A 225,338-nucleotide genomic window follows, 5' to 3' on the forward strand; every position below is an offset into this window, starting at 1 on the left:
CTTCCCCTGTAATTTGTGATCCTGTAATGGTTGTCTCTGGGTCTTTTTTTTCCTTGTACTTTTTTATTTTTTGTGAACTTTGGAATTTACAGACAGCTCCACAAAAAGTAGTCATTGCCCCTCTGACCTGCTGTGTAACAGTCCTCAAAGGAGGCGTAGAGATTGTACTGGCTGTAGTGACGGCAGAGATGATATGAGCACCTCCAGCTCAACACTTTTACAACTCGTACCTCTGAGGTAAGGGGAATTAGTGTGCAGCACCTTTAGAAATAGTCATTTACAATTAAGAGATCATCACAGTCTAAATAGCTAGTCTACTGCTTTTCCTTGGAGGATCTTAACCAGTGCTCTTTCAATGTTGGGATGGGGCTTGGCGTAGACTTTCTTCTCAGCTTGCTGTGAGGTGTGAGTTTTAGAGAGGAGAAGAGGGCAGAGGCAGTAAATTTGGCCACTCTGTCCTATACAGCTAATGAAGAACTGCAGTTCAGTTTTCGGTCACGTCCAGGCTATACCTTCTTAGTCGAGCGTCCAAAGGATATAGTTTAAGTTGGTGAGGAGGTAGGAGAGGGGAGGTGTGACTACTGTTATCGTACTTGTTCCTCGGATCCTTCAAAGTTGCTTACAAAATAACTTTTTTGATGAAGAAAGCAAAAAGGGGTATGATTACAACAAGGGGCAGAGCATGTTTCATCTATTCTTCCTAAGGCCCCTTAGATTTGAGAACAGGTCTGGGCAAATGCTGGCACAGTGTGAGGCTTAGGTTCTAGTCGTCTTTTCTCGCCAGCCAGCTGATCTGGCTGGCCATGGGGTGCAGAGCCACACCATCCTCTCTGGGATGGTGGGAGATGGCCCAGGGGTTCCTGCTCTGTGTGCGCCAGGAGCTGCTGCATTTCTTAGGCGTGTTTGTCAGATCACGCTGGAGTTACGGTTCTCGAGCACAGGCATAGCTTGGATGATGACAAGCTGTGTGCGTGGGGGCAAAGGAAAACAACAAGGATGGCTGCAGGAGGAGAAAGCAAGCTCCGTTTTCTCATATCACTTACAAAATAATTGCCTGCATCTGAACATGACTTGCTTTCAAATCCAAACTTAAAATAAAACCTGGGTTTGTCTTTTTCTATTGCTATTTCTGCCACCTCCATGATTTGTAGGAGGCACATAAAAAAGGCTCATGTTAGTGTTCTTGTATTACTTTTTTGCCCCCCCTGTTGTGACAATTCCTCAAAATAATGATTTGTCTGTGATGTTCAGAGTGACTTCTTTGGTAAGGTTTGCACAAAAATGCTTTATTGTTGTGGAAGGCGAGTACAGTGTCTGGAGTAATATCATCAGGGATGTTTTCTCTAGTTCAGAGACTGAATTAAATTTTACCTAGCCTTAGGCTTTCTTCTTTTAGATGTGTCCTTTAGGGCTCAATACCAATTAAATAATTCCCTTACTCCCACTATCTGAACCAGAAGAGCAATCTGCACCAGGTATCGCTATTTCTTCAGTGCAAAAAAAAAATAGTGTGGGCAAAATCATCGGTCAGGTTGACAGGTGCTGTGGAGGAGAAAAGGAAAAAAGCTGAACCCAAGCTTCTGTGCTGCCTTTTAACACGAAGAACAATAGAAATTGGGCAGTCTTATAAGGCATGCAATGTTTTGCTAGGCCCTAACTTGTTGGTTTGCTTGTTTTATTTTTGAGACCTTTCAATCAACACTGAAGAAATGTAGCCCCTTGCCTTTGGATGACCTGTAAAGTTGAATTTGGGCTGCGTTTCTGGGGCTGGAGCAAAACTAAGAAGTGCTTGATGCTCAAAGCACTGCAACTCCAGGCTTTGGTGATTCTGTAAGGATGCCAGATTGATAACTTTACCAGGTATGGTTTCTTAATCAGCACTTACTGATTTACTGTGAGATACTGAGGGCTGTTTCTTGGGTGGTTTACTGGGGCGGCTTTTCAATCCAACCTGCGTGGTTGGGTTATGGTCAGCTTGCCAAGTGTCCGATTTCTGTCTACCTTCAATGCCATTGTGGTAACAACAAAGATGAGGGTGTAACAAAAGCAAGTCAGAAAGTTTGATCACTTCTGGTTATTTGTATCTTTCTAACTTGGGGGTCCTGTTGCTTTGGAGTTGCTTGGCAAAACTTTGAATCTGAGGAATTTGTACAACCACTAGCTTGTATTTTTACTTCTGGGCTACTGCTCCTTTCCATGGAGACAGGCAAATTGCTGCCTTATGTTTTAAAGAAAAAAGGGTAGTAATAAAGCCAATCTAAGTGTTTTATGTATGTGAGAGAGTAATTTTGTGGTGTCTGCAAGTTGTAATTTTAAGAAAAAAGAAAGCTCATTATTTTTAACCAGTGACATTTAAATTGGTGGTAGCCTAATTTTTGTAATCGGCTGTAAATATGTGGTAAACTTGCCAAATTCATTTCTACAACTTTATTAACCTCAGAGTAGTTACCAGGAGACACCCTGACCTACTTTTTTTCTTTTTGATGATCATATCTTTATTTTTAACTTGCCTGTGGTGGTGTTTGTAAAGGAGAAATATATTCAGTTTGTGTTATTCTGTGGAAAAAGGAAGTTTTCAGGAATTCTGTAGCCTCTATCTCAGGAAACAGATACGTGGAAATCCTGGTCCCATTTTACATGGGACAATGGGTTTCTTTCCCTTCGCAAACAGTGACCCTTAGGCCACTGTAGGCAGAGACTAGTTTAGTCAAAGGCAATTGAAGAGATGAGCATTTGAGCCAGGCACTTTGACAAGGAGCTGCGAACCCTAAGTGTATTCTCCAGATCTGCTCAAGAAGCAAAACAGATCTGGTACCCAGAAGATAGGAACAAAAACCCTAGTGAGAATTCAGCATGAAATTAAATAAAACCTAGCCCAGATCAATACTGTATACAAAGAGGGAAGGCTTTATGCAAAAGTCAAGTGGTTGGTGCACAACAGGAGAGATGTTGGCCTGCCAGCTGCTGCTGATCGGAAGGCTGCCTTCAGTCCTGAAGAGTCCCTATGAAAGCTGGTAGATGGGCTACATTATTTAGACGGCTTCTCTGTATGCCTGTGACTTCATAAGTAGACAGAATGAAGATGGTTCATTGCAGGGCATGTTTGCTCTGGCTCAGTGTATGGTGTTAACCATTGCTACTTGAACTGTAGTAACTTGGAGGGTAGACCAAGAGCTGTGACATGTAATGGATCTTACAAGACACATTTAACCTCAAGAAGAAGCAACTGTTAAGATATTATCAAAAAAACCCAAGAAGCTATTTCCCCAATCCCAAGTAAACAATTGGTAGCTGTCAAAGAACTCATAGGTGACTTTCCAAGGAGAGTCTGACTTACAGGATTTCACCAAGGCAAAATTAGGAGATCTCCATATCTGAACTGGAGTCTCTACCAGTAGTAAGTCATATTTCAGAGTATCTTAATTAGCTGTAATTCATAATAGCTTGTAACATATAAGGATCTGTCATGGCTTCAGTTAGCCAGTTGTGAAATAGAGTTGATTCTCACAGGGAATACTGGGAGGTAGAATCCACTCTGTTTATTGGCACAGCAAGGGCAAGCGGGGGTGAGATGTGAGGTGATAACTCTGTGATGGCATAATTAAAGCTATACATCAGTGGTGGTTGACTACTAAGTGATCAGAAGAGATTTTGGAGTAAGCATGAGAAAACAAAACCATTTTTCATCATTATTGGCTTATAGCACTTATGAGTAAATGACCTTTTCAAAAGAAGATGAGTAAATATCTTGAAAACACTTTGTGGTTTCTTTATTCCAAATATAAAAATACTTAGACGATAATAAGAATTTCCATGAGTTGCATCACCAGATGATTTTTTTCAAGGAGAATTGGTTTTTTATCATACTTTATCACATTATCTTTTGAATATGTGTTGGGTTTTGACAGGCTTTCTGTTATTACCTTCAGAGGTCAGAGCTCTCATAATTCGGAAGGTAGAAATTTTTCAAAAGTTAAAAAAATGGCCTTAAAGCAAAGGCAGTGGATCGATGCTGAAGTGATGAGGGATCTATTTCCAAGTGCTGCAGAACGTCATAGTAACATAGTGTGCAAAGGGACCCTGTACTTCACCATTTATAAAGTAAGGATAATTCATATTTACATTTTCTGTCTTTTTTAATTAAGAATTTTTGAGCAGTTATTTTCTCTTTATCTGTGTTTTTATAACTGCTGCTACAGTGGGGTCCCGATCCTATCCATTGCTTCTGGTACTGCTGCAGTATTCTGCTTTTGAATTAAGGAGCCCAAGATTTTCAGTCTGATTAAATCTGATGGGAAGCTTCTGCAGTTTTCTCCAGACACTTTTCATTTTTAAGCCTGGTTCATATATGGACACATCTTTCTTAAAATACAACTACTGGTGGGGAAAAGGCAAAAGCTGCATAATGAGGGAGTTTGGATACTTTTTGCCAAAAGGACTGTTTTTGATCTCTGTATGCCAAATGAGTATCTTAAAGTTTCACTGCTTATAGCTATTAATAATAAATTAATGAGTAATTAAAACTGTTACTAGGAAAAAACCCATGGAGTTTTAGCCTTTGGAAAACACAGTGCTCATCTTGTTTTCTGCCAGAGTGGAACGTGTGTAAATGTGAAGGGTCTGATTCCCTACTTCATTGCATCACTGCTAACCCAGTCTAATTGCTTTGATTGCAAATCTACAGGGAGATGTAAAATTGGTGTGAGAAAGTAGATAAAATGGCCAGTGAATTTCAATGTATTTACGTTGCTTTTGTAGTGTGTTCCCTGCAGAAGAAAGAATCGTAGGAACTGGCTGTGTGATCTCTGTAATTATTTTCTTAAAATTTTCTGTTGTAAGAATGTTTTGGAAACCTTTTCTGAGGCAGTGAAAACATGTCTCTTTTTTTTTTCTTAAGGAGCTTTTTTTTTAGTTTGGAAAGGAGAAGGCACTTGAGGTAATAAAGTGTCTTTACTTTGCTATACATGAAATTCCACTAAGGTTTGCTTCAGTGATAAACTGTTGAAATTGTTTCTTCACGTATTTTTTTCATACCCATTGCCCATTCCTACAAACATTTTTGCAAGTAAATGGCTTTGCACTCAGGTATGCTCTGTACAGATGTTTGCAGGACCCAGACTAATATTTATTCCCAGGCTGAGTGCATTTGACAAGTCTCAGTGGGATGCAATCTTCTGCAACAGAGTTGTCAAGCTCTGAGAATCCAAAAAACTCCAGGAGCGCAAGGGAGGAGAATTGCCTTAGGCCTAAGTATATTCAAAATAACCATCACCTAAATCTGTATCCCTCAAGAACATCATCTTGGCTGTGTGTTCTTCCAATGTGGGTGTTAGCCTGTCTCTCCTGAAGAAAAAGTTCTCAGCTGGGCTTCTCATGGGTTTTGTTAATCTTGTACAGTGTGGTTTTAGTTGAAGTGATGGTTGATGGGGAGATGAGAAATGCTATGCTGTCCTTTCTGCTGTTTGCAAGGCAGGAACTGGTTAGGGAAAGGGCGTTTTTATGAATGGCAAAGGTTGTAAGGCTTCCTGCCTGCCCTGTTCAGCCTCTTCTGCATGTGCTCACGTTCTTTATCTGCCTGGTTTTTGGGTGCATCTATGCTGTGAGCTGGAAGGGGTGCAGCCAAGGCAGTTCCACATGAGCCGCGGGTGGTTCTGCACCCCGCCATGCAGCGCGCGTGTCAACGCACAAATCTCTTCCTCTGCAAGCTCCCCGCTTATGTCTTGGTCTCTTTTCTCTCCAAACCTTTATTGCCCATCCCAAGTGCTTAAAAACTTGAGTCAAGGACCAGAAGTCAAGAAATTGTCTTAGGAGAAAATGAGGTTGGTGGGAAGGAAAACCACTTAAATTTGTCTTGTGACTTTTAGGCCTCTAGGGTTGACCGTTTCCAGATTCTCTGAAAAGCTAGAAACTCACAATATAGAAAGGAAAGATTTTTACTTGTTCATACAGCTCCAGGGTTGGGTTTTGAAGAATAACAAATATTGTAAAAGCTGCAATTAAATCTTAGTAACTAAGTCTGCTGTTCATCTCCTCACCCCAAAACCCCCTGAACACTCTGAAAGAGATAACAGCGGTTTTTTGCCAAATACGTTGAATACTCTTGCTCACAACTCAGCTCTTTCCTTTGTTGCCTCTGAATAAGACCTAAAGAGCGTATTTCCACTAGACTGAACCCCACCATGTTGGCTGGGGAAACTGCCAGATGTAATGTATCAGTCAAGGCAAGGTGAAGTGCTCAGACGTGTTCTGTGATGGAAAAATGTATCCTTTCATTCAATGAATAGTGCCTTATCTTTTAAGTTACCATAAATACAATCTTGCTTTAATAAGCTATTCTCATGATATGCAGTGCTTCTTAAAAAAAAAAAATCTGTAGAGAGACATTGTGTGTAAGTTACGCTGACAAATAAGGATACGTATATACATGCATATGTGTGTGTACACACATTATATATTAAAAAATAAATCGAGGGTCATGCAACATGGTAATATAAATATTTGTTCCAATTGCAAAATGAATTACTGCTGCATTCTGTTTCCTTAAAAAGGCTGAAATGCAGAATGAATCTTCCAGCACAGATTTCCCCAAATCCCACAAGTAACAGACTCTAGCAGGTGATATTGATTCTATTCTTAAATGCCAGCTTGATTACAAACAAGTATAATTGCTTTGATAGTTTTAGTTATATTGTTAAGAATATGCTGTAATTTGCTGAATTGAAATCACTACACCTTTGGGTTTGGTTAAGGTAATTTCTCCCTCTAACTGACTATAAAGGGTGTCAGCACATTTGTAAGTGTCTTCTGATCACAGTGAATAGTAATGAAGGACAGTGAAAGAGGCAGGGGAAATTCCAGATACTATTTTGCTGCTTGTACGCAGAATCGGTAGCTCTGGGAAGCCTATTTCATGAGAGGTTATTTTCGAAAACATTTCCCATACATGTTTATTGTCACGTACAAGGCCTGTTTCTACCCGAGTTGCAGTCAAGAACAAGTTTACTTGACTTGAATTAACACCAGTCTTTGGATTCTAGTTTACAAATTAACATCTTGAGTATGTGACTTAAAAAATGAACTTTCCAAGCACCTTTTAGGGAAGCAAATGCTCAGACTGGTAGAATTGAGTTGTTAAAAAAACAAGCCTCAGACCTTCCAAAATAAAGAATTCTCTTAAAAATCTCTTGTAACTTAAAAACTACCTTTTCCCTTTTAAATAAAGGTGATAAAAAGGGAAAAAATCAGTGTGGCAACAGTGTACAGAAAAATCAGTCTATTTTTGTTTGTATAGGTCCTCTTTCCAGGGTACTCCTCTGCTAATTGTGTGCTTGATGATGATTTTGTATGATTTCTATATGATGATGTTCCAAAATGCAATATTCCAGGCAGCTGATCTATGTTTAATCAATGTTTATTAGTTTATTTTGGAAAGGACACAAAAAACTTTATCATGGGAATTACCTGGAGAGAAATAATTCCGCTTTGCTTGTTCATCAGCACCATTTGCCAAACCTCCTTTTCTTGATTTCCTTAATACAAGTTAGGTCTGTCTTAGATTATGATTCATAGATCACTTGTGGTTCACTGGCTTTACTTGTTTGGTATTTCACTTCAACACTGAGAAGCCAAGTATTGGTTCCTGAGAGGAGTTTTGGTTTTTGTGCGTGTAAGCATGAAACTCAAATACACCTGATAGAAAACATGCTACTTAACAGTATTCACATCCTGCTGAGTATTTTTAATGGGTGACTGCGCTTATATGCCACAATCTAGAATACATATTAGTAGAAATTAAATTGTATGGGGGGAAATTAGCTGGGGGATTTGGGGGAGGAAAAAACCCCATCAGTCAGCTGAAAAATAATAGGTTTATACTGACAGGTTTTCTTAGTTATAGAAACAGCAATGAATTTCTCAGTTACTTCCTTTTTATGTGGCTAAAGAATATACTACTGCTATTTATTTATTTATTGAACAGCAGTCTTCAAGTTAAATCTGATCACTGGAATTCTGCTGGGGAATTACTTTGGTATCTAAATTAGTGCATGTAAATTATGCATGCATGAGCACAAGAAATAATTTTGTGTTCATAACAGCCAATTGTACACTCAGATGAATGTTTGCATGCATAGTCACCCATTTGGAATCGGGCCCAAACTAAATTAGAATTAATACCATGGGCTAGTTCCAGGATTTAGCTCTCGAGTCTATTTATAATGATGTAATATACATTAAAAATATCCACCTCTGCAGACTGCATTCTGCAGAGGCTGTTCTAGTTGCAAACCTGTTGTAGCTGTAACAATCGCGTGCTGTCAGGTAAACACGCCCATTGGGGATAAAAGGGGCTGGTACATCAGGTAGAACTGTCATCGACAGAAATTTGATGCATGTGTAATGTGAAGAAACAGGCTAGGCTCTGTAAGTGGCAATAGATAGGACTGCCCCGAGCACCTCTTCTTTTTCAAGCTCCTCTACTCCATGCTGCTTGAGCAATGGCTGTGCAAATGAGGAGATGGACTATTTCCAGGAGACAGCCACTTCAGTTCAACCCCCTGAGATGATAGCATGCACTTTAAGAGTAATAATAGCTGCCAGCCATCGCGGGCCCCAGGGGATGGGATCTTGACGTGCTGCATGACATTCAACAAGCGTGCCTGATGTCTTGTGTCAAGTCGATGGCCAGGCTTAAAGTGCAGTGCTGCAGGGAGAGGGAGCAAAAAAACCTGTCTCCTGATTTAAAATGGATATTGCATCGCTTTCATACTTAGCATCTTCTGCAGCTTGGCACCCCAGACTGCCTGGTGGACAAGGATTTGGAGGGAGTTTTTCCTCTCCTGCCCCATCCCTCCATGCTGCTTCTCTGTACAGTGACAGCTACAGGAGCTAGGCTCGTAAGAGAGCCCAGCGTAGTGCTGTCTGCCATCCTCTATTCCCACTAATGTTATCCATCCCTTAGCAGATCCACATCGATTGGCTCTTAGAGGATTATGTACCGTGTCCTCATTAGTGGTGAGGCCAGGCTGAGACTCATACAGCACCCAATGTGGTCTCCTGTCACAGGAACAATCTGCAGAATCCTCTCTCCAGCCCCACTGTTTGTGGTCAGACAATGGTGTGTGGTCTCTAGAGATGGAGCTAGTCTTAGTTTTAACAAATCTGGTGATTAGACTCAACTAGCCTACACAAAACAGTGATGTAATTTCATTTTCTGTTACTGGAAGACAGTTCCAACCCTGCCTTCGGATCCAACCGTGTGTAATTTCAGGGTTTTTTAATGTCAGAAGAGGAAAGAGCACTCCTACTGTACCAAATCATCTTTTTAGGACAGCTAAGGAGTACCGAAAAAATAGAAGAATACACCAAAACAAGGAAATGATCATGTGTAATGAGTTGTATTAAGAAAGAAGGGATTAACTCCTTGTTTTGAATCAAAGGAATGAGAATTGTGAATCTGATTTTTTAACGTGCACTAATTCATGTTCTTTACAGTCAGATGACTGTGGTGTGAAATCTTGGCATCAGATGGAATACTGATCATTTTATCTTAGCCACTAGTTAACTCAAATGAGTATACTGGAGGGTTTTTTAAATCGGATTGTTTAAATAAGATGGTTGTTCATATATTGTCTTCAATTATGAATAAGCCAAATATAAAATATTGTATGCCTATGGTATCCAGTAAAAATACTGCAGTAGTAGTATGTTGTTTAAACTATAGACATAGTCAAATCTGGCGATGAGACAAATATCAGATGATGGCTTGTTTGTTGCCCAGCATTGATTATTTTTTTGTGGGTAGTGGAGGAATCTCATTTTCAAGGTAATAGAATAATACTATAAACGAGTAGGATGTTTAAAAGGGCTTTTGAACTTGTTTTTTTTTTTAAATCATGTCCATGCAATTGAGGTGGAATGATTAGGGGCATAGGCTGAAGCAAGCAGAGAGAGAAGGTACTGCACCAGCAAAACGAGTCTTTGTAAGCACTAGGTATAGAGAACAGGGGTATCAGCAGGGAGATGTTGTACATGCAAGTGCACGTGCCTTTTAGGATCAAAAAAATACCAGTGATCTTAAGCGGGTCCAGGGAGAGCAGAAGAGGAAATCAATCAGTTCCTTTGCAAAAAAACCTAATTTCATTACGTATTTGCTTATCTTCTTGTGTAAGACTGTCCTTTAAATTATCAGGGTTACAGAAATGATGAAATGTAGTCAAGTAAATAACTGTTGTTTTGGAAAAGATTATACTTGGAAGTTATTTTGACTTAGCCCCTTGTTCTTAGTCCAGTATGGGAAATAACAGTATGGAAGGCAGAGACAGAAATATTCTTACTCATATCTTTATCTGTTTTTCTGAGAGAGTTTTAGTCACTTAATTTCAATTCTTAAAAGAAAAAAAAAATCAACTACTGTCACATTTATGGAAGTAAGACATTGCTTTGATTCTCTTTTTAAATTAGTTTAATCTACTGCCCCTTTTTATAGGGTAAAATTAATGGGGAAGCAAGGTGTAATTAATGGGGCCAATGTTTCACCCTAGAAGTCAATAGCAAATTATAATTACCTTCAGCAGTACAGGAATTTCACCCTATTATTTCCTAGGCCTTATTAAAAATGAAAGGACATAATCAATTGCAAGTAACTGTTTTTTTCATCCAGGTCATGTATTGAAGACTGTCTGAGATACTTCAAGAGAAGATGGAACATTGCTGGTCTGACCCTGTTTGGATGGGAATTAAGTGGCCCATTTTTAAAAACGAGTTTCGTCTTGCTCTTTCCATTTAGAAGATGGTCATGGCAAGTAGTGGGAAGTTAGCAGTCTAGGTAGGGCATACTGGGCTCTTGTCCTTGTGGGCAGGTTTCTAAGAAGATAAGCTGTTTTTTCTTCAGAATGTGTTCTGCTCTTCTCAAGTCTGTCTACTTGAGAAATAGCACTTGGCTTCTTCAGTGGCCTTTTATAAAACCTAGTGTCGTCTTTTATTTGCCCGATTGGTTATCTTACCACTTCTACTGAGTATAAAAATCTCTTTTCCTTATATCCAGCTTGAAATGCTGTGAAAGTGGACTGCTGGATAAATAATTAATGATTATTAGTATCCAGTAATCATTGTGGCTTTAAGTTTTATCTGTGTAGAAAATTTCAGCTTATCTAGACACGTAGCTTGCTTGTAACTTCGACATGGCACTGCTTATCTACCTCTTGGGTTCCCAAGAAAACTTGCCTGTTGAGACTTGGTGTGGGTGCTCCCTGTGGGGTTTTACACAGAGCGAGCTGGAGCCAACCAGTCAGCAGAAAAAATGCTTCTGGTTTGGGAATTTTTTTTTCAAGGAGGAAAACAAGATTTTTAACCTTTTTTCTTTTTTATACCTTCTGTTAACAACTTGGTTCGTGAATATTGCTTTGAAGTGAATGGTGCAATTCTAAGTATGACTCACTGAGATGCTGTTGTGTTAACCTTTGCCTGCGTGTTTATGGGGAGGCAAATAAAAGTCTAGTGTATCGCAGCCTGGCCCAGAGCTTGCAAAATCCTCTTATGTAGTGGATCCATCTCTCAAGCATCTCTTTACCATAACTTCCATGTTTAGTAAACTGTCCAAACCCAGCATTTAATGTGGTAATAAATTCATGACTTTGGCATAGATAGTACCAGTTTGTTGTTTTATAGCCTGTGGTTATACCTGTCGTGAAAAGAGGATGAGAGTGGGGCTCAGGGTAATTCCATTGAAATAAGGATGCTGAGCCTGGTCTGCTGCCTGCGTGGCAGTTGGGAGGGTTAGTGTTGTGGCAGTGTGGCTTTAAAATTTCCAGTGGTGGTTTAGAAACAGGAGTAAAAGGGTCTAGTATTTATCACTTACAGTAGAAGCTTGTTATTGCTGGGCTTGTTGCTTGCCTTTTTTTTTCCCCCCTCTTTTTTTGCCAATTAAATGTAAGCTGTAGTTCGCAGACACTGATCATTGCACTGAGCAATTGGGGGAAGATGCTGCTGGTGCTGCTAATAGATAGTTGGATGTTTGTGTCACAATTTATCAGATAAGTTGAGGAGATTGCCAGCTCCAGAGAGGTCCAGCAGCAATTTGTTATACTTGAAGCATGCTGCTTTGCCAACACAGGCTTTAGTGGTTTGTTGCAGTCAGAGGGAAGTAATGGCATTTAGGCAGCGCTAAATAAAGTTTTCTGTTTTATACATTTTCTCACTGTAGGTCTAACAGCTTTAACATCTTGCTTGAATACAAAATACCGTAATAGTTTACTGCGTGACTGTCACATGTGCTGTTTGTTTCTTTCTGCTCTAGCAAAAGGATGCTTCTGGGTAGACCCTGAAGTTGCATTTGCTTGAGTACAGGGTTATAAAGACAGGATAAGGGGTAAAAACGCTGACTCTTCGCTTGTGCCTGTTTCTTTAGGAGAGGCGTTTGGTTTCCTTGTGCTTGACATTTGCAGCTTGTTCAGTGGTAAACTTCATTTGGTAAGCATTAACTCATCTGCAGATGTTAGTATTCCACTGATCCATTAGGACAGCAGTTCAGATCCAAGTTGATTTCACAAGTGGCTGATGGACTGCGTTAAACTATTTCTGTACTTAAGTCAGTGTTCTGCCAAGTATCCACATCACTAGGAAAATCATGATTGTCGGGGGGAGACAGAAGACTTGAAGCCAGTCCCTTCAACCAGTTGTTAATTATAGTATATTGGAGCCAGTGGAGTGATGAGAAATTACTCCATCTGAAGATGTGGTGGTGTACGCAGTTCCACCTTGTCAAGCAGAATGTTTACGACTCCGGCTGGTGCTGAGTCCCAGTGGCAGAGCTCTAGCAGGAGTTCGGCAGCTGCAGCACGCAGGACCTAACTGTCCCAAAACTTGCACGAGTCTTTTATGTCCAGTCGTTGAACTGCTGATGCCTGTCAATAGCATGAAATTTTCTTCGTAAGAAAAAAGTGGAACAAGTAATCAAAAATATCTATGGACCGCTTCTCATGGAAAACATTATTGCTAACCAAAATATTAGGTAGAAACAGACATATGCATCATTTTACCATGTGTGAGAAGGGGGTAACTAATGTTGATGGTGCAGAAACATCAACCCTAACCGAGACCTTTCCTACTGGTGCGATAATACCAACTTGCTTTAGTTTTCATTACATTTTGACAGTAGCTGTAGTGTGAAATATACAGCCAAGGAGTTTGGTGACCAGCCTGCTGAAATCCAGAGGAAGAAGTTCCTAAGAAGCCTGGTTTCCCAGAGGCTTGTCGAAGCAAGAAGAATCTCATGCTCTTTCATAACTTGATCCCTCCATTGAGGATAAGAAATGATGCTGAAAATAAATTGATTGGTTGAGATGGGCTCTGCAGGAGAAGAGGCTTTCTGGTGCTCTCCAGCTCTTTGTCCAGTGTTTCATTCCCCGGGGCCTCAGTTATTGCAATATCCTTTATAGGAATGGACGTGCCTCACTTTGTGTCTACCCACAGTACTGCTGGAAGCATCCTCTACCTACAGAGCCTGTTCCTCTGACTGTATTTTCTTTCTCTCCTCCCCACCCCCCTCTGTGCTTTGTTGGCTCCTGTTTCTGCAGAATATATCAGACATCAGCTGTTCACCTTCAGAGGAATGAATGACCTGTGGACGCCCTTCCTACCACCTTTCCTTCCACACCAAGAGTTCAGCACCGCTGTTGGTCAGTCTTGTTGCCAACATCCCTGGATGGTTGTTCCTCCTTTTTGGTTAATCTTCAAAGGCTCTTCCTTGCCCTCCCTCCTGCTTGTCAGGCAAAGGAAATACTATATCATCTTGATTCCATTCCCCCTTTTTAGAACTTCTCCTTTCGACAGTGCCTATAAAAACTTTGTTGAACAGTTCAGGTCTGTTTGTCCCGTGACCACAGCTTACTACGGTAATGAATACTGTCTAATTTTCTCTTCATCTCAAGGTCTCAGTGTTTGAGATGTCACCTTCTTGGTGGCAGACATCATGGGGTTTGTTATATGCTCATATGTCTCCTTGCTTCATAGAGGGTCTTGGTTCAGAACCCCGGTTCTGAACTTCATCTTAATGTATCAGGATTTAATCACGGAGGGGTTTGGATTGGCAGGGGCCTTTAAAGATCATCTAGTCTAACCCCCAGGTAATATAGTTTATAATACAATAGCATGTTAGAGTAATGTTAGCCATTTGTTGTTAATATTACTACCTTATACCTTCCAAGACTGGGCTGCAAATTGAGAACAATTGGGGTAGATTTGCAGAGTTAGCAAATGAAGAGCTCCCTGAAAATCGCATGAAGATGTTGCTATCTTTTTAATTTGCCTTGGCTGTAAAACAATCAGAGGTTTCATTTTACATTAATATGTACAGATTTTGTGCCTTTACTTGGAAAATCTTGAGTGCTTTCCACAGCAGATGTAACTCTCATCTTGAGCCAGATTTCAAGGCAGCTGAGGTTTGTCTCTGTGCAACTAAATCCTCAATTAACATATTTATTCTTTTTCCTAATGACATTACATTCTTTTTCTTTTTGTCTACTGAAGGGAAAAGAAAATGTCTAATTTGTATACCGGATTGTGAGATATTTAGCTAATTCACACATAAGAATTTGATAAGGTCTTGCAGTCACAAAACTGAGCATTTTTTCTAAGCTATTTTATATATTTCCTGCTGTAGCTAGGTATGTTAAAATAGTGGCTTTAGCTAGCAGGTATAACTAGTGAAACTGAAAAATACAAGTTTCTTTTACATGTTTTCATTTGTTGAGGTAGAAGGAACAAACATTTCTAGCATAAATAACCAGTGCTACTTTTCTTTCTCTGATCTTTAAAAACTGAAAAACCTCTCAAATATCAATTTGCAGAGGTTTAAAAAAAAGTCATTCTGATCTCTTCAATGTTGTTCTGATCCCCTCAGTGTGAAGGCAATGTTGTTCAAGCCATGCGGCAGACAGCTGTTAATTAACAGCATATTGGGGCTGTTGCTTGCAGGGAAGAAGGGAGGGATGGAGAAACAGAAAAGCGTATCTGCAGGAAAAAAAGCATGTCTGCTTTTCTGTTCTTGTTAATAAATTGTTTACTGTTGACAGAAAAAGCGTATCTTCACCGTTAGCATGGCTGGGTGCAGTACTCTGTCTTAGTCTGAAGTGGTGGGTCAATATTTGGGCAGTTGTCCATTCCCTGTGCTACAAGATCAGCCCCTGTGCAAGTGGCATCAAGCCTTCGGGGAGCTGAGCAAAAGTATTGGTTGGTGGCTCCAGAAACAAACTGTTGACCACTGAGTGAAATAATTTTTCAGCCTTGGGTGGGTTTTCTTGTAAGAGTTGTTACTAACCAGTACCACACATCATGACTGGAGATCTGTTGGGCTAATTACTGTAGAAACTACCCAAGGCATGGAACAGTTCATGGGCTAAGAGCAAGCAATATGGAAAGCGTAGGCAGCAGCAGGAGGCAAGGATACCGTAGAAATGTAATTGTGTGCAGCTAGGTGTGTGCACATGTATGTAGACATGTGAAACAGGTAGTGATTTAAGCTGTTTGCATGCCAGCTTTACCATGATCGGGGTTTATTTTTATCACCTAAACACTGCAAAAAGTGCTTTTGAGTAGGGTTTTGAAGCAAGATGGCAGGTACCAGCAGGATATGAGTCTTAGGATTGCTTCAGGCGGGACATGGCATGCATAAAGATGATGTTAACATACTTGTATGATAAGCAGAAAAATCCAGAAGGTACTCAGACACTACTTAAGAGGCAGGAGGGGGGGGGGGGGGGTGTCAAGCATCAGCTGCAGAGACTAGCAATGGCTCTGTATGGAGAGGAGCAAACCAGAAGGAAATAAGAAGTGGAGGAGCAGAAAGGGAGAGGGAATAAGAGCAGAAATGAATGAGATAAGAAACCTGAAGGGAGAGGTGTTGAGGCACAGCTGGGCTTGTCAGAGCTGGAGAGCAAACAAGAAATCTTAATGTTAAATGATGGGTGATGAAAGAGAAGGTGTTAGAAGAGGTGAGAGAGATAAAAACAGAAATCAGGAGAGAGAGAAAACATCAATTGAATCAACTTGAATCCCCCTGTGTTTTCAGAAGGAGAAATAGGTTAGGAGAACTTCACTGCTGAGGGGACTCTCCTCCCTACTTTTCACTTTTCTCCTGAATCATGCTAATCTTGTACAGAGAGTTCAGAAGAAACTACTCCTTTTCTGTGGATGCAGGGCTAATTTTGTTGAAAACCTCTGTTGTTCTCAGCCAGAAAATGAATGGGTACTTGGGCTGTGAGTAGTCTTGACAGAAGCAGCACAGGTCCTGTATCCTTTAGGCTCTTCCTCTCACTTCTTTAATCATACAGGCTCAAAACACGATACAACTGATTTTCCTGGCCCTTGAGATGATGTGTTTGTATATGCACTTACTGAGAATAAGTGCTTTTTGGACTTTTATTGCACTAGGAAATGGCAGACCCAGTCATGCACTGAGAAGGGGAGGGCAAATGCTGTACAAGTGCCATATGAAAACCCAATGAAAGTGCCAGAAAATGCGCAATCTAAATGTAAAGACAAGGAGCTCATAAGTGAGCAGAGACAGACAACAAAGAAATCCAGAAAACAATGTTCATCAGAGCGATGATAGTCTCTCTGATCCCAGGCTCTCCAATTTACCTGAAGTGCACTTCAACCGTAATTATGTTTCTGAGGCACTTCATTTAACATAAATGTACCCCTGAGTAAATCTATTCATATGTAAGATAGTGCATTTCCTATCTATTGCTATTAAAGTTTGAACACATGCAGGCGCATGTGCCACTTGTCCTGGAGCAGGGCTGTAAATACACCGCAGGTGCCCAGAGCCCGCGGCACTGGAACTCCCCTGCCCCATGGGGCATCCGTGGCCAGGCGGGGTGACGGCGGCTGTGGCTTCTGTCAGGCTTGCTATAAGCTCTGAGCGACGTTCTTTCTGGATTAAATGCGCGAAGGCATTGCAATGCATCCTATCTCCATGCAAAAAACCTCTTTCTGTGACTTGGCTTAGATTTTGTGGGATGTGTGAGCCAGGCAGTTGATGTATGTCAATTTACTCCTGCTTCCCATTCACAAAGTGACTTGAGGTCTGTAATGCTGAGATGCTTGGGGGGGGGGAGTGAATTTATTGCAACACCTCAGGGTTGTGTTGTCTGCTGCAGCCAAGCTCAGCGCAGCAGAAGGCAGTGGGGTTGCATGTCCAGGAGCTCTTCCTTGCTGCAGAGCTTTGCTTTGGTCATGCAGGATCCCTAGTCTGCCTAACCTGGAGGTATGGTCTTGGGAGGCTTTGACAGCAGGACTTGGGGCTGTGGGTTTTTCACATTGCTTATGGAGAATGAAACTTTCTTGTTATTGAAAAGTGTCATCATGGGTGGGGTTGTGAACGTCCTGGCAGAGATCAGAAAGTGCAGTATGTACCTTGCACTAGGTTGCCATACTGCTGCTTTGGGTACTGAAGCATGAGCAGCCTCTGTGTGTTTGTCTCCTCTTGTCAGGAAAACAAAACTCCTGGACTACGTCAAGGAAAATGCTACCATATATTAATTCTTGCTGTGGGTGAAGCTATTAGGTCTAAAACCAGCTTCTGCGTGGCTGAAGAAAATTCACGGTGACTGTGGTTGTGAGAAGTGGGTTTTACAGTCCTGGTTGTTTGGAAGCCTTTTTGTTGTGTGTGCTCCTAATGGACAGCTGGAGAAAGTGTGTGTGGATTAACTTCTGAGATTTGTCTCCAAAGATTATGTGGCTCTTTGCCCAACCTTGGGATTACCCTGCTTTACTTCCAATGTAAATACACTCTTTAAATAAAAGCAAAGGGTCACCAGACTGTAGAGAGTTGGTAGGTTTGGAACTAAAATGGATTGTGTCCTTGAGATTTTAGTGCCTTTCGAACAGTAGAGGAAGATGACAAAGCAGTGTGTGCTTTTATTTGTTTAATTTCATGGCTCTTAGGTGTTTTGAAACTCTTAATCTCAGGGGAGTCTGATCAAATGGCATGTTTTGTTTTGTAGATCTTTTTAGCTGAACATTTCCAAACAATAGAACTTTTTCCTAAATCCGCTGCCTTGCCCTTCACTTTTAGTTCTTTTATCATTTTTGTGCTCTCGTTGAACTGACAATTTTAGTAGTGGTTTCTATCATGTTGTTATAAGACTTTTCTGCCTTCTCAGCTGTTGCTGAGCACACAGCAGAAACCGATGATGGGGAAGAGGAATGTTCAGGTGGGACGGCAGTCTCCAGAGGTGTGTGATGTGAGGAGATGGGGGTATCGGACTGTCCTGTTGCTGAAGTGCTTTCCCTGCTAGTGCTGTGGAGAAGCTGTAAAGTCTTGGCGTGTCCCGGTCCCAAAAGAGGGAGAATGAGCTGAAATGTAGATGTAAGTGTTGCTGTTGTGGCTGAATTGTGGATGTAAACTTTTTTAATTAAAAGTTCTATTATTGCATGTTTGGAGAGCCTTCTGTCCTTGCTCATTAGTTCTTCCAGATTCAGACTGAAGTTTGTTGCTTTGTTGCTTTTGTTGCTTCTCTCTGTGTAGTTTTTATGTGTGGGTTTTTAACATACTGGTTGAGGTCAATTAGGTTCATTCACTGTATTTTGTGGTCTGATGTTGGTCTGCTAGAATTATGTTGGATACCTGGTCAGCTCAAGTATGGTATATTGAAATTAACTTCCTTTGCTTCTGGTCCCCACGGGTATCCAAGGGTATTAATAAATTGATGGGACGCAGAAATGCTGATTGGTTGCTACCCATCTAAGCTCACTCAATGTGAGGCTTTTACGATGCAGCTGAAGATCCAATGATGGTGTCTCTTGTTATACCCTGGCCTCTTGTTTTCTTTCCATTTCTAACTTAAATTAATATAATGCTTAATCTTATACAGTCTGAAAAGCTTATTGTAGTTAACGCTGTTCTTATTTTCTTTAAACACATGTATTTCAGCATTGAAGTATATGACAACGTTCAGGTCTACTGGAGCAAAATGTAGTACACTGTTAACATCGGTAAGATATATATTCAGTGCTGAACAGTGAAGCAACTCAATTAAATGTTGGCAAAGACAAACAGGTTTTTGTGGAGAAAAAAAAAGCAATGTTTGAAAATGTCGCTTGTGTTTGGTTATGGGATACATGCTGAGTTAACCTCATTGAACTTTTCCCCAGGAATTGATGCGCTTACAATTGGCGGGTCATTATGCTGCTCCACCTGTGTAGTGTTAAGGTCAGTGTGTTTTTCTGATTATAAAAACCATCCATACCATTCCATTATAAATTCACTACCATTCATATAATGGAATGTGCCAAAGCTTGGAGCTCGTTGCAGCTGCCCCCGGTCCATGTTTAAGATCAAAGAAAGTGGTTCAGGTAATGAGAGCACCTTTTCAACATCAAATCCAATCAAGCTTCATTTGAAGTGATCTTTTGTTGTTTCTGTTTTGTTTTATTTTTGTAACCTGCTAAGCATCCATCTGATGTCAGTGTTGGTTTTGTTTTGTGTGCCCTGCCTGAGAATTCTTATTGAATCAAGACATGGTAATTATAAGATCATAGCAAGGAGGTCCTGGGAGCAGCAGGCAACTGTAACCTGGCAGTTGCACGCATCCATGCGTAGGCAAAGCACAGAACGCATCAACCACTCACCTTCACAAGGAATTTTCTGAAACCTGCAGCTTCTAACTGTGAATTAATTCTGAGTCATCACGACACACAAATCAGCCATCACGGTAAACACTAATGTGTGAGATGCAGGAACATATGACTGGCACTAACCACTTACAAGGGGGAGCCTGTGAGATGATGTGCATGCGTAACACGCTGCTGCTGTATGCATCTTCCTGCACAGCTTAGTCTTCTGAATTGTCATGCGTTATCAAAGAAAGCCAGAATGTGCATTAAAGCTTATCTAGTGTTATTTCTGTCACTGAAATGTTATGGTTGGGCTGTTGTTTGTGTGTTTGCTTCTACATTTTTCTTTGTTACTAATCATCGAAATAATTTAATTCTGTGAAGAGTAAGAATTCAGTGAACAGCTGTGTGTGTAATAGGTCATTATGTTCTTCCAGTTCCATGAGGACATATCCTTTCTGTGTTAAGTTTTGCACTTTGTAGTAGCCAGTGAGAGCCTCAGGCGCTGGCAGTTTTGCTGGGGGGGGGGGGGGGGGGTTGTTTTGAGCCTCTGTGCAAATTAAGCAGTGCTGTAATTGCTGAGGAAATACTTGCAGCCTCCTGATGATGACAACTGAGAATTCGTGTGACTGTGTCCAACAGCACTCCTCCTTTCCACCTCTCCATAGCTGCAACCTTAGTGGTGGTCTACACTAAATGCGGTGTGAAGTTTTCCCAGATGTATGTGCTATATACAGTGCATACGGTCTCACAAAATGTGGTGAAGAGTCATGGGAAGATTCTTTGAAAAGTGATCCTTGGATGTTCTAACTTATGGAAACTGTTTACCACCTGACCTTTCACATGACAATAACTTGAATTTTGCAGCTATTGCATCAGGTAAGTACATCTTCAGAGGTATTTGGCAGTTTCTTCTATTACTCTGGAAAAAAATGTATTTCAATTAGGCCACAGTCCAAAAACTAAATCAAATATCCCCCCAAAAGATGATGCAGGTCATTGTAGGATTGCATGTTTTCTCTCAAGTGGAGAGTCTCAAAAGGAAGGGCATGTTTAATAGCAAAAGGGATATCAAAACGATTGAGAAGAGGGTTTTTTTAGTAAAGCAGAGTGCATACTATGTTTTGCAGCATTTTCTAGTTCATTTGTGGTGATGAATCTTCCCAAGTTTTAAACAAGTGCATCATCTCCCGCTGCAGCCTAAGTGCCTTAATGAAAATGGGCCCTTACATACAACATGCAGGAGATCCTGGAGGTTGTACTAAATACCTCCCACCAAGAATCCTGCCAGAAATAGGTAGCTGACATGACAGCAGGAAGAAACTAAATTAACTACCTGCCGCAGCATATTCAACTGGCTGTGGTGCTTTGTCTCCTCAGGGGAGTCTTCTGTTTAAGATAAGTTGGGTCCTCACTCTATGTGGACAGCTGTACTCAGATGTACTCGAGTAATGTAAGTCATAAGTACTTGTCGCAAAGTGCTGTCTATTAGATATATCACCTACGTTTTAATTGACAAAATTCATTAACTGTGAAAATGCAGCTTTGGCTCTGTTTCTACCACTCTCATCTATGTATGGAGGAAAAAAACCAAAACACTTCTTAAATTGAAGAAAGTAATTCCGCAGTCCCCTTCCCCACCCTTCCTCATCCCCTATGGAAAACATGTTGAACCAAGTTTGTAACAACATTTCCAGCTGTTACTGGATGCTTTTTTCTCCTTTATTGTCATTATTAGGGAAAAAAAAATTGTTTCTCTCTCAGTCTCAGCATGGGCTACTTCAGGAAAAGCAAACCAGGTGCACGATTTAGTCTATGGCAATGAACGGTACGTACCTACAAGGACATTTATTTGACCTTGCAGATAAGCCTTTTGAGTTGCCACGTAGGCATTTCAGCTAGGTGCCAGTATTTATTAGCAGTATGAAAACTAGCTGGATGCAGGGAGTGCATATCCTTTCCATATCCTTGGGTAGGCCTGAGCACTATTCGCAGCCCTGTTTTTAAGTACCTAATTTAATTTCTTAAATTAGTTTCCCCTCTATATATCTTGTATAGTCAACAGAGTGAAGTCATGCTTCTGGTGGTATTTCAGAGCACCCTTTTCTCTCCCATAACTGTATAACCAATATAGAGAGTTAGCCTCGTGCAAGTGCCCACATCTCAATGCAGGCTATGCAAGGCTGGAATGAAAAGGTAGAAATACAACCAAAAAAAACCCCAAAATCTTCTGGCACAATTGAAATAAGGTCTCAGTTAGAAAGGAGTTAGTGCTCTACTATGTGGTAGCTCCTGCAAGTAACTTCTGGCTTTTAAGAGGTCTTCTCTAGGTGAGATAAAGAACAGGGTGTTAGCCTTTAGCTTTGGATTTAGTTCTGCGTTAGGGAAGAGGGACTTACTTACTTTGATCCGTTGCTTATGAAAATCAGCTTCTGTGTGAGCTTTTATGTTATATTTGGTCTATCTGTGGCCACTATAGCACATGTGCTTTTTGTAGTATGCTGTGTGTTTACGTTAAGACACACAGCAATGTTTTACTAAAAAACCCCCTTTGATTAGAGTTTAGCACATGTGGAGTTCATAGTTTTAATCACACAAGTTAGTTGCGGGAGAAAGATTTACTGGTGTTCCTATGCTAACCATTGGTAGTGTAGAGTTGTTACCTGTGGTTTATTTAGGACTCAGCATGCAGAAACCTTTCAAACATTCTTTTTCAGTGTAGTTCTTGAGCAAAAATACACAAGAAAAAATCAGTTACAGGAATTATTTTTTGTAAAGCAGCACACATAGCTTTCAGTACAGGTTCTACCTATTTCCCAGCTAAAAGCCTTCTCACATATCCAAAATAAAGCATTTTGTAACCCCCTTTTTTTATACTGTACCTTATGATAACCAAAAAGATGTAAAGAGTGTGTTTTGAACTTTACAACTCCTCTCATACGTTTGTCTGCTAAGCAGAAGAGCCATCAGATCCACCAAAATCTATTTGGGTGCAAAAGGGATGGTAGCGAGCCAGCATGCAAGCATGAAGGAACCCCTCCCCATTTGTCCTGTAGACCCTCAGCTTAGGTGCTGGTGGTCCTGGCAAAGGTGGCAGGAGGAGCGGTGGAGCTGCGAACCGGAGCCCTTGCTCTCCTAATGTCTTTTTAATTAGAGTAATATAAATATTGGCTGGGATAATAGTTGTATCTTAATAGAGAAATTAAGAAATAGATTAATTTCTGGCACGGTTCCCTCTTCCTGTTTACGTCAGTCCCTATTTCCAGTGCCAGTTTAATTGAAGGAACAATTCTCTGGATTTGCTTATTATCTGCCAGCCTTGTAAGGGAATAACTATACATTTGGGAAAGCACGAGGGGGTTTAAGGGCACCAGCAGAAACAAAGACATGCATTAAAAACCAGCACAACCGAATAACGCTGTCATTCAAGTTATTAAGAAAAGAGCACTTGTAAGGAAATTTGATAAGTTAGCGATTCTTACCATTATATCATGGAAGGGGAAGGCTGTGGAGATGGTGCTTTCTATCTAACCTTGAGTATTTAGGAATTTAAAAGACCCCCAAATGACCCAATAGGACAGGATTTGCTTCAAAGCCTGTTGAAGTCAACAGGAGCCTTTCCATTGCATCCAAGATGTGCGGGATCAGGCCTAGGCTGAATTCACATCAGAGGAACTGAAAAGTTTTATGCGGATCCATATCCACGTGCACAAGCCGTTGTCTGTACTGGAGAATGGTACATTGATGACATCGGAAATGATGCCTGCACTATGTGCCTTTAGAGTTTTGATGCCGCTTTAACATCTCTTGTTGCTGTACTGGCTTTTGTCAGCTAGAAACTCATGGGCCTTCCAAAATTCTGAGATAAAAGGCTTTATAATTTTTTTCAGTAAAATACAAATATGCTTTTAACTTTCAGGATGTTTGTACTGGGCACCTACTTGACTTCTGTAGTATTTTGAAGCTTTGCCCTTGCATGACATGCAGAAATACTTTGGTTTTGACATGCACAAATATTTTGATTTTACTGGGAAATTTAAGTCTGTTCTCAAAATGTGGCCCATCTCTTCAAAGCCAACAGAGAAACTGGCTGAAAATAATCCATTATTTTGTGAAATTCTATATGATAAAAGACTAATTAAAATCAATGAATGTTTAATTTTATTAATAGTAAACCATTTACAGCTCTAGTTGGATAATGAAAACATTATTCTACAATACACGGGGAAAGCTCTGTCAAATATGTTATCTCTGACTTACGTGAATATGTACTTTAATTGCATTGGGAACTTAAAAAATGAAAAATATAAATGAGAGGTTTTGTACTTTGCAATTTAAATTAGCCTATTCTTCATGACACTATGTTTTCACCTCTACAAATTTGCTTCTTGAAGAAAAATTACACACTTGATGCCCCCTTTAACATGGGAGAAAAGTCACACTAGATTTAGTATTAAGCTGGAAATCTGTCACAAAATCCATACAGAAAATATAAATATTTTGTTTCATTTGTAATTAAAATTTTCCACCAGGATGACAACACATGGGACTCTGTATGACAAAATACTAATTAGGAAGGATGGAGCTGAAAAGGGGATAGCGTTGTGTTATATATTAGATCAGGTCCTGTTCCCACTGAAGTCACTTTGATTAGATTTCTGTTACGTTTTTGTAACGGCTTTTGAAATACCGTAGCATCTATTCTTGCAGACCTGTATGCATGAGGAAATTCCCTTGTGTGAATAATCGATTAAATCGGTGAGGCTGTGTATAATTTTTTTTATAGCCTATCTTCCTGGGCTGATCAGACTTCTCTGATTGCGCTTTCTGTCTATCTGTCACTCCCTTACCTAATTACTTTTGAAGCCATTGGCTAATTTCAAGTGAAACAGAGAGGAGTCGTTGTCTTTCAGATAATTAAGTTTCTATAGGTCTCGGGGGCTGGGGAGAGGAGGCAAACCCAATTTGGGCTGGGGGAAAGACAGGTAGAGCCTGTCTGTCACCCGCTCCAGCAGCCGGGACAGTCGCTGGGAGGGGCTGTACCTTTGAGTGTTTTTTTGCAAAGGAAGGGCCAGGAAAATGCTGGGACTTCAGCAGAGGTTTGGTGATGATGAAGGATAGAGCTCTGCAGAAAACCAGCTTCATTAATTCCACTGCTAACAGGGCTGTTTGTTTTTGTTTCCCGGAATGCTTTCTGAATCAGACCTGAATGTCTTTAATACAAAGATTTGGCTTCTAGTTAAAGGTTAGAAAAATACAGCAATCAAGTGAGTTTATCACTAATATTGAGAGAAAAAGTACCAGAAACATTAGTATGTGGCCATTAAGCTAATGTGTTACAAGTGATAAATTTGTGAAATTAGCTTCTTTTCTGTTTGCAGGTCTTGCACACAAATTAATTCTTGCGGTGCTTGAGAACCCCTAATGGAAATACCTGTTCAAAAGTCAAGTTTTAACCTCATTGACATGCCAGTCTTACTGCCGAAGCTTAAGTTGAATAGCATTTTATCCAGCAGTACCGTCAATTTAAAAGTAGCATCTGTGGACCAAACCGTGCTTTGCTGATTTGTGGATGGGGTTGGACAGTAGGTAGTCCTCATTGTCCTTAGGAGAACAGAACCGAGTGCCATGCCAAGACATCTGAGCAGGGTACAGCCGCTCACGTGGCTGCAGCCTTGCTGCCCGACGATGTGCCTGTCTCCGTCTTTCTTCCAGAACTCAGGCTTAATGCCTGCAGAACCGAATAGTTTTCCAACTTGCTTGGGCAGGCTTCTATAAATACTAATTAATTAAACTGTAGACTTTCATTGCATTGCCCTGGAACCTAATCCTTGATGGATTTAGGACACTTATTGACAGGGGGGTTGTTACCAGAAAAATAGGTTAAAAAAAATTCTCCTTTGGGTCTTTAAGTGCAGTGTTAAAAACTGTAATTACCTTTCTTCTGTGAGGATTCAATGGCAGCAAAAAAGCATTGCATTAAGTCTAATGGTCCACATGAAAATTAAATTAAACTATGGCTTGAACCTTCATTTGGAACCGTTCTTGTGCTTTTCTCAGTGGGTGAGTGAAATATAACTTTTCCGGTCGCCTTTGCAGATGTTCTTCCTCTTTGAAAACTCTCATGAGGCCTTTTGAACACAGGACCACAAACCCTTTTGAACTGGAGTGAAAAAAAAAGTAAATTAGAACCTCATGCAGCAATGTGAGCAGATGTACATGCCTGTACTTATGATCGTGTGATACAACATAGTAATATCTAATTGTTGTATTAGATGTGTACTAGCAGCAAAGTAAGTAGGAGTTAAATTCAGAAATCGTACTGTCACAATGGGACTTGCCTGTCTCTATGTGCAGGTCCAGTTTTTCTTGGTGACAGTAGTCAGCAGGGCTTGTCTCTCTTCTACATTTACATTTGGTTGGAGGAGCCTGCACTGGTTTTTTGCTCTTCATCTACTCGATCTAGTTCTCTTCCAGTAGTTCTGGACAGCTTCTGCTTTGAAAATCTGCTTTATGCCCATACTTTTCTTCCGGTGGGAACTACTGGTCTACCTTTCATCTAACCTTGGCTAGCAGTTCCCCAGAAAACCTTCAACACGTAGTTCAGAATTGTCTTACAGTGATCGAGAGGAAAACAGAGTCCCCGAACGCAGCTTCTGTTCTCTCATGTAGGATTATTTTTGTGCCCTAGATAAATCCACCACGTGTTCTTTTGGTAAAATCTGAATCTTGTTCCTCAGCTAGAGACTGTAATACCAGAATTACTCATTTCCTCTTGGGATAGCTTGCCCAGTTTCTTTGCTTTCTCATGAATACAATTATAGTAGCAATTTATTATGATTTATACAATCAAAACAAAAACAACTCTTAATAAAGATGAAACAGTAAGTAGCAGTCTGGTTTGGAGATATGTATCTCAGGCTAGTTTTACCTGCCCAGGAACAGAGAGGAGTCTCACCCTTTAAACTATGCCTTGTGGGTTCTATTAGTAGTATTAAGTTTTTAATAGTGTCAGGATTATTTTCAAGAATAAAATATTGGATCTGAGGCATTACTAAGCATAAATCAGTTTTCCTTTACTTGTTTCCGAGTGCAAAGTAAGAACTCTTGATCCTCAAAACCTTTGTTAGGATAGATTTTTCTTCAAAAAAACCCCACACATAATGAACTTTAGATACTTATATTTAAAAAAATTCAGTTACAAAACATATGGGGATGTTGTCATAATCTTCCCAAGAGCATACAGACATAACAAGTCAGTCTGAGAACAAGCATGCTTCAATGTGGCAGGCGAACTCTTAAAGCTTGCAAGCAGTTTTCATTCTGCCCTCCAGTGATGTCAGACAAAAACCATGCAGTAGTGACAAATATGTTTCAGTGTCTGATGTTCCACTTCAAATCCATGAGGGGTTTTGTTTCTTTTGAAAAAAAAGAAAAATGTGTGGGTTCTGTTATTGTAATTGCATAGGAAAAAACATTCGGATATCATGGTCTAAAAATAAGGTTGTATTTAAATTAATCCTAACCCATCAAATGACAGATTTGTTTCTAGGTTTGGAGTTCTCATTGTAAGAGTAGTTGCTGCGATCTGTGTCCTAAAATGCAACTTGCTGCTCTACATGTTTGTCTCATGTGTTTTCAACAGAATAGGTTGTAGCTTGGATGAAAACTTTTGAAGTGTTTTAGTTAAAATATGAACTCTTGATTTTTCCGGGTCTGGATTAGCCCTTGTTAACTGCATGTTGACATCTACATGGGTTTTCCTTTGCTTTACAAGGTCGCTTTGTTCCACATTGAAGTCAGGGGGAATTTTACCTTCCATTTTATTGGCAGCAGGATCAAGCATGCTCAACTGGATGGCATTTCTGTATTTGTCTGGAGGTAATATGATAATAACAGGAGCTCTGTAGCCAATTAATTTTGAAATGTCAGGGAATATTCTAGGCCGTGCTGAAAGGTAGAAGACGGAGCTGAGGGCATGCTCTAAAGCTGGTGTCTGGTTGAGAGACTGGTTTATTGCAATGGTTTGTTGTTGTTTGTAGATCAAAGGAGTGGTTGATGTAGGTATTCTACTCGGCAGCCTACTAATAATATCTACCTGCTTCGCTGCCTGAAGGAGGTTAAGATACTGGTACTTCAAATCACTTTTCTCTTAAAGAAATAGAGAGGAGTAAGAAGCAGGACAGAGAGAGTGTAGGGGCGATGAATGAAATCTATTTAAAATGTTCTCTTTGCTGTGGAGTGGGGGTCAGCCACCATGGGCAGCTGGAAGGAACCGTGAGTGAGAAGAGCCTCCTTCCATCCCTCCTGGGTTTTATGTGTTTATTGTCCCCACGTGTTAATCCAGTGCCTGTCCTATGGCAGGTGCAGTGAGTGATGCTTTCTGCCTTATCCCTTCCTATGAGTGAGGGGAGGGTGGCAATATTGATAAGTGAGGAAGAGGAGATATGCCCTGAGAATAAAAAGGAATGGGGAGGAGAGGAAGATGCATGGTCACCTGGGAATATGGCATAGGCTGTGATGCGAGGCATGTGGCACAGAGGAACGGGGACCTTGCTGACAGCCTGGCGTAGGGGGAGGCAGGAGGGAAGCCGTATGCAGCTCTTGCAGGGAATGGCACTCGTGGTGTCGATAGGAAATTTTACAGTTCATAGCAATGATGAACATCTTGCGGGGGGGTGTGTGTATGGATCCATTTGTGCTGCATACAGGAGTGTCCGGACACAGAGGGAAGTGTGGGTGGTGGGAATACCACATAGGCAATCTGAGCTCTGTGGGATAAATCCTTTGATACATATGCACATGAGCCTTTTGTTTGCAAAGATTTGTACCTGTGTCTGAAGGGAGGTTAATATTAAAAACTTCACTTTTGATATCTGTGCTTGGTTGCTTTCTGTTGCCTTTTCTGTGCATGTGTGTTTTATACATAATAAGCTATGCCTCATACCTTTTTAATACATTAGATAACTCTCTTCTATCTGGTAGCAATATATACTACAGACATTACACAAGCTTTGTTTTTTAGCAAAACGGTTGTCATGGTGAAAGGTATAATACATTCTTAATGGTAGAGAATGGTGGGATTTTTATAACTCTCGCATATCGTAAGAAATTAAGAGTTTTTTCTGCAAGAAGTTTTCAGAGGAGTCTTTGGACTCTGCGGAAGAGATACGGGAAATGTGGGACTGCTTCTGAGCAGAGAAATGACTGTACCTGACAGTTCTGGGAAACGTTGTACATTACTGGATATCTTTCTGCAACTCATATTTACTCTACATCCCTTTGTTAGTAGTCTCTTAAATTTTGCAAGATGTCTTCACAGCTTTTCCTGTAAACCTCGGCTATCTTTACTGGTATTGCGCTTTTGAAAAGATCTGTACGTTAAGCGTATACAGTGTACTGAGTATTTATTTTTTCTGCTTTGACTCTCTCTGGATCTAACATCTAGTTTGCAATTTTATAGCTGCCTAGAAAATCAGACTATTCTTAAATAATCAGGTAGTAGTTTAGTATGGTTTTTTAATATGCCTTATGTTTCTATGTAATATGCCTGAATGTACTTATAATACACATTTGCTGCCACACTCAGGAATGCTTTGCCCACTTACCTTTATGTAATATAAAATCTTGCAGCTTGAGAGGTTCATACACAGGTCTACCTCCTTCCTATCTAAACTGACATGCCTAACCTAGGATCCCAACAGTCAACGACTCCTTAAAAAGGTGATGAAGAGAGGTAGAGCTGAATCCTGTCTGGGAAAGCCTTACCTGGGTCTCAGTCTTTTACAGGAGGAGCCTGTCTCTTTTCTCTGAGTACACAGGGAGTCTTGGGAACCTGCATTCTTAAATTAGGTGACTCAAGTACTCAAAGCTTGACTTGGATGAATCTGGGCCCCTGTTAGTGCTGTTAAAGACATTGATCTTTTGCATGGACGAAGTACTTGAAGAACTGAAGCTGCTGGTTATAAAAATCTGTCAGGTAAGAGATGTCTATTATTATGTGCTGTGCAGAACCTGAAACAGGGCATCCAATGTGCTCAGGGCGCTTCTCGTAAGAGTATCAGTTGATCACTTCATGGAAGACCAGCAATGTTTGTAGCCTGTAGAGGAGAAGAGCGTTCTTACCTCCTCCCTGCTAAAACCCCTTCGGAGTAAGTAGCGTTCCTGGGAGACCAGCAGAGTCCAGCTGTGCAGTGGACTTGATGAATGCAGTGATGATTCTTAAATAGACTGGTGTGGAGCACACAGGCTTTTTGGGACAACTTGCTGCTGAGAGTAATGCTTCTCTACTTTAAATAGCAGACTAAACCAGTACCAGTGCCTGGTGCAGAATGATTGCTGTTCTTCTTGCAATGACGGTTGTTCATAAACATTGTCCTTGACTTTGAAAAGATGAGTCACGGAGTTTTTTAGTCTTTGGTACTGCAGTCACTAGGACTGCGTATCTGTGAAGCTGGTCTGGTCCATGCTGGCCTTTATGGACATGAGGATACTTGTTCAGAGAGGATGCATTGTCTTACCAACGAATGCTTCATCTTGTACCTGTTGAGAGGTAGTCACTGTCCTGCCTCTTGTCTGGTCCTGCAGCAGCACTTCTCAGCTTGCTTCTGATGTTTAAAACCAACCATGTAATAAATATAATTTTCCTGTTACGTGCATCGTAAAGCACCAGCAAAGGTGAGTATTGTGGACTTCAGAGTATTTGATAGTAGTATATGACAAGATCTTAAGGTTATTTCTTTAACCTTGTAGTGTGGAAAGAACAGAGCAAAGCTGTGCAGTGTTATCTTGGTTTAAGATGTTGCTGTGTTGACCCTTTTATTTCCTTAAAGTTATCTTTTTGAGATTTTATGTTCAGGCTGTACTGCATGCTTACCTGTTCTTGTGTACCTATGTCCTTTAAAAATATTGGCAATATTTTCAGGTCTTTTTTCTGTAACGGGTGAGTCTGATGGCTGTTTCTCATCCCTTGCTGTGCCAAACTGCTGAGCAAGACTGTGTTTCTACTACTGATTTAAGAGAAATCAAGAAATTTAATTTTGTCCGTAGCTGCATTCTGTTGCAGAAACTTCCCAGTGCTTTATGCAGTGAACTGTAGTGGTTATTACTGTGTTGATATGAATGTGTTGAACGTAAGATTAATTGCTCTTGGTTAGACATAAGTAGTCTACAGTGTAGAAGCTTGGAGTGATCTCATCTAAAATTAGTGAAATGTCATTTTTTTCAGAAACTTGTTTGGTGTTTATACTTACAGGAGTACAAATCTTAATTCTTAGAATCATTTAATTGGAAATGTGATGTGTGTATCTTTCAGCATGGTCTCTTGGGTTCATTAGACAGCACTCTTTTCTCCTACTTCTAGAAAGAGAAGGAAAAAAAACCATTGTTAATTTTTTTCCTTTTCCTGAACTCCAAGAATTTCCCTCCAATCATTGCCCTGTATTTCAGCTTCCATCTTCTTGTGCCCAGGAGATTGTTAAAGTGCTCTCAGAAAATGTGGATTGCTCTTAATCGTACTTTTTCTTCGTAGATGCTGAGAGTACCCCGGTTGCTGTGCTGCCAGCTTTTGCTGCCTTATGACTAATAGGCCTGCATCAGATGATCAATCCCACCCACCAGCACCAAACCTTGCCCGGTTGACCTTGAGGCCAACTCTTTCATTTTGATTCTAATTTGTGCAATGGTTTGCACATTGCTGAAGCAAAGTTAAATGTAAGAGGATACATTAACATAGCAGTACTGCTAGACTGGAAATGCTCAAAGGTCAGGACATGGAAAAATGAACTACCTAATAACATCCATTTGCCCTTTTGATGTATAATGGCTCTGATTTCCAATTAGTGTTTATTAGAGGCATAAATACGTATATATAGTGCCATAGATGTGCAATATTGCAACAAATGCACTTAAAGTTCTGTAGTGTTATTATGGCATACATCCCTCTGAAACATTTGTGGCCCTCATCTCAGTCTTCCCAAGAGCAGCAGCTTCATCTCTATGCTCTATAATATCTATAATATTTTGCAGGGAAAAAGGTGTCAGTAGACCATGGAAACCTGCAACTCCCTAGTGCTATTAAATGATTCCTTCGGAGCTCTGAGAAACCATTCCTGTGTCTCTGAAATAAATGGCCCGATCCTACAAAGTTCTCCATGCTCTCTAAATCCTTTGGCTTCATGGCATTCTCCAATCCCAAGCTTGATGAGTTTCCTCTTGGGTTTTATGTTTTCAGTGAGTGAGATGCTGAACCATTTGGAGGAGATTTTGTATAGCTCCTTGCACTATAAGGCCTTGTTTACTGGATTTGGGTGTATTATAAGCTATGCTTTAAAAAATCCTTTTTGTGCTAAAAGTTTTACTAACCATTCTTCCAAAATTCAAATGTCCAAAGAGATTTTTCTCACATGATGATAAATAGTTGTGATAGGTGGGAGTAGGTTGATGGGGGGCAGTTATGGTAGCTGAAACCGTAACCTTGACTATAGCTTGCTTTTGAACTGTATTTCTTCTTATCTCTGCGTTGCCTTTCATTTTGTATAGTCAATCGTACTGTGCCTGCAGTGATGGAAAATGCAAATTTTCTCTTGGTTGACAATTTGCTGCACAGGTACAATGTGCTAAGAGGACTGTCCCTAGGCAAGGAGGGGGAAATCTCTGTGCTTCATTTACCTTTTCCTGGCTCAGAGTTTGACAGAGGGAGAGTGTACCTTCCCTGAAAGCTGCTGAGTGGTGGCAGCTAAGGGGCCCCTCTGGGCTATGGGTGGGGGGAGCAGGTGGGGAAGAGATGTAGAGCCAGCAGCCCTGCGGTGGGAGTGGAGATGAGAAGGTTGCTGGGAAGAACAGGGAGCAGATCCTGCAACAAATCTTTAGGGCTATGAAAAGCAGGAGGGTTTGCTCTGAGGAAGGACTTCACGTTGCTGGGTTGGCAATAAGGCTGGAGGGGAAAGTCCTGCTCTGTAAGGAGTAGCAGTGAGATACATTTGCCTATCTTTTTGCTTTCACTCAGCTTTTTTTACTCTTCCACCCAACAGAGCTGAGTTTCCTGTCTTTCAGAACTTATCGGGTTCTAATATATGCTCTAATAAAAGTTTTGCATACTGAAAGCCCTTTTGGTAGGCTCACCTTCAAGTTAAAGGTCTGCCTCAAAGCTCTGGCTTGCAGAGTCCCATCATACCACCTTCCGATGACTGTAGGCGCTGTTGCTTTCCTGCTTATCTTTCTGGCTCAGCCTCAGGATTTTGCTCTTGGGTGTTCACACCTGGGCTGTGACTAAGTTTGTAAAATCTTTTTGTGTTGTCTCTTATCCAGCCAATGAAACAGTTCATACAGGCTGTTACTACCTTCTATTTCTGTTAGTACAATATTCTAGCTGATACACATGATCTTACTTTCCTGAAATCTGGTCAGAAGGCTTTTGCTGTCATAACTTATTACTTTCACCAGGCTACCCTAATTTTTTTAATCGGTCTTGGCTCCTTTTTGTCTTTTACAAAACACATAAGCCTTGCAAATGAAGGCTAAAAGCTTATCAGGAGAACCTTCATCTCTGGAGGAGCAACCACAAGACTGACTCCGTATCTGACTTGCCTATGATATCAGGCTTGACTACTGGCTTATTAAATTTTTAGATGGATAAATGTGCTGAGTGCCAAGCTTCCCATCATACAAAGCTATCTCACTGTCTTTCTCACTACTTGCCCTTGAAGTTCAGGTTGCGATGATGCTTGGAGACATCTGAATGACTACTTATGTCTGTCTTTGAGCCTGCTGTCATGCTGGCTAATACTGTCACCTTGTTCCCTTTAGTTTCTTCATCTGCCAACACTCCAGTGATGGGTTGTCCAGTATCTTTGGACAGTAAAAGTCCATCGTACCACCATCCTAACCTGCACAAATACATCTCTGACAAAGCGGCAACAGGAGGTAACCAGTGTCATTCCAAGTATCTAAAAGATGGCTCTTAATTGTCTGAACAGAGAATTGAGCTGGATCCTTGCAGATGCTTAGCTGAGATCTATCCCTGTATTGCTTAAAGTGTCATGTGCCTTTCTGGCATGATTTAAAATAATCCCAAATAAAAAAATTTAAAAATTCCCTAACTTGAAGCCCTGTAGCTCTCCAGGGGAAGTTGCTGCATGACAGCTCTTGAATCCTTTGGTGAAATTCAGTGAGCAATAATGGTGTGAAGCCTTCTAGCTAGAGGATTCTTGTCTTAGAGAGGGAGGTGGTACAGTTTCCTTGGGTGGTGAAGGAAAAGGCAGTGGTGACAACAGCTGCCTGTTGTCCTGGTCCCAAACAGCAACTGGGCAAGGAGAGAGGTGCGAGTGTGAAAGGGAGAGAATGTGGGAAGAAAATCTGTGAAATAATTTTATTGGTGTTTACTGATTACAGGTTTTCTATGTGTATGGTTTTTGAGATCGGCTTGCTTTACGATTGGATCTCATCTGTCATTTCCTTTTGGCTGCTCCTTCCTACTTTCCCTTGTTTAGGGATTGCAGTTGCATTTATGTGGGGCGGGGGGAAGAATCCAATTTTTCTGACATAGGTTTTCATTAGATGGACTAAGTGATGTAAATAAGAGGAAAGTTCTGCCCGCAGATAATTCTCTGAAACTCTAATTTTGAGTAGGACTTGTATGTGGCTGGTAGATCTTTAGAGTCAAAGCTTTCCAGAACTTTGTGAAAATCAGAGGGAGTGCCAGTGAGAGGAGGAAAAAAGACCCTTTAGCTAGTTTTGCTCAGCACGCTAATATTTTATAGCTAAATACCTGTTTGTATATCAGAAACAGCTCTCTTGTATTAAAAAAAAATTACTAAATTTATTGGAGTAAGTGCTTATTTAACTGATAGCAGTAGAAAAACTTATGTGTTTTCTACCAGTAGTGATATTTGCATTTCTTGACAAGATGTCAGTTTAAAAATTGTCTATTATACAGTAAACTAAAAATTATGTATGTTGTATTACATATTATGTGTGTCCAAATGAGGAATGTAAAGGGAAAGACTTTTACATCTGCTACTTCAGGTGTCAAAAACTAAAGTAACTGGACATTGCCGATATAACTGAAATACTGTACGTCCTTGTTGCCTCATTCCTCCTGTCCTAGAGAAGTTCAGATGTAGGAAACAGCTGAACAGCCCATCAGTCACCAATGCAGTATTTGCACCCTCAACATAGGACAAGCTTGAGCTCAGGTGCTGAACATATCATATGCATTATGTACTTGGGTATGACAAGACGGGCCCTTTTAGGACAAAATCTGATAATCTGAGACAAAAATGTTAAAAGGTGTGAAGAGAAAACCACCTTGCCTCTTACGTGTGTAGATGCCCTGATCAGCAAGGGCTCTCCTCCCTGCCAACCATCATACGAGTGGTGAGGGGAGCGAGTGGGGAAGGTGAAGCCTGGGGGGGTCACTTGGTACAGAGAGTCCATGGGTGGAAACACCGCTGGAAGGACAGACTGTAGAAGCAGCTATGGAATGGCTGTTCTGAGCCACGAACGAAGAGAGATTTGTTTCTGTTGAAAAACCAAACTTGATCTGTTGGGTTGTTGGGTCAACGTTTAGCTGTTCATTGTTCTTGCTTTATAATTTACACTGTGTATTAGAAATGAGAGTATAGCTTAGTGTGTATAGTGTACACACCTCTGAGAAGGGATAGAGAGAATAAATGTGAATCTCAAGCCTCTAGAAAAGTTTTTTTTATATACTACGTATCTATGATGGATCAGATTGCTTCCACAAGACAATGAGAGGATGTCTTTGCAATTTTTTTTAAGCTGTCTCATTATGGCCGGCACTCTTTCACTAGGGCTTGGGGGCTGTGTGTATGCTTGGAGTGGAAAAGTTGTATGGAAAACATGCAAAGCTGGTAACAAAATGAGGAGTAACTATTTTTCTTAACCTCGTTTCTACTTATTCAGGCAGCTGTGCTTGTATTTTGATGCTATTACTTAATCCAGGTCATTATGTGTGACTGTTGTCCCATTTGTTGGGGATTTTTTCAGTTTGGTGATTTTTCTTTTTTGCAGATTAATGTATTTGTCTAGAATTTATGCTGGAAATACGAGACATGCAGATTTCTGGAGAACGTGTCCCCTTCTGGGTTGCTTTTTGATTATGCCATTTGTTCCACTGCCATCACCGTACAGGAAAATGGGAACTTACAGAATTAGAACATAGTGATGAATTTACTGTTTTCATTAAAACTGCTTAAAGTCTTGCTAAAGCTCAAAAAAATCATATGTTTAAGTCTAATTTAATTTGAGAGTATGCAGTTAATTAATACTCTACATCCATTAACATTCAAAAATTAAAGTATCTGCAGAACCACTACTCCCTGGAGTAATTGGTCACCAGAAATAAAATGTCTGACTTGGAACTGAAGTAGCTTTTGGGTAGTGCGCTATGAGTGAAGGAATCCATGTTAATGATGCAGACTAATCCAGAAGAGTAGTCTTGAAGTTCTTCCCGTTGCTATCTCACCGTTATAAAACCAATAGCAGTTGTTTCTAGTATGGTTGTGATGGCTGATGCCTTCTTTGCTAAATGACAGAAACTCCCATCGTTTCTAAATTACTGACTAAATCATGGTAGTTGTGCATGTCCACAAGTGCTTCCCAGCTTAGAAAACGTTCAGAGCATGTGAGACCCAGTTTTTTTGATTAAAAAAAGATGCATTTTCTATTTACAGGGAATATCAGTCTTCATACTACGAAGTGAACTCTTTTTTCAAACAAAGAATAAATGTAATTGTTAGAAATGACGCAGCAAAGACATGATTAGATACATAGCAAATGCAACACCACGTACTTCATTCCCCCACATGCTTCCTTCCTCCTTTTATTTCTGTGTATGTAGTGTAGCCTTTTGCATGATCTTACAGGTCTTTTCCAACCGTAGCGATTCTGCGATTATTAGCTTCAATCTTGCCAGCATTTACTATAAGGTGTGGCATTCCCACTGGAGCTATTTTTGCTTATAAACTCTGTTTAATGCAGTAAGTGAGGATTTGGGTCAACAGATTGTAAGCGTTGTAGGGCAGCGTCTGCAAAGTGACAGCATATTCTAGGGGTACAAACATGCCAGTTGAATTTTTTGTTCTCTATACGGTTTTTGTGCAACAGAATCCTAAGACACAATAATGGGTCTCTTAATACCAATTTTTGTGGAATAATTAATAAACAATATTTTTTTCAGGACTTAGTGTTCTTCTGTGCTACCATAGCCTTAATAAAGCCAGGGTTAAATAACTGCTTGGCTGGACAAAGGAGCTATGATTTTTCTTCTGCTTAATTTGTTTGAGTTCAAAAGGATGATTTGACTTCTGATCATGTGAAAAGCATTTCATAGCACACTGGAAAGCTGTGTCTGGTTTTGTATCTAACGGACTTGACAGCATGGTTGGCAACAGGCGGATAATGGAAGGCTAATGAATAATGAAAAGCTGAGTGATTGAAATAGCAGAGCTGCAGGGAGAGAAGAGGGAAAGCTGGGAAGGAAAATGGAAAAAACAAACAAGACCAGAAGTAAGGAATAACCAGTATTTTGATTGGTATCAGAGCATGTCTTCACATCAAAATTTAACCTAGTCATAATTTAAGCATTCTCCATCTGCCAACTCACAAGAGCTCTTAACTCATGCACTGTGACGCATTTTGTACAAGTGACTCAGCTTGCCTTGAGGAAGGAGGGTAGGTTGGAATTATATTTTTTCAACTGCTAGGACGATGACTACTCTGCAGTAACCTTCTCGATTCCCATTAATTGTCCGGTGCATTCCTAAATTCCTACCAGAATTCCTCTGCATAGTATCTCAGTCTACTGCAAAAACCTGGAGCAAAGTAATAGCATCAGGAGCTATTGGCTGTACTGAGCGACACAGCAACACTTAGTTTGTATTTACACTTCAGTGAAGACATCTCTATTTCAGTAACAGGGATAATGCCATTTTCATGGCTCTTGCTCTTCAGATCTCCAGCAGGGAGGAAGAACTCTCACTCATTGCTAACCAGTCTCTCCAGATGGGATACGGTCTCTGGGGTGACTGCGCTTTAAGAAAAGATTCTTCTGCAAATGTAACAAGAATTACTGGGGAGAAGACTTAACTCTAGGTGTCAAAAGTGAGAAGACTGTCTTCTGATGTTAAAAGAGAATGGCGCTCTAGCTGTTTGATAGTTGGGATGTTTGTGCCTGGATGCATGCATTAATGTGGAGGACGCCAGCTACTATTAATTTCCTTGCGTGCTGCTAGTTGTGGCTGAGCTTGGTGGTGCAAGGCTTGCTCTTACACTTGTTTTCATAGTAAGAATTACGGAGTTGGAGTTGAGTTGGCACTATGTTTCCTGCTACACCTTTTCATGCCTCTTTTGTGCAATGCCGAATGGAAAAAGATCTGCTACTTTCTCATTCTGATCTACTACTTTTCCTGAACTTTGACATTGCTGAAAAATGAATAATACTGTAAATACTATCCTTTCTTTTTTCTTCACAGAATCTGTACCAAAACAGGTTCCTGGGCCTGGCAGCCATGGCGTCTCCATCTAGGAACTCTCAAAATCGGCGCCGGTGCAAAGAGCCTCTCAGATACAGCTATAACCCTGACCAGTTCCATAACATGGACATCAGGAACAATTCCCATGAGACGGTCACCATTCCTAGGTCTACCAGTGACACGGACCTTGTCACTTCAGACAGCCGGTCTACCCTGATGGTCAGCAGCTCCTACTACTCCATCGGGCATTCACAGGACCTAGTGATATACTGGGATATAAAGGAGGAAGTGGATGCAGGGGACTGGATCGGCATGTATCTCATAGGTAAGTCCTTCTTACCCCTTCCCCTTTGGGTTTCTTGCTGCCTTTTTTAGCTGTAAGTATTAGGGTAATATGGGCTAATGGTAATAAAGGGCTGATAGAGCTCCATGGAGTATAGTCTTTAAGTGGGTTTATATATTACGAGATCTTTTTCTGCTTCTGAATTGCTGGTTGCAGTCCTGGTGCTCACTTTTCCTTCAGCAGAGATATGAGAAGGCTTTCTCTTGATGGTTTCTTGAAATGTCAAGATATTTTCTTTTTAAAGCCATTTGGATTTTGGGAAAATACCTCCTCTATAAAGACAGCATAATATTTTCAGGGTTTCCTCTTGTAAGTCCTTGAGTAATCTGTGACAGATGAGAGGTTTTACAAGTCAAGAAGATGAATCATTTAAAAACCTCGTGAAACAGAATGTCTTTTTCTGTATAGCCAAAGGATATTTTGATTCGAACAATAATTATAGACTGAGGCAGTCTGGAGTTGTCCCAGAAAGTTCTTCCTTTTTTTGGTGTATTGGAAGCTGGATTCGGCAATGTACATTAGCATATTTTTGGCATTTCTGTCTAGTAAATCCAGCCCCACATAGGAGTAACAAGAAATGGTTTCAATCCACTTTTACCTGATTGTTTCACTGCAGTATAAAATTAGCTTTTTTTTATCCTGGTTTGGTTCCTATGGAAATAGTCCTACTGCCTAGACTGAAGTCTGTGTTAACTCTTTGCCCTCTGGTAAGTTTTGAACATGGTGGATCAGTTTCAGACATGTTCCTCTATGGATTAGAGGTCTTAAATGTGAAGTTCTTAAATGTTTCCTGAAAACCAGGACTTGGTAAAGAAGACCAGACTCAAATTGGTGCCCCCATAAAGGGAAATGTTGGTAAAACATGGCCCTTATCTGTTTGGGTAAGTGTGCCTAGCACTAAGCAGGTATTTGAGTTCCAATAGCACTGTTTCATCTTGCCCAGATAGCAGACCAAAACCAGGTAAAGCATACGGTGTTGTGAGTTGAGCTTTTGGAGCAATCCTAGGCGACATCGTAGGGAGCAACGGTTGTTACTTGAGTGCTTTGGTGGATAAAACCAGAAGGCTTGGCATCACGTGCTGAGGATGTTGGGAACCCAGATGTTGGCGACATAGGGGACGTGAGAAGGTACTGGATGGGAGTTCTGAGCATATAGAGGAACCCTGGTGGCACAGTGTTAGGCACGAGTTCAGGGTATTGGGGAGATTGGGAGAAGGGGAACATGAGGGTGGCAATTTAGGACATAGAGGGAAGGAGTTGGGGGTTAGTGAGCCACGCTGCAGTACTTGTTCCCATGAGTGACATAAAATACCCTGCTTTGAAAATAAAAGTAGGCTTCTGAAATTTAAAGTCTTTTAGGGAAAAAAAATAGACTGGATTTAAAACAGAAGCTCTGAAAGCAATCTGGTTTGTTGGCCTTGACAGATTTACTTATGTTTACAGTTAAGCTTGCAGTTGAGTGTTTTACTGGAACAGATGAGAAGATACAGCAGCCCCCAGTACTAGGTACTAAGAAATACTCTAAGCCTGTTCTGCAGTAGCACAGGCAGCTCACGAAGGACTGTGGTGCTTTGATAAAGAGAGGCAAATCGTACCTTCTGGTGGTCTGGGGTCAACAGAAAGTGCATAGAGCTGTTTCATGTTGCATGAACTTGTTCACCCAGGCTTCATAGCTCAGACATGGTATCGAGGGCTGTGAAGACACATTCTAAGTTTTTTTGATAGGTAACCTGAATACACAGAGGTTTAACTGGGCAAAGGAAAAATCCATCCTGCTATTCCTGTTTAATTTACTGTATCAAACAGGATGGTGCTCCAGACACCCCAGTAAATTAGAAGTGCAAATTGTGAAGTGTACCTTTGTTCCTGCTGGCTGAATGCCCGGTGTTAATGGTAATAGTCTATGGCTTGTTCCAAGGAACACTGCTGCCAAATTAAAAATGAATGGTGTGTCCAGTCCCCAAGAAGCCAACAGTTGACCCTTGGTGTCTTTTGAAGGTGTTTTGTCTCCAGCCTTTCAGGTTCCCAATGTAAATAACTGAGGAAATAGCAGGCACCAGCACCCCTCATTCCCTTTTTCTCTTCCCTTCCCCTCTTCCCACCCCTCCCCTCTCAAAACCTAATGTAAGGTGAGCTTTGGTGTTTTCGTTCCCTTAAAGAAAGAACATGGGAGACTGTGAAGATCACTTGGTTTTTGGTGTTCGTTTGACATGGAAAACACTCGGAATCTAGGAAGGTATCTGGCACTGTGGCTATATCCCCATTAACAAAGTAAGGGGAACCAGTAGGAATGGGTCCATGGAAGCAAACATCTGCTGAATGCATTTTGGGGGCTTGGCTTTAGAACAGCCTCAGATGGAATGCCCTTGAGTCGCTGTAGTGCATATTTCAGTTCAGCTTCATCGGGACAGAATTGAGTTTGTGTACCTGAAGATCACCACACAGTCTGGTGGTGACAAAGTGGGGACAGTTGGAAAGGTCATTACAAAAGCATGCTTCTGACCTGAAATAAAATGCTGGTGCATCCTGTATTCAATTTTTGTGACCAATCCATGGGGATGGGAGTTCTAGACATCCTTAATGGCTTAGACTTGTGTGTGCGTTTGCACAGATTTTATGAGCCTGCACTCCTGTTTAAAGAGGGAATGTTCCTGGCCTTGGGGGTATGACCTTCACAATGTAAACTGATACACGACTGTGTTGTGAATTAGCAGCCAGACTGAACAAGAGTACCAAAGAAACTATGAGCTTTTCCCAGTCTGCTCAATAGAGGATTAGTGTTGAAGCCTATTATTACCACTTGCATGGCAACACTGTTAACTATTGCATTGCTGCTGGTCACTCTAGTGTTTGTCTCAAAGCCAGCTTGTGGATACAGCCCAATCCTTTTTGTGATTGTTTGGGTTGGTGAAATTTGAGTTAAAAAGTTTGAATGTAGCAATATTTAATATTGTGGTGAGCCATGATAATGAGAAATTATTTGCATCCTTGGGGTATCAGGCAGTATGGTGTGGGTTTTCTTTAAAACTCTGTGTGGGAGCATTAGTGTTGGTGTTTGTCTTGTGGGAGCTCTTGGGTATCCCAGGAAGGGACTATACAAAAGCAGAATAGAAGGCAGTTTTCACCTTGGAGAAGTTTAAGCATTGCCATTGTAGTATTCTGGGAAATATCTCCAAAAAATTTTATACGAGTGTTGGGTTTGAAATGCATAAAACTTCGTCTGTTCTTACTGCCACTACCATCCCTAAAATATTGATGATCCCCAATAAACTGCAGGCTTCAGAACAAAGATGTTCCAAGCCTGAGGAAATATAGATGATATAAAAGGCTTCCAAAAGAAAAGAAGCAAAAATCATGTAGCTCGTATGTTTTGATACCATAGGACATTTTGGGATGCTGTTCAAAGGTTGAAGTAGCCTGAAAGAAGAGTTAAGGGAGTCCTCCCTGTACAGAAATTGTGGCTGCTTGCTCTTCATGTGAAGGAGCCACAGCTCCTTTTATCACAAGGTATTTGTTTTTCTCCTCTTCAATCCATGTGCACATTCCTAAGGGTGGCCAGCTGGGAAGTGGTCTTTGCAGAAGCAGGTAAAAGCTGGATTTAGAATTGGTTATTAGAGTTAACTTTTGCTCATGGTCTCAGGCAATGGACTAGGCAGGCAGCCAGCCAGTCTCTTGATAAACATGGTAAGAAATGGTGGTCACGTGTCTCATGGCGAAAAATAGTATCGAGTATATCCACCCTTTAGCTGTATGAAAACATCCATACACGCCTATGTGATTTTGATGAAGTGCCATAGAAAAACTCCTTAGTTGAAGGGAGAATGGTAAATGTTGACTCTGTTAAAATATAGATGTTATTACTTCAGTGCATTTTAAGATTAGCCGTGGTAAGATGACAAAAAATATGGGAATTGGAAGAACAAGATTTTCTGGGTGTTTAAGACATATTGTGCCTTCAGGAGCAGAATTACATTTCATTCCTGCTAAGCTTGAATTCTAGATATGTTCAAACTTCCCCTTGTATATACTATATATCAGCTCTGAGCTATGCAGAGGAACCTCTAAATTCTGTAACACCTCACCTGAGATGTGCATTTGCCTTCCCTCAAGAGAACTTTAGTATTGCGAACATCAGTCTTTCAGAAACACATCTGCAATCAAAAATACATGTACACGCTCAAAAAGCATTCTCTAAGAAATTCAAACATAACACAGCTCTGTTGCTATTTAAGAATCTCTGGAATTTGAGTTTTCTTTGCAGAAAAGCTGCATGTAAAGAAAATGTATGTTGGAAAAAAAAGTGAAACCAAAACAAAGTTATGAATAATGAAGGTAGTGTGTTTTGTCTATTTCTTAAAATGAACTCTTTCTTAGCGGCTACTGAGAGACAGATGGAATATTTGCAGGTATTTATCTCGAAGTTTTCTCGTTCTCTGTTATCTCATTTACTATTACTATTTGCTACAGTATGAAGCCTCTTATCTAAGTTAATATGGACTGCTGGCAGCTGCCTGTAGATAAAGAGCTATCCTATAATTACTGCAGCAGTATTTTAGCTGCTAGTAGACTTCAATTCTGTCATCTCCATATCTGATACAGAGTAGCTAATGAGAAATGTTTAAACCAGACTTCTGAAAGAATCATTTGCTCCAGTGTCTGTGCATGCTGATGTTGGGAATTTGTCAGGACTAACATTATACTCTTCTTACCCATATGTAGTAGTCTTTTTTTCTTTCAACATTTCCTTATGGGAAAGCAAAATGTTATTAAAGGCTATTTATTAAAAGTTTCTTCATATACGAATCTTGTAGGGTCCAATTTCCTGTCCATATTTGGCTTTTGATAGAGTAGTTCCTCTCAAGTTTATATAAGTAGGAATGTCTTGACCTAATTAGTGACTGAAGTTTGGCTTTAAAACAGCCTGTTTTCCAACTCTGTTTCAGCCTTTGATGTTTCTTCTCTCCCAAAAAGGGAATTCACTATAATCTGACAAATCTAATTTTTAAAGCTGTTGGTTAATAGATGTGTAAACATTTGTTTAAACACTTTCCAGGTTGATTTTGGGCTTAGAGGGCCTTGCGTTGCTGAATTGTCCACTGAGGCAAGTGAAAAGAGCTGCTTTCTTCCTGCCATCAGACTTGGATCGGAACTTGTTTGTACAGCTATTTTACCAAGCATCCAATGCATACAAGCAGAAAGCGTCACACGTTGCCAGCAGAGGTGGAAAATGTTAGAAACAGTAATGTGCATATAAGGCTAAGAGTTGCGGGTCCCTGTGTTATGGCTCTAATCCCCGATTCAGGCTCTCTCTCTGCGTTTGGATGGTTGCTCCACCTCTCTGCTTCAGATTTAGCCATCTGTAAAACAAAGCTCTTCCCAATGTGCCTGCTTAGAGTGAATTTTGTTGATGTTTGGCTACGTTGTGTCCTGAGGTTACCCACCTTCCCAGGCCTTCTATGGCCTTTGGAAGAGAAGCTCGCTCTGGTCTTAGGGCTTCTCCTCCGTAGGTCATCTTGTAGTTGGGTCTTTCGCCAGACTGGGGACGGCGGCCGTGACTGGCTGTGAACACCTCAGCAAATTAAGTTTTGTTTGACACCTGCAATTCTGCTCTTTCTGTAAAACATCAACAGAGGTGCCCAGACAGCTTTCACTAGGCACAGCACTATTTATTTCAGGAACAAAAAGTGTCAGAGAAGCAAACCTGTCATGAAAAAAAACCCCACAACAGAAAGCCTGCACAAATGCTGAACAGAGAGGATATTGGGTACCATAGACCTTGGCAGGTATATTAGTGCAGCAATATTGGTTCTGTGTTCCAACCTGGCTTGCCTTCATCTGGCTGCTCTTGGATCCTGAGAGTGACTTCTCTTTATCAGGCTCTGTCACATTTTGCCTTTCCCAGTCCTGTATCTGGTGGACCACTTCAGCCAGACAAAACCAGGATATGCCATTTCCAGACCCACCAAGTGCGACACGAATGCAGTTAGCTTTTGATTCTGTTTCACCCCTTGACAAGTAGATGCGGTCAACACTTGAATACAAGGGTCTTTGAAAATTCCCAATGCGTATGGCTTTCATACCCCCTTTCAGTGCTTCCAAGGTTCACCTCTGTCATTTGTGTGGTGGTGTTAGTAGCAATGCACAAAAAAGCTTCTGTAGAGGGGTTAGTGCAGTGGTGGTGTGCTTTATGGTCTTCTAGGGAAGTCATGGTAAAGAAAGCCGGTAGGTTGCCAGTTCTTCTCCTTAAATATCTTTAATATGTGGTAGACGTGTTGACTGTGTGCCAAAGATTCCCATTTTCATTTAGTATATCTCCATAAAATAACAGCTACAGTATTATGAAGCTCTTTCTAGGTGAACAGGTAGAAAAGAGTTTTCCACTTCAACTGTCATCCCAAATATCAGAAGAGGGAAATAAGGCAGAAAGGGAGTACAGCAGCTTCATGTCTTAGTGATTTCCAGGGTCCTTATGCCCATGGATCAAACTGCCTCTGTGCTGTGCAAGGAGGGCCCATATCGCTATGTAGCCCAGACTGATAATGAAGCCAGTAATGATCACCCACTAAAGCATTTCTGAAAAAATCAGTCAGCGGGGGATATTGGTGCACCAAAAGCTGGGTTTTGGCCTGAATCTTGCAAAAGAAGCATAATCCATGCAGCATGTTCAGACCATTGACTGGGTAGAATTAGTCACAGCACAAACGTAAAATTCGTGGTAGGTTAAGGCTTAAAGCAGAAAGATTTGTTCTGTAGAGGTTGTCAAGCTAGCCATGTGGCTTTTTAGAGGTTCAGCGTATGTTTTTCTTCTCTTAGTTTTCTAAACTAAACTAAATCATTACCACTCCTTAGTGTTTATAACACTTAAACATGCTGTTCATAACACTTGAATATTCCCACGCTGCCCTTCACAACTAGGGTAATGACGGTGTATGCATTTAGCTTTTGTACTCTTTCTCATCCATTGATCTCTCCAGCCCTAAAGACATTTTTTTCTTCACTGAAGATCTTCCACTTTGTAATAAGCTTATAATTGAATACCATTTTTCAGATAAAATCACTCCAGATTCTCAAGAGATTCTTTGCACTGTGGTGCTTCGGTGCACACAAGTTGTGTTTGGGGTTTTTTTTGCTGTTGTATCAGATCACAAATGCCTGTCTAATTGCTGTTGTGTCTTTCAATATTGCTGTAAGCCCATTTTTCAAATACTGCAAATTATTCCCCCCCCATTTAATGAACATTGTTAACCTGGAGAAGTGTCATCCTTGTTCACGTTTCAGATGTTATGTCCCTTACATCATGTCTTTGTATTGCCTTGGGCCTGCAGCATGTCTTATTTTAGTATCTTCCAGCAAATTTCATAGGTGCACTGTTTTCTCCTAATCCTCATTTTCCAAACTGTGCTGTAATCAATGGGGAGGCTTCCACTGACTATGAGAACTTTGGAACTGTTGTTATATTAAAAACAAGCAGACAAAACCCTCCCATGTTGTACCTTACCACATGTTGCATGTCTTTGGTTTTTCAATACGCACTGAAGCAGTCATGATCATCTTTGGATTCCTTCCTCCCATCTTCAGTTCTGTGTGCAAGTTGGATGTCATTAATTGTGGAGAAGCTTGTGTGATGCATAGCTGAAGTATAGCTGTTGCTGTACTAAAACCCAGATGCGGTCCCTCTGCTGCAGGGCTGAGAATAAATCTGGAAGTGTGGGAGCTTTAAAGCAGAAGTCTGTAGCTGGGAGAGGAGAGCTATGTGGGTACTGTTACGCTTCTAGGTGTGTGCAGAACCAAAAGATACCAGTATTACCAGATAGATGCCCATCCCACTGCAACCTAACATCTGCTGTGGGTTTTTTAGCCCCCACAAGCTGTTATTGCTGAGCCCCAGCTCAGCTCTTCACTTTCTTCATTCTGTCTACCTTTTCAGCAGAAGACTTCTGGTTACTGGAGAGAAATAGATGAGTGATGGGTTGTGCTGGAGCACAGATCCCAAACACCTCAAGGATACCATAGAAGAATAGGGCCCATTGCCATCAGCTTCACTGATTCAGGGAAGGAGAAGGAAGTCCCTCAAGTGACAGAGCTCAGGCTCTCAGTGTCATTAGCTCAAATTGTAAGGAGGGCAGGACAGTGAGGAAAGACTGGATCCACGGTTCATCCAGAGCCTTCTGAAAACCCATAGGCATATCGGTCCCAAGGTTTAATGGGGTCTCCGTAATTGGCAGTCTTGTTTGCTTTTTTATTGCTAACGGTGTCATGAAAGAGCAGAATAGTATCTCCCAGCAGTAATTTGGAGGCTGCTGAAATGGTAAAGGATAATGTCATATATGGCTCTGGAAGTAAGCTAGATGTTCAAAGGGAAGTGTTTTGCTGAAAGTTGTAACTTCCTGATTTTTGGGAGCGGACGACAGGTATCCTTTGGGTTTTATGTGTAATTATTTCTGCCTCAGATTAGGTGGTTCAGGTTTTAAACCTACCATGCCTGCCTTTCCGTGTGCCTGGAGCAGTTTTACTTAGGACAGCGTCTTCTGCCCTCAGTGACCAAGAATTGTTGCAACTTTGCCAACTCTATCCCTGTTTTATTACAGTTGATGCTCTTTTATCTCCCTACTTTCCTTTGGTCTTTCTCTTGCCATGTCTTCCTCTCACTGCTATTCCTTACTCATTGTTCACACTTTCTCCCTCCCAATTTACTTCTAATGGGTAGGACGTTGATTTTTGTGGGATTAAAATGGAACCATTCACATACTTTAAACAACGCACATGCCATAGCTCTTGGATCAAGGACTGAGCTTTCAGCACCAATGAAGGATTAGGCCCTTGTTTTCCAGAACTCTTCTCTCTAAGAAGCTATAGAAGGAGGGTTGCTAACTGTAAATTGCAGTATATTCATTGTCTGCAGCAGAAATTGGCAAATGAATTAACAGGGAAGCTTCGATCCATGTTAGAGCTGGATCTTAGCTGCTGAAGTCATTTGAAATGTTCCTATCGACTCCTATAATGATAGCCATCATTTGTGATTTTTTTTTTTTTACTGTGGTATCTTTGCAAATAAGAAACTGGTATCTGCCTCTTCTGCATACGTTTCTCATTAATAGCTCCTCTCCTGCAGAATGATGACCACTTGTATCGTACAACTCTTTGGAAGCACTGTTTCCAAGGGCTAGGTTTTGCAATGCTAAAGGGTTGTGAAAGGAAACACTGGTGTGGCCTGTTACACCTCATTACGAGCTGCACTTGTGAATTGTGGAGGCTGTTGTCATCATTTTGTGGTGTTCTTCAAGTGATAAATTGGGTGGTAAGAGAAGAAACATCAGAAATAGGAGGCTTATCCATGGCTTGTTGCTTGTATTATCTTGCAAAATAATTTTATTGATATTTTGTGCTTTACAATGTCCCTTTCCTGCAGCTTTCCATGCAAATTGCAAAACAGATCAACCAGAGTTTAGCCTCTTTGTACAGAAAATGATTTTTAAAAGCATTTTGCTAACTATCTTCATATGTCATTATAGTATAGACATACATATTAGCCAAAAGCACTTTTAAATTTCAAGCTAAAGCAAATTTCTTCAGCTAAAGACTATAAGTCCTTCTGTAATTTTAGAAGTACGCTATTTCTTATTCATAAGGGATCAAGACATGAAGTGTAGCTTCTATTTTTACGCCATGATTGCATTAAGTTTATAGAAAGCAAGTGTTGTAATATGTAGTGCTAAATCAAATTAGTGATGGATAAGAGACTGGAATAGTGTACTGAGTCCAGGCACCTGTCTGACATTGTGTTCCTGTCTCATGTTAATTATTTACTTCTTTGAAGGTAGCCCCAGTTATTTTAAATTTTTTAGTTGTTGTTATGAGAGAATGAGGAAAGATAGGCTGATCACATGTATCAGCAAAATGTTGTTTGAGAAGGGGGAGTGGGTTTTTCATTTCTGCCTCTTAGTAAAACCAAACCGACTAAAAGGATCACTCGGCTATTGGTGGTTTGAATTCCATCGGTCCTTCTGAGGAAGGTGTATTGACTATCTGTTTGCTTCTCTGTGGGAATTTCAGGCAAGCTTTCAAATACCTGTCTGTTTAGTGTAGGCTGCTGACAGCACTTGAAGTCCTCACCATGTTTTTTACAGATCTCTTTGAGGGGTGGCCTTTATCAACATTTCCCCTAATTCCTCTGAAGAACAGTGTGCTTTTTATCGATTGGTTACTGTCTTTCACCAAAGATAGCTTTCTTTGGTGGCTGTGGTTCTTTATCTCTCTCTATATATAGCGCTTGTGAAGTATATTGGGATCGCTCAGCATAGAAGTGGCAGCGCAGAATATTTTTAGCAGTAAAAGGCTGTGCTTGGAGGTATCTGGTTTGGTGAGGACAAGCAGTCCATCAGAATTGCTGCTGGTTCCTGAAGCACTTGCTAATGTTTGCCGCTGGTGTGCCTTGGTCCCTCCGGCTGCTGCTTGAGCCCCGGCTGCCTGGCGCCTGGTTGTGCATCACCTTCTCCGTTTCCTCTAAGGACCACGCGAGATGCGGGAGGTCTGACTGCCGCCGCTCCTGTCCCAGCGCGGCTTCGCAGGTCTGCAGCCGCCTTCCCTCTCACCAGCAAGAGGCAGCCGGCACTTCTGTGCGCCCCAGCGCAGGGGAGGCAGGGAGCCTTGTCTGCTGGCTCCCCGTCTTAGATGCTCTTACTATCCCCATCCCTAGGACCAGCTGATGATGTTCAAAGGGCAGCACATCCTGAATGTTCCCTCACTTGACACTGTCCTTCAGTTAGCTGTTTACCATCCAGGGAAATGAAGCCCCAGATCTGAGAGCAATTGCAAAGTGTTCGCTTTTTGGCCAAGCGGGGCCAAACCCAGGCTATGCAGTGGGTTGCCAGCTAAGCAGAGAGCTAGTTTAAAGGTTAATCTCATTTCAAAAATAGAGGGAGGGAGATGCATTACAATGCTTCATTGGAAAAATGTCAAAAGCCATTAGCTGCTGGCTGAAATAGATGAAAGGGAGCAGCATTAACGCTGCTCTTCGTTTTGTGTGGAGGTGAAACGAAGCATTTCACCATTTACCTTCGGGAATTAAGATGCAACATGTTTTTAAGGTCAGTTCCTTTGTTATAGGGATTCTTGGTAGAAATATGAAATAAAATTTGGTTTTTTTGCAGATACTCTTTCTCTTTAGCATACCATATTGTCTATTCACTTATGGCATAAATGTTGATAAATATATGCACACAATATGCACATATATTTAGTGCTCTAAACAGCTGTGTATTTCACATGCACAATTTTCTTTGTCAATGTGCTATGTACGTAATGTCTATGTTCAAGGAATATCATGCCTGGAATAGTATCACCTGCCAACTAAAACAGGTCAATCGGGCGTATTCATACATTCCAAGCCTCCTGACCAGTTTCAACTACTGCTATTTTTAACTTGCCAGGGGATATTTCTTATCTTTCACTTTCTAAAAATACATACCTTCAAAAACTGAAATAGAAAGATTTCCCTTTTGGACCTGCATGTATTTTTCTAGAGCTAAAATTTGTCTGGCTTAAAAATCCCAACTAATGTACATTTTTACTGGACTAAAAATGTTTTATTTCTTTGGAAAGAGGGAAGTACCTAAGGTTTCAAAAGAGACAGGCAGGGCTTGCATCTGGCTGTGAGAAGGTTCTACGTACTGGATTTCTAAATCATGATGTTTGTAAATATGTTTTATTTACAAAAACGTTATACTTCAAGGCTTCAGTGCTCCTACTCGGGGTGACCTGCATATTGCAGAGCTCCATAAACTCATATTAAAATATCCTTTCTATTGCCTGAGCCTGTATTTCTTCAGTGGCTGTCCACAGACCCTGTGCGCACAACTAGCTCTGCGTGTGTGTCCCTTCCCTGATGCGCTTTGCGACCCGACCTTTTGCTCTGGACGCTGTCCTTCCGGCACGCCCCTGTCTCTCGCCTCCGCAAGCAGGGTGCAGATGCTACTCGGTGGGAGAAGCTTGTTCCAGCTTTCCCCTGGTCTCACCTGTCAGCTGTAACCACAGACCGACTTGCTTATCCTTGCCCTTCAGCGGGGGGGATCTCCCTCGGACGTGCAGATGGAGAGCGGTCCTTTTTCTCAGCCTGGTTTTCCAGGCTTCCTGCATGTTTCCAACAAAAAGGAGGAAAGGGCTTTCTGCAGTCATCCGTGCTGGCTTAGCTCGCAATAGGGATGTGATTTGGTTTGGGTATGGGCATATGTTGACAGCTCTGTCAATTCAGAGAGGTTGTGTGACACAGAGTTTGTGACCAGCTGCGGGAAGCAGACAACAGCCGAGGCGGTGGAAGTGCCAGCTGGCCCCCCCAGATACTACGTATGAACACAGCACTTTCAATCTGGTTCTGTGATTGTGATTCACTAAACTCTGGCCTAAAATGTCTGTGATTTCGTAAGCAAGGCCATCCAGTCTAGCTCAGCTAAGCCTCCTTAAGCAAGCATGGTATTTTATAAACATGTACCTTGAGGAACAGTAATTACCCATACATCTTAATAACATAGCAGGTGTGGAGCATCTCCAGCAGCTTACAGAGACTAAACATGACAAATAAACATCGCGAGTGATGAAGCCATAGAGCGGCATGCCTGAGCTGAGGGATGCTCTCTGTGCCCCACCAGGATGAGGGGCTGGTCAGGTTTCCCAGGCAATGTTCTCAGTGCAATGTTTCGGTATATGCTCACCTTTAAGTATATAAAGTGTTTTCCCTGCCAAAGCAAAAGGGACCGTTCATAAGTTTAAATCTCCTTGTGTGTGTATATGAGTGTTCCTACTCCCACAGAACAACGTGGGTAATTCTGGATAATGTGTATCCAGGAAGGTCCTTTACTGGAGGTAGTCATTAATAAGCCAAAGCTGGGAGCGCAATAGTGTATACTTATCTGCCCTTTTTTATGTTTAATTTGACGTTTAAAATGAGACATAACCAGCTATAAAGTACTGAGGAAGAACAGAAATCATACCAGAGGGTTTTACCGTTGAAGGGTTACTGCAGAGATGTACTATGTGAATGTGCTGAAAGATTTCCACATCAATACAGAGCATGAAACGCAGCTAGTGAAATAATTACTGACAATTAGCAAGTCAGGAAAGGGAAAATGTATTGTAGATAGCATTGCCATTTATAATTATCCATTGCAATCATTAATAACCTCTTTAAAATGATTTCTGTAGTAAATCTCTCAGGAGAGTGGCACCGAAGAGTTTGGTGTTGGTAGCCCACTTGCCTTCCTCCTTTGAGAGCACAACTACTTAAAACCAACAGGACAACATTGGTATCTGCTGGCTGCTTTATTCTTTCAGTGAAAGCGTAGTTTCCTTCAATTTAGAAGCCTACTTTGTTTGACATTTGTATATATATATTTTATGTATTAGTCTTTGAGTTTCTTGGCTTTGTCTGTTGGGCTGCCTCTTTTGCTCTGCAGTTGGTCGCACCACCAATCTGTTCTGTGGCACGGTGTCCCTTGTTGCATGGTGTCATCTTCGTTTTCTTGTTAACCTATGTGTTAATGAAGCGAGTACTTCACAGTGTTTACAGTTGATGTGTTTTAATCTTGGATTGAGTGGTTCATGTTTTTCCTCAGCTTTTAGTGTGATTAGTAATTAATGTAATTGTCTTCAGAACCAAGTCTCAGCACCCACCCAGGATTGTTTCCGTAGCAGGGTTGAGTTGGTTAAAGTGCATTTGTACAAATCTTTGTTGAAATTAAAACTGTCCTGACAGAATCATGAAAGTTGGAAAAGACCTGTAAGATCATCAAGTCCAACCATCACCCCAACCCCACCATGCCCACTAAACCATGTCCCGCAGTGCCACGTCCACACGTTCCTTGAACACCTCCAGGGATGGGGACTCCACCACCTCCCTGGGCAGCCTCTTCCAGTGCTTCACCACTCTCTCAGGAAAGACATTTTTCCTAATATCCAGCCTGAACCTGCCCTGGTGCAACTTGAGACCATTTCCTCTTGTCCTGTCGCTTGTCACTTGGGAGAAGAGACCAACACCCACCTCCCCACAACCCCCTTTCAGGCAGTTGTAGAGAGCGATGAGGTCTCCCCTCAGCCTCCTCTTCTCCAGACTGAACAACCCCAGCTCCCTCAGCTGCTCCTCATCAGACTTGTGCTCCAGACCCCTCACCAGCTCTGTCGCCCTTCTCTGGACACGCTCCAGCACCTCAATGTCCTTCTTGGAGTGAGGGACCCAAAACCAAACACAGGATTCGAGGTGCGGCAGTATTCTTCGTTGCTGAGAGGAAAAATCCAGGAGGTTGCTGCCTGGTCTCCACAGGGTAGAGATCGTGGCCTTTTGCTTTGGCAGGGCACAGATGCAAAATCCATTTCATCCCCCTGAAGCTGGAGGAATGAGGCCATGGCCAGGCCCATCCTGGGTCACTGCTTCAGCCCCTTGAGTTCGTGGCCATTTTGGGCTCCCATAGGCCACTGCCCGTGAGCCCCGCTCCCCTCTGATGGCTGTAAACGTCTCCATATGTCTATTTTATTTTTGCTGCACTGTTTGCATTCAGCGATGATCAAAACCATAAGCGCTGGCCTGGTATGGTGGCAATATGTGCTTTTTTGTTTGCTTGAAAGCCCGGCATAAGCTAGTAAGTGGGTGAGCGTGGCCCTGAGGCTGCAGCACCGTCTCACTGGCCGGTTTTTAAGCTTTTGGATAAAAGATGGTCAAGATCCAGGCCCTTGCCCGGAGGCCAGGATGTTTGCTCACATCTACACCACGTAAAGCTTGCAGATTAGTCTGGAAAAGAGCTTGTTGAAGCAGCCTAAAATGAAACTTGGAAGCAGACTAAAAACATATTCGTGCAGAGAAGCATGAAGGCCGCTCTTTAGGCTCACCACCCGTCTGCCTTGTGTTTACACGCAGCCCTGTGGGTGTAAGCCGGTTGCTTCCTCAGCCTTGGTTTTCAGCAACTTTTTAGAGGTCGTTCATTTTTATAGATTACTCTTTGACTTCTCTGAAGATGGGCTTGGCAGTCTGACAGCTGCCAGGTGCCTTGAAACACTGCGAGGGGACAGCGTTCTGTTGTCAGTCATTTGGGTTTGGGGGCCGAGAGCTGTGAAGGTACCCAGTGAGTGGGATTCTTCAAAAAATAAATATTCTTTGCTGTATGCTGCAAGAAGTAACTACATCTGTTGTGATACAAGTGAGCGTAGTATGGATGCCTACACGTATCTATTTTCTGTGGGCGTTTTTTTAAGGGAATGGTTGGTGTAAAGGGGGGATTACTTTTTGTTACTGTTCTCTCTTACAGCTGCATAATTATGTTTAATTAGGTAGGGGCTCATCCATGCTAAGCTAGATGTTTTCGTTTTTGAGTATTTTGTAGGGATGTATTTTTTAAAAGTACATTTTGGGAAAAGCTGTGATTTTTTAACAGCAGCAGCACTTCTTAAAAATATAAATGAGTGAAAAAGCTAGTTTCTCAACATGTGGTGCCAAGCTGTCTAGCAGCTCTAGTATGTTCTGTCAAGCCAAAGGTGTATTTTTAGCCTGACTCTCTGCTACGCGTGTTGTCGTAACAGGCTCTTGATGAGACTGATTTCTTTGTTTATAGATGAGGTCTTATCCGAAAACTTTTTGGACTACAAGAACCGTGGCGTCAATGGCTCTCACCGTGGTCAGATTATCTGGAAGATTGATGCCAGCTCTTACTTTGTGGAGCGTAAGTATTTTTCCAATCCTGCTATGGTATAAGTCAGTCACTGCAGAAAGAGAATGAACTGCTTAAGTTGTTCTTATGATGTTTTTAAGCCCTGCATGTCCTTTAGGAAAGGCCAAAAATATTACCAAAATCTTTGAATGTATTGGCAGGAACGGAAACATTTTATGGAGCTGACAACTACAGTTTCTGCAAGCAAATAGATTTTGTGGCCATTGACTTATTTACATATTATTTTTAATATGGTTATGAATAAGTGTGTTAATCTATTTGCTGTTGTTTGGACTGTATCATTAGTAATGATGAGCTGCATTAACTTTACTACGGTATTAAGGAGAAGAGGAACTCAGAGGCATAATCTCACTCTGGGAAGATTCATGCTGACTTTTAATTGGAAAACTTCATGGTGTATCTGGCTTCCACCAGATTCAGGTGGATTCAGGGGTAAAAAGGGTCAAGTTCTGATCATCATCTAGACTGATAAAACAGTCTATGTAGTTGCAGCAAGGTACGCTGATTTCAAATTAATTGTTCCTCATTATATTCATGTATTACCTAGGGCATCTGATGCAATGCAGTGTAACTCTTTTCCACCCCCTTAGCAATCAAAATACAGAAACACTGAATTGGTTTCTGCGAAGTACTCCGTATCTTGTACAGCAAGTTAATGTTTCTAGGCTAGGCTGTCCCACATCCCTGACCAAAGTGAACCTGACCATTCGAGTCCTTCCTCTTTTCGAAGAGTTACCATGCGCCTAGTGTGAATGGACTTTCGCGGTCATCGTTGGAGAACAGAAATGGGATACTTGAAAGACTGGACTGTGAGATCTATAGCAAAACATCTGTGGTGAAAGAGCTACATGTGTCCTTAAGGAGGAGTTAAGCATGAAGAAGCCTAGCATGCAACAATTTCAGTTTTTCAGCTGTATTGAATGTTTCCAGTGATCTACCTTAGCCTGCTGGGCAAAACACAGAAGCTTTGTAAAAGTGTACATAAATTGCACGATAGTCAGGTATATCTGTTTAAGACTATCTGAATTTGAGAGCAATCAAGGGAATCTTTGATATAGCCTAAATTCTAAAGGACTTGGAAAGGATATGAGTTATACTTAATTAGATTAATCTATGACTTTGACTTTAAGTATCTGGTATCAGCAAGGATGCTACATGCACGCATTTTACAGGTACTTAGTCCTAGAAACAGGTTATTTCTCTGCAGCGTAAAGCATTGCTGATGGTCTGTAATTCCTAGCGTTAAGTTAAATTGAGAATGTTGTTCTAAAGAATTAAGGGAGCTGCTGAAATGTCTACAGGACATACAGGATGCTTATAGCCTGTGTTTTGAAACATACGTATATGGGAAATTGTTCAATATATAAAAACAGGGGGTTTAGTTATCCTGGTTTTGGGGCAGAAATACATTACAGGATCTAACCTTTAAAGCAGACTCTAATTTGTAGCTGCTTCTTTGAGCTGTGGTTACTAATCTGTGAGACTGATCGTGCTTTCCCTTAGCTGTTAAAGAAACACAGGGAGGAGATATAAAATCCCAGAACTGGCTTTTGAAGAGGCCTTAGTACCTTGGTTTACTGAGAAAGGGTGGAAGTGGGACTGGGCTGCTGGTAGCTTTCCTGCCTAATCCACAGTGGAAAAGAAGGAGGCAATGTGAGAAATGCTTAGGAGAAAGCCTCTTCAGGTGGGCCACATTTCATTAAGGGCTCAACTGCACAATGAATTATGTCTGCTTAATAAGTTGCCCCCATTAACTAAGACATAGTAGCTGTTGTTAATTGATTGCATGTACATTCTTCACTTGCCCTACTGTAAGAAAATGCAACTTAGCATAACCATCCTTCACGGATGCTTAAAACTAAGTCGTACTACACTGTAGTTGGGCAGCCCACGCTTGATGAGTTGCTGCCTCTTGGTAATTTGTTATGCTGCCATCATTAGGTTGTGAATCTCAGCCCTGAGATTATGTACCAGTGCCCTCATCAAGGACAAATCATTGCCCTGTCCAGAATTAAAATAGGAGAAAATGAAATAGGCAGTAGTAAATAACAGTACATGCAGATACTCTTAGAGCCACTTGACTATTGAAGTGGGAAGTTAAAGCAGTGGAAAATGTTGGTGTATGTGAATGTTGTACATCTAAAGGCATATTTGAGGGTTCCTGCTCATTGTTGAGACTTACATATGAAAGTATGCAGCTTTGCAGTTGATCAAGTGTAATGTTAAAAGCTGCAATGTCTGAAAACCTCATGTATTTTCTATCCAAAGAGGACGGTGTAAATCACCTTCCTTCAGACTTTTATTTTTTGAACAGAGATTGTATCTTCCTTTTATGTTCCATAGCACGCAATATAGTGATATTTGCAGGAGTCGGAAAGATACTGGTCATCAAAATCAAACTCTAAGAAGTCTATTTTCTTTTTCTTGCCATTTACTACAGAACTGAGAGAACCTGGAGGACAGGGTAAGGGTGTGTGTTCAGTGGTAATGTGGTATAAGAATTGCCATGTGGGTTCAAAGTTAACCTGACCCAGTGTCCTGTCTCCCAAAAACGGCCGATAGCGTAGACTTGAGGAGGGTGTAAAGGTAAGCAAGTGTTAGTGAGTCTTCTAGCTGCAGTATTCTTAGCTTCTGTTAATCTGTAGCTCAGGCACTTCCTGAGATAGGTAGTCTTTTTATTTAGTGGTTAGCTAACCTACTATACGCCTTGACAAGAGATAGTAATTAATTTTCAAGGTGTCCGTATTGGGGTTTTATGCATTATGTTATACTTCCCTTAACTTGCTATTGATTGGAGTCTTGCTGATTATAGCATTAATTCTCTATAAAACGGAGTAGTTCACTTTCAAAGGCAGCCCTTAATTTCTGCTTTTGCTTTTCTGTAACTATCTGTACCTTGGTATCTGTTCAACCCATGAGTTAATATTGGCAATTTACCAACCACACAGTGCTTCAGAAAACATTGTGGTATACACTGCAGCGTTTGGCCCACCATAGCTGGCAGAAGCCGCGATAAAGGGGAAATCATAGTATGGCCAAATAAAGAATCAGCCTTACACAGAGAATTTAAAGTTCCCAAGAACTTAAGGCACCCCACACAGACTGGTTTGGTTCCTGCTCATGAAACTTATAAAGGTTTAGCGTTTTTGGTGGTGCTATTATGTGAGGTAAAATAGGCTTATTATCGGGGCACCGTGGGGATCATCCTGTCCAACCTCAGAAGTCAAAATTTTTCTTTTGCCAATAGTTAGACTTTAGGAGTCCCCATGGGGTGTTTTTGTACCACATGTAAAGAAATTACCTTTATGCTGTGACTAGCCAGCCACTTGACATAGAGCTTAAGACGACGTTTTTAGACTTGTTTTTTATTAAAGGGCTATTTGAGGGAACTTGAAAAATCAAAGGTATTAAAGATTGGCTGATTTGCAACAGTGGAATTCCCATTAATATGAGGAACGAAATGTTAGGAATTGAGGTCAAGTAAATAGAACACTATTACTCATTTTCTATATTTTGAATCTGGAGGCATATGTAATGTGCTTGGGAGTATTTTGTTCAAAAGCCTTAATGTTCCCCAATTAGTTATCTTTTCTTTCCTGCATTTTTGAAAATCAACAAGCAAATGAAATATGATACTCTATGTAACCTGTAGTCATTGTACATAAAACCACTATTTAGGTACCTAATGGATTACTGATATCTAATCACTGTAGATAGTAACTTGCATGCAATGGTCTGGGGTCTGGAATAGGAGTGACCAAATGCAAAAGTGACTGGAAGTTTATTTTCTTTGAGGTGGCAGATTATCACAACAGAAATCTTCTATCGGATGCAGTTGTAATAATAATAACTAGCAAAAACCATCAACCTGGAGGACCACACTAGACAGAAATTATGCATGTGCTGCTGCTACGGGCAGAAGAAACTACTGATATTGCGAGAGATTTGTAGAAGTGTATCAGGAGCGGAGAACACAAAGGAAAGCATGGCAAGAAATTGAAACTGGTTTTTTGTGTGAACTGCACTTCTTGTACTTTCATAAAACTGAAATTCTGCCATTTCAGATGCTTCTCTGTTGTTTAAGCTATACTTTCCTAGTGTTCTCAGTGGATTGCCTGGTCTGAGTCATTAAGGGTTACTTCTTCAGGTATACTTAAAATCTCACTAGGGTAGGAAAATGCTTTGTGTGTGGTAGGTCAATGACAATGCAAAATAGTTTTCTCTTTTTGGAACATGCTTCTATGCTTTGGGGGTATTTGGGCAAAATATATGTTGCTTTTGAATTTGCTGATAGCCTGGTTTAAGACCATCTAGAGAGCCCTATCACTTTTCAAAACAAAGGTGATTTCTTAACATGTACCCATACAGCATTTTCAGATGCTATAGCTGTTTAAAGTTTGTGTTTGTTTTAGCGATCTACTTTTTCACCTTGAAGGGCACCAATAGGTTTCCCAGAGAAGCACGTGCCTTTCCACTTTGCATATCACAAACTTGCAACATAATGTTGCCAGACAGATAGGTAATTGGTGTGAGCTGGGGGGGAATCGCTTCCAAATTACAGCATGAATGCCAGCAGAATGGAACCCATCTCCTGTTTAATACTCAGCAAACAAAAAGCCCTAACAGCTGCAGAGGCAATGTTGCACTACGGCCAGTTTTGTATTTCTGTAGAAGTCTAGCAATTTGGGTTTCTATGACAGCTAGTGATAAACAGTAACCATCCCCTCTAACCATGAAACGGCTGGGGTTTGGGGAGAGGAAGGGAGGAGGGAAGAGAGGCTACATGCTACTGGGGATGTATGCTTTGTGTTAAGGCTTGGAGGGCGCTGCAGTGAAAGAACCAGCCTATAATGGGTTTTCCAGGAAAATAAACATGCTCTGCTTCCCTGCAGTTTCTGACATGCTTTTTTGGCTTATACAGCCCATTTCGCTGAGGTGCGATGCAGCACTGTCTTGTAAGCACAGTATCAAACCAGCATATCCTTAAAACGATGAGAAAAGTTTTGATGCCGTTCAGAATGGCACTGAAGATAGCTGAATACCTGGGACGCCTGTTAATCTACTGGTCTTTCCATAGATTTTTTTTTTATTACCTGGTAACTAAGAAAACCATTTCCAAGTGGAACCAGTCATCTGTGTGGCACTTTTATGTAGAAGCTTATGCAGCAGTTGTTTAAATTTGTTGCTGTTGTGCTTGCTGCATTTTTATTAATAGCAAACATGGATGATAGGCCTTGTAGAGAGCAGAAATTATAGTTATTTATTTCTATTGACTGGTAGGGGAATAATGGTAAAAAAGCATACAACTGAAGTCAGAGATCTGAGAGATCCTGGTACATCTGCAGGTAGAGGGCATATGTTCTAGGTCATGGTCAATACATGCCATATATGTGTGTGTTTATGGAATGTGTACAGAAATGTCCCCAAAACTGACCATTGATCAGCCCTTTCATCTGGGGCACTCTGTAGAAAATATATCTTTTGCATTGCTTTAGGAAGCCGATATAAAGGTCACTTTCAAAATATGAATAATTGAAGGATGTTGTAGCTTCAAATGTTTCCAAATAAATGAGGCACAGTCATATCAACAAAAGCTTTAATGAAGCTGGAGTATTTGCAAAGCTTTCCTTTTTGTGGACAGGCTGTTGACAAGTCCAAGCCACTAAAATAATTTCCTGTCTCCGTTTTCATTACCCCAATGTCTCAAATCATGTGCGTGTCACTTTATGAAAGAGTGCGTGAGGGGAGAAAATGGAGATAAGGCTGTCGAAGTCCATCCTGCTATGCCTTTGAGCAAATTAGAATATACTGCATAACTTTAACCTTCAGGAGTCCACAGATGGTAAAAACTGAAGCAATACAGAGGCATCTCACCAGTTTGAAGGCTATTTAGCAGAATGGTTAAAGGTGTCAGAGGAAAAACATATATAAAGCAATGAGAGACTTGTGCCCCAAAAGGTGCATCTACTGCTTGTCTCTCTCCCGGGGAAGACATACCATAGTTTTGAGGTTCTTTCTCTTCATCTCCTTGCATATGTAGTAGTCTTACTGATGCTTTTTGGTTATCTTCCACCCTACACACAATTTTTAAATTCCTCCTTCTTGTCTTCAGCCTGGTACCTTTATAGTAGTTTAATATTCATATTTGAGCCAGGCTTAGCTTTGGGAAGAGGAGCACAGTCTGAGCCTGGATGAAGGCATTTCCTATTTAGGGCTGTTCAGGTTCCTCAAGAACCCTTTGGTCTGGATCCTTTGATCAGCCCTTTAATCTTTGCTGCTGTTGCATTTTCTGTTAGTTTTTCCTCTTACAAAGTCTTTCTGTGCCAGCATTGCAGGCAGCAACCTATCATAAATGGAAACTTAGGCCAATCCACACGACATTAGACAGCTATTTCTCAGCGTACTGCATGGTTGCGCTGTGGTAGCTTAACTGAGAGGCTTGTCTGCGAATCGGATTTTTCTCCATCTTTCTCTCCCTTTGTTTTGACACTTGGACATATTTTGTTTGTACTGTAGAGATTAGGGCTGTTTGTTTATTCATTCCCACCCAGTGAGGAAGGTGCTTGTGTTGCAGCATGCATGCTTGGTGACACCATGCCTGAAGAAAGAGTGCCTGATCTTAGGCGTGCTGAAGTCGGAGCAAGTCTTTTTTCACTAAGCTGTAGTTCCCAGTCACAGAGACCACAGCTTACATGGTGTCTTGTCTCAGCTACTTAACCCTAAGCAAGCACATTCATTGTGTCAATGCATCAGAAACGGGACATCATCTAATTCCCAAGGCAATGGTCAAGAAGTTGTGGTAACATTTAACTGAAGCTTTAGTGTTAATTACACTGAGCCTTGGGGCATCTGGGACTTGGTTTGGACGCACAGGTCTACTCTTGTTTGTTAACATTAATTTTTATTAGTTGCTTTTTTTATTACAGTAGCGTCTAGTGTATCCTGTGAAGAGTAGATCTTCTTTCCTGTGTACTAAGATAGTTTCTGTCCTAAAGAGCTAAGGCCAGATTTTTGAAGGTATAAGTTCAATGCAAATGTTTGAGAGCTAGGCTTCACAGCTGAGATAGGGAAGATAGATTAAAAGGTGAGCGGTAGAAACAGAGGGAAGAAGCGACTTGCCAATGCATGGGTGCAACTGCAGATAAGACTTCAGTTTCCATACTCCCTGCTTAGTGTCTCATCAGGTAATTTTAGGCCATCTCTACTCTGTTTGCAGTCTGAACTATTGGGAATTACTTAAAAGTTGTGCCCTGAAAATAAATGTGCCCTGCTGCATGGTACATTCCTCTTCCTTGTGGTCTGTAAGGAACAGAGTTTCTGAAAGCTCTCCTGCTGGAAAGAGGGGAGAGGTTTGTGTAGGGCTGTTAGGGCTTTATTGAAGTTGGAATGAGCCTCAGAAAAGGTGGTAATGAAGAAACCAGGACTTCTCTTTTCTGTTCTGCTTTTTGTTTTTAAGCTAGCTGTGGGCATGCTGGATCTGCTTTTTGTTTTCTTTCCCAGATATTGTCAGGTCAAGGGACAGCAGTTAACTTCCCTTGCAGTCCACCAGCCTGACTCTTGCCTGGCTGATCCTCTACCTAGGAAAGACAAAGATTTGTGGAGTCATCTCACCGGCTGAACCAAAGACTGACGCAACTGGTTCCAGCTTTGTTATTCCCCTGCAGCCAGGCTTGTCTCGCACACGGAGGCAGATGGGCACTGTTGTGCCAGTGCTGCTGCATGACCCTGTGTTCTGGACACACAGATGCGCTTCCGGTTGCGAGATGTGAATCACCATGTGATTTTGTATCTTGGGAAGAAGATGCTTGACAGCAAGGGGAAAAAAAGTCACAGCCCTTTCCTGTTCTCTTCTCCTTCATTTACCACGTAGTTTTCTTCATCCCCATTATTGTTTTTTTCTTGCACACATCTGCTCAGTCCCTAATTTGACTATCCTAACTTGAGACATCTGGGAAGACACAGAAAATTGTAACTGTTCTTTGGGGGACACTGGCCTTCTTTTGAGCTTGTTTGATCCTAAGGGGAAAGTTGACAAAGAGTTCACTCTTTCTAAGCAGGAGCTCATTGCTTAACACCCTTTACAAGAAACAGGTGAAGACTGGGGAGCAGCCAGTAGTGCTGCCACTGCCAGGAGATTGAAAAGAGGCTATGTGGTCCTTACAGCAGTTCTTGCTTGAATCTGTCAGGAGCTGGGAATGCGTGGCTTTCCATGCTCCAGCATTAAAATTTCTGGGCAGCTATAATTTCTGATCTGGTCTCCACCACTCTCTCTTTTCCAGATGCCACTGAAGATATCAGGTAGGGCCTGCATCCTTCAGCACTTGGGGAGCCACTTGATGATCATGCATTTGTTCCCTGGGATAGAATAATTTAAGTAGAAACTATCAAACCACTCTGTACCTGGCAGCGTGCCATGGGGAATGGTACATCCTCACTTTGGGTCAGGGAGGAGTCTAACCGTAGGTGCCAAAGTTTGAAAATACGGGTTCACATGCTTGTTCATTTTGCTCTTCTAGTCATGTCAGCAATATCCTTGGACACATTGTACTTGCTTTAGATTAGAACTCCTGTGCACCTAATGTGTTTTCTGCTTCAGCTTTGGTATCGCTCAGGATACCATAGCGAATATTGTGCACTTGAGGAAATGGAGAGGTCCCTGAAATCCAGTAGTGTGGCTAGTAGCTGTATTTTTCTCATCTAACCTAGCATTTGATAAATGCCTGAACAGCAGGTACCTATTGTTTTGCTGCTTTGAGTTTTGGATGTTAGTATTCTGCACAACGGGAGCTGAAGTCACATAATTCATTTTAATGGATCGATATAACTTAGATAATGTTGTTTTGTGATTGATAATCTTTCTATTATTGACAGTAAGAGATTACAATGTCATCTTTGACTCACAAATCAGTTTGTCTTTGCTACTGTTAAATGCTTCTGGAAAGTTTGTTTTGGATGATGCTGCCTAGGGATTTGGTGGAATTGCCCTGAAAGATAGATACTCTCTCGATTGCAAGGGGGACCCTATGCTCTCCCTTGGATACTTCTATTGGGTGTGTTTCTGAAGCTGCTGCAAGCCAGGTTAGTCCCCACTGAAGCCCCTGCATGCCATCAGGCCCAGCACCTTTTGTGTATAACCATGTACAGAGAGCCTGGGTGCAGACTTGGGCCCAAGTGGTTTTATCTTTGTAGAAAAGCAGAAGACAAGTGCAGTGGAAAAGGGAAGCAGCTGTGACTGGATGGGTATCAGCATGTGCATCAACAGGTCATATTTACTCCAAGAGAGTGGTAAGCTACTGAGCCTTGTGTTGGTTATTTTCTTATTAAATACAAAAAAGTACTGTATTCAGGTTTTTATAATTAAGGACACAAGTTCAATTCATGGGTACAAAATTATTCGGGAGACAAGGAGGCTGCCTTGTTGGGGTCAGATCGCAGCACCACTGAACTTGAACGTTTCTGATGATGGAGGGGATAAGGTCCACAAAGACATGGTCCTGTGAGCAAAGGCTAAGTTGCATCAAGGGCTTGCCTGAGAGAGCTAATTCAGCAGGTGGTTTATTGACCAAGCCCATCGCTAGTTTAAAGGTCCTAAAGAACAGATCAGTGTCAATAACATACCATTTCTAATTTGGGAAAATGTTATGGTTTTTTTCTGTAATCATCTTAAAGCATACTATGAAAGTAATCAATCAAAACAGAACTCGGAGCGTATGTATTAAAGATAACATTGTTCTTCATTTACGGAGGCAGTGAGTTTGCTTCACATCTAAAAGGCTCTTTTTATACCTCTCTGCAGTAGTGAAGCATCTGAAGGGCTCTTCTTAGATGTCCAACGTGGCACAGGAAAATCTCAGTATAAAGGGGGATAAATCCCTTCACATAATACAGAAATTTGGTTGTAACCCTGCTATGTCGTTGTCCGGTTTCAGCCAGCCCCTCCATCTCTCATGCCTTGTAGTGGTTATGGCAACGTTTATCCAACTCATACAATGGTGTTTGGACAATTTTATTAGACAGAAAAACTTACTTGACCTTCCATGAGGAAGGTAGAGTTGTATCTGTGATATATATGATTATATCTGTGCTGTAGTAACTCATCACGCTTCTGAAAAAGCGCACATATGATGCGGGAAGCCTTTTGATAGTTGGCTTTCCTTGCTAACTAGCTAGTAAATCTAGCTCTGTTGTCATCTTACTCCTGGTCCAGGGTTGCCTGCCACAGGACTTCCAAATGTCAAGAACACCATTTATATTCAGAGTAGACTTACTCAGAGAGCGGGAGGTCAGCAGGGATGAAATACTGTCTCCCTGCAGGGTTCAAACACTTTTGCCCAGCAGAACCATCTTTCTGCAAGGTCTTTGATATTGGTAGTAGGATCTTGAGAGTGACTCAGACGGGATGGTGTTTTTATTACTTCCAAGCTATTCTCCAACCCTTTCAATACTTTAGATGTTCACTTTACCCCATTAGTAGCAGGTATAATTTCCTCCCATATCTCAGTGCTAATAGCTTTTTATAAATAAAAAAAACCCACAAACCTTGAAATAGATACTTTCGCTGTAATTGTTTATTAATTAAATTTCCATAATGATGCTTCTTTCTGTTCTTCCCCTTTCATTAAATTACCTATGCTAATGTCATTATGTGTTCTTTCTTTAAAAGTTGTCTTACCTGTGGATTTTTTCCAAGTCTCCTTTACCAAAAGCAGCTGCTACAGTGAGACCTCTAAGAGTAGACAGCAGCATTTATTCCAGACCCTTCCTTTTCCTTGGCAGCAGAGCCTGTGTGCCTGGCAGGTACTTGTTGGCTTCTGAAGCGGTAGGAAGCAGAGGTGTGGGGAGGTGATGTGTTTACTTACCTGGGGTGAGCTGTCACAGCTGACTTGTAGCTCTAGACTCATTCCTGAGAGTAAGGGCTACAGGTCTGATTGCGTCTCACTCTGTTGCTGTTTTAAGGCAGCTTTCCATGATTAGACTGCGTATACTGATAATCTTGCTTCCCCTTAGGAGCCCCTTCACACTATAAGAAAGGTATGAATATGATTGTTCAATAATCTTGGGTTGTCTGGTCCAACTGCCGGCTCAAGGCAGGGCCGGTTAGAGCAGGTTGCTCTAGACCCTTTCTAGTCAAGTTTTGACTGCCTTCAAGCATGGAGTTTCCTTCTGGGCAACCTGTTCCACTGTTTGACTACCCTCATTGTGATTTTCGTTTTATCACACCTAATCAGAAAATAAGGATGTAACTTACATTTAAGTGCATCTAAAGCCTCAAATACAAAAGTGGAACAAGTCTTATTTCATTTTCAAAGACGATCTTTCTCTATGCCTCTTGGTTCTATATTTTTCTTGCCCCATTTCTTTTGCATGGCTGGGATACCATACAAGTTCAATAATGATTTCCATTCATTGGAAGATCCAAAAAGGAAATGTTAAAAATAATTTTTTAAAGAAGTTATCGGGGTGGGGGGAAATAAGTGTCTTACAAATAAAACACACAAAGACATCAGGAATAGATTATTTTTTAAAGAAAATCATTTACACTCTAATAAACAAAATTGATTTTGATTATGAAGTCCTGCAAGTATGAGGTATAGCGGGGGTTAGAAATAAGATGGGCAATGCACATGTATCAGAATTTAAGCTGTGGTGGTTGTAACTTGCCAGCAGTGTTCCCCAGACAGAGACTTCTGAGTGGCAGAAGTACAAAACCAGCAAAGTAGAGTGTAAACACAAGGGGAGAAAAGCACTCAGAAAAAACGTGTAATCTTTTTGCAGCAGAGGAGCACCAGGGAGCTTTCCCAGGCAGCTCGCGGGTAAGGGCTCTTGGCTTCTGCGGGTCCCTCTGAGCTCAGCAGAGGCGGATCCTGGGAAGGAAAGCAGCTTTTGGTGCAGCCCACATTTCATGGACATCCCTCTCTCCTGCCTCTGGTTTCAAAAATCAATCTACACACAGAAAAGTTTAACTCTACCGTTGTCTAGCACAGGTGTTACAGGTATGTGACTGCAGTTCTGCTTCTCCCTTTTCTGCTCTGTTAAAATAAGCCTACAGTTGGAACACATCAGGGTCTATCAGGGGCCTGTAGAGATTTCAGAGTCTTGGTTTGTCTTCCTACTAGCTTGCTGTTTATCCAAGCTGCTGAGCAGCACTTCCTGAGGGTGAAATAGCTTTATAACCTGGCAGCTCGGGGTCACTCCAGAGATTCCTGGGAACCCACACAAACTGACGTGTGATTAACCTCCCCGGATTGTCAGGCAACACTTGAACAGCAGATTTACCACACCAAAACACGATATGCCTACAGAGTATTAGATTGCTCTGTCTGCTTAATTGCTAGACAAGATTTAAGGATGAAAGAATGTATTTCTTTAAAACAGAATACAGGTGCATTATTATGATTTTGCTTTACGACAAGGAATTCTCCTTAGCTTCTCGGGGATAGTAGCTAACGTTAATTTCTGACTTCTGAACCTCTACAGTCTATGTTAGCCTAGAGACCTCCAAGAGGTGCATTTTTCCTCTTCCTATTGATAAAGATGTCTGTCTGAGGTGGAGTGAGCCAACCCTGCTCACTTACAAAACACTAATTACTTTTTTTTGTTTGTCACTGTGGCATCTAATGGTCGTGGGGAGAGACAGAACTATTTCCTTCCCTCCACTTGCTTAGGATTTCTTGATTTACGTATAAGTGGTGTTCTGTAATTAGCAGGCTTCTGGATTCAGGCTTTCAAATGTTTTCCTGTTTACAGGATATTATGGTAAGCTTCATGAGCTGCCTGTGAGGAATATTAAATCTACGTAGCCAATAGATTTGCCGTTTTCCTTTCCCTTTGTGAGATACATGAAGTCTATGCATGGCATGTCACAAAAATGAGACATTTCAGTACCAGTATACCTTGGCTTTTTCTTTTCTTCGTTTCCCTTATTCCTCCTTAGATTTCAGAGAACCCATCGTGTACATTTTTGTATTAAGGTGAACACATAAAAGAAAAGGCATATAGTGATGTTTTGGATTGCAGGGGCTCAGTTCAGAGACAGCCACGGCAGAATCATCTGTGGTGTTTAAGACGATGGTACCTCAGTTAGTTGTTTGTGTCGGCTCTCTACCAGAAGTCATCTCTCACCACCACGCTATTTTTGGAGCAACTGTTTGATTACTGGCCTTGTAATCAATTGTAATTACTGGACTGCTTGCTCTAATCCTGGTAGTTTAGATCATCTCCAGGTGTTATTCCTAAAGGTCTCAGGTAAGGTTAAGCAAGCATTTGGGGCTGAATCAGCTCATGTTATATAGAGTCTTCAGATGCGTGGGGCTGGGTTGGGGGACCTTAACAGAAAGCCTCTGAATTGTCTATTTTGTTTATCACGTTCTGGTGCAGAGGGAGTTTTTCATGTGGGTTTGTGCTGCTTTTTCATTGGAATTTCTTTCTGACTTTTGAGGGGAAGAAAATAAAACTTAGCCAAGAGAAATCTCAGCTGCAGCTATGTTGATTTCCCTGACCAAAGAGTAAGTGGCAATTGAGCAGATCAACCAAGCTTCCCGTGATTTCTGCCATACAAAGGCAGAGACTTCATAGGCAAAATCAATTCAAACTAAAAGCAAAAGCTTAGTTCAAAGCCTTATCCTGGAAACTCATGCCAGCTTTCAACCTTGTTGCGAAAAATGGTCCTTTTTCAAAAAGATTGACAAAAGTCTCAGTACCGTTTGTAAAGTCCCCCTTGTACTCAGTCAGTAGTAGAGCAGAGCTCTTACAACTCTTGTGGCCTGCGCTGTGCACGTTGTACTACGCTGTCGGTGGTGGCTGTGCGTGGGGAAGGCGTGGAGATTAAGTCAGGCTTGATTCGTGTGAGGTGTGTCTTTCGAGAGCTGTGAGCAGCCATCCGGAGGGGGCTTCCAGTTGTAGAACATCGCTTTCAAAAGAATCCCATCTCTGGTTGTATCAGAAACACTTGGCAATGCTTGAAACAGGAGATGCGTGACAGTGCACAGGTGTAATAATCTATGCTGATGTCTTTCAGTGGAGTTGGAGCTAATTTGTGTTATGTTGCAACTGGAGCAGGCTTAAGAAGGCCATAAATTAAATGGCAGAAGGCACTTGCTCTTGTAGAGCAGCTCTGTGGACAGCAGGATCTGAACTCCTCCAGAACTCAGAGATTGAAATCCTGTCCCTGCTGCAGTCAAGAGAACTAGCTATTAATTTAAACAGGATAAGGATTTCACCCGAGGGTGTTGGAATTTGCTGTTTTAAAATTAAGTCTCTCCCTGGTATATTTTCATAGAAAAGCATGAAATTTTTTTTATAATTCCCTTTTTCTCTTTGCACTTTTACAAGAAAAAAAAGTGACTAAATAAATTGTTTCTGGGATGAAATTTTCAATGGTGGTTTAAGGCCAGTACGTGGGTGTTTTGTGACTGAGCTGTGAAACCATGAAAACTGGGTTAATAATGAACCCCCTGACACAGCCTTAACAGTAGCACTGCTAGCAGGCACCTCTGTAATTACTGCTTCTCTGTGAAGTATGCTGAGCTTCTACGATGGATTAAAAATCTCATATTGTGCTTTCTTCTGTTAGAAAATGACTCACTGGAAACCTTTTAAATATATAATATGTGCAAAGATAAAGTTTCTGCCTCTGAACTAGCCCATTTAGGTTTTGTGCAGTTTGGAAAATAGAATCTGGCTTTGCTTTAGCAGATCTATTTATTTTTCTAAACTTCATAAATTTATTGCATTTGAGATGTAGTGAAAGGCTAAGTAATACTTCTGTGACGTGCATAAATGATTTAGCTGACTTATGCATATAATATGCTGTGGAATATAAATCCAGTTGTTAGTGCATTTAGCAGATTTTTTTCTTCACCTGGCTATTTTCAAAGAGAAAGATTGCAGGAGCTTTAGAAACACTTTGGAGAAGGGCAGCAGGACTGAGTGACATATGGATGTGAAAGGAACAGAGTACAGCTGAGGAGACTTCCTTTGGGAAGGAAAATGAGAAGAGGTAGGTGTGGTCTCTGTCCACTGAAATCAGTGGGAGATTTTCTGGCAGCTTTAATGAGATGAATCAGTCTTTTGACAGCTAGTGTGGAAGAGGCATATAGTCTAGATGTTGGAAAATATTTAAAAGGATAAATTAAACACAAAATTTGTGAGCAGTTTTTGTTGTGCCGTGGACTAAAAGTTACTTAGTCCTTCAAAACACTTTCATTTTAGAAGCCACAGCTTGTCAAGGCTGCCATAAAGATTCCTGCATGCTGGCAGCTGACTCAGGGTAGTACCTGCCAGCCCTCTCTGAGGTCGTGACGGTCACTTTATAGTGGGTATATTGTCCAAGCCAGCAAGGAGGTGGAAAAATGAACCCTCAAAACTATAAAACAACAATAGTAGAAATACATGTACCTCTTTCGGAGTCTTAGTATGGCACTCAGCAGTTGGATGTGCATGACAGCATTATACAGGTGGACAATGTACACGCACGTATGCTTTCTTTGACAGACCAAATTGACATGATAAAAATACACATTTTATGCTGGCCTTTTGCTAGGAGGTAAATTTGTGTGTCCTCAGAGCCTATATGAGACTTCAGATCTGGAATACTACATGTGCTAGTAAAGGATCTCTATTTGAAAAATGAGGCATGGGTATTTTGTGTGTACGAGCTAAGATGGATCCTCTAGTTTATGTGAGGTGATGTCAGTTCACAGCAGGTGAGAGTTCAAGTATTTGGTTTTCAGACTAAAAATCCCCAGAGGGTAGCAGGGGAAAAAAGAATAAAAACAAAAACACCTACAAACCAATCTACTGCAAACCCATCCTGGAATCATTATCCTCTCCTCTTAGAATTGAAAAACTCAGTCCAGTAGGACAGCTTGTTCCTCTCCTGTGGTCTCAAAACTTCATTCTTGGCTCTGTTCAGTGCTCTTTCTTTTTCAGCTCTCAATGCTGCTGAAAAAGACATGTTTACTGGTGATAGTTAATAAGAAGGATACTTGCAAAAAAACCTCCCACATTTACAGTATTTTTTTATAGATTTTTTTTTTGACCTGGTGAGTGAACTAAAACACGTTACCTGCAAATATTTTTGGAGGACCTTCTTGGCATTGCAAGTTGGGCTTTAAAACCTACAAGCTACAGAGTTGTGAAGATTGGATGGGGGGTGGTGGCCTGGATGTGTTTTTGAGCATCTCAACAAATGAGATTGGTTTCAGGAGGCTATTACAGCTTCTGTAAGAAGGGGACAATTCCCCTGATGTTGGTGAGATCCACCAGAAGATGTAAAGGAACTGTTTGGTTAACGTATTTGCAGTGCGTTATGTAGAAAGGGCAGACAGAGCTTGGGTGGCAGTGTGCCTGTTGTTGTTACTCTCGCATTAGTTGTGTATGTCCGTTTGCATCCCAAAAGAGCTCTCCTTCCATAGAAGACTGTCCTTTCCCTCTGTGCATTGGCTATAGGCACCTACAGCCAGCCAGTTGGACCAGTAACTTTCAGTCTCGCTTTCCATTCTTTCTTTCTTCCTTTGTGATTGCTGGGCAAGGTGCCAAACACAGTGCTTGTCTGAATGCTGTGCTCTCTTGGTGGGTTTTATAATACCAGGAGTGACAGGGTTACAGCCCAGGAGGTTTTTTTTAAAGTACAAACCTGTCCATGATTTAAGGGAAAATATGTGTAGGGTAGATCTGAACAAACAAATACTTTAAAAGACATTTTCAATTTTAGTGTGACCTGACTGATTGTAGCTTAAGTAATAAGCAGAGCTAAATCCTGTGATGACCTGCTCAATCCAATCCCTTCAGGTCAGTAGAGAAGCGTGCATGTAGTGCCTTACCTCTACAGAGGCAGATTGACCAGCTGCACCATATACCTGCTGGGAATTTAACTGTTACAGAGCCGCTGTGCTCCCAGATGCTAATAATACACTTTGTTAGGGCCCCTACGGAATGTCGTTGTGAGCATCGCTTTGCGGAGGAGAATACTTCTGTGACTGAAGAACAGCCCTGTTATTATGAAAACCGGCTTATGGAAGGACTAGCAAACATGCGTATTCCTCTCTCCTTTGGGTTGGGCTGCCAGAAGTATCATTTTCTTCATCTTACAAAGGAGGAAATTAAGGCAGGAAAGAGCGAAACTACTACAGTAAGTCAGTGGCAGAGGTTCAAACAGAACCCAGGTTTCCTGACGTCAAAGCACTGCATCTGGATGCTCAGTGTGTTTCTGCCAGAGATGGCAAAGCGGTGGCCCGGGTTCAGCAGGACGCTTGAAGTCTTCAGCCTTACCCCAGGCGCAGGAAGCTGACATCTGTCTTCCAGACTATGAGGAAGAGACACAGCGTTTTCCTTTTTCGATGTTGCCGCGTATAGGGTAGTCACTAAAAGGTTGAGAAGCTCTTGCTTGGGGCTATAGGAGGCATGAATGTGAGTGCCAAATTAGGATTAAGTGTCATATTTTTATGCATATAACTGGCAAATTAGGGGGAAAAAACATATATAATATACACTTAAATATAAATTAGCTATAGTACATGTTACAAATGTGCAGGTGACTTAAAGGGAATTAACTCCAGAATCATCATCTTTCCCCTACTGCTTCCTTTTTTCAGATGCCCTTTGCCTCTGCTTTTGATTTTGTCTAGGTTCTCTGCAAGCTTATTTCTGAACAACAGTGTTTTAAAACTAGTCTAGGTTATCTGCAGTCTGGACTGCATAGTCATCCCACTGTGTGTTGCCACCTAACAGCTGTTAGATCTTGCTCAGGCTATTGATGATTTGTATTAGGGTTTCCTTTTCACAGTGCAGCGGATCCCATGGGAGTTAAGTGTGCTGTGGTTGGAGACCTTAGCCTTTGCTATAAAAAATGTTTCCTGTCTATCACCTGTGCGTGTGACTGCAGCAGTTTCAGCTTGGATGGGCTTGAGCAAGCTGGGAGTGACTGCTGTCGGGACGGCGGCTCTGAAGGCTTGCAAATGTCAGCCCCAGCCAACGAAGCGAACATCTGCAGCCTGCACCATGGGTCCCAGCAGCGAAGCGCAAAGCCAGAGAAAATGCACCTGGCAAACACCTTCGGGTGACAGACAAACTGGCATCTGTATATGGTTTTACAATCAATAGGAACAATGATTCGAAGACCATTTTTTACAATCTCCTAATACACATCTTGATATATTTTGCTGGAGAATAAATCTTCCTCGCTTTGCAGTATCTTGTCTAGGCGACTTACGATTCTTTGTCTCCTTGCTTGTTTAAATGTGGTATTTCCGTTCCTTGTTATTCCAGTATATGTTACAAGTTAATCATTTTTTAACCTCCACAAATACAGCATCTGTTTTATAGTAATTTTTTCCCCGCAGTTCCATATTTCTATTGCACTTGAAAGTAAATACACTCATCCAATGCTCTCAGCATTAGATTCACTGGTCTTTTTACAGTCAGGATATTTTATCTTGCCTTTCAACTTGATGTAACCCATTTGTAGCCCCTTCTTTTTACTGGTATTGAGTAAGATACTTTTGGAATTGCTGGGTTTTAAAAAGTCATGTTTCATTTTGTGATTACAGCAATTTTCTTCCCTAATTATTAGATTGCAAATAAATGGTGAACAGAAGTTGGTATTTTAGAAAAAAAAAGTCGAAATAGGAGATTGCAGAGCGAGCTCTAAGGTGAGGAGTAATAACAGGTATAATACCTTTTTCTTAGCAGCCTTTTGATCTTTTCCTTCTTGATACCTTGTGCTTTGTCTTATAAATTCCCAGGGAAATTAACAATAGGCACCATTGTAGTGGCACCTAATCAAAATGCCCTTGTGAATAAGAGTTTTCTGAGTAGGTGAGCAGCCACATACGGGCCATCTCAAGCCAAAATGTAAGCAGTCCTTCACTGTAGAGTGGCTCAACCAAATGCTGCAAAATTACCTGCTTTCTTCTTCTACAGTCGAAATTGTGAAGTGAATCACAGAAGTCTCATAGCGTGCTTCCTGTAGAAGATGACTTTGTGGGCAAGCTTCAGAAGAGCAGCAGCGTTTGGGTCTGTCCTCGTCTTTGTACAAGAGAGCAGAGAGGCTCGGTGCTGTGTTTCAACATCCTATATGCTTGTGAATCCAACTACAGTCAAAAGCAGAAGTCCCGTTCATGGTTCCTGCTAAAAATGGGATTTTTCTAATGAGTAGGTTTACTTCTTAATGATCTTTAGAAAGTATTGTACGGAGTTGTAGATCTAAAGCTGATGAACTCCAGCTTTAATTCTTATTTGATGTAAATCTTTCTCAGTTGATTCAGACCTTGAGCCCTCCAGAGCCTCCCTCACGAGACCTGGGCACCTTCTTTCTGTCTCTTTGAGATCTTGGACACAACTTGACATCATCTCTGTAGGCAGAACTGCCTGTGAATTGCTTTCCTGAAAAGGAATTCCACATGCTGAGTGTTGCAGGACCAAGCTTTATGGCTTATACGTAGCTTGCTTCTGGGCACAGTCCATGTACTATTGGCAGCAACAGACAGGTATTGGTGGTGTTGATAGCATGCAAAGATACGAAAACATACCTAGAGCACAATCCCAGTTCCTAGAAAAGGAGTTGGTTGTGCTGCCTTCCCTTTACTGCCAAATAGAGACCTGAGCAGCTCTGAGGAGGGAACGGTCCATGCCATGTGAGAAAGTTGGTGCAGAGGCACTGACGTGCGAGTCTGTCTCCCTGGAGCCAGCCGTGGTTCCTCCTCCCGTTTTTGTTGAGGAGGTGGTGGCAAATATGTGCAGCATCACATAAAGCAGTAGTGATTTTGAAACTTGTAGCGTGGGCTGCAGACAGATAGTACGTGAGCTGGTGTTGGAATAGAAGCCATGTTAATGAGGCTGATCAGGGTGTGTGAAGCTGGAACGCCAAGGGCTTTTCTCTTCCATGCATCTTATGATGGCTGTCAGCATCCGAGATCCTCTGATCTGCAGAGATTGCATTGTTGCAGAGAAAGAAGAGACCTACAAGAGGGGCTGTATGTCAAGCAGACAACTCTGGGATATCCTTGTGTCCCTGGGTAACCTGAGCTTTCAGTTTATCTTTTACAAGTCCTCACTGGGAAAAGGAAATCCAGCTAAACCCGTATATGACTCACTCCCATCCCTGTTGAGCTTAGCAGTGGTACATGGGAGAGGAATTCCAGTGACACTGTTTTAAAAGAATAAGGCCAAGTTTTTATCCATTATACCTAGATGCAGCACTGTGTTTGCAGAGGCGTCGCACTGAACGGGGTTTCCCCAACCAGCGGCATGGCTCACGAGTCTCTGCGAGAACCAGAGGACATGAGGAGTGTGCTTTCTTTGTGGTTTCTCAGCAAACGGAAGGAAGACAGGCCCTGCTGTTGTCAAGCAAAGCATTTGTAAGACTAAAAGGAGAGGAAAAAACCTGTACCTCGGCAGCATAGCTGTCATGCAGCTTTTATTCAAGGCTCATGGTTCTGAGTGGGTGAACCCAATTAATTATAAATGCTTTAGATGTGTAAACAAGAGAACGGCTCCATGTTGTAAAGACACAGAAGTCTCTCTTCCTCTATTACAAGATCTACCCAGATAAGTCTTTGGTGTACTAAGACAAGATCTCAAAGAACACTGTTTTTCAGAACAACTGAACTATGGGGAATTTTGGTCATTGGGTAATTACAGTGTAAGGTTGTTCATCTCACACTTGTATTTAATAATGAAACAAGTATTTAGTGAGAGAATTACATATTGTTCACCGCTACTCATTTCCTTCCGTAAAGAAGGAGAAAAGTAATGTGGAAAGGAATAAAATGTTTGCAAGGTGGTAATGGGAATCTAGGAACCAGTATGCCAGAGACCTCAATCTCTGCTGCACTCTTAATCATGCTGTGACTGTCTTTTGCCTGCAGTAGAGTTGCAATGCCAAAACACAGCTGCAGCTGTCCTCATTTTCTTCTCATGCTGCCTAGACCAGTTAGGGGCCTTGCAAATACAACCAAATAATCCTGAGGTGTGAAGGGAGAGGTGCATGCCTTTCTTTGGGTTGCTCCCTTGTAAGGTTTTCTTGCCTTTAATGCCACTGCCTGGAATACTGGCCTTTATTTTGGTCTTCCTGATTTTGCAAATGATTCTCTTCCAGAATTGTTTGTGAATAGTTCTGCTCTATGGTAGAGTCAGGAAAGCCAAGAGTTGGAATTGTCATAATTGCCATCGCGTTCTTGGTACATGTAACCTATTGCCAGTTGCCTAAGAGTACCACAACATCTCTTCTCACTCTTCTCCGTGAGCTCTTACTTCAATCTAAAGTAGCGTTTTGCCATCGTCTTTTACTTGTATTAGAGTGTTTGTACTATGACAGTAATAAACAGCCTTTGTTGTATGATAACGTGATGCGTAATTCTCTTAATCTCTCAAAATTAGTTTTTTAATTTGATGCTTAGAAATAGCAGCAACAAACAGTAGTGTGCTTAGTGTAGAGGGTAACTGAAACAATTTGAGCACTAGGAAGCTGCTTCTACAAGAATGTCGAGTTTTCGTTCAGCTGTCTTCTCAAATTGACCATTTCTTGCTTCGTTGTCATAGAAATATTAGGCTGAAAATATTTTCAGATATGCAGTAGAGACAAGGAGTGTGTGCATACTGATTTTGAAGTGCGATAAACATATTAATAAAGAAAAGCCGCCCTTATTATGGTATTGTGAGTAACAGTGCTGAGTTCTTGGCTTCTCTTTTATATTCAAGTGCAAAGGACTTTTTTCTTGATAATATTCACACCTTGTTGCCCAAGGACTTAATTGCAAGACTCTCTTTGTATACTGTGTGGCACATGCTTGACTGACTGTAATAGCTCCCAATCAGAGTGAACGCTGCAAGTTTTAATATTGCACGGTCTGGCTGCTAAACACAAAGAAACTGTTGTTGTAAAGCGTTCTTACAGTGACCAAAGATAGCTTAGCACTTGGAAGTGTGAATAGATAGGGCTTCTGACTGGGAGAGTTTGCGGAGTAACAATAGAAATGATGTATCATGTAAGAGGAACTGGGGGAATGGTGAGGGCAGTGGTGGCTGGTTTTGGCATTAATGTCTTCACAGGTAACTTAGGGGAAAAAAAGGAAAGACTGACTCAAGGGAATGTTGTGTTTCTAATGTGAAATTCAGTTATGCTTGTCAGATGTGTGATTAAAGATTGACCTAAGAAGTGCTGTAGCTGAATTAAACTGCTGCTAATGTAAATGAAAACACGAATCCTCCCTAATTTCAGTACTTGGCTGGGTTTAGAGTTGCAAGGTGTCCCTTTTCATGCTGTCCTTTCCCTTCACAAAGCAGGCACCAGTTAAAGTTATGGCTTGCACCTTCCTAAATACTGATCCTTGGTCATGAGTCTGATGCCACTTACTGCTTCTATAAAGCCAAAGCAGTGCCTGGTCCACCCATGTTTTGAGATCAAAGGGAATAAAAACATGTTGTGATGTAGAGGGCTGTGTTTGAGGCACTTGGCTTCTGAAATTCATGCGTTATCTCTTGCTCAAGGCTGTGCCTGAAGGCATAATCCAGTCATATGTATTTAATTAAGATTTTAAATGACTGTTGCCCTGATAAAAGCAAGGAGTTGATGGTTCACAGGCACCTGCTCTAGGAGAAAATTAACTGGAGGCAGACATAATACCTGGAAGGCTAAAGGGTATATATTGTGACAGGGGCGGTCGAGGAGAGCTTGCTTCGTCTGGGACAACCCAGGGCCTGTACATCACAGTGAGGAGAGGAGTCCCCAGCTCTGCCTGTCCCCTCCCCTTTTGTGGAGCTGTGAGCTATTGTATAGTTTTGAGTTTATACTGTTCTCTGTCGTCTCTGAGTCGCCTTCACAGTGCCTCTGCTGACATTCAGAACAAAGCTCAAGGATGTCAGTGTTTCTTTATATTTATTTTCTATCTGTTTATGTTGTGTTTTAATATATATTGATGTAACTGAGAACACAGGCACCATATTTCTGGCTCAAATTCTTTTCCTGAATATTGTCAGTGACTAATGTAGCTAAGGGGACATGAATATAGTGAAACATGTGGTTTTCTGCATGTGAGGCAAGGTTCGTTCCCAGTGTACTGAAGCATAGAGATTTTTTTCCTCTACTATGCAATTTTGATAAATAACTGTTGAGTCCATTGTAACCAAGATGATGAGCAGTTTTAAAACAGAAGTGTTATTTGAAAACTTAGTCTGATGTAATTGTTGCATTTCAGAAGTTATTTTGGATCATCTCCCTCATAAATAGATGAACCATGTGTTTGATTTTGCCTGCAATGTTGTTTTTCATGCAATGTGCATGAGTGCTGAGGATCAGAGAGCAAACTTTAGGCATGGTTTCCAGTTATTATGGACTCAACTGTCACACAGTTAAAAATGCTTTGATGATGGCAAGTTTTTCTCAAATAAATTGCTCACTTGCTAATGCTCATGGTGGAAAAACTTATCGTTAAGCTGATTTACATAAAAACATTATTCGCCTGTAGGCTCTGGAATTTCATTAAAGTCTCAGTCTTAGTGTGCAGCCCTTATAATTTGCTGTTTGCAACGACTAAAATGTTTCTCTCAAACAGCTTTTCCTTCTCCTGATCAAAGACAGGTAAGGTGTTACAACCCCGCCACCCCCAACTCTCATTCCCTCAGAGTGGTGTCTATCAGTCGTTTCTTTACAACAGGCCATAGAGGCAGAGCAGATAGATAGCACTGTTGGGTTTGACTGTGAGATGCTTCCCTGTTCTGGGCTGGATCACACTGTATGAATATGGAGCAAATAGTTCTGTTGGTTTCAGTGGGATGAGAGATGACTCAGTGCCAGGAATGCTCAGGCTGAGTCCTTTTTTTCCTCCTTTTTTTCCCCCTCATCTCACATTTCTGAAGATAATTTTAGGAGGAAGTTGTTATTTTCAGGGATGTGAGCTGTCTGAGCAAACCAAATTACAATTCTGTTACTTATGTTATACAATAAAACTTAAGAAGTGGGTAATAGTTGGAGAACGTGGCCCAGTGCAAACTGCAGATTCTGTTCCTAGCTACATAAGGGCTAAACCACCTTTTTATTGAAGACATTTAGCTACTGGCTGGGCAGTGGCATCCTTCCACTGACCTTTCCTGTGCTGGGTATCGGCGGAAGCTTTGCCTTGCTCTACTCTGCCTCGACTCTAGTTGTCAACCTAAACGCCAGAATTTCTGGGCGCTTTGGTACAGACCCTTGTCCGTGATGAACTAGACTTCCGTAAGGGCCACTGGATGGCTGTAGACTTTAATGCATTCCAATCCCTGCCTGTCTGAAAAGAATTTAAGCCAGTAGCCTGTCAATAAAACCCGTTGCCTAATTGGGAGCTTGAATACAAGTCCCCCAGTACATGCATTGTGTTCCCACCGTGAAGGCAGCTGGCGGTGCTCATCCGTCCTAGCAAGACTGAAACAGTGCTCTGCCGCCTGCTCTTCCCAAATCCTTCTCTGTTCAAGCCTATGACCACTACAAATCGCAGGTTTTTCTTCATGGTCTTACCTGGTTTTGCCCTGGCTTCTTTTTCCCCCCCACCATGCTCCTAATCCCCCAGCTGCCTTCATCTCTTCCTTCAACAGGAACAAATCAGCAGTGGATTCATATTCTCCTCTTCCGTGCTACTTGGCACAGCAGGGAAATATCCAGAGATATAGTCAGTCCTCCTGCTCCCAGGAGAGGCACCCAGACATGGCACAGCCGGGAAGATCTTAGACTTTTTCTGCAATACAGATCTGCCTTACTGCTGGTCCGGAACATGCTCAGCACAGACAGGATTTCCTGGGCATTTAGATGGTAATATCAAAGATGTCTCAAACGAGCATATCAAACTGAATTTTTTGGAGAGGCTTATAAATTAGCTGAATTTTAATGTACTTTTACAGGAATAGCAAAAGATATATCCTTAGTATAGCAACTTCTGCTCCATATTAACATGGGGGGGTAAAGGAAAGGTCTTCAGAAATCTTTAATGGGTAAAAACCCATGGTTTTCCCTTACCCTCACAGCTACAGATTTCTGGATGAAATTTTCTTGCTGTGCATCTCTGTAGATCTGAGGCGGACATCCAGCAAGAAAAACTTTATTCCAAATCTATGTATCTTTGAAAACGTGTAAGTAACTGAAAACAAAGTTTATAATGAAAAATGTCAAGCAACTTTAGTAATCAGCAGTGCTAGATGTTCTGCCTCTATGGAGAAATATATGTAAGTGCTGGAAATGAATGTATAAGCACACATCCATTCTAACTGCTAGCGTTCTTTAATAATAAGCCTTGCCAATAGGACAGTTTTTATGACGGTAGCACATAAGCAACAGCCTGTTGACATTAGAGCTATATGTTCTTCCTGAATAGCAGTTTGCAGAGCTACTTTGTTGTATCTCCCCTGTAATAGAAATTCCTGGATACCTTTATTTTTTCATAGGGCAAAAACGGTGTGATTTTTGTCTGTCTTATACTGAGGAGTCTACACCTGAAAAATTTCTGAATAATGATAATTAATCACAGCCTAGTCATGGGTAAGAAGATGCACATCACTTGATATCAACAGCATAGTAATAGAGGTGGATTATACAAAACTAGACCCCAAATCAATGTAGTATGGAGGATGCAACACTGAGGGCTCAAACCAGGTGAAGCTAGGTCAGAGGAGACTGGCCCACTGCCTATGAGGATTTGTTGCTACCCATTAGTTATTAGTGTATTAATTTATCATACCACTCCTGTGGTGGTTGGAGGGCAGGTAGCTCCTGAATCAAGTTGTCAAGCAAAGGGAATAAAAGTAATAGTAGAGAGTATCCACAGATCACAAATAACAACAGAATGAAGAATCAATGATATAATAAATTACAATAATTAGCTCTCCTATTATAAAGGAGGTAACTCTAGCCCTGAATGTGCAGCCCTTGTGAAGCAACAGCAGTCTGTGACAACACCATCTGAAGGTGAAATGAAATTACTAAGATCTGTTCTTCAAATATCAGTTACAACTACAAATACTGAAAAACGTTTTTTTTTTTATTGTGGTAGAGTTAAGGTTATTTGAATTTTCTACCTGTGTACTACTGCTTCTTGCCAAGTTTGGATTTTTGGCTTAAATTTAATCTTGATTAGAAGTTTTCTGGGTATTGTGCTGTTATTGCAGTTTCCTTGCAAAGGTTTGTGCCAGAAATTGTTGATATGTGCTGGTCAGAGTTAATTCTGTCTCCAGGTACTTTTTTCTTTCTTGCCTGGAAGCATTATAATAATTGGAAGGGTGAGATTTTAAAATCTCATATCTTGCAGTTTCTCAAAGGAAGTCTTTTAACAGTCTGTTCACGCATGTTTGTGCACATTTTAGAGCAGGGCAAGGAAAAAGTCATCAGGAAATTGGAAGAAATTCTGCAACTGGGATTAAAGAAACACATCTGTTTACGCCTCGTTGGGTTTTAAACTGTTAGTTGTCTAAAAACTGAGGTGCCTTATGGAAAACCGTAGGCGGTTGTGATACTAAACAAATACCGTAAGCAGATGCGGTTTACAGCTTAAGGAAATACACAGTCCATAGGTGGCTGAGTAGCAGACCGGCTTGACGGCTGTAGTGTCACTGTTGCATATCGGACAGGCAGTCCCTGGAACGGGCAGTTTTTCTGATGCAGCAGCACAAGAAGTAAGAGCTGTTTTTTGCATGGAGCAGCAGCAGGCTACATGATGGAAATAAGCAGTACCATGTATCGATGCTGTAAGTGCAAATTAGATCTGCCAGTAATAACCTTGCCTTTTCTCTTTGTTACGTGTCTTAATTCTTTGCTGACAGGGCAGGTATAGTATTGGGAGAAGCTACCTAAATTTATCTAAAAGCTGTTGGTGCCTAGGGAAAGGCTCGCTCTGATGCAGGAGCACTGGGTTTTGACTCTGGGTACATTTTACCTGCTCTCCGCACTTCCAGCGGCACTCAAAAGCAGGCGATGGGTGCCGGAGGCAGCAGCAGCAGGTGAAGAAGGGTGGTCAGGCGTGAGAGGTGGGCAGGACGTGCACTTGCGCACCGGGTTTCACAGGTAGCTGCTGATACAGCTCATACATTGTGCTCCTGCTTCACAAAGCTCTTGGTGAGAGGGCACTTTTTTCTCTTTTTTCAGGTTTGACTTTCTTACTTTCTCCCTCTCTGGTTTTCCTGGCCTTGTTGCTTTTTCCCTGCATTCTTCTCATTTAGTCTCATTTAGACAGTCCTAGACTTTCTCCCCTCTCCCCTGTCCCGCTCTCTCTGTGCAGTGATTCTCTTCTAATCTCGGTCGTCGTCTTCCCTCAACTTCCACGTCGGTGCCGTTGCTTACTTAATTCCAGTACTGCAACACCTCATTTCAACTGCCTTTCATCTCTCTCTCTTTTGGCTTCCTATTGTTAATTCCTTGTCCTATTTTTTCATATGCCTCTCCCAGTTTCCCCATTGTATTCAATCTGTTCTCCCCTCCATTGACTCCCCATCTCCACTTTGACACCTTCTGTCTCCATTTCCAGAGATCACCGTGGCTACTTTAAAGATGGTCTCATAGCCATCTGATTATAGCACCGGTACCATATGCTTGTTTATTCCACTTCTGGGCCCTCTCTAGGGAAAATTTATGACTCATAACTTAATTGCTTCTCTCTCTGATTTGGTTCGCTTGGTTCCCACCCACTTACCCAAGACAGCTACCTTTTCATTACTGGTTTTAGACACCTCTCATTTTTTATGCACAGTGTTTGCCCAAAAGAGCAACAACAGCTCTTTTAGTAATAGATTGAATTGATTGCAAATGACTCAGTTTTGAAGACTGGCATTGCCTCCCTGACAGGTTGTTCAGTGCTAAGAAATGCTTAGCTAATGCCGAGTCACCTCAGCTATTTAAATGAAACAGTAAGTGTCATGGGATTGAATCACAACCAGATTGTGGAAGTGCCTCAGGTGTATCACACCCACCTATCAAACACCAACTGATGCTTCCTGCCTCCCCCAAAGCCTATCATTTAGCCTTTCCTTGAAATACCCTTTAGGATCTGGTGGTTTTTTTTTTTTACTTCAGTGGGGGAAACTGCTTAATCCTGGCAGTGCTTCTTTTTATATTTGAGAGAATAAATCCCCCTTTTAGTAAAAGCTAAGCCTCTGAGACCAGACTAGCCTTAGTAAGTGAGGAACAGAGGATTATAAGAGCAAGTGAACTTATGAGAGGAGATTTAGGGCAATTTGGACAACTCTGAAGGAATGAAGGCAGGTGAGTAGGAATGGAAGTATTTTAAAGGGAAAGGGTATCAACTAAACCAACAGGAGCAATAACACTGACAGGGAAGAAGAATGGGTGAATGATGGGAACTAGAACACCTCTTAGTCTTTCAGCCTTCAATACCTCTGGCTGCAATTCATCAGCAGACCTTATTAGACTTCTCCTCTTGCTTCAGTTTAGTAAGGAGCAGGGTGTTTTCAAGGGCTGGGTGATTGTGGAGGCAGTAAAGAATATTGCCAAGAAGAGTAATGTTCAGCTGGCAATTCATTTTCCAGTTAATTTGCAAAACTGATTTGGTAACTGAGATAACTCGGGGCTTTGATAAAGAAATCATTTTTCATGGCCTGGATGTTTTTTCCCCGTGAGAGGGGTGACGCTCCATGGCAGAGTTCTCTGGCAAAACTCAAACTTCTCAAGAGTTTTCCTCTGAACGAGGCGTGCTCTTTGTGGTGTCCGGGGATGGGCTATGTCCCAGCTGCTTTCCCTTCCCCGGGAGCATTCATTCCCTCCTACGTGGCCCACAGAGGTGCTTGTGGGCTGTGGGTGTGAGGAGCAAAACAGAACTGTTTCTCCTCTTGCCTGGCTCTGATTTACCCTGCCTTGGGAGCCTGGCTTTTGTGCAGCTGTATTTTCTGCGCAGGTGACAGTTGTAGCGGAGGATCTCAGTGTACAACTGGGGACTGTCTTATTTCTAGCAATGCAGTGGAAGGTTGTAATACAGCCATGGTGTAACAGAGACACCAAGCCTGGTGTAAAGGGAATACAATGCTGTTTTGTTCTCCACCCAGGAAAATTGCTCAGTAATTTCGGAATTGGCATGGGCATGAGTATTTCTGAGCATCTTTAGGCATCTCATCTTTTGGAAGATTTACTGGTGTCACTGCCATTTATGCTAATTGAAAGGAGAATTTAACCTCATTACTTCCTGACTTTAACATCATAACTTCATTACCTGATCCAGTGAGCTGCTACTTACAATTACCAAGATGAAAATAATAATGGCACGTGTTTGTTTGTAAGTGGGGATTAACTGGACAATACCTGCTCCTGACCTGCGCACTGTGCTGGGCAGCAGGACAGAGTTAAATCATCTCCTTTATTCCCCAACAAGCTAATCTACAAGACTACAATGCAAACAGCCCTTGTAACTATGTATTACGTACAAATGCCAGCTGGATAATATTCAGGTTAATTTATATCGCTGCCTTGCCTATACTTACAGTGCTTTCTAGTCATCTGCAGTGGTACCAAGCCAGTGAATGTCTGTATCTGTTTTGGAAATGTCTCTTTCAGAGGTGATTCAGGAATACAAGAGCAATCTTCAGATGGATTAAAATGTTAGGACTCTGCTCAAGTGAAAGACATGGCACCAATGATGTTATTTGGAACGAATGGCTCCCAGCCAAAAAAGCCCAACTAGGGTCTAAGTGTCATTTTTGCACATAAAGATGCCATATGTAATCTTGCAAGCTTTATACTTGTTAAAGTTTTAACTCTCCATTGATGTAACCATTTTCCTAATATTTTCAATCTGAAACAGATCTGGGAAAAAGGGGGAGGGGGTGACTCAAGAAAAACAAAAATGTCGTACCCCTGATGTTTCTAGAGCAATTTCTCAAGCTGTGAAGACCCCCATAAGACTTTTAGCTATCAGATCTGCTTGCTGAATGAAACCTTTGACATTCATTAATCACTGCCTCAAATACTGCCTGATCAATGGCTCCAGCTCTGCCACTGGTTTGGGCTGGGTGTGACACACCTGCCTCTCTCTGGGTTGTCTTCTTGCCAGTTTGCATCCGTATGTGGGCAGGTTGATTTGAAAATTAAATTAGAAATAGCAGTTGTGTGAAACTGAGGAGAGAGAGAGAGAAATCGTCAATACTTACATGCTGCTTTCCAATTACGTATTCAATCGTCTTAGTAATCCTTTGTCCTTGGAAGTAATACTAATATCCAGAATACCTACATGAGGACATATTCTTTTCTCCTGTTCTCTATTTCTAATACTTTTAGTTTAATTAAACAGATTCATTTAAACTGTAGTTTCCCAATGTACGTGGCAAGTGATTTCCTACTTGCCAACCAACAGTGAGATTTCCTGCTGTGATGTCTGTCGTTGTCATACAGGCCACTACCTGAAGTTATCTTTTATTAACTATGTGAGTTAATAAAAATTGAAAAAATAAACCCCCTTCTCTTTATTCTAGCTCTCAATGTTCTATGCAAACTGTAGCTAAAAATCTCCAGGGGAGAGGAAAATTAAGATTTGAATAATTGGTGAGAACTGCGTGTTTTATCTATTGTGATATCCTCAGCTTTTGCTGTCTGCTCAGTGAGTAAATGAGTTAGCTGCTGAGCTGTTAAAGTCCTGTAGAGAAAATTACAATGTGAAAATTCAATCTGGACTTGCAGTTTTTCAATCCCACAAGCTCATCCAGCTTTTTTTCTGCCAAAAGGAAACAACTGCTGCTCCCAGGTGCAGCAACAGGGTCGCTTGCTCAGCTGCACTGATGCCTCAAGTAAATCTCTTGAATTTGCAGGAGTTCATGAATTAAACCCCAGGATATGGACCGCACAGCCCCTCGTGGAGGTGCTGAAGGACTCTGTAGCCTGTTCCACTTCTCATGGAGTGCTATGAAGTAAAAGGGACACACGTCCCACTAGTATAGTTGGGAGAGGTGTGTGTTTTCACTGTGTGAGTGGAAACGTGCACCCGGTCATCTGAAGAAGAAACAAGATGTGGGGCTGGAAAATACGATGGCAGATCAACTGCGCTGGTGCTGTGCTTCTCGTCGATGGGCTGCGCGGCCCTGATGCCGCCTGAGGGATGTGTGCTGAGAAGCCACCTGGAACTGAGAAGTGCTTGAACTACTTGGGAACGGAAACTCTTTGGTTTTCGTTTCCCAAGTCACATTTGAAAGTTGGGAAGGCTTTACACTCCTGAAACTATTCTGTCTTTTGAAAAACAAATCGGGATTTATTTTTTCTCCTGTGTATCTGTAGGCATCAGGGTAAGCAGTTCAGGCCTATGTTTTTGAGGGTCTCCACCACTTTTCATGTCGCCACGTTTTGCTTCCACCTGGGGTGCAGCATGGTTGGTTTTTGGGTCTACCAAAAGGGAGATCACAGCACCATAATCTGTGGCCAAGGTCCCAGCTCTTAACATAACATAATTTTTTGTTACAGCTGTACTGATTTCGCTTATTTTGTTACTGGTGTTAAAATAGCAATGCAATTTATATGTTGAAACGTTGGCATTCCTTTATTATTTTCTTACATAGGCACTGTAGTTAGAGGGAGCGGAGTCATGGCTCTGCAGGCAAAGGTTGGTGTTTTCCCTGGGCCTCAGCAGCAGCTGCAAAGCAAGGTGTTAAGGAAAAAGTTGACTATAAGAAGTGCCTTCAAGTATACTATGGAGCAGTTGAAAATTTCCGTGGCATTATCCAGTTAAAACTGCAAGATGTAAATGCTGCTTTTATTTAAACATGCATTTTTCAGATCCCACAAACATACCTGTTACATACTTAACAGTGCATGCCTGCTGCATCCTAGCCGTATGTAGGCATGTATCGTAGAACGGGTTGGGTTGGAAGGAACCTTTAAGATCATCTAGTTATATCAACCCAATTCACATGCTAGCTTATGACGGAATAAAACTGCTGCCTGTGGGATGTGCTCCAGCAAGTCACCATGTCCAGGCAAGTGAGCGAGCGGGACTATGATGTGTAATAGCAATTCGTATCTATTTGTAGTTACAGACCAACAGAGAAGCTGGCTGGAAGTATTTTCCCTTCTTGCAGCAGACAAGAAGGAGGATGATTGAACAAGAAGCTGATTTCATTTCTTCTATGCCTTGATACAGTTATTGAAATGGGTTTCCCTCACTTAGCGTATTTCCACTGACTTCCAAAGATTTAGAGTAGATGAGGAACGCAAACAAGACCATGACCTTGGATTCACAGCGCTGCTTTCCGCTACATGCATTGATATTCAGATAAATACATAAAGATGGGATCTAATGGTACTATGCTGTTTCTGAAAAATGTTTTAATGGAGTGGCTGTCGGAGCAGTTCATCTGTGTAGATCTATGTCCTTGCCCTGACCAAGGCCAGAACAAATTGGTTCAGTGAGCAACTATACAGTCTTGTTGTCCTAAGGAAGTTTCTTACTTTCTCTGTACGTTAGTGTTTGGTGTGTCTGAACAGGGAGGGTTTCTCTGTCCCTACTTTTCTCCTTCCTAATGTAGCTAAAGGATGCTGATCAGGTACTCTAAGGTCTGTCTGTCATAACTGCCGCTCAGAAGAGGTTGGGGTTTTAACTGTTCTAAGTTGCAGGAACTGAACTCTGAATTGTACTCTGGCAAAGGGGAAGATGGGAGGCAGGAGGTATCCTGTTGTGTGCCAACCAACCTGGGACAAACCACTCACAATTTAACTGCTTGCCAGCCTTCTGCCTGCGAGCTGCAACCGATGGTGCAGCTTCTCCCTGGCACTCCTTCTAATCTAAAATAATTCTCTTTTTTTAGCTGAAACAAAGATCTGCTTCAAATACTACCATGGCGTGAGTGGGGCGCTACGAGCCACAACTCCGAGTGTCACAGTGAAAAACAATGCGGCTCCCGTAAGTTATGCTGGCCTTTTATATTTTACACGTTTGTTCCCTGCTGTCATTGTGCTATGCCTTGCTTTCCCTGCTGGCTTTACATACTTTTATATGAAAACTGAGCTTAATGTTTGTTCTTTGGTGTGTTGTGGTACGGAGAAATGGGTAGTCTTTCAGTTAAGACGTGTGTTTGTATGCTAAGGGTACATAGATTCAGCTTTCAATCTGTCACAAATAACTTCTCTGACCTGGGGCAAGTCCCATGTCCTAGCTAAATCCCATTCTGTGAAGTTATCTTCTCTGCTGGGTGTTGCGAGACTTGGGTGGTATATCCAGGGGATTTAGGATTCTTGGGCTGTAAGTACAATAAATATCCAGAAAAGGAGTAAGATTTTCCTATTTTAAGGTGCTGCTTTCAAGATCAAGGCATGAGTATTGAGGCAGTGCCTTTGAGTTCTAGGAACAGCTCTGCGGTGACACGCTCCCATCAGTGGTAAGAAGTAGGCATTCAGGTCCCAATCCATCAAAGTACTGAGGATCATTTTTGACAGATTGAGGCTTTATTGACAACAATTTTGATTTGCTAGAGCTTAGCAAGCTCTGTGGCTTAAGTAGCTCTAAAACGCTATATATCTTGCGTGGTTTTGGAAAATTTGGTCACCCTGAGAGTGAAATATTTTTTCAGAAGCCTGCGGGGAGACTTGCTGACCTCCAAAGCTTGTCTGGCCTTGCTGACAGGGTTTCGTGGCCTGCCAGGCTCATCTTGGCAGAGCTCTGCATGAGCTGAGGCATTTTAGTCCAACCAGCATTATAAAAAGACTAGCTCAGATGTTGCTTAATCTGGAAGATGGGTTCAGGAAAGCTCTGCCTTGCCTGTATGTAGGTTTCAGTGGCCATCCCTGAAGCTTAAATTTTGGAAGTTCGGGGAGGGTGGTTTGTTTGTTTGGGTTTTTTTGTTTTTTTTAACAGTTCCAAGTTGATACTTCTAAAAACACTGAAAAGTCTCACATGCTGTGTGTTGATTATGCGTGGTTGTACCAGGGCCAGGAAGGATTATTTTTTTTCATCCTTAATGCATTTAGAGAGTTTTGGTGGTTTTTCTTTGCCTTGTTTTGATGCACACAATAGCTGCAAACTGGATGCTGGGTAGGGGCTGATGGTATGGTTTTTAGGAATAAAAGGGATTCATGTCTTGATAGGCCTTGTAAGTGCTCATGGTGAAGTCATTTGCCAGTTAGGAAGGCCTAGAGAGTTTTCTTCAGCTGTCTTCAGAGGAACATTATGATGTGGCCTTGGATATCTTCATTTTGTGGGATGCTGGAAAGTTCTTTTTAGCCAGTAGTGAGTGATGTCTTGTTGACTCAAGACTTGCTGTACATTTCCTGGTTATCATCAGTTTTGGGGGGACAATTTATGACATTGATTTAGTCCTAGTCTTCTCTGAAAGGTAAGCCAGCCGACCAAGGCAATAAATACCAGTAGGCTGAGAGATTAGAATAATTTTTTTCACTACTCACATCCATGTCTTAGACCTGAGTTTGAACCAATTAAATAAATTTTTCAGGTCTAGTGTGGAAGGGTTACTCTATCATTATTAAGTATCAGCAATATGTTTTAAGTTAATGGAAGAATATATGAGGACCTGTGCCTTTGTAATATGCAAATATGTAATCTCTCCAAGTGCTTCAGTTGAAGCCTTTATGTACATATATATATATATGAGGAAATAGAGTGCCTTAAGCAGCCATTCACTTTCAGCTGAGCAGGACTCCTGTTTAAAAGAAGGCCCTCTTCATGCAGTACTCATGTTCTTCATGGAGATCAGATAAGAAAAAGAAATACCATATTATGACCTTCAGCTGAGTATACTGTACATGGCTGAAGAAGAAAATATGATAAAAAAAGTGCCATCGGATAACAGTGTTCGGTTTGAGGGCCAAACCAGTGTTCTCTTCACATCATCTAATTTTTCCTGCCTTTCTGGGTTACAGAATAGTCTGTGTGGTTTTGTCAGTTTCTTTTGCAGACCAGAGAGGCCAGCAGTGTTGTAGGTGCGGCATCAGTTCCTCTGTTGTCTTCTCTTTATTGCTTGCTGCAGGATGTAAACATTTGGTGCATTGTAAGGCAAATACTGAGCAGCGAAGACAACAAAAGCAAAGGAATAGCACCAAAGGTTATGCAGTATGAACCTGGATGGACCCCCTGTATGAGTGCAAGAGGAAAAAAATGGTAAAGGTTTGAAAATTGCTTTAGAGTTTAGAGAAAAATAATGGGCTGGTTCTTGCCTATGTGAAGGCTTTCAGCTAAGTATGATCCTCCAAGCTCCAGTCCAGCCTGAAACGATCAGATGGTTTTCTTTATCTGCCTCCCTACAGTACGTGTCCAACCTTTGCTACTAAAGCTGTTGAATGTTTTACAGTATCCTGAGCCATTGGAAAGTGGTGTTCCCTTCCCTGTCTGTGCAGTGAGGGTGGGGGATAAGAAGGGATTTTCCCAGCCCTAGCCATTTCCTGGCTTCAGGGGTTCCTCTGCACTGGTTGCTGCTGGGGCGTGGGTAATGCCATGCAAAGTGCAGACATCATCCTTAGAACTGCAAACACATGTAGGTCCTCGCCTTTTGACTGTGATTTTTGCTAATTTCACTAATGGTGAATTCCAGATGTGTTGGTTTGGGGGTTTTTAGTGGAAGGAGAGAGGGAGAAAGTGTTAAAGAAATCCCAAAACAAATTGCTATATCTATTTTAAGACATATTTTTTCTAACTAATGGCTTAGAACAATGATCAGAAAATTCTTGTCCAAAAGAATCAGCAGATATTCTAGTTTGTACTTTGCTCTGCTCACCTGTCATCAGCCAGAGAGTAAATGCACAGCTTTCCTTATCTGCATTGCCAGGTCCCTCCCCATCCCTTTGCAGCGGCTCCACAGTGAAGTATGCCGAGTGGGCAGCCCCATCTCTTTTTCCTGTGTCTTGAATCGTAACCTGAGCACGGCTGAGCAGGGAAGTGATAGATTATTTTCCCCTATTCCTCTGTGCGATCAGTTCAGGGCCGTGCCAGCCTAGGGCCGTGCCTATAGCTCAGCTGAGGGCCCTGAGACCTCTTACCCTAGTGAGACTTGACACACCGGGTCCTCCACGATCAAATTGGATGCATCAAACTCCTCAGTTGTTTTCATTGCTCCAGTGATTTAGAGCACTGCCCCAGGGTTCCAGGCATGCCATTGCTCCCCGTACCAGCGAAAGCCACAGTCCTCCGACTGCTGGGGCCTGGGTGCAGAGAGGGGCTCTGTCCAGAGGGAACCTTCTTCGGATCCTGAGGCATGTTCTTGCACGTCCTTTCCGGTGGAAGAGGGAATCCTGTGGGTCTGTGCTTGGAAACTTTACCCTCTTTTGCAGTCAGTAGGAGTTTTTTACCAGTGGCTGTGGGACCTTAGTGTGTTAGAAATAATAGCTTTGCAGGGAGAAAATCTCAAGAGGGGTCCTGCTGTGGGTATAGGGGCTGAAGTTTTTTGAAAAGCTGCCTGCCTTGAACCAAAGGGAATTTTGCCATTGTAGCGACGGCATCACAAATTCACCCTGAAGCTTAGGCTGTCAGCAGGAGGACAGAGGGAGCGAGGCTTTGTGTATTTGACACAAGCAAACCTTTTCGTTTGGCACAGCTTAGGAAAAAGATCAGGAGCAGGTGTCCTTTGGGGACAGGTGACCTTCTGGGGACGGTGCTTTCACTGCTAGCACAGACTCATCTGCAGCTGATGTGAGAGCCACCCAAGCGGATTCTGTCCGAGCCTCAGGGCACGTGGCATTTCCCGCGGCGCGGGCAGCAGCTGGCATATTGGCTGCTCCGTGCGTGTCCCGTTCTGTCTGTCGATGAAAACTGCAAACACTGATAACCAGCGGTATCCTAACACCACAATTTAAAGGAAACAACAACAAAAAAACCCCCTTCATTGTCTGACTGGGGTTCGCTGCAACTGAAAAGGGAAAAGAAGCTGGAAGTAGTCATGCTGGGGGCTGTAAGCGATTGCTGTTCTTGTTCACGTGCTGCTGAGACTGTCTTTAACTGGCAGTTAAAAGGAATCCCGCTTCCAAAGGGGAAAAAAAGTTGCTGTGTTAGTTGGATGTCTTTGTATAGCACCGACGGTGCTTTAGGCTGAGTAGCATCTCGCATTTCTTGCATTACAAATGTTCTGCTCCATTTGAGTTTATCTCCTTCCGCTGTAACCCAGTTATTAGAGCTGCCTCGCCTGCTGATTAGGATGCCTTCCAGTTCGTTTGTTGGTGAAAAGTCCTGTCACGTTCTATTGCCTGTGAATCATCAGGCTTGAATATCTGGGAAGGATAGGGTGTGCGCTTTGGCCAGTTCATATGTGACAGGAGCGTAAATGTGGATTTGGGGCAGCGGGTGGGCCTGGGGATGACGGCAGCAAAACGGAGCACCTGCAATTCTGGAAAAAAGGAGCATCCTGGCTGCCTGCTTTTTTCTGGACTAGTGGCATCCTGAAAGCAGTGTTGCTTGTGCGCGGTAGTTTATACTACTAAAGCGTAACCATTACCATGGTATGGATGAGCAAGCAGTTTTCTCAGTAGAAAAGAACATTTTTACAACATCTGGAAGGTTCCTCTATTTGTTACTCTTCATTTATTCATAACATTTTCACCACTAATTCATCTTTACATCAGACAGTGTTGTAGAAAAACAGTACCACTTAAAGCAATTAATTCTAGCAATGGGAAAGTGGTATCTTGCTAGTGTGAAAACGATTTAACCTGAATGTGGCTCTTTTGCAGTAAAATAAAGCAGGCATAAGAACAGCATATAGATTAAAAAGGAAAACCTTTTCCCCTAAGAGTTTATAGCCTAGAAAGATAAATTGGATATATCACAATTAAAAGACAGTAAGTGGAGAATCAATGTTTTGGCCTCAGGACAAATGTCTTCACTAAATTGGGAGCGTTCATTCGCTGTGTATTAGATGCAAAGAACTGCGGCTGATGGAACCTCTGGAGCTTTCGTGCTGCAGTTCCTGTCTCATAGATCACGATGGCACTCATCAAATACACTGGGCGTCGTGGGGAAAGCTATGTAAATTGGAGCTTATTATTGAAAGAGACCTTCTCTGTGTTGTGTTTGTGTGGGAATGCTGCCTCAGCTGGGTTTCCCACAGCAGGAATTACTGCTTGATAAGCTGCTGCCATTTGGCGGTGGCTGATCATTCCTGAGGACTTCCTGCTGTAAATATTTGCGTTACGTGCTGTCACGTCAGAGCGTGGGCTGCCGAGGAGTCTCTGATAATGAAGCATTCTACCTCATTTCCATGTACGTGCTGCAAGCTGGGATTTTATGAGACTGTACGTGTACAAGCAGCTGTATCTGATTTTTAAATCCAGCCTTTGGAAAGAATCTTAGCTGTGTGTTCTTTTCCACTTCATGTCTTACACTGTGATAGCTGAGTTTTAAAATTGTCTTGTGTTTCCGGGGCATTGCTATGTAATAAATCTAACAGTCTGATTTTGAGAACGTAAGAATAATTATACTTCAAGAAACAGAGGATAAAGGAGCAGAAACTTTTAGTGGCTTCTGCACTGTTCAGCAATTGAGGTTAAAACCAAAAAGTTTATGGAAAACACAATATCAGGCTGCTGCAATTAATCATGACAAAGAACGCAAGCCAGGTATATCTTTAACAAGTGTAAGTGGTGTACCTTGAAAGGCTCAGCATTTCCAGGGAGGAAAGCAGCTATGGGTGTGCTTAGGTGAGTGGGTATTTGTCAGGAGTGAGCAGGAGAATCCCCTTTCCTTGTCTTGAGATGAGAAGTAGCCAGAGCTCCCCCAACTTTCAGCTGCCTTTGAATACAAGGTAAGGAGTAGCATTATTAGTACCACCTATATTCTACCCATCACTGTATACGTCTCCTCCTGTTACCTGCAAAGGAGATGGAGTCATTCAGGAATGAAAAAGTCGAGGCAAAATGGGCAGGGGAGATGTGACTGAAGTACTCAGCTGGAAGGAAGCATAGACTCCAGCAGTCAATACGAAGTGCTCTCTGCCAGGGTACAGTCCTTTTCCAATGTAAAAGGGCATCTAACAGAAAATGTAGATGCTTAAGAAACAATTGCTGAAAGAGTGGATTCAACTGATTAACCATTCGAGGTGAATAATTCTGAAAAAAAAGTAGTTGCTCTATAAACTGTGGGAGGAAGGTCATCTGTGTAGGCTTCGGAAATATCTGCCCATTTTTGGTTTTCTCCTGATGTGGTATTTCTTTCACAATAGCATCAATGCTGTCCACATCCCGCCTGCCCTATGTGCTCATACATTGCCACCGGTGTAGGGTAACATCACAAACATAAGTCTTCAAATTTTAAAGAAATTATTACATTGACTGGGGAGTTGCTTCAGCATTTTAACAGAAAGTTCTGTATGTCATTGGTTTTCTATAAGCGTGCGCAGAGCAATTTGGTCACTTGTGTACAAAAGAACGTTTTGGTGTCTGGAATTAAGAAGGTGTAGTGGCTCACGGTAAGCTCATCAGAGGCAGAATAAAGAAGTGTAGTAGTACCTCTTAGTAGGGAATTGGCAAAGATTTTACTATGTGCGTAGGAAACAGTGCTTTCATGTTATGAAGCCCTGTGTGCACTCATTGTATGCTTGTTTTGGAATGTTCTAGAGAGGTGAAGTTAAAAAGAAGAGCAAGGAAATGATTAGGAGTAACGCCAAAAGGTTTTCACAGAATCACTGGGGTTGGAAAAGACCTGCAAGATCATCAAGTCCAACCATCACCCCAACCCCACCACGCCCACTAAACCATGTCCCACAGTGCCACGTCCACACGTTCCTTGAACACCTCCAGGGATGGGGACTCCACCACCTCCCTGGGCAGCCTCTTCCAGTGCTTCACCACTCTCTCAGGAAAGACTTTTTTCCTAATATCCAGCCTGAACCTCCCCTGGCACAACTTGAGGCCATTTCCTCTTGTCCTGTCGCTTGTCACTTGGGAGAAGAGACTGACACCCACCTCTCTGCAACCCCCTTTCAGGCAGTTGTGGAGAGCGATGAGGTCTCCCCTCAGCCTCCTCTTCTCCAGACTGAACAACCCCAGCTCCCTCAGCCGCTCCTCATCAGACTTGTGCTCCAGACCCCTCACCAGCTTCGTCGCCCTTCTCTGGACACGCTCCAGCACCTCAATGTCCTTCTTGGAGTGAGGGGCCCAAAACTGAACACAGCATTCGAGGTGTGGCCTCACTCATTCATAAACATTCTACTGTTTTCAACACTCTATGTTGTAGTATTCCCTAAAGCCTTAATCTGAGATTGGGCTCTAGGGCAGTATGTGCTGGATGGATACACTAGCCATTACATGAGCTACAGCTAACATGCATTCAGAGGGAAGGGTTGGTCTCCTGACAGAATTTGACCCCCCTAGCTACAAAATACAGGGGAATGATTTTTAGTGTGAGAACAACCCTCAGCACATTTGTTACAGCTGAAAAATTTCATTAATTGATTTTTTGCTCTTCTGTTTGCTTCATTGTAAAACCATGGTAGTGTTTTGCAGCCTGATTTGGCGACACTCGGTTATGTTCAAGCATACTTACTCACATGAGCAGCTTCCTAATAGTTGTACAGTTGAGCCCTTAGTTCAGTGTAATTACATTTTTGGTTATGCTTTTCTATATCCTAATTAGCACTGATTCAAAGAATTTGAAGGTTAATGACATGTCCAAATTATTTCTTATTGCCACCTCAGTAACACAGGCGCTTTTTCAGTATCCAGACACATAAAGGCTATTGTATTTACACTGCAATTACACTGTCATGTAGCGAGCACTCCATTTATACGAATTAGTGGAGTCGGAAAGCGTAACTAGGGTGTAATTGGTCTCTGACTGCAGCATAACTATAGTCGCTGTGTTATAAATAATAACCTTTTCCTTCCTTTTATTTTCTCCACTCACATTTTTAAATCGGGATGGTTGGCGAGAGATTTTCTTTAAATATTAAGAAAACTCATTTGCACTGAAGGCCTCTTGTGAGTGCAGTCCAATAATACTGTTTTTTACAGTCCTGATTCAGTAAAGGTGCAGAGCACTTGCTGAAACCCCACTGACTTTACTGGAAATGTTTAATGATTTTCTTCTACATTAGCAGAATCTTTCAAAACGGAATAGAGCTAGCAAGTAGAGTCACTTCAGGCAGCATTTTCATTATGACAGATTTCAGATATGTCAATAGCTAAAGTGACAAATGATCCAGTTCTGTGTGCCTGGTGGATTTTTTTCTCTATCTTGATATCGACTTTTTCATCTTGGTGTGGTTCAAACTCCTATCACCACCCATTCATAGATTTACACCACTTACCGAGTGGTAGGTGCTCAGAATTTATTATCTAACAAGCACAAATTGAGCAGGGGAGGTACAAACAATTTTCTTTGTGAACATCAGCATTGATTTCCTGAGCAGAAGCCCGTAACTCTCAATGTACAGGTATGTTCTATTTTATTGTTCCAACCCAGGAGGAATGTCTCTGCTTTCCAGCACACAGCTGTTTGCATATTTAAGCGTTACTTAATTTTGCAGTCTTCATAATTTCGTGATCCGTCTGTATGAAAGATGGAGGTGTAGAGTATTTGATCATTGTAATGGAATTTCAAATATAAGCACCTAAAATTAGGCTTGGTGCCAAAAATCAGAACGGATTGGAAAAGACTTTTAAGTGAGAAATACACCCAAAATACTCTTCCATGCTTTTTCTGCTCTAAATCGCCTGCGTATTTCACGCGTATCTTCAAGGACTGCGTGCCTAGGAGAGAAGGGAGAAGAGCCGCCTGTGTGGTGTGCGTGCGACGCAGGGCAGCGGGTCAGCGTGCCTCAGCACAGCGCTTCTCTCGAACGTGCGGTGCTTGTCACCGAGGAGGACGTTCAGCACGCTGGCCGTGCCGCTTTGAAACAATTGACGCGGAGCGCTGTGTCAAGCAGCGACTCTGCACATATTGCTGATGCCTTGAAAGCCGGTGCCCTTTTGCATCCCGCGGTGAATCCAGGTAATATACTAGAGCATGACAAAACTAGTCCTATATATCAAACGTATCCCTGGCGGAGTACCAGACACTTGAAGCAGAGAAGCTGGGGCGCGTGTCCTGTTCACTGCATCGAAGAGCGGAACGTGAGTGATCCGAAGTGGAAGTTGTGGAGGTCCTGATGTTCTCTTCTTCAGTCCCCTTTTAGCGGTGCAGGCGTGCTTAAGCACCTGGTAGCTTCACGCATACTGCACTGCTGTAGGTATAGCTGCAATGGATTTAAACAGGGAAGAGATGATATAAGAAAGAGCTGACATCTGTTAAATTATTAAGCAAAATAATTCTTTAAGTGTTCATCCATTGGATTTTTTCCTGCTGTGCTAGTCTGAACGTGCAGTTGTACAGTCCGAAAAGCGGAGTAGGGACAGACCAAAAAGCAGCGTTCTGGCCACCATTTGCACATGTCCCATTAAAATGTTGTCAACTTCTTGCCATCTCATGGACTCTAATTAAGCAGCACTAATTCTGGAGCTGCTGAGCCATCCCTAGGTATCACTGGCCACAGCTTACTCTTCGCTTTGCAGATCAGTTGCATCAATTTTGGGCTTCTCCCTGTTGCCCTAGTTCCTTTGCACACTTTGTTTCAAAGAAAACACCTGGGTCAAATTTAACCTTACTGGGTATCTGCTCCTATATGAACTTCTAAATGCAGATTTAGAGGGGTTTAATTAGCAGACTTGCAGTGCAGCACGTAGTTGAAGCGAAGAAATAAAAAGCATGACAGATGGGAACTGGAGTGATTTTATTTCAGCAACACCAAGATGATCATTACATGAGCCATTTATTTGTTAATGGGTTCAATACATGTCTGGTATTTCCCAGCCACTCGCTTTCTGAATGTCTCTTGTTACGGTCACATAATAGCCATACTAATAATCTGCACATCATATTACTCCCTTCTGTAGTTTAGTAAATTATGGAAAGATCAGCGACTATTCAGCACACTGCACTACTATAATCATCTATGCTTTGGCCTTTTACATTCTTAACCCTCCTGCATCTGGTCACATTTATGAAAAACAGTGCAGTTGCTATAGTTATACAGTAGGTCTGAGGGCAGATATTTTAGTTTTGTTGAAGGAGGAAGAAAGGATTTAGAGTGTAGAGTGCACTTCAGAGGTGAAGGTGATAGTCTTCTGAATGAAGCAACTCCTGCTTCTTCCCTTCTAGGAGTTACCTGCTGCCGTAGGGCATGAATCTGATTGTGGGTGAACGCCAGCTAAATTGCTAGAGGTAGTTTAGGCTATGTGACACACCTTTCCAGCATGTGTCAGTTCAGAAGTTGCAAAAAGATTTGCTTTGATGTTGCTTTACAAAACAGATTATTTCTGCCCTTTCCCCCTGCATTTATCAGTGTGATTTGTTATTGACAATTTTGTATGCGTTGACCTAAGTCTCACTGGGTGCTCTAGAGGCCTCCTAATGGATTAAAAAAGAGAATTTTTTTGTGTGTGTTTGACTATTATTTAGTGAAAACAGCGTTTATACTTGCCACAATCTTGATTTTTAAAAAAATACACTTTTCAATCGGGGAAAAAAAGGAACAGGAATGCTGCCAGGGTGACTCCTCTCTAGTATCCAGCTAGTCCAACACCCAGGACCATGGAAGCTACAAGAATCCCCCAGTGCACAGGCATGAAACCCTCTAGGTCAAATTGGGTATGTCTGCAGTACTGCCTGATGAGACATAAAGAGGAAAGGGCCGGAGTTTGGTTTTCTGTGCTCCGTTATGTTTCCAGGACTGCTTATCTCCATCATGACTTTACTGACCATAATGTTTTCACTAGCTGCCCTTTCTTGGTGTGCACTAGAGAGGCATTGGGGGCTAGCTGTTGGAAAAACTTGTCCCTGTTGCAAGTAGGGTGCTTGATGAGTGCAAGTCATTGCAGCAGGGAAATCATTTTGGGCTTATCAAGTGTACGCTTTCTGTGTCCCTACAGTAACAAATTTTTCCCTTTAATTAGGCCTTGCAAGAAAAAAAATCCTTGCTTTCGTCAATTTTGAACCTACTATTGTTCAATATTATTGTCTTCTCCCATGTTCTAGGATTAGCAAAGATGGAGATGATAAGCTCTTGATCTCTCATCTGTGTACCCGTTAGCATTGCTTATAGCTTCACCATGTTTCCTTTAATTCGAGTTCTCTCGCACCATTTTTAACATGAAATTAGATTTTTCTTGAAGGCAGAAGCAAGCATTTTCAGGACCTCTGGTATCTTCTGGTATTCGCGAGTTGAGGAAATTCTTTGTGTGTTTATATAACAATATAGGAAGAGAGAAGAAATTTTGAGTGTGGATGACAACCACGTGGTTTTGTGTAGAATTGCAACTGAGGTGGAAGACTTTTGAAGCAGGAATGGTGTTAATTGGCTAAGAAATCTGAATCAGTTGGGATGAGATGTACTAACTGCTGTATCTGTTGGACTCCATGACCCAGGGAAGTAATTTCCAGTCCAGTACTTCTGGGAGGTTGTTGCATTTTCATCAAGGTAAGAAGCCTGTGTTCAGGTCATGAAAAATCATACTGATGCTTTTTCAAAACTAGCTGAGTTAACGCATGGATTCTTATTGTTCAGATTCTAATTTGGGTAATTATGATCCATCTTTAGTAGCTGCAATTTCAAATTAGTTTAGTTTTTTCATGTCTTGCTCAGCTTTGTTATATAGCACTGCTGTTTTATCTCCTATGTGGGTGGCAATGTGTTACCTCTCGGGTATATGCTAAGAATTAATGTTTTCTGAAAGGGTTAGAAATTCCAAATGAAAGTTATTCTTATAGTCTTTAATCTGCTATTAATTCCTATTAGCTGATGAGACAAAGCAGAGGACTTAAGACCAGTATTAGTCATGCCGAATAGCGGGGTGGCCAGGTTTCTGACTGACCTGTCCATGCAGGAAAATTAGCATACTAAGCCATGGTCATTAGATTAGAAGAAGGAATGACTCATGTGGAAGAAGGAATGCAAATGTTAGCTGAGAGATAACTGTTTGGCTGGATAAGCCTTCCAAAGAAGTCGAATAAATTATAAAAGATGTATAGGGAAAAACGTTAACTCACTGCTTAGTCAAAGCAATGAATAAAATCCCAAACGACTCTTTGAGAGCTTACAATGAACAAGGCAAAATAAGCAGAGGGAGCTGGGGCAGGGAAGGAACTTGTTTTGTAAAACTCTTACGATAGCTCTGTGATGATATGAAAATAAGACATCAGGAAAACTTGGTAAATACAGCGGAATTACCAGCATATGGGTATATTTTCAAAATATTGGTGATGGTTGTAAGAGATCAGTGATTTCTAAAACGTTAGGATGTCAGAGGCTCATCTTCTTGAAGATGGTGTTTTGTGTAATGGTATCTGCTGCTGGGTCTCGGACATGCTGCCGAGTGAAAAGGGAAGAGGACGCTTAATCTGCAGGGAGAGATGCTTAAAAAGGTGTGGCTTGGGTTTTTAAGTCTATTGGTGTAGATTATGGTAATCTGAAAGCCAGATCCACTGAAGTAGTAGAGATCTTCCTGCCTATCCAGTGGGTCTTCCTCAAAGCCTAGGTGAACTGGTGCACAAATATAGGCTAGATACAAGTTGCTTGTCATTTACATTGTGTTTCTTTGCCTGGCCATTCTAAATTGCTTATTTTGCTGTAAGGCATGACGCTTTGGAGAATAATGCAAATAACTTATAAGAGTTGAGTAAAATTATGGGGTTTTGCAGAGAAGAGCATGGAGACTTATCTGAGGGTCTCTCTCTGGGGACTCTTGATGCACTGACCAAGCTGCCCTGTGTTGCAGTCAGAGCTGTAGCCTGCAGGTTTACAGATGGGAGGGAAGTGTTTAGGACACAGATGAGAAATGAACTGAATATATCAGTGGTGAATTTGCTGTGCAAACGCAAAGTATAATTTTACAAAGCTTGGATGCATAGTTGAGAACACTGAGAAATTCTTGGGTAGATGTACAGATTGTAAAGTCTCTGAATCACCCACAAATGAAACACAAGTTTTATTGGAATCCCCTATTCCTAAGCTAAAGGGTGCCGTGTTCCCTGTGGCCAGCTGGAAAACTGACACAGTGGGAGGAAAACAGGGAAATAGGTACAGGTCCTCTTCTCGTGTCCGCACATCCATATCGCTTGTATCTGAATACAAGCTGAGGGATGACCTTACGCTGAGGTGGGCATTTGCGTGCATCTTTCAGCAAATTTCAGCAACTAGCATTCCCTAACGTGGCTGTTCCAAGCATGTTGGGGATTTCTTTATCTCAGAGCCGCAGCCAGACACATAGAGGGAGAGAAAGAGGTCCTAAAACTTGCCAAAGCCAGATCTGGAGCCTGCACTGAACCTCTCTGTGCACGGTCCTGCAATGAAGTTTCGTCTCTACTGGAGCTGATAGGTGCCATCAACTTCAGTCCTGATTTGGATTGTCAGTAACCGAGGATTTGCCAGCAGCCAGTATATATATATATTTTCTTTTTTTTTCTTGAAATATCTTCCTTTTGTTTCCTTGTCTGCTCTCCTTAGTCTTGGGAAGAAGTGGGGATGGGACAAAGATTTGGGGACAGAACAACATTACTGTAGTTTCACAATGCATGACCCTTTATAAAAGTAACCGGTACTTAAAATCTGTCCTGAAAATAACCCATGCCCTCAGATAACCTCTATAAAATCAGCAGATGTGACTGCAGCGATGACCGTGAGGTGAACTTGCACCCATTGTTACTTGTGGATTTGTAGGTCGTTTTGAATGTTTGTGGCATAAGTCACAGGTTGTTTCGGTGGAAGTACCCTAAGAAGGGGAAAGAGAAAAGCAGGTGGTGACTGAAAGCGAAAAGATTTTTCAACAAGCCAGCACACATCAGTGCCTGCAGATATCTGCCATTTGAGTGTAGCGTGCGCGAATGGTCTTGTGCGTGTATGTCCGTTTGCACACGCTTGCAAGCCCTATCGTGATCGTGTCATCCTTTCCACCTCGCTTTTTTTTTGTTTCTCACGTTTTCTACTCGTACTTTTCAGTTGTGTATTTCCCATTCTTTTTCTGGTGATGATTCAGTTTTTAGGTTTATGTTTTATCTGAATCTCGAATCTGGCTTGGATTGCCTGTACTTCTCACAAAATCCAGGTGATCCAAAAATGTATTTATAATGTATTGGGAAAAAGTTATGATCAGAGACAGCTAAAAAAAGAAAAGCATTATAATTTATATTTATAAAGAGGCAGACTTGATGCTTCACAGTTATCTTTTAGGTTTACATTTCCTGGTTTCTATGAGCTTGACAGGATAATCATGTTCCCTTAACGTAGTTTTGCTGATGAAATACAGTTATATAATATTGCATACTTACCTAAATAATTTTTGCTATAATTATTTATATGAAAGATTAAGAATGAAATAGGTTCAAGTGGGGAAATTGATGTAGGTCAGGATGTTATATATCAGCAGATGTGCATAAGAATATTTTTAATAGAATTGTGAGCCCTTTATTCATTTTTAATCCTTGAATCTCTTGAGAAACATTTTCCATTTCCATTAAATATCTGGGTTGGGTTTTTTCCAGCTAGCTAGCTGAGTTCTCAGACAAGCATGTTTCCATTCATACTGAAGCAATGCAGCCCCTTCCCACTTAGTACCTCCAGTTTAAAAGCAGGCTTAAATTCTTACATCTGTAAAGTCTGATGGAAAGCAACTAAATTGTTCTTGCATAGCTCAATGGGTCTGATTTTTATTTACACTGAGGCCTTTTTGCCCTATAGGACTTCATGGTGAACATAAGTATGAACCACATTAATTAGACCATATGTTGATATTCTTAGCAAAGGACCACCAGCATCGCTCATACTACCTAACTCACTCTGGGCAATTGTTAAAGTTGAGTTCACAAAATGTATAACGGACTATATTATTTCAAGTACCAACACATTTATAACCTTGTGTCTAGCACACCAGGACTGTGATTTCAGAGGTGAAGTGCTTGAGGGCAACCAATATCTGTTACCATAAAGCTGATACAGCTATATGGGAATAGTTAAGTGTGATACCGGAAAAGTCTGGAAGTGCCACTAGTTGTCGGGAAACCCTGCTGTTAATAGCAGCCTATTTACTTCTCTTGTTGTTTCCAAAAGGGTCTAACTTAGCCGTGCCAGCAGGCAAGTTTGAAAGTTGCTGTTGTACTGATCGTTGTTGAGGGTTGGTGGTGGTGTTTGGTTTGGGTTTTTTGAGATGTGTCTGAAAGGGAGGAAGGGAATTTTTTAGGATGTGGAAGATCCTGGTGTTTTAGAAATGAATTGCTTTTTTTCCTCATAGTATCCTCCACTACCCTTTTCTTTGTTTTCCACTCTTCTACAGAGCCTTGCCTTTTCTCTTTTCCGCTTTTTTTGTGCTTTTTCTTGCCTTTTCTAGTTCATTCCTTTCACATTTTTGTTGGCTGCTTCCTTTCACAGTTTTGAAGACCTTCTCGAGGAGGAGGTCCAGGCTGCCTGAAAAGCGTGCTGGGCTCTGGCCCTGACCAGCCTTTAGGACCACCTCCTTGCCATAGCTGCCTGATACCGCTCTCGCTGTGTCACCCCCCAAGTGGGGTGGACGAAGCTGCCGGGCGCACCCAGGCATGTGAGACCTCCCGCTTTGCTGCGAGGACAAGCCGTGGCTGCGCCTGGCGCTCAGCTTATGGGTCCGCTGGTTTTGCAGCTGCCTCCTTACGCCGTGCGGCAGCACCTTGGGAGTCTTTGTGCTCTTCGGAGCCGCTACCACTGAGAGAACGCTCAGGGTTTGCACGTTTCTTTCAGTTGTGCCTTTGGGGGGTGAGGAACAGAGGGGGAAACTGCTAAGTCTGTCTTATGATGTCCTCACTTTCTACTGCAAGTGATGCATCATTTACGGGGGCTCAGCACAGGCTGCTTCCGTGTCCTGTAGTTCAGGGGTATATAATGCTGCTGCAGCAGAAGAGGATAAAATATTAATGTCATGAAGTCAGTGGCCAAACTCTTTGCACTTTCAGATGGATCAACATTGACTTCCAGATTCAGCAGTCATCCTTCATGTCTCACTGTAGACTGGCAGCAGAGCCTGCCCCATGATGAGAGGGGAAAAGTCGTCTCTCTCTTTTTCTTCTTTTTCCAACTGGTTAAGGGGGCATGGTCGAAGGAGGTGGCTTGGATCAGACCTGCTTCCATGTAGCCCAAGGTTTTGGATGCTGACCAAGAAAGTTTTGTTCCTGCTACTGCAGGAAAGAGAAGAGCAGAGTGAGAGCTGCTGCTGGAAGGGCAGCCTCACGGCAGAGCACCAGCCTCTGCTCACCATGGCTTCCCGCTCCAGCAGCGGCAGCAGCAACAGCCCAGCTCTGCGCTCCTCTCCTTGCCCATCACCGCTCATACAGCTGCAGATGTGTGAGCGTGGGGGCTGCCTGCCCAGGGAAGGAAAGGGAGGGATGTGCTCTTTGCCTGGCAGACGGCAGAAATGTTCCTGGTGGGGATAAGGAGGGGAGACGTTTTGTGCAGAAGACACCCGCTTTCGCGTGAGCATGTTTGGCAAGGGGAGGGGTCTGGGGAGCAGGGGACGCGGAGTTCGTGTGGGGATGGGAGCCACTTCTCGTCCGTGTGAGCGCTGGATGAGGACGATATGGGTGGTGTGTGTAGTGTGGGGTATGAACCTCTGCACTGCATTGCTCTGTTCCACAGAACGGTTTTCCAGGGTTGACTGAAGTGTTTGAGACGAATTCTGCACTGATTTCCATCAAAACTGACACATGCAACAGAAGACACCTCTGTTGCTGATAAGATGCGGTTTATTGATTAAGATCTACAAGAATTGTATCATTATACACAGTGTAGGTAATGATTTTCCTCTAGTGACAGCACTCCTGCATTTAGTTGGCATCCCTTTCCCCGCCTGTCATATTTAATGACTTTACGTTCAGAAGTCTTTTGCATCCAATATGCAGCAGGCCAAATCCTTCATGAGGCTTTCTCTGATGACCGAATTGCTGCAGTGAATTCAGCTGTTACTGGATTTTGTAAATGCTGCTTCCCCCCAGAAGTCTTTGCCATACCTCAAGTTTGCTGTAACACCCCACCACAGTCATTTTCAGGACGAGTCTGGCCCCTGTTTTCTTCATCCTTTAGATTGGTCATTGACATTACACATGAGGAGTAGCAGAGCGAGAGCTGGATTTGTTCAGTCTCAAGAGGAGTCTTAGGTGGGATGGTACTGATGCCTTTAGCTAATGGGAGGTTGTAGGGAAGAAGGAGGCAGACTCTTCTTGCAGTGCGTGGCAAAGTGACAGTAGACCATAGACAGAAGTTGCAACAAGGGATGTTCTGATCAGTCCTCAGGAGTGGTTTGGGTTTTTTTTTTTTCCTCAAGGCAGTAGTCAAACGTTAGAACAGGTTGCCCAGAGACCTTGTGGGATCTCCATCCCTGGAGATACTCAAAGCCTAACTGGACAGGGTCCCGAGTAGCCTGCTGTGTGTTGGTCCTGCTTTGACTGAAGGGTTCAGATGGCTTCAGATCTCTTCCAACGTTGGTTAATCTGTGGCATTTTGATTACAATCAGTATTCCCACAAGCCCACTTCACTGGAGGAGGCTGTTGACTTTTTAAAGCCTGCTGCTCTGGAAAGCAGCAAACTAAGAAAAACAGAACTGTGAATGCTGTAGCCAAATAGGAAGATGACGGCAATTCTAAAAAAGAAAAATTAAAAAAAAAAAACACCCAACCCCACAGACACACAAACAAAAAAAATACCCCATGGGTTTACTGAGAGGATAAGCAGTTTCTGCTGGGTCTGATGGATCTCCCAAAAGATACACAGGAAAAAGTGAGTATGAATGAGACTGCGTTAACTGACTGTAGATACTGTAAAAGGAGAAGGTTTGGGGTTTTTTTTTCTCAGCTTGACCCTTTCTGTACCATCATAACTAGAAAAATGCTCTGTGGAGTGCAAATGTTTTATTAGTAATTCAACAAGATTGAGGGACATTTGAAGTAGCAGAGATATTTCTCTATTTTTTAAATCGGACTATAAATCTCTGCAATCACCTCATTTCTACCTAAAGTAGGATCCAAGGTTGAAAGTAAAGAGTCTGTAACTCACTTCTGGAAATAATGGTATTCATAGCAAATTGGCATTTCGGGCATTCATTTAGAAGAATGGGCGTTGTTCACTGCCTTGCTGCTTCTTTCATGGTGTAAAGGGTCATTGACTCAATTCCCTCATCCAGACTCCTTGACGGCAAGACTAGTGCATTGAGCCATTCTTCACATATAGCTTAGCTGAAGGATAGGGTTGTCTCTCACGCGTGTGAGCATTACTCATCTACGTACTTGTCCCAACCAAACTACATTAGAAGAGTGAGGAGTTTCTGAAGCTCTAATGAAGGCTGCCTGGAAGCACAAACTGCTAACGCAGTTTCCTGCTTTCCGAAGACATTGTGGATGTGTCAGAGCTTAGAGAATTTCCACTATACGTGCTCTACATTTTGATCACTTTTGTCATTTCGTAGTGCAAAGAGAGAAGGTCTTAGCAGCTATTTCTTAGTTCTCCGTACAAACAAAACGTTTTCTTGAAAAGTTTGGATTTGGAGTCTACAGGGCTAAATTTTATGCAGAACTACAGGATCCGACCAGTGCCCAATGGGCCTGTCTCACCTGTCAATGGCGAACCTCCCAGTTATTCCAGTGGGTTGTTGGGTCTTGCTTGGCTGTTCCTGAGAAGGTAATATTTACAAGCGGTTCTTGCTGTTAGAGTGCTTAAGCATATTAATACTCTGTGTACAGACTTGTTGGTTTTACAGGGCAGATCCTGTCCTGCATTAGGCAGCTGCCTGATATAAATCTGATCATAAACACAGATTTTTTTTTAGAGGCATTTTTCTGGATGATGGTAGCTCTGGGAAGCACAAAGCTGTTAGCGATTGCAAGGAGCCTTCTTCCCTGAGAACTCAACCAGAGTTTGTTTTGCACGTTGGGGTTGTAAACTACTGTCATCTTTTGCACCCGTTTAGACTTGCTGAGAGACTTGGTAGTGCTCAAAGGCTCACTGGCATCAAATAGCATGCAGCCTCAGAACCAACGTGTGAGCGGTTGGCAAGAGACGCTGCAGAAAGCAGTCCTCCCAGAAGTTTGCTACATCTAAAGAAAAAACGGCTGCTGCTTAGACGTAGTCTAGCCATCGACCTAGAAAGCATGCGTGATTGTGTTTAAGTATCTGAAAAATCTAAGAGTTTATTTAAATGAAGCTTCAAAGAGTGAAGGAAGATCAGAATCTCTAATCAAAGCTTTTCCTCTGCTGCCAAAGGATAGCTGAAGTTTATTAGGCAGAACTGTTGAAACGATAAAAAAGCTGAATCTAATAAAATTTTGGAAGAAAAAGATACTGGACTTTGTGGGAGATACTGATGTGTTGCCTCAATCCTCGATTTTATTTTAATTGAAAATGGTTGGTCTTAATGTCCCTATTCTAGCTGCTGGTTGTGCTGAAACAGCATTCTGCCCACATAGGGTAGATTGGGGAATGTGAGACATCTTCATGCCAACGTGGAGACCTCATACACTTGGTACGTGCTGTGATTGAATGTTCTCTTGTTATAAGCCTGTTGATAGTTGCTTTCTAGAGGACTTCACTGATGATAGTAAACAGCAGGTTTTTTTCTGGTAATTCAGTTTGGCTTCCAGGGTTTGTTATCTAGCATCTGCTGAAAGAATTTGTAACACTTTCAATGGGGAAAAAAAAATGTTTACTTGCTTCCTTGCTACCTTTTTTAATGGTTTGTAGGAGAGAAGTTTTTGGAATGAAAAGCTTCTGTCTCCTGGGAATAAATGAAGTAATCGATAAATGCTGCTGCAAGATGAGGCAAAAGGAGCTTTCTGCAGACAGAGGGCAATTGCTATATGCCTGCAAAAGGCAAATTCTCCCCTTAATTAGGGAACGTGTATTACAAGGCTAGAACAGCACTGGCCGTGATGTACGGGGAAGACTGCGTGTGTGTGGTCACAGTCCTTCAGGACTGCAAGCTGGCTGCAGAGAGCCCAGCGGGGAGTTAGGCTGCTGCCGGAGAAACTGGCTGCCGTTTGGAAGCACCCGATAGAAAAATACTATGGTGCCAGCACAGTGGCTTAACTAGCTAACAGGATAAGTGGAATATATTGCATTCAAGAGCTGGATAATTCTGTTAACAGAGTGAGGGTTGTAGCTGAAGCACTGCCACTAATTAGGGCTAGATTTTCAAAGTGGTGCCTGGGATTATAGCCATAATTCTGTCAGCGACAGTCATGGAGCTCAGGTCTCCATTTGCTCCTTTCACAATTCACCTCTTACGTCCCAGTGCGCCCTGTATTCCCAAGATGTGGAAGAAGTGAAGCGATGGGGAGAAAGGAAGCACCTAGTCTGTATTTATGTAGTCAGTTTTTTTCCAAAACTATTTTTAAACTCAGCACTTGAGTGAATACTCCCATTTTCTCCCATTTGCAGATCTCCTGAGGATTATTCGCTCTCTAAAGAGGATGGTAGAATATGAAGCATGAACTTGGGACGATGCCTTGTGATCTCTTACTGTGGAAAGACCCTTTGCTGCTGAGCCATTTTCCACTTGCTTAGAGAGTTGTAAGCGTTCACTGAAATCAGGAAGGCAACAGTAAAAGCCAACAGAACTAGGTTAGGGGAGAATAATTTTTTCTGGAACTCTTGTTGACAGCCATGCCATGTACACACAGGTCTGTTAAAACAAGAGCTCCAAGCTGATTTAAACTGGCACCAGCAAAGCTGTGCAGAGTGGAAACTGGTACTCTGTCCCTGCGTCGGGCTGGGGAGTTTTGGGACCTGTCTTACACCTCAGATGAACTAAGGGATACAAACAGATGGAAGGGGACAGGGGACAAAGCATCAGCTGCTTCTTTTGCTACTGATTGTTGAATTCGGGCTATTAACCTTATTTATTTTGCTTTAAATCTGCTGGCAAGTTTAGTGCTCTTGAAAAGCAGAGACCAGAGAACTGAGGCTTGAAGCAAGCATGGTGCAGGCAGTTACTGGGCAGCCTGAGATTTCCCCCAGCCCTGCAACAGCACGTCTTTAACTCTGACACATCCAGCAATAGTTTTTCTGTTTGCTGATGCACAATTTGGGACTGAGTTGAAGCTATTTTTCACTTGTGATTGGAATCAAGCTACAGGTTCCAGCCTTCCCTTTTTATAATGCTCTTATGTACTGCTTTTCATCCTCAGAGCCGGCGTATACAAACAGAAAATACTTTGCTTTTGTGGTTTCTAGTTTTCTTCCATTGTAGACTTCCATGTTCCATACAGGTTTAGTACTGCTTGGAAGCGTGAGCCCCTCTGAATACTTTGATAAATTCTTAGATCTGCTTTTTTAAAGAGAAGTTCTTGTGAATAGATAGTATGGTCCAGGCTAGAGCTTTGCCAGTTTACAGTACCTGACTATTTAATCTGCATTAATTTTTACTGTAGTTACAATCTGTGCTGTCAGTGTAAAATATTCTAGGTTTTAATTAGCACCTTTTAAAATTGGAACTTCATTGGATTGAGTATTAGGTCATGTCTATAATGTTCACTGTCTAAAAAGTCAACAAATACAAACAGCTAGTGCAGCATTGTTTCTAATGTCACTGCGGTTTCCTCTGTTATAAATGTAAGAAATACTGGCCCAGGAGGTAATTGGTATCAGTTATGATCATTAAACGTTACCATTCTTTTGCAGCAGAAGCTACTGTTACAGAAGTGCTTTGGCTGTCAGTGAAGAGTAAGGTTTCTAAAACTGGATGTTGTTCTACTTATGGGAAAAGAAAATGTGCTTAGCTTTGTTGAATCTCTTCGTGTGGTCGCAGGGGCCAGAAATGCCCTTCTGGAGAGAAAAGTGTGTTAGAGTGATAAGTCTGAGACATAACAGTGTGTTGTGTGTGGGAAAAGGAGTATGTGCTTGTATTTGTCAGCTGTGCATGTCTAGTTGTGATAGTAGCATGTAATAAAATCATATTAATACTGTTTCATATCAGCAGGACTTTTAAAAAAATTAAGTTGGGCTGCACAATATACAGACATGCTAGAAATGACTTAGTGACGCAAAGCACGCTTTACCAGCACGCTCCGCTATTGATGGCCACTGTGGTGTCCAAAAGCAGATTTTTCTAGTGCAGCATCAGGCAAACGTGGTTACAGCTTCTTCCAGACCTGTGCTCACGCTGTACGTGTCTCCAGAAGTATTTACCTCATCGTAACCTAGAGGTATAGGAAGGCTGAATAGGGGCACCCAGGGTGTGCCCTGTAGGCTGCTTTACTTTAACAAGGACAACACTCTTGCTCCTGACTCTTCCACGTATCTAGGTAGACTGGTGAAGGGTAAGGTATTTTAGGAGATATTTTTAATAAGCTGTGAGAGTCTCAGTTTCCTAGCTTCTGCTTAGACAAATTTTTAGTAATGCACTTGGAATTTTGCCTCAGCAAGAGCTGATGGACTGTAGTACTCTGGGACTTCTCAAGATGACTTTTTTTTGTCATGGCACGTACTATGGCTGAAGAGGGAGGGAGTCTCAAGGGCTCCGTTTGCGAGTGTGAAGCATGCCTCCGTTCTCATTCAGGGTCACACAACTTCCCTCCAGCATTTGCAGGAATTACTCACAAGGAAAAGTGATACTAGGACAAGACTGTGTTATTTTTAGCTTTCAGTCGTCGTCTTTTTTCTCTCTACTGAAAAAATGAAAAGCGCTTCCAAACATGGACCTTTTCCTGAGCTCAGCAAGTCCCGAGAGGCTTGGATCTGGCCTCAAGTAACTCCCCGTGTTTTGCAGATAGCCATCACAGGCTCTGGGGGTTGTCTTGTCACGCTTCAGAGGTTGGGGAAACTGTAGCAGACCAGAAGAAGATTTTACAGTGTGTGTTTACTGGAGAATATTTTAAAGGGAGTACCGACACTTCTCTAACTGCTTGAGTGCATGCGCTCCCATCAGTGGCAATGACACCAGCTCTGAATACAAGTAAGGAAAGCGAAAGGAGGTTTGAATCTGGTTCAGGAAGCCTTCAGTTTTCTGAGAGATTCATCGAGGCTTGAAGTTGCAGCTCACGTCCTATCTCTTCATGTCAAGATATGGCAGAAGCATGTAATAAAAGCATATTCATCCTGTTTTGTATCAGCAGGACTTGGAACATAATTAGTCTGGGCTGCACGATGTGCAAATGCGACATTATAAACTAAAAATATTAAACTAATTCAGACTGAGCTCTCTCTTTAAGGGCACCAAAGTTATTGAGGGAAAATCACATTTGTTCCTTTTCATACCAAGGACTTCAAGCCTATAGGATCTCAAGTGACAAGATGAATGTTGTCTTTCTGCCAGCTAACTATGTTTTAAGTGGCAGTTGAGAAGACAGAGGGTTTTCTACCTCCCGATGACTAAATTCAAGGTTTACTTACAGTGACAAAACTCCCAATGTAATTATATTGTAGCTACTAAAATCAGTCTGGATTTCTTTCATGATAAATGGCAAGCAGGAAGAGTATGACCTGTGCGCTTCCCCATCCCGGGCCTCAAGGCACGGTGAACCCCAGTTGGCATGGTGGCTGGCGATGGTTGGTGACCGTCACCCCTCCTTTGTCCTGTCCTGCACCGACTGCTCTTAACCTTGTCTTTGCTACTGGGGACATTCTGGTATTGCGTTAGAAAACAGTGAATCCAAAGTGCAGCAAATAGCTTTTTGTCTTTTCAGAAAATCAGACTTAATGTCAGGAGATTTCCCTCGTTGTTCTTAAGTCCCTGTGATGTTTGGATTGGTCCCGAGAACTTCCCTTCAGCTGGGCAGCAGGGCAAATGTAATGACCTTGGCTGGTCGGGGCGCTGAGGGGAGAAGCGTCACGCGCTCCTCTTGCTTGGCACAGCAAGCTAAATCACGCCGTGCTCCCGGTGTAGCTTCCCTTCCTCTCCCACCCTTCCTTCTGACTCCTTGAAATGCCAATATTAAAGTTAAATCTCTTTCCCGGCCTTTCTAATATTCTTCCCTGGGTACATCCATGCGTAATCACTCCTTCCTTTGCGAGGGGATGTCTACTTGCGTGTGACCCGCTCTGGTACGTGTCCTGCCACGCCTGAGGACCTGTGTCGCGGCTGAGAGGCGCAGCGTACGTGTGGGGAGAGCGGCAGACCAGTGCCACCAGACCACTGGAGGACGAGGAGCGCGGGTTTGGGATGAGAGCCATACAGGAGGCATTTGGCTTCGTTGTATGAAGCCTTTAATGGCTCATGCCGGGTCTCAGCCCAATGATAAGCACCCCTCTCCCTCAGCCTTTCTGCCGTGCGTTCCCTTTCTCAGCTGCCTGCACAGGAAGAGAATTGGAAAAGCTTCAAAAAAGCGTTGCGGTGTGTTTCAGATCACTGAGGTTAAGTGCTAGGCGTTATCAAAATGCCTAGCGTTTTGATGTAGCGTTGCATCTTGGCGTTACGTGGGCATAAACTAGGGAGTATATAATTCGCTTGCGCAGCGGGACTGCTTTTCAGGCCTTACGTTCGTACCGCAACTTCGGACCTTGCCCGTGCAGCAAGGGACTGCGTCTGCAAACCACTGCCTGCCCGGTGCACCCCGCTGGTGTCCGCGGGGGCAATTTGGGGTGCGCAACCCCTCTCACCAGGCTTGGTTTGCCTTTATGATGCCGTCTGACTTTTTGGCCTCTGAAAAAAATCCTGAAGGGTTTTGCAAGTAAATCTCTTGTTGCTGTGAAAACAGGAGCTAGGTGGGAGGAGAGGCCGGGGCTGCCCCGGGCCAGACGCAGGTCGGTTCCAGCCATCCCCAACGGCCTTCACGGGGGGAATGTCTGTAGGGGAAGCCGTGGCCGCGTCCTCCTCAAACCTCTGACTGAATTGGGATCGGGAAATCCAGGATTAGGAAAACTATGTCAAAATTTCCAAAGCACTAAATCACCCAAGAGCTGTTTTCCGTTGATAGCCAGGGGGAACATTTATTAGCGATCAGGTCATTTAAAAACCTGACCCTGATACAACACACAAACGCTGTGCCTATGGAGTTAAAAAAAGCAGAAGCACTTCCCAGCTCCCAGGTGCAGTTGTGCACCCCAGCCTCCTCTCCGCTTATCGCTGGGATGTACCCTGCTTTTTCCCCTCGCTCCAGCCTCCCCCTGCCTTGATTTCCCTGGGAAAGCACGGGGCAAGTAAAAATTGGGGGAATGCTACCAGCGGCACCGTGATTGCGTGACTGAAGGGCGAGCACTTGCCGCTATGGTGTGGGGTACACCTGCTTCACAGACTAGATGGATCCTTTCGGAGCAAATACATTTATTTTTTGTGGTTTCGCTTATGGGGCTGGATGTGTTACTACTCTCTTTGTATAATGCCAAGCTTTGCCAGTGCAGTTTGGCAGTAATACTCTAGTATAAGTGTCTCGACACCATTTCACTAACGTAGATACAGCCCAAAGAGGGTCATTTAATAGCAAGATATTTATTTTTAAGTTTTGCATAGGCTGGTATTTGCAGGACCTCATCAGATCCACCCCAGTCTGTTCAAAGCATAGACTGTTAAACTATTCATACTGATTTGTGGCAGATCTAAAAACCCCAGAGAAATGTTTAAGTACTGGAAAAAAGCACGTGCTTTGCAAATGCACGTGTATCTAGGTCAGTTGGCCCAGTTACTGTTGTGGACATAATCATGAACAAGACCTTAAGTAGTAAGCATTAAAGGATAATGTGTAATAAATGCCAGGCAGAGAAGTAGTATGAAAAATACATCTTGACAAGGAAATGTCGTGGTTTCTTGGTGGGATTACAACTTCGTCTGTCAAAGGTTACTGAGTTCTTGTCATAAAATTCTCATAGTCGCATGTAATATTCTGATTTAAACGTGTGTCTGTGCAGAAATCAGTGGTGGCTTTAATAAATAGATTGAAACCTGCTTGGCTGAGAAGTCCAAAAGTGCAATTGTAACTGCTTAGCTGTCATCCAACAGGGATACTTCTACTGGAACGTGCTCGTGGTCCAGCTCTACTCTGTACCCTTTTTCCCCATTTAAATAGTCTGTAAGAAACAAAAGGATGATGACACAAAGTCAAGTCTATTTGTTTTTATAATGGTGTCTAAATTCAAGGTGTATATTTATGACCTAGGCCTCATCTGTGTGTTGACCTGCCAGCTGTGCCTGTTGTTTAATCCCTGCAGGCTGGGCTGCAAAACCTTGCTCAGGTTTTGAGCTCTCTGGGGGCAAAGAGCAGCTTGTTTTCTATGTTAAGCTTGAATACACAATATTTAATATACTGAGCAATGAGTCACAGCTGAGTGGGACTTCAGTTACTGTTTCCTGGCAGAAATTGGAACTTTACTGCATAAATGCTCTTTTTCGCCCGAAAGCTGAACAGCCAGAGTGGTGAGGAGCTGCGGCTTCCCGGGAGCTGACCAGCACTTGGTTTGACTCCGGAGTCGGTGGGAGGTAGTAATAGTAGCACCACCTCCCTGCTGAGCTTGGAGCCTGACTCCCAATGACATCCCCTCTGCTCTGTTCAGGGAAACAGCGGTGAAAACTGCTGGTGGTGGGTTCCTGCTGATGCCCCAGACACTGGCTCAAAGGTGTTCTTGCTTCCCAGGTCTGATCGTGGCCAGAAGGTACCCTGGGTCCAAATTTGCTTAACAGCAGCCCACCAATAAACTTGCTGAACCAAAGACTGATATTAAAACCTAAACTGTACAGTACAAAGGGTCATCTATTGATTTTTTTTAATTTTTTTAAAAATTTTTTTTTCCAGCTCACCGCCAATGCTTAGCATTATTGTAATTCACAGTTGTTTTTTGCACAGGGTATTAGTTAGCTCTCGGAAGTCTTTCTCACATGTATGCAATAAATGTTCTGGAACAAGATTTTCTACACTAGTAATAAGATGTTCTAAAGACAGAAGTTGTTTTTAGAGGCGAGACCATTATGCGTTACTTTTATCCCCTGTTTAATAAGCAGTTCCTTTTTGGGTAAGAAATTGCTATATTAAAATTACAGTAGTATTTTTCTATCATTCTGCTTCTTAAGGGAAAGCCTCCAGGAAGGGATGACTGAGGCCACTAGTGGTTAAATTGTTACCTGGATGAAAACATTGTTTTGATTAACGGTCATCTAGCTGATTCTTAGTTGTAAAACTAATCTAATTTGTAAAACTAAGAATCTGTAAAAAAGACAGTTACTAAGGAATTTGTTCAAGAGTTATTGGAGACTACTCTCTCTCACCATTGTTTTTTTCCCAGCAGATTTTTAAAAGCATCACCAATGAAGATTCAATCCAGGGACAAGGAAGTCGGAGACTGATAAGTTTTTCATTGTCAGGTGAGTCACTGCTGATGTGAAAGTTTTAAGCCTGGAGAGTGGGAAACTGAAGCTACTAAAACCTTTCACGTACGTGTGTATGTATGTATATGTAAGTATGTAATACTTTATGCATGGTTTTTTGCCTGTTGCTCTAGAAGTGATGCTGAGACAGAGAATTAATATCTATGATTATTGCCACACTCTCTTCCTCCAACGAGAGTTACATGCTGAAGTGTCTTGTTCAAGTAGAGCTTCGGGGCCTTTTTAGGTTTTCCTGTTCACGATTAAATGTGGTGCTATGTATGTAGGTCAGGGAAAGCAAGATCAAAGGCATGCACTTTACTTACAGAGCAAAACACGATTCGTGGCAGCCCTCTGTTCCTTGGAGAACACGTTCCACAGGTACATGTGCCATGGTGCGCAAGCTTGTCTTTATTGCTCAACAGTGACTCTCAGACTTCTTGAACCAGAAGACTGCTCTCACTCCTCTAAATTTTCTGAAGAACGTTCAACCTTATTACTTGGCATGTCACTACAGGTTTTAAAGGCTCAATATAGTTCCATGAAGCAGCTACGGCCATTTGATCTGGCTTTGGTAAAAACAATCTGTAAATCACTTCTGTAGGAAAAAATCAGTTTGTCAGAAGAGAGTAGTTAGTTGTGAGCAAGGTTCTCGTTTTGGTGGTTTGTACTTGCTACTTGGTTTCCATGTGTTTTAGCTCCTGGAATACAAAGAGAAGGATGCTGAACTTGACTTGGAACTTCTTTGAGGAAGTAGTACAGAGAAAAAAAGAGTTACCCTAGTTCAAAATTTTTACAAGTGTAGGCCTTTCTGTATGAAGTCCTACACTTGGACAAGCATCGCAATACGTGATTGGTTTGGCTGTATGATTTATTTCAAGCTTCCCTCTAAGTTGTATTAAAGTCAACTAGGACTTCCATATCTCTTTACTATTAAGTGTGCAAGTCAGTGCTTTTCCAAATTGGATGGCCAGTGTGGTTCTTGTGAGGTCATATATGCTATATGGCAGGTTAGACTGACATCAGATGGGGCTCTTTTAACACGTCACTTATTTTTGCTGGGTTGGACACTGGGCACCCACCCAGTCACATTAATTTGACAAAACCACAGGTTTAGCTCAGTAGAAATAAAAAAGTAGAGTTAATATTTTTTTAATATTCTTAATCTTACACAGAAAATGTTGCCCAGGATTAGTAATGTTTTTTCATTCTCTCAGATTCTTTGGCCTAGTAGACCAAGAGATGTCAAGAGTAATAATTTGTGAGACTGCTAAACAATGTTGTCTCAGGGGCCTCTTTTATAAATTAAACTACCTAATTTACAGCTTGATTCAAAGTATATGAAGACCGTACCATGTAATACATTTGGGTTATCTTATTCTAGTGGTTCACAAGCAACTTGTTTACATTTATATCACATCTGTATTAACAGCATCATCGCAGTCAGGTATTTGAAAGGCTTTGAGCTCGCAATTACTTTGTTGAAATTCTTTGGTATCAAAATAGCTCAATTTCAGTCTTTCTGAAATGACCAGATTAACACATCACAAGGATTTATTTATTACCTTACTTAGTCAACAGCAACAACAAAATGTTGTTGTCTCTCTCAAAGTAAAATTATTGCTATATCTGTTATGCTAGCTAATAAAATGCAAATCAAGCCAGGCCTTCCAGAGGCATCGGAAGGAACTGGGATTTCTTTCCATTTGCACTACTATCACAGCAATAACCTCTCTGTTGTCACGAGCCCTTTCAGCTCATATGGACTTATCCTTTTCAAAATCTGTATTTTGGTGTACGGTGACCTTCAGTGTCATTCCTTAAAAGTTAGGCTTCCAAATTATGTTTGATTTAGTCGCAATTAAAGAAAAAAGTATAAGACATTAGGCTGGCTGGGGACCGTTGCGTTAGCTGCTGCACCAACACAGAGCCATCATGCCTTAAGCAGTTTATCATCTAAAGAATGCAAGAAGAGCTATGCCTTCTACCATATCAATTCTTAAAGAGAAAGAAATTATTAGAATGGGAGAGAAAAATCTCAAAGTAGGCCAAATCCCTAGAAATGCTGAACACATCAGTCCATTTCAACTGACCAGTGTTGCTTGCTCTGCTGCCTAGACGCTCCAGTGAGACCCTATGTTAAAACGAACTGTGCAAAAACAGTTTCTTTCTAAAACTTGGTGACAAAGTGCTTTATTTCAGTAGTTTTACTGACTATTTGCTTGGACAAAATCCAACTGGTTTCACTGGAAGTTGAGCGTGAGAAAAGATTTCTGGACTGAATAAAAATGACAAACAAAGAAAAAAGTATAAACTGATGCTTCAGGGCGAAAGGAGATCGGTAGCTTCTTGAGAAAATAGAAATAGCTGAGAGTTTGTATTACATCAGTAGGAGCTTTATTTTCTTTGTATTTGCTTCTTCGGAGACTGGAAGTTGGTCCTGTGAAAGGTTAGTTCAGATTCATAGGTTCATCAGTAACACTGATCTCAAAGAAGAAAATTTCCCACAATTAAGCTTCCAAATCATGAATATGATGACTGTATTATTATAGCTTTTGTTATTTAAAATACCAAGAGAAACATTGTAAGCCTAATTTAGCTAGACTAAATACAGTCTTTAAGGAAAGCTGTGCAGCCACTTTGCATTTCCTTTCTGATACGACTTTTCTGCTGTTGCCAGTGAATGTCACACTTCCGATAAGGCGGCTGAAAGTGTCAGAGTACTCTCGCATGAAGCACAGAAAGAAGAAATGTGCTAAGCCTCCCAAGATGTACCAGCCACTTCACTGAAGGTGGTTCATGGTTTAGCAGCAGTATAACGCATTCACTGAAAGCCCTTGAAACCATTCTGTTGGCTGGGATATTTAGAAAGTGTTATTGTGAGGTTTGCACGGTATGCCTCCTAGCTATATGTTGCATCAAACAGCTTTTTTTTTTTTCAAGCTTTAGTATTTCATATATCTCCTGTGTTTGCACACTCTTCATTTACAAGTGTTCTTGTGGAACAAATGACCAGAAAATCTAAATATTTCTCAAACATTCAGGCATTTATCCTCATCACACTTCTCTGAGAAATGTTGTCAGTTATTTTTCTGTGGCTTTCGGATCAGACCTTCAGGTAGCATCAGTTGTCAGTTTATGGAAGTCAGGGTATAAATCACAACTGAAAATAGTATTAGGTCTGCTGAGGGTCATTTTGACAATATTAGTCACAATGAAATGCTTGATCAGAACACAGATATATAATACACTTTATCTTCCAACCATTTTTTGAAATCCTAGTGACTGACTTTATAACAGGAGTTCTAGCCACTAAATTTTGTTTGTTTAGTATTGCTATAAATCTGCCTCTTCTGCCCTCCCCAACTCAAGCTAACTTGCCCAGATGTATTCTTTATAAACCTAAGTTTCCTAATCACTCAACTTTTTCTTGCCCGTTGGAGCTTATGTGAAGGTGAGGTGACTTTGTACCACCTCCAGTACACTTGTGCCTAGAAAGTACTGCAGTGTTCCAGGCTAACGGATTTAAAGGTCTCAAAAGGCTTTGAATTCGACTACTCCATTATCCTACATAACACAGGCCGCTTTGCTCCAGCTTTGTGTGAGTTTGGCTCGGAGGTGTCTTACACAGGCGTGTAGTCTGAATCTGAGGATACCAAGAGATGGTACTTTGCTCCAGTGTTTAATTGCTTGCAGTGATAAAAACTCCCCCTCGCTGTGGCAAGCTGTTCACATTAGCTGTTCAGACGAGTTCTGTGTTTTCCTTCTTGATGAAGACAATTAAAAAAGCAGCCTGTCTTTCAGCCATTTTTGAATAATTAATTTCTCCACTCCTTTTCATTTATTAATAGACCTATTTTCTTCTTGATACCTCTGCTGCCCCTTCCTTACACAAATGAGAATCCCTTGCATTTTCCCTTGTAGCATTTGCAGCTAGAAAAATTCTTTTCTTCTCTTTTCCACTGTCTTTAACGTTTTGCCTGGGAGCCTCATGTGACAGAAATGTTTTGGCTGATACGCTCCACTTTTAGTTGGGTTTTTTTACATCTCAGATCTTTGAACTTGTGCAACTACACCAGCCAATTTTTTCTTTCTTACATTCTTTTTTAAAAGGAAAATGGAGTCTGTCTATAGATCTGTAGATTTCTGAGAGCAGAAAGAACCACTTTAATTATCTGATTTAACCTTTTGCTTATCACCAGTTGCAGAACCTCATTCAGTAGCTGATCAAGTCAGTAATCTATTGTACATTATGTAGTATCTTTCTCAATTTCCCTGCATTGTTTTGCTGTGTTGGATTTTAAGACTTCCTATCACTGCACATTACTGTTTGATTTCTAAAATTCCTTAATATTTGCTTCTTGAAATCTAATACCAGATGCGGTACTTATGTGAATCTGCGTGCTCACTTTCCTTACAATAAATTTTAGTATCATGTCCTGCTGCATGAATCAAATTGGCATTTCCAAGCCAATGCAATATTGCTATGCTCTTACTGTTGAAAGGTTATTACGCTACTAGTAGCTAAAATAATTTTTATTGCTTTAGAAGCACATAGCTGAAAGGCATGTCTGTGCTGCTTCCTGTTGAATCTTGAGCAAGGAGAGTTTTGTTTTTCCTTCCTTTGAAGCCACCACTATGTCTTAGGTAGCTCAGCTCAGTATATGAACTGCTACCCTCCAAGATAGGTCCTACTTGTTCTGGTCAAGCTCTGCAAAGTGCACTCTACAAAGGAAACACTGACTTACTAGCACCCTGGCAATTACCGTACCTCATTGGTAGTCAACCCAGATACCAGTCCTGTTAAAGTACATTTATTTAGTGTCAGAACCTGAGTTGACAGCTCTTTGGTAATTTATAAAAGAAAACTGAAAGGAAATGTTGGAACTGCCCGTTGACATACTAATTAGCAACTCTCTTGTGGTGATGGATCATGAAGATGGTTTTTTGTGCCTTGATACATGATCTATCAAGATCTCAGTAAGACGACAGTATATTTACTTTCTGCCATTAATGAGCAGATCATCGAGAGAATATATTCCATTTTGGTATTCATCAGGCTAAATTACGATCTAAATCAAGGCAGACACGGAAGTCTATGGCCCACCTGAGGGACAGAGGCTATGCGCATGCAAGTAGCCTAGAGCAGAGCTTCCTTAGGTCTCATCCAAACACCCGGAGATCAGCATATATGGAAGGGGAGCCCTGAAGTTGGAACAAATTCATAATTCACTTGGGGGCAGCAGTTAGTATAAGCCATTTCTGTCCAACCAAGTGGGCCTAGCTGGATTAGAATGCATGCACTTACAATTACTGAAAGTCTGCAGCAGTGAAAGAGTCTGTGGTTGGTATGTCTCCACCTGGATTCCCTCCTTCTCTCATCTTTCATGAGAGGTGGCCTGACATTATTAAACTGATAGATGTATATAACCTCTTTCACGCTAAAGTGTGATTTATGAGTAAATGGGGAACTGACACATGGTGTATTAGTAACTTTTTTAAGAGACTGGATGAAAACATACCTTTGCAAAGCATAGATGAGTTACCTCGGCAACATTTCCTCATATGCCTCCAAGAAATACAGTGTAAAACTACAGTGTGCAGCAAGACACATCCAAGCCTTCTGGAATTCATTGATTTCACCGAAGGTTTAAATTCAGTTAACCTTAAACCATAACTTAAATATTTAGTATCTTCAGAACCTTTTTCTGAGGACAATACAGATGAGAGAGAAATACTTGAATTTGGGGAAACAGAATAGCTGGGATTCTTCTGTTGGGATGTTACACAGCAGTGATAAGAGAGTACCTGAGACTTTGCTTACAAGAAGTTACAGCATCAATAGGTTCCACTTCAAATTAAGTGGATGACTTCTGAATATCTGCAGATGCCCCTGTAGCTTTATTCAGAGCTGTTGTATTTTTGATGCTCTGTTTTTCATGGTGCTGAGAATTTGTGGTGAGATATGTAAGTGTAACTGGGGATATCTGTCCTTGAGAAATCTATTTCTGCTATCCGTATGCGTGCTTTGGACATTAAAAATTGAAGCTTTTAACTGATGTTTTTACAAAATTTGTTGTATTATGCAATTTAAGCAAGGAAATGACACAAAATTTCCTATTGTGTGCTTAGCTTTTTTTTTCTCATCCAAATATATAAATTAGACTACTAACTAAGGTTTAGGGGTACCTTCACCATCATAACTGTGCTTAATTCCAATAAATGGAAAGAGGCTGGTAGGTCGTCATAATATGTATGTTCTTTATGATACATAATATATAAGTATATATAAATGAGTGCTAGTTTTTTTTCTTTCCTGTCTATCAATAGACCATTTCTTTGCACAGTGGTAGCCAAAGATAGCGTGGTCTCTCTTTGAAGAAAAAAAAAAATCAGAAACATATAGAGCAATAAATATTTCAGTTTCAGAATCTTTTGAGGAAACATCAGAGAGAAAGAAAATAAGATCCCAGAGGTCTGTCTTTCCTCTCATACGTTAGCAGCCTGACACAGTTACGCTGCTGGGCCTTGTCATTCATAGTGCTTTTGCAATCTTGGTTTCTATTTCTGGAATGCATTTCTAACGGTACAACTTCCAAAGCAAAAGGGTTTGCCATATAGGATTTCAGCTGGGCTGGTAGATGAGATGTGTGCAGGTTACATAGAGAATTGTATACTCAGAAAAAAAAAAAAATCAGGGTTATCAGTTTGAACCAGGTAATTTTCTTTGTGTAATAGTGTTGCTAGGATCACGGCAGTGCATGCTATCAGCAAAGTACTTTTAAAGAGGCTATTACTAGTGATATCTTCTATTTTTTTATTAATCGTTAGAGAATGTCGCAAGAATGAGATTCTTAAAATACAGTCTGTTTCAAGACCATCTGTCCAACACCTTTTCAATATCTGCAGCATGAATTGTGTACTGGAATAGATGATTAAAACCAACCTGAACAAAGATGGTTCTTTGTAACTTGCGCATCTCATTGTGTTGGCTATTACCATATGTTAAGGAAGCGAAATACAACTGGGTGAATCTTAACCCTGTTCTTGATATAGCTGTTTTCTGGGAAAAATGCTGATGTTGATGTGGAATGTGTATGATTTTCAGATTCATCCAAAATATCTGCCTGGAGGGTTTTACATGGTCGTCTCCCACAACCTGCTAGAAAAATTGGGTTTTTAATCCGAAGAGAATTAAAAGGCTGAAAATTAATGTTTTCAAAACATGCTTGAAAGAAAGAATAGGTCTTTAAATTGAATGTTTAGGTATACATCTGAGCAGTTTTGGAAACTGTCTTGACTAATACTTTGCATCTCCTCAATACGGCAAGGGAAGGTAGCCAGCATGCAGTTCAGTGCTTATAGCCCTATGTGAAACAAAGCTTTAAACAGAGGAGGAGAATCTCCATGCAGAGAGTGGTGGAAAATAACTCGACTACTGAACTCGCTAATCGGAATTAATGCTTATATTTTCCAAAGAAAGCTTAGAAATGCATCTGGAAAAAGAGAAGGCTGGAGGCTTTAGTTTGTAGCTGTTGAGCCAAAATTAATGATATATCTGTAGATTGGTTTGCATTTCATTGGCTTCACAGGGAGAAATCGTAATGGACTTTGTGTCTTTCTTCAGAAAGTTGTAAGTAAATTCTGAAATAAGTGCCTGAGGATTTTTTTCTGCACGACTCATATTATGCTTCCTGGGAATTCTGCAGCTAGAAAGTCCTGCTTAAAATTTGGACATTAGATACAAGAGTTTTCCTAAGTTACTCCACGTGAAGTTAACCCATGCAGGGAAGGAAACGTTTTAAAGTGGAAAAAATGTAAAATTACTTATTGTGTAGAAAAAAAGTGTCTAAAAGCTAAGATTTATAGAAAGATAAAATTGATACCTAGGAGAAGTGACATACGTTGGGTACCGAATGCTATGTCTGTGTGATTAAATGAACGGATCTCTTTCAGAGTACTCCGGCCACTGGAGTCAGGCTGAGCAAGTGCTTAACCCCTTAGAAAAATCAGCAGATCACATAAATCAATATTTATGCAACTTAATTTAGAAACCAGATCACTCTGCACAATCAGGTTGTAAAATTTGCAATTTCATGATATAATCATTTGTAAATCTTAAATCACAAGATCATTATGGTTTGGCTTTACATTACCTCACAATGAAACATAGTGAGTTTTTTCATATTTCTTATCATTATGCCATATTATTTCAATTCCTTACCAGTTTCCTGTATGCTTCTCCTAATATCCCAGAGAGCTACCTGGAATGTGAAAAATAATCAGGTTATTTACTTTCTTTCAGATTTCCAGGCTTTTGGTCTGAAGAAAGGAATGTTCTTCAATCCAGATCCTTATCTGAAGATTTCCATCCAGCCTGGAAAACACAGCATCTTCCCAGCGCTTCCTCATCATGGACAGGAGAAGAGATCTAAGATCATGTGTAATACTGTTAACCCAATTTGGCAAGGAGAGGTAAGCAGTTTGAGTGTTGAGCTGAGACTTTTCTTAAAACATGGAAATGACTCTAGCAATATCCCTCCTTTTTTTTTTTTAAAAAAAAAATTACTTTCTTGGCTAAATAGTTGTTGACCTAACTATGCTTGATGTATTTCATGACTTCTTGTCTTAATGCAAAAGGCTTAATTAGCTACAAAGATGAATGGTACATCAAAACTTTCAGTAGGGCTTGTACTTTGTGGATGTAATTTATGAAGTTGTTAATTATCGAAGGCAAGCATAACCCAGAATTGAAAAATAAACTTGGATAGCGTGAAAGGCTGCTGCTGGATTGTCATAGTGTTCTTACACAGAGAGGAGACATTATGTAAAGCAGAACAAGTATAGCATGGAAATGAAAAGAGTCTATGTGATTGAAAAGTGTCAGTGGCACGATAAATTAAAGGCAACTTTGGCACATTTTCCTTTCACCTTGAAGAAATACTCTCTAGTCTGCTGCTGCTTGTTGGAAGGGCTTAGTAGGTATTAATGAGATCTGAGTGTTCAATTGCTGCCTGCTGTTTTTAAAGTACGTGCGAAATGGCAACAGACAGCAAGTAATAAGGAATCTCTTTGGAATTAAAGGAGCCTGACATAATGGGTGTGATTTACTGGTGTTCCCTGTCAGACCAATATCTCCACTACAGGAAAGAGTAGAAGTAAATAAATAGACTTATTCAAATTAAAATGCAAATTGTAACATAGTTTAGGGATAATTAGGTCGAACTGTATAGACATGAAAGCGTGAGTGGGGAAAAAAGGAGAAATGTCACTGAATACTCCTACCTGGAGGAAGATAGTCAAGAAACTAGGTACCGCGTCAGGTTATGTGACAGGTGAGCCTACGTGGGGGAGATTATATGGCAGCGGCAGGAGGGAGGACCTTGAAACTAGTCTAAGAAAAATGCCTTCTAATAGGACTTAATTAAGTGGAAGGCCCTGTCATGAGGCATCCACCAAGCTGTAACTTCTCCGTGGCTCCAAGCATCAGATGCATCTGGCTGAGCGGCCCCAGGTCAAGCTGAGAGCTGGAACTGACATGGAGGATCAGGGAGTTGGCAGAGATCTTTCGGTAAAGTGCGTAAGGCACAGGCCTAGAGGCAGGCATGAAGGGGAAACTTGCCGTACGTGTGATTATGGGAGCTGGCGGCAAGTGTGGATGCCAGGAGCTGACACTCAAAGGAGGACACAGGATACGAATGTGGTCTCACCGTTCTGTATCAGCCAGTTAACTGCTAAGGTGGCACACAGGCTGTCCTTTATCCAAAGAGGGATGTAGCAGCTGTGCTGATGGAGGCTGAAAATAGGCTTTTTAGAAGCACTCAGTACTGGTCAGAAGTCTTCTCTTGACAAAGGCAACCCCAGCCTATGTAATTTGTTCTCACTTCAAGTTCCTTTTGCACTGCTGGAGAATAAAATAACCAAAGAGTAAGAATGTGGCCCTGATAAAATGTCAAGGGTGTCTTCTCCTGAGGCCATGCGGGATGGCTGAGTTTGTGAGCTGATGTTTCTTTTCCAGTGGAGTTTAGCAGCAAGAAAAGGAGAAACAATGAAATGGCTTAATTATGGACATCAGAAAGCAAAAGAGCACAGCTGGCTTCCAGCTTCTCTGTTCAGCCCCCTGGTTTTCTTGATTGCATACAAGCACACTGCTTCTCCCCTTCTGTTGTTAGCCTGTTAGTGGCTAAGGAGTCTAAAACAGCAGAGCTGTTGTTCAACGTGTTCTCCTTTTGCATTCTCTTCAGCTGATATTGAGATGTTTAACTGTATGCATTTGTGTTGCAGTCTACGCACATCAGCTGGTCTGAAGTCTTTGTTTTAGTACTGAAAACCCACGTTGGTTTCTTTTGCACAGAAGACCCTAGGCCTGATTTTCTTCAACTTTGTCCTTTATGGGACAAGGGGAGAAGGAAGGGTGCAAACTGTTGCTGAATCATGATGGTAGCCATCCTTCTGTCCACCCATTTCACTGATAGATGTGAATATATGAAGTGAAAAATAGTGAGGAATCACAGCCATTTCATTAAAGGGATCAGTCACTAGTTTTTTTCCCAAAAAAAATATTTTAGGCAATATATTGTTTCAGAAGGGTGATTCTTTCCTAAGGTTCTCTGTTGCTACATGTAAGTAGAAGCCAGATGTTCGGGTTTTAGGGTGTTTTGATTTGGTTGGTTGTTTTTTTTCAGTTGGATGATGTATCTAATTTGTTTTGGCTGCTAAACTTGAAAAACAATCTGGAATAGGGAAATAAAACTATAGAAATAGCTGCAGCCTGGGATCTTTGTATATGTTCTTGATTACCCTTGAGCAAATTCAGAAGTGAAAGAGTTGACTTGGTTTTGTAGGGCCTCTACACCAAAATAAAGTCCTACAGACTGAGAGATTATTCATTTACTTATGTTAATTCATTCTGGTATTCCCCCTCATATATTTACCAGGTTGTTCTATTTGCATAGTAACCACTTGCATTATAAGAACACTCTGGGAGCACCGTGATACCTCAGGCAATTTTTCAGCTGTGTCATGTAATATTGATGATCATTTTCTTTTCATAGACTGTTCAAATACTGTTCAGCACAAGTTATCCTGACTTAAAGCTATTCTTCTATTGCTCTGTTTTGCAGTACTTTGTACAAGAGGGCATAAGGAAATGGAAGTTTCTTACTAAAAGAGTAACATGTGATGTTTTGATGCTTGCAGCAGGGCTCTGCGTGAGGTGAAAGAGCCCACACACTGAGAATTGTTCACTGAGACAGGATAAAGCCCAGGTGGTGTCTTCTGCTGGTAAAGAGGGGTCATTTTGTGATGTTTCTGTATGTTTTCATGTGCTCACAGGAAGAGTAAGATCAGATTCTGCTAACCCTAAGTGCTGAATATTGCTGTGTGTTATAATGGCAAATGATAAGTACCTTGGGGGAGATCCAGACGAGCTACTGATGGTGCCTAGGCCTTTAGATGGTCAATGAGAAGAAGTAGGCAGCTGCAGAAATAAAAATCAGTGTCTTCAGACAGGGAACTTGTTACTGAATCAGGGTTAATGGTCCTGCTTGTTTTCTTACTCCTGGCTCTCGTTTCAAACTGGTGCATTCTTCAGCAACATCTGTACTGTTAAATGAAATGAGTTCCTCGAAACCACGTGCCACTGGACAACTTGACTCTAAACTCCTAGGTTAGGCAGACATTGTGCTGAAAGTCCCCACGGTTGCAAGAGCGGAGTGGGTGAATTGTCCTACCGTGCTGATTTGAAGTAAAATGCAAAGGAAAAGGAAATCTCAGAAGGAAGTGCCTGCTTCCCAAATCTTCTGTACATCTAGTAGAATTGAGAAGGGTGAACGTTGATTGTATCTCTTCTAATATTGATATTAGAAAAATAATGACACTATTCCCATATTGTTTCATATTGAGACAACGTGTCTGCTGTCACATGCTTTGGAAAAAGCTCCTTTAAGAAGATTTAATTGTCAGCAGGCAGTGAAGTGATAGATAGTTCAGACAAGCAGTAGAGGTCATTGGGGATGATAAGCAACAAAGCAAAGTGGTTTAAAAAGTGGTTCACGTACCTCCAGCTTGTTAGCAAATTCTCCTGATGGTTTTGCAGATAAAGTACTTCAGGCTTCTGGACTTTCCCTTAGCTGTATTTAGGGTATTTCTTTCTTAACTGTGGCAGTTTGAACTAACTGCTGCTTCAGTTTTTGTTCATTTACTAGTGAGTGGATAGAGAGCCTCAAGGAATGGGTACTGAGATGACTGAAAATCAGCTGTTGCAACCATCCAGCATATTTAAAGTAGTAGGAAGTGTCATCTCTTAAATGACACATTGAATTTCAACTCTGATAATTCCAGCTCTGGAAGAGTAGATGTAGATTGCCTTAGAGTGGGAGCCCAGTACTAGGGTAAAAACTCTCTCAACTCCCCGCAGCTTCACTGTTTGTTTCTTTGCCTCAGCCTTTACACAGATATTGTTAAATTCTAGCTGAGTCACAAAATAGTATTTTGGGTAGCTGCTTTATCGCTCTGAAGATAGCTGCATTTCACTGGTGAATTAACTGATGTGTATAAGCAGAGGTGTTCAGTACTCTGTTGCAAGAGCACTTAACAAGTAGTAGTTAATGCTTCTGATCTGATAAATAGAATTATGGTATTTTCACGTGTGTAACTTCTACTCTCTGCACCTCAGATAACCCATAACCTTTCAAAAACACTGCACTTGAATAAATTTTCATGTAACCTGTCTCTTCAGATTACTAACACAAAATCAGAAAAAGGAAACATTCAGGGGCTCAAAAGCCAGAGAGAGGGCTTCTGTAGTGCACATCGTCATCAGTGATAGACATTGGGTTTGGATGCTGCCCCCAAGAACGCCAAGATGACACGAATGCCACTTACTGTCTGAGTGCTGGTTTGTGACCGCTTTTTTTATGATGCAGACTTGTAACTCGGACGCTGATTCTGTGATCGTGAATGCTGGACTGGCGTACGATGGACCACCCAGCAGTACCGGGACTGAAAGACGCTTTCTCAAAGTAGCCACATCCTGCAATACGGGGTTTATGTTGGCTCTCTGCTTCTCTTGAGGCTTTGTTGGCTGATAGGATGGGTGCTACCTGATGTAGCACAAACCCAGAGCGATGCAAGCAGGGGATACTTGATCAAAGGTGATCTTTCCAGAACAAAGTTAAACCATTAAAGATGCTTTAATATATTTGAACCAACAGTAGGAATTTAAAGCAGGTTACATTTGATCTAATTTTGATCTAATGTTCAGAGCACTAGATGCTGATAGTCCTGCCATGGCCTCGCAGAATCATTGCGTGATTTCACCAGCAGTCCAAAATGAAAAAAGCAACAGGAACGTCGCACTGATTGCACTACTTATTGTTTAACTTAGATAACCTTTTTTCCCCTTCTACTGGCAAATGCAAAAGAATCTGCTGCAGAAACTTGGAGGCCTTTACACCTAAGCGTAAATCCAGTATAGGTACAGTGAAATGCAGATCCTGAATTCAGTATGAGTTTTGCCAAAGATGTCTTTGGGACTGAGTAAAGCCTCGTGGGTGGTAGCTTCACTGGATAACATTTCTGCACACATGGCCAGGTAAAGTGCAAAACACAGTTTGACTACACAGAAAAGCTGTGATTTTACAGCTGCAGTTTTTTGAATATCTGGTGATGACTGAAGTCTGAAAGCCCAAGACAACTTCAGTGCCTTCAGGAATGGCTTACGGTGTGAAAAAATTGTCTAGAATTTTTTTAGTACGTTATTCTTCTAGAAATGTATTTTAATTGCAACTTCTGCATCTAGAAGACTTGCCAGTCTTGCTAATCTTGTATATTAGTGTACCTGAGAGCCCTCAAATATTTTCAGTCTATGCTGTGCTAATAAATTTGTAGATAGTGTGTGAGAGATGAAGGAAAACCCTGACTCTTTAAACAGTGTTTGCACTTGATTTACCCAGAAGTTCTCTTAAATTTCTCATGTCTTTGGGATGAAGTTTGCGATTAATCAAGAGACATCTTGCAAAGCTATCTAAGATATCAGAGAGAATTCATGATGAGCCTATTAACTAGTAACTCTGAATGTTGTGGAATATATGAAATGGACGGGAAGGACTTTTTTTATTCTCTGTTTCCACTACAGAGAGGTAGTGAATCTGAGGGAGAAATCTAGGAAGGCAATTTGCTGAAGGCCCTATCCAGCTCTGAAGGAGTACAGTAGAAAGGTTTGAATCAGACCTTAGAACAGCAACATATATTTATGTACACCCCTTTTAAAGTAGGAAAAAAACAAAACATTGTGCCATGGCAGAATAAGGTACTGCGTTGGATCTGGCACCCTGTGGTCACTGCTGAATCCCAGGACTCTCTCGGAGTATGTGTAGGTGTGTCCTAGCCTTTGGCAGTAGTGGAGCTCTGTGCTTGACACTGCTGGCTCGGCAATATTTTATATTGTCATTGAGGAGTACTGTAGTAAGTTTAAGGAACTGGTATTCCCCACAAGCTTATCCAGTTGCTTGTATGAGTAGAGTTGTATGGGACCGCAGTGATATGTAGAGGAAGTTTTTGAATGGGGAGCAGAACAATACAGGTAGAGAGTGACGAGTGCATTAAGAGTGTAATTGTTTCACTGGAGTATTTGAGATGAAAACCCACTAATGAAATATTCAGCTGAAAGACTAAATCTATCTTCATCCATCAAATGTAATTTACAGACTTTTAAGATTTACTTCTGCTTGTATCATCCCTGTGGCATGATGGATATCGCAAATAAATTTTCTTTTTAATTATATTTCTTATTCAACTCCAAATCAAGAGCCTAATTCTTCCTGTCACCAATGTATTAATTTACCTACCTTTCACCAGTTATTATACTGACTGTTTTTAAAGAACTTGACTTGCACTTAACTTGTCTAATTGGTGCTAATGGACATATTCTGTTCATTTCAACAGCTTCCTTGATGGTGTTATTGAGAGCTGATCACTGTGATCTATCCATATTCAGGGATGCAAATAATATTGGTAAAAATAAAACATGGGAAATAATGATCATCATTAGGTGGCTTTCTATGACAACTATTCTCAGGCTCTGGAAATGGTTCTGATATCTTATAGATGTGTTCTGCCAGGTCAGCATTAGCATGTGCCTTCATTCTTTACCGTATGTAACCATGCATTAAACCCCCACAAGATGTGTTCATGTTAAGAAAATTAATCACCTGTGTATGTAAAGTCATTGTTGGGTTTGGAAGCAAATAGGCGCTGAAAAGTAGATTGCTGTCCGAAACTCCTTCAACGGTGTTTACTACAGTGTTTTCAGATCTTGCTTTTGAAGATGGCAGCAATAATGTAAAACGAGATTTATATTTAGGCCATTGAGATGGTGTGAGAGTATGAATGTGTCAGCTGATCCTAGGTAGCTTTGATTCTGATTTGTGTCTCTGTGAGAGTGAATCTGCAGGAGGCGGCTGTGTAAATAAGAGAATTCTAATGACTTACTACTGACTACAGCCAAAACTGATGATACACTGTTAGCCCAAGAAGACTTAATATGTTGATGTGGTTCTCTCCATCATGTTACTTTTGCTCTTCCCTCTCCCTCCCTTCTCTGTATTTCTAAGGAAATAATTAGTTATGGCTTGTTGATTTTGGGGGCATTTTAAGGCTGTGCCTGGTACAGATTCTCCAGTGTCTAATAAGATATGCTATAATGCTGCAGCTTTTCTCTTAGTGAGGAATTAATAGGGTGTCTCTCTCCTATCCTACTGCCTCTTTTCATTAAACATGTAAGAACAAAGCAACCGTTGGATCTCCTGCCACTCTAACAAGTGGGACAGGCATTGACAAATGGCTAAAGAAGTGGGGAAAGTAGAGAGACGCAATGGCTTTGCTTCTACAGCAAGTCTGTTTCGTCCTAGCCATCATAATTCCAGAGGGATAGAAGAACGTCCTAAAAAGGAAATAATTGAAGATGATACTAAGGAAAATAATACAAATTCTAACTTGTTCTGTAGATCATGGTTCTTAACGATTCAATGTGTCTATTTTCGTTCTGTTGAAGAGAGGTTTTTCAGAGCAAATCTCCTGATCTCCCCACTAAAGACACTGCTTGGCAGTCTTGAAGTGCATGAACTGAATTACTCTCAGCAGAAGGTAGGCCAAGAGGTGTGCTTCAGGAGTGCATCTAACACTTTTCAGACGATAACGGGAGTTCAATCTAGGGCACCAGCCTGGCATTACTTCATGATAAAACCCTTGCAACATGTCTGGATGTGGTTATCGATGCACAGCATCAGCTGCTTTGCTCTCCAGGTCTGTTCCTGTTGTACTACACGTCTTCCTAATGCAGACATGGCCAATGTATTCCAGGGATCAGGAAACAACAGTCTCCGCAAGGCCTCCTTACCACTGCTTATGCCACACACTATTTTCCCCCATTATGCCAGGGACCTTCAATCATTCTTTGTGTTCAGATTTTCTGCACGTAGCTTTCTTTTAGGAATACACCTGACGGATAACCATTTCTTGTAACAGTCCTAATACATTTCTAGAGGAAAACAAAAAGGTCGTTTTCCCCTCTGGAGCTCAGCACTCAGAGCTTCCCTGCATTCTTTTCCAGAGCCCCTAACTCTGGGGATTTTCAAGTCTGGGATTCTTCCAGACCAGACACAGGGGCAGCTGGTTGACCACCTCATCCTTCCAGTGGTGCTCCTCAGTGTGAGGGTGTCTGTGATCTCCACTCATCTACATCTAACCGATGAACAGGAGCCCTCTCATCCCTAGCTGGTAAAGATCAGGCAAGGGGACACAGCTGATACACTACAGGGACAAGATGGGGTCTGAGACTGTTTCTAGGGCCAGGCACCCTGTGAGAAACAGGTTGTTCCTGATGGTAATTTCTTGGCAGTTTTGTTGAGGCAATCTGCCATATCCTCTGTGGAGCGTGCCGTGTGATCTATCATCTCCAGTTCTAAGAGTCATTTTGTACGAAGCAATAGTTGATGTGATATGCAGGGTAATGCACTGTGACTAATGCAACATTATAGGTAATTACTGCTTTGGGCTAATCAGAGACTAGAGATTTAGCTTCTTGTTTTTTATCCATTCATCCACTGACTGCTGTAGATCAACTATAAATTTTGGGTCCAGTGATACCTTGTAAGAGGTTTTTCCCTACATTTTATATAATGCGTTTTACTTGAATTTTGGTTAGAGATCAAGTAAAACCATCAAGTTCTAGCCATCACTTAACATTTTTGTGGATTGTTCTTCTCGTGTCCTGTTTTCTGCCGTTATTGAAATAAATAGATAATCAGTCGTTAGACAAAGTCTTTTCCTTGGGTAAGGTTTTAGCCTCGAAACTGTAGCTGTTTTGGTAGATGAGTTTGCACCTGTGCTGAAATCCATTACTTCCTTTGAGAGTTTTTGTATGAAAGTACAGAGAAAGCCTCGGACGAAGTCACAAAGCACATCCATGCAGCCATTGTCAAGTTTGGGAGACCTCTGGACAGCTGGAGAGGCTAAACCTTTTGAAAAAGTTAAGTCAGGACACCAGAATTTAAAAACTGCCAGAACTTATGTTTTCACTTTGTTCTTTGACTGTGAAAAAAAGCCCATTTATGTAAATATCAGTACACCCTTCTACAGTTAGTCTCAGTGTAAACTTCAGTGTCTTTAGATTCCAGCAGGTACCATGAAGTTCTTAACCAGTCTTGCAGTATTTGCACTAATGGTTGTGATTCAAGGAACTTAAATTTTTTGGGGGAAAAAACCCAACCAATGACCAAGCCCACAAAATGAGCTGTGGCCCAAGTGAAAATATACAGCTCAAAGACTGCTGTCTTAGATTGTGAAAGAAAATGCATGGTAGCCAATGCCAGCTGCAAAACATAAGAGAATCTGGCTTCAAGGGAGTGACTGTCAGAAAAATCGGAAGTCTTTTTAAAATAGTATATTTGGGCTCATTGTACTAAAGTTTTTGTACTCTTGTTTTTCTCTGCAGCCATGATGTTCTACTTCTTTTTAATGAGAATGCTTAATTTCTGAGTTATTTCTGTGGTGCTAAGAGTTGTGATAACAAGTTCCAAATAACAGAAGACTTAGAGTAAAAATTGTGATAGTAACATCAAAAAACGGCAGCAGCCTTATTCTTAAAATGCAGCGCTTTTGGTTATCAGTGGTGTAGTTTGTGGGCGCATGTAAGAAGCCCCATCAAGGCTTCCTCATCCTGAAGAGACTTGATTTTTGTCTCTGTTGTGATCTTATAGCCTCCTTTTCTCGCCCCTCCTTGGGATGCATTATTAATCACAACATCAGTAAGTGTGGACCCAAGGGTACTGCAGAATTGACAATCTGAGTCTTTGGGTTTTTTAACTTAGATGTGAAGCTTACGCTGTCATCTTCACAAACTGGCCATTGCTCTGTGACGTTTAGGAAATACTGGGCAACGAAAGGTCATCATTTGGTACAGCAGTAATACAATACTCATGTGTTATGTTGTATTGGAGAAGACCATGAAACGCAGGATCCTTTCTCTTCCGGATAGATAGGCTAGTAAAGGCCAAGGCTTAAACGGTGTAAATGCAGCCGATGTTTTGTGGCTAAGGCACAGGGGCAGGCACTTGTCAGAAAAGAAAGTGAAGGGAAACAGAGTAATTAAGGTTTGATGGTGACTTGCTTCCCCATTCAAAAAAGACAGTTTCATCTTTAAAAATCACAAGAAACCTGCATGTTTTCAAAAGCGATTGGTGACTTTTCAAAATGAGTTTATGCGTATTTGAGTTCTCAAACCTAGGTGTTTTGCTGGGATCCATTTTTCAAAGGGCCAGAGGCCAGTGTGTTCTGCAAACAAGGATTCCTTCCGGCTTTTCTGTGTGGATGGCCCGAGCCTGAGGCATCCACGGTTAGGGATTGCCTTAGAAAAATCCTTGTCCATTAAGGATTAAGCTAGATGAGAGCAACAGCAGGAGCAAGTGCTTAGATAATGAAAACTGAATTATGTGAAATTATCATTATTTTATAAGCTGCCTCCAAACCCATTTCACTGAGTTCACTTTTGATCTCAAACTGGAGTTGTTTCCAAATGGCAAAACCTTTGAGCTCTGCTGCAGGATGCTTCTGGTCTTAAAGGCTTAATTGTGTTTCCAAGATGCCTCTGGTTTTATGCATCGGAACATTCTCCTAGAAGAAGCTTTCTGGAACTGTGATCATGGACCAGGGGCTGGTATCCCTGAATGCAACGTGGTTGGTAGGTGATGAAATCAGAACACAATTTGATTTTACAAGTGGTATGGAATATCCCAGTGTTTGTATGTCTGAGAGGCATAGCTGTTCAAGGGAAAAAGGACACTTCCTTTGGTTGATTTGAACACACCTTGCTCCGCGCATCCATACTCTCTGCTCAGGGGCTGATTATTACTCTGGAAAAGTCAATGTGTTTCTTGTGCAAGAAAGGAACTGTCAGGCTTGGTTCCATGGGATGTTATGGAAACAAATGTCCATGCAGATTCTGATTTGCTTCAGGGTCGTACCACAAGGCAAAATATTAATAAGATAGAAAGGTGTAGATCATTAACCTACGTTTTATTTTCCACTTGTGAACAGTTCAGTCTTTACCTGTGTGTGTGCATGCTGTACCCCACAGAAACTGTTTTACAATATAGGTGTCAACAGCATAATAATGGAGAATTCATTAAATGGCAAATTGCTCTGTTATAATAAACTCGTTCAGTTAAAATTAATTCCCTTCTGCTTTCCTTGTAAGTGTCATGAAGTGGCAGTTACCCAAGGTTTTTAGCAGGTGAAACAGTAATGGTAATACAACTTATTTCTATAAGGCAACTTTCAATATACACAGGGAATTAATGTTCTCCCCTTTGTCGGGTTTATCTTCTTTCGTAACCTGTTGCAAAGATGTAGAAGAAAATAACACTCTGGCTGTTATTTGAATTGTATTTCGCTGATTATTTGCATTTTTGCAGGGCCTGACTAACAGAATATCCCACTCACATTGGTTTCACTTGAAGCTGTTTGAACTAAGCATTTCTGAAAATTAGATCATGATTCAATAGAGCAAGCAATTTAGGGCTTAACTCCAGGCCTCAATAACCCAGAGCATGATTCTGTTGTGAACATTGTTTTTGGCAGCAGGAAAGCTAGAAAATCCTTTCATCCATCTCAGTATTCACTTAGCACAGATGTTGTCTTCCAGTTCAATACTGACCTTTCAGTTAGGTGAACAGCAGCCTTGCAGTTTTCTTACTATTATGCACCACAGTAGAGATGTGCTGGTTTTGATTGATGATATTCTAGTAGTAGCAGATCTGTTTGGAAAAATAATTCAGTGACCTGTGTCACCAGCTCCGAATCCATACTGAATTTAGCCAGCCTAGGAGCAAGCAAGGCCAAGTTAGCTAATATATTTGCTTTGCACTATTATTCCTAAATAGAACTTTGCTTTCCCTGTAGGGAGATCCTGACATTTCCAGATGCCCTAATGCTCCCATGCTTGGAAGCTGTACACACGGCCCTCCTTGCTCCTGCAACCTGAAGTATCACCCTCCTTGTTGCTACCTCACGTTTGCATGCGCACAGTCTGTAAAAGCTTATTGAAACATTACTTAAAAATAAATAGAGATGTTCTTAAAACCAGATCAGCTGAAGTGGTGGTCATGTGTTTCAAAGCACTTGGTGATAACAGCAGTTTTAGATGGTGCCATTCCTATCATCCCCAGTATCATTTGTTCTGGCAGCCTGTGCTGTGGCTCACCTTCTGGTTTAGCTCTCTGTACAATCATGCTGTGAACCAGGTTAGGAGATTGATCCAAATAAACAGTCTATTCACACTTTCTCCTTTTTAAGGTGGGGCGGGGATGAGCAAGAGATGGAGAGATTTCAAGACGTATCTGAAAACTCTGATCGCGGATCCTTCAACTCACTAGATCCTCACTTCCCAATAGCTGAGGCGTGCCTCACAGCTGAAGTACCACAACTAGCCAGTCAAATGCAAAGAGGACTGATCCCGCTTGGAGGGAAATGCTGACTAAACATCTCTCCAGGCTGCCAGTTCAGTTGTACTTACATGCAGCTATTTAAAGTTTTTAGAACTTGCATGGGGGGGGAAGGAAAAAAACCATAAGCTGTGCAATTACATTTAGGTCAATTATCATTGCTAGGGCAGAGTTCATTAGATTCCTGCAGGTGTATTACCATCAGCGAGCCTTGTTTAGAGTGTTTGGACGCTACCATGACATGAATAAATAAAATTTCGGCGTTCCCCAAGCCTGATTCTGCAGCGTTACACAGTACCTGTAGGGTGCTTTCACCTGCCTGCTTTGAGGCCAAGCTCTTTTTATTTTGCAGGCCTGTGCCTTGGAGTCCGAGGGCTGTTTCTGTCCCGTGAAAAAGCCAGAGACTTAGAGGTGGATAACCTGCTAGCAGCTGTGTGGTGGTGTGGCCTGGGCACCAGCCTCATGTTCTGTGCTCTTCCTTTATTGCAGCAATTCAGCTTTGTCTCCCTGCCCACGGATGTCCTGGAAATAGAAGTTAAAGACAAATTTGCAAAGAGCCGACCGATCATCAAGCGTTTCCTGGGAAAACTCTCTATGCCGGTTCAACGCCTCTTGGAAAGACATGCCATAGGGTAAATTTGCTGCTTACGCTACTTTCCGTTGTTTAACAAGTGCGTTGCTGTTTTGAAGGCCCTGGTGATATATCATTATAGTTGATATAATGATGTTGAGGGGGAGTTATTAAACTGACAGTTGTCTGGTGAATGATGTCAATCTTAATTAGAGTTTATTGAACTACGGGTCCAGCAAAGAATTTCCTCTATAACCCTATCCATTGTATTTTGAAAAGTGAGAGCTGGCGTTTAGGAAAGAAAATTATTCGGTGTGTATCATGGCTGTGAATCTGGAGAGTGCAATATTTTCAATTTGGATATTATTTTAATGTTATCAACAGGCTGGTTTCATGTTTCAGAGAATTACCTATGGGCTAAAATCATGCCAGATCTGTTCCTCCTCCCTTTTATTTCTGGACAGTGGAAATACTTAAAAAAAAAAAAAGTGGCGTGTTGTAACTAAATCTTTCTGACCCTACCCTGCTGCCAAGGAATAACTAGTTCACTTGAGCTCACCTGCCCTGCCGTGCTTCCCCTTTGCATGAGAAGTCCTGGGAAGGTGTATGCTGCCAAAGTAACACAAACCAATTTTAGGAAGATGGATAGTAAGCAAACAAAGCCAAAAAGTTGGCTCTAAAATTTAAGGTTCAGACCTTGAGGAGCAGGGAAAGAAAGAGTCATCTACTGAGGAGAGCATAGGCAACGTGGTTCCCAAGAAGGCATTTTTGAAAATTGGATGTCAATTCAGCAGAACAGCAGGAAGCTGAGCTTGTTGGAAGTGGTTTTGAACAGCTGGTTCAGAAGCTGGCTGTGATACCGACAGCTGATTCTACCAGAAGGGACTAAGCTACCTCCCTCTTTCTCAAGTAGGGAAGATAGAGTAGCTTTTTAGATACCAGATGGGAAAGAACAGCTTGGGGAAGGTGAAGCCCTATAACTGATATCACTGGCTTTCCTCTGTATCAGAAGACTTCTCATCGTCTTCTGATTAGATCTTGCTATTTTAATTCCTTATTGTAAACACTGTCTATCTAAGGATATACTTTGCCAAGAGCAGTGCCTCCAACCTGCACCTAGATCTGGCTTAGTTTTAATACCACAGTGGCTTTTAAATCTCAGGCAAGCTCAATGAGAAGTATATACACAAGTTCAGAAAGATCGTACACAAATCTTGGGATCGTCTCTCAGTTATATGAGTTTCTGATGCATGTGATACTATCCTGGCAAATATATTGGGCCCAACTGGAAGTGAACTATGTTTCTTCAAAAGCTGTATAAATATTACTATTTAGTGAACCCTTTACGCTCAAAAAATGCTTTGCAAACATTGATTCAGCCTCATTTTGGGCAGCTGGGAAGTTAATCTCTTCTATAGTTTCATTCTGTTCTGAGGGGTGGATGAAGTGTGGCAAAGGGAGGGACCTGCACAAGGACAGAATGGAGTCATTGATCAACCTTGTCAGGAAGGTGTTCTCCTGATATTTCAGCTTCATAGAGGTAAGAGGGGTGGAAATAGATGAAGAGCAGTCATTCAGCCAGTTTGAAAAGAGAAGGTGGTAAGCGGGGACTGGCCTGTACAGGGTTTTGAAAGAAAGGACAGGAAAGCTGAATTTTATAGATGGTGAAGGGAAGGACATACAGAAACGTGAGGTTCTACAGAAGGATAAATATGTCAGATCAGCAGGGAAGTGAAGTCTTGTTACAATAGCTGAAGTGGGAGTTGTTTGCTTCCCATGTCGATATTTTCATACCCATACTGCAGAAATTCCATTCCCACCATTTTCTTTCTATATATACATACGTGCTTGTGTATCCTAGAAGCCTGTCGTACTCACTGACTCAGCTGTTCCATTGTAATTGAAGACATTGTCCTCTCCTTCTCTGCCATTCGTTCTCTTGTATGCAAGTCAACATGCCCTCATGGCTGGGTTGAATAGCCTTTGAAAACCATTATGTATTTTTGTAGGACGCAGCAGCTTTATCTATGCACAGTAGACTTTGGGTAGGTTATAGTCTATTGTGACGATACTTCTTTTCTTGCAGGGACAGGGTTGTAAGCTACACTCTGGGTCGCAGGCTTCCTACAGATCACGTCAGTGGCCAGCTGCAGTTCCGATTTGAGATAACTTCTTCCATCCATCCAGGTAATTCTCAGTCTTAACCTATCATTTATCTAGATCTTGGGTTTTTTGCTTTGCATTCCTTCTTCTCAGAAATCTGAATTCGTTCCTGGCTGCTCTGGGACTTTAGGTACAGTCACAAGCAAAGGAAAGTGCATAAAGTCCCCCGTCACAGGATGCGCTGTGAGTCACAACTTCTTCCCTGTCTCCCCCTAGCTTAGAGCTACTGATGTCTTATCCCGCTGTTCTTGGCTGCTTCAAATACTCTTCCACATCACTGGGATGGGTGGAAAACTGAAGTCTCATCTGCTTCTCTATCACCTGTCCTGGGGAAGTGCTAGATGGGCTGTTATTTGTAGAGTCGTCTGCACCTGAGCACTTCATAAGTAAAAATGGAGAATGTAATAGTAGAGATGATTAGAAACTTTCTCATTTGGATTATATTTAATAGAAAAAGTAAAACAAAAAATAATTCCATGTTTCCCTCCTTCCTTCCCTTTTGATTTGGTGTTGATTCACATTCTCTTGTAGTTATTAGGAAGCTGCTGTCACAGTGGTGTAAGTTTAAACCTTGGTTTTCATGTCAGTCTCAAGAGTGTTGCTCAGGGACTTTTTGCCTCTCTGTGGGTAGTGCTCTCAGAGACACTTTGTCAAGCCAACAGCAGCTGCATTAGTGGTTGGAAATAGTGACCTGCCCTTTGCTGGAAACCCCTGACTTCTGTCTTTTGGCTATTTGGATGGCATGAAAGAGGCCAGCTTGTCTGGCATCTGGGAGGAGGTGGTACAGATGAGGTTCACATCAAAGGATGTTTTAGGGAAAATTTCTCCCTTCTCAGGGGTGTGAAAAACTTTTTTTTTAAGTTCTCTGTTGTGGAGTCCTCTCAGCTTCAGCATGACAAGAAAAATGTCATTAAAACCTCAGGGAAGACTTCCTTGTCATTCCCGTGATATTCCTCCAATGCCTGTTTGGCTCAAAGAGGAGTTTCAAGAAGGTGTTACCTTCAGGTTATGTTGCAAGGAGGCAGGGTGCTGCATACAGATTGCCACCGTGAATAAGCCCCATGATTGTTAAATCTACTGTATGAAGACTGCCTAGCAAGAAAAGCAGCATTTCTTCATAGTTGCTCAGTTGCCTGCTCATTTCACACGGTAATTTATGCTTTTAGTTTTCTCAGATTGCTGTGGATCCCTGTGGCCCGACAGCCAAGCTTCTGGTGCAGTCAACACTTCTTGTTAAGAGTAAGTAATGTCTTTTCCTGTCTCATACAGATGATGAAGAGGTCTCCATTAGTGCAGATCCTGAGCCAGCTGACCTCCAGGAAAGCCCTGTGAACAACCCTACAGAGGAAAGCCTCGGTGAGCCTCCATGCATCAACACAGTGACCTCAGAAAGTACAGCTCCAGAAGAGCTAAATGGATACAGTGTGAACAGTGTCGATAGTCCAGGGGCTGTCAAACCACCTGGGGAAGTCAACCAGAACAGCTTAAATGAAGAGCTAGCAGGAGATGGGGAGGTTGATGCGGTGCCAGTTCCTGAGCCCTTGGAATCCATCCCAGGAGAAGTGCTGCCGCCTTTGAGTGCTACGGACCTCACGGAGCAGCTGGCTCTGCTGGCTTGCACGTCTCCTCCTGAGACTGAAGTTAGGGAAAATAACGAAGTCAGTCCTGGTACTCGGGGAGATGATGGAGTCTTGACCAGCGTAGAAGCATTAGATATTGATGAGGTGAGTGCAGATGTGCATGCTGGCAAGGACCTAGAGAAGAGTCAGGAAGAAGAAGGGGCTTCAGCCCAGGAGGAGGAGGACAACAAGCTACAGCTGAGGACCACAGCAAAGAGGAAAAACAGGCCATGCTCCCTGCCTGTGTCTGAACTTGAGACAGTCATAGCTTCAGCTTGCGGTGAGCCAGAGACGCCTCGCACGCACTACATACGGATCCACAACCTGCTCCACAGCCTGCCCTCGGCACAGATGAGCAGCGACGGGGAGGAAGAGCAAGATGGTGGCAACGGTGGGGAGAACGATGAGGAGTCTACAGTCAAGGAGGCGTTGGAGAAGGAGGTGGTCAGTGAGAGTGAGACAGTGGCAGCAGAGCCTCCTCTGGAAAACGAGGCTGAAGAGAACTTCAGCCAGAGCACAGTGCCTCCTGGGACCTTGGATGAGCAACTCTCTGACTTAAATGATGGGCTGTTGGATGGGGAACATCCCAGGACAGGAAGCGAGAGCGAGTCGAGCTCCAGGCCCAATGGTGACAACGAATGCGAGGCGTGCGACACCTCTTGCTACAGCCCCTCTTGCTACAGCACTTCCTGCTACAGTACCTCCTGCTACAGCACTTCTTGCTACAGCACCTCCTGTTACGACAGCAACAATCGCTTCTCCAGCCATACCCGCTTCTCCTCCGTCGACAGTGCAAAGATTTCTGAGAGCACGGTCTTTTCCTCACAGGATGATGAGGAGGAGGAGAACAGTGCTTTTGAGTCAGTGCCAGATTCAGTACAGAGCCCTGAGCTGGACAGGGAGCAAGTGGATGGCTCCTCCCAGTGGCCAGATGAACTAGTAGCTCATGGTGGGAATCCACAAAGAGCCACAGAGAGTCTAGACACCCCAATAGCAGGTCCAAGCAGCAGAAGAGAAGGTTAGATCCTGAGAATCGATGAGCTGAGCAACCCTGATTATCTGGATGTCACAGCAGGCATCAGATAATCGCGGTTTCAGATAGCTCACGGTTTATTTCGTACAAATTTGGGGGCTGTGAGCTGGGACAGATATCAGGGAGGGTTGGATAATTGAGCCTGTCCTTAAAAATCCCAGCAAAACCAAATAAATCAGATGGGGATCTGTATGTATGGATTCCTGTAGATATACGTGCATCATTATAAAATCAAGATTAGCTACTGTAGTTATGTGGCAGATCAGCATTATCACATCCACCAACTCATTCCTTATTTCCTGGGATTGTTCCATTTCACATATCTGATGTGCTGCCATGTCTCTGATAGTCAGTGAGAGGACCAGCTTGTGCTTGTCAAGGGGCAGATATGCTGATTTATGCCAGCTAAAGGTCTGGGTCAGTGTCTGTATATGATTGGTAGCCATACACTATCATAAGCATGGAGAAATGCAAATATTTGTCTCTTACGAACCCAGTTTTCGAGCCCTGTTTGTTCCAATTCCCCAAGTACCAAACAAATCTACCTGAGATTTCACAGATCAGAGGGTAACTTAACAGAGGCTTTTTTTTTTCCTTAGCTGCTTTGAAAATTGAACTATATTGAACAAAATTCTCATCTCCTTATCCTTCTCTAGAGATAAAACATACTTAAAGTAATTTTTCACCTTTCTAATTTAGGTACTGTTTTTCCTAATCCCTCCAAACCGTTACATTAAATTCCTCCCTTTGGTAACTCATTTTGTCGTATGGAGTTACGTGAAGGGTGGGTTTGATCACTTGTCTTTTCTTCAGCTGGGCCTAGGCAATTATTCACTCTGCAGAGCAGAACCTAGCCCAAAGAATTAAATTCTCAGAAGTACACAAAGGTATAGAAACCCATAGTTTCCTTCCTTGCAGGCGAGGGTCTTTACATGTCGACAGCATTTATGTGCGAGTATACCTAAAGGGGTACGAGCGTGTGTGTGTGAGACCGTGCTTACGGATTTGATGGTTATTTTGGACTGTGTGTACTTTTGAGAGGGGATGGGGTGGGGAGAGGGTGTCTTCTGCATATGGATTCAGTACAGCTCCAGGATTGTGCCCCTTGAGCCTTTATAAAGGGCACTGCAGTGTTGACGGGGGCTTTGCTTTGATTAGCTGAGAGAGCGTGTGTCTGAAGGGCAGCCCGGCTCTTAGCACTCTTTCGATATCGCCGGGAGCGCTTCAGAAATGTGCACGTTGCTTCATGACTTGGCAGCTGTTACAAGTACAGTAGATGTGGTCACCTCCATCTACTCCGGGTGACTGATACTACCATGCTTCCACTGGCTTGGCGTAACTATCTTGACTAGGGGAGAATCAATAATGGTAAGGTAAGTAAAGAAAACAAGATGGATGGATCTGGTAGTTGGCGCTACACCACCCGTAGTAACAGCACAGTTTTTAAGGCTATGAGAGATGGAGTTTTAGCGCTGAGTAATAACTTACATAACTCTGCTGTCTGTTCAAAACATGCAGCAGATTCAACTGTGAGATACGCCTATACACAAGTGGTTTAATGAAGACATTTAACAGGCCATACGGTATCATCAGAACACCTAGAAGAGGGAGTATTTTTGTCTAAGCGATTTTTCTCACTTCTGGATGGTGTGAGATTTTTTACAGTTTTATACAAAATTGGCTTCTGCTTTCTAGCTGTTGGTTGTTTAAAGAAAAAACGTATTTTTTGGTAAATGTTTTTTACATTTGATAGCTATATATTTGGGTTTTTTACAAAATGTTCATTCTTAGGCTGTTAAGATTCTGACATCAAAGACAGCTAAACCAGGCAGCTCACAGTGAGTTTGGCTTAGCTGAATGGTCTGGTTTTTAATTTTGAAGTATCTTTGTGTAATTTTCTGCTGATGTTGGAAACGCTAAACTTATTTTTTTTCCTAAGCCGCATCTTTCTGATGTGTGTAAATGTTATACTTATGCAATTCAGATTGTATCTGTATTAATAGGCCCACCTGGAGCTGGAGGTTATAGTGAAAAACTGTTAACCACATAATATGAAAATATGTCCGTTAGTAGGATAAATAGTCCTGGTTTCTAAGGTTTTAAGGACAGACCAAGAAGGAGTCTTAATTTTGGAACCTGTGACATTTTAACATGCAGGTTCCTTATTCTCACAGTTAAGTCTAACATAAGGAATGCTTTTTCATCTCTACTGTAACTTCTTAGTTTCTTAAAGGATTCTATAAACATCGACTGGATCTTAAGTTACTTGTTCTTTTCAACAGAACGTGAGTTTGGACATTTGCTTAGGTTTCATTTATTTCCTATTTGGATATATAGACATATATACAATGTTAGTGTTTAAAAACTTCCTCTGCACTGTCTACTGTGTGTCCCTCTCTTCTTTCCCTCTTCTGTATCTCAGGTCTTCCTTCTTTATCTTGGATCCTGACTATGTCTCACTATCTTTTGTCCTCCTCTTCTACCACCTGTCTCCTCCCTGTTTCTGGTCCTTCTCTCATTCTCCCTCCTTCCACCCAAGATGGACTCTCTGAATTTTGGAAAATACCTATAGAAGGGGATGATCTTCTGCTTTGCAGGAGCTGCAAAATCCTGCCATTCCAGACCACTTATACAGCCGTTGATCTTTTAGAAAAGCAGAGAAAGATCCAAGGCAGCTTTTAGCCTCGTATTCCACTGATGAGATGAATTAAAAGTTGGAACCAGGATTTTGCATGTTCCTGCCAATTTCTGCAGAAGCTTGCATTTGGTTGTACATGCACAGTATTTCTCAGAGATCAAGCCTGATTCTTCTCTCGCTTATACTTGTATGTCTATGAGTCCAGAATCTGGCCCATAATAGTTTAGCATTGATTCAAACCTGAGATCAGAGCCTTGACTGCATTATTTTAGTAATTCTTTGGCATATGAGTTGTTATTAAAATAGTGCCTGAAAATAGGAATAACCAGAGCTGCTAGTACACCAAGCTAACCTATTTAAAAAATAATCACTTGTTTTACAGTAGCACGTTTTTTGAACCACATTGTGAAAACAGTGAATGACTCTCAATGTCTTGAATATCTTGTCCGTAGGTGATTGTCCTTTACTCCATAATTCTCAGCCAGTCAGCCAGCTTCCTTCTCTGAGGCCTGACCATCATCACTACCCAACTATCGATGAGCCTCTTCCACCAAGTAAGCTTTAGTTTTTTAATTTCTTGCATTTTTCAGCTTTTCCTGTTAACTCAAACAGTGTAGAGGTCAGTATGTCTTTCTAAATAACCCCATCCGTTCTGTATATACATTCTCCAGAACCCAAGCAATATGCCCTTTTGTTTCCCTTATTTGATCCTGACTTCAAGTGTTGTCATGTTATTTTGGACAAGCTCCATAACCTCCCTCTGCTTTGGTCCGTCTTCTTCCTTGGCTACAATGAAATGTTTCCAGTCAGTGTGTTTAGACTGGAATGAGTGGGTATCTGTCAGGTGTTCCAGCAGCCTTACTATAAAGCTTTCTGGGTGGTGTATCAGCAAAATACTCTGGTTTTTCTAGAACGTTTCCCTCCAGGTTTTCCATAACCAACTTCAAAGACGGTTTGGGATAGCAGTCCCTGCGGTCTGTCAGCTCTGCTTGCAAGTCCAGCAGGAAACCTTTCACAGTCAGGATGCTCCTGGGACAGGCAGGTCCAAATCTGAGCAAAATCGGCAGAAGCTGAGAAAAGGCAGCTCGCGTAGGGTCGTCTTGTTGTACTGTCTTTGGATTTGACAGTCAGTGACTTTTATGTTTGTTATGGACTGTAATGGTGTCTGCAGTTGTGTTGGATAAAAATGAGAGGGTCTTAAGTAGCATGATCGATTAGGAGGCTGATAATACGGGATTTTTACCACCAAATCAACTGCTGGAGATGTTTTCACTTGTCTCTGTAGCCTCTCCCTTGTGTGTTCCTGGAGGATTAGCCTGCTTTTTGCACTGGCGTGAAGTGCCCAGCAGAGCGCACTCCGTGCCCTGCAACCTGCTGCTGATCACCTTTCAACTTCAGCGCATGATTTAACAACCTAAAATGTGCAATGCCTCAGAAAAACAACCAGCCGTATAAACAAAGCACTCTATTTTCTTCAAAGCCCGGGTAGGGAGCACACTTATTTGGCCTATGGTGCTCTTGACAAATAATTCATCATTTACCAACCGTGCTGTCAGTATTCCCTAAGCCGAAAATAGCCCCAATGCTGGCGTCAGCTGCGCAGTGGCATGAATGATTCAAATACCTTTAGCCCAATGAAGTCTTATTAGAGTCCCACTGTGGCTTGCCAGTGAATGATGAAATGGGAACGGTTACCTCTGTAACAGGCAAATATTTCTCTTCCTCCCAGTCTTACCTCAACACCGTGTGAATAGAGCACATTCCCCATTAGATGACTTAATGATAGGACACTGACACCAGCTCAGGTAAACAAAACCTACTGTGAATCTGTTCCATATTCTCCCATCACCAATTTAATAGAGTTTTTCCTCTTTCTTACAATTATCCTCAAAAGGCAAGTATTTCTACCACTGGTTTTCACAAGTGCTTTAACAACAGGGTGTTTAGGACACGAAATGCAATATGCGACAATACAGTCCAGAGGCGATATCCCTTTGTAGAATTTTATTTTAGCATTTGCATATAACATCTGAGGCTGATGCTGTGGGCTTAAATATTTTGATCTTAATAATAGGAACAGACTGCACTAAGTTAATTTTGTGGAGAAAAAAGTTGAATTGGATAATATCACCTAGGAAGTCTGTTTCCAAAAACTCTCCATGAAATTTTAAGGTAATTTCAAAATGAAAACTATAGCCTTGACCTAGAAATGTTTCTCCTTCTAGCACTCGTTATCACTATCTCAGTGCCTTCAATGCCTCTTAATCCTAGATAAATAGTTCTTCAATCATGTGAAAGGAAGAAACTTTTTATTTTAAACCTGAGTTATGTCATCAAACCTGGCTTACTTCTCACATGCAGCATTAGCTTCTGTCCATAAGTAGAGTTTAAGATAATTTGCCAGTGCTGCAAGTTCAGCGTTGACTGGTTTTACTTTGGTCATGGAGAATCTTCTGGACAGTATTCCTCTTTCAAACAGTTTTCTGAATAACTTTGTTTCATCATAGCCCCGCAACAGTAGGTCTCATGGAGAAAATATAATTTCAAAGAGTTTTATTTAGGAAAGTAAGGTAGAACAGATTCGTTATTTATGTAGGAATGTCATAATGGCCAGTCTGAACGTTAAAGCCTATACGAGGTTGACGGAAGATTTGCAGAGTTGGTACGGGCATTAATAGTCACTCCTTGTTATGCCTGTGTTTGCTAGTGTTGCTGGAAACCCTACAGAACTGAAGCCAAGAAAAATACACGTGCCCAGTTCAGAGCTGCTCTTTGCCGAAGGTGTGGCTGAGCTTGGAAAGGGAAAGACAGCCTATTTACTTTGCCACATCAGAATTATGGTCCTGCCAGAAAAAGTCGCATCTTCTGGTATAAATCAGAGCAGTTTCAGAGGCTGCTGCGAAATATGACTTGGCTGATGGAGGGGGATTGCTGGAGAACAGAACCAGTACTGTCCCGTCCCCAGCCTGTGCTCCAGCATGCTCTTACTGTGAAGGTTAGATGAAGGTTACTCTCCGTTGTAGTCACAGTCTTATTTTGCCTGAAAAACTAACAAAAGACCCTGAGGAGATTTGGCTGCTTCCCTACATCACCTATGCCCCTGAAGTGTAGTGTGAAGGGACTTGAGCACAGCTCCGAAGCAGAGTTCTGTCTGTCAGTTCACCTGTCAGTCTGTTCGTCGCTCTGTGCAGGTATCCATCCATCTGTCCACAAATCTGGTATCACATGCAGCTTCAGTGACTTGTGTGACTTACAGGTTGTCTTGTGGGAAGGCAGAAAGTGCAGCTGCCACCTGTGTACAACAAAAGTATCGATACCCCTCTGACAGCCTTCCTGGGTGACCAAAAAGAGAGTTATTCAGCTGATTAGAAATGCTGTTGTAAGAGCCGTACTGCTACAGGTTTCTCCAAAGCCACGGGAATCACAGTTCCTAATATTTTAGCATGCCAATGCAAGTGTCGACCCATGGTTTCATGTGTATATACCCATAAAGCAGCGCTCACAGATAGGTGTAGTTCGTGTCTGTACATACTGCTGCTGGATGTCTGATACATCCAACAGAGATAGCCCTCCTGAAGTTGTAAGCCAGTCTTGCGTGATCCTGACCCGATGTTTTCACTGTGACCTCCAAGCTGTGGACAAGTTTCATTGCTCCTAGATTTCTGAGTATTATGCTCAGGAGCTTAGGAGCTCTGATTTGCATTTAATTAGAGAGACACTGCAATATAGCCTCTAGAGCCGGTAGCGCACAGGGCTGGATGATGAGAAGCCCTTGTTCGGCTGCGTAATTGGGTGGTAGTAGTAGTAGTGTTCTTACTAAGTGTCCATCAGCAGGCTTCAGATGAAGATGACCAGTTTGTGTCTTCTGTAGGCTGTCTAGAGCGTGAATCTACAGCTTTGCCTACAAGCTTCTAATTATCCATTGACCTTTATTATTCTCAACTTGTTACATGTATGCTACAATAGTGTGGGGTGAATGAGGGCTAGGATTTGTCCTTTGCCAGATGACAGCAAGGAAAATGAAGGTCTTCATGGTGTTAAGGTACATCATGTCACCTTTGATCTGGCCAAGATTATTTCCTTGAGGATATGGCAGATAATGCATAGCTCCAGAAGGACCATTCCCCACCCATGGTGGTACACCTGCCACCGGTGACGGTGTGCTCAACAAGGCTCTGGCCTTTGGCCTGCCTTATGTGTCAGTCTGATTTCCTTCAGTGTGCATCTCTTGTACTTGATGTGCTGTTTTTCACTGTCTTACGTGTTAGACATTGTTTTCACAAAGCCGTGATCTTGTTTTTGAAACAGCTACAGCATCTTTGGGAAACTTCACCTGGTGAGAGGAAGAGAGAGTCCTCTTAAAATCATGTAGTGATGCTCACAGTGAGAAACGCTGTGTCCGTACCTCTGGTGTGACTAAAGGTTTCGCAATTGTAAGGACTAGGGTACTTACAGTCAGCTTTGAAAGAAATAATGCACGTGTATATGGCTCTCGTTGTTTTGGAGTCTTACAGAAAATTCCTGCACGGAGTCCTAGCTGCCCGTCTTCTAAGGTTTATGGGATTAACGTGTCGGGGCAGCTAGCCATAGACTTAAGACAGCCTACACTCCGCTGGGACCAGCCCAGGTATGGCAACTGAGTTTAGCCAGGGCTAGTGTTCAGGGGATGGGAACTGGTCATGAAGGATATGTTTCCAGACACAGCAGGAAGAGGTACAACTTGAGTCCTACTCTTAGAGAGTAGGAGAAAAAAATACATAAAGTATGAAATCCACCTGATCCTGAATTTGATCATAGAAAACCATAGAAGAAGGAACGGACTCATCAGGGAGGAGGGTATCATAGTAAGGGTATGGGAATAAGAGGAAGTGTTTGCCCCCAAAGGTAATCATCGTATGTGGATTTGTGTGTGAATGTGAGTGAGGTTTGTATATAAATACATGTAGAAAGTATGTGCATATATTTACCTAGATATGTCATCAGCTGATGGATCGTGTGGAAATACGAAGTTAGCGAGTCTAATTTATATCACTACTCCATACATTCCAACCAATTTGATATGTGGCTTTGCTAGCTAACTCACTTCTGAATTTCTTCTGTTCCAAACAGAAGAATGTTTTATCAACATTACCATTTTCATCAAGCCATTGTATACCAAATAACTTTTAGTTTTCAATCATGGGACAACTTAAACATTAGTAGGAAACAGTAGTGGTGGAAGGCTTGATATGCTGCAAACTTTCAATCTAGTTGGCATTCGTCAGAGCAATACATTTATGATATTCATCTGTTTACAGAGATTTCTAAGGATATGTCCAACCAGGCTGTGATCAGTTTTCAGGGGAGCCTTTAATTGCTGTATGGTATCCTTCGAAGCCACTTTATAAAAAAGAGAGAAATGAAACATATTTGTTCTGAAACGTAACAAAAAAGAAAACGTGGGATTTGCCGTATTACTTCAGATGTAATCCTTTTCCACTAAGGGTTGGTTCTATATGGCTACCCCGACCTGCAATGAATACAGCCAATTAGTATTACTGATTGTAAAATTATCCAGCCCTTTAAAAAATGTAGCCACTATGTCACTTGTTTTTCATAGTCTATGGTGGTGAATTCCATAGGCTACCTATGTGCTGTGTGTGAAATGTTTATATGCGTATACAGCATATACATATATAGACAAGCACATAGTATATATACACATTTGAATGCATACTTTGAATATATACACGTAATATACATTGCATGCATGTAGACTATATCTGTAGTATCTCCTGTGTGTATATACCCTGTCTGTGTATACGTGTGTGTATATCTATCTCCCTCATTTAGTTTTTCTGGAAGGCACCACACTGACAGCATCACCCCTTCCTTTTTTTCCAACCCTAGATTGGGAAGCTCGGATAGACAGCCACGGGAGGGTATTCTACGTTGATCATGTCAACCGAACCACTACGTGGCAGCGCCCCACAGCCGCGGCAACGCCAGATGGGATCCACAGGTCTGGCTCCATCCAGCAAATGGAGCAGCTGAACCGGCGGTGAGCACTCGCACCTATATTCCCTTGAGATCTGCGCTCCCTTTTTTCCACGCTGCCCCAGTGTCTTCCTAAGGCTTTATCTTTCCTCCTTCTCTGAGTCACACAGAATCACTAAGGTTGGAAAAGACCTGTAAGATCACCAAGTCCAACCATCAACCCAACATCACTATGCCCACACATTCCTGTCTCTGCTGCTGATGTCTTTCAGCCTGCTGGTGTGCCTGCTGTGGGTGTCCGGTACCCAAACTTGCCCACATAAAAAGCGCTGTTGAGTGAAAGATGTTGCAAAACATTTCAAACAGCAAGAAGAGGCTTTTGGAAAACTTCTTTGAAATGACTCCCAGAAGAGAAGGGAGTGTTCTTCCAAAAAATGGAGTCACTTTTGCTATTTAACTGTAAGAGTGGAATCTATGGGTCGGCATCTAGCGCTACGCTGCAGAGGTTTCTGAGCTGACTGTTACTGAAGTAGTGTTGCCGTATCAGTGTGGCATTTTTACTCAAGCTAATTAGGCCTGTTGAAAGGTCTGTCTACTTTTCCAGGGCGCAGAGGGCTCCTCCAATAGGACTGTACGCATTTCTAGATGTAGACAGATCTGCTTAGTGTTGCATTGGGCCCTGTAAACCTGTCAGTGCATTCTGAGCTGGCTGAGATACCTCTTAACGTGGTGCACATTTTCCCTTTGTTTGACTAGTCCACACGTAGATTTGCGTATCATTTCCTTCTCGTGCTTGCTTTTTGGACTGAATTTAAGAGGAAAGAGGAAAAAAATAAACAGTTGGTCAAAAATCCTCCCTTTTTACTTCAGAAAAGGATTTTTTTTTTAATTTCCTGTTTACTGTAACGATGTGGTTTCTAGAAAAAGACAAGCAAAACTGAAATTATATTCTAATCATAGTGTGCAAAATGCCACAAAAGTCTCTTTTTCTGTGCTAAGAGAAAGATCTGCAGCTGAGAGAAGGATGCAGAGTTTCAAAGTACTCTTTTTAGAGTGCAGAATATAGTTTGGGAGTTACTGTGTGTAAAGAGAGCTGGGCCCTGAATGACGATGACTAGAAAGTTAATGGAACTCGTGGAGACCAAACCAGCCGCCTTAAAGCGGTTGTTTTGCAGTGTAAGCTGACACCATCAACACACTTTTGAAGAAGTTCTCCTTTTTTCACCAAAATTCATTATTTTGGGTGGCATTTCATAACACGTGTTATGTCTTGCAGAGGTGAAAAACCTGCTCAGTATTTGTTTTCATTATAGCTTTCCTCAGAATGCGTTAAGTTACCATGTTAGTATTAAAAGAAAGCCTAAAGAAAGTAAATATTTCATGTAGATTCTTTCAAGGGATTTACATGACCTCTCTGCCATTTAGCATTTGTCTTTAAGAGGGATTTGGGCCCTGTCAAAGCTCAGACTATTTGGCTGCCACTTAAGCAAGTTATCTGCCACAGAAAGCAGAAGGCTCTGTCATGGAGATACATCCGTTGTTTTTTTTTTTTTTTCCTTGAGGTTGAACTCACATAAGTGCAGCACGACCAGGAAAGGAATAAGTGCTGGTGAGAGTCTGCGTAGGAATCTACTGTTCTGTTAGTTAGCGCAGGTGACTCATTAAACCAGCTATCTCAGCAGAACCTGAAGGGTAGGCATTGTCTTTGTGACCTCCTTGCTTCAAACTTTATTATTCCATGTTTTCGTGTAGGCTGCCTGGCTTTCTTGGTTATGACTTGATTATCACTGGTTTGGGTTGGGAATTGACAGTTAATAGGACTGATGTTCTTTGGATCTCTCTATTTTTAGTATTCACATACCCAATTACAAAGTGAGAAGTGTAGAGGGTTTTCAGCAGTGGCATCTCTCTCCTTACCCGAGTCCCATTGGAGACTAAGCACTTTGCAACTTATTAAACATGAACTGTCGTGGCTTCTTGGGACAGAAGAAAAAAGCTGATGATTCTCTACTCTCTGCCAAAGATCGCTATTGATTTGAGAAGTTGAATATGTAGGTCTCTTATTGTTCCCAAGTTTGGGAACATTTCCTAAGATTGTAGTAAAAGGGATTCATATTGAATCTCTGAGCGTTTGTCCAGCGGTAAGTCATTTCTGTGTTTTCAACCTGGCTGTTAGAATTTTTTTAATTATTGTTGTCCTAAAGCTAATTTCAAATATTTGATGTCTCCAGATTTCAGGATTGTGAGGAAAACCGCTTTTCATAAATGGTTATCATCAGCACTGTGGAGGATTGGGCTTTGTTTTAAGCGCTCATTTTAGAAACACTGTTTTGTTGTATTTCAAACTTCGTTAGTTGAAATGTTCTTTAGCAAACACACCGGAGAATCATTTTAGGTGAGGCAACAGCAAACGTAGACCTTGCTGATAGAATTAGCAGCAGCCTGAACTTTTGCTCTAACCTCAAACAAAATTTGGACTCTAAAACACTTAGCAGTTTGAAAAAACTTGGCGACTTTTCTTTTTAAACCAATCTACTGACTTTTCAGCTTCCTGGTTTCATTTGTGGAAGGCAATGGAAAGACCAAAATATTACAAGGAAGCTTGGTATTTCCAGCCCAGCCAAAACCACAAAGCTTTGGAAATTCAGCTTGAAGAAAACCCCCAGAGCTGTGATTGAGCCTAGTCCTGCTTTCCTCCTGTGCTCCAAGCTTCCCATTAGCCGTACTAGTCACTTGAGGATACAGGGAACGCAAAACTGGAATCCAGGTGTTGGGCAAACTCCAAAGAGACAGCCATACTTCTTAAAGACTCTTGCTCATTTTCTACAGCACCGCCTGACTTGCTTACCTTGTTAGCAAAGCAGATAACAGCCCTTGTTGTGCAAGCTCTGTTGGAAAGATGCTTTGCAGCATATGTGTATCTAGACTTGTCTTTGCGCTGACTTAAAAGGTAATAAGTAACAAAAGAAATTATAACCGTAAGAGTTAAGACAGCCACAGTGTGGTATTTCTAAACCTCCATTTCTTTGACAAATCACTTTGAAAGGAGACTGAAATTTCCAGAGGCATTCCCATAACTTTTGCACTTTCAATGTTTTCTCTAATTACTTTGGCATTTTCTGGTATTTACATAAGATGATTTTATAGTATTGAGACCTAAATGAAAAGCGTAGCCTTTTGTCGGCATACAGCTAGTGTTACTCTTTAAGGTTTGCCAATAGGGATTTTCAACCATCTAATTAAATTGGAGCTACAAGGTTTTTTTATATGCCTGCTTATATCCCTTGATTATATGAACTTTTTTTTCCCCTTTCTGTTGCATGTGGGTGTTGTAAAACTCTCCAGTACTGGAATGGAAAGTTCATTCAATTGCCTGCAGTCAAGGGAATAAAAATTTAAAATGTGGGTCTAAACCAGAGGGTTTAAAACTGCAGTAAATTCATGCTGTTGTGAAACCTGCTATCAGAATTTCCTTGTAAAGATGGATGTTTGCTTAAACACAGAACCCCCGTTTTTTTTAAAAAAACTTCTAAAGATGCTGTTTCTTGAGCTGTCAAAGTATACACTAAACGTAGCTTCAAATGACTGAGTACTGGGGGACACACACACTACTGTGGAAGTTTAGCATAAATCTATTAAAACTTCAATTCTTTTTCTTAATTATCTCCAGCCCTTCTGCCCAAGATTGGGTTGCAGTGAGCTACTGGAGATGATGTCTGTTGAGAGACATAAAAGCCAAATCCTAACTGCTTGTCTTTAATGGTCCCATGTCACTTTGAGGAACTAACTCCTGACTAACTTCTCATTTGGAATAAAGTGTGCATTAAGAAATAAAGAGAGAGAAAGTAAGTAAAATTTGTAAGTCAGAACTTGAGCTGAGGAAAGGTGAAAAGAGTGTAAGTCAGGAAAATGAGATACAAACAATGCTGGATCAGTTTAAATGCAGGCAGTAAAGCCATCGTGTTTTATATACGTACAGAAGTGCAATCAAGAAATAAGGATTAAAAATACTGGGGTGGAGTAAAAGCTAATTCAAATAATTGAGAGCCTATTTTCTTTCTTCCCTTTGTTTCTCTCTGCTTCTTTCTCTTTTTCCTTATGCTTTCTTTTTCTTTTCTTTTTTCTCTCTCTATATATAAAATATATTTTCTTGTTCAATATATGACTTATATTCAGAGCTTGCCAGTAGAACCAAAGAAATCTTGATCTCTCATTTTATTCATCTCTCTTATATGAGTGAACAAGTAAACTAGAATTTGTTTTGTGTAGTGCAAATTCAAAACACTCCAGGTTATTCCCACAGCCAGGTATGTACTTTGTTCCTGATCTGGTAAAGTATTTAGGATTGGGCTCATCCCTAAGACCATGATCCGTCCCATTGACATCAACTAATGTGGCAATTAGTTCCATGATTAGTACGGAAATGACATTATAGATTTTTAAGGTATTTGCAGGTTTTTATTCAGAATTTTCTTTCGTCATCCTCCTCACTGTTCTTTGGGTATCTCTATATTGTGTCCTCTTCCTTGTTCTACAGCTAGTCACCACCCAAGCTAAATGCCCAATCCCACTGATTTCCAAAAACGGCCATAACACTTGCATCCTCACGCTGTTTGCTCAGCTCATGGGTTACATCCTATTCTACTTTTCTGTGGCTGTCATATCAATTAGATTGCAGCTCTCTGAGGTCGTACCACCTACTAGTTTACATTCCATATTGCCTCCCAGAATGGAAGTGTTCCCAACTGCTGGCCATGCAGTATCGTAATAAATGTTTTGTGAACGCTCTTAATAGCCTTTACCTTTTTAGGGTTGAGCATGTGCATCCAATATTGTAATAAGAAAGACTGATGGGTACTCAGTGCATCACAGGATTGATCTTTACTCCATTGGTTATGCTACCATAAGACTAAATGAGAGGGAGAACCGTGATCCGCCAGTAGTTTTAGGTTCTAGATGTTTTAAAGGGAAGCCTTGTAGCAACCAGTAGCCTAAATACCTGTCTAAATTTGTCCTTTGAGTCTTCCTTGCTTTGCACCTTCTGTAGCTATTTGTTTCTGCAAATACAGCAGTTTGCACTGTTAATGGTTGGCCCAAGTGTGAGTAGCTGCATCAGTCGAAGGAGAAGAGGTCAGGCATGCTCTTACTTTGTCCCATGCCAAAGGTAGAAGTATTGGAATCATTCAAGAACAGCTGATTGTTAAGGTAGAAAGCGCCAGAAAGCTCTTTTGTTAACTAAAGCGTGTTGTTCCTTTCTCTGAATGTATGTAGATACCAAAATATCCAGCGAACTATCGCAACAGAGCGGTGTGAAGATGATGCTGTAGTAAACAACAGGGTGGAGAGAGTTCCCACCGGAGGAGGGAGTGACTCTGAGGCAGAACCTTCCCAGCCAAGCTCAGGTATGGGGAAAAGAAGCTATTGAGTGGCATGTTCAGCGCCACTCAGTCATGGCATTCAGTTCTGGGGAAATCTGCATTTCCACGGGAGACTGGAACTTTATTATACCGGGTTGCAAAAGCTAATTAAAAGAAAAGAGGTTTAGACTTGAAGCTACAGGTTTTAGACCTGAAGCTACAGGTAGAAAGCTAGATACAAAGGGCCTCGGTTCTTTTTTTAACAACTACTAAGACAGACAAAGCATTTTTACTTTAGTAAAGGGCTTTTTGAAATTAAAATTGAAAAGGCGTCTGGTTTTTATTCCCCTTAGTAGTTGCAAAAACGGTGCTGTCTTATTTTTGCTGTAGCATGATTTTTATCTTGGAGCATTGCAGTTTATTCTCTCTGGGCACAGCTTCTGCGCTGCCACATGTGCCCGTGTGGTCACAGCTGCAGTGGCTCTGGCAAGAATGAAATACTTGTGTTTCTAAAGCTGCAGTTTTGTGATAGCTATGAGCTGATCTAAGTGTGAGCTGCCACTGAAGGAGGCACAGCCGTCTTTTTGCTCATTGCTAACTTATGTAACAGGACCACATACCAGAGCAGAGAACTGACCTGCCTGAAAAATAACCTTGTTTCTTCTACTTAATGTTGTTTACAGCCAGATTTGGTTCTTTCATCTGGCTCATTAGATGACCAGACAAGAATGAGTGTCAGTACAAAGGAGAACAGGAGAATATGTACCCAGGGCAGGATGGGATGGGCAGAGAGCTGTTCTCTTCTTGGTGGTAGTCATACTCCTATTTTCTTAAAACATAGCCTGAGTGTTTGTTTCAGGTAAGAAACATCAGCAATCAGACTAGTGCCCACTATGCAACTTGTGGACATGCAAAAGTGACTGCCTGCTTTATTTGAGAACTCGCACCACCAAAGTGAATGGCCAGTTCTCTTCCTTTGGATCGTTCTCACCACCACCTCACTTCATGTTCTGTGTTGTCTGCTGGAAGTAAATCTGACTTCTTGCCATCCTTTTGCCATCCCTTTGTAAATTGCGTTGGCAAAAGGAAAGAACCAACACAATGTCTACTTAAATTTTCTTAATGTTCCATGTTGAGTAGGAAAAATTGCACAGAGAGAAATAGTGAATTTACTTTTTTCTTTAACAAGTTCAGAAAAATACTCAAGTTTGCCTGTTTGTTTTCCTGATCCACTAGGTGTTAAAACACCTAATTTTCAAGCTTGAAAATCAATTTTGACCAAGAATATTTAACACTTGCTATTCGAAACTTCCTTGCAATCCTTTGTATTGCAATTTATGGGAGACTTTTACCTGTACTGGATCTTGCAGAGAGAACTCAGTCCTCTCTGTTAGCAGCTGAAATGGAAATGAGGTACACATTGTATTATTAGTATTTAAATTATAAGTAAAGTAGTCATTACTTGTAATATGTATAATCATTTACTATCATAGCCTACATGATAAAATAGTAGTTTAATAGGAATTGTTACCAGTAAGTATTTAGGTCAGTTTATTACGTAACATTCACTTTTTTATTTTAACCCCAAAGAGCTAATGAGTATGATACATGTCGTCTTAAGTGATTAGGAAATGGGGTTTGCTATAGATAATTGCTTTGCTTTTAGGAGAAAAAGTCAATATTGTATAAAATACCAAGATTAAAAGATCAAGGGTGATGTAAACTACACTAGAATAAGAAAAAGCTGCAGTATGATAATATAAATAAAAACGTCAGAAGGAATACAATTTAGGCACATTAATCCAGATTCTAAGCCAGTAGAAATCAATTTAACTCCAGCAATGGATCCAGTCTGCAGTTTTAAGTGGATAAAATAATATGATGTGTCTAGGAGGAAGAAAAAAAAAAAGTGATAATTGATAAGAAAAAAGAATGGGTATCTATATTTGTTCCGTTGATGATGTCTGCATCCAATTTCTTTGGACTGCAAATGAAGTTGGCTTGTATTTGAAAACATCAGACCTGCACACTCAAGCCATAATTCCATGGTAGGAAGCATTTTCCTGGTGGCTGTAGAAAGCCAAGGAGTTCCCAGCTCTACAGAGTTACATTCTCAAATGCTTGGTTCTGCTTCTTGAATTGCTACAGATTAAACATAATCCCTTTGTGTCTGTTTTTGTTTTCCTTACCCTACCGGTCCCCAGACCCATGGAAAATAATAATGCAAAAAATAATGCAATTACAAGTAAAGGGTAATGCTTTGCAGTGCCAACATAGATGTGAGTGGGCTGAGCAGGGGGCTTTCTTAACCCAGTCTTGCTACCGAACGCTTGCTGTTGGTGAATCTCTCAGGCTGGTTTGGGAAATCAGATCTCTCTAAAATCAGCAGTGGGGGGAACCAGTTTAGGACCTGGGTGATAGTACCGAACCAAACCGTCAGCTGGTAAAAACTGTTGTGGTCACACTGATATTTTGAGACAGCAGTAGATAAGACAGAGTTTTATAACCTATAGTACAGAAAAGTATCCAGCTCCTGGCCTGCTGCTGTAAGCACTGCAGCACTACCCATACGGAGAACATCTACCAGTTTGGCAGCAGGCTTGTCTCGGAAACACAAAGAAGGTAGGTGCATTGGGCAGGATGGTGACTTTTTTATAGCATAACTTCTCCAGCCATTCAGTAAGGGTTAAATAATAGACTGCACTTATCACTATGTTAATAAGATTTTACTGCCTTTTTTTTTTGTCCAGAGATTAGGAGGGAAGGTTCCCTTTCTCCTGTGAATTCTCAAAAAATCACCTTGTTGCTGCAGTCTCCAGCTGTGAAGTTCATCACCAATCCCGAGTTCTTCACTGTGCTGCATGCAAACTATGTGAGTAATTACAATTTGTTCTCTCACGCTACTGATTTTGGAATCCAAACACAGCGCCCCAGGCCTTTTGGGGAGAATGGACAGTGAATTTGAATTGCCTGATTTGGGGCTCCGTTGTCCTTTCTGAGCACCACACCAGGTTGGGGACAGTACAGGCAGGCTGCTCCAAGGAGACTCTTGCTGGGATTCTGCCTAACACCACAAGGAATTCCCTGGTACAGAGAAACTCATCAATGTTATCCTTCCAGAATAAGCAGGAACCCTTGGTTTCGGTTTGGTTGATTCTGCTGTCTGTTGCTGCATGGAGTGAGGTTGTTGCCTGTCGAGCCACATTTCTGAGAAATCTTACTCAGATACCACCAAGTCTCAGGGAAATAGAGGGGAAAAAATTATTAACTTCTGCAGTTTGCACTCCTAAGAAGCAGGTGGGCATAATGCAGTGAAGGAAATAGTAACTTGAGTCAGTGTAGCTATTTTGGAAAAAACAAGAATGAAAATGAATTTTCAAAAACTCAAATAACCTTTTTTCCCCATTAATGCAATAAGTCTGCACGTTTTCTTGCAAACCTGATGTGGAGTGGAAAAAATGTAATGATAGGTCAACCAGGAGGAAGCAGATAGGGAAATCTCACAAGCAGATGCAGTCCTAGTTTTCCATATCTTGAATGTAGTTCTGCTAGGCATCTACACATGGCACCTGAATATTTGGAAGATCATCCATTTCTGGGTAGGGATGACCTTTCTTTTAGAAAGGAAAAGAAATTAAAACACTTCAGGAGTTGCCTCAGCCCAAGTCTTTAGCTAACTACAGACATCAAGTGTTGGCTGTGGCGCTTTGCGGTTTGAAGCCGGCTGTCCATCTCCAAGCATCTGCCAGAGATTATCGCCCATGAAATCCTGCAGAGGAAGGAATGTATTAACTCATCTGACTGCAGCCTTGGCTTCAGTGATCACAATATTGTGGAGTTTGGGATCCTGCTGAGCAAGCTGAAGGTTAGTAGTAAAACAAAAGTTTTAGATTTTAGAAGAGCAAACTTCAGCTCACTCAGAGCTCAGTTGGGAGGGATTCCGTGGGAAGCTTCCATGGAGGATGAAGGAGCTAGTGAGTGCTGGGAGTTTAAGAGCGCTCTCCTGGAAGCACAAAAACAGTTCATCCCCTTTAAAGGTAAGGGAAATAGGTGGAGCAAGAGACCCCCTGGGAGCTTCTGAGTCTGCCTAAAACCAAGAAAGAAGCATACCAGAGATGGAAAAGTGGATGAATACCCACTGAGAAATACAACGGTATTGCCAGGGCGTGCAGAGATGCAGTTAGAAAAGCAAAAGCTCGGCTCGAATTGAAATTGGCCAGAGATGTCAGAAACTACAAGAAAGGGTTCTTCAGGTACGTAAACAACAAGCAGAAACAGAAGGAAAATACTGGCCCGCTGTGAAACAGGAGAGGTGAATTAGTCACCAACAACGCTGAAAAGGCAGAGGTTCTCAACGCTTTCTTCGCCTCTGTCTTTACCAGCACTGTTGGGCCCCAAGCCTTGGGAATAAAAACCCCAGTTGATGCAAACACAGACCCACCATCAGTGAAGGAGGAGTTGGTGTGTGAACTATTACAGGAGCTTGACCCCCTACAGGGGTAGGGGTGTCAAATCGACAGGCCCTGACAATATCCACGTGAGAGTGTTAAGAGACCTGGCTGACATGGTTGCAAGGCTGCTCTCCATAATCTTTGACAAGTCGTGGAGATCGGGGGACATCCCAGAAGACTGGAAGAGAGCTAATGTCACTCCCATCTACAAGAAGGGCTTAAAGGAGGATCCAGGAAATTACAAGCCCGTCAGTCTTATTTCAGTCCCTGGAAAAGCTATGGCACAAATCCTCCTGGGGGCTATCACAAGTCTCATGAACCTCGTGACTGGGAAAAGCCAGCACAGATTCACCAAGGGCAAATTGTGTTTGACAAACTTGATCACCTTCTATAACAAAGTAACCTGCTCGGTTGATGTCGGGCAAGCGGAGAACGTTGTCTACCTGGATTTCTCCAAGGCTTTCGATATGGTTTCCCACAGCCTCCTCCTTGAGAAACTGATGTGTTACAGTCTAGACAAGTTGTCTGTGCGGTGGGTGGGGAACTGGCTGACAGGCTGCACCCAGAGGGTCGTGGTAAATTGCTCCTTTTCAAACTGACAACCTGTCACAAGTGGGAGTGCCCCAGGGATCGATATTGGGCCCAACGCTGTTTAATATCTTCATAAGTGATCTGGATGATGGAATCAAGTGTACCATGATGAAGTTTGCTGATGATACCAAACTGAGTGGCGAAGTGGACACTTCGGAAGGGAGAGCCGCCCTGCAGGAAGACCTGGATAGGCTGGAAGAGTGGGCTAACAAAATCTTACGAAGTTCAGCAATGACAAGTGTAAGGTCTTGCACCTGGGAAAACACAATCCAGGAGTGCGGCACAGGCTGGGATCTACCCAGCTGGTGAGCAGCTCTGTGGAAAGGGACCTGGGGATCCTGATGGACAAGCAGCTCAATATGAGTTAGCAGTGTGCTGCTGCGACAATGAAAGCCAACAGGATGCTGGGTTGCATCAACAAGGGCATCACCATCATCAGAGATAGTCATCATCCCACTCTACTCAGTGCTTGTCAGGCCACACCTTGAAGACGGTGTTGAGTTTTGGTCCCTGCTATACAAAAAAGATGTGGACAGGCTGGAGGGGGTCCAGAGAAGGCCCACAAAGGTGATCAAACGACTGGGAAGCCTGCCGTGTGAGGAAAGGCTGAGAGAACTGGGTTTGTTCAGCCTTGACAAAAGAAGGCTTAGGGGATACCTTATCACCATGTTCCAGTATTTAAAGTGTGGCTGCAAAGAAGATGGAGACTCTCTTTTTGCGAGGAGTCACATAGAAAAGACAAGGGGTAATGGGTACAAGTTATTCCTGGGCAGATTTCGACTGGAGACAAGAGGAATTTTTTTCACAATGAGAACAATCAGCCATTGGAATAATCTCCCCAGGGAAGTGGTGGCTTCCCCAACATTGGCCGCTTTTAAGATTCAGCTGGACACGGGTGCTGGGCCATCTTGTTGGTGCTTTTGCCAAGAAAGGTTGGACTAGATGATCCTTGAGGTCCCTTCCAACCTGGTATTCTATGATTACCTGAACTAGGTTATGGAGCGCACATAATCTCTTCCGTTGACAGGGAGATATATGATGATTTATAGCTGGGAGCAATATAATTTTCATTTGGCAGAGTTGTTTGCAAAATGAGCAACTGATTCTATAGTGGTGTAAGTCTCACAAGAGACTGAGTCCTAATTTTAGTTCTCACTGAAATAAAAAGAGCCAAGAGAGGCCTTCAGTTTGAGCTTATAAAGTTGTTTCTAATATAAGAGCCAGAATAATCTATTGAAATGTCTGTTAAATGGTCATACAGATTCCGCTTGTACAGAAATAATGGCCCACATAACTTTTGGCTTAACATGGTTGTAATATTTTAACCACAAGCCCCTATTAAAATTTCAAGCTATTAATTACACCAATGAAGTAGGGATTGGAAAATATTATCCAGCAGTCAGAATTAAAAGGGAAAGGCTCTCATTTTTCAGATATTTTATTTCCATGGAGGGATAAAACTGCATTACATTTTTTGTTTTCCTAGTGTGGCTAAGAGGTACTCAGTGACTGGTCACACATTAGATCAAAATACAACTTCTGTCATGGAGTAGGCTAGGATCTTAGCAATTTGAGACCATGAAGCTTTCCTGGGTTATAACCAGGTCATATCTTCAAGGCAGAGATCATATCTCTGTGATTTCATAACGTTTACCAACCCTTGCCATAATTAGGGACCCTGTGCTGCAGGGAGTATTCTCTTCTCAGTGCTACCACCACAATAAATCCTTACATAATAAAGATAATACTTGTAAATGTTTTATTGCATTATAGTGTTTAAAATGCATTAAAAGTACACAGAAACTGAGAATTCAAAGCTGTTGGGTCAGAGACACGAGTCCTCCAGCAATCCTTTATTACTCTAGTGAGTAATTACATCCTTTGGGCTGACCAGCAGAACCAATGCACTCATTTTCTTTCTAGTGAAATGCCTGGAAGGGTCGCAGACTTCTGTAAAGTTTCCTACCTTGTCTTGAGCTTTTCCCCTGAAGTGAAAGATCCCAAGATTAGCTTGTGGATGAGAAAAACTGTTGTCACCACAAGTGTATTTTGTGGTGCTCTATTGTTGAGTACACTGGGGCAATGAATATAGTTCATTTTGGCTCCTGTTCTGCAACCAGATGAGTGCTAACTCAGATCTGCATGAGGGTACGTTCCTCTAAGAGGTGTATTTAATGCCCTGCACTTCCAACTAACTGCCTGAGGGGTGGCGTTCATCTGACTCATGAAAACATCTCCATCTGACATGTTTTGTAGTCATTGCAGAAACAAATATTCAGTTCCAGGAAACGATTCATATCTTCCAAAAATAGACAATTGAAAGTGTCTGTTTCTGTCCTCTGGCTGTAAAGTGACCATAAATAAGGTAGCAAGCTTAGATGCAGACATCTACACTGCAGTCCTCTTAAGTTTATGAATCCTATCACAAGCATCTTGATTTGAATCATAGCATAAATACATGTTCACAGCTGTCTTTGCGTCTCTCTGGCATCATCCAGTCACACAAGCAGTGTTCCTGTTGGCCATTGAATGCAATGAAATAGGCACAACTACATGCATCTTGTGTGGTGTTTTAGCTGACCATCTTTTTGGAGTGCATTAGAAAGGCAGTTATGCACAAGCTAACAGTGCATAATGCGTGGGATGTGTCACTTTCCAGATTATATTTCTTACTTCTAGGTGTTCGTATAAAGTAGCTAATTAAATCAAAACAGTGAGATGGAAATGGTTCTTGACTCTAACAGGATTTGTTTCAGTTCTCTAGGCATACGTCCCATGAAATAACCAAATGTGTTGTTTTGACATCAGAACTGGTTTTCCTCGCTTTTGTTTCCCATCTCATAGAGTGCCTATCGAGTCTTCACTAACAGTACCTGCTTGAAGCATATGATTCTGAAGATCCGTAGAGATGCTCGTAATTTTGAGCGCTATCAGCACAACAGAGACCTGGTAAATTTTATTAACATGTTTGCTGATACCCGACTGGAGCTTCCTCGTGGCTGGGAGATAAAAACTGACCAGCAGGGCAAGGTAAGAGTGCCAACAAAACCAATCACTCGTTTAACACGGCACATCAGGCTACTTGATCACTAAAGGTTCCTTCCTTCTTGACTCAAAATTGGTCAAAGTTTGGTTTAAACAACACAAGCAACAAGCAGAGTTATTTTAGAAGCAGGAAAAATCTTCAAGAACAAATGTTTCGAAGCATAGTGGTGACGCTTGGCTTTCTGTAGAATATCGCACTATAGCCAAAGCAGCATTGGACTAACAAAAAAAGTTTAAGTCAACCTTTAGATCTGTTGTGACTGCAAAATTTGGCTTAGTGTCTCTGCCTCCAGTGAAGCTTTGCTGAATGACTTCTGGAACCGCCCAACAGGCTAAAGCAGTGTCCCTTGGTAATTTTATTCTCTTCTGTCTTGTTTAGTTCATTACGCATGACTTTGACCTACGTAGCTTCAGGTATTTTCTAAGAGCTATTCTGGCTTCGGCTAAGAAAGTCCTGTCATTTCCAGATATCTTCCATGGACCGTGCCTAAACAGGGTATTTCTTGACACAATTACCAGTTGTTTTCACTTTATGATCCCACAATACCATCACAGTGTTGGCAATCTTCTTACAAAAAAAAACACTGTTCCTTTGTCTTTCAGTCTTTCTTCGTTGACCACAACAGCCGTGCTACCACTTTCATAGATCCCAGGATCCCGCTGCAGAATGGTCGTCTCCCTAATCACCTGACTCACAGGCAACATCTTCAGCGACTTCGTAGCTACAGCGCTGGAGAGGTAACAGTGCTTGCATCAATACAGTTACTTTTGACAGCAATCTTCGGTAGAATTGAAAGCATTTCTTATCTTTGAAATGTGTTTAAACAGACTGTCATGTGGATTTTTATCTTCTAAAGGAAATAAGGGATTTTTTTTTCTTTCCAAAGGGTTTATCTCAGAGCTTTCTGGTAATGCAGGTTTATATTTTGACCATTTTTAGACTAAAATAATAAACAAGTAAAACTAAATAACCAAAATTAAATGATGGCAAAATAGATTTTAAAAGAAGAATCCATATTTGACATCCTAGTCTTGCTTTAGTAAAGGCAAGTCATTCATTACTTTTATAGCCTGATACTTCAGCAGCCTCATATCTATCTTCATTCCCTACTGTGACACTGTGCCCTGAAGGGATATATTCCGTAGCAGATGTAGTAACGTATGTTGAGGTTTGCTTCCCTAGCTTTCAATCACATTAAACATCTTTCCTGTGTTTCATGGGGTGATTTTTATCACTGAGGGACATAGGCAGGATTGATAGAATCATAAACCCTGGGTTTGTATTATGGATTTAAGGAGGAAAGTCCCAGCAATCAGATCCTTCATATAGCAAATACATACAATTGAAGATTTGTAAAGATTGAAGCTGAATAGGAGTAGAGATGAATTATGGCCAAAGGATCTTCCTCTTCCGGAAAAACATTTGGAGAAACGCTTGTGAAATTAACATTAAAATTTATTGCAGCAGGACCAGTCCGAACACCTCCCACTGCCAAATGGGTTGGGATCGGGAGCTGGCTAGGGTGTGAGGTCAGTACTTCAGGACCAAAGGCAGACCAGGCATGAGTAGCTTGGGTGGGCTTTCCCCATCTTGGGTGAATACAGCAACATATTATCTGAAGATAGAAGTGTATCAATGGATCTGTTTCAATCACATCTTCCCACTAACTTAGCAACTTCCCTCTGCCAACAGCCTGCAGTTTAGTTTTGCTATTGTGACTGAATTATTGATGTGACTGTGAAAGTCACCTGCATGATGATTCATATTTGGGCCCATGCTGGCCTGGGGCTTGCTTACAAATTCACCGTGTCAGGGACAGAAAAACCACTGAGTGACTCAGATGACCTAGCCCAAAAAATACACTTGGTTTTGCAGGTGCCGGCAAGGCTGGTGAAGAACAGTTTGCAATAAACCCAAAATATCAAGTACAGGGAAGGGAATGAAAAGCATTGAATACTTTTGAGTAATGATTCTCGGGAAAACGGTAAACTGTTCATAGACACCACTGATTTGGCGTGATCAGCCAATGAAACAGGGCCTTCTGTCCCAGGAGCCATCAGTGCTGGCACCTTCATCTCACAGTCTCGGTGGCCCAGGTCCCACAGTGCTTCTGCACTCTTGTCGTAGTCAGTAGCTTCCCCTCTGGAAGTATCTGCTGCTCCACTGGAAGGACTCCCATTGATTTCCAAGGACTTTGGATTGGTGCCTAGAAGCCCACCATTTACAAGGAAAAGTTTCAACCCTTTGCAACTCAGCCCATTTATTAAAAGCTGCATGTTCTGTGCCATTTCTTCCAAGTATATTTGGATGTGCTTTTTGTCCTATAAGTCATGTTTGTAGGGACACACCTTAGGGCTTTGGTCCTGGCCATGTGTCAGCTGTCTGCAGTCCAGCTGGTTTCTTTGCTGAGCTGGTCGTGTGGCCTCTGGAATCTGTCACCAGGACAGAATGAAGGACCAAGAAAGACAACCACCAGTTTTGAATATTATGTACAGATGTCAAATGAGCCTGAAGGAGAGCAGAACAGTGCAGCTTCAGTCATGATTGCTTGCAGGTGCCAGAGAGGGTATAGAAAAGAGCCAGGGTAATGAGAGGGAAAACTCTACCCCCTGCCTTGGCGTGACTAGCTGACATCCTGCCCAAGTGCCAAAATGAGTTGCCAGAGTGTCGTGTGGACTTCCCAGGGACTTTGTCATACTGAGGGATCAGTTGAGGAAAGAGCAGACAAAAAATCATAGGCAGATGAGCCCAAAGTGGGGAAAAAAGAAATACCCCAGCTTCACGCACTCAGCAATGGCTCTTATCTGAGTCACCATAAAGAAATTATTATGGTTCTAGGAAATGGTGATCTCGGTACTCAACAGTGGACAAAAAAAAGCAAATGTAATGTCTGGAATTCTTAGAAAATTAATAGAGCGGTCTGTTTAATCTAGGAGAGGACAGGCATTATAAGAACTAAGTTTTGGTAGTAAAAGTCAAACCAATTCAATCAAAATAAGGCAGGGCTGAAATCCAGTGCGAATAGTTAACCATAGGAATTAATGATCATGTGGGTATTGGGTCTCCATTTCTTCATACTTTCAAGCCAAAATGTAGTGTAAAAGCCAGTTTTGTCTTAGTCACCAACAAGTTTCTGAGCTCCCTGGCCAGAGGTACTTAATCCCTTCTTTGCCTCAGTCTTTAATAGCCAGACCAGGTGTCCTCAGGGTATTCAGTCCCCTGAGCTGGATGACAGGGATGGAGAGCAAAATAAACTCCCCATGATCCAGGAGGAAGCAGTTAACGACCTGCTATGCCACCTGGACACTCACAAGTCTATGGGGCCTGATGGCATCCACCCAAGGGTGCTGAGGGAGCTGGCGGAGGAGCTTGCCAAGTGCTCTCCATCATTTATCAACAGTCCTGGTTAACAGGGGAGGTCCCAGACGACTGGAGGCTTGCCAAAGTGACGCCCATGTACAAGAAGGGCTGGAAGGAGGATCTGAGCAACTACAGGCCTGTGCCGGGGAAGGTTATGGAGAGGTTCATCTTGAGGGCGCTCACAGGGCATGTGCAGGATAACCAAGGGATCAGGCCCAGCCAGCACAGATTCGTGAAAGGCAGGTCCTGCTTGACCAACCTGATCTCCTTCTATGACCAGGTGACCCACCTGGTGGGTGAGGGAAAGGCTGTGGATGTTGTCTACCTGGACTTTAGTAGAGCCTTCAGCACTGTCTCCCACAGTACTCTCCTGGAGAAGCTGGCGACTCGTGGCTTAGACAGGTGCACTCTTCGCTGAGTAAAAAACTGGCTGGACGGCCGAGCCCAGAGAGTTGTGGTGAATGGGGTGAAATCCAGCTGGCGGCCGGTCACAAGTGGAGTCCCCCAGGGCTCAGTTTTGGGGCCGGTCTTGTTTAATATATTTATCGATGATCTGGATGAGGGGATAGAGTGCTCCCTCAGCAAGTTTGCAGACGACACCAAGTTGGGAGGGAGCGTTCATCTGCTTGAGGGTAGGAAGGCTCTGCAGAGGGATCTGGACAGGCTGGATCCATGGGCCCAGGCCAATGGTATGAGGTTCAACAGGGCCAAGTGCCGGGTCCTGCACTTGGGTCACAGCAACCCCATGCAACGCTACAGGCTTGGGGACGAGTGGCTGGAAAGCTGCCCAGCAGAAAAGGACCTGGGGGTGTTGATCGACAGCCGGCTGAAGATGAGCCAGCAGTGTGCCCAGGTGGCCAAGAAGGCCAATGGCATCCTGGCCTGGATCAGAAACAGTGTGGGCAGCAGGAGTAGGGAGGGGATCGTGCCCCTGTACTTGGCACTGGTGAGGCCGCACCTCGAATGCTGTGTTCAGTTTTGGGCCCCTCACTCCAAGAAGGACATTGAGGTGCTGGAGCGTGTCCAGAGAAGGGCGACGAAGCTGGTGAGGGGTCTGGAGCACAAGTCTGATGAGGAGCGGCTGAGGGAGCTGGGGTTGTTCAGTCTGGAGAAGAGGAGGCTGAGGGGAGACCTCATCGCTCTCTACAACTACCTGAAAGGGGGGTGCAGAGAAGTGGGTGTTGGTCTCTTCTCCCAAGTGACAAGCGACAGGACTAGAGGAAATGGCCTCAAGTTGTGCCAGGGGAGGTTCGGGCTGCATATTAGGAAAAAAGTCTTTACTGAGAGAGTGGTGAAGCATTGGAAGAGGCTGCCCAGGGAGGTGGTGGAGTCACCATCACTGGAGGTGTTCAAGGAACGTGTGGATGTGGCATTGTGGGACGTGGTTTAGTGGGCATGATGGTGTTGGGTTGATGGTTGGACTTGATGATCTTGCAGGTCTTTTCCAACCTTAAAGATTCTGTGAAATGTTCTCCTAAGTGAAGGACCTCTGTAAAAACATTTGATGTCCACCTGAGTAGATTCTTGATATTAAATGGTATTATATATTAATTTGACAAAAATGCTACCGATTCTTTAGCAAGCACTTCTTTAAGGGTATCAATCTTTTATAGGAAAAAGGTGGTTGATGCTACTCTTGGTTACCTGATATTTGAAAGACAAGTTCAGGTAGCTATACTGGTAACTAAAAGAACATAGGTCACCTAGTGCTTCATTTCCTTCTGCTACTGCTATAAAAAGAACAGGTTAGAAGCACTTTCCATTCCCTCTAAGGGACTTTCTGTAACGGAATTCAACATGTATGATTACAGGGCAGAGATTTTAAAAACAAAAAGAAGAAGCAGGCATCCGTAATGGAGAGGCAGGAGTTTCTGGTTAGCAAGAATAGCAGAGGAGGTACTGGGATATAGCAGTATATGAATCTCCTTACTGACCCAATCTGCAACAAGCAAGCAGCAGGACTCAAACAGGCAGGAGCCTCTCAAATCCAGCAGTGATATAAAACCCAGGAAAGGTTATTATATCATTGAAAGGCTCCTGTGATAGTTTGGACTCTCAGCTCTGGTTGCAGCATCCCAGGATCAATTGCAAAGCTGTTAAACCCTGCCATAAATGTGTCAGATTACCCTGCACTAAATGAACCGGGTCATTAAATCATTAGAGGGGTCACTCTTTTTTTTAATTAGAGAATAGTATGCTAATCTAAATTAAATGATTCAATTAGAAAGTCAAAGTAGACAAGGTGATTGTGATTAAATGCAGAATTGGAGCAATCAATTGTAGTATATTAGCTAAAAGATTGGAAAGAGGAGTGTTAGCAAAAAGGAAGTTAATTAGACGGCTGGGAATTTTCCCGTTGTGTTGCCAGAGAAAAATTGTTTAGAGGTGTGAATGTATAAAGACCGTGATCCAAACACAACATTAGTGATGCCCAGTGATGGCGATGAAGAGAAGTACAGCACCACAGAGTCTGCAGTTTTATTTTAAGGTGCGTACAGAACGGGATTCTTACAATCTAGATGACTTTAGCTGTTAAACCAGAATTGGGAAGAAGGGAAGGGAGAAGTGAAGGTTTCTCTTCACGGGCTCTAGACAGATTTCCTTTCAGAATCCTTGCTTCAGGAGATGTATGTTCAGGCACGCAACTCGGCAGCACTAGAAAGCTAGCCAACAGAGGAGGGGGAAAGAAAAACCACCAAAATCAGGTGACATGAGCAAGGGGAGATTCCAGTTGCAGCTGGGCAGAAGTACCATGCAGTTCCCAAGTGATAAGCAAATACCAGCTGGTGCTAATTTTTGTGGGAGATGGGGGTTTAAGTCCTCTGTTACACCTCCCTTTCTCCCTTCCTACCTTCTATTCAGTAAATCTATGTGTAGCAACAAGGGTGCGGGATTTGTCTTTGCGAAACATGAGTTGGAGACCACCCTTAAAAACAATCCGCACTCGCACGCAAGCCTGTTCTACAAGGGGCTGGGAGAGGCATCCCCACCTGATCTCCAGAGCTCCCTGGAGGTGGAGAAGCCTTAGCAGCACCCCACACCAGCTCGCTAACAGCCCATCACAGGCCAGAGTGTGGTCTTGACTACGCTGCCCAAGAAATGGCTCTTGCCGGAAAGGCTTCATGCCCGCTGTGGCAGTGGAGTATAGGGCACCTCTTGTGCCTAAGCTGCCTCCTTCTTCCATAGCATAGAGCAAATGCCGTGAAGGCCATGTGGTGCCTGTCAGGGTGGATGCTTGGGTCACAGGGCAAAAGCTGCCTAAGCCCGAGCCAAACTTGCAGTGGCAGTTGGCCCATGGGGGTGTGAGAAGGAGACAAAGGCAGAAAATTTAGCACAGCACAGAGGGACTTAGTGAATTGTGTATGACCTGCTTGAAAGCTCTTCTTTTTTTCAAAGGTGAGAAGGGTTGGACCAAGGTTAGCACATCAGTCCATTAAATACCCTGGGTTTGACTGTTCTCCCTGACTTTGGGGTAACTCTTGTAGTCAGCAGATGCATACCAATATAAAATGGGTGCAAATGAAATCATAACTGAATGATGGAGCAAAACATTTACTGTGCACTTTCACAGCAGTTTTGTGTTTTCACTTACAGTATGTTTAATTAGAATCATTAAGATTTTTCATTTTTTAACCTGTGTATTGATATGTATCAAGTGCATTGACTGATACCTTGTTACATATAAACATTTTATGCTTTATGTGCTCCAAAGGCAACTTGCCAGTCACATTTAGCTTCTCGGTTTTCATTTATATCCAGCTGGAAGACCTGGCATTTGGCCGTACCACTGAAAATGGGTTGGCACCATTTGCTTGGATGCAGAGCTAAGCATTTAAAATATTGGAGTAGGGGCAATTTCTTCCTGAAGTGGTTGCCAAGTACTACAATTCATGCAGCGAGAAAGGAGCAGCCATTAGTCCAGTAGAAATAACAACTGGAATTCCTAACGCATCTTGTCCTGATGCAGGGTGTCCTCACACTGATTTTGTAGCACTGCTCCTCTGTTGGCTTCACCCGTGGCCATATTCTGGAGGAACACATATGAGAGAGAGGTGGGTTCCCCTCAGCTTGCACAAGTCCCCAAAGAGTTACCCAGCATGTAATGATTTACTGAAGACAGATTGCCAGACCTCATTTTATGGCTTTTAATATCCTCATACCTAAGTGTTTTCCCACCCTTTAATGTATCTGCCTTCCTGACATTATTCCCTTCACCGGATACTGTGTTTGGGACAGTGGCATTCTTTAAGTGCCTCAGTTAACTAGTAGTGATAAATTTCTTTCGTACGACTCTCTTTATCAGCTCTTCGGATTATGTTCTTTTTTCAATGTATACAATTCAACTTCTATTTCTGGTTATGCAAGTTAGGCAACCCCCTTTTGCAATGATACAGCCCTTTTCTGTCCTGTGATCTACGTAGATATACCTTCCTCGTGTTATTTCCAATATTAAATTTCCCTTCAACAATGCTGAGTGAATGCGTTGCAGTGTTGAGGGGTTTTTTCTTTTTTCAAATTAACGTTGCTGTGAAAACCTTGAAGTCGATGCAATTATGCTAGAAGAGACTGTGTGATGTTACAGAGATTTTACATGAATTGTACCACAGAACTCCATCACTGCAATACTTTTATTAACTTGCATTTACTTCTGGATCCTGGCGCCTTCACTGCAGCATCAAGGAGGTGTGATAGCTGTGGAGAACGGTGTCCCTCCATTTAGAAGCACAGAACTACCTGCCTTTTTTAAGTTGGCTGGAGTATAAAGATAGAATTTTCATGCAGGCTTTCTGTCCTTCGGTCAGTCAGTGTCACGGACCATTCTGAAGGTCACAGAAGTAAAGATGAGAAACCTTTTTACTGACTGATGTGCTACCGATGGTCAATTTTGATCATTCTTTCCCTTCCCTCTGATGCTGTAGGCTTCTGAAGTCTCTCGAAACAGAGGAGTTACTCTGTTGGCCAGACCAGGCAATAGTCTCGTAACAGCTATTCGAAACCAGCACCATCACGAGACGTTACCTCTGGGTAAGCCAAGTTTCTCTTTTCTTTTCAAAGCAATGCTCACAAAGATGCTTTTTAGAACTTCTCATTAACCACATGCACTGCTTCATGTTGCCCTGTGCCTCACTCGCAGTGCAGTCAGTGTGCCCCTGCACAGTCGCGGTGACGTGACCAGGCCCCCTCAACGGCAAATAAAGCCTCTCTATTTTTTTTTTTTTTTTCCTTTTCCAGCTTACAACGACAAGATTGTTGCATTTCTACGCCAACCCAACATTTTTGAGATGCTGCAGGAGCGTCAGCCCAGCTTGGCCAGAAACCATGCACTCAGGTACCGCTTTTTTCCAGACTGCTGTGAAGCCAAGTTCCAGGCAGGAAGACTTTTAGTGGGGAAAAACAAATTCTAGTAACTGTAGTACAAAAGATGAACTTGGGCCCCATATGGAACTGTCACCGTTAAGGAGTAGGAGTGGACCCCCAGGATCTGTGTAGATACTTATAGTTATTTTCCACAGACACCCAAGAAGTCAGAAGAACCAGAATAACTATGGGCATATAGGGACATATCTCATTTCTACTCTAGGTATTACTGAATATCAGAAACCCTGTCTTCACTGACAATTATCACTTTGCTTTTCAGAAGGTAGGGTTAAAAGTGTGTTTGGATGGAAGTCAGCAGCAAAACCCCAGTAACTTCAGCAGGATTTTACCACATGGTTGGATTTACACCCATGCCGTGGACATAGTCACCCTAGATTTTATAAAGAAATAGGAACATTGTGAAGTAGATTGCGCTCCTGTCCTTAATCTTTCTCACTTATGACTTAATGGTAGTCCTTTCCAAAGTAATTAAATGGTATCTTTCCCTTTCTGATGCCCATTCCTTTCCTATTAGGTTTAAAAAAAAAAGAAAAAACAGAACCAAAAGCCAGTATAATTTAAACTCATTCTAATTCCAAAGGTTAAATTAATTATTTTGGCCAAGAACCTAAGCTGGCCTTAGTCAGTCTCAGCAATGCCAGTGTGCACCAGCTAAGAGTTTGACCAAGAACTTAGTTTGTACTGTGCAGTAAAAAGTGCGGCTGCAGGACTGGTAAAGGAGGGAAGGACCTTCAAGTTCCTGCAGTGCAGTTTTTGCTGATAGCCTTACTGACTCGTTGCCCGTGAGGGCCAGACAAAGAGTTCTTTGGGTGTAAGGATTAGACTTCCTTCCTGGAGGAATTAATACATTCAAATAAAATGAGGAAGACAGAATGAAAAATGCTCCCAGTATTCAAGATGTACGTTTCTGTAATTGAGAATTTTTATCTTCACCACCAAATTATTCCAGATTATATTTTTTTTTCCCAGCTGCAATTTGAATTCTCATTTCTCAGAGAACAGATGATGCTTTTATCTCCTTTTGAGCAGAGAACAAAATTGACTAGTGATAGGGACTAGACAGCTTAGCCAGTGCGTAGTGAGATTTGCAAGAGGATATTGAGCCCTTCGCCTCCAGGTCATTGCTTTGATTATACCTTAGGTCAGGAGTGATGCAAAGCTACCGTTTAATGCTCATACAGCAGGTCTTACGCAAACTCTTAGGAGACAAATGTCCATCTTTTACAGGGCTTGATTCTGCAATACATTGCAGCCCCACCCAGCAAGGTACTAAAGCACATCCTTGACTTGAGGTAGAATCCTTTGACTTGATACTAGAATAAATATTCTTGGACACCGCAATGCTTTAGAAACACACTGACAGATTGGGGTGTAGATCTGTAACATCTGTGGTCCTGATCTGCTGATAGGATCCTATCCGATGTTTCCCACTCTTACTAGCATTCATTTAAACAACAAAATGTATTATTTTACACAAGTACTGTATAACCTCTGTGTGATTAATTAATATCAAGTGTACGTTAGAGTGTTATTTGCCAGCTAGAACTGACAGAGGTAAAGGAAGTGGTATTATGTGAAATTCTGTTAACAAAAGGTGGTATATTAGTTGTAGCCTTAAACAAAAAGTCTGTCTGTCAGTGACCTTAGCTATGATGTTGCAGATGAGCTTGGAGGCCTAAGAATCATTCTGTGTTCTAAAATACAGTATAAAATCTCTTGCTTTTAGATCAGGAAGCTGAGTGATATAAATAGATTCTTTTTTGCAAGTTTGTTAGTGAGATTAGAAAACTAATCAGGCAGTTAAGACGTTTGCTGTTTTTGTAAGGAGAGAAACAGGAACTGGCAAAATACCAAGGAATAATAACTCTATGAGTAGTTCATGTCTTGATAATGGCATGTTTGCTGCTTTTTTTTCTTTCTTTCTTCTCTTGTTAATAATATCATCTATGTTTCAGGGAGAAGATCCATTACATTCGGACAGAGGGTACACATGGGCTTGAAAAGTTGTCCTGTGATGCAGATTTAGTAATTCTGCTGAGGTAATCAATTTGATCAAAAGCATAATGTCATTACTTATGGAACCAGAGAAACTGGCTGGCTCTTTCTCAGCATAATTGAAAAGATTAACAAAATCTTCCAGGTCGTTTGTAATTGGAATAGGATTCATTGTTACTGATAGTCACCCAGAATAATTCAGCCGGAGTATATCTGTCAACTCTTCCTTCCTGGAAGACAGCCTCTATCAGTGCAGTAAACTCCATCCCCAGCCAGCTCAATCAATATAGCTGTTACCATCAAGTAGCAGATAAAAAAGAATCAGGTCAAAATGTTTCTTTTTAATGGAAAAATTCTTGTTTCCGCCCCACCCCCCCAAAAAGTGGAAAAACCTTGTCTTAGTACAAGTAAATAATGTAACTGCTCGTTAAATTGCTAGTTTTACTGCAGCAGGGCTCCCCACGCATGCAGGACTGCGTCACACTAATGAAACCTCGATGTACAGTGCAGCAAGCATTGTTTGGGTAATGTAGATAAGGCTTTAATTTTTACTGGGATAAGGGAGCTTGCTCTTTAGGTCCTAGCTACCTTTGTTAAGCACAGATAAGGACTTATTTATTGTCTTGGTCTTACATGGAAAACATTGCTTTACCCAGGTGGTTTTGGTATGCTATATAGCACTGCCTAATGCAAGAAGTTTACAACTTATTCCCATCAGCTTAATCCAAATGGTCAAAGAGCTGAGCTATATGAAAATGTTTGACCCAAGAAACGCAACCCGGGAGGCAGATGTGTGTATCTTTGCTTCTCGTTTCTAACATGTTGAAGTTGTCTCTGTGTACTACATAGCCTCAGATCTTTTAGTCTCTATCAGTAGATTGAGCCACTGTGTTAGCAAGAAATGTCTAATAAAATTAATTTTGTTCTTCTTTGTTACTGGTGACCATGCCTGATTCGGAAAACTTGTGGATTTTATGAATCCATGAGTTCAGAGGTGTACTCAAACTTACGACCATAGCAGACTTGCACCATACTGCGTGTTTACATTCCTTCATGTGATGAATGTGAACCAAACCTCTCCCTATTGCTTTTTCCATGCAGCCTTTTTGAAGAAGATATTATGTCCTACATACCACTGCAGGCTGCCTTCCATCCTGGTTACAGTTTCTCTCCTCGCTGCTCACCCTGTTCATCACCCCAAAATTCTCCAGGTAAGGGGATGGGCAAAATATTACAAAATCTTGCATTTGTGGTATTTCTGCTAATAAATACAGAGGGGTAGATTCAGAGCCAGCGTCAGTTGTCGGCCTCCTAATTCCCGTGCCCACTCCAAATCTGACCCCAGCTGCTTTTTTGCTGGCTCAGTTGCCATTGCTGTTATTTATCTCTTGAAACATTAACATAGAATGAAGCACAGAGATCAGAAATTGCCCATATGGAAGAAGGTATTTTCCTGCTTTTTATAGAGTTGGAAAAGATTAGAGTAAGAGGAATGGTGCACTCCGAACATAACTCACTGACACGGAAACACAGTCATGTTATGTGACAGGAGCAAAGAGCAGCTTCCAAATCAAAGGTGTATTGCAATGCTTCCAGTACTCCCGTAAAGTTCAGTCTCCTCCGCTCGGTGTTCCAAAGACTTCTCTTCTTCCCAAGGCTCATCTATTTTAAGACCTGAGGGGATCGTCTTGATCGTCTAGTCTGACCTCCCGTGTTGAGCCACTGACTTAGGTTTGACAGGAAACATATTTTCCAGAAATACATACTGTCTGAGAAGGTTATTTCCAGCTGTGGTATGTCTCTGTAGTTATTGTTTATGCTACAGAAATTTGAGGAGCTAATGTCTTCCTTTTGCCAAGATACACAACCCCCACCGCAGTCTCACTGCATGGCTGTGTCTAGTGGCCATTTGGAGAGAATCGACAGAAATGTGATCTGAAGAAAGCCATTTTTGGCTGAGCTTTTTAAACATTCATTTAAATTACCTGGTTTCAAACAAAATTAATGGACAAGAGACATTAAAATCTCAGAGGTGGCTGTGGAAAATTGGAAGGTTTTTTGACGTGAAGAAGTTAAATGCCGAACCCTTGTCTATAGGAGGACAGTGTTTTGTCAGAATGTCCTATTTTCATTAATGAGTTTTAACACCGTTGTTAATACAGTTCCCCTGCTCTACATCAGGACAGGCTATAAACAAGTCTCCTGCAAGATAAAGATCTAAGTATTTGGCAAACATGACTTAGGAGAATGTTAAAAGAACTGCAGTGGTCTTTACCTGTTCTTGTGAAAACACAAGAAGGGCAAATACTGATTTCTGGCAACGTGCTGTCTGCTCGCTTATTTCTGCCCCTGGTTACGTAGCCCTTGAGAACACCCATTCTCTTATGTCCTGGGGGGGAAAAAGTCTAACAGAAGAAAAGAAGTGTTGCAAGGGATTCTCTTTGCACTGCGTGTAAATACGCCTTTCTGTTTTACCAGCAGAGACAATTAGTAATGTCCTTCCCTTCTGGCAACCACAATACTTTGTGCTCCCCCTAAATGTGATTTTTTTAAAAAAAAATTTTTTTTTGCCTTCCTGTGGAGGATTTTCTGCCAGATTTCTCATAAAAGGGCTTGTTTTTATTGTCTTCTGTAATGAGATAGGGAAATGGGATTTCACGGATCCGTTCTTTGACCCTTTATGGCATGGCGCTTGGTCATACAAAAGGACTAATCAGCTACTTTGAGAATGCAGACTTCAAAACAAAACAGGTCCCAAATTGCTAAAAATCTGCTGCATGTGTGAATCATAATAGGAAAATTTAGCATTTCTTGCTGACAGAAATCCTTCTCAATGCCACAAAGGGGTTTTGTGTTGATAGCTGGAAGTGTTTAATATACAGGCAGATTAACACAGGGAAACCCAATTCCCAGCTTGGCTAGGGTGCTGGGCTCCAGTGAGAAGCATTGCTTTGAGCTCCAGAGGTTTAATCCCGCCAAGTAAGGAGATTTCCTATATACTCCAGAGGAGAGAGATCTCTTAAAAGTGCAAAAAGGAAAGACAACCTAAATACTAATTGACTGTGAGTGTGAGTTGTGCATGTCAGTCTTTCTCATGCCTTTCTGATCCTTGAATTTCCGTTCAGATCAATCACAGTTAAAGGCTGAGGCACGCACAAGCCGAGCTTAACAATTCTTCTGGTGAAGAAGATATAGCCCCTGGAAGTCATTGCAGTCACTGAATTACAGGAACTTACAACTCCATTAATGTCACGTAGAACAAAAATGATACTGAGTGCACTGTATACCTGTAAAAAGTTCCTAACGCATTTGTTAGCTAGTTGTGTCTGGAAATATCAGCTGCATGGTTTGGAAAAATTTAAAGCCCCTTACACTTCAGAATGCTGTTCATTTTCCCACCAGGACTGCAGCGAGCAAGTGCAAGAGCACCTTCTCCATACAGGAGGGACTTTGAAGCCAAGCTGCGCAATTTCTATCGAAAACTTGAAGCCAAAGGGTATGGGCAAGGTCCAGGTAAAATTAAGTGAGTATTATGACAAGTCACTCAAGTAGTCACTCAACGTGGTGTAGCTTTGTCTTTTATCATTATCCATGAATGAAGACACTGAGAGGGAGTGGGAAACACACCAGAGATTGCATTTTGGACATGAACCGTCAGGGTCAGATAAGATGTTAGTATATCCTGCAAAAGAGTGACCGTCAAGAGGCTTCTGTGTGGATGTTTTATTTCTTATGGATTCATATTCTCTTACACTCCCATTCCCTACGTATTTAACAGGGATGTTGGTATTCCTATCTATAATTTTCTAGTAGAAAAATCATCCATTCAGGCAAACATCCACCAGAGATTATTAACAGCTACGTCATTGTAATGACGAAATGACTCCAAATCCTTTGGATCTCAGGGCCCAAGTATGACCCTACAGAAGTTAGCCTGTGCATGCAGGTTTAACTTTCAGTAGTTCTTTGTGTTGGTAACCCTCCTGGATTTGAACTGGAGAGATTTCTGCTTCTCTTCATGTATTTTTGGGAATCTCTGTCACTTGGTTGTGGACTTTGCTTTCCAGACATCTTGTTAGTTATTTTTGTACCTACTTCTGCTCGATCTAGTTATCCAACTTGGCCCAAGGACTGTATGTTTCTAAGGTATTTCCTGGGCATCTGGTTGAATTTATGCATCAGGTTGGCTTCCTACCAAATCACATCTGTTGTGGGGAAAAAAAAAAAGTATGAAGCCAGGCAATTTATTCCAGGCAAACATCATCATCAAAATACTCTTACAGAGCTGGGGAGTCCTAGCTGTTGGCTTTCCCTTTTGGTGCCCTGCTAAGTGCGTCCAAGGCAGACACGAAATACATTTTAGAAGGTCTGTCTTAAAATGTCCACGAATGTATGAACAAGAAGGATTTCTTGCACAGATGGTGTTCAAATGTACTATTCATTAAGTTGGTTTAGAGGTTGGCAGGGGAGTGAGAGGTGTCTTGAATAAACAGTGGCTGATACTCCCTTTGCTTACCCTGCTACAGAAGCAGTAATTCCATGGATGTTCACTGTTTTAAATCCAGGAAGAGTTTGGGGCTAATCCCAGAAAGCTGTGACCTCGTGTACACAGGAAACTCACAGCCCCCTCTACCATACAAATTTCTACATAGAGGGTGTTGCAGAGAGTCTTAAGTAAAGCAAAAATTTGAACCTAATCACAGCATTGTGAAGAAATTCACCTTTGAGGCGTATAGAAAAGCCTAATGAAACAAGTCACTCAAAACCCATAATGGTCAAGTAACATGTGCACCAGTGGATGCAACTTTATTAACTTCTCTGAGAATGAATGTCTCTCTTTATCAGCTCTTGTTTACCTTCAGCCTTACAGGCTCACACAAGACTCAATCATTAGATCTCTATTTCTGCCTCCCTTTGCAGGTTAATTATACGACGTGACCACTTGCTGGAAGGCACCTTCAACCAGGTAATGGCATATTCACGCAAGGAGCTCCAGCGGAACAAACTCTACGTCACGTTTGTTGGCGAGGAAGGGTAGGGAACCACAAAATGCTATCAGTTTTGAAGTAGCTGTTACGTTGCAAAACACAGAGTTGATGAAGGCTGAGCCTCTCTTATGTAATGTTTCTTTGGTTTTACCTGAGTAAGTCGTTCATCCTAATCAGCTCAAACATTTGTAAAAATAACAATAGCAATAATGCTTCACTTTTCTGTAGCACCTTCCATCTAGATGTCTCAAAGTGACAATTTAAGTGGTTAAATCTAATGTCATCTTGTTGCCATAGGTATTTTGACTGGCTGGAAGGCAAAACTGAACTACAGGCCCATGTTTACACACTGAATCAGTCTCAGGGCTATAATTAGAGACCAGACCTTTGTCCCTTTTGTTACTCTAACTCTTCAAAATCAATCTGGTTTTGCTTCAAAAATTCTTGCTTTGCATGCCATCTAATGATCATTTGTTAACCATATGTGGACTCCTTGTTTCTGGCTGAAGTGAGAAATGTGAACGCTGTTCAGTCCTTACAGTTTAATTTACCCAGTTAGAAGCTGAAATTAATACAAGTCTCTTGAGATGGCCTTTTCTCAGGAGACTTTCTGCCAGCCTTACAAATCTATAAGCCATTCTTGGATGATTAAAGCCAGCCCCAGTTTCCAAATCTGAACAGAACCTTTCAAAGCCACCCTGGCTCACCTCAAGAGCTACATTGTAATTGAGGCTTAATCCACATGCTCTTATAATGGAAAGACCATTGTGCATATTTCCAGTGTTCCATATAACAAAGGCTTGAAATCATATTTCAATAGCTTTGTATATAAAATTTCTTAAAAAAAAAAAAAAAAAAAAACCACAGTGATAGGATTTCAGTTCCAAAGGTACCAGAACAGTAAGGCTCTGGGGCAGCTCTCAGCATGTCCAGCAACTGCTGACACTATCAGCTCTGAGGTGGCATGTCAAGTGAAGAGCTTCTGCCGAGCTGAGTTTGGCTGGGGACATGTTAGGTCCATGTTAGGTCCAGTGGAAAACAAAAGTCACCAATCTCAGTGAGAGTCACTCCGTGACCTCAGTATCTCAGGGGTTTTCTTAACTTTTTATACTCCATGGATTCAGTATAATTTAACAGAGGTCGTCTTTCACAGCTGGTTTTGCCTCTGGCTTGCAAGTAAAGCATAAACATGCGCATACCTCATTTTGCGTTTTTGGAATAGCGTTCTAGTATGCTAACGCTGGACAAAGTCATGTTGTTTTCCCCACATCTCTAACAACTTTACTGTGTGTGGCACAGTATCCTCAGGAGAAATTACAAACCAATTTGATTTGCAAATTCATTCATTCTTCACCGATTCATTTACATCTGAAGATACATTCCCCTAGGGTTCCTGCTGTTTAATGCTAATGCAGGTTCTGCTGGAGGGACTCCAAGATACCAGTTCCCCACTGAAAAGAAGAGTTGATGCTGTATGGCCGCATGATGCTGTATGGGCACAGTTTCCCATGTGTTTCAGAGCTAAAATGACGTTGAAAATGAACCATGAAGGCTTTATGATGAGTTAATGTGTTGCCCAGAAATGCAATACCTGGTCTCTCCTTGGAGGTTTTTGAATATAGGCAGGTGGTGTTTGTAGTTCTTTACTCCAGCCATCATGAGGCTTAACCCAGTATTTTAATGTCCATTGAACCAGATCTGTGACGTGGTTAGCAGTAGTAGTTCATGTGGGCTTATTGCCATCCCCTTTTGCTGTTGTGGCTTCAGTCTTACCGCATGATGCTAGAGCTAAAGCTGCTCAAAAAGTACTGAACCTCCAGATGTAAAACAGAGGAGGATGGGCCAGCCTACCCTTTATCATCTTTCTAGTTGCACAAATCAATCATTCAGCCCCTTGGGGTTATGCTTCCATAGCTTCAAACATAATACGGAGCATTCTGATCCAGCTGCAGAGTTTTCCACTTACTTTACATTTGTTAAGTAAAAGGAATAGTGCCCACCTTAGAAAATCTTTTGGCACACGTGATATATGGCTACAAATCATTTGTTCATATTGCTTAGATTTATTTTAGATTGAAAAACCTACCTACCATTATTAGAGGACGATCTGTTTTTAATAAATCCATCACAGTTGGGTTTAATGCATTCATGAAGCTTTTTTGGTGTTTTTTGGGGGTTTGGTGGTTTTTTCAATTGGAGATAATTGGAAACAGCTTGATTTAAAACTTGGGTTTAAAAAAAGAAGGAGGAAAAAAGGTGACTCTCTACAGAGCAAAATCATGCAACAGTAAAGCACAGCTTAAGGTGTACAACATGTATTTGAAATTATCAGAGAAGTAGAAGAGCTTGGATGGAACAACTGAGGAATTGCCATTCTATCTTCAGAGACGCAGTTCTGTTGGGACTTGGTCTTGTTCAGCGTTGACCTTTAGGTTATACCTAAAGCATCCTTGGGGCTAGATTGTATCTTTGGTTACATCACAGCGTAGGAGAGTAAGAGCAGTTTCTACTTCAGCCTGGTCTGTGAACCCAGGCGTTCATAGGCAGTTCAAACTCACTCGCTGAAAAGCTCGCCCTCTGCTAGCCAGCTGGCTAAGGCAAGGCTGAGCTTTGTACCTCTGATTTGCTAAGCCTTTGGAACAAAGGAAAGAGAAACTACTGAAGGGATGTGTCCGAGTTGTGATTCCTCCCAGATCGACCTGGATGCTGGTGAAGTTTCAGCATTGTGACTTGTTCAGGGCTCAGAGTCAAGTTTTGAGAGGGGAGATACACCATGTTAGAAACACTGGACTGCGCAGGGGTAGGTGTTAGACAGCAGCCAATGTGAGCAAAACCCAGGAAAGTCACTCAAATGGGAATGAGCCTCATTTTATCTTTTTTACCTTCTCCTTTCCAGGTTGGATTACAGTGGCCCCTCCCGAGAATTCTTCTTCCTTCTGTCTCAGGAGCTCTTCAATCCCTATTACGGGCTGTTTGAGTATTCAGCCAACGACACTTACACTGTACAGATCAGCCCCATGTCTGCCTTTGTTGAAAATCACCTGGAATGGTAAGCACATCTTATGCAGAATTGAACAATCCTTTTAGGGCAATACAGAAATGGAAATGCAAAACACAAAATCTGCTAGTTTAGACTAGACTACGTACAAATATCATTGCTTCTGCTGGGAAGAAGTGGGAAGTAGGTTTGGGAGAAGGAAGAGAGGGAGTAAGTGTAAATACAACAGCAGGCTTTGAAAAAGGAGTTGTGATGAGGTGCTACTATTAAAATGTCCTGCTCGCATTACTTGGGACCTGATGTTTGTGTACGTCTGTGCGAATGGGAAAAGGACAAGAGAAGAGCTCTGCTTAATCCAGGCCTCCTCTCCTTGGTCCCTTTCTAAGAATAGCAAATGTGGTCTTTCTGTACATCAAGCAGCATTGTGCTTGGAAGCTATACCGTGTTCTCCAAGAGCCACGTTGCTGCTCTGTACCTACTACAGGCCTTAAAAAAGGCTCGGTGAAAGCAGTTCCCCTTTTCTCCCCTGGCAGCGTGTCCCTGCTCATGTGTGGCAAGGCCAGCAGAGCGAGCAGGTACTTCACCTTAGCAAGTATGTGTGCAAACAGACAAATTGCTGATCTTGTTTCTTTATCAAAAATTCTGAATGCATATTGTGATCTCCTCATTTTTCTATCTGCCTCCAGATCTGTCTGTCTTTGGGAGTTGTTTTCCCTTTGATAGTTTCAGAAGTGGTGCAGTGGAGCATGGGCTGCCAGCCCTGGGCGTCGCTTGATCCCTTGTGGGATTTCATTGTGTCAAAGAAATACTGCCACATGGCTTTGTTCCTATGATGTTTTTCTTTGTCTAACCAATCTCACTGGCTCCTTGTGGAGATCCTTTTTTAAACTGGAAGGCACTTCAGGCCCCTTTTAAATTGCAAATGGACATGCCTTTCTTGTAAACAGGTCCTCTTTTGTTTTGGCTTACAGTGGGCAGGAGATCAAGAACTAAATGGTTGTACCTGTACCGTCACCTCTGTTAGGGTTGCAGTGGCAAAAAAGGGATGTTGCTGGGACCTAGCATGGTCTCTGTATTTTTTTTTTTTTAATTTCTTCTTTTTGCATTATCAGTTCCAGGAGTGGAGCATTATGCTGACAATGATCCTTGCATTAGACTGTTTCTCTGCTGACATTGGCAGGAAGACAGTGGCTTAGTTCTTACAGCTTGTCCATCTCCCACTGCAGTCCTGCTCATTAGACATTATGCAGTGGCTTCCTAGTTTTCAAGAAGGAATACAGTCCTTTGTTCGGCTTAACAGGCAGCATGGATAAACATTTAATTTAGGAGGCGGTATTTGTGAAGATGCATTTTGATTGCAGGGCACAGGACTACTTAGGCAGGTACAAACTCAAGATCATTCTGCCCACACTGTGACAAACTGGACACAGGCCTCTTTCTCCATGGTGTTGCTGTGTTATCTCAGTAGTATTTGCAATAGGCACTGACTCTTACCTGTTAATAAGTACTGTCGTTGCAAAGAGTTCAGCTGCAGTTTTCTTAAGTGATAAATTCTGCTGCAAAAAGTATATACTGTGTGTGATCCCCTCATTTTGTTCTTCTGTTCATTGAGAGATTTCATCATGGAAGAGGCAGATCTTTGAAGATATCCTTGGCATATAGAACAGCAGAAAGACACCTAATATGATTTTCTATACCAGTTAGCATTTAACTCCAAAATCAGTAGCAGTTAGACACTTAAGATACTTTTTCTCCAACTACAGGTATCTATACAGGCTTCTTGTATATAGAATGTTATTTGGGCTTTGGGCATTTTTGGTTTTCTTTTTTTAGAAAGAGAAATGAAGTCCCTTGGCCTGCAGAAGGGAATAAATGCTGTGAAGGAAGAGATTTGTACGTAAAGTAGCGTAAATAGGGCAAGATTGCAGAACCCAAGGGAAAGATAAGCAGTCCAGTAAGTGCTTGGAAATACTTCTTGAACCTGTTATGGAAATAACTGGCTGAGACCAGCAGTTTATAATTAGCCCGATAGGTTTCATGATTGGCTCCTTAGCTATCTAGACATTCTAAATGGTTTTTATGCTGTCTATGTTGACTGATCTCAGCTATTCATGTGTAACCCTGGAGTACTGTACTCAGAAGCCTGTGCGGCCAGCCTAAGATAGGATTTGGACCAAGCTTTTTAAAACTCAGAGCATAGTTCTCTCATAAAGGCTTCATAGGCTAACTTCTCTGAGGGCATTGCTAACTTGCTTGTCGTTATTTCTTCATGAGGAATGGGGTTTTTTGAAGTTCTCAGTCTTTCTCCAACTTTGTTTTCACCAAAGTCAGTGCTAAAACTTCTGATTCTCAGATTTACTTGTTGATGTGATTCCAGCAGACCCTCCTCCCTCTAACATGCAAGAAATAAAGATTATTTTCCTGTTCCAAAACCGTTATGAGACATCAGTTAACATAGATAGATGAATCAGTTTTGAGAGTCCCAGGGTCACAGCTAATTAATATTCATAGTCTTTTCAAAGCTTGAAGTTTGATGTCAGTCGTGAAAACCACACAACCACAGTTGGTTTAGATTTGCACATTTCTTGAACTGTATGCCTTTTGGTGCTGTGGGGCTTATCACTTGTGTGGAATCCACCCTTGACATGTTTTTCTGCATAGTAATTCTGCAAGACCTATCCAGACACGGCTATATTAAGAAACAGGGCTAGCAAAAAAATTCCCTCAGAATTATTTTGCATTTTCTCTCCCTTAAGCGAACAGTGGCAAGTTTGAGATAAATACAACAAAATGCAAAGATGTGAAGTTTTGTTCATATTGGCAGAATTGAGAAACACACTGCTTTTTTTTTTTTCCCCTGGCCTAGAAGTTACAGTTCTGCCCCTGTTAATGGCTTATTTCATGCCTTGCTCTTTGTACAAACAGCATTCGGAGTCCAAAATGAGCACATCAAAGCGCGGAGTAGTTGTATGTATGCCAAGTTAAGAAAGAGACATAATGACTGGAAAATATTTCTCATTTATGGAGAAACTGAGATTTAACACCTTTCCTGCAAGCTTCCATTGAATAAGACTTTTTCCTTCAGTTAACATATGTAGCTGCTGAACGCACAGAACACAAGATAGCTCACATTTTCAAACTTAAAAAAAAATATTTTAAATCCCCCTGTATCTGAAAGGACACAGTTATATCTCTCTAGACCTAAGAAGTTTGATGATACACATCTTTATCTGCATGCTACAGGGTTCACCTGAAGCTCATAGCCAGCAGAGCTGGTTTTAATCCATGCCAATAATGAGCCATTCTATCTGATCTAGGTAACGTGTCTAGCTCTTTGCCTGGATATTTGAAAACATCTTCTAGAATACTGTTTATACCCCCACTTAAGGTAGTTTGTCCTTCTTCAAGTGGGCAAAATGTGGCAGCTGCTATATATTATTTCAGTGAAAAGAATATGGTTTAGCTCAGAAAGAATATTCTTGTCTTTGCTCTTGCTTAGGTGTTTTGGGCAACTGAAGTAGGGTGAGTCACTGAAGAATCCTTCACAGGTTTTGCTCAGTATGCTGGGAGACAGAGTAGGGGGGTATATTAAATGTTTCTATCACAACCTCACGCAAAGCTAGAGGTGTAATATTCAGTACAGCTCTGTAATACTGCCTTCTTACATGCTAATAAATGGCTCCCAATAGCTTACCACATGAGCTTCTCGCTTTCCTCCCTGCTAAGAGTCCTTTGAAAGGTTTTAGACTGACTTTCAGTTCCCTGAAGCACTGGAGTCCAGGCTGCCTGATATCGGGGGATATACAGAGATACGTTTTTGCTGGGGTGAAAAAGGTTTCTGCCTCTGAGTTGAATCCTGAGGTTTGTTGAATGTTGTAGTTCTACCTTTCACCATAAATAAATAAATAAAAGGTTGGATGGGTAAATCAACACTGAGAGGGGGGAAAAAAAAAAAATATCCTGATGCATAATAGGTGGCACAAATGTGTTTCTAAATTCTGGGAACAAAACATCTAGTTCCAGAGTTTGCGTAGTCTCAAATAGTCGCATGGGTCACTGGTTACTCTCCCTGTCTTCTTCATGGTGCATTTTCAAGAGGGCTGGAAAATTGCTGGCATCTGTTCACTGCATCTGTATTGTAACAGAATGATTTGTCTAATCAGGCTGTGATACGCTGTGGTTTTCCTCAGGTCTTTATTTTGTCAATTATTTTGCGTAGTATTTCCCCCCCCAGCTCTACCTAAGCAAAATGGTAAACTGGATGTTGATTTCTGTGATGATTTCTGTATTATTTTCACCAAACCTGAAGAGTATTATCTCTTTGCTGTTTCATTGTTCATGTGGCTACCCATTTCAGATCTTTATGATTTGGTTGTCATTGTAATATCACATAAGAAGTTCTACTTCTTGGAATAAAGCAATTCTCAGTGTTTTCTCGTGAACTTTCCCTCCCTGCTGTGAGTACTTAATCTGATAGGGACAACAAAAGTGCTGTTGCCTTTTCAGTTCACAAAACACTGTGTTCACAAACTGCTGTCAGGTGGAAATCCAGTTTCTCTTTTTCATCTCTTTTGAGCAGGCCAGAGTTTTCCTTCACAGCAGTCCTGCCCCCAGGAGTTAATCCAGTCAGATAACGTAACGCACCCTTCTTCGAGAGGCAGCACTGTACTCGTGGCGCGGTCGTCTACACCAGACTTTTTGTCCCCAGATCGCTTGCCTGGTCTTTTATCTGACTCGCCCCAGCAATCCACTTCACATCATCTACTTTAGAATTTTTAGTTCATTGCATGTTTGTAAACGTAGCACCACAGCCAGAAATGTGAAAAGCAGCCCAGTCTCTGCATAGAAGACCAGATGGCCTAGACAGATAAAACCATTCGCAGGCGTTCATTTGGAGATCTGAGGGATGCTAACTTGAAACATCTTTTTCTGTGTTTTCATAGCAAATTAATAACAGCATGGTTTTTTTAACAATTAGGCAGACCTTGCTGTGACATTTGTGCACCCAGAGAGCAGTACCCCAGTGTCAGAGTTATCTTAGAGGTATTTACAGCTTGCTAATCATCCTTAGCATCCTGTATCCACCTCAGAAAGGTCCTGTTGTGTTTTGTTTTGTTTGTTTGTTTTTCTTTAGATGAATTTGAATATGTTTATTTAGCAGAACCTTATTAGAAAGTTGAAGACTTGCGAGTAAAATGTTTTTGTGCAGAACCCTACTGAAGACCACAAAGATGATGCAGTCAGACCCAGTGGCCCAGGTCCCCAGAAGCCATAGATTGATTCCTGGCTGCAACGTCCTAATGAACTCCATTAACTTAATGCTCATTTAGAACTGCTTTGGGGCAGGAGTTTCTTCATTCAGTTCCCATAGTTAACCTTTCTTTCTGCCCTCCGATACCCCTCGTATTCTGGTCCATGCTGCTGAACGGAGTCAGAAAACTTGCGCGTATTTCTACATCGTTTTCTGCAGGCAGATGCAAGCCTGTTGCACCCACTCTCCGTGCAGACACGAACTTGCTTTCCCTGTGCTTCAAGCCAACTGACGTGGTTACTGCAACATTGAGCTGAGAAAATATATGCTGCCTCCCATCAGGGCTGATTACTTCAGGCCTGGCACTGCCTCGATTGCTTTTACGTGCTCTGGCAAGCTTGGCACATGGGTAGAGCAAGCTCCCTTTGCCTGCGCAGTGCTGTGTGGGTATACCCCCAGCCAAACTCCGACCATCCCTTTTATTTATTTCGTGTAAACGAGAAACAACGCAGCCATCGCTATCCATCTCAAGCATGCCAAAGAATGCAGGGTGTTGGTTTTCCCGTTTTTTGTTCTAATGAACCCAAGAAGAGCCAAGAATGTTGCAACCACAGCTGTCCTTTCTCCTCAGAGAGCTTGGTTGGTTTTCTTAACCTAATTTCCTTAGGAATTGTGCCTTGTGCAATTGCCCTGCCTATCCGTCAGAGTTTCCTAATCGGTTTGAGACCTATTTGACAGGAAGGTAAACATCTCAACGACACTAATTTCCTAAAAGCTTTGCGAAACTTGTGGTTGGGTAAAGGATAGACATGCAGAAGAGTGCCTCAGCGAGAGCGGGCTTGGTGAGCTCAACAGTTATCTGTTCTGTTTGACCTCTCGACTGGCCGGTTAACACGAGCGAGCTGACAGGTCCATCGCAGGGGCAGGCTGCGAGCCGGCTGTATCATCTTCCTCGGTAGCTTGAGGATGTGAGGGAGAGCTGTGAAAGCTCAGGGGAGGCAGAAGGGGAAAACTGGAGATGCTCCAAAGTGTGGGAAGTGCTAGCAGAGATGTGTAGGAGGAGCTGGAGCTATTGCAGTGTGGTAATGTAGGGCCATCAGAGACAGATATAGGAAACAAAGCTCCGTTAATCCTGCTACATGGAGAATGACTTATATAAATTAAAATCTTTTTAAAGAAAGTGACAAATTGCTTCATGACCTAATGGGTTGTATTCTGGTGCTGACCAACTCACAGGATGGATTTAGGCAGATTCTGTGGCTCTTTATAGAAACAGTGGAGAAATGTAGTCACAGCATCTAAGCAGGAGGTCTGCAAACAGCCATTACTCCTCTCTGCTGACTGAAAGCAGCTCTGGGGAATATGTGGCCCAAATTGCTCATTTATCTCTTTAATGTTTCAGCTGTTGTGGCAGGCAACCTACATATGGCCCAATACCTGTTTTATTAAGGGAGTCAAAACTGCTGAGTTTGGTTTGGGGCTCAGATGGGCCAGTTGTGTGGGTCTGCGTCTGGGGGAGGAATGAATTTAGAAGACCAACTTTTCAACCATCTTGAAGGGGCCTGTTTATGCTAAACACTGAAAAATCACCCTCTTAAAAATCAGATCAGATATAGCACCCCCGGAGCGGGCATCCAGCAACATCCAGTTGTTTTTGAAATCAGATGATTACCTCTTTGCCTCAGTTGCCATCTGAAGAGATTTCCTAGTATGTAATCAACTTGAAATCCATTTGATGTACCCTAATGCTCTGAACTGCTTTGAAATTCTCAGATGAAAGGCACCACAGAAAACCAAAGCATTTAATGTTACATTACACTATAAATTTTAATTACTAGCAATATCTTATTTTAAATAAATTATGTTTGCATGAGAAATTTTCAAGCACTATTGTAAATCTTCTGGACAAGAATGATATTAAAATAAATATGCAGCTGAAACCATTTTATAAGACCTTTTCACTATGTGAAAAGGGTATGTTACGGAAATGCCTTCTTGCTGCTGCACTGTGATCTCTCTCAGTGCTTTCTGTACTTAAGTAAACTTTGATTTTCCTATTAAGTTTGATGTATGACTATATCACATAGAGCCTGCCTCAACAGCTGGTTAATTATTTATTAAGGGTCAGGAGGAACTGGAAGATTAAAGGCAAACCAAAGCGAAGGAGAGAAAAACCATTCTCCCTAACTGAGCTTCTACAGCAACCATTTTTTAAAAAAAGTTTCTGCTTTGTATTTACCTTATTCTTGATTTTCTGTCTCTTACTGGAGGATTTTTTTCAAGTTGAGGATCTGAATGGCGATGTAACACAGGTTGAGAAGAAGAGATGTCTCTCTGTCTCTCCTCCTTTTCCCTTTTCTGAATCTCATATTGTCTAGCACTGCTTCCATAATTAGAGTTTGGTTCGAGGGAAAGGCGGATGTTCTGTTTTGTTGTGTTTTTACAAAAGTCATCTTTATTTTCTTTCCCTTACTTAAGGCCATTTAGTCTTTTGCAACATTGCGGATTACATTTGCCCAGAGATGGGAGGCTTCACATGAAAATCACTGTGGTGTCTCCACCTTGCCTGTGGTAGAGGAGAAAAGGGTCAAATCCACACTGTTTCTGAGCATGTGGGCCTGCGGGGAAGCACCAGGGTGGGCAGCGATTGTCTGTTTATCTGTAGTGGCGAAAAACTCCCAGGGAGTGATGAATGTCCTCCTATCTCGTGTTCCAGCCACACTGGAATGGCAAGGCTGAGCTGTCACTATGAAGTATTGCTCAGTTGTCTTTGCCCCTCCTTATTTCTCACTCCATTTTATTCAGACTTTGGTGAGGTAAAGAAAAGTCAATTAGAGCAGGTGCAGAAATTCCCAGGCTAACCTTTTTTATTAGTAAATACTATTCATACATCAAAAGAAAGACTTCTTTCGGAGCAGAATTGTTTTCAGTAAATCACCCAAATGCCTTTTGGGTATTTTTGAGTAGAAAAGGCATTTCTCTTTGTGTAGGTCTCTCCCTGGGATATTTTGAAAGTTAGAAGGGTTTTTTGTCCATTGAAAATTATTCTTTATTTCAGTATGTTATATTAAAATGCAGAAAAAGGGAAGATTAAAGGTTTAAATTAATCTGATCTGAATATATTTAGAGGGAGAAGGGCAATGTCAAGTTTGTCAGTTTGACCCAAGTTGGGACAGGAATATTTTTCAAAATCTCAAACAAATTGTGGAGGATGAGAAAAATCCTGACCTGTCCACCCTCTAACAAAAAAAAAATGTATTTAATAACAGGAATACGGAACAGTAAATTCAGTATCTTATGTCTGAGTGAAGGAAGCTTTTTACATTGTGACTTATGACTTGCATTCTGGAGAAAACAGGCTAGAAACTGGAATTATTTAATTTTATTGGAAAGGTTCATAAAGGAAAAGTGAAAAATATTCTTGGCCTTCAGAACAGCAATGCAAAGGTCCCGGTCTGCTGCATTGTGCGTGTTCCCAGGAGAGGATCGGAGCTGTCGGTTTGCAGTGGTATTAATAAAAGCTGGAGGTGTTCAATGGTATGCAAAACAAGACCTCCAATAGACTTTCAAACAATTAATAGCATGTCTGAATTTTAGCTCACAGATTTCCGAGTTTGCTCAGTTGAGGAACCTCACCCCGAGAGGCAGGGATCGTTAGCTGAATTGCAGCACAGTGCAAACCCAAGTGTACGGCTTCGGGACCAGTGAGTCCACGTGGCTCGGCACTGCAGACAACCTGTTTGCAGGTAGCTCAAGGATATCTGCACCATGCTTCATCACATGGTGTAAACATTCCTGGGTGCTTACCAGTCAGTTTATGATGAGCAGTCTCTCTCGTGCTTAAATACACCAGACAGGCTGGAAAGGATGTGCCTCCCTTGACTGAGAATAAGTCAGTTATTGTGGCTTCAGTGTTCGTAGTTAGCCATTGAAGGAAAATGTGCAGTCATTTGGCTTGTGCTTTTATGGCCTTCTTGTCTGGCAGATGACTCAATCTGGATTTTCCCCTGTAGCTTGACTAGTTTGTTTCAACACATGGCAAAGCTACGGAAAACAAACATAAATCATGCAATGTAGAAAATGGCACCAAATCATAGGTTTACAAAGTGCCCCCCCGCACCAGCGTTTCCAAAAAGTTTGACTGAGAAATCAAAACCTCTTCATAAAAATGCAATTTTGCTGGCTTCAAAAAAAACAACCCGTATGCATCGGACTGAGTCGATCCATAAGGAACTGATCGTAAACTAGATCTGATGCACAAAATCACATACTGTTTTATAGAAGATAAGAAAATAAAAAATGTCAAATAGACTAAGCAACTAAAATGGAGCTGAGGCTCAGAGGACTATGATTCCATTGCTGACTCTACCACTTGTTTTTTGGATAACATTAGGTAAGTCATTTTACTTCTGGACTTAAGTTTTCTCACTTGTCAGATGAAATATTGGCACCGATCTCCTCTGTAAGCCACTTTGACATCTGCCAGCCAAAACTCCAGGCTAGGATCTGGGAATCACAAAATGTAGAGGATTGTAATCTTCTGGGCAGTAGTTCACACCTCAGGCTACATCTCCGCTGGAGTTACTGGGCGGAACTGGAGGAGGCTTTGCCAACAGTCTTACAGGCCAGTGTGTTTTATCCATCGTACCAGCAAGAGAAGCTAAACCCTGCAAGCAGCCTGGCTTCTGATGAAGGTTAGTCACATTTGTGCTGCTGTATTTTGCCAGGGGTTCTCCCAGAGGAGGAGGATTGTCCGTGAGGCTGATAGCTCTGCAAGCGGAGACGGCCACTCCAGTGCTCGGCCACACTCCTCTCTTCCTCCGAAACACTACATTCATGGAACTTCTTTGTTATTGGTGAAATAACGCATAGCACAGATTTCTTGTTATAGAGAGGCCGTCTACTTGATTAATCTCCTTATTAGTTTAAAGGCAGAACTGGAAGTGAATTCTCCATTTCCTGTGCCTGGGGTCTCTGGTGCTCAGACAACTCATGACACGGAGGCTGGCCTGCCTGCGGTGACTCCACGCGGTGGAAGTCCCAGAGCCGGATTTTCTCAGTTCTGTATCTGCAGTAATAACCTCTGACGCAGTTCGGCTGATGCGCAAGGAGCCAGTGCAGCTACCTCGGCGTGGGCCTTATTAAATCGGGCGCAGTGCTGTGCAAATGCGGCTGTAACTGTTTCTCTGTGTGAGCATTTACCTGGAGCCACTGTGTGCTTAAACTAAGGAGTTCTCCTGAAAGCAGCTGTTTGATAGATTGTGTTTAGAGAAACCTGAGGGGATGCTATGAGTTTCCCTTATCAACATTATCTTTGCCCCTCATTTTTCTGTATAAAGCAGCACAGCCTGCAGCTTTCCTGATAAAAGCATGCTTTTTTCTCTGTGGCACTATTAGTCTTTTGACCTTTCCTGACAGTTCTTTTGTGGTGGGTATAGCCAGCAGGATATAATGAAGATGAAAAGACATTTTGAGTGAAAACGCAACGTAGCTAGGTTAGAGACAAGGAAAAGACTTGAAGGATTTGATTAGGTTAAATAAAGAAGCAATAAGGTTTGCATTATCTCACTGTTTTTCACTTACTGGTAAGTTAAGCTTCAGGAATGGTTTGAGATTTAGTTGCTAATTCACAGTACATGAGCTCCAGAGATTTAGGAGGACAATGGATAGTTCACGTTTCCATCATGCGTAAGCAATAGCTCTTTTTCATGTGGTTACTCTTTAGTACTGAGAAACAGAAATGTTGTGTTCCATTTGCAGCTAGATCCCGAAAATAAAAGTAGGGCAGGCGCTTATTGGAGTCTCAGTATTACACTGGCCTTTTGCAGCAGAAAATTTATGCACAATTTAGCAATAAACTGAGAGGTTGACTCACAGAAACACATTCATCATATGAAACTCAGGTGCCCAGCAAAAGTGAAGACCTCTAAGGGAAGGCTGGCAAGAGAAGGTTCACTCCTGTAGATGTTCACCTGAGGAGAATTACCAGGTCAGGATTTGAAGCCTAAGGGAAGTTTATTTGTACCAGGTTGTTTTTCTCTCTGAAAAATCAGTTTTCATCCTTTTTTTTTCTTGTTTAATTTCAGTTCTTGGGTGATGCACATATATTTCACAGATCTCTGAACATCCTCTTTGTATTTTATGGCAATCTGCAAGCAGACCTGCTGGACTGTTCCACTTCCCATGCACTTTACAATCAAGGCTACTTAAGAAAGGCTAGTGCTTTCTTAAAGGAGTGTTACAAACTTCCTTTAAATTATGATTAAATCTCTATAGTTTTACAGGAATAGTAAGCAGAGTATTATCAGAGGGGCTCGTGGAATATGCCTCTTCATCTTTTGATGCCTGAATGAAATGCCTTGGCTCCGAGTAGAATGTATCCTCTATTAAGTCCCAATAACATTTGCAGGGCCTGCAGGGGTAAATCCCTGTAGTCTATAACTATTTAACATCCATCAGTTTCCAGGCTGGAAATCTGTACAGTTGCTCTGTGTCAGCACTCCTAAATGTTTCCTTTCAGTTTTAATTTGGAAAATGGACTGAAAATGAAGCTTATCTGACAGAATTTTCTATGGTTTCATAGTGAGGAACTGGAGATTCCCCATAAAAACTCAGTAACTGTCTGAAAACCTGGAATGAGTTTTGACCATATATGAGACAATTTGCATTTCAGTATTTAGAACATAACTCAAAGGAGATTAAAAAGAAAACAACAACAAAACTTGGTCGGGTGGGTCATTACCATTCCTTCATATGTATGGGGATCCAGAGTAAGTTCTCAGGTGGGATGCCAGTGTGGTTAGATATCGGAAGAGGTGGGATAAGTCCTCAGCACAACATTGGAAGATGGCACCTATAGGTGACCCAACAATGTATCTTTGTCTTTCTGAGAATTCTTCGTATTAGAGGTGGATAGAAGAAAAGAACACGAGCCAATAATAATCTTACTACTCCTTATATTGGAATTCTCCACCAGGACTAATTTTGGAATTATTTTACCTGTTCCCTTTAATGTGCTGAGACTTCGTGGACTTTTGTCTCCTGGCGTTTGTAAGAGCCATTCCTTTCATATTAACGACACATGAGCTCATCAGATTCCTGAACTGAAGAGGCATCGTGCTGGAATGCCACAGCGTCCACCTCTGAGCCTGCAGATATGCAGAGCAAATTTGCCACAACACCAAATGACACGGTGGCAAAGAGGCAGTCTGCAAAGTTTGCAGATGTAAGTCGGATAAACAGACGGTGTTAGCTATCCCAACCTGCATGGCTAACCTTTCTGACAATAGCTAGCTTCATGTCATCACATTAGTCCGTTCAAATGTTCTGTCATTTCTGTGAGTAGGGGTTAAATATGCACACCAAACTAAAGAAAGGCATTTGTTAATGAAGGCTGATAGAGGTGTGGATTTGATCCACTGCCAAGGTTTTGTAAAGATCTGATCTACTGCTAAGTTATGGCTCTGTAGATGTAGTTCATTACAGGACATGTTGATCATGTCCTGCGCTGAGCCAACGCCACGATATGTGCTACTACCATATAGACACACACCTCTGGTGCATATGCCCGACACACTGCCAGTTTTGCTTGAAATTCATAGTGTATGAGGCCAGGCAGAGTTGCTGTAACTATCTGGTCAGCTTTTTTGCAAAATACACATTCTTAGAACTTTCTTGCATTAAAAAAAAAAAAAAAAATTGTTTGTTTAGAAAGTGCTAGTGCTGGTGATTCCACCAAAATTCAGAAATCATGAATTAGCCCATTTTCCTCTGTGCATTGTGTTGTCCGTTCCCCCCCCCCGAAAATCACAGGATTGCAAATCACAGTATTTTAGGCTATAAGAACGGCTTTTTAGTTCCTTTAATCAGAAGTTTCTGGCCTTCAGGATGCTCACGAGGGTCTTCGTAGCAACGGAGGTTTTAACTGTCCTTTAAAACAAGCTGTACCACACCCTCTGAACCCATGGTGCCTGGTTTCTTTCTTACATTTGGGTTTACATGTCATACGTTTCTGAAATTTGGGTTTCACGACTGAATTCTCTGTTGTCTAATAAGATGCAAGTTCAGAGTGAAGCCTTTCCCATGACTGGGCCCTTCTAAATATCTTCCCCTTTTTAGATTCTCTGGTATTTAATAATGGTTGAGATTAGGTCCAATCTCTCCCACTGTGGAAGGACTAATAGGGTCTCCAGCTGCATCCACCTGCTAAATACCATTCTCCCTCAGAAGAGCTGCCAAGGGCAGAGATCCTGTACTGCAGTGCAGCCTCATTTGTTCAGCTTGTCTTTCAGGTGGCTGAAAGTTCATCTGCACCATTAAACAGCCAAAAGCTTTAAAACTGGTGCAACAGAATGTGTAAATTTGTCTTGCAGATGGAAAGCAAGTTTCCAGTAGCTTTGTGAAAGGAAAATGAGATTTTCAAATTTGACATGAACCACACTATATTCCTCTTTCTTGAGCTCTCCTTTGAATATTTTTTCACAAGCTACTGCATCAAGAAGGGCACACTTAAACCCAGATGATGTGTTTGAGTGAGATAAGCTTTGCAAGATTTTCAATCTTTTTAATCCTATCAGGTGCTTCCTCTAGTTAGGATTTAAAGTTTCTCATACTATAGCCAATTTAGCCCGTGAGGCATGGTTACCAAAGCATCCCCTATAGAATGATAAAAACCATTCTTCCCCTGTACGCATAGACTGCAATTTTGTCGAGGTACATCATTCTCCATCTGAATCCAAGGAAGGACTGTCATATAAAACAGAGCTGCGTTAGTGCAACCAGTTAAGAGAGAGCCCTATAACAAAGGGTCATTATGGGTCCTGCCTTACTCTGCTGCTACATGATAAGGACCAGAGTAAATTAAATATCCTGTGACTCACCTGCAATTGGAGGAAAATTTATTGCTTAGTCGCAGCTACAGCACATGGATTTGTCTCTCCCTGTGTGCACAGACACGCAGTAAGTATGCAGAGAGTCCTACTGAGGAGAATGAGCCTGTTATTTTGCAACAGGCTGTTGTGAAAAGAGGCTGTTTCGGGGGCACCTGCAGCCTCCAGAAGGAAAGGGAGTTAGCTGGGTAGTGTGGAAACTTCTGCAAATGGGTCAAAGAGTAGTGTTGTTAAAAGCCAGAGAGCAGGTGCACACAATGTCCTTTTTGAGGGGACGAACGGTGTCAATAGGCAAACCAGAGCAGCTCCCCTGCTCGTTAATTCTGCCTCGCCTTCCACCATTTCCTGTTCATTAACTGCCTTCTGCGTTCCCCCTCTCTGCCGGAGCATGTTACTCAGGCTCAATCATTGTCTCTGAAAGGGAAGGGTGTTGAAAGAAAGAGCCAGAGCAAGACCTCGCATTCCCTACCTCTCCCAAGCTATCTTTCCTGCTAGAAAGAAATCGAACAAGCATTTTACACTTCCTTGGAAAGATAAATGTTAGTCAGGTTTAAGGGAGGTATGTGCCCTCCAGCCAGGACTTACCTTTGTGCTGCTTATTCTGTCAAGAAAACTTGTTTTTTCTGAAGGGCCTGTCTCGCCCACCTCCGAATCTCACCCATGCTCTAAATCTGTCGGGAAGAAATAAAAACAAAAGTCTGGTTTTGTTTTAACTGGCTTTCGTAAGGAGGGCAATTTGTTTCTGGTTGCTTTTTTGTAAGTTTTGATATATTTTAAGTGGGACTGTTATTCTTGGCTGATCGTGGCGGCAGCTTGATGGACTGTATAGTTGTCCTCGGAGGACAGTAGCAAACGCCTCCCTTTTGACAGGTATCTGTTGCCTTACCACAGTCCGTGTTCCTCAGTGCACTGCTGGACCACAGGGTTGTTGCCTATGGTCCCTGGCCAGGACGGACAAGGGGCCAAAGGACCTTCCCTTACACCACTCTTCAGAGCGGGGAGTCGGGTATAGTGAGTCTCTGCAGACATAACCAAAGCTGCGTGCAGGGGAGGAGGAAGGGTTTGTGGGCTACAGGGCTCACACACTTTGGCCACAAAGCACTGTGTCTGCTGGGGCAATACGGAGCTGCCGAGAAATACAGTCGGCGACGTAACCTTTTTATCCACTGTATTGACAGGCACCAAGACTGGCGATGTCTTGTTAATTGTTTCATCTCCTGTATCCAGACCAGTTAGTACTGGACTTGTTTTCCTACACAGTACCATTGCAAGGGCTGGGACTGTGGAAGCACAGCCAGGCCCCCAGCTTGAGCAAGCCCTGATGCATCCCAGAGGGCTGCAAGTGCAAAGCCAGACTGACAGACCACAAAACGTAGAGTCACTGTGTCTACGTTTGCTTAGGCTGACCCACCGGACTCAGTCCTTTCACACAGAAACGCTGCCTATGGCCTTTGGGTGGTTTGATACAGTTCTGCTATAAGGTACTGATTTAAATTAAACTCACCATTAACAGTTACCATAACAAGCGCTCGTGGTTGTAAACACCTTGATTTAGGTGCACTAGCCTTTCGTGCCAGCTTTGCATTGATGCTCTAAAGCCATGTAGAGGTACAGAAGTGATACAAGCAGCAAGGAGAAAACCGATGCTGTTCACACGTTCAAGCAATTTCTTAGCAGAAACAGCATTCCCAAATGGGTGAGACTTTTCTTGGCAATTTACTTCAGCTTTATTCCAAATGGCTCCTGCCTACACGGTTGAGTAGCCATGGGGTGAGCATTGTGGTGAGGAACACTCAGTGCTCGTAATATTTTCATTCAGCATTAGCTTTCAAAATGTATAGGGATGGATGGGGGCGGGAGGTGGTGAAGAACAAAACCAAAAAGGCTGACATGCGTTATTTAGGACAAACGGACTTGATTATAGATCCTGAAGGTGCTATAAAACCGGTGGATTACGGGCTCAGCATTTCTGGGATTTGAGCTGTCTGGTTTCCACTGTGCTTTCATTGTGTCAGCTCCCTCTCTTTTCACTGCTTTTTGCTGGAAACATTGCACCGGAGCACAAGTGAAGCGAAGCAGCTCCTAACTAGACCCAACAGCTGCCTTTTGTTGCTGCTGTGGAAACAGCTGTAAGGGGGTAATATAATCACTCTTCTGTTACCAGTCAGCTGCATATCATAAGCACCTTTCTTGGATGCAAGGGACCCGGAGGCAGCTCCTGGGGTGATGTAAATGCTTACTGGGCCCACAGCATGCTATTTTGTGCTCCGTTTGACATACTAAGCACTTGTTGTCGTGTCCCGTGAGGATACAGTTGGCTGAACAGATATTCTGCGCTGCTTTTATTACAATGAGTCTCATGTTTCATTCATATGCAGGAGGGGACTTTGCACTGGTTCCTGTAGTGGAAGGGAATGGTTTCTTTGGCTTTTTGATCTGTTTCTCGTCTTTGGTGCAATAAAACTTTACTATGATGTCAGTCAGCTCCGGCTAGGAGTGCTTACACTTGGGCCGTTGGGTTTTTTCTTTCCTTTTTTTTACAAATAAGCAAGTTTTCGATGGGTGGTGGGGGTTGTTTTGACAAAAACCAAACTCACCTGGACACACACAAGTTCTATATTTTTCTGTCTGTGTTTACTGATTTAAGAAGAATATCTAATAAGTCATAGAAGAAATCATAGAAAGAAAAATTTAACAGCTTATCATCACAGGTCATAAATTGTAATGGGCAGGGCACTAATTGAGTGTACTTGCAGCGGGACTAGGGGTTCTTGTTCTTAGAAAACAGGAACAAACACAAGAGTATGCAAATACCAAAGACAGCTGAGCATCACCATTAAGAAAGTGGTCTGGGGACAGCTTGCTGAGCTTTAAATAGTGATTTTAGTATGTGTCCTTGGTCACAACAGTTAACTTATTGGAACTTCAGTTTTCCACCTATGAAGTCAACTCGTTAACCTTTTAAAGTATTTCAAAGCCCCACCTTTGAAAGGGTTGTAATCAGTCAGAAACTGGATATACTGATTCACCAATATCCTATGCAGCTGTTTTGACAGTATGCTTTCTGCTGAGGTGGAGTATTACAGTATTTTATTAGCTAAATATTGTGTTTGATGGAGTCAGTCTGTATCAGAACATTCAACTGAAGGTCACAGCAGGTGAGTCTTTAGAGCGTTTATTGGTTTGGCCCAGGAGAGCATATAATGTGCCAGCTGCACGTATGGGTATTGTGGGAGATGGATCAAGAAGAGAGCCATTATTGAAGAGAGATGTGAGGGGTGGTGTTAGGTATCTGCTTGGGAAAAAAGAAATAAATGAATAAATGTAAGAAACTAAGACAGAAACAAGGAACAGTTGCTACCTGCGTAAGATTCTATGCTGAATGTCTTGAGTTACACTTTGTTTACTCTGCATTTGTATATCCTAGGTTCAGGTTCAGCGGTCGTATTCTTGGCCTTGCTCTCATTCATCAGTACCTTCTTGATGCTTTCTTCACAAGGCCGTTCTACAAAGCGCTACTAAGGCTGTAAGTATAAGCATGCAACCATGCAGAAACAGTGATCCCGCAGCGAGTCCTACAGAGGCACAGACCCTTGTGGGGTCGCTTCAAGCGCTCTGACTGTCAAGTCCTTTCCCCTGTTGGTTGGTTGGTTGCTCTGTGATAGATAACGAATGCATTTTAATTTTTCTTTACTTTCTCTGAGAACTTGCCCCTTGTAATTACTGACTATGTTGATAAAAGTGCGGATAACAAGTGTGATGTTTAGGAATCCACATTGGAAAGTATTGACCCATAATTCCAGAGTTTACTACTGATGAAAAGTTATCAAACTTCAACTACGTGGAAGACTGAAAAGTATCTTTGATGCAACAAAACAGCAACAAAAAAAGGAGGGGGAGATCATACTAAGAAAAATACATAATTTCTTATGCCTCCCTGGTAGAGTAGATTTTCATTCTAAACACAACTCGGGTTAATTAGGAATGCTAATGTGGATATAAAGAGTGAATGTTTCTTGTTGGTCTTCTACTGTCTTTTACACGAGTAAGCAGAAGCTACTAGTGATATATTACCTTCAGTATCAAGTTTATAAGGTTAACTTTAATTGACAATCTGTTCCTCTTTAATTAATAGACTGTAATAAGACAAGGTACATAAAATCTGCAGCAATAAGAAAGGCCATAAGTAGTAAGTCAAGACTGCAATTAAATGATGACGAGCAGAATAAAGCTTAGCTGAAATAGTTTGTCATTTAGGATGATTCCTAATCAGCAAAGATATTTTTCTTAACAGTCCTTTGAGTTCTTTAACTGTATTTCATTTTATTTTTTTAACAATGAGTATTGTTGGGGTCCAAACACTCATATCTATGTTGTATCTGAGCTAGTCTGGAAAAAGTCTGAAACCTACCATGCTCCCTGCATCCTTACTGCCCCTTTAGGGGATTTGAAACCAGACTGCTCGTAACAGCTACCTGCCCTTTCAACAAACAAGGCCACCTCCTTAATAGCAGAAATTTAGGCTGCCTGGTCTGCCTTACGTTGGTCTTGTGTGCTCACCTCGAGGATGATAGATATATGGAAGCAGCTAGGCACGACATGGTGGGGCCCATTCCCACCGAAGGTAAGCGTGTGCTCTGAAGTGCACAGCGTCCTGAAGATTCACATAAAATCGAGCCCCAGGGGTGCCTTCCGACAGCAAATAGTGCAGGCAGCCAACAGGTTTGGCCTTGAGCCCAGCCATGCAAAGCAGACAGTTGTAGAACTGCTTTAAGAGGGTCTGTGTAACAGGCTTTGATGTTAATAAAACCAAACGAACACCAGCTTTATGTTGGATCTTCGGCATAAATTTGTTCACGTTCTTAGTAGTAAGTCATTCTGCCAGTAGTCGTGGGGTCGTATATTCAGCTACATCTTTTTTTCTTGCCTCGCAATCAGGCCATGTGATTTAAGTGACTTAGAGTACCTGGATGAAGAGTTCCATCAGAGTTTGCAGTGGATGAAGGATAATAACATCACAGATATCCTGGATCTCACCTTCACAGTGAACGAGGAGGTGTTTGGACAGGTGAGCACAGCTATGCAAAACATCTGAAAAGCAAATTTGAAGCTGACAAAGTTGAGCATGATGAACATCTTTCTGTCAGAAGAGATCCTTTAGCCTTTCAATTACATTTTCTTCTCCTACCTTCTGTTTCTTTCAAGCCACCTGTTTCAATGCAGATGTTTATTCTTAGGGTGTATAATATAAAATACCAGCCCCCTTTACAGGCCTATTGAGCCACACGCTGATGAGCATGAGGAATTCTCTGAAGTGGAGTGCAGCTCTTCTCTCCAGGGTGTAGTTCACACAGATGTGGCATTTGGTGAATGCAAGCAATTTAACTTATAGCTGATGTGACTGAAAGGATGGGGGGTTAGGAGGCATGAAAAACATTTGGCAGGTGGTGTAAGACCTGGCAACTCTCACCATTATTTTGTCTGATCTCTCCCCGTTGGGTTCTGTGTCTCTTACTTACCTTGCGCCTACTTAACAACTCGGTATGTACGTCCATTTATTATGCTTTATACCACTCAATTCTACCTTAGTCAGACAATTCTCTTTAACCTTGCTGATCTGGATGACTATAGCCTTAAATAGGGCACAACCCTGGCTTAAGTGCAGACTGGCAACTAGAACAAGTGTCTCCTGCGGGATTCTTTGGCTTGCACCGAAGCCCTGGTGCTCTTTGCTGTTGTAATCCAAGCTAGATTATAACTGTCTCTGGAAAGCCTTGAAAGGACCCAAAGCAATATTCAGACCAAGATTAAGGCCCTCCAAGGAGATACTGAAAGCTAGAGAGACTAAAGAACCAAGCTCAGCAAGTACAGAAGCTCAAGGATGGAAGTTCACTTTGTGTAAGGAGCAGACACACGGTGCCAAAGGGAGCAGAGAGATCAGGTGGAATATACAGAGCGTGGCTCTTAGCCCTTGAAAATAAAGTTGACAGGAGGAGTTTGCACAGAGCTAAGGTAGCTCTGCGAGCTAGGGGAGAGTTAGACTAGTTTCTGAGGGGAGGAATTCTGGCCCTGAGAGTAAAAGGGCTGCTCCGCTATAAGCATGAAAGTAACATAAAGCAAGCAAGACTTTAGGGGATATTTTCAAAACTGAATTTAGTCTGCTTATCGTACAAGGTCATGACAGATGAGTGGCGTCAAGGGTGGATGAAATGAAAAGGATGGGGCAGAAGAATTGAAGTAAGAAGCCTCTGTAGGGAAGATAACACTGTTTTTCCACAGACTTAAAACGCAGGGTTTTTTCACGGGCTTTGAGCTGAGAGCTTGCATGACATTCAATTGACAGTACAGTGGTTTCCCTGGAAGGTATGGCTATGTAAGACTAACATATAAAGACAGACAGAAACATACAGATGTATTCACAAAGACAGATGAGACAAGTTTGTATTTACATTGGAAGACTACAAAGGTGAACAAGAATCTCAGCCTGAATTGCCCTGATGCATCTGAAAGTAACATTTGGCACACTAATTACCTGTTATGCTTTCCCCAAAGAAAAGAGCTAGACAATTACATAGGAGTCTGTTGTGGAAGATAAGAGATGGCTCCAAAGACAATAGAAAAAAATCACAATCTGTTGTAGATACTGTGATAGGAAAGCAAAAGAACACTAAAAGCCAGATTTTTATGCCAGTTCACATGTTGTCTAATACTTTATTTCATATGCGCTAGACACTAACCTTGCTAGATCCTGGTGATGGGGGAAAAAATGGTTCTCACTGTGAATTATGACTTTCAGAACCCAAGTCCTAAGCAAAAGTGAGATTGGTTTTTTTTCCCCCTTCTGAAATTTGCGAAGTGCTGACAGCAAAATAACGAAGAAATCGCAATCGCGTTTTATGCTCACAGATGGATCCCAGTTGGAACTTCTTGCATGCCAAGAGTATCTGACCACTTAAATGCCATCTGAACATTGCTTTGCTGGATGCATGTGCAAGTGTAGCTCACGGTGGGAGTTCTGCTAATATTTGGGAAGCTGGATTTCAAGGTTGGGTAAGGGAAACAAGAAATAGTGGCTCTTTGAGAAGCTGTGTGGTAGATGGGTTACAGCCCTTTTGTCCTGCTTCTACAATGACTTTATTATGGACCAAACAGTACTATTTTTTTCTTTCTTGTCTCATCTCTGATGTGTATTTAGCTTTTAAACCTTTTGGGCCAAATCCTCATTCTTGGTACCTTTTTTATTAGAATTTACTACTGAGGAGCTCTAGCCTTGTTGCATACCGGCGCCCAGAGCACTACTGTACTAGCAAAGCTACCATGTCAAACCAAGCATCACACATTTTTACTGGTGGGGACTGGATGCCAATTTGAGAATTTCGTTTATAATACTGAGAGAGGCGTTAGTTGCTTGTGACCCTGAGTACTTTTGCATGCTTTTACCCCGTAGAAAGTGTTCTTCCAGGCCTGTCTCTGAGCTCTGTATCGCTATACGTGGGTAGGGCCTGTCTCCCAAGCTGTGGCAATTGCTCTAGTCAGGTGAAAGGAATGGGCTAGATTGGTTGAAATGTCTCCTTGCTGCTCTGAAACCTGATTCTGAATTCTAGCTCGTAGCTGTGGCTAATGCCTCTATGAATGAGAAAGAAAAAATAGGGACACATTGTTATTGATTGCCTGCCTCCAATTCTAAATAACTATTTGTTTTTGAAATGATATGATTTAATGAGAAGTTGAAGAAATCACCAGCATGTCTTGGTGTTTGTGGGAAGTCTCGCAGAAGATTTAGAACATCTGGACTTAGTCGTGCTTAAAGCTAGACAACGTTTAGTCGTTGGCTTTGACGGGTATATCTTAATGCCACACAGTCTTAAAGAATACGGCGTGGCAGCTGGGCCAGAGTCTTACCTTCTGGATGATGCAGTGTTGCTTGTATAATGGTGATGCAGTGATTTACATTTGGGAATTTACCCTGACCCGGCTAAGAATTCCTAACTCATTACGTCCAACCTTACTTGTTCTTGCTGTTTCTCAACAAAGCTACAGATTAGATGACTCATTGAGTGCTTCCATAATTCATAATGTTACAACAGGTCCCTCAAGCAAAGTGACCTAAATACTATATATGCTGTGTGCTTTCTGTTGGGCTAAAAAATAGATAATAAAATAAATAATATGTAAATAATACAAATAATGAATATGTATTCATGGAGTTTATTCACTATCTGTGCTAGACATCATTGTTATAGCAGCAGAAAACTGAAGAGGAGAGTAAAACATTCTTCCTTTTAAATCCACTAGATTGAATGTGAAAATAATTGCAAGATAAATATTATTTTCTGTCACATATGAGGAGTATGTGCTTGCTGGGTAGAATCTAGATCGATTCCTTAAATCCCTTTTCAATCTTAAGCCTTAGTAACCCAAGCCAACTAAATTAACCGTTAAAATGCAATGAAATGCTGTAGCTCTTGGTTTAAAAACAAGTTATTTACAGTACAAACACTCCCCAGGTTTGGGTGGCTGATACAAAACTCTGAATCCCACAGTGACTATGTTTGTCACCTCTGCAGGGTGCTGTACGGGTCTCATTTAGGTAGTGTATCGGGAGTATTCATTTTGTGATAATTTCTTTGACTATTGGCATTTCTGAGTAAACACTTTTATTAGCGCTTGGGGAAGGGTAGCACTTATTGCCTAAGAGACAAGTGGATATCCCTTCCAGTTGGCGAAACAGCCTGCCTATTCCAATACTGCGATTGCCTCTCCATCCCGTTGTTTCCCCGTACCGTTGCTTGGATAATCTACAGCAAGTAGCAAGCTGGTATGGTTGTCACCCTCTCTGCATCTCCTGGAGGGGAAAGGAGAGGAGAAACATGAAAAGATGGGTCAGAGTGGCACATTGTACATGGCTTATGGATGGTGCTCTCCGAATCAGTCTTTGCTGGTACCATTTGGAGTAACCTAAAGGCCAGTGCAGCTGGGGATAAGGCTAGGGCTGAGGGGTTGTCCCTCATTATCCTTTTTTTAAATTCTGCAAATGGATAAGGGGCCAGGAGTCCAGAACTAGAAATATGGCTGTTACATTTTTCACTTACTTTTTCAAAGTGCAACTTAAATTTGCAACACAGTGTGAACCATACATTGCTACGCCACTATTTATCTTCACTCTGTAGGTGACAGAGAGAGAGTTGAAATCTGGAGGGGCAAATACAGCAGTGACAGAAAAGAACAAAAAAGAGTACATCGAGAGAATGGTTAAGTGGCGAGTGGAACGAGGAGTGGTTCAGCAAACAGAGGCCCTGGTCCGTGGCTTCTACGAAGTAAGTAACAAAACGATGCTCCCACAGTCTTCTGCTCCTCATCTGAATGAGATGACCCTGTGGTTAAACTATGCTTCATTGGTACCCTGGGAAATAGCTAAACAGACACAGATGGCACGGAATTGGAGTGCCTGGATCTGTAGACAGGGACCTTGTATATGGCATGTTCAGCGTTAAGGGAGAAAGGAAAGAAATGTGTATTCTGAATATGATAAAGCATAACGATCAAGAGTTAAGAAAGATGCTGCTTTCCATTCACGTAGTAAGAGAAGTAGGCGTTTGCAAATTTTGTTTTACCCTGCTGTGATACAAAAGAAGATTGTGAAGAATTGTACTCTTCAGTGCAGAGCTGGCATGACATGCTGTATCTTTAGGGGCTCATGCCAGTAAAATTGGTCCTAGGATTCAGTCAGCTATTATCTTACTGGTATTCATGGATGCTGCTCCATTGTTGTCCCTGGATTTTGCTAATTTATCTGTGCTGAAGACCTGGATCTGAGAACATCCTTCTGGCAGAGCTGCTACAAGGACTGCTAAAGACTGGATGAAAACCTGTGGCTTTGCTGACCAGCCCGTGTAGTCACCTATTCTTGCCCCCCTTACTAATCATATTCAAACACGTACCTTGCCCTGGCAGCTGTATAATATAAGTAGAAGTTGAGGGCTATCTCACAGAGGGAAATAAACTGAAAGAATGGCAACCCTGGAAAATGAAACAGCAGATAATGGCAACTCAGAACAGTACTGGTAACTGATGGCTCCAAGCAGAAGTGCACTGACATTTACTGGGAGTGGAAGCCAGTGAGGGTGGCTTTGTAGCTGAACAGACTTGGTCAGCCCTTTCCTGTAGAAACGGGTTGGCTAAGCAACTCCGTACAGTTTACTAAAGTACGCATATGGTTCGCTAGCTTTTTCTCCCTGTGAATACTGCAGGCCGTAAAAGCTTTCGGTTTCACATAATGAAGAAAGTGAACCTCAGCTGCATCTTCAGTGGATGAAGACCTGAGGGGACTCCTACACAATTGTAATCAAATTCCAATGCGAAACAAATATAAAATAAATTGTCCGTATTACAAATCCAGTCTTTGACTATGAAAATCACTTGTCAGAAGGAATGTAACAATGGAGAATGTTCTGCACAGCTTATGTCCTGTCACTTGTATCGTTTCATTCTGGTCAAATGTCATGTGTCATCATTTGTTTGCAGCTCAAAACACCAGCAGAATCCCTGAAGAAGAGCACAGATTTATCAGCAGAGGAGTGGAAGTTAGCTGTCTGCACGCAGACTTTGTCAGAATAAACAGCTGGCCATCAGAGCCATAGGTTTATGAGACATTGCATCTGCTTTATTTCCAGTCTGAAACTGTGCTTACAAGTGTGTTTTGTTCCAGGTTGTAGACTCCAGGCTTGTCTCTGTTTTTGATGCCAGAGAACTGGAGCTGGTTATAGCTGGCACTGCAGAAATAGATCTCAATGACTGGCGCAACAACACAGAATATCGTGGAGGTAAGCTGCCTGCTGATGCTTACTAATATCTTGACTGTTTTCAGTCTAAAACATGAAAGATTTGGTCCATCTTTTCCATCTGTCTTTCCTAAGGGAAATGCCCTATTTTGTTCAGGAAGTTTTTGTGAAGAATAGGTCTTGAAATAAAATAAGTAAGACCTCAGGTTTGGATCAACAGATGTAACAATACTGAAATTGCTTCTGCTACTTCTATACAGATTTTACCCACTCAATTCCTACCAGCTTAACAGGAGTTTTGACTATTAAGGACTGAAAAGGATTTGCAGTATTGGGTCTAAAAGTTACTTACTCAGATGACTGTGAATGAACTCCTGGCCTCACTGAAAGTAATATCACAAGTCCTCTTGGCTTCAGCAGGGAGCTGAATTCAAGAGCTGAATTTCACAGTTCCCAATTACACTTCAACAAAATACAGATCTTGCTTAACCATCCCCTCAGCCTAAACTATGTCAAGTAGGATTTTTTTCCTTCTCCTCTAATGCTCAGCCTGGTTTTGCTTTAAATGCTGAGCATGATTTATCCAGGCTGTCTTGGATGATGGATAAATGTGAAATCCACCAGTTCTGCACTACAAAAGGGAAGTCCCTGAGGTTCACATACCCACCCCTGAAATACAAGGTTTTAGTGTTTGCTGCTCACCGCCCAGCCGTTGCGCTACCTTGAAATACGCAGCTTACCACAAGCACAGCTGGGTCCCCCAAGTTATTCTCCTCCTTCTTTTTTCTGCTTAGTTATCGAAACAGATTCAGCCTGGGTTTATGCTGGCTTTCACTAGCACAGACCAAGGCACAGAGCCCCTCAGGTGGGAAGTTTGCCAGGGAAGGGCTTGCGGCAGCAAACTCCTCTCCATGTGTTGAACGCTATTGCAATCCAAAAGAGAATTTATTTGGGAACCGGAAATTGTTAAGTCGTTAGGACTCGCACTGTGTGGCATATCGCAGTTGGTCTCTTAGATCTCATGCGGGTAACCCCAGTTCTTGCCAAGGGATTTGTGGGAGGCCAATGTACCTCAAATATATTTGAGTTTCAGGGTTTCAAATGAGTTAGTAATATTATAGTATCTACAGCCAGGACAAGATGAGGGCTGGGACCTACTGCTCATCAAGAGCAAGATGTATTGTTAGGTCAGGATCTTTTCAGTAGGAGATCTACTGCCCCATGCTAGTGGGAACATATTTTGATGTTACATTTCCCACTGAGAGGGGGTGACTTTAATTTCTGTCTCATACTTCTTGGTTTAGGTTACCATGATGGACACATAGTAATACGGTGGTTCTGGGCAGCAGTGGAGAGATTTAACAATGAGCAGAGACTCCGGTTGTTGCAGTTCGTCACTGGAACATCAAGTGTGCCATACGAGGGCTTTGCAGCTCTCCGAGGGAGCAATGGGCTGCGGCGCTTCTGTATAGAGAAATGGGGGAAAATAACCTCCCTCCCAAGGTATGTCCCAATTAGGATACAAAACCAGAAGTGCTGTGAGAAAGGTGAGCCTGGTACTTTTTTGCATCTCTCTGCCAGTGAAAGATAATGAATACAGTAAGGACATCTTAAAACAGCAAAGGAACAATTATCAGTTTGTTCTGTAATTACATTCAGAGAAAAGTGTTTTCTTCTGCTGCCTTTTTGATTTGCAGGCTCAATTTAAGCTACTTTGAATCCTGGGAAATAGTTAAGATAAAGATTTCCATAGGTCCAAACCTAGTTCTCTTATTTTGGTTCTGGAACAGATCCAGACCAGCAGGAGCCTGTCAGCTGATTCTGTTCCCTTTACTTCCAAAAGACTAGTAAAAATACTTTGTGAGGTTACAGAGCCATGAAAGCCAGAATCTGTCTCTGAGTTTTGGCCAGAGACCTGAGGGTAATCCCTTCATTTGCTCTGATGGTTCCACTTTTTCATCACGAGGAAGCTTAGTGAGGGGACTTCAGACCATGTGGTGATAATACCCAATTTGTTACATCTAGTTCAGTCAGCCAGCTAGGAGCAAATGAGCCATAATGTCATACAGGGTCAACAGACTTCACAGTGCTTCCCAAAGGGGAGGGGTCATCTTCCTTTTCAGAACAAAGGGACTGGGGCACAGAGGGGTGGTCTGATTTGCCTAAGGCCACCCAAGAGAGCCATGGCACAGCCAGTGATACATTCAGCTTTCTGTTCTGCTCCAGCACTTTGTCGGTGACCAGCACTCATCCTTCCTCACTGAAGTGAGTCCCCTTTTTTTGAATGTCCTTACAGTTGCCTGAGGCTCTGCGCCATTGAGATTATAGAGCATTTTTCATGGGGCTACATCTCAGCACCTCTGAGATAGTTTTGCTACGTGACCCTTTTACACAACATTTGCCCTCCAAAGGATGCTTTCATCCTGCTGCAGTCCAAGGGAGGCAACTTCCATGGCACAGAGAAAAAATATCTTCTCGCAGGCTTTGCAGATATATTCAGACAATCAATTAACATTGGGTCTAGTCCAGTTTTCTAGTTACTTGCCATCCGCATTGTTTACCCAGAAGCATACTATAGGACATGGACTTGAGCAGAGCTCTAGAGTCCTCTGGAGAGGATAAGCCCAAATATGGTGACCCTCATAGTACAAGCCTGCTCGAGTCCGTGCTTATGCACTGGGGAGACACAGGAGCTTGACCAAGGCACTATATCAGCAGACATTCTGAGCTGACATCTTACATTGACTCCCTTTAAAGTCAGGAAAAGGGAAGTAAGTGTTTTTAAGGCACAATTCGTCTCACCTGAATGCAGCCTTTTAAAATAGCTCAGTTGAATCGCACCTGGTACATTCTGATTTATGTCCCTTGACCATAAAGACTCTACAGAGACTATATGGAGAACTAGAGCCTACATGAAAGCTAGATGTAGGCACTGAGATTTAAAAACAGATGAAAACATGTAAGGCCAGTGAAATGACTCATGCCCTCTGAGCTTCAGCCAGCAACGTGGAAAGAAAGCCTGAGAGCTACCGTTCGCTATGCGTAGGCCTGACCCTCCTTTTGCAGCATATACATAGTCCGGTTCTATGTAAGGGTTTCAGAGCTGACCAAGGGCATTCCTGCCTGTAGACAGGCAGCAACTGCAAGTCAGACTTGTGCAGCGTTTCTGCAGAGCTCTCTTTGCGCTCCTAGGGTGGAAAGGGGCGAGAGGGGAGGGTGGGCCTTGGCGCGTGCACAGAAAATGCCCTGGGCTGACCCGTCAAGTTCTGAAAAGGTAATTGGCCTCTTTCTGCTCTGTTTAACTTTCTTTGTGCACCTAGGCATTACTTATGACCTAGATTCAGTTAGCCCCGAGATATTCACATTAAGGACTTTATGTTTGTCTGCTGATCACCGAACTTGTTGCTCTCCCTGAAAGAGGCCTCTTTTCCAGGTGAAAGTTGTTAGCACCTTTTAGAAGTCTTAGAGCTCTGCATTCATTTTAGCCAGGGGAAAGAGAAACAACACTTGCTCATGGGGAATAAACACAGCTTGATCACCGTGAATTACTGCCTGCATTTTTATAAAATTATGGGGTGCTGCCAAGTATACACGGTGTTAAGAAATACATAAAACACACAGGCTAAACCTGGAGGCTCCCTAAATCCTTAGTTAAGCAACTAAATAAATGTTATTTTAAACTTTTTTTAAATGCCTGATTATGGATTGCTCGTGTTTATTTAGATTTACTTACGTATTTACTTAGACTTAGAGGCTAAAAAAAAAGTCCTATGTCATACCCTGTAGGCCTTTTGGCCCCTGTGATACAATATGAGTGTAACTAACTTTAGCTGTTTAAAATAAACCACAACAAATTCCCTTGTCCTTCTGACAATTCCTACAATTCCACAGTGAGCGTTACCCTTGCTCCACATTTTCAAAGTCCTAGGAGAAAAAAATCCAGCTTTCTCATCCCTTAGCAATCGTCAGATTTAGTTGTTTATGTGCTTAGGTTAGCTCTTAATTACTGGCCTTAGTTCTTAGGCCTTGACCCAATAAACACGATGCTGTGAGAGGTGTTACAGAAGCTTGCATAAAGCTGATGCGTTTGGCTTTCCTGACATCCAGGTAGATGGTGGGTCACTGGGGATAGGTTAGTTTTGCCTTTGGGTTTTCAGTTGCTTTACAAAGCATTCAAGATAACTTTTAGCTCTATCAGGAGAGTCCAGGACACTCTCTGTATTCTCTCACTCCTGCTCCAGATGGCTGAAGTAGTTAGGCAACTCTCCCTTACATCTCATCCTTACACTTTGGCAATGGAGCATGGAACTGCCATTTGCTTATAGTGAGCAAAGATGTGATCATACCTAAACCAGCCATGTTTTTGCACTTGTGACAGCAACGTGGCACTCCCAGAAAAGAGGCATGGTGTAAATTTCAAAAATGCAACACTTTTCAAAGAATAACCACTAATACATAATGCCTAGAGTGCTTCTTGAAAGCACTGAGGATAAGCAAGACTTTTTCAGGAAGTTTGAGAATCCGGTAACTTCATTCTAAATTGGTGCACTTGTTCATCAGTACCAGTTCCCCTACATGAACAGGGTAATGGTGGTGTAATATGTTCATGTAAGACAAATAAGAGTCAGATTACACCAGTGGTTTACTTCTGCAGTGTGCCTGTGTACCAGGCACGTTATTCCTATCTCTATTTACTTTGAGTCCACACACATTAGAAAGTCAAAGTACTATACAGCTCAGAGATGCTGCTCTAATCCCAGATTTCTAAATGATGACCCTAAAGCAGGTTCCAAAGAGACTGCTGGATTTACAGATCTGTCTGTAAATCTGCAGCATGGTTTCTTCCAAAGTGATGTAGCTTGTCATATGAAATGACACTGAATAGGTAACAGGTTCAACCACTTGTTCATCAAGGTTGAGTTTTACTCTCCTGATCTAATATGCAAAACTTTCTCCTAAAATAAAGGAGTTAAATATTTTACTACTTGTAACTGGTTGCCTGACTAGGGATGGATGGAGAATTCTTCCAGCTACAGCCTCTTCTGAAGCAGGAGGCCTCTCTTCACCTTTCCTGGGTCATGCAGATACTTAACATGGAACCAGTTTTGGTAGCAGTTTCACAAGAACTTACTCTTTGTTCCCCACCAAACATTAATGAACAGACACTGGCTATCGAGCTGGAATAACATAGCTTCATCTCATATTGTGGGAGCGGAACTGGCCCGACGCAAATCTGTGCAAAGAACTACCAGTGTTTTCTGCTATAGCTATAGGAGACAACACTTCCCTCTTCTTAAAACCTCAGCCTGCAAAAGTGTTCAGTGCCTACAAATGCCACTGCCCCATCTTCTGGTTGTGCTCCTCATCTGGCCAAAACTCCTGTCAGCTCCAAGGTTATTTCTGTTTGAGTATCAATTAAGTAAGGACCTCAGCATGTATCCCAGTGATTCAAATGATCACATTTGATGCAATGAGGTCACTTTCCCCGTCAGTGCTGAGCTGCAACTACTCTTTCATCAAAAGAGGTTTTCATTTAGCAGAGTAATACTAGTTATTAGCACCATACTGTCTGTGGTTTATGTATGATAAAGATTACCAGTGCTAGTAAATATGTGATCTTTTGTAAGAGAATTCTGTCCCTCTCTATTAGATGATCAAGTATTTAATCACCCCAGAATCCCATATAGCAATTTAAAAAAGATTGTGTATGACTACTTCTCATCATTTCCTTCTCTCCCAGTGGGCTGAGTGTCTGTGCTTTGTTGTCTTTTATAATTCCTTATCTCCCATCCCTCTCATCTTTCCTCTTTTCTCACATACAACAGAAATACCATCTACAAATCTCTGTTCATCTATTAAGCAGTGTTTCCCAGACAGCATGTAAGTGTTCCTTCTTACAGACAAAAGGAACAAAAGTTGATACCTGTGAGTCCTGAGGTTGATCAGAGGGGTTTGTGGGTTCATCTACAAAAAGAAAGGTGAAAAGGAGAAATGCCCAGTTTCTGCCTGACAGGCATGGTTATGTTAGAATGCAAGTCTTAGTTGATAGGTTCAAGCTATAAATAAGATAGGAGGGGGTTTTGTGCACACTTACTGCCTTTGGATTCTCATCGTTATGGGGATTAAAGGAAGTGACAAAGAAAAGAAGAATGCAAAAATCTCAAAAGCTTATACTCATAATTTTTAGAGAGAATTCTTAGAAAAGAAACAACACAGCGCTGTGAACAGTGAGCAAGATTAAAGGTTCAGACCCACCAAAACTACTTTGAGCAATAAAGACAGACTGCCAGGAAGAATGAAGTTTTAAGTGGTCCATTTACTGCTTTACTTACTGGAGGATGAGGGCATGTGAGGGTCAGAGTTGGTTTACAGACTTTATCTTGCATTTTCTTCTAGAGAAGCCAGAATCCTTTCCATAAAAGCTCTTACCAGTCTAATTCTTATTCCAGACCTCTCACTCCCTGAACACCCTCTCAAATGTCAGCAGGCTTATGCAGTAGGAGGCTTAATCAAAGGAAGAAAGACTTCTCATTGCAATGACTGTTTCTTGCACTGCTGATGCAATGTTTTCACCCCAATATGTGCAGCGAGCCCAGTACTACAAAATAGCAAGTGTCCCCTGGGTTATGCTTACTGTAGTCACTCTCACTGGGATCAGTTGTGAGGATCTGATCATTCAGGAGGAACTTACCCCTTTGGAAGACAAGACACAGAGTTAGGCAACAGTGAATGTTATGGAAAACATCCTCGCCTCTTAATTGCGCTGCGTACTGCAGTATCACACAGCAATATGATATAACAGACTGGAGGCTGAGCAATTTGTCTTTAGTCCGGTTTGGAAAATAAAGGTTTCAGAGGCAAAGGAGCTATGCTCAGCAATGCTGAGGGGAGAGGGAACGCTGAATGAGGAGTCCCAATCAACCCTAGCTCTTATTTCAGGTGAGACAGAATATGTTGTCCAGTTACACAAGTAGACACCATGTCTGACCTTTGCAGCAAAGAACAAATTTAGACCCATTGCTGAATGTATACCAGACAACTTTGCACATAATTATCTTGTTTTAAGATTGAGTGGGCTTCACTGGCATCATCACAGTGGTAGTAGATCCACATTAGTTTCACAGAGCAGAATTTGAACTCAAGTTTTGCCCTTGGCAATACATTGTGTTTTCTACCTGAAGTAGGTAGAAGTATAAACCTAACCAGCACAGGACTTCTGAAAATTAGTTTTCATTTTTGATTTGATGGCATTTTTTGGCGTGAAAGGATTTTTTTTCTATGAAGTTGTTGAACTGGAGAACACCAGAGTGTTGCTTGGCAAAATGCTTCAGTGTTTCTAGACATGTTAGCTTTTTCTTCCTTTCTTTGTAATAGTTTCTCCCTACAATAAATTCCTTGACACCTTCTACAGAAGAGTCCACTTCTGTAAACCTCATAATAGGAAAAGGAATGGGTCTTTTTTCTGAATTTGACTGGGTCAAGAATGGCCAAAAGTCAACAGCATTGCAAGGTTGTTCCATAACCAGTATGAAATGAGATGGATCATGATCAGTCAAGATGAATGTCTACAAGAAAGTAAACACCAGAATCAATGGCTGTAGATATGCCTACACCACACAACTGGACACAGGACAGCGATGTCTGAGGTGCTGTGGTCTCATACAATTAAAAGTGCCACGGTTAAGTACCGTACAGAGATATTACTTTAAGGTCAGCAAAGTTATATTAGCAGAATCCACACCTGAGCTACCATGACTATGCTGCTTCCAGTTTGGGAGCCAGGCAGCTGAGCTCCTCAAGACTGGCTGTCTCTGAACGGTGCTCTCTTGCCTATGATAAACACCTTCTGAATGGACTACAAGAATCCTTCAGTTAATTAACTCCCAGTGGTTGATATGTACTGGGAATGGATTGTAGAAACAACTTACGCTGCCAAAGATTGCTGAGATAACAATAAACAGTGCAGGGCTACTCATGGATAATACACGTGAGCTGCCATGTTTAATTTCAGAGATGTATTAAATAATGGCTTTATTAATGTCCCTTTTTCACTAACTTACATGTGTTTCCAGCTCATTTCCGCAAATTCTGTGTTTATTGTACACTCTCTCCGAGAGTGACCAGCTAACAAATCTTCATTCAGAAGGGGAAAAAGGATGGTAAAAGCTCTCCTAATTGAAATCGTGTGATGCAGCGAAGATTACGTGCCTCTGGCTATTTCAGTTGTCTGATTGCTCTTAATGATCCACCACTGGTGCTTGATAAAACTCTCCCTCTAAATCTGCAAGTCTCAGGCCAGCCCATCTACCAGTATCATGTTTTTCTCACTTTGTGGGTGGCCTAAGAGATGACTAGCATGGTTTCAAATAGTTTCTCCAAGATAGCTTTTCTGCTGCAATTTTGAAGAAATAAGATTGAATTAAGGTAGGAGATAGAAAAGCTAGAAGTAGAACAACTTCACAGCTTCTAAAAATACTAGGGGCCAGGAGCTTAGACATTGTTAGCCATTGAGGCTGCATTTCCTTCTGTAGGGTTTTGTCAATTCACTTTTATCGGAGGGAGCAAGAGGAAACAGGTATTTCTAGCATCATGTAAAACTCCAAGCTGACTGAAAAAAAAAAAGAAACAATTTTAACGAAAGTGTGCCCCCCTGTTTGTTCAATGAGCTTTATGTTTTTTCAGTCAGTTGAAATAGGATGAACTGTTGGGGCAGGGACTGTTTCTTTTGCTCCACATGTGTATAGCACCACACACAGTGAAGTGCAGTCTGCATCTGGGTCTAATTGCTGCTACCAGAAAAGCTGCAACAAGGTGGAGGCCTGCGTGGAACCTCCTCCACGGCTTCTTTTGAAGGTGCTGCCAGCTGGGGGTAAATACAATGATAGAACTGCGGGAAGAGAGGGTCATCAAGTTGGCAGCTTGCTCTGCACAGAATATTTTGCTTTTGCCTTGGCTACTGCAAATAAATAACATTTAAAGGCCAGACTTGCAGCAGATGGCCAACAGCTGACTTACAGGAACATTTTCAGCAGCCTTCCTTCTTCAGTTAGCAGATCCCTGAATGGTCTGTCACGAGTCAACCCTGTCTCACTATAAACACATGCTGAGCCCATTCTGTCAGTATGGTTCATCACATTATGCTTGTCCACTGGTGCAAAACTTACTAGCTGCTCATGTTGGATGTACAGCTGAGTTGCATTTTTTTTTGGAAAAACTCAAAGCAACCAAAATTCTGGTAGTGGAGTTTTCTCTCTATCAGGGCCTCTAGACCCCAGCTCCTCAGTGACCTCCAGCGTTCTTCTCCAGGAAGATCCCTGCAACATCTAATGCAGGGATAGCAGAGAATGATGTTATGTTGATACTTAGCTTGTGTCTTCCATTTGAAATACTCATGAGTATGTGCATATAAATTTCAGTACCTCGGATTTTGGCAGAATTTGAGACTTTTACTTTAATAGTTAGGATTTCTTTTTATCTCTCTTGAGTGATCTTGAACGTCATGAGTCTCAGTAGGAACTTGTTTTCTCAATTCTTATTTTCTCAAGTTATTTAGATTAAACTTAACATGTAGCATATTTTCCTTTTGCAGGGCACACACATGTTTCAACCGTTTGGATCTTCCACCTTACCCCTCATATTCTATGCTGTATGAAAAGCTGCTGACAGCTGTTGAAGAAACTAGCACCTTTGGACTTGAATGAGGGGGTTCAGGCACTTCTGGTGTTTTTCTGGCTGATGATGTCACCTTTTCTGTCCACCATCATTTGATCTTGGTTTCCCATGTTTTTATTTTTGAAAACAAAACAAACAAAAAAAAAAAAGTCAAGATTGACAAAAGCTGTGCATGAAGAACTGCCGCCCTCTAAGATCTAACCTTCATGCTTTCATCCTCTGTTTCCAATGGACTGCTAGTCTGTATGCAATAGAAAAACAACTGTCTCAAGGTTTCTGTATATCTCTACATACCTCCATTAATAACAATGAAAATACAAACGCAAGTTACACTACACTTGACCAAATGTTAATAAATGTTTACTTCCACCTACGTTGATTAAAAAATAAAAAAACCTCATCAAGCATTCCAAGCTTTTATATGCTCACATCTTCTAAATCAATTCACAGCCCATCTCACTTCTTAATCGTTGAATCCAGTACTAGGAGCTGGTAAAATATATCTCCATCCGTCCTTGTTTTCCCTGTGTGTATTGTCCATCTGAGAGACACCTATGAGCAAAACTGAAATTTTTATATACGAACTCATGATCCACATCAGCTGGAACTGGCCCAGATACGTGGTGCAGATAAGACCTTCAAAAACTAAAAAACCAACCTGTAACGCAATGCAAAGCATAACAGCGATCGTTATGATTGTTACTTGCCAGTACTGGAGAGAACTTGCACTTCAGAGATGTTGGGAGGGGCATCTCCATTGTAATGTTTACCACACAAGAAGCACAAGGTTGTGCACACTCAAGAAGGATGTCTTATGTAGCATAAAGGACAAGGCTCCCTTACCTTAGTATGGTATATAACAAGGAAAAGGGGAAATAAGAAGAATGTTCTACTCTTATGAATACCCTTGGGTTCTGTTTACCACATCTTTGTTTTCTGATGTTTAAAATGCTCCTTTCCAAATGAGAAGTCTAGACAATCCCATCCCCTGTGTCAGAAGCCATTTATTTTCTGTCAGGCTGGGCTATGGTGGCTGGGGGCGGTTTTCAGTTCTGGCTTTTTTCTTTTCTTGTTTAGTGTAAATCTCCATGACCTCAAGAGTGGTTGTGGACAGGAGGTTTTAGTCTAGGGTCTATTGAATGAGAAGCTGCAGTGAATGAGGGTGCTTGTCAGGGATGAAGGGGATTGTAATTCTCTTTGTGCTAAGAATTTTTTCTACTTCCTCTGGGAGTAAGCCTAAAGGCCCTCTAGTCGTGTTAGGTACCACTAAACTAAAGGTCTAGCTTTTGTTACCGCAGACGTAACCCTCTTCAGTTTGGTGTACTTTGCGTTCCAACCCTGAAGCCAAGGAATGAAAGGAAAAAGGCAGTAGGCTTGTCTTTGGATCGATTTTGCTGAGGCTCTTGCAATCAACCACACTGCTCTGATTGTTTCTTAGTTATTAATTTTGCTGCCCTTGTTTTCCAAGGCTAACCTCAGATTGAAAGTGTTTGTCTTAACTGGGAAAAGGAAATACGAAGTATCTTTTCTTCTGACACAAAATATGTGAAAGGATGCATGAAATATGAAGTGAGAGACTTGTGAAGGGTGCGCGAAGGTAAGTGAGAAGGTAACATCACAGCGTCTAGCAGCTCCCGTGAAATGCTGCACCCCTGTGGGGGTTTTACCGGTAGTTTTGTGTTAGTGATGCTTCACAAAACTGGAAAATGAGGAGATCAGTTCAATGTCTGACACATCTAATTCCCGTAAGTTTTCTCTCCAGAGAAAAGAATTGGACCCTGCTTTCCCATGTATTTTTATGGTGGCTATACAGGAACTTATCACACTTGAAAAATTGCATTGAGAGTTTTAGATCATTTTTCTGCTTTGATTCTTAGGTCAAGAGGTATTTGAAAGGTGATGGACCCAAAAACATGTTTCTAGAGCAGAAATAGTAGCTTTTGTTAATGATATATAAAACATTTGGGATATTTAAATTGCTCCATTCGTTCAATTTCTGTCATATTTCAGCCACTTTTATAGTAATTTACTGTATGGCTTTTACTGAGAATCTGTTTTATAGCACATGTCATTATTCTTACTGAGTACTCATATTACAGTTGCGTACGGAGGCTGCAGCTACAGGCCTGCTTCATTGTACCAGACACCAAAAAGGATGCATATTATTTCCACAAACAAGCTCTCAGGCATCTATTCCATATGACCAGCCCCACTGCAGAGTAGAGACGGAAATCTTAACTATTTTCTGAGAGCATCTGTCACGTGCACATGAATTATATCCCAGCGAGTCATGCCAGGAGAGACTGAACAACAAGATTTTCCAACGTATGTAATTTCTGCCTCTTCACCACTGGGCCCCAAAGTCCAGTGATTCCTGTATAGTTCCTGTTTTATTCCTGGTGATGTTACAAAGTTGCCTGCACTATGTCAAATGTTGGATGTCTTCTAACAATAGAAGAAGAGAAAGAGAAGTATCCAACTGGTTGGTCCGTGTTTGGCCAAGGAAAATAGTGCATCAAGAGCTGTCTCATTAACATAGTAAAAAAAAAAAAAATCCAATCTTTACAATACTGTATAGTTAAATTTTTTAAGTATTTAAAAACTGTATTTTATTAAGAAAAAGTGAAACTATTTTTTGTAGCATAATAAAAGATGTTTGTATTTCAGAGACAGCATCAAACCCCACTGATTGAAACAAGGAAGGCTTTCTCCTGAAATTCTTCTTCACGACATGTTCTGGCACTCACCGCACACTAAGCTAGATTAGGTGTTAGGCGTCTCCGTGTTTGGCAGATGCCATCTCAAGCACCTCGTGTGTTCCTGCTCTGGGAAACATACAGCATAGCCAGCTACTTCCCATCAAAATCCTTGGTCCAAGCTGTCTTTCAAGCGCACAGCCTAGTATTTTTAAAAGGTTGCTTTCTTAGGTGACTGTGATGACATCGAAGTAACAAGGTCGTGCAGATTGCCTTGCAAGTTTTTTTGGATCTAAAGCCAGGAATAGAGGAAGATGGTTGACTATTTTCATAAAACAGAAGGAAAGAAAATGCCATACTCTGCTTTTCTTGCGTTCTATTATTCCAATCCTACCCCTCTCTCTTCCCAAATGCCCAACCCCAATAGGTTATCAAACGCTGACATCATCTCTAGGATATCCAGATCGACGCTTCACAGTGCATTTCTCCATTCATTGCATCATACCATGGGCTGAATCCAGTCCCAGTCTGGAGCGAAGGGGAAGCCATGCATCTAAGTGGCACCGTAATGTTAGAGTAAGCGAGGCAGTGAATGGTGCTAACAGGAGAGAGGGAGGAACCCATCTCCCTTGCCCTGTTATTTAACCTGCCCATTATGCAATTAATTGACTTTGTTGTTGTAGTTATGCATATGCAGGGCATATACCCTTCCTTGTTCACCTTTGGAGTCAAATGCTGTTACTCACTCATGTAATCATCTGTGCTCTCCCCAGGTCTGCATTTTCATTTGTAAAACACTGACTGTTGATTACAGAATTTCTGGTTTCATTGTTTTCCCACAGGAAAGACTAGAAGATATTCCATAGGGCAGATTTACAGTGAAATAATCTGTTCAGCTCCTTCACCTCAGTTCCCTTTAAACATGGTGGTGGCTAGATTAAGATACGACATCAACATCAGTAGGTTTTAAAATGCAAGTGAAAAATGGAATAGGCAATCTGACAGCTTTTGTGAATTGCAGTTTTCAATAACAGCAATTAATATTGGTAATTTTTAAGTTTGGTTTCAGAGGGCCCGTATCTTTCTCAAAGTAACTCTTGTGATGGTATTAATGGTAGAGGGAGGGAAAGCGGTATTTCTGTTTATGAAATCCTGTTGCCATACTAGTATTAAGCTGAAGATAATGCAAATGAAAATAGGTATTTGAAATCATCAGTAGGTCTTCCACCTTGAAGTAGTCTCACCGACTGTTCAACCACATAAGCTATGCAGGATTTGATCCAGTGCAAACAAACGTACCTTACTGTTAGTTGCGTCGAGTCTAAACCTTACAAATGCTGTCACTTCAGTCTGCAGTACATTACGTGGGCGTTCAGTTTCAATCATGTGGCTGTGCATATTCAGAACTTGACTTTTACGTTCTAGGGAGATCTGTGGCTATCACAAGGCAAGAAGTGAGTGATCCAAACTACGTCTAACGGAGAAATCATGAGTTTTGTACAGGTCTGATACAGAGGACTTTTTTCACCCAGTTTGCTCAAGTGCCCGTGAACGTTTCAATGAACTGTAGCTAAGTTTTGAGTTTGTAGTCTAGTCTGAAAGACAGCCTGTGGGGAGGGGGGGTGTTTGTTGGGTTTGTGTTTTGTTGTTCTAGTTTCACTGTAACAAATAGTTGACATACCTCTAGTTGAAAACAGCAGGATACTGAATTTGGACGTGAAAATCAAATAAGAAATAAGCTGAAATATACACGCACACAGGACGAGTTAAACTCATCCTTCACTATTAATCCTGTGACAGTCTATGGAATTCCAGAAGGACAAATTTGACTGGAGATTTGTTTAATTTCTGTTGAAATAATAATTATTTGCCCTGTCTCCATATCAATAGGGCTTCCCAGTCAAGATTAAACACTTTCGGTCAAATGCAGACCAACAGATCTTTCTACAACAAATGCGGTGCTTTTTTATTATTATTCTCGCTGTACCTCAGTGTTCGTTATTAAAAGAAAAAAATGACTGCAATATACTAAATCTGGGATAGGTTTTCCAGTTATCACAAGGTCCAAAAGATTGGATTGTTACTTTCTCTCTAGTGAGTCATGTAGTTCCTTTGTTCTAGTAGAAAAACAGTTGCCTGTAGATAGTAGATACTAGGTATAGTAAATATTGTACCATTAGCCAAATTCCCTGCAGCTTCTGACTTATCTAACAGAAATGTCTGTTACGGTTTTTGTTAAAGACTACATCAAGTCAATGGCAGGAAAGGTCCTCATTATTGGACTGATTTTGCTTATATTGACACAAAAATGTCACATGATACTCAGGCTGTGCTTTCTATTCAACCATATCACTATAGAGGAATGTCAATAAAATCACTTTGTTATGGCATTGTGTGGACTGTCTATTACAAATAACTTACTTCTTAGAGGATGTATTTTACTAGAGTGGGTGGAAACTGGCACTAGTGAAAGTCCAGTGATTTAAGGAGTTTCTCTTCCAGGATCTTACCCTTTCTGACCACTGCCTTCAGGCCCTTCCACTGCTTTTGTTCAGTTTGTCGGGGTACATGCCTAAAACTTGAGGTTCTCCACGTAAGTGTGCATAACCAAAGCCCCCATGCTCTCCTAGACTACCCTAAGACTAGCCCTGCCTTGAAAGCTTGTGAGCTTATTCCTTGCTATAGAAAATGTCTGGACAAACAGAGGGACGAAAGAGATGTATATACTACTTACGCATACCTCGCTTCTAGGTGTAATTACTGCATTACAGGTATGAAATGTAAGTGCAAAGATGATTTCTTAATAGCATATGCTGGGTCTGCATTAAGTGTTGACAGCAAATACATAGCAAGATGCTCTGGCATTCTCAGTATGTCACACCCATTTCTCTACTGCTTGTCACTGTAATATCTCAGGCATGTTTCATTAGCACATTCCAGGATAGATTAACACGCCTCAGATACACAGTCAGCAGACACCTTGCTGACCGTACCTGTTTTCTTACATAAACGGCACCTCACGAGGGATCGGGGCACAATTTGAAGGATGGGCAAGCTTAAATATGAGGAGCAGTTTTTATAAGGAAAAATATAAACCCGTGGAAGACACTCCAACAGAAATGGTAAGCGTATCTTGCACAAGACAAATCAGCAGCAAATACGAAACTATGTGACTGTGACAACTCTGAAGAGACCTTCTGCAGTTGGCACTGCGTTTCATCAGGTGTGGAGGAGCACAGGTCCATGAACCCAAGGCCAGCACTGGCTCTCCTGCGGCAGGGGCAGTGGTGGTGGCACGAGTAGCACCCACCCATGCGCCTCCTCAAGGAATCGGGGTCTCACAGCACGACCTTTATTCAAAACTTGTTTGTGTGATTGTGCACGTGTGTGAGGAGGAAGTGGGAGGAGAGGGCATTTGTGATACTAAGCTACATTCCTCTGAATTTTTCACGTATAAAGGAAGGAAAAATCAATATTTACTAAAAAGCAGTGAGCTGCTGATCATTAGGGTACCTCAGAGGTGTCAGTTTCTGCAGCGGTGATCTGTTTATGTGGCTGGAACAATGCCTTTTACCAGAACCCATTCTGTGATACGCGTTACTGGCGCAGTTACTTCAGGCGCAGTCCACCTGAAGCCTCTATATGTACATCAGATGTCTTGGCACGCTATCAAAACTCCATAATCCTATAGGATATTACAAATCAATAATAATCCCTTCCCGCCCTGTGGTAGCAAAGTCGTATTTTTTTGCTGCAATGGACGACACATCCACTTGTGGCTTGAAGTTCATTCTTGTGTAAGAGGCCAGGTTGGACAATAGCTGTCGTTTCTGGAGAACAAAGCCACAAAGGATCCGCTGTGTCTCCTCTAACCATAAATCCTTCTTGAGCGGCAAAGCCACGCTCTTTTATTATTTTTTAATGTAATTCTGGTAACCTTCAAAGTAAATTTTGCCTGAAAATACCTTTCACGGATGTAGCAAAATGAAGAACGTGTGGCTTTGTTTGTTTAGTCCCTATCCTCTTGGAATTAAGTTTTGAAGAAAGAAAAAAAAGATACATTATTCTGTCTGAAGCACAAGCCCTGATTCTTATTTATATTAGGCTTTGGTGTAAAGCATATTTATATTCTTTTAACTCTAGTGTAAATGAAGCTCATCCCCACAGTGCTACGTTACAGCTCTTTGAGGTTGAATAGAACAGAAGTCACTGGAGAACACAAAGATTGCAACTAATGATGTTTTTTTCCTGAATTGCTGGCATGAAGGCTTTCATATAATTAACTCCTATGGTATAAGAAGATAGCGGAGCTGCATGGGAAAGTTTTCTGTGTCAATGATAAACAACAGTAATACTAAGGTCACTTGCCTTTCCTTCTGTGAAGAATAATACACTTTCGGGACATACCTTCACCTTTTAAATTTTTCAGTATGAAAATAAAAGACTGGTTTGGGTTATTTTCTTTCCCAGTTAAAAAATTAATCAGTTATAAGAAAAAAAAATGCTGTAAATACTCTGCGGTGCGACACTGAAAATCCATTCAGTCAGTTTCAAAACGGACCACAGACAGCAGTTGAACAACTATTGCTGGGTGTGATTTCCTTTTTCCAGAATCAAAACAGCATACAAAAATAAATGGCACAGGCTCCTATTTTTCTGTTTTCAGCACTTCATATGCTTCAGTCTGTAGACAAAGCAGTACAGGTACCTAACCAGTGTACCACATGGAGTCATTGTGTTTAGATAACAGCTTTTCAGGAATGCAGCTGGGGCGGCACTGGAATCTGCATAGGAACTTTGTTACAAGCTGTGATTTGACTTCAGCACCTCTTAGGTATGTCTTAGTATTAAGTCCGATCAGTGACTTTTTAAGAATGACTGAAATTAGTAACACAGATTACTGTATAAGATTATACATACAATGTGTGAGGATATGTTTACTGACAGCTTTGGCAGTTGAATATAAACTTAACAGCTCTAGTGGTTCGCGCATTGGTTAATAGAACTGGGACCTTAGAGTTTAACCCCTACTACTATGGTATGTAAAGTGCACAACAAGGCTTTTGAACATCATATTTCAGTCCTCCTAATGTACAAACCAAACCAGGTTATCTTTATGCTCTGGACGCGGACATAAAATAAGTAGCGATGCAGCCTGGATTTTGTAAAATGTAGTCTACTCAATCTGTGAAAGACGAATCAGTCTGGGACCACCTTGGCACCGCAGAGAAGCTGTGAAAATGATCTGAGGAGCACCCAAAAGAATGCGCGGGGACCCGTATGATGAGTTTCCCAACACGTAAATTGATGTCATTATAGTATATGTGAAACTCATATTCAGATGGAAATTTCTGCAAAATATGAACCAGTGAAAGTATTTGGAAAGGTTACTCTTAGATTCTGCGAACACAAGTTCATTCATCTGTCCTGGAAATTAGTAAATCAAACACTATGAGCGAAAAAGAGGTTTACATATTATTGCCACATGAGCAGCAGTTTATATTAAATCTCTCACAACTATAAAAACAATTCAGTGAAGCTGGCACTGACGATGCCTAGTGCTGCCACTTAGTGGAGCTATGCTTTCCTTCCTTAAATTGGAAAAGTGACGATTTTGTTGTAGCTAGTAAGAAACTTCAGTTTGTCCAGAAGTGTAGCATGGGACTGTTTTTCAGTGGTGCTGGGTACTTGGAGCTCTTGTGTAAGTGCCTTTACGTGATGACAAGAAGCATTTGAGGAATACAGGAGTGAAGCACCTCAGGTGAGGAATGTGTACTCTTCTTTTCCTGCTGCCTCATACATAAAACAATCACATCAAGAAATAAGTAGCTCATCAATGCAAAAAAGTTGAAAGTTAAGCAGCCTGCAGAAATTCCAGCCACAGAAGATCGTGTTTTTCTATCATTATGGAAGTTGAAAGGATGAATTTAGCACCTCAAAAACGATCTTATGTGTGCTGAGCTACGGAAGGTTAGATTTCATATTTGTGTTATAAACGGACCATGATAATGATGATGATTACTTAGGGTAACTCTTCCATCATGTACAAGTTGCCTGAATACATTCATATTGGGAAGAGGAATGTCCTGTGAAGATCAAGCTAGAGTCAGACTGATAAAACTGAGCAAAGCTTATGTTCCTATGCAACAAGTTTGATCCACCTCTTCAGGGCAGAATTGAAATCACTCTTTCACTCCAGTGCATGCAGACATAAATTGAAAAGGACATTCTTTTAAACAGAGTACCTGTGGTAGTAGTGTCTTCCACCTCACCTCCTGCTTCTTAGCTTGCAGGCCAAAAGCAGCTTATGCGAATGAATTCCTTGGATGCTACTGGCAGCAAAGAAAAAAGAAAATTGAAACATAAACCCGTTAATGTTATCTGTACAAGCAGAAATCAATGTTTGTTATGCCATCTGAGTGTAATTGAGCATACAACAGCTAATAATATTTCAGCGATTGAAGCCAAATACCCTAAGAACAGAAAAAAAGCCTATGTATGTTTTCA

General features: G+C 41.8%; 1 protein-coding gene across 1 annotated transcript; it reads left to right on the plus strand.

The window, feature by feature from the left end:
• The first annotated feature begins 38,132 nt into the window (after positions 1 to 38,132).
• Positions 38,133 to 216,164, plus strand: HECW1 (HECT, C2 and WW domain containing E3 ubiquitin protein ligase 1). The gene is made up of 27 exons (XM_059818508.1): positions 38,133 to 38,436; positions 54,048 to 54,155; positions 86,916 to 87,010; positions 114,298 to 114,373; positions 122,682 to 122,851; positions 135,868 to 136,010; positions 138,036 to 138,136; positions 139,382 to 140,749; positions 143,855 to 143,956; positions 149,292 to 149,442; positions 154,650 to 154,780; positions 157,486 to 157,607; positions 162,622 to 162,807; positions 163,426 to 163,560; positions 171,103 to 171,208; positions 171,416 to 171,512; positions 173,518 to 173,601; positions 174,659 to 174,768; positions 176,960 to 177,080; positions 178,478 to 178,591; positions 181,442 to 181,594; positions 199,110 to 199,208; positions 200,621 to 200,750; positions 204,853 to 204,999; positions 206,391 to 206,505; positions 207,768 to 207,966; positions 216,053 to 216,164. Exons 1-27 carry the CDS (start codon positions 38,148 to 38,150, stop codon positions 216,162 to 216,164), a joined length of 4,764 nt encoding a protein of 1,587 aa, XP_059674491.1. The 5' UTR covers positions 38,133 to 38,147.
• Positions 216,165 to 225,338: the final 9,174 nt, after the last annotated feature.

This window comes from Gavia stellata, chromosome 6, assembly GCF_030936135.1.
Source record: "Gavia stellata isolate bGavSte3 chromosome 6, bGavSte3.hap2, whole genome shotgun sequence".
Classification (NCBI taxonomy): Eukaryota; Metazoa; Chordata; class Aves; order Gaviiformes; family Gaviidae; genus Gavia; species Gavia stellata.

Bases quoted from the DNA above. Each gene is read 5' to 3' on its own strand.
- HECW1 (XM_059818508.1), top strand. From the start codon at position 38,148: ATGGCGTCTCCATCTAGGAACTCTCAAAATCGGCGCCGGTGCAAAGAG. The intron at 163,561-171,102 runs GTAACAGTGCTT...CTGATGCTGTAG, and splicing joins GTAGCTACAGCGCTGGAGAG to GCTTCTGAAGTCTCTCGAAA. The intron at 178,592-181,441 runs GTAGGGAACCAC...TCTCCTTTCCAG, and splicing joins ACGTTTGTTGGCGAGGAAGG to GTTGGATTACAGTGGCCCCT.